Here is a 288358-nt window from a genome sequence, read left to right as displayed (position 1 = left end):
ACAGTGCTGGCAACTATGAACACCAAATCAGATCTTGCTGCTTACGAATGGTTGTGGGCATACAAACCTATTGTGCAGCATCTGTTCCACTGTCGAGGGACACACAGACCAAACTTCCTGCGTTCAAGTAGCCCAAGAAAAACTATCATCTTCAAAAATGCATGCTATGTACCGCCACCCAAAAACGAAGACAAATCTGGAACCCCCTCCCCCCTGCCCCGCCAAAGAATAGACGGAAACATGAAGAAAATAATTGAAAAACCGACCAACAGTGCAACGTTGTGAAATGCAAAAGAAAAGGTATCGGTGAAGCAAGCTGCACACATTTCTTCGATCTAATAGCGTAAATGCTCCCATTTGATAGGAGGAACTTTAAGAAAATGTCAAAGAAGAATTTAGAAAAAGCTAAAAAATTGTGGAAAATTCCTCTGTTATAGGAATCGGCAAAACACAAAAGATAAAATTTGCAGCAAAATCTGCAGCTGGGCATGATTTGCGGATCGGCGGCTGCCTTGTGGGTGTGCTTGGCGGGTCGCTTCGGCAAAGGTGTTCTCGCGTCAGTTCCGTGGCGGATATGACGGCTCATTATTCCACCTATTACCTGTTAAGATCCCCATACTAACCATACTAATCTAGGTATTATGCGATAACCCTGGCGTCGTGCAGGATGTGGAAGTGCTCGGAAGGGTAAGGTGTAGTGACCACCGTATGGTAAGATCTCGAATTAGGCTAGGGTTGAGGAGGGACCGCAACAAGCTAGTACGAAAGAAGCCAATAAATGAGCAAACAGTAAGACGTAAAGTAGAAGAATTCAGGATCGCGCTGCAGAACCGGTATTCCGCCCTTAACGAGGAAGCCGAGCCTACGACACAGGAAGCCAGCGACAACCTTACACGCATTATCACGGAGTGTGCAGTAGAAGTCGGGGGCACTATGGCTAGACAGGATACTGGTAAACTTTCACAGGAGACGAAAGATCTAATCAGGAAACGGCAAACCATGAGAATCTCTACCGCAGCTGACAGAATAGAACTAGCAGAGCTCTCGAAGTTAATCAATAAGCGCAAGACAGCTGACATACGGAAGTATAATATGGAGAGGATCGAATACGCTGTAAAGAATGGAGGTAGCCTGAAAGCAGTAAAGAGACGTCTTGGCGTGGGGAAAAATCAGATGTATGCACTTAAGGATAAGCAAGGCAATGTCATTACAAATAGGGATAAAATAGTCACAGTGGCCGAGGAGTTCTATAGGGATCTGTACAGTAGCCGGGACATACAGGATAATGCCGAACGAGACAGTAGTTCAGAGGAGATAGACATCCCACCAGTAACGACCGAAGAAGTAAGGAAGGCTTTGAAAGAAATGAAAGGGGGCAAAGCACCTGGTGAGGATCAGATAACAGCAGACCTCTTGAAGGATGGCGGAGAAATTGTACTTGAAAAACTGGCAAACCTGTATACGCAATGCCTAATGACCGCAATGGTACCGGAATCTTGGAAGAACGCGAACATCATCCTAATCCATAAAGAAGGCGACATGAAGGACTTGAAAAACTACAGGCCGATCAGCTTACTGTCAGTCGTCTACAAGGTATTTACCAAGGTAATCGCTAACCGAATCTCTGCAACCTTAGATTTCAGTCAACCTAAAGAACAAGCAGGGTTCCGTAAAGGTTATTCAACAATTGACCATATTCACACGATCAATCAGGTGATAGAGAAGTGCGCTGAGTATATTCAACCCCTATACATAGCCTTCATAGATTATGAGAAAGCATTTGACTCGGTCGAAACCCTAGCAGTCATTCAGGCATTACGGAACCAGGGGGTAGATGAGCATTATGTAAGAATACTAGAGGATATCTATAATGGGTCTACAGCTACCATCATCCTCCATAAGGAGAGCAGTAAAATACCTATAAGGAAGGGTGTCAGACAAGGAGACACAGTCTCTCCAATGTTATTCACAGCATGCTTACAAGAAGTATTCAGAACGTTGGATTGGGAACAGGTGGGAGTAAGGGTTAATGGAGAATACCTCAGTAACCTCAGATTTGCTGATGACGTTGCCTTGCTAAGTAACTCGGGGGACGAATTGCAAAGCATGCTTTCCGCACTGGGCGAACAGAGTAGAACCGTGGGCCTGAAAATTAATATGCAGAAAACTAAAGTAATGATCAATAACCTCGGGACAGCACAGCAGTTCGAGATAGATGGCGAGGCAGTGGAAGTGGTAAGCGAATATATATACTTAGGCCAAGTTGTGACCCCAGACCCCAATCATGAGGCAGAGATAATTAGAATGATCAGAATGGGGTGGGGTGCATATGGCAGACATTATCAGATAATGAATAGCAGCCTACCATTGTCGTTGAAGAAGAAAGTGTATGACAGCTGCATCTTACCGGTACTCACCTACGGGGCAGAAACTTGGAGGCTCACTAAGAGGGTTCAACTTAAATTGAGAACGACTCAGCGGGCAATGGAGCGGAAAATGATAGGTGTAACATTAAGGGACAAGAAGAGAGCGGAGTGGGTCAGGGAGCAAACTGGTGTTAAAGACATATTAGTAGAAATTAAGAAGAAGAAATGGACTTGGGCAGGGCATGTAATGCGAAGGCAAGATAACCGCTGGTCATTAAGGGTGACAGAGTGGATCCCTAGAGAAGGCAAGCGCTGCAGGGGGCGGCAGAAAGTTAGATGGGCAGATGAGATCAAGAAGTTTGCGGGGATAAATTGGTCACAGTTGGCACAGGACCGAGGTAATTGGAGAATAATGGGAGAGGCCTTTGCCCTGCAGTGGGCGTAGACAGCCTGGTGATGATGATGATGATGATGACTAATCTAGGGGGTGTTCTTGCCTCCCATAAAAGCGTCCTCTTACCCATTGTACCGTTTATAGTGTGCCCCTCCGGAGCATTGGCACCCACCTTGCCGATAGCCGCAAAATTCACAACATTCGTAAAACGGCAGCCGAAAGCTTTCGCTCTAAGCTGAAGAAGACACGTGGGGAGCCTCATGTCACGCGGATACCTCTGATCAAAAGTACGATAAATTCTTTCTTTTAAGAAGCCTACCTTCAGTCCTTTCATTTGGTTGCTATAAAAAGCCAGCAGATCGCCGAAATCTTGTATTTCGAAGGCTTACCTTAAATTTCTAAATAAAAAAACTCCCACCTCCCCTCGCGGGAACCCCTGTGTAGATGCGACGCATAGGCGGAGCGGCGAAGGGAACGCGTTTTATAGGTGTTTGAGCCAAGCGTGGATGTTGCTTCGCCGGAGAACGGCACACCGGTTATATGCGCAGCGCGCCCGAAGGAGAGGAAACCCCGGAAGAGAGAGTACTGCACATGCGCCGGCCCCAGCGCGTCTGCCGCGGCTATGACGCAACGTGCCGCGGCTATGACGCAACGCCATCCAACACAATCCACTTTAATCCAATCCAATCCAAATCCAATCCAACCGAATCCAAGCCAAGCCAAGTCAAGCCAATCCAATCCAATCAAATCAAATCCAATCCAATGCCCCTCGCGAGAGAGTGTTCGTTATCGGAGAGGAGAGGGGGTGAGCGGCGGAGAGCGGCGGAGAGCGCAGCTCGCGCGGCGATGACAATGGCAGAGGGGTGGACAACGCCGACGACAACAACGACGACGACGCCGGAGGGACAAGGCGAGTGAATCAGATGCTCTGCATCTAAAAAATTTGCTCCTCATTATGATACTCCCTAATGCGATTTTTCGGCGCAGCAGCAGTGCTCTGAGGGAGCCCTCACTCGTGGGTTCCCTCGACGGCAGCGATGATGAGCCTCAGCGTCGGCGGCGCGAAGTGCGTCTCAGGAAGGGACCACGAACTGAGTCTTAACCGAACCCACATTAAAGGGACCAGTCACTGCTCAGAGGGAGCGACGAATAAGTACACCCAGCACCTCCCGAGGAAGCTTGAGCTAACTTTGGGTCGGTGAGAGCCAGACGGTGGGCGCGCGTACATATATTCTGCACCTCTCGGTTGTTGGTGCGATTCTGGGAGTGTTTTTGAAAAGTGTCTCGTGCTTGAAAACTGTTTTTGCAAATAGTCTCCCCATGTCTCAAGTGCTTCTGTGCGATTTCCGGACAATTACGGGGCTGAAATACTACTGTCGGCTTGGCGTACGCGAGAAGTTACAGATTGTACGTTCCCGCGCGCGTGTACGCCATGTCGAAATTGATGGGACAGACATAGTTGCGAAACCCCATACTCAGCAAGGTAAGCGTACGTACAGCGCCAATTCAGGTCAGTATTAATTTTTTCTTGTATCACACCCTAATAAAGTAACCCCAGCGTATACAACGGCGCTCCACGACAGAAGCGTATTTCTGTTCTTTCCTCTGTTCGCCCAACCACACTACAGTTACTTTTTGGGTTGCCCTTCTTCAGCTCGGTTGTTGTTGTCACTAATTAACAACGCATTCCAAATGTTATTAACTAATGACAAAGTAAACACAGTTCCACACAGCTTGATCTGCTGCGGAGCTGCAGTTGCCTTTTCGAAGATTCCGTTTAGTTTCAGCTTAAATCTTCTGAGTAGTGCTAGAGTCGCCTTAGCGGCTAACTGTGAGACAGCTTGTTCAGGCCGTTCAAACTTCTAAAAGAGTATTTCCTCCTTCTCCGCATCCTCTGCTTATACAATAGTAACCTCAACTTTCGCAGTACGCAAAACGCACTAAAGAAGTCAGCGCGAGTGAATGCAACCTTGCCTTTGATAGCTTGCCACGCTCTCGCTTGGAATGCTTTGCCGAACTCTGTACACTTCGGGGAACAAAGTATGGCTGTAAGTGGGATGCGTATTTACCTTCTTGACATTGCTTTTGGCATCACCCGCAAAGTGCTGTGAAAATATTCTTGTGCCGCCTTTTGGCGTCCATTCGGTGCCGTGAATATCGCTAAAAAACAGGTTACTGCTGATAAAACAATAGTAGCGGAAGGCGTAATACAGTGTGTTATGCAAATACTACGACGGCATGCGATTCATCGCGGCGGGCGATGTGTATGGAACACTGAAAGCAAACGTTTTAGTTTTACGGCCCTTAGTGTCTGCGCTGTGCATAAACAGTCATCGTTCTCAGAATTTTACTCCTTCCACTGACAAACAATGTCATGGCTTTCTTACTGCTAAAATCCATTTCCTGCGACGCCCGTTCTCCACGGCTGCCCGAGAAACCTGTACAGAACGATGGCAGGCTGCCTTTCGCGATTGTGGCCGTCCTTCACGCAGAAGTAGCGGGGCTGCCACTAATTCTTTCCTGCAGCATTTTGATCCTTTCGCACTCTGCAACTTGCAATTATAACCATGTTTCTTAAAAAACTTCCGCCTTACAACTCCGAACCGCACGCAGCGCGCGTGGTTTCACGGCCGCTGAACGGCCGGTCGCGATATCCACCGACCCAGAGTTGCTAAGCGGCGGCGAGAAGCGGCGCTGCAGTCGCGTGCAAACTTCAGTGTCTGGTGTCTATTCGCGGTAACATCAGGTGAGATGTTTGAGTGGCGCCCTCTGGCTCTGACTTCGGCTTAGGGACTCGCGTCGCTATCGTCTGCTACGCTCCGCTTGTGAGGGGCAGCAGTGCCCGCGCTAGAAATCGCCCGCTTTGATGCTTTAGTGCATTAAAGAGCCTATTTTTAGTTATTCGGTTACTTGTGCCAGCTTCAGACACATCTGAATAATTTCAAGCTGTATCCCCCACAAGTTTACAACACACGAGAGAAAATTACAAAGAGTATCGGTCAGAAGATCGTGTGTAACTCGTCCTTTCTATCTAATTCAAGATCGTTCATCTCTCAGAGCTCCTCGGTAAGCATTCAAAATGCGTAGGCTTCCCTACAGTATTTTTCGAGATGCTCTTATGAAGACTCAAGAGTCGAATGCTACGTACCAAGCAGCGGGCCCCTACACGCGCATCGCACAGCAGGAAATAAAGCGGCTGTCTTCTATTTCTTTCGTTGTTGTCGACTTGTTTCAGATCAATGTTTTTTTTTCCTGTGAACAACGCATTAATTTTTCTGCACCATCACAAACATCCTATTAGTAGGTTAGGGGATGTTTGGGAGGCTCACAAAGGTAGTGTCGATATTTTCTTCAGGCTGTATTGCATACGTTCCCTTCTTCACAAATTGGCTTTCGTTATGGCTGCCTGCAAGAAGATACATATACGCAGCGTGAGTTGCTTTATCACATGCAGATAGCAGGAGAAGGTTTGGGCTACGCCACTGCTATCGCGCTCAAGACAACGTTGTCCAGAGTACTCTAAGGCGGCTTTCATGCTCCGAATGTTTATTGTAATTAACCATCGTTATCATAACGAACTGACTCAACCCGAACAATTATGACATGATTACGGTGTTAAAGGCTTTATACACTCGCTAACGGACGTAATAAAAAGTATACGTGCATATTTTACAAGAATTGAAACCGATTAATATTTACAAGCAGCTCTTAATTGTTTTGCAACCCTTCCAGGCGTAAAGAACAAACCGTGGTCTACTAGGGATGGCGTTCTATGAATTGAAGAAAATTACCCTTACTATCTTGTACTGGAGTGAGGAGCCGGCCCACTAATCAGCTCGACTTTACTATTAAAGTTTTTTCCCCCTTCTCATCCTCCTCTTCCTCTTAAGTGCAGTTTTCCAATAACGCATATCTGACTACTGGGGCGATATGGCTGTCACAACTGAAACGGAAACATCACCCCAGGTCTGCATGAACAAACATAGTGTTACTGCATCTCTACCGTAGACGTGACTCGTTTTGCTCAATAAACCTCCATACTGGTTAGAAGCCTGGTATAAAACCAGCACGTACGTACGCGCCTATGCAGACATATTTGGAACTCAACCTACATTTTTTTGCGCGCCATGGTCTATGTCGGCATACTTTCATGCCATGACAACGTAAAGTGATGTGATACAATACTTTCGAGCGTTCGGAAAGGTTTCAACAACTGTTCTACCTAAGAAATGATTACCAGGAATCGTAATGCCTTCTGCCAAAACCGACAACCCCAAAAACCTGGTATTTGTTTTGGTCTTGCATTTTCCTAGCCGTCGTTTACTAGCAGCTGGCTGTTACTTTTGTTCGAAAGATTGCCAACACAGAAGCTGACGCTCAGCTCCGACTCTTCACGCTTCGCACAGGACCGTCTTCGCAAGGAATGGGGCGACGCTGGCAATGTTTCTTCCGTAGCGGTATCCAAAACTCACGCCTTTAGCTAGTGTATGCGATTTTAAGTCTATTATTATGATAAAAATTTACGCACACGCGAAATCCGGTGCGGAGAAGCATGAGACGTGAACCAAGCGCAAAGAAACAGCAGGGAGAGCGAGACCGACTGAAGCAGGCGACAAATGCAAGAATCCCTAAGCTGACGTCACGGAGGCGGGCTTCGCCGCGCCGCCCCTGGTCGCGCTCACCGCCAATAGTCACGCTCACGCCCCCCTTTTAATTTTGCCAAAGGTCGCGCTATGGTGCTTAGAAATATTTGCTAGTCTGCCGTAAGCCGGCCGCGAAGGGGGCTCCTCCGTGATGCATGCAGCGGCGGCGCTGCACGGAATCAGAGCGCGGTGGCCGGCCGGCGCGATGGGCAGCGCGGAGACGGCGCTCTCCCGTCCCGCTGCTGCCTTCGTAGTTTCGGCCGGGTTCAGCGCATTTTAACTTCCCCTTTTCGAACCTTATCTGTTTCTGTCGACAAACCACATTAGCGAAATAATGGGTTCCTACCAATACGAAGAGTTTTAACCGAAGCGTGAAGTGATAGGAGTACGTTTGGGCTTGTTATGAAGGATCGAGCCTTGTAAAAACCGCGGAAACTTGTCGCTACGCTTTTTCCTCTTCCGAGCAACCGATTTCGACACATACTCGGGGGCTTCGGTAACACTGCCGGAACGGCATCGTATTCCAACTGGGGAACTTCACGCGGGACTTCAGGTACGTTACCAAGCAAACAACCCTCCTTTGTGAATACCCCCGCCGTTGTAACTGATGAGTATACGTCAGCGCGTGAAAATGTGTGTGGGGTGTCTCAGCGCTCCGCTTCCTTGTATGGCTCTTTGGAACCGTCTTTCTTTGAAGTTTCCCAAGATGTTGTACCCTCTACGTGTATGTAAATAAAGCAGCTGGAACCGGTGCCTGGATCTGGAGGCCCTTAAGCGAACGTCTTCGCGGCCCCCTCAGTTACGTCCAGTCAATCGGGAATCGGTTAACTGTAAATGTCGAATACAAAAAGACGTGTGCACATGCATACGACGTTTTTTATCACCTTCGGTCAATTCAGATACAGTGATTTCTCCATAACTCAAACTCGGATATCTCGAAATATAGGTTAAGTGGAAGCTTTTTTTTTTGCCGTACATATACCTGCCGTAGGCGACATTTTCCACCCTTTGTCTCGAAACGTTTTTCAGGGGATCACGGATATCTCGAAATGTTGAAAAAGATGACACAATGCAACATCCGCTGCAGGCAGCTGATACGCTCTCGGTTAAGTCTTAGCTCCCATTACGCGCCGAACACCGTCGCGAACGCCAAATTTACGCACGCGGGGTACGCGCTGTGCGCGGCCGATGTCCCGTTATCGGAGTGCTGTCCGTCGCCAAAATCGTTGATATATCTGGGGAAGACGCTTCTGATCATGTGGACGACGACGTGTCTCAAAAAGTGGCAAAAAGGCAGGAAGAAGAGACACATATGCTTTGCCTGCTTCACAGCAAGATAGAATATAGCGTTGGAGACCAACAGTTGATGAGGCATTGAGAAGCTCGAGAACGCTTTTTTGGGACCAGATGCGAACGCGAAGCAGGCGAGCATCACGCAGTTCTTCCGCTATACCTAAAATAATTTTTTTTTCTGCAAATTATTTTGCCTGTATTCCGGAAGCGTCCCTATGCAATGAAGCGTTTGTTACCAGCACTAGCTCTTGTTTAAGTTATCTGGCCATATATTTTTGGCATTTCGCTTAACCCAAAACCCCGCTTACCTCGAAATGTTGAGAAATTTGGGTACTACCAAACCTCTTTTGCGTGCCTGTAATTTCCGTGAATACCCCGATACGAAACATTTGCCAACATTGGGTACGTAAAACTGGTTTTTAATAAACCCAGGCTTGCAATCAGTAACTGCGCTTGCATTCCTCATTACACGGGTTCTTTTTCATCACCCACACACTCGGAGTTAATAGCGAGACGCACGCGGGGAAAGCGAAATAGGAGAATATTTGTGTTACGGCCAATCCTTACATTCGCGGCTGTTTGAAACCAAGGAGTAAAAAATTGGCCCCGTATCTGCTTTTTTCGTTGCAAATGTCGTCAAAAGACGATAGTATTTATCGACTTTTGCCAATTAAATTCCTCCCTTCGCTTTCCCGCTCAACTCTCATGTTGTTCCTGTTCCGTCGCGCTCCTCCCAAGGTAAAGACGCCAAAGGTTTGCTTAAATCTTTTTAAATTTCCCGCGTTCCACTGCTCCAAACCGGGTGTCTCGATGCCAACGCTGCCGTACGGCGAAGACGCGTGTGAATCGAGGCGCCCTACTTCAGCGTTTATAGAACCGCGTTTCCCTAGTCCACGCGCGTTCCAAGCAGAACGTGGAACCTATCTAGCGAAACTTTTCGTAACTCTTGCCAATCGATTTCTTCAAATTCCGCCAGAAGCTATATGGCGCGGGCGACAGCAGGCGTCGGCGGAGTGATATTTTTTTATTCAGTTGATGCAGTATTTAATCTCGCCAAAATCAAACATGTACGATTTTTTATAAAGGAACGCTGCAAATATCACTTATGTATTAATTTGTTGTCTTATATATGCGGAATGTCTTGTTGTTCTGCAACAATACTGACACGTATGAACATTACACCGGACTTAGACGGGCACATTTAGCTGTTACTATATAAGACTATTGCGCAGGCATTGTTTTACTTTGGACAGGTGGCTGAATCGAGTCACAGACAGACAGACGGACAGACAGAAATACAGACAGACCAAAATTTTTGGGTAAGTAGCCCAAGAAAGACTACCGTCTTTAAAATATTAAGGTTTAGTTATACTTTCATGACCATATATACCTTGCTTTATCCCCCCTCCCCCCGCACTCTGCCCAAAGTATTTAGGAACAAGTTTTTGCTGGCAAAACATTTTACTCAAGCTTTCGCTTTTCTTCTTGTCACCCTACCAGCCGGCTGCGTGCTTGTCACCGTCAATGACATTCGGGATAACCCGGTAGTTTTGATGTGGAACAAACACAGCTTTTGGGACTGTAGGGAGCTCTTTTTGAACGGGGTCTCACTGTCTCAACTTTGTGTAAAAAAATCATACACCCCTCTGTCTGACGACGAAGATGGTTGAACGCGAAGCTTTCTTGTAAGCGATTCGTTGTCGTCTGAGTTTTTACTTTGACTCATTGAGCTTTGATTTTTAGTCGCACGCATTTTGGACTTATGATCGCGCCGGATTTGACATCAACCCATTGCCGTTTGATTTCACGCGAAAAAAGCATCGTGTTCAACCATCGTTGCGAAGTAGAGGAGTGGATAATTTTTCTGACTAAATACATGTGCACGTCCATGCAGTCCTCTCAGAATTCGAACTGCTTTGATCTTGTTAGGATTGCGCAATGAGATAGACGTCGGCTTCATAGCGCGATGGACCCAGGTTCGATTCTGACCACGGGAAGCGTGTTTTCCCTGTCACTTTACTCACAAGCATTATCGTCGTCACAGACAGTTGGCTTTCCTGCAGTGATTTTTCGAGGCGACATAGGCCATCAGTGAGACGGAAAGCTTTACTTCCATAATGGTTCCAGCAGTGGTAGCGAAACAGCTACGCTCGTTGCTGCGGTTTCATCCTTCGGTCTCACTCGCGAAATTCAGCGGCCGCAAAGAGGCTCCGTAGCCGCATTCGCGCAAAATTAAAAGGTCTTATAGTACTATCGTACCTTCAATTGTGAGCTGATGTACACCCGCCAATTTTTTTACCAATATAATGGAAGCGTCGACCATTCCGTCGATAAGCGCCGTATGATGGAGCGATACGACAAACTCGGCGAGAGCAACCCATGCGCATTAAGCAAAGGCCGCTGCTGTCGTCTTCTGCTAGGCTGTTCAAAAGCAAACAATCACCCCTGATTTTTTATCCGCTTTTTTATTCAGTTATTTATTGAAAATACTTTCAAGGCTCTAAGGCATAACAGAAACGAGCGTTGGGGTACATATAGGTGCAGTTGTTTTACAAAAACAGCATAAAAACAGAAAGCAAGATCAAATTACAAAAGAACGATTCAACAAGGAGCGTTATGAATAGCTGCTTTAATAAATAGCTGCTTATCACTCTGCGGTTCAAACCACCGTTAACGGCGCGAAGAGGGCAAGTGAAAGCGAGGGGTAACAGCAGTACGATGTGACTGTCTGCTCTTGGAACAGCCTAGCAGACGCCAGCAGCCGCTGCCTGCGCATAGTGCTCATGCGACTACTCTCGCCGAGTTTGTCGTATCGCTCCATCATACGGCGCTGATCGACGGAACGGTCGAAGCTCCCATGACATTGGTAAGAAATTGGGCTGGTGTACCTCGTGCCATTCGATTTCACCGTTCTAACTGGCCGACAAGACCCGATGCGCGCTCGCCCTCTGCCGCAGTAGCACACACCACAGTCTGGGCTGGGCCCGCTCTCCCTCGGGCCGCTCGGGCCACGGCCGGGCTGGAGGAGCGGCGGGCTCGCCGCTGCTCCAGTCCGGCCGTGCTCGGGCGCTCGGATTGCGCGCAGCGCCCACTGCGCAGCGCTGTGCGTGCATCAGCGGCGCGGACACGCCTTCCCATAGAAACGCGCGGATGGCAGACTAGCTAATATTTTTAGGGGCCATAGTTGCGCCGTGGAGCGCCTCATGCGGGGACAGCATACTGCCCCCTCCTCTCCCCCAACCCCCACCATACACTTTCGAAGTGCGGTGTCTCGCACCGCCATGGCGAACCGCCCTCCCATCCAAATTTCACGACACTCTCCTTCTTTGCTTTCTTTCATCGTTCGCTTTTTAAATGCGGAGTATTTCTTTAACTCACAATGTCACCCGTCCGTTAGCGATCGGCGTCCGCAGCCAGCCAGCACGTGCGCCCCTCCCCCGCTTCTCCTCGCCCTCAACAACAGGTGCGGGCGCGCATGCGCGTGATCCGGCGCTGAAAGAGGCGTTGCAGGAGCAGGTGCTACCTCCTCTCCCTCTACTGCGCGCGCTACGAATATAAAGTGGGTATCGGCGCGGCTCACTCCATTCTACTCCCGCGCTCTATTCTGCTTACTCTCGAGTTTGGCCGTAGTCGAAGTTCATAATCGATGGAAGCAACACCTTCAACCAGTACCGCGACGCCAACCACTATTTCCGGACCCCTTGACCATCCACTTCAGCGACCACAAGGCGGTCGTCCTCCACGTGCACTGAAGCGACGACGACTACTACTACTACTACAACGATTCCAAGGCATTCCTCCCCCGAGTGCCCACCCGACTAAATCCAGAGGCATTCCCCACCGTCAACGCGTGGAAGCAACATGCCTCCCTGACTGCCCTCCGGAGAGGGATAATAAGAAAGAAAAGAAAAGAAAGAAAAGAGTTATAATAAAGATCCAACCGATTGCACCGCAGAGAGGGGGGGGGGGGGTGCAAACGATGGCAATAAATAACACATTACGTACTTACGTCTCTCGTCTCTCTCTCTCTCTCTCTCTCTCTCTCGCTCTCTCTCTCTCTCTCTCTCTCTCTCTCTCTCTCTCGTCTCGCAACCCAACTACCCAACCCCTACGACAACAACAACTACAACTACCACCGCCAACTAACACAACCTACGCCACCTGACCACCCCCAATGCTCTGCATTTACTCGTGTTCTCGCAGGGGGGCATGCGACGGAGGTTTTCTTTTTTTTCAGTTGCTATCGTTCACTCGGTTACGCCGACAACGCGGCTCAGCCCAGAGACGGCCGCCAAAGGGCTTTACCATAAAAGACAAACATTTTAGAAAATTCTAATCCACGAGAAGGCTTGATGACTGGGAACTATTTAAACTCGACGGAAATAAGGCGAACGTTTTCTTTCGTACTGCGAAAAGGGAGCACTTATTTAGCTTTTTCCTTTGGAATTTAAAATGAAAAGACGTAGTAAGGAAAAAGATAAGTGAATTGGCGAGTTCTTTTCAAATGGCTTAGAGCGCAACAGAAATGGTTGTAAATGATCTGCTCCCGAATGGCACTGGGTTGGCGCAAGCTTTCAATGATTCTTTTTATTCTAGGCAACACTTCCCGTTATCCTGAGGCGAGTGATGAAATCAAGAGTCATGAAAATAGCACATTTCTGAACCCTACTAGCGACAGTGAAGCTATGGCATTGAACGAGTTTATATTTAAAACGGTAACCCCTGCGATGTAGATTGCAATGCATTCAGTACAACCCATTATGTACACCCTCGAAAAATTTGCGGCATAACTAGCTCATATTTATAACCTCAAACTTGCTTCTCGCTACTTTCCTAAATGGATGAAGCTAAGGTAGGTGATAGAAATAATTTTTATAAGAAATAATTTTTATCACCTTATTCAGAATAAAAATCGGGAAATATTTCAAAAACTAATTCAGAAAAGAAGTGATCAAAATGTTTTACCAGTCGCCAATTTTTTATCCTTCGAACGAGCTAAAAAACCCCCAGAATACATGGTGGCATTTAAAACTTCACCTCAAATTTAAGCCTCTTACCTAGCGCTCAGTGCGGTTTTCATAGGCGCAGGTCGCGGAGCTTGACTTACTAAACCAAGAGGAAGTAATTTTAATAGCATATGATGAAAAAAGATTGATAGGTGGTGTACATGTGAATTTTTTTAAAGCTTCTGATTGTACGAACGACATGACGTTGCTGTACAAACTCAAACTGTATGAGATAAGGGACATGACGTACTAATTCTCACCGCTCAGCTACAATTTCAAGAAAAAACCCTAATGACACGTTATTTCACTTCCTCACATAACACGTGAAGGCTGGTGTTCCCCAACGAAGCATCCTAGGCACTCTCTTGCTTAGACGTTATATAAACGATATAATTACGATTTGAGTGAAACCAGCATTTCTTATTTCCGCGGATGACACGGCACTACTGTTCCGACATCCCGACACAACGGCATTGCAACTCGATAGAAACTATTGAATTCATGAACTGCACTTCTCGAGCAAATTAAATTTCTTGAAATACCTGTCAACAAAACAAAGGTAATTTCGTTTTTATCAAAGCAGTTACGCGCCTACGAGAAGGACATCTTTCCAGTAAAAGCATTGTTCAGATCGCGTACTCGTTGAAGTTGTCGGTGTCTTTCAATGAAAACATGTTCTTGGATCAGCATGTCAGTCACGTTATTACCGCATTACAAAGTCGGTTGGCATTTTAGCGTTGTTCAAACACTTTTCATTAGAGCAAGATGAACTAAAAATTTACAGTGCTGTTTTTCTCTCTTTTCCGTTTTTTTTTTGTTTTCTTGTTTGGGGAAAACCACAAATAAGTTAAATTGCCGACTCGCACTAAAAAAAGCTCTTCGACACATGTGCAATGCTATTCACGTAAGCTAATTTTCCACGGTTTTTACTTAGTTTTCATTCGCAGCATGTAATCATATCATTTGGCGATACGATTCAAAGAAACCATTATTACTGGTGATATTGTTCAGATTCCCTGGCAGAACTCACAATTCGTATTCGGTTATATAAAATACGTAACACTGAACCTAGACAAATACCGTTTCCAAGGGTATCCTATGGGGAACAGATATTTGACTGCGGTCTCAATGGTACTAATTTGTCCGCGCAAACAGATGTTACCGATAGTAATCATTAGCAAAGCAAGAGTGCAGATTTTAGGGCGAAACAGTTAAGCGTCCGCTACTGTGGAATAAAACATCGCCGTGGCTTGTAACCGAGCGAACGATCGGTAGACCGGAGACCGAAGGAAAACGGAAGGGAAAAGTGCGCAAAGGTCTTAAGATGGCCGCAGCGGCGGGAAATGCTCCCCGGCGGTTGCGCGCAATGAGAGAACCAAGAGAACGAAGAGGCCACCGAAGATGATCCCGCAGGTAAGCGGTAAGCGGAGGATGAATGTGTGGCGAAAGTGTGAGGGGGACGGCAGTATGCCCGGGCCGCGCCACAGAAGCTTATCGCGCGCTGCGTTGTGCCCGTTCGTGGGTTCTTCGGCGTCCTCCTCGTTGAGTGGCTCATCCGACCCCCCTGACATTTGCGCGGGACGTTCAAACATGATTTACAACAACATGGTCGGCGGCGGATACGCGCCGCGAGATGACGGCAAAGCGCGATCACACCATCAAGAAATAATAACGCCATCACTTCTTGAGACACAGCAGCTAAGATCCGTGACCCAGAAGGCTGGAGTTCACGCTCGCACAAATTTCGCATTAGGGAGTTTCGTAATCGGTAGTATTTTTGGTACATGGCGAATAATAGAATTTAAAAAATATGTCAAAATATATATGAATATGTTTTTCAGCAACGATTCTTCTCATTTGTGTGAATGTGCTACTGTGAACTGGTTATCTTGCTGTGTATAGTTGACACTATTGTTTTCCTCTTTATTTGTAGCCACCCTGTGTCAAGCAAAAAGGGGAAGAAAGCCTGGTCAAGGTGACTAGCTTCCACTTTTAAGTGCTGAGCATTTTAGTGGCTCGCGTTGTCGTAGTAGCTCGCTCGCTGGACCAAAGTAGAGCATCAGGGCGTTCTGGTGTAGCGCTGTCGTCGCGGCGTAACCCAGAGGCTTCGACAGCCAATAGTCATATAGTCATAAGCGTTCGAAGCTAGTGAACCGCTGGCACTTGCCATACATCTGCTCGTTGTTTAGCGCAAATGAAACTATAGGCATATTTGAGGCAACATATACCTAATTAACCGGCAGCGCCCGCGTTCATTTAGTTATAAACGCTTGTTGCGTTGGTGTTTACAGTAGTAAACGGAAAAAGCAGCCGCGCAAGAAAAAAATGGCACGTTCGAAAAGACGCAACAATTAAAAGCTCGACGCGCAAGAAGAAAATAGTCCCTAAAAATTAACAGTTACCGAAACAAATAAAAATACGCCTTTACTGCACCGCCCCTACCCCTTCCCATTGAAACGGAGCCACGAACAAATCGCAACAAAATCGATGTAGAGCAAAAGGAGCCATCAGAGAAGAACAAGCATGCAAGGCTCTATTTGCCCAAAAACACGGAAACAGTGGGGTAACACATTTAGTCGTTATAATTCGTAAACAGTGGTGATTGCCTGAGCGGATTTTAAAAAATCCCGAATTATGAAAAAAATGCAGGAAATAATCTGAAAAGTATGAAGCAATAAAAAATGTGCCCTCTTAGCCATAAAAAAGTGATCGAATTCTAGCAAAAATTGACAAAACAAAAAAAAAATATGGTGAAAACGGATCAACTGTGTAACACGCTGCTTTGACGTAAAAATGTACTATTTGGTGTGGTTAATTATTCTCTTCGATATCATACACTGAAATTTGGACAATTCGTCAATTTAAATCTTACAACTACAAAAGGCGGAAAATATACGAGTATTTATAAAACAGGACTAAATCAAAAACACTGATCGCTCAGGCCTCCGCGATAGCACGAAAAGGAAAATAAATATGTTGTATCTGTACAAAAATACGTAATTGACGAAGTTAAGGCACCTAATGGCTGTAACAATGCAAACTGGCATGTGAGATGGAAAGACGCGAAGGACAACTATAAAACAATTATTGCCACAGTGTATTTGGGTACTGATATAAAATATAGCTAGAAAATCCCACAACGAGACAAGAGCTTACAAAATAGCAGACCATTTCTCCGAACCTCTGCTTACTCATCTGAATTACCTAATAACATGAATCAAAGCACCTTCACTTTATAATTACAATTCAGGTGGCAGATCGTTAATTAGGTTTTTGCGTTTCTTAGCACGAGGTTACAACTTGTACGCATAATTTAAAAATGTGGCAATTATCCGAACCAACTGGCTAGTTTTAATCAACACGCATAACAATCGTTCAGGTCTAAATTGATCGGTATTGCCTCAGGCTTGCAGGTAAGGAACCTTGCGTAACAATTTGTTGAGAAATTCCTTGGGATAGGCCGGAGAAAACCGGGAGTTATTAATGCGAGGGACGGAGGAGGCAATGAGCTGCGAGAGTAAAACCATCTCGTGTGCGGCTTACACATTCTGAAGTAGGCCTATGTCGGTTGGCAACACTTGTCGGCCGTGACTCGCTGCGGAGTCCTGGGTTGGTGAAGGTGATGGCGGTGGTCGGTGTGGAAGTGAGCAGAGACTTGAGCAGCGGCGTCGAGTAGAAGGGACAGGTAGGAAACTGCCGTCGGTTCAGATGGCTCCTCGCAAGACGCTGCTGCTGCTGCTCTAGCTTCTCAGCGCGCGGCCGGGTGCTGCCATGGTTCGTCGTCCTCTTCCGCTTCTCGTGGCGACGATGAGAATGATAGCAACGATGATAATGACGATATTGACGGTGGTGATGATGGGGACAATGGTGATGATAACTACGATGATGGCGACGATAATGATGGTGGTGGTGTAGACGGCAACGACGACGACCATTAATAGTACATAGGTTGAACGCGAATATCCCCGAATTTTCCTCCACACCCATCCACAACCGAAGCAATACCACGGCGACGACAACAAACGAACCTAAAGCCCCACAGTACCCTACTCCATGCAATGTACCCCACCCTCTACCCCTCCACTTGCAAATAGTGCCCCCACCATGGCACCCTCTATTACCAGGTGTCTGGTGCCAACTTATTTATTTATTTATTTATTTATTTATTTATTTATTTGCTTTATTTGTTTATTTATCCATTTCTAACCCGCAGCCAACATATGATAAGTGGGTGGCACGTCTGATTAGCTCCTACATCTCGTCCCACCGTAGCTGGCTGGTGAAAAAGACTAGGTGGCCAGCCCAGGCCAGGGTATCCCGTACGGGAGGAAACTCCCACCAGGCGACCTTCAGTCAATTCAGATACAGTGATTTCTCCATAACTCAAACTGGGATATATCGAAATATCGGTTAAGTGGAAGCTTTTTTTTTTGCCATACAGATACCTGCCATAGGCGACATTTTCCACCCTTTGTCTCGAAAGGTTGTTTCAGGGGATCACGAATATCTCGAAATGTTGACAAAGAGGACACAATGCAACATCCGCTGCAGGCAGCTGATAAGCTCTCGGTTAAAGCTTAGCTCCCATTACGCGCCGAATACCGTCGCGAACGGCAAATATACACGGGATACGCGCTGTGCGCGGCCGACGTCCCGTTAGCGCAGTGCTGTCCGATGCTTAAATTGTTGATATAGCTGTGGAAGACTTTTCTGATGATGTGGAAGACGACGTGTCTCAAGAAGTGGCAAAAACGGCCGGAACAAGAGACACATACGCTTTGCCGCCTTCACAGCAAGATAGAATATAGCGTTGGAGACCAACAGTTGATGCGGCATTGAGAAGCTCGAGAACGCTTCTTTGTGACCAGATGCGAACGCGAAACAGGCGAGCATCATGCAGTTCTTCTTCCGCTATACCTAAAATAAAAATCGTGGTTTCTGCAAATTATTTTGCGTGTATTCCGCAATCGCCTCTGTGCATTGGAGCGTTTGTTACCAGCACTAGCTCTTATTTCAGTGATCTTGCCATACATTTTTGGCATTTCGCTCAACCCAAAACCCCGCTTACCTCGAAATTATCAGACGTTTGGGTGCTATCATACCCTTTTTGCGTGCCTGTATTTTCCGTGAATACCCCGATTTGAAACATTCGCCAACATGGTGTACGCAAAACTGATTTTTAACAAAAGCAGGCTTGAAATCAGTTACTGCGCTTGCATTCCTAATTGCACGGGTTCTTTTTGATCGCCAATACACTCAGAGTTAATCGCGAGACGCACGCGGAAGAAAGCGAAATAGGAGAATATTTGTGTTACGCCGAATCCTTATATTCGCGGCTGTTTGAAACCAAGGAGTAAAAATATTGAGGTTTAGTTATACTTTCATGACCATATATACCTTGCTTTATCCCCCCTCCCCCCGCACTCTGCCAAAGTATTTAGGAACAAGTTTTTGCTGCTACAACATTTTACTCGGGCTTTCGCTTTTCTTCTTGTCAGCCTACCAGCCGGCTGCGTTCTTGTCCCCGTCAATGACATTCGGGTACAACGCGGTAGTTTTGATGTGCAACAAACGCAGCTTCTAGTGCCGCAGGGAGCTCTTTTTGAACGGGGTCTCACTGTCTCAACTTTGCGTAAAAAAATCATACACCCCTCTGTCTGACGACGAAGATGGTTGAACGCGAAGCTTTCTTGTAAGCGATTCGTTGTCGTCTGAGTTTTGACTTTGACTCATTGAGCTTTGATTTTTAGTCGCACGCATTTTGGACCTATGATCGCACCGGATTTGACATCGACCCTTAGCCGTTTATTTCACGCGAAAAAAGCATCGTGTTCAACCATAGTTGCGGAGTGGAGGACTGGATGATTTTTCTGACTAAATACTTGTGCACGTCCATGGACTCCTCTCCAAATTCGAACTGCTTTGATCTTGTTAGGATTGCGCAATGAGATAGACGTCGGCTTCATAGCGCGATGGACTCAGGTTCGATTCTGACCACGGGAAGCGTGTTTGCCCTGTCACTTTACTCACAAACATTATCGTCGTCACAGACAGTTGGCTTTCCTGCAGTGATTTTTCGAGGCGACATAGGCAGAAAGACATAGTGAGACAGAAAGGTTTACTTCCATAATGGTTCCAGCAGTGGTAGCGAAACAGCTACGCTCGTTGCTGCGGTTTCATCCTTCGGTCTCACTCGCGAAATTCAGCGGCTGCAAAAAGGCTCCGTAGCCCCATTCGCGCAAAATAAAAGGTCTTATAATAGTGCTATCGTACCTTCAATTGTGAGCTGATATACCTCGTGCCATTCGATTTCAGTGCTCTAACTGGCCGACAAGACCCGATGCGCGCTCGCCCTCTGCCGCAGTAGCACGCACCACAGTCTGGCCTGCGCCCGCTCTCGCTCCGGCCGCTCGGGCGCTCCGACTGCGCGCAGCACCGTCTGCGCAGCGCTGTGCGTGCATCAGCGGCGAGGACACGCCTTCCCGTAGAGAAAGCGTGCGGACGGCAGACTAGCTAATATTTCTCGGTACCATAGTCGCACCGTCGAGCGCCTCATGCGGGCACAGCATACTGCCCTCTCGTCTCCCCCACCGCACACTTTCGAACTGCGCTGTCTCGCACCTCCACGGCGAACCGCCCTCCCCTCCCACTTTCGTGACACTCTCCTGCTTTGCTTTCTTTCATCGTTCGCTGTTTTTTCAGTTGTCATCGTTCATTGGGTTACGCCGACAACGCGGCTCAGCCCAGAGACGGCCGCCAAAGGGCTTTACCATAAAAGACAAACATTTCAGAAAATTCTATTTCATGAGAAGGCCTGATGACTGGGAACTATTTACACTCAACGAAAATAAGGCGAACTTTTTCTGTCGTACTGCGAAAAGGGAGCACTTATTTAGCTTTTTCCTTTAGAATTTAAAATGAAAAGACGTAGTAGGGAAAAAAGATAAATGAATTGGTGAGTTCTTTTCAAATGGCTTAGAGCGGAACAAAAATGGTTGTAAATGATCTGCTCCCGAATTGCGGTGGGTTGGCACAAGCTTTCAATGATTCTTTTTAATCTAGGCAACACTTCCCGTTATCCTGAGGCGAGTGATGAAATCCAGAGTCATGAGAATAGTGCATTTCTGAACCCTACTAGCGACAGTGAAGTTAAGGCATTGAACGAGGTTATATTTCAAATGGTAACCTCTGCGATGTAGGTTGAAATGCATTCAGTAAAACCCATTATGTACAACCACGAAAAATTTGCGGCATAACTAGCGAATATTTATAACCTCAAACTTACTTCTCGCAACTTTCCTAAATGAATGAAGCTAAGGTAAGTGATAGAAAAAATTTTTATAAGAAATAATTTTTATCACCTTATTCAGAATAAAATTCGGTAAATATTTCAGAAACTAATTCAAAAAAGAAGTGATCAAAATGTTTTACCAGTCACCCATTTTTCATCCTTCGAACGAGCTCAAAGCCCCCAAAATACACGGTAGCATTCAAAAGTTCTCCTCTCATTTTAAACTCTTACCTAGCGCTCAGTGCGGTTTTCATAGGCGCAGGTCGTGGAACTTGACTTAGTAAGCCAAGAAGATGTAATTTTAATAGCATATGAGGAAAAAAGATTGATAGTTGGTGCACATTTGAATTTTTTGAAAGCTTCTGATTGTACGAATCACATGACGTTGCTGTACAAACTCAAACTGTATGAGATAAGGGACATGTCCTACTAATTCTCACCGCTTATCTACAATTTCAAGAAGAAACCTTACTGACACTTTATTTCACTTCTTCACATAAAGCGTGAAGACGGGTGTTCCCCAACGAAGCATCCTAGGTCCTCCCTTGGTTAGCCGTTATATAAACGATATAATTACGATTCGAGCGAAACCAGCATTTGTTATTTTCGTGGATGACACGGCACTACTGTTCCGACATCCCGACACAACGGCATTGCAACTGGATAGAAACTATTAAATTGATGAACTGCACTTGTTGAACAAGTTAAATTTCTTGAAATACCTGTCAACAAAACAAAGGCAATTTCGTTTTTATCAAAGCAGTTACGCGCCTACGAGAAGGACATCTTTCCGGTAAAAGCATTGTTCAGATCGCGTACTCGTTGAAGTTGTCGGTGTCTCTCAATGAAAACATGTTCTTGGATCAGCATGTCAGTCACGTTGTTACCACATTGCAAAGTCGGTTGTCATTTTAGCGTTGTTCAAACACTTTTCACTAGAGCAAAATAAACTAAAAAATTACAGATCTGTTTTCTCTCTTTTTGGGGAAAACCACAACTAAGTTAATTTGCCGACTCGCACTAAAAAAAGCTCTTCGGCACATGTGCAATGCTACTCACGCTAAGCCAATGTTCCATGGTATTTACTTATTTTCCATTAGCATGTACTCATATCATTTGGCGATAAGATTCAAACAAACCATTATTACTGGTGATATTGTTCTAGCTTCCCTGGCAGATCTGACAACTCGTATCCTGATATATAAAACACGTAACACTGAACCTGGACAAATACCGTTTCGAAGGGTATCCTATGGGGAACAAATGTTTGACTGCTCTCTCAATGGTACTAATATGTCCGCGCAAACAGATGTTACCGATAGCAATAACTAGCAAAGCAAGAGTGCAGATTTTAGGGCGAAGCAGTTAAGCGTCCGCTACTGTGGAATAAAGGCATCGCCGTGCCTTGTAACCGCGCGAACGATCGGTAGACCGGAGACAGAAGGAAAACGGAGGGGAAAAGTGCGCAAAGGTCTTAAGATGGCCGGAGCGGCGGGAAACACTCCCCGGCGGTTGCGCGCAATGAGAGAACCAAGAGAACGAAGAGGCCACCGAAGATGATCCCGCAGGTAAGCGGAGGATGAATGAATGCAGAAAGTGTGAGGGGGACGGCAGTATGCCCGGGCCGCGCCACAGAAGCTTATCGCGAGCTGCGTTGCGCCCGTTGGTGGGTTCCTCGGCGTCCTCCTCGTTGAGTGGCTCATCCGACCCGCCGTGGCATTTGCGCGGGACGTTCGAACATGATTTACAACAACATGGTCGGCGGCGGAGACGCGCCGCGAGATGACGGCAAAGCGCGATCACACCATCAAGAAATAATAACGCCATCACTTCTTGAGACACAGCAGCTAAGATCCGTGACCCAGAAGGCTGGAGTTCGCGCTCGCACAAATTTCGCATGAGGGAGTTTCGTAATCGGTAGTATTTTTGGTACATGGCGAATAATAGAATTTAAAAAATATGTAAAAATATATATGAATATGTTTTTCAGCAACGATTCTTCTCATTTGTGTGAATGTGCTACTGTGAACTGGTTATCTTGCTGTGTATAGTTGACACTATTGTTTTCCTCTTTATTTGTAGCCACCCTGTGTCAAGCAAAAAGGGGAAGAAAGCCTGGTCAAGGTGACTAGCTTCCACTTTTAAGTGCTGAGCATTTTAGTGGCTCGCCTTGTCGTAGTAGCTCGCTCGCTGGACCAAAGTAGAGCAACAGGGCGTTCTGGCGTTGCGCTGTCGTCGCGGCGTACCCCAGAGGCTTTAAAAGCAAATAGTAATATAGCCATAAGCGTTCGAAAGTAATGAACCGCTGGCACTTGCCATACATCTCCCCGTTGTTTAGCTTAAAAGAAACTATAGGCACATTTGAGGCAACATATACCTAATTAGTCGGCAGCGCCCGCGTTCATTTTATTAAGAACGCTTGTTGGGTTGGTTTTTAGAGTAGTAAGCGGAAAAAGCGGCCGCGCAAGAAAAAAATGGCGTGTTCGAAATGACGCAAAAATTGAAAGCTCCACGCGCAAGAAGAAAATAGTCCCTAAAAAAAACAGTTAACGAAACAAATAAAAATATTCATTTACTGCACCGCCCCTGCCCCTTCCCATTGAAACGGAGCCAAGAACAACACGCAACAAAATCGATGTAGAGCAAAAGGAGCCGTCAAAGAAGACCAAACGTGCGAGGCCATTTCTATTTGCACAAAAACCCTGAAAGAGTGGGGTAACACATTTAGTCGTTATAATTCGTAAACAGTGGTGATTGCCTGAGCGGATTTTAAAAATCCCGAATTGTATGAAGCAATACAAAAATGTGCCCTTCACACCCCCCCCCCCCTCTCCCCCCTCCGAGTCATAAAAAATTATCGAATTCTCGCAAAAATTGACGAAAACAAGAAAAAATATGGTGAAAACGGATCAACTGTGTACCACGCTGCATTTGCAGTACAAATGTACTATTTGGTGTGGTTAATTATTCTCTTCGTCATCATACACTGACATTTGGACAATTCGTCAATTTAAATCTTACAACTACAAAAGGCGGAAAATATACGAGTATTTATGGAACAGGACTAAATCAAAAACACTGATCGCTCAGGCCTCCGCGATAGCACGAAAAGGAAAATAAATATGTTGCATCTGTACAAAAATACGTAATTGGCGAAGTTAAGGCCCCTAATGGCTGTAACAATGCAAACTGGCATGTGAGATGGAAAGAAACGAAGGACAACTATAAAACAATTATAACACAGTGTATTTGGGTACTGATATAAAATATAGCTAGAAAATCCCACAACGAGACAAGAGCTTACAAAATAGCAGACAATTTCTCCGAACCTCTGCGCCTTGTTCTACTCATCTGAATTACCTAATAACATGAACCAAAGCACCTTCACTTTATAATTACAATTCAGGTGGCAGATCGTTAATTAGGTGTTTGCGTTGCTTGGCACGAGTCTACAACCTGTAGCCATAATTTAAAAATGTGGCAATATTCCGAACCAACTGGCTAGTTCTAATCAACACGCATAACAATCGTTCTGGTCTAAATTGATCGGTATCGCCTCAGGCTTGCAGGTAGGGAACCTTGCGTAACAATTTGTTGAGAAATGCCTTGCGGTAGGCAGGAGAAAACCGGGAGTTATTAATGCTAGGGACGGAGGAGGCAATGAGCTGCGAGAGTAAAACCATCTAGTGTGCGGCTTACACATTCTGAAGTAGGCCTATGTCGGTTGGCAACACTTGTCGGCCGTGACTCGCTGCGGTGTCCTGGATTGGTGAAGGTGATGGCGGTGGTCGGTGTGGAAGTGAGCAGAGACTTGAGCAGCGGCGTCGAGTAGAAGGGACAGGTAGAAAACTGCCGTCAGTTCAGATGACTCCTCGCAAGACGCTGCTGCTGCTGCTCTAGCTTCTCAGCGCGTGGCCGGGTGCTGCGATGGTTCGTCCTTCTCTTCGGCTACTCGTGTGATTATGACAATGATAACAACGATTGTGACGAATATGATGACGTCGACGATAAAGATGAGGTCGGTGGCGACAATGGCGATGACAACTGCGACCAGGGCAGGGCATTATCGCGATATTAAGATATCGCGATAGTATCTCAGAGATACTTTTTATTTCAGTATTGAAATACAATTGAATTATGTATGTATATCTCAGTGGTGAAATACTTTCACAGCGCATCCAATATATCGCGATACTCTGGGACGTATGAATACCTTGCAGTATTTATTTTTGTAGCTCAGAGGACGTTCCCGCAGAAGTCGTGCTCAATATCAAACAGACGCTATCACGAATACAGCGTATTCGAAAATCTGCTTTTGCTAATTGAAAATAACGTTTTTTTTGTGGGACGAGTGATATTATTTACTTCTCTTCAAAATTGAATTTAATTATGATTGAATTCCGTGCATGTATTGGTTTTTGAAAAACATAACGCTTCATAAATTTGTATTTTAGAGCATGAGGTCGTCTAAATAGAAAAAAAGTATTTCAGTATCTGAATCTTTATCTTTATCTGTATTCTTGAGATAATTTTTCGGGTTCGGCTCCCTGCCGCGGCGGCCACTTTTCTGATGGAGGCGAAAAGCAAAAACACCACTGTGTTTGAGATTTCGGCGTGTGTTAAAGATCCCCAGGTGGTCAAAGCCCTCCACTACAGCGCGCCTCATCACCTGCGTTGCGTCGGCGCGTTAAACCCCGCAATAATTCAAACCAAGAAAAATTTTTTCTGTGCCTCGCAAAAGAATCTCTGAGCTATCCCGTCACTCCAAACTTCAATGTATCTTAGTATCTGTATTGTAGGCGCCAAACACGTGAATCGCAATATTTGTATTCCAGAATACATTTTGAAGTATCTCTGCGCAGCGCAGACTGCGACCACTATGACGACGACGATGATGATAATAACGCTGAATACAACGACGATTAGGACATCAGTTTAGCGGTGTAGTCTAACAAGGATGTGTGCGTATTTTAATTTGTTCTGATTAACCGGAACGTCGTTGACGTCTACGCCGTCGTTTCTAGCTATGCCGGCCCTTCCGCCATGCTGTCGACACCTCGCTTGCTCGGATACATTAGTGCTGGAGGATGAATGCTAGGTTTCTTGTCAGGAATTGGATTAGATACGTTTACTTAAAACTACAAAAATTTCCCGCATTTCCCCGGGGCGAAGAATGTGAAAGTGCGAATGCACGAGTTGAATTTGCGCGGTTCGGTAATGTTCGCGAAAGAGAGATCACACACACACACACAACTACAAAGAAAGAAAGATGCATTTATTCACAGACACCTATTTGTGTTGTCGTTGTACTTGATTGCTAGAGCAGATCTCAGCTTTGAAATTTCGTGTCAGTACTCCTTTAAACGGGTGCATTAGCCCTTCTCACGCCCGATTCCTGGCCAATCCCCCACGTGGGTATGTGCCATGTCAGCGGCCAGGCAGCACGCGCCCATCTCCCCCCGTTGCCAAGGAAGACGAGGAGATTCCTGGCCAATCCCCCACGTGGGTATGCTATGCGGACATCGCCAATTGATTGCTAGAGCGGATCTCAGCTTTAAAATTTCGTGTCAGTACTCCTTTAAGCGGGTGCATTAGCCCTTCTCACGCCCGATTCCTGGCCAATCCCCCACGTGGGTATGTGCCACGTCAGCGGCCAGGCAGCGCGCGCCCATCTCCCCCCGTTGCCAAGGAAGACGAGGAGATTCCTGGCCAATCCCCATCTCCCCCCGTTGCCAAGGAAGAAGAGGAGATTCCTGGCCAATCCCCCACGTGGGTATGCTATGCGGACCTCGCCGGTGGACGCAGGTTCAGGGTCGCTTAAGAAGTGCATCTCCCCCCGTTGCCAAGGAAGACGAGGAGATTCCTGGCCAATCCCCCACGTGGGTATGCTATGCGGACATCGCCGGTGGACGCAGGTTCAGGGTCGCTTAAGAAGTGCATCGCACTTAATATACGCCTCGAGCTTCGCTATCGCTGTGTCGCCTGCTGCCGCTTCTCCGCGGCGTCTACAGGGTCAGCGCTGCATGGCTGATAGGGACCCATGCAGTGTTTTTAACGCAAAGCTTTACCAGAGTCCTTCAATACTTCTCTGGTCATGAAACGCCCGGCCAAGTTTTGTACGGGGATAAAGGCTACCGCAAGGGGCGCCACCGCAGGTCGGAGGGCATCGGGCGGCCGCCGCTGCTCTGTAGCCAAACCAGCAGGCAGGAACGCAGGAGCAGCATGCCCATTTGCGGCAAATTTTTTCGCCATTCGCAAAATGACAAGTCCATTTGAGCGGCCCACGACACGTAAAGCGAAAGCGCACTGCTGATAAGGCGGCGAGCGTCTGTTTTATCTTACTCCGTGGTCCGTTCCCTGCCAAACGCAGTCTGACCACGCCCCCGGCAGCCCTCCGATCAACACAAGCGCCGTGGCGCGGCCTGCCTGGGCAGCGTACGAAGCTCTTCCATAGCGTACGTGACGGCAAAGTTTCATGACCAGAAAGGCATTGAAGGACTCTGGCTTTACTAATCTCCTCGAGTGTTTCCCTCGCCACCTGCAATTTGACCTTCCTTTAACTGCAGCTGCGCCACACCTCCTTGCACACCGCATCACGTGACTCGCCGGGACTGCTTTCAGCGCTGCTGTCTTCAAGTGAGCGACGGCGGCTGCGACGGGAGCGGTCGCACAGCTGATACGCAGTGGACCGCCCCCGCAGCTGCTGGCCCACGCATGCGCCCTTGAGTAGGCAGCCAGGCGGTGGCGCTCGTGGCTCTTTCTTCGTCCTTCGTGGGTCTGCGCTGTGAATTCTTGTCGGAGAACGAGGAAGAGGGGCGCGGTTGTCGCTTTTCGTATGGAGGCGAAAAGCGAAAACACCCGTGTGATGGACATTTTGACGTGCCTGTATATCCCCAGGTGGTCAAAATATTCCAGAGCGCTCCACTACGGCACGCCTCATCACCTGTGTAGCATCAGCGCTTTAAAAGTCATAATCATCAATCAAGACTGAGGAAGGGCGAGCTGTTAGTCTCGGAAAACGCCGTCAGGAGGACCACAACCGTACACAAAACGCAGGCTTTGGACGAATAGTAAAACACATACAGCTAAGTCAAAGGTTAACCAAATGTAACCAAGGGTAAACCACCTCAACCAGACAAAGCCAAGCTTTTGCTTTGCCTGTCCAGGGTTAGCTCAGCTAAGCCGCTCCAATGTGCTACAAGGAAGGTAAGAAGGTATAATACCTACATAGGAGGGTGATAGTGGAGGTTCCTCATAGCAGAACCTAACAAATCGGCCCTGTTGATTCTACGTTCCCGCACAAGAGGCCGACCCCCTCCCACTACCCCAGATCCCCAAGTCGTCATTCAAGGATCCCCCATCCCAATAGTTACCACGCTCCGCGTGCTCGGCGTACCTTTCCACTACGATGGCTCCGGATCGGCCCTTCTACCACAACTCCAAAAAACAGTCACACAGCTAACACACCTCATCCGAAGAATACGAGGCTCTACATACGGACTTAAAGAACACGATACCTGCAAGCCAATCCAAGCGATGATAGTCTGGCGCATCACCTATGGCACCCCATTTGACAACCTGAAACCGCAGGAAATCAACAAACTGCACACCCTCATCAGAAAAGCCTACAAAACAGCCCTCGGCCTCCCAACCTACACATCCAACGATCGTCTCCTCAAACTCGGCCTGCATAATACCTTAAGTGAACTGTTGGAAGCACAGCGCGCATCACACCTCCAGGGACTCATATTGACACCAGCAGGAAGAAAAGTTCTCCAGGATATCGGACGCACTACCCCTTCTTCACAGCAAGCACCGCAACGTATTCCTCTCACCATCCGTCAACGCCTCAAGGTCCATCCTGTTCCAAAACACATGCATCCTACCTACAACCGGGGACGCCGAGAGGCCAGGGTGAGGCTCCTTCAAAAACGACACAGCTCAGACTCTCTCACACTGTACACAGACATTGCTCGGTCTACAGACCACAAGCACACAACCCTTGTAGTCCTCGACTCAACTGGTAAATTAGCAACTGCAGCCTCCTATCGGAACCTACCTGTAGCAACGGCCGAAGCGCTAGCCACCGCTCACGCCACCGCTACCCACCAACAAAAACCCTACTTGACCATCATATCGGATTCCCAACAAGCCTGCCGCCTATACCAAGCCGGCCTCGCACCCCCTCAAGTCATCCAGATCCTACAGCACCTCCCCGAAGACATCCACATCTCTATCATCTGGACACCAGGCCACACCGGCCTTGCAGGGAATGAGGCGGCCCACGCCGTAGCCCGCGGCCTCCTCAACCGGGCACTCCCAACAGCAAGGCCTGGAAAAACCGTACAAGCCCCACCTGTCCCACAGGCACTGATCCCACGCGACCTCACATACAGCTCCATTATCTCTCATTACACAAACACAAGAAGAATATACCCACCTCCTCATCACACTCTTTCCAACAATCAAGCGTGTATCTACCAGCGAGTGCAAACCGAGACATACTACAACCACACCATCCTGTCCAACATCTCCCCATCTCTGTTCCCCTACAATTGCCCACAGTGTGACATCCCACTCTCAACTTACCACCTAGTATACTGCGGTCCCCACCACCCTTACCCCATCCCATTCCCATCCCCTGAGCAGTGGGAGTCTGCGCTGACCAGCTCGGCGCCGGAGCGTCAACTCGCGCTGGTGCAACGAGCCACGGATGCAGCGCAGGCCCGCGGCCTCCTGGACGAAGGAGGCTGACCACACCCCTTTCCCTACCCCTTGAGCTCAGTAAAGAACGTTTTTCACCACCACCATCCGTATATAGTGGACCTAATGGGCTGTTGGTGATGATGATATTCGGATATTTTATCTTACGCAATCTACTATCGTTTGCTTGCCACGGCTCTTGTGGTGGTGCAGTGGCTCAGACGTTGGGCTGCTGAGTTCACGCGCGCGGGTTGGATCCCGGTCGTGGTGGCTGATTTTCTATTGGAGGCAAAAAGCAAAAATACCAGAAGGTCGAGACTTCAGCGCACGTTAGAGATACCCAGGTTGTCAAAATCAATCCGGAGCCCTCCTCCACGGCGCTCCTCGTAACCCATGTGTAGCTTCGGCGCATTAAACCACAGAATCAATCAATCCATTGATAAATGTTATTACAAAACCTGAAACCAATAAAAACGTGGACATTTGAGTTAAGGTATTTTGATGAACAGCCTAAAGCATTCGCTAATGCTATTTTCGTGCAATCGATTAGCTTGAAGGATATGAACGAAAACATTTCAGGTCATTCTGGACTGCCCTTATAAGTGGTCAAAGCACCTGCAAATTGTTGCAAGGCGCAGATACCCAAAGCTTACGAGCGAACAAGCTGCACATGACCGAAATCTCGCCACAAGAAGTTGCGTGGTTTGTGCTGAAGCAGGCAATTTGTCGTTTAAAGAGCCGCGATGTCCAGCCTATTATTCCGACATTCTCGTAGCCTGCAGTTACGTTACTTCACCGCGCAGCTGGTCACTCTGTCGAACCTGCTACGTACGGTTTCCCACTGTACGATGATCTTCAACGTAATTCGTTTAACAGCACAACTGCTTAAGCTTTCAATTTCGCCGTGTAGGGTCACCAGAAAAATTGCCAAGGAAAAACACCGAGCGCACCTTGGCGTGCACCTTTTGAGCGGCGCCCGGCGTCAGCGAGGATTGCGCTTGAGTCTTGCGCCGCGTGAGGGACTCGCAAACAAAAATAGAAAGAAAAATACAGAGTGCATGCTCTGTGAGGAGCTTCCGGCGTCGTCCAGCTGGACCTTCGAGAACACTCTGCACAACGCTCGGAGCGTGATCCCTCGCGTGTTCTTCTCCCCGCCACTTCACGTGCTTTCGCGCCTGAAGTGGGGAACTCGGAAGCCAAGTTCGCGCTACGCACGCCGAGGTTGCAAAGCCGGTTTCCGTGGGTTCAAGCGCTTGCAAACATGGTCAATTAGGATGACATGTGACAATCTGCGGACGAAATGACCCGGGCCTTCCAGTTACGATGAACTTTCAGCGGCAAGTCCGGAAATCCATGCGAGGTGCAACGCCGGGTCTCCGACGAAGGGAGAGGGGCCGCCAGCTTTGCTGTCTGTCCAGCCTTGCAGCACTAGTGCAACTGCGCCAATTTGTTTTGTTTCAAGCCGTTGTTTCTCGCACTCCCAGCACCGTTCCCACCGTTCCTTCTTGTACACACGCTGCCACTAACCAGACGTGGACTTCCCATCGCAGCGCATTCTCACCACTACCCATCTAGGTTCTTCAAGCCCTACCGCAGGGAGTCGATCCTTTTTAAAGGGAACCTTTCTGTGCCTCACTGGTGCCTTCCATCGTTACGCCCAAAGCTCACTGCAGGAAGGCCAAATTACGCAATGGGTTTCTACAGAGGCACATCAAGTTCCTAAAAAAAGGACGCTTCCCGTGGTTTAAATCAAAGCTGAGTCCGTGGCGTTATGAATCCCACATCTATCCGGTCGCGCCACTGAGACACGGACGAAGCAGTTTGGATCTTGGGCTTTGACTCACGTTGCATGGGAAACAGCTTCGCGTTCGGGCCATCTTTCTTTTTGGCTTTGAGACACTTGAACGCAGAAATTTTCGTCTGTATGTGTGTCTGTTTATCTATATATGACTCTATTAGGCACCCGACTAATGTGAAACAGAAGCTGCACAATGGTCTTATGTACCCACGGCCAAATATAAACGCCTTAGTCCGGTGGCAATGTTCATTCTTGTCAACATTGTCAGCACGCGTACATCACCTGTTGTCAGTTTTGCGTGCATGGGGTTAGCAGGAGGGGTCATGCACATGCAGCTAGGCTCCACGCCCTACCTGAAGCCATGTTGGTTGTTGGGCTGGTGGTGGGAGACTTAAATATCGAAGTCTCTGCGCCTAATGCAACTTGTGTTCGGTCCTCCGTGTTCGAGCGGTTTGAGTTGGCGTGTTACGCAGACATCTAAATGACTGCGGCGTGGGGGGGAAAACGGCCGCCACATGTTTGTTCGCTGGAATAACGCTTGAGTCCTGTCAAGTATCAAATGAGTTTGGGAAGGACGCGTGTTCGCTCCACCTACAAACACCGAAAAAACAGCCTCGACAGCCACGTTTCGGTACCATGGCTATCGCGAAAAACCCTCAAAGCGTAATTACTATTTCCGTGGAAAACGCCTTTTATAGTAACAGCTCAGGAACGCTTACTAGCGGGCTTCTGCGTTGTAAGCCCCAAAGCAATTACTGAAGCAGGAGTACCTAGCTCAAGACCGATTAGTGTGCTCCATAAAATACGTGCTGTGACCCTAGTGACGTCTTTAGAAACGGCTATTAATCACATTCCTAATAATTAGGCATGCTTAATCATTATGCATGCGTGTTGCTGTTTCGATCCCGAATGGAAAGTGTCTGGCGGATTCTTCGATCTTAATGCAAAGGCCAGTTTTATAGGCAACCACGTGTTCGATTATTGCTTTATAAGTGAGGAGGAACTGCTGTGCTATTCGGTACAGGCCCTGAAGAAGGCCATTCTGTCGAAGCTGTGCTTCTCTGGGTGCTTGCTGCGTACAAGAAGCGGGTTAAAGCACACCCTAACAATATTGTTTTTCTTATTACGATAATCCTTTCCCTGACAAAGGGCTTCGTTTTGTTTAGGAATCATGCAAGTGCAAGAGATCAAGGAGCGGCCCCTAAGAACACGCTTCGCATGCCTATTGTTTGGCGTCCACCTTATCGACTGCCAGTGCCCCCTAATCACTCAAAACAACGTAATTAATGAGGCCAATACCCACTTCCCGTACAGGGTCTACAACATCCGCCGTGATCCTTGTCATCTACCAGTCTGTGCTCCGAATTCTGAATGTGGAATTTAACATTTGTTTGTAAAATAACACAACTGCTCTACAATTACACTCGGTTCTACGCCGAGTCTAATGTTTGGTAGGCCATAAAATTAGTAGCATCCTAACACGGTACGGTTGCAAGCCAACGTGATTGGCACACCACGGTCGCAACTATTACGCAGTACTATGCAGTGCTCCGTACAGCCTTGTAGAGAGCATTTGTTGAGTGATGTGCATACGGAGGATGTTTCCAATAAAAGAATCCCGGAACACATACCAAGAGTACGACTACGGGATACTCCAGTATCATGCTATAACTTGACTTCTTCCCTATCTCAGGACGACGGAAAGCTTTTCTCGTCAAACTACGGAACATACACCGTATCACGCTTGTAAGCAGCATGGTATCACCGTATTATGGAACATATATGTAGTGCTTGACTGCAGTGCAGAATATATTGTTTTTACAACGAACATACCCTTTTATCAATGAACGTATCATCACACGTTACTACGAACAAGAGCTGGGATGATCATAGTCCTACCGAGCGTATTCCGTGTCGTTAACAACGCCACGACCGCAGCATCGAAATGAACCGCGGTTTTTGTTTAAAACATAGTGGATCATGATGTGTTTTATGTACTGCAGCACCTACCATTTCTAATGTTGGCTGTGGCATGCTCGTTTGGAAATGCCAACATTAACGCCCAGAATTTTAAAGAAATGTACGTTACCTGTAGCACAGACGCGTGCAATGCTTCGTAATGGTGAATGAAACACGGCACTTGACATATTCGTTCGTAGTTCAATAAACCGCCGTGTAAAGAACTAATCTCTTCGCTTCTCTTTTCAATTTATGCGTACCTTCTTTACTGAGTAGGATTAATGCACATGTTACCTTTAGCATTGATGCTTGCAATGCTTCGAATTGGTAAATGAAATATGGCACTTGGGATATCCGTTCGTAAGTCAGTAAACCACAGAGTAACGATGAGCTGATCAGGTGTCTTTTCAAGCTACGCTTATGTTATTTATCGAGTATTATGTTTTGGTGCCTACAGGATAGGATAAACACGCCAATGGCTAATTAAAATATTTTGATTGCAGAAAACTAAAACAGCAGTTTTTGAAGTTCTGACACACGCCAAAATGTTTTGTCACGAGAAAAAACGGCAGAATTGAACATGTAACACTGAGAATACTTTTGAAACTTTAGATTGACTACCAACAATTAAAATAGGGACAACTAACAGGTGCTTCAATTTCTTAGCCTGTGGCACGCAATTCGAGACTCTGGGTGTTTGAACAAAATCTCGCGATGCCTTTCTAGTCCTTCCTGATCCATAAGGAACTATACTCATGACATGTGTGCGACAGATAAAAGCGAAATTTAAGACAAATATACCTCTAATAAAATCTGTGATGTCCTGCAAACCAGCGAAATGAGAAAAAATTCAAGTTAACATGAATGTTCTCCAATAAAGTAAAAGCATAACTTTAAATGGCGACTCGAGCTTCATTTCCCACAGTCAATTTAGAAAAAACAAACCATCTCAAACGTCCATGCGCGGCGCATATTCCTTTTCTGGTAATGTAAACATTTACACAAGACGAGCTCTGTTCACGACAAAGCTGTTGATTTGGCACTTCTATGTTGCAGCATGGCACACTTTTGCCTTTTTGTTTGTTCAAGTTGGACATATCGCTGCCGCAACTTGTAGCATTTGTTTGTAACTAAATAACTGGATTTGTGACTCAAGTGTTTATTTAGGCTAGACGCTTTAAACCTTACATTTTGTCATGTCAGTTTATAGTAATATATGCTCTGACAACCGATAAGTGAAGTATAGGCTTAAAAACAGCGTTAATACTGGAATATCGCCTTTTTTACGAAACCAATTATACAAAAGATGTCAAGTATCGGAGCGTGCGCGCGAGGAAGATATTTTCGAAAGATTAGACGCTGATATGTGTGATTCGATTATTAAGTACATATCAGAAACTGGTGAAACGGAAGTATTTCGAAATACAAATTTCGAGCATCTAAAACCTACACCGACACCTCTGGCGCGGAGAATGAAAACCGTTGCGCATAAATATAGGTAAGGGTATCTAGGATTCCAACTCGGGTCCTGCATACTCGTGGTACAACACGCATCCCCTAAATCGACGCCGCGCTTCGCCTTTAAGAAACAAGACGTGGACATCGTTAATTAGTGGTGGCTTGCGACTTCAAAACATGTGTTGAATTGAGGCTTGCAGAAATAATTTCAGTATGCTAATTACAGAAGTAGCAAACGTTTACGCTAATACGCAATACGAAGAGCCTAGAATGGTGAAGGAAAGAAATGGAAACCATACCACTCCGTCTGTACAAATAGCATTACTTTAAATGAGAAGAAAACCAAAGAAAAGTTTAAGTGTGTTCCATTCCTCAAGGTCCAACAACAAATAAAAGAAAACGTCCAAAAAAGCAAATCATCATTGCGATGGTAATTTAAGGACACAATCGCACCACCGGGGCCAACAGGAGTAACTTCAGCATGCTAATTACAGAAGTGCCAAGCATATTTAGGCTAATACGTTCCGTGTAGTGCTAACCACATCGATCATGCAAGCCATCCTGTCACCGTAACAAAGTAAAAGGAAAACTGGGCAAAAAGGGCACAGTTTCATTGATTGATTGATTGTGAAGTTTAACGCGCCGATGCTACAGGCGATGAGGCGCGCCATAGCAGAGGGGCTCCGGAATACTTCTGACCACCTGGGGATCTTTAACTTGCGCAAAATCTCTAACACACGGGTGTTCTCGCTTTTCGATCAGAGTAGTTCCGTGTGTTCTCGCTTTTCGATCAGAGTAGTTTCAGTAATATTGTCACGGGGCAGGACAATCCCCGCACCACCATGGCCCACCACAAAATGGCGACAAGGAATAAGCTCGGCGCGGGGCGCAGTAAGCCCGGCCTGTAATGGCTGCATGTAAATAGTTCATTGCTTCCTGCAAATCTATCGCTTCATTACCACAGGGTTCGTGTCTTCGGCCACCACTTTACAATATGGTAATGGTGCGACATTGGGTTTTCATGAAGGGATATTCCCACCACTTCTGGCGCTTTGCTGAACGGCAATTACACGTACTTTGCGCCATACCCCAAACTAAAGTGGACTAAAAGATACCAAATCAACCTTACTAACGAAAACAATGCGTTGATGAGATCTTAGAGAATATGCGTACAAAATATTGCTAAAAATTATTCGACCCGCTAGGGCTCACAAAACCCTACCTTGAGGTCACAGAAGTCGAACAGTGGGCTGCTTTCAGCAGTTTTTTGAAAACCGATGGTCTTACGAATCCTCCAGACGAACTCATATCCGAGCCAGATTGTCTACAGCTACTGTTCCACATAGCGTAATCCCCCAGAGTGCCACAGATGCCACGAACGAGTGGACCTAGCACATATGTTATGTAAATGCCCGCAGGCAGCCACATTAGGTCGCACTAGGTCGCAGTCAACTAGGGAACTGTGGGAGACCATAATTTGCAGTACCAACCCGGAGGACCAACTCGGGGACGTCCAACTTGCCGAAAACGCTGCCAGAGCTCAGGGACTTCTGGCCGACGCCCAGGAACTCCACCTGGGATCTAAATAAAAATGTATTCTCTCTCTTTAAAACAGTATCGGTACGGTTCAAAACATGTCGGTAGATGGCGCCAGGTTACACAGGAAGTGCCTGGCTTCTGCCCACAGGGGGACGGAATATCGTGATGATCTGTGGGAGTGCACATTACAATCACTACAAGCACAATCACTACAAGGAGTGCACAATACAATACAATACAATACAATACAAACTTCACAGTAGCAGTAAAGCAAAGGTAAAAAATTGGCTCCTATACACGTTCTGAAGGTGGTTGGACTTCGAAGCTGTAAACGACCCCCACGACGACTACCCATGCGGCGTCACTTGCATTCGCACACGTGGCTCTACAAAGCGTGAAACCAGATACTCTTGCAGCCGTTGCCTCGTATTCCAGAGGCGGCGTCGGGAGAAAGAAAACGGAGAGGAGCGTCTTTCAAATGGTGAGGAGGAGGACGGCAGGCGCGGTATGACATCGTATAACTACCTCCCCTCCTTCATGTGTCGCCTCAGAAAAGCACCCTACCCCTCCGTAGACGCTGAATCCAAACCACCGTCTGTCTCCCCGTCTCCACGTCTGGGCATAGGTTAGTCGGCAAGACGATGGGCTCTCCCTCCGCTTCCCTTCGTGCCCAGGTTCGATCCCCAGTTGTGAAGTAGCCTGGGTGTAGCCAATAGCCAGTATTAGCCTGGGATGTTTCTTTGTGTAGCTAGTATTCGCCAGAGAAATTTTTGCTTACGCGGGCACAAAAATTTCCTTGGCTGCTAGAGGAATTCTGCTTCGCAATAAAAACGACGCAACCGGGAAAGGATCATGGCGATGGTAATGAAAGGGCCATCCTTGCACTGCGAAAGTTTCTGCTGTGTGTGCTGGGGTATCTAATGCGATGGATGTCCCCAAGCGGGATTTCTGAAACGTGGCCACCCACTGAAATGCACCTGAGAAGAAGGTGCGAGGGAGCGCAAAAATTGCGTACGGTAATGAAGGAGGCGTGTTCTCGCTGCAGCTACAGCCACCGCTAGCCGACACCACTTCAAACATTGGGAAGCCGAGCTTACACTCCAGACATACACCGCTCTGATGGTGAAGAAATTGTCGTAATATACGGCGACGTAATCTTGGCAGAGAGAGAGAGAGAGAGAGAGAGAGAGAGAGAGAGAGAGAGAGAGAGAGAGAGAGAGGCTCCATACTGTGAATTGGTGAGTTCAGCCCTGCTAAGGTCAAGGCTTGCTGCACCAGATGGGGGGGGGGGGTGACTACAATGATGAGGGGTGAAAGTGGACACTAGGAGTATACGGCAGGAGGCAGGAAGAAGACTAACAAGAAACATTAAAAACGAGAAACAAGAGAACGCGGCTAGTAGAGTACGGTCATAAAATATACAATTGAAAAGAAAAGCGTTAATGTAAACGCTAAATCAAAATGTAAAGCAAACGGCGCAAAAAAAAAACACCAAACCTACCACTTGACAGAGGGGATTGCGTAGCATTAAATTATGTTTTTGAATTCCCTCACGTAAGCAGGGTCGAGTGCTTCCAATATTGTCTTGACATTGAGGCGATGAGCACAGGGCATGCCGTTTTTGCTAGCCTACACCTAAGTAAATTCAATCAACTAACATTTTACTAACGATGCCCAGCTTTAGTCCAGCCTTTCTTTCCACCGTGTATTTCGCGTGCAGTCTCTGCTTTGAAAAGCAGCAAAATGCAATCACGTTTCCGAAACTAACCCTAACGTAACCACCGGCATTGTTCTATGTTTCATTTTTGAGAGAGGTGTTAGGGAAATTCGCAAACACTAGCACACAGCACTGCAACAGTAGTTCACAGCTAAATTTCTCACATAACTTTCCTGTAAAGTGGCAGAATTCAACACGGTTCATATGCCCATGTTATCACCCACGTCTTGTTCTTAGTGCTCTGGATGAAAACTCGGTTCTGTAGGGCAGCCTCGCACTCTGACGGAATTTTATGCGCAAGTGGCATTGCGTAGTCGTGTGCGAAAACTGCCATAAAGGGTGGTGAGCGCAGAAATGCAATACCGAGCATACATGAAGGCTCAAGCAGTTACCACGGTCATCCAACAAGACGGCGCCACCGATCAGCGTGTGTTGCTTCATTCTGGAATTTGGCGTGTCCTCACAAATAATATGGTTACTGGTAGGGGACGAAAACAAAAAGGCTTGCTCGCATGGAACCCCGACAAGGTTAAAAATGTAAAAAGGCAAGCCAAGCATACCAAGCGTGGAGAGCTGTCCTCGTTTTTAAATAAGTGGACATACGTTTCCGACATTTCGATGTACTGCCCCTGACTGCGGCTCTCACACATGAGCGACTTTCTGAGCACTGCGTGCCTCATTGCCAAAGTGCCGCCAATAATCGCAAGCGGCGACAACTAGGTTACTACAGAAAGCAGCGAAAGAGCTGTACTGATGTATATTCCCCGCACTTTTCAGGGTAACAGGGGCGTGTACCGGGCGGACGAGGAAACCAGGAACGGGTCGCTCTATCCGGGAACTTAGCAGAGCGTGCCAGAATACTCACATCTAAAACAGGAAGGAGGATCGTAAGAGACCAGGTGGTCATTCAGACGACTACCGATGCATGTATTCCAATCCTAGCGTCGGAAGAACGTTTACGCAATATAATAGGTGCTGCTGCGTCGTAACCATAATGCAGCATTGCAGTTCATCTTACCACAGCTGTAGCAATGTCAAAGCGGCAGGGTAACATTGCTGCAGCACCAACGTAGCTTCTACATCTGCCGCTGATTTTAAAGCTAATAGTTTGAATAACTGTCCACAAATTTCTTCACAAATAACTATTGCTTTGGAACATTTCCGGCATAATGTACCCCATGGAGATGGGTTCAGCAGGTATACAACCTAGTGAACTAACAAACATCCCCCCGCTTCACCGTAACGGCGCACAGCGTTCTTGCTATTTCAATGCACGGTGGATTACCTGCATCGCCTGTCCACCACCCGTGCATGCCCCATAATCATGTACAGGGGCTACGCAGAAATTAATCCCCATTAAACGCATGAAACCCCGATAACGTCCAATGAAGTTAAAAAATTGCGCCCACCTCCCCGCGAGGGGAATCCTGTGTAGATGCGACGCATCGTGGGGTTCACTTGGGGTTTCCGTTGGTTTGATTCTGAAATCGCGTGAAACGTGTCGGGAACGCGTATGATTATTATGTTTTATGATTATTATTATGTTTTATTGGCCAATCTTGGTCAATCTCTCTAAGTGGTATGCTTGGGGCTTCGCTGTGGCAACGACGTTTACTCCATCATTGTTGCTATTAGTGGGAGCTTCTTTTCTTTTATTGCAAGTGTTAATCATTGCCCCATCATGCGTTGTATCAGTAGCTTCTTGACGTAGTTTGAATGAGTCAAGGATATAAGGCGCGTTGGTAGCATTTGATTCTGTCTCAGTTTTGTGGCGCAGTGGGAAGAGCACCATGTACCACGCGTTCCGCCCACAGGGTCGTGGGATCGAAACCGGGTGCCGCTAACTATTTGTTTTATAGTGTAGAGGAGGGATGTGGACGGACAACGCCGTATGGAGGGACAAGGCGAGTGAATGACATGCAGTCGCATCTAAAAAGCAGAACATGTACACACCTTTATATCTTTCCGCGACATAGCTGCGACTACAACACCCTTATGCTTGTGGCCGCCTAATGTTATGAACGCATGACAAGCGCGTAAAGCTCGCTGCTGCATGGTATGCTTGATGCCCTTCTAGCGGACCGACAACAATGTAGCAAATTTCCTTTGTGGCAATGAAAAATACTAGCCACCTGTGCACAAAAATGGGGAAAGATGGGTGCGTTTAATTTTAGTGGTGTGAAGACAGCCCGTGAGGAAGATAGCCACATCCTAGGCCAAGGTGGGGTTCCCGATGTCAGTATGTTGTAAGATGTCTGAAGTAATCGCCGGTCGTGTTCGAGCGGACCAAGGGTGGGGGCGGCGAGGGCTCGCTGTGCGCTTCATATTGGGAGTAGAGGATTTACACGACAAGGATGACGACGATTAGGACGCCGACGCAGGCCACCGTGGCGCAGCCAATCACTCGGCGCTTGTCGCGTACCCGCACGAACGACGACAGACACCGACTTCATGCAATCAACAATCATAAAACCCCCTGCCACTTCATTTGGCACTAGTTAGGACACAGTTTGTGTCTCGCGTATCGCTTAGACTAAACTTGTGCGTAGCTAGTGGCCCCTCAGGGGAATGCAGATTTTTTCAGCAGTTTGATAGCTTTAGTGCAGCGAGTTAAGACGAACAGTGAGTTGTTGTTGAGATAACGTATGAATCCACTTCCCCCAGAGTGTCACAGTGGGCGATAATAAACTTTGCCCGCTTAAAATAGCTCCTCCGTCAGATGGCCATATAATACTCAGCAGATCTATAGGTGTACGGAAAGATATAACATTATAAATACTCAAAAGTTCTTCAGCAATGAATTAAGAGATACTGCAGATGCAGAAGAAATTACGGAAGCCCCAGATACTCGGTTCAAATACTTTTGAAATTAGGCCTACTGATGTGACGGTTGCATGCACACCTCACCCTTAACTTTTGTAAGATAGTGATATGGCGAGCGGTGAGCCGGTGTAAAAACGAACGTTAAATACTTTATTACGGATGTTTTATACAAAACGAATCTGCTTTCTGCAAAAAATCAGGGAATTTCGATTTCTTCTATAGTTTTAATCGCACTGTTGAGGTGGACAAGCCTGCAAAGTCTCACCTAAAAGTCTCCTTCCCGTCTACAGATAGGATGCACGGAATTTGTTACTCCGAAATATAGGGAGCAATCCAACTTTTTAACACGAAAGTGTTTCATGCCGGGGTACACAAACCTCACCGGCGTCACCTCCGTCACGGAAATGACATCACCAAAAAAAAGTGAAATTGGCGCGGCGGCACCAGGTGTGAGCGCCGATAGATGGCGCCTCGACCGGGCAGCGTATTTGGCCCGAGATCGAACGCAGTCGGCCCCTGTCGGCGGCGGGACGAATGGCTCCTAGTGTGGATGGTGTTCTTGCGTCACCTGCTCATTCACGTTGAGCGCGATGCGAGAAGCGCGCTGCACACGATAAAAAAAAACGAGTATGTGCACTTGTTTGGCACTAAGCAGTGGTATAGTTACCTCTGCTTGCGAATTTTATCAAGAATTGCAATAATCAGCGTCCGTTGGGGGATGATGCGCTAGTTTTGTGCCGCGAAACATCGTCGCCGTAGTCACCGCTAGACTGTGAAACATGCTATAAACATTGCTTCGACGCATTGCACTTTTCTTATTGATGAGTTCAGTCGTCTGCCGTTTCGGGAACGTGAAAGGGTGTTTTGAAGGTGCCGCCGTGAAGACAGCGGCACCTTAAAAGGATAAGAGTTTACTACAAATGCTGGTTTTTCAAAGGATGAGTTTACTACACGAAACGAAGTAACAAGAGACAAGGCCTCTGCATACCCGTACATTCGCCACACCCTTGTAAAATTGCGCTAGGTTTTCTTAGAAAGAGAAGACAAACAAAAACAATGACACACTGCACACGACCCGTGTGCTATCACCCATGCTTTAACGGGGCCGCAATTTACACACGCAAGCGCCCGTGTTACCGATTTTTTCCCGTACTGTTTTCGAAAATAAATGCCATTTTTGGACACTCGTGCGTTGCTAATTTTATTGTGTTACTGTGTTACGATATAATGTGTTTCACTCAGCATATCCAAGTGCCCAATGCACGTTGTTGCTTAAATGTTTGGAGGGCGTATGCCACGACTGGTGTTTTTTTTTTTTTTTTTCCTACAAGGCTCGCTTCAAATACCAATTTGAGAAAGGCAAGCCACAATTCCTGGACAATCTCGGGGCAAAAGGGGGTTTCAGTTGTTTTCAAAGTATTCTCGTTTACCTGTTGAAATACTGCTTTTTCACCACTACAAAACACGAAGTCTAGCGTACTTACAATTGCAAATAATACTGAACGCCAACCTATGGTCTTTCCCGTTACATGGTTTCTCTTCTCGCTGCACTTGTAACGTTGGCAGAACCCCCCTTCCCCTAAAAAAAAAAACGAAAAGTAGACAAAACTTTTATTTTTGCTTTTTTTTAACCAATCCTCAGGAATAAAATGTAAGCGAAGTTCAGTTTACAACACAAAGCAGCTACCGGTTACCCGTTGCGCTATTTTCTAACGAGAAATAAAAAGGAACATTTTACTACATCTGCAACAGGGCAACTTTATTTGCCAACATTATGGTTCGTAAGCGACATTACGCAAGAATGGAAACACGTGTCGCTGTTCTAGGCACCTGCTAAATTTTTAAAGGAACACAAATGGTCAACAGTGCAGCCGTAACAGAAAAATCTGTGCTCACTGTAAGATCCCAGGAGCTTTGTTTACAGACTGAAACCCACTTGTCACTTTGCACAAATGTACCTAAAGATGAGTTGTTGATTGTACTGCACACGTCAGCAATTTAACTCGCAAGTTCACTTGCGATGAAAGCCTTAAATAGGCGACGCGACACCATTATGCATCAAACCTGCCTTGAGAGTCACTCAAATTTAATTTAACAAAAGCTTTACGCAAGAGACCCATATGAATGGTGGCATTTATATCTCTCTGCTGGTTAAAATTCAATAATTTTGTTGCCTTTCGAACACACAAAAAATATCGTAAGCTCTTAGAAAAACTGCCGGGGCAGTTGAGTGGTGTCACCATTTCGGGGCATCCCAAAATGCAAGAATGCGCCATGCTACCAACGAAAGTGATCGAAATGGCTGTTGTAAACTGAATTCCAGAGATCGAAGATTCGTGATTTGTTACTAATTCTTCTTTTATTGAAAGCTCAAAGCCATAGTCGGGATAGATCGAACTTGCTACGAGCCACGGCGTACAAGTTCCTTGTCACTACTTCGGCCGTTCTGTGATTCCCGATGGGTGGCCGCTTTTTCGGCGTAGTAATGAAAACTTAGTGCCGCTTCCATCCATTACATTTAACGTCGAGAAACCAAACTACAGCTTACCACTCTTGCCTGCGCCTTTTATGCTCACATACGGTGCCAGAAAAACTCGAAGCGCGCCCAAAGTGTGCATTCTTTCCGGCCACTCAGCGGAGCATCCACAATGGCAGCGTGACGCTTTTGCCACCTATATGTCGATCTCGCCAAAATAGGGTGCCTCGATTCACAGGCCTCCGCCGTACGGAAGCGCTGGCATCGAGGCACCGTAGCAGCCTATTGCAGCGGAAGCTTCTGTGTTTATCCGTCCCCCGCCTATGTAGAACGCCGCTCAGCTTGTGGAATGGCGCCGCCGCGTTCCACAAGCTGAGCTCGACGCAACGCAAGCGTCTTGCATACACGCCACAGAGCAGGATCGATGTGGTCGTAACTTTGCCGAAGCGACCCGCCAGCCGGACGTCGCTCGCTAGCAGGACTTCGTTCGCCAAGCAAACCCACAAGACTGCTGCCGGCCCGCAAATCATGCTCCTTTCTCTTTAGCGGACGTGACCTCACCAAACGATTCGCTAACAACCCGTTCGGTTTTGTTCGCACGGTTTCCGAGCGCCTCGGGTTTCAATCGATTTCCGCAAAGCTCCGGCGCGTGTAACCCAGTGTGGAATGTTGATGTGCCTAACGGTGCCATACAGACGAAGTATAAATAGCGATGCCCAAGTTCATATCGATGCACACTAAGCATTGAAATGTTCCAGTGAAGGCACATTGCCTTTCGTGTTTTACCGATTAGCATGAAAGGAGGATCAACCGTGTTTTTGTTAACTCACGTGCGAGGTACTGCAAACTTCAAATAAGAAAAGACCCGTAAATGTAACTGATACATCTTGTACGCCATCTCGTGAGCACGCAGCAGTTGTTTTAAAATTAAAATTTACCGATAGTTCTCACACTTCCCTCCTTTGGCCGAGGTATAGCACGTGAATATAGATGGAGCGGATCGTCGAGCAAAAGAATAGGCCAAATAACGGAACCAGTTTCGGAATTTAGAAGAACATCCTAAGCTGCAAGAAAAATGTCATAGAAAATTGGAAGCCTTCCCACTACTGTGGAGATTAAACAACAGCGAAGCTGTGTTGGTGGATAACTATGTTGAGCTACGTATGGGGATTTACTATACTGATCGAATAAAGGGGCATACCTTCTTGGAGTTTATTTTCATATAAATTGGTTCGCGACAGTTTCTTTAAAGCAGAAGTTACAGACGCTCCTATAACATGCATACTCCCGCAGAAGACAGCCTGTACTGAGATGAGTCGCGAATACAGACGCGAAATCAGACTCGGATTCAGAATTTCACTGTGAACTAATCATGGCAAGTAAATGAAAGTCGGCGTATAATAGTAGAATCATCCAAGCGGCCAACTTGAGTGTAAGTTTTTCCAAGATACCAAATTTATAATGAAACTGATTGATTGATTGATTGATTTATTGATTAATTGATTGATTGATTGATTGATTGATTGTTTGTTTGATTGATTGATTGTTTGATTGATTGATTGATTGATTGATTGATTGATTGATTGATTGATTGATTGATTGATTGATTGATTGATTGGTTGATTGATTGATTGATTGATTGATTGATTGATTGATTGATTGATTGATTGATTGATTGATTGATTGATTGATTGATTGATTGATTGATTGATTGATTGCAGGATTCAACGAGTGGACGAAACGCAGGTGGTGAGGCACGCCGTAGTGGATGGATGGATGGAAAGGATTTTATTGGGTAAATCCTGCAGTAGGTAAAGCCCGGTTGACGGGCCGACCTCAACGTGGCCGTGCGTTGCATCCTCTTGGGCAGCCCTACTCGACAGGGACCCCTTTGCGGAGTCCGTGCCTTTCGAGCGCCTTGAGAACCTGCTGGATGGCCCACTCTTGATCCGACTTGTTGGTTGAGGCAATGGCGATTTGTAGATCTGCGGGGTATTCTGTGAAGCTGACGCCGTCTTGTATGGCTGCACAGTCCCATAGGATGTGCCAGCGATTGGCCGTACCTTGTTTGCAGATGTCGCACTGTGCGCTGGGATAATCGTCGGGGTACATGTGATGGAGGAGCGCCGGTGTGAGCACCGACGCAGTTTGGAGGCGTCGTAGGTGTACAGCTTCTTCCCTGCTTAGAGATTTGTGGGGTGAGGGGTATAGCTGGCGAGCAGCCCTCATGTTCTTGAGGATTTCTCTGTATCCACTCGGCGAGTCTTCAGCCGCCGTCCACCATTCCCACTCCGGACGGGCACTTGCGGTGGGGGCGCGGTGGGTGAGAGCGCGCGCTTCCCTGTGGGCCGTCTCATTGTGGTTCGGTGCATAAGGTGAACAATTTCCCGCATGGGCGGGGATCCATCTTAGTTCCTTGCGTGGGCCTGGCGACATTGCTATTCGCTCTATAATGCGGGTGGCTTGGGGGTTGATGCGTCCTCTTGCGAAGTTGCGGAGGGCTTGTTGTGAATCACTGAGGATAGTGTCGTAGTCCGGTTCGGTCATGGCGAGGGCGATAGCCAACTCTTCGGCCGCAGTGGCGTTGTTGCAGCATGCGCTGACGGCTTGGGTAGCTCGGCCCGTGCAGGCGTTGATCGCAACCATCACGTAACGGCCGTTGCCTTACTCGGCCGCATCGACGTAGCGGGCGCGGTAGTCGTCCCCATATTGCTCCACGAGGAACTTGGCCCAGGCTCGACGGCGTTCTTGGTTGTGGTCAGGGTGCATATTCTTAGGGATAGGACTGACGTGAATATTGGCTCGTATCGTGTCGGGGAGGTTGGAAAGGTGTCTTCCCGTGACTTGGGGACCATAGCCGAGGATCTCCAGCATGTGGCGTCCCGTTCCTGTGGTTGCGAGGCGTTCGCGCTGGGCAGCCAGTTGTGCTTCGATGATTTCGTCGACGCGGTTGTGAACCCCCAGGTGGGAGAAGCGCTCGTTGTCTGTGGACTCGCGTAGTCCGAGTGCCCGTTTGTAGAGCCTGCGTATCATGGCGTCTATCTTGTCCCTTTCGGTTCTGGTCCACGTGTGGTACGCCACCGTGTAGGCAATGTGGCTGACGGCGAAAGACTGTACTAATCGCATCATGCCGTCCTACCGCATTCCGGCTCGGGCCGTGGAGACTCGTGAACGGCTCCGGATAAATTTTGACCACCTCAGGATCTTTAACGTGCGCCGAAATCACGTACACACGGGCGTTTTTGCTTTTCGCCTCCATCAGAAAAACGGTCGCCGTGGCTGGGAATCAAACCCGCGACGTCGGTCGGGCTCAGCAGCGCAACGCCGTAGCCACTAAGCCACCGCGGTGGGTTACCTTATATCGAAAGCTGCAGCCCATTTTACGCTAGCTCTAAAGCGAGCCCGTAATCGAGGCGGTCCGGTAATCACACGCAATTTTGGTCAGAAGCTAGCGCAAAACAGCTACGCTGAAGAAAAACTCCAGCTCGAAGCAATGATGACCGAATCATAATGCGACATCGAAGCCTCTACCGATGCCCTTTAGAAGCCACACTCCTGAACCACTCAACTACTTGGGTTCGGGGTACACTTGCAAACCTGTGATCGCCGCAGTTCCTCGATGATATAGCTGGGAGGGCCCGTTTCGGGAGAGCGGATGGCCGGGACTTTGGCGTTATTCTCACTGCGCGTGGTTGCCGTGGATTCCGTTGCGGCCTGACGAGGTGGGCCTGCAGGGGAAAATTTTGGTTGCACCGGCTGCTGCAGCTGTTGGTGCTTCTTCAGCTGCCTAGGGGGCCACTGATAGCCGAAGAAGGAACAGAGCCCGGTGTAAGGTCCACCCAGCTCGCTTCGGCTGTGGGCTTCGACATTACGACAGCAGGGGAGGTGGTTACTGCTTCGTATGGTAGTTGGTTGGTTGGCTGTAGCCAAGATGACAATGGCACGTGCCCTCTCTGTGGATTGTCCAATGTGAACATGGATCTCCTCACGGAAACTGGTTGACGAAATCGAAGTCTGTCAAGTCAAGAAGAGGAAGAGAAAGTTTTGAGATGTAAACAGAACGAAATATTAGTGTGTAAATAGGTAAGAAAAATACCTAACCAATCGTGCCAGAAAATTACATTGCCTCTAAATGCATTTTATTCTTCTCTTCGAAGTTACTGCAGGACGGGAGCTGCGGTGCGATGCAGAGCTGTATTTAAACGCGATATTAGGCTCCTCCACCGATACACAGCTCTCACTCGCTTTCCGCAAGCGCACGAAAAGCACCGGCCGGTACCTATCTTCAGCCAGGCACCTGACCATCTCCTCATTAAGACTGACAGTGAAGGAGCACTGGAAAGCCCTCCCCAAACACATTCAGGCAGCCCTTGCGGGTGACATCTTTACAGCGGCTTCACCTCAGCAAAGCAGAAGCCTTTATGAAAGGGCTAATAGAGATATTTTTTTCTCGCTCCGCACCTACGCCAACCAAAAGGACACTAAACCACAATTACTTACAAAACAAAAGCATAAAATTGATTTATATAACAGAGCATCTTCCAAAAAATTTGTGCTAATCCACGTTGTGAAGGCGGTGGGAAAGCAAAGCTTTAAACGACACCCACAACAATTGTCCATGTGACGCCACTTGAATTAACACACGTGGCTCTACAAAGAGCGACATCAGAGATTCTGACAGCCGTTACCTGGAATTCGCTGGGGTGGCATCCCGAACGCAGCAGCGTCGGCCACGGCCGGGCTAGAGCGGTGGACGCCGTCGCCGTAGGTGGTGGTGAAAAACATTTATTTGGTCTATGTACAAGTGATAGAAAGGGGTGGCCTTAAGGGCCGACCCTGTACTAACTCCAGGAGGAGTCCCTAGTCCGGGACTCCTGTCGCTTGCGCGGCGGCGACCATGGTCTCGAGGGCTCTTTGGCCCTCCAAGGTCGAGCAGCCGAGCAGGGCAGCCTCCCAGCTCTCACGGGTAGGGGGGAAGGGGACGGGATTGGGGGGACCGCCGGGTAAGATGGCCATGCCCACGCCATGTGGAAAGTATCCGGTAACGGGTCATCACAGTGTGGGCATTCCCCAGAGAAGGCCGGATTGAAATGCTTAAGTATCGCCGGGCACAATACCGTCTTGTATATAGGCGTAAAAGCCAGTGCTTGTCAACCTTCGTCAGGCCCTGCGCCGGAGGTAGAAATCGGAGCCTGTTCGATTTTGTACATCACTGTGATGTCGCGAAATGAGGTGACCGGGTTAGGTTATGGATCGTCAGGCGATGGAGGGCGAGGAGGGTCCCGGTAATCAAGCGCGTGGGCTGAGGCATAGGCAGCCTCGTTACCACCTAGTCCTGCGTGAGCTGGAGTTCATACGACGGGACGTGTATTTGGGCGGTCCATATAATAACAGCCCTTGAAGATTCGAGCAGCACGAATGGGGATGCGACGTTTCGTAAGATATTGGAACGCACTCCGCGAATCGCTAATAATGATCCGAGATGCGGGGTCCGCTGCGGCGAGAGCTATATGGTGACTTCCTCCGCGTGTGTAACGACCGCGGCCCGACAAGTGAGCCCTTGAACAGGCACGTTTTGATGGACTACGGCTGCCGTGTACCACCCCCGTGGTAAGGGCCAGACGCGTCCGTGTAGAATACTCCAAGCCGGGACCCATAGCGTCCTTATAAGGCTGCAACCCGCGCAGTTCGCCTGCCTTCGTGAGTCTCCCTAGCTATGTTTTGGGGCAGAGGCTGCATACCCAACGCACCACGCCAGTCCTGTGGAATCATGGTCCGCTGTTTTGCCTGATAGGTGTAGTAGATATGGGGGCGTTGTAAGAGGGATCTCCCAGCGTGCTACTTGGTAAGCCTCAGGTACTGGTTATGGAGATGGGCCTCTTCAACTTCCCCGTACGTGTTTGTCATGCCCAAATCTGCAAGACGCTGGTTAGACGTCGAGATCGGGATGTCGAGGGCGCGCTTGTATATTTTACCGAAATGACTTCAATCGTGTGCACATCACATTTGCGCAAACGTAGGTAGGGTGTCGAATAGAGGAACCGACTGGTCATGAAAGCGTTGGCGAGGCGCAAAGCATCGCGGCTTCTGAGACCCCCCCCCCGCTTGTTTGAGACCAGACGGACCATGAGGCCTACTTGATCCCCGACCATATGTAAGTTGTGCAGGGTTGTGTCGACTTTCATGCTCTTGTGTATGAACAGCCCCAAGACTCGGATTTCTTCGCCTTCCGGGATTGGCCCGTTCCGCAAGGAAAGTGCGATTTGAGTCGTGTCTTCTGGTCTGGGGCGAAGATGCACGTACTCGATTTTGCAGGGGAAACTTCGAGGTTGCAGCGGCGGGCGTATTCTTTACGACCGATGCTGCATGCTGCAGGCTGGCCTCAATACCGCCAATGGAACCCTGTTACTCACAGCGGGATATCATCGGCGTATAGAGCGTGCCGTACGCCGGGGATATCCTTCAGCAGTGGGAAGAGATGAGCCATGGTGAGATTGAACAAAAGGGGAAAGAGGACCGCTCCCTGTGGTGTTCCTTGAGTACCCAGAAGATATGGGCCACGCTCCTTGTCTTGAATGCGGAGGTACGTCTGCCGTTCAGTCAGGAACTGAAGGATGTACCTGAATGCATTAGGCCCACAGTTCGTTTTGGACAGATGCGTAAGAATGATTTCGTGGGTAACGTTATCAAAAGTGCCCTGAAGATCTAAGGCGAGGACTACCTTATCGTTACTTGGATGCTCGATCGCCTCCATAACGTCACGATGAAGTTGTAGGAGATTGTCCTGAGCACAGCGATGTGGAGGAAAGCCGTACATAGGGCCGGCAAAGGTGTGCTGGACCTCGAGGCAATCGGAGAGCCCATCTCTAACCATTGTTTCCATAAGCTTCCCAGCACACGAGGTTAAGGAACTGGGGCGTAAATTTTCGATGTTGATAGACTTGTCCGGTTTGGAAATAAAAGTTACCAGAGCCGTTTTCCAATCAATTAGTAGCGGTTCGCGCCCTCCCAAATTTGATTGAAGTAGTCGAGGAGGTGAAGGTATGCTGGGTCCTACAAGAATCGGACACCCCTTCACCAAAACTCAGAGGCTACGAAGCTTACACTCAAGATCCGAGTCATCGCACCGCCACGCTCGTATCCAAGACTCTGGCCGCCCAACTACACGACATTGCATCGCCCATCGCTCATACCTTTCTGTAACTTCTTCCCTCCCACCCGAAGAGCACAAGCCTGTTCATTCTCAACATCTACAGCCCTCCAACGCACTCCCTCACCACCATCGACCACCTCATCCACAACGTAATTCGCACCTCTCGTACCGCTCTTCTCATTGTTTTAGGTGACTTCAACGCTCCGCACCCAGCATGAGGCTATCATCACGCAACCAAAAAAGGGGCAACCTTACTCAACGCCACACAGCAGCCCGGTTTCACTCTCTGCAACGACCTTACCACCCCTACACGGCTGGGCAACAGTGTATCACGAGATACAAACCCCGACCTCACCTTTTCACATAATATTTCCTACCTGGAATGGCAGTGTCTTGAAGACACATTGGGCAGCGATCATCACATTATCTGTATCACTATACCCCGCCTCACACTGAAACCTCGCATCGGTCAAGCCACACTCACCGACTGGGAATCTTTTCGTAAAGATCCTGAACCCTTTCAAGACACTATCACCAACCTAGAAGAATGGACTTCACAATTAATCACGGCTGTCAAGAAGCATTCCAAGACAATTCCTCTGACGGTGGAGAATCCCTCAGTTGACTCCCATCTTCTCCATCTATGGGAGGCTCGCCGCGGCCTCGTTCGTAGATGGCGGATGCAGAAATATAATAGATCCCTGAAACGTCGAATTGCTGCCCTGACCCAAGAAGCTGCTATCTACGCGCACACCCTTCACAAACAAAACTGGGCTACCTTTTGCGACCAGCTCCAAGGAACACTCAGCAGTAAACGCACGTGGCACCTCCTCCGTAGTCTTCTTGGCTCTAAACCTGCCAAAGCTGCCACCCACAATCACTTCCGCCGTCTTCTTAACAACTATCCCCATTCGAATGATCAGCTACTAAAAGAGCTCGAGACCACTCTTTTTGGTACCGACAGCAATACCTCGCCACGCTGATTACACTGGCGCTCCAAATCCTGCCCTTGACGCTTCCTTTACGCTGCAAGAATGCGACCAAGCTATCTCTTATCTCACTAAAAATACCACTGCTGGCCACGACCGTATAACTAGCAAAACTATCCGTAACTTGGGCAATACCCCTCTAACTGCTTTACTAGATTTCTTCAACAACCATTGGACAAACGGCACCCTCCCTCCGCAATGGCGCCACGCAGATATATCACTAATTCCTAAGCCCAACAAGCCAATCCAGCTCTCCAACCTTCGCCCCATCTCCCTCACCTCCTGTCTCGGTAAACTCTTTGAACGCTTGGTTCACACCCGCCTCACTAGTCACCTTGAAGACAACGACCTATTCCGTCACACCATGTTCGGCTTCCGCTCACACCTCTCAACTCAAGATGTTCTCCTACAGATCAAAGAGCAAGTCATCGATCACCTCAGTAAAATTCATCCCAGTGCCATCTTAGCCCTCGACGTAAAGGCCGCTTTTGATAACGTCACCCATCAGGCCATCTTAGAAGGACTTCGAGAAAGCCAGTGCGGTGCCTGTACATACAACTACGTGCGGGCTTTTCTAACCGACCGAACTGCCACCCTTGGCATTGGACCACTTCGATCTGACACATTTCGCACTCCTCCTAAGGGAACCCCACAAGGATCAGTTATATCACCCCTCCTCTTCACCATCGCTCTCCTCAATCTCCCACCTCTCCTTCAAACCATTCCTGGCCTCCACCGTGCCCTATACGCTGATGATTTAACTCTTTGGACGACCACCGGATCTCCTGGCACACAACAAGATACCCTACAACAAGCCATCGACACCATTCTCGCTTATCTCCGCCCTCGAGGCCTCACGTGTGCCCCCAGCAAATCAGCCCTTCTCATCCTCCGCTCCCGAACTCGTGGGCGATGTCCAGTTCCCACACCCGATCCTGCTCCAACAATCGGTACCACACCCATTCCTAAAGTACACACCCTTCGTATACTCGGAGTCCGATTCCATCAAGATGGCTCTGGCGCTGCAGTTCTTCCCCACCTTCAAGCCACTGTCACCCAACTTACCCATCTCATCAAGCGCATCACAAACCAACGTCAGGGCCTCAAAGAAGACGATACAATACGACTAATTCAAGCACTTTTAATTAGTCGCATCACATATTCCACCCCATACATCGCCCTCAAACCCAGAGAACGGGAGAAAGTCGATATACTATTTCGAAAAGCTTTCAATATTGGACTTGGCCTCCCCGCTCAAACCTCTACCTGTCGTTTCTTCCAACTAGGAATCCACAACACCCTCGAAGAACTCCTAGAAGCACAACGCAACAGCCAACTCACCAGACTCCTCCTTACCAGCACTGGCCGACACGTCCTCCAGGTTCTCGGATACCCGACCCCACCTGCTTCCCAAGCCCTTCAGCGCATTCCATCTTCAATCCGGTCCCACATTACTGTATCCAAAATTCCTAACAATATGCACCCAGAATTCAACCAAGGTAGAAGGCTCTCCCGGGTTAAGCATCTGCGTTCACAATTCCACTTTCACCCCGATACTCGCTACACCGACGCCGCCCTCTACCCCACACATTAGGCTCATGCTCTGGCGGTTGTAAACTCAGAAGGCACACTTCTCACCTCCCTCACAACTCTCTCGACATCAACCACCACTGCCGAAGAAATTGCCATAGCCATCGCCGCTACAACTGGCTCCGAATACCTTACAATAATAACAGATTCCCAGCAAGCCTGCCGTAACATTCAACGTGGACGGATCTCACTTCCTGCATTACGCATACTCGCATCGATCAATCCCCTCCCCGACCTGTAAATCGTCTGAACCCCTGCCACTCGTCCCTCGAGGGAAATGAGGCGGCTCACGCCGCTGCCCGCGCCCTTCCAGACCGGGCATTTCCCTCAGGAACAGAACCTACGGTCCAGCCTCCTCCAACTTCCGCTGTTCCATCACGCTACCACGACATCCTGCACCATTATCGCAACCTTCGCCTCACTTTGCCTCAACCTCACCCTCAACTAACCAAGGAGGAAGCAGTCATCTGGCGTCGATTACAAACAAACACATATTACAACGCACCCATCCTCCACGCTATCTCCCCTACCCAATACACCCTCACCTGCCAATTCTGCCCCTCTCTTAATACTACCTACCACATGGTGTGGGCCTGTCAAAACACCCCATTGCTTACCCCCAATCCCAGACTTTTCCCAGAGCAGTGGGAGGGCCTGCTGACCAGCCCCCGTCACGCTGACCAGATCTTTCTGGTCACCCGTGCCAGGGCTGCATCCAAGGCCCAAGGGTACCTGGACTGAGGTGAACCCACCCCACCGAGTGACGGCTCAACCACCACCGTCTGCTCTAATAAATGTTTCTTCTCTCTCTCTCTCTCTCTCTCTCTCTCTCTCTCTGGGTCTGGGAGGTTGGCTAGAAGCTTAACCGTCACTTGATCCCGACCCGGCGCCGTTCCTCGCTTCATTTTAGACAAGGCCGCCTTCAGATTGTGGAGTTGAAATCAACGATCCAAGTCTGCGTTCTCCGAGCCTGCATATAAGAACGCCGGTCCGATGGAGTCCTGCGCGCCAAAGATATATTTATCCCTAAGAGCCTGTGCCAATTGATCCTCGTCAGCCGCGTAAGCTTGGAGCGCGCGTTGAAGATGTTTTTGCGTTTCTGCGGGCGTTTAGCTAGGGTCGATGAGGGCCCGGAAGAAACGCCACGTGTTGCGGTTGGACATATGCTTGGCGGCATTGTTGCAGCGTTCTACCCAATTGGAGTCAGCGAGCTGGGCCGCGTAATCGGCCGCTTCCTGGGTGAGGGCTGCTATGCTAAATTTGAGCTTACGGTTATGCTTCTGTCGGCGCCAGCGGCGGACTAGGCTACACCGAGCCTCCAAGATATGCAGGAGATGTTTACCCACCGCCGGAGGGGCGTCTGAGAGCTGAACCGTCTGCTCAGTTTGGCGAAGTGACGTCACAAAGTGTTGAGACCAAGTAGCGTAGCCTTGTTGAGCTATGGGGGCGGAAGTCGTGTACTCCGAAAGGAACCTATTCCAGTACAGAACGTTCGCTTGTTGATGGGGACGGGTAAGTGGATGCGTGCGCATTGTAGTGGTAAGAATGCAGTGGTCACTATCGAGGATTTCATCGGTGCTGGGCCATTCTGAATACCTGATGTGCTTGGTAAGTGTGAGATGAGGACATGTATCCCGAGTTACAGAGTTGGCAATGCGGGTTGGGTGTACTGGGTTCGTTTGGATAGTGAGGCCCATGGTAGAAATAAGTTCCGCCAACTTTCCACAACGCCAATCCTCCTTAAGGTAACCCTAGTAAGGACTAGGGGCGTTAAAGTCCCCTACAATGACAAACAGCTCCCTGCCTGCCATCGTAAGGGTTTTGGTAAATACATCAGCGTAAGTTGCGTTAGGCAGTTCGGGAGAACTGTAGATGTTGAAGATGTGAATGGACGGATCCTGCTTCCCAAGTGGGAGGAGAGTCACCGTAACGTACGAATAAAGCAGATCGCAGTCGGGATCGACCAGTTTGGTGGTGTAATTTCGATGTACGCAGAGTGCGGTTTGTGCATCTCTTTGGTACATGGTATAATTTGTGAGAGCAACGTGCTCTCCCGTCTCCTGAAGGGCCACTACCGCGGGCAACTGCGGATAGGTTTCTAAGTATAGCCGGAGAGCTGCCCACTTATTCCGTTCCTTAAATCCCCGGCGATTCCTTTGTAGTATTGTAAAAAGAGCCGAATTTGCACGGTCGTGGCGCGAACAAGGGCCGTTGCACGTTATCGTTGGGACTAAACGTGTGGTTGGCCTCCAAGAGAGCAAAAGGCTGCACAGGGGCTCCGCTGCTCGATCGGGTGCTCACTTCCGAGGTCGCAGTCGAATTGTTAGACTGCTCGTCTACCTCGGTCACCTTGGAAAGGGGCCGGGTGCGTTTGAACGAAATGCTCTCTTAAGGATAGGACGGCGGGCAGTAACAGCGAGTTGGGACATCTGGGCAGCTATCTTGCCTGGGATGCGGTCAAAAATGGTTTGGAGGGCGGTAGCGAATCGATTCTCCGACCGTGAGTCGCGAGAAAGAAAACGGAGAGGAGCGTCATTCGAAGGGTGAGACAGCGGAACCTAGCCATCCTGATGTGCTAGCTTGGGGCTACACCACCGCTCGACACAAGCGGAGAAACCGAAACAATTCGCCATGTGAGCTTAGTGATTCCCATTTATGCCGATTAAAGCTAGTAGTTTAGTATGTTTGAGAATTGCGAGAAAGCTGAGGGAACTTTTATAATCACTATTTATCAGAATGAGTTGCTGCTGTTGCCTTTTGAAATTCTTCTTGAAACACATCCGGATTGGTATTCACCAATATAGAAAATGGAGCCCCCTTCGTGGCAAGCAGTCCGCAAAAAGTATCGTTTCTCTAGCGGCCAGATATCTTTATGTGGTCTGTACATTTTGTTTTCCCGCCCTGCAAAGCAATCCTTAATGTATGTTTGCCGTAGGACCACTTCATTCCGTCAGCTGGGGGTTACCCTGGAGGTGCTGTCAAACAAGTTCATCAAAAGGTACGAAGGCAGCGCGCAATGGAAGCGAAGCAGCGCCAAAACAGGCCCAAAACAACCGTCCCTAAAGCAGACCACAAAGCCGTACCACTTGCGAAGCCGCCGGGGAGCAGGCACTTCCGCACGGGGAACGCTGGGTAAATTCGCCGCGCCATCTACAGTGTGCTCCGTGAGTGAAACTCTTCCCCCTCCCTTTTCAACCACCCCCCCCCCTTCGCCCCCCCTCCCCGCGCCACGTTGGGAGTTTGTTGTCCCGCACGTCATGAAAGAACCGTTGGTTGGTAGAGCTAGAAATATTTGCTTTAAAATAATCTATCCGCAATGAAAAATAATGTATGCTTGTCGGGTATTGAAACCAATACATGGTGCTTAAAATCCGCGACGCTAGCCTCAAGATCACGGAAACAAAGCTGCAAGGTCGTTTTAGCAGTTGATCGACCTGATTGCGAAAGGGTTCAAAGCTAACCGCTAGACGGCGCTAGGGGCAACAAACAGGAAGTGACCGGTGTGCAGTACCTTGGAAACAGAATGCCGCTTTTACTGGGAGGGGGAATGACCTTTCTAGGAAATAAAATAGTGAACGGCACGGAATACATTATTGTGGTAGTACCCAGGTCCAAATGCCCTAAATTATATTAAGTGCCAATAAGAAAAGACACAGACGCTGGAAGGAACATCCAGGTATCGATCTCAGAGTGAGGAGAACCTTCGGCAACACAGTAGGAAGTCATCAATGGTCTCTTGTTGACAAAAGTCTCAGACCAGCGATGCAGCTACGCGTGCACAGTGAAGGTAAAAAATCGAATTAGGTACCCGGAGACACTGACAAAATAGTACCTTCTGTATTTATGGATCTCCAGAAAAACGATAAATGCTTAGAGGAGATTCTGTAGTCGTGGTTGCTCTTTTCCAAATCTTTTCCAAATAGATTAGGAACTTAAAACGTGCCATTTAAATTCGCTTCATGTACGAAGGAAGGAAGGAATAGTACAGGAAAGGCAGGGAGGTTAACCAGAATTCTGTCCGGTAGGCTACCCTACTCAGGGGGGAGGGCATACGGGAAATGAAAGGGAAAGAAAGGACAGCGGTACATATTAAAGGAGAAAATGAGAGAAAGATGATGATGATGAATAAACTTTATTGGAGACCAGGTGCTGATGTTAGGGCACCCGCCCGGTGGGAGGCTTCCTTAGTCCGGGATGCCTTGGGCTATGCTGGCCATCCGTGCCCTCTCCACCAATCGTCACGGGTGTGGAAGGTCGGAGCTGGTCAGCAGCTCCACCCACTGCTCATAAGTAGGGTTGGGGTTAGGGGTGAGGGAAGGGGATTGCTGGCACTCCCATACGATGTGGTACAGGGTGCCTGGGTGGGCGCAGGAGTTGCATGTGGAAGGGTATTGGGTGGGATACATGGCATGTAGCAGGGTGTTATGTGGGTAGGAGTTTGTCTGTAGGCCCCGGAAGGTAGTAGCTTCATCGCGAGAGAGGTTCGGGTGGGGGAATGGGTATTTGCGACGCTCGTTCCTGTAGTGGGCGAGTATTTCGGCGTATGTTTGCAGCGGGGTGGGCTTAACTGTTGCTTCCGATGGGTGTTCGTGGCCCTCGTGGGAAACGGCCCGGTGTGAGTGAGCGCGGGCAGCGGCGTGTGCCGCTTCGTTACCCCCGAGGGATTCGTGACCTGGAGTCCAAATTATTTGCAGTTCTGGGAGTAGTTTCGCTTGTTGCAGAATTTTCAAGGCGGGTTGTGATATGCGTTCTTTTAGGTAGTTCCTGCAAGCGGCTTGGCAGTCAGTAACAATGGTTAAAAAGTCTTGGCCTGTTGTGGCGGCAAGAGCAATGGCAACCTCTTCAGCTGTTTCGGTGGAGTAGGTGAAAACAGACACTGCAGCGAGCTCAGTTCCTCTGGCATTAACCACGCTGGCTGCTTGTGCAGATTTGTGGGGGTATGGCGATGCATCTGTATATCGGGTGCAGGGGAGGTGGTGGTATTGATTATAAATGGTGCGGGATCTTGCTGCTCGGCGTGCTTTGTTGTAGGTGGGGTGCATATTTCTTGGGATTGGAGCAACGCGAATGTTTTGTTGTATAGCCAGAGGGATGCGAATTTTCTGGTCGTGGTTGGGCGGTATAGAGTATTGAAGTTTCAAGAGCGTTGCCCTACCCGTTGGAGTTTGTTTAAGCCGCTGTATTTGAGAAGTGTGGTGTGCCTCTTCGATTTCTTCCCATGTGTTGTGGACGCCAAGCTGCAGGAGTTTAGTAGTCGCTGTCTTGGGAGGGAGACCCAGGGCTGTCCTGTATGCTTAGCGGATCGCTGAGTTAAGTTTAAGGATCTCGGCTGGTTTAAGGGTTAGATATGGAGCACCATATGCTATCCGGCTGATGAGGATGGCTTGTATTAGGCGAAGCGTGTCGGTTTGTTTGAGGCCGAAGCGACGATGGGAGACGCGATGTATGAGGTGCATGAGCTGTGCGAGGGTCCGCTGTAGGGGGAGGATCGTTTGGGAACCTGAGCCATCCTTTGGAATGGTTAGACCCAATATACGGAGGTAGGGGACGTTGGGGACTGGCTGGTTGTTGATCTTGAGTTCCGGGTCGGGTATATCTTGCGCGTTTCTCCTGGTTGTTCTTTTGCTGAGTGTTAAAAGGGCCGATTTTTCTGGAGCACATTCAAGACCGCGGGCTTGGAGGTATTGCTGTGTCACATGTATTGCAGTTTGGAGGGCCTCTTCTTGGGCACCGATGGATCCTGTAGGGGTCCATAGTGTCAAATCATCTGCATACATTCCATGTCGGAGGTTGGGGATCGCTTCCAGAAGTGGTGGGAGGTCCTTCATTGCGATATTAAAAAGTAGTGGTGAAATTACGGAGCCTTGCGGCGTCCCCTGCGGTATGGTTGTGAAGGTGTCCGAGCGGAGGTGCCCAATACCCACTGTGGCGGTACGGTTGGTGAAGAATGCGGTGACATAGTTGTAAAGACGTTGTCCACAATTGATTGAGCTGAGTCCACGCAGGATGGCCTGATGTGTAACGTTGTCAAAAGCACCTTTGATGTCTAATGTAAGAATGGAATATTTGTGCTGATTTGACAACTTGCTCAGTATATCTTCTTTCAGCTGGAGTAAAATATCCTGAGCGGAGAGGTGCGGCCGAAAACCGAACATTGTGTGAGGAAAGTAATTGTTGTCTTCAATGTGGGGTGAGAGGCGATTGTGGACCATATGTTCGAAAAGTTTTCCTACGCAAGATGTAAGGGAAATAGGTCGGAGGTTCTTGGGGTTAAGTGGCTTTCCGGGTTTGGGGATCAGTGTTATGTCTGCGTGCTTCCATTGTGAAGGCAACGTGCCTGCGATCCAGTGTTCGTTGATGTAGTTTAGTAGATTGTCGAGGGTTACAGGATCCAGATTACGGAGGAGTTTAGTGGGAATTTTTCCTTGCCGGGGGTAGTGTTCCTGCTGAGGTTGTGCAGTGCAGCTTCCATTTCAGTTATGGTGAAGGGTGCATCGAGTTCCGCATTGTAGTGGCCGGTATACGGTGGAAGTATCATGGCAGGCTATGACGGCGGCGGCGCTTCAAGGGGCCGTTTTAGTTCTTTTAGCAGGTCTTGTTCAGTCCCTGGGTGGTTGTGAATGAGCCGTCGTAGTTGGTGTGCTGTAGACGCTTTCGATTCTTTCGTACCCATAAGAGACCGAAGTAAATGCCAGGTGCGGCGGGTTCCGAGAGTTCCTTGAAGTCTGTCGCAATGTAGAAAATGTAGAAAAAAAGAAAGGGCCCATCTCCTCGTGAGGGGGACTCGAGTAAATTCGTCACATAGGGGGTGGGTGTATTGCGTTAACGTTTAGTGTTTGGAGAGTTGGTGGTAGTGAATGCGTTGTATCAGCAGCTTCTTGACGTAGTTTGAATGAGTCAAGGATATAAGGCGCGTTCGTAGCCTTTCATTCTGTGTCGGTTTTCTGGCGCCGTGGGAAGAGCACCACGTACCTCGCGTTCCGCTCACAGGTAATGAATGCGTTGTATCAGCAGCTTCTTGACGTAGTTTGAATGAGTCAAGGATATAAGGCGCGTTCGTATCCTTCCATTCTGTGTCGGCTTTGTGGCGCAGTGGGTAGAGCACCATGTACCTTGCGTTCCGCCCGCAGGGTTGTGGAATCGAAACCAGGCGCCGGTAAGTATTATTTTTTATATAGTGTAGGGGGAGGGGTGCGGACCTGTTGTTGAGAGCGAGGAGGGTAGCGTGATGCGGGAGAGGAGGAGTGGGGGAGAGGGTGCACCTGGAACGGCTGTTGCGGACGCCGAGGCACGCCGACAACGCCGGGTGACATGGTGAGTTAAAGAAATGCTCTGCATTTAAAACACAAGGCGTGACCAGGCAACTAGAAAGGCGGTACAAACAACGCACGCAACCAGAAAAAGCACAAAACTAATACGGGCCGCTGAGAAGTACGATTTTCAGAACATCGCTGTCGAGTGATGACGAGCACGCCTGTCTGAGAAGAGAAGGGGGGAAGCGCTTTACCCACTGGCGATTTTGGTGATAATACTGCAAATGACAAGGTTTAATTGCGGGATTTTCTCATTCAAGATTTGGGTCCTCTTTTAGGGCTTTGGAGGTGGAACAAATATTTGTTTTTTTGTAAACATTTCATCGTAACTGGTTATAAAGAAATAAAGCGTTTGGAGAAACGTTTCCTGGAACAAAATAGAGTGTCTACAATTGAAAATTTCTACTAAATGATGATATACATGTCGGAGCCACTGCCATGTCACCGCTTCGTCTAGTTTAGAAAGTTGTTTGCCAGCGTATAGGTCTTCTCATAATGACCATTACTGCCGAGGTGTTTCTTGCAACGCTATCGCATTTGTGAACTGAAGTAAGATTCACGATAGTGGCGCTAAACATTGATGCAAAACAAATTCTCCTTGGCCTCGACACGATGCGTGCGCTTCGCAATAAATCAATGATAAGAGTATAATATCAAGAACACGTATTTACACCGCATGTTCAACGCTCTGCGTGCTCTCATGTGTGCGTGTACGGGCTTTTTTCAAGCAAGCATAAGGCGCGAGGGCTACCTACTGTTCCAGCAAACGAACTGACACGCTGACGAAATAAATGCAACGTGGGCTTAACGCAACCAAACTGGTGCTATGTACAGTTATTGTCAAAGTTTTCAACGCCAAGCCGAGAATGCGCAGGCCGCAAAACGTTCAATGTACAAGCTTACGTCCCGGGAAGGCTGAAACGCTTTATGCCGGAAAGCTAGAGAAAACCCTTTTGTTTCGTACTGTCGCAAAATATTTTTGTCACATATAGAGGTAAAGCTTATTTCTTGAATTCTTTGGGGTTGCGGACGCTCAGGTCTGCCCTAGAAAATTGTGGCAATGGGTGTACATGTTTTCTTCGACCGGAAAGACATCCTGTGGTCTGGGTAGTAATTCCGTGTTAACGCTAGGGCACAGAAACGCGGCACTAGAGAAATGGTCCCCACAGGGCCACTGGGAATTTTTCCGTCTACATCAGGTGTTTTGTACTTAAAACACGCCATACGGGATGTCTACACAAATACCTACAAAGGCGGACCGTGTGAACGTTTTGATGGGTAGCAAGTGGTAAACATCAAATCAAACACAGTCAAATGGGACAGAAATAATATCAATAATCAATATTTGTAAGGAAAATAAACCAAGACCTGCTTTTTATTACGATATTCTATTCAATGATTTCTTGCTTCAAAATAAGTGCAAAAAATATTTTTGTGTAGCGCCATTTAGTACTTCCAGGAAAATGATGGCGCCGGCAAAGTAGGTTGAAAACGTAAGACGTCATCCTAACAACCATGTGTTCCAAAATGAACAGTCGCTACCCATTTATTACCGAGAACCACATCCTCTAAAGCTCCCCGACTATCTATAAATAAACCTTCCGCAGGCCATTTCTTTCTACATGATGCTGGTGCTCCAAAAGTAAACACATGCTGCATATACGGTGGACTTTCCTCCTAACAGTTCGCCGGAAGTATTTAACCGCATAGTAACTACGCAGCAGTGATGTCATGCGCAGTTTCACACGCGCATTTCGGAGTGCCGGGCTAAATTTGGGCTAACGTCGGCGTGCCACGTGTGCAGCCACCGTAGACACTAGGGGCATAGTGGAACGGTTTGTGTTGTCGGCCAGATATACTTCATTTCTACGCGCCCTGGCTTATGTGAATGTCCTAATCCACTATGTGCATCAAATAACGGCTTGGTTTCCTAAAATATCCATAAACCAGAACGCCGAACTCTGTCCAGAAGCTGTGGTGGAGCGAAAGTGAGGCTAAAAAAATTGGCCACGTATCTGCTCCTTTTGTTGCAAATGTCGACAAAAGACGGGACTCTTTGTTGACATTGGCCAAGTAAACGCCTCCCTTCACTTTCCCGCTCACCTCCCATGCTGTTCCTCTTCCCTCGCGCTCCTCCCAAAGTAAACATGCTAAAGATTTGCTCAAGTAAATTTAAATTTACCGCGTTCCACTGCTCCACGCCGGGTGCCTTTTGCTATCGTTGCCTTACGGCGGAGATGCGCGTGAGTGGAGGAGCCCTATACTGCAACGTTGATAGAACCACGTTGCACTACTTCATGTTCGTTCCAAGCAGAACATGAAACCTACCTAGTGGAACCCTTCCAAACTGTTGCCGCTTGATTTTTTAAAGGCCGCCAAAAAGCTGTAGTAGCGCGGGCGACAGCAGGCAATAGGAATGGACTTTTTCTGCAGTGGATGTAGAGTTTTATTACGCAGAAATCAAGCATCCATGAATTTTTAATAAAGGAACACTGCAAATATCACTTACGTATTGATTTTCTGCCTTATATTTGCGTAATGTCTTGTTCTGTTTAACAATGTTGGCAAGTACGAACATTGAACCGGGCTTAGACGTTTAGATTGGGCTCTGGATATATAAGACTATTGCGCAGATTTTGTATCACTTTGGCCGGGTGGTCGTAGACACACAGACAGACAGACAGACCAAAATTTCTGGGCTTAAGTCGCCCAAGAGAGACTACCGTCTTTAAACCGCAATGAGGTTACGGAGCATCGCGCTAAAGTCGTACCAAAATGGCCGACACTGTAAATATAAATAAGGTTAGTAAAAACACACTTCAATTCATGGGGGAGTTCAACCCGGTATCCAGACTAGAAGCAAAGTGCACTACTACTGCGCTAACCCATGCATCCTATTGAGCCACGCGCCGATCCCAGAGATTCCTTGCTGCTATCGGGTACATGGTTCACCGTCTAGCCGCCATTAACCAAAGCCCTGCATTCCACAGAGTTCTATACTATAACATACTAGAGGGAAATCTGGCGCCACTGTCTAGGGGCGCCTCGCTTCAGCGAGCGTTGCGCCGAGTACCGGGCAAGCACGTTCCACTGGTCCTTGGCGTGGCTTATGAAGAGGCTCAAAAGTTGCCTCTGGCTTTGAAAAAGCAACAGTATTACTGTTGAATACTATTCAAATTTGTTTTCTATTATAAAATTGAAGCTCCAGAAATATTTAGTTCTCAGGAATTATTGAGAAGCTTCATGCGAGACGAACAAGAAAACGATGTTGCCCTTTCTTGATTTTGGCTTCGAGACAAAAAGAAGCCACGTGGCTGTAGCCAAGCTACGTAGCCGAGGAACGTCGCTAGCTACAATGGCGGCGCCCCTGACGGCCCGCGACTTTGGCGCCAGATTTCCCTCTAGTACATATTAGTATGAAATTCTATGCTGCATTCGGAGGTCACTGACGCCCTTGCACGGTCGAGTACGTCTAGTTCTGCGTGACTTTGTCACAAAATTTCGCGAGGTAATTTAGGGGCCGATGTCTCGGACGGGTGGAGCGACAAACAACTCCCCCCTACGTGCGAATTCAAGAAGGTGGTTCGGACCTGCTAACCGGCGATAGGTCCACGCCTGATTGGCCGCTGGCGGGAGGCACGAGACGGGGCACGGGATAACCGTTTCAAAACAAAGCACATTTACTTCCTCCACACACACACACACACAGGAAATACAGACCCACAGAGAGGGTAATAACGACAAACAAAACGAAGCTCGGCTTAGGAAACACGCGACCGTAACACGAAGGGAGCAGTAAAGCATACAAAAGGCGGTCTGGGGAGCTTCCCCCAACTACTCTAATAGGCCCGCTAGACACACACACACACACAATCGCACACAAAACACGGTACACTAAGAAGGGAGGATAATGAAGTTCGCGGAGTCTAGGTGAAGGATGAAGATAATAGAGAGGGCGATTTTAGAGTCTGCAGAAGAGTGGGGAGGCGGAGGATGCCTTAGCTCGGTTTGGTCAGTGGTCTCGCCGGGGAAGATGCGCCGGTCCGCTGGTCGTCTGTGGTAAGTCCCGTTGATCGGCGACGCAATTGGGGTTCACATGGGCCGCGCAAATTCCCTTCCTCGAGGGGAATTGTCGGTCCCCGAAGTCGCCGCTGTCATCGCACTCGGCGCTACGCTGCAGTTCTCAGAACCGGCCGCCGCATCAAAACCGCACGACCTTTCACCGCCACTTCTAACTTCCTTCTACCCGCTTGTCACGAACCCCGCGCTGCACCGAGCACACAGTCTTTCGGACAGTGCGTCTTCCAAGAACCATGCGGGTGGGACCTCCGTTGGCCGCGGCACTCTCGCCCCTCTTTCGCCGAAACACATGGCCCTCTGACCCGTGGGCCGGAATGGCTGCGAAGACATTCCTACTCCGCCGGCATCCCCCCGCTGGGTGCCAATATGGCGAGCGAAAAAAAAATACCCGCACCTCCCCGAGGGGGATTGTGAGGATGCAGAGCATAACGGACTGACTGGCGCTGTTTGAAGGTGCGCCAGACAGTTCGTTGGCAGATTCGTTGGCAGATTCGTTGGCGTCCATTCAGCACATCGAGACGGCGCTGCGAAAATCAACCGAAGAAGCAACTGATCCAGCGGCGCACGCACGGGGTATATAAAGCAACTGCAGTGGAGAGGAGGATGAGAGAGAGTCGCGCATGCGCGCTTATCGCACAGCTTGCGGATGAGACGCGGAGGGAAAGCGCGTAGTGCACAGACAGCGTGGAGAGGAGGAGGGGAGAGGAGGGTACGAGCGCGCGGTAGCAGCTGCCGTGGAGAGGAGGAGGAGAGAGAGAGGCGGGCATGCGCGCTATCACACAGCTGGCGGGGTGAAGACACGGAGGGAGAAGCGCGTCGGCGCACAGACGGCGCGGAGAGGAGAAGGGGAGGAGGGTACGAGCGCGCGTTATCGCACAGCTGGCGGGTGCGGACGGACGGCGCGCGCCGACGACGCGTGACAGGCCGCCGCTATAAGATGCTCTGCATCTAAAAAAAGACAGTCATGGAGGGACCCGACAGACAGACAGACAGACAGACTTCGGACTCGTTTTATCAATCGATGTCTCGGCGTCAGTGCTGATCATGAGAATCAGCTCGTAGTAGTCATACGGGAAATACTCACTTGATAATACGAGACAAAATATCCCTCACGGCGAGTATCATCCTGCCGTGGAGTAAAGGTGCTTCAGATGTCTTAGGACACACCCGAAGAGATATCTTGCGAATTTTAAGTGTAATGCACTTCTTAAGCGACCCTGAACCTGCGTCCACCGGCGATGTCCGCGCACGTGGAGATGGGCGCGCGCAGCCTGGCCGCTGACATTACACATACCCACGTGGGCCATTGGCCAGGAATCTCCTTGTCTTCCTTGGCAACGGGGGGAGATGGGCGCGCGCTGCCTGCCCGCTGACATGGCAAATACCCACGTGGGGGATTGGCCAAGAATCGGGCGTTAGAAGGGCTAATGCACCTGCTTAAAGGAGTACTGACACGAAATTTCAAAGCTGAGATCCGCTCTAGCAATCAAGTACAACGACAACACAAATAGGTGTCTGTGAATAAATGCATCTTTCTTTCTTTGTAGTTGTGTGTGTGTGTGTGATCTCTCTTTCGCGAACATTACCGAACCGCGCAAATTCAACTCGTGCATTCGCACTTTCACATTCTTCCCCTCGGGGAAATGCGGGGAATTTTTTAAATCCTATCTCTGGGAAATCTATGAACGGTATAATCTTGTCGCTCTTGCAGTAGTGATCATCGGTTTAGCCCGCGAGGAAAGTCCGCTATGCAATTACCACGCACTTTCTGTATTCGGCTTGACCGGAACTTAAGCAGAATAGAATGTTTGGATAGTTGACCAAAGCCATGCAGATACAGTATAAGCTGGCGGTCATTCTCTGTTATGTGCAGGTGAACGTCAAGAGTAGCTTTACTTTCATGGAAAAGCACATACGGTTGACTAAACGCACAACTGGTATCGGCATCGGGTGGCAACAAAATTTTTATTTGGCTGCGAAGCATCGTTTTGCCTGATCCGAGCCAGTGTTGCGCTAAGCTTTGCACTCCAACCGCTTTTGGTCCTCCATGCGTTGACATCGACTGATTTAACTGATGCTGTCTCGTGATTTCCACACGTGCCGCGCCGGCCATCGCATTCCGGCCGCACCTGTTACTCCCGACCTCTACATGGGCTGGTAGCACGTCCACAACTCCTGCGACATCTGTTGCAACGGGGCTTCGCCAAGCCTATGCTTCGACATCCCCCATATAAGCAGACGTGGATGCTCCCCGATGTTTTTAATTGCTTCAGTAAAGCCTTTTATTCATAGGACGAAAGGCGACTGTCTGACAGGGACAACGTGATCACGTACAGTGCGCAAGGTAGGACGCAGAGCTTGCAGTGATGAGACCTAGGTGGCTCTGATGTGTACATTTCCACATAACGCTAGAAAGTATACATTGGCGGAAGGCAGGCGTTGGTGTGGAACTCATTTGTACCTGGCCTGGCAATACGCCAACGGTCGGATGTCTCTATCCGCGACGTGGAGGGTCGAAAACCTGCTTGAAGTATTGCTGGACGAGGCGGGTATTGAAGCGTTTCACGATGGTTGTGTTGCGTTTCACGTGGGGGAAGTCTTTCGGCCGCCAGGCGTGCAACAGCTGGACTCAAAACTCATATGTACTCAGAACTCAAAATGTACTCAAAACTGAATGTGTACTCAAAGTCAAAATGGACTCAAACTCAAAATGTACTCAGAACTCAAAATAGACTCAAACTCAAAATGTTCTCAGAACTCAAAATGTACTCTAACTCCAAATGTACTCAGAACTCAAAATGAACTCAAACTCAAAATGTACTTAGAACTCAAAATGAACTCAAACTCAATATGCACTTAGTACTCAAAATATACTCTAACTCAAAATTTACTCAGAACTCAACATGGACTCAGAATTCACTACGTCTCAGGCGTACACAAACTCAATCGGACTCAAACTCAGTCGGGCTCACTCTGCTCAAACACACTCATACTCAAACTCACCATGCCACACTAGCCTCACGCTCACTCAAACTCAAACTCACGCGTGACTTTGAGTCCAAATGAGTCTGAGTGAGTGGACACATGAGTGAGTTCGCCGACCTCTGGCCTACATATTTCTCCGCACGTTGGAAGGGCGCCGAAATGATCTTTCACTCGTTCTTTTTACAACCACTGGAGCTCCTTCATTTCCTTTTTACGGTCACATTATGTACAGACCGCAGTCTATAAATACAACGGTCGTTACCGACAAGAACCTAAGCAGTCCATAACACAGACCAAGGTTCGTACACAACGGCAATTCTGAAACAACGGCTATCAGACCAAACTTGGGTAGCCCGAAGTTAGCCCCACTAATCCAGGGAGCAAGTGCTGCTCGCACTTTTAACACGAAAGTGTTTTATTCCCGGATTCATGAAGATTTCGCTTACGTCCTATCCGTCACGGAAGTGACGCAAGTACAACGAAGCAAGCGGCCTGTAAAGGGTGCACCCCTGGAAACAGGGTCTTCTTGCGGTGAAAAACATTTAGTACTAAAGAGTACGTTATACTTGGGGTTGTTCGTTTTCGGGTTTTACATTTTAGCACGAAAGTGTTTTATGCCGGGATACACCAATATTTCACTGCCGTCATATCTGTCACGGAAATGACGCCAGTACACCTTTGCCGAAGAGACCCACCAGCAGGACGTCGCTCGACAAGCACACCCAGAAGACAGCTCTCGCCCCGCAAATCATGTTCAGCTGCAGATTTCGCTGCGCATTTCACTTTCGTATTTTACCGATTCCTACGACAGAAGAATCAACCTCAGTTTTTTTACCTAAAGCGTGCCGCCCAGGATGTACAGGTGTTCGACGTTCTCTAAGAAGTCCGGCTCCACCAGAAGAGCAATGACAAGGTTAATTAGCGGGGCCATCGCAAAAATCGTGTGTCGACCGGGGTTCGCCCTGACAATTTCTATAACCCTGAGGTAAAGGTGGGCTTGTGGATCAGAAGCAGGGTTCCAGCCTATTGAATAGAGCCCGCTTGCCCCTCTGAAGTTCTCGGGCCCAAAGTAAACTGTTTCGTAGACCGACTGCCCATCAATGGATCTATCGGCCCCTTTGTAGACTTTGTAGACTGGCACCTAAAAATAGAGCAAGAAATAGGCAAGAACAGCAGCTCGACGGTTTACTTAAGGTTTCATCTGTCTGTCTCCTACACGCCATATTCGCTAACAACAAAAGTTTGGACGCAGCTTGTTGCCCAGCGGTGCCTAAGGGTAACATGTTGAAATATGTGCCCAGAGTTTTATTGCAAAACAAGCGCATGTGCAAAATTTTCTGAAGACACCTGTGGCTATATCTATCATTTTGCTGAAATAATTGCCCGCGTATCTGCTTACTTCGCTGCAAATGTCGTCGAAACACGACAGAGCTCTCTGATTCAGCTGTTTGGAAAAGGTTTCTCTATATAAACCCTGTTTTCACTATTTATCTCTTGACCAGATGGCTGATTCCAGAGACAAAAAACGACAGACAGACAGACACACAGGCAGACAGGCAGACAGAAATACAGACAGACAGACAGACAGACCAACGTTTTCTGGTTTAGAAAGTCAAATAATTGTCATCTAAAAAAATTCACGCATCTCTACGAAGTGAATGATGACGAGTGGGCGAAGCACTAGGGATCGTTCTTACCGTAAATCACCCGTGAAAGGGCTTACTGCTGCTAAACGATTTCTAATCTAATGCAATCCAATCCAATGCTCCTCGCGCATGCGCAGCATGGCTCTCCAGGAGCACTCTCTCTCTCTCTCTCTCTCTCTCTCTCTCTCTCTCTCTCTCGCTCCCTTCCTTCTGTTCAGACGAGCGAGACCAGCGACGGTATGGAACAAAGAACGTTTTATGAAGTAGAAGTAGCACGCGCTCGTGCGAAGGAGCAGCCTTCTTGCTCTTCGTTTTCAACCGCCGTGATGATGATATTTAACAAGCTCCCGCCCGCCCAACTTGAATCGCGCTGCGTGTTGGCGGGTCATTTGAAGCAGCCCTCCAACGGATAGATGTGATTCGCCGATCTTCTGAGAAGGTTTTTTCCCACCGGAAGTTGGCAAGCCCTTGTCACTCCGTCACGTCCAGGGTAGGTTTTCTCAATTCGGCACATTTTCCAAAACGTCCTTGGGCCACGGTCTTCAATTAGCACCACATCTCCTGCGGGCAGTGGTTTAGCGTGGCTCCAGTAATAGCTGTGGTTGTGGACGGAGACGGAGCCTGTTTTTCTGGAACTGTTTCGGCACCTGACTGCGGGCCAGATGCTGACGATGGCGGCAAAGACAGGCTACCCTCCTCATCCTCAGATTTTTCCTCGAACTTCCTTTTCGAACTTTTCTTCTTGCGTTTTCTGGATTTGCCCTTTTTGGACTTGTGTTTCTTCAATTTTCCTTTTTTTAGATTTCTTTCCAGACTTCTTTTTTTTTGGATTACTTACTTTTGTTGGACTTCTGTCTTTTTTTTACTTCTTGCTTTTCTTCTTTGATTTCTTGCTTTTCTTCTTATATTTCTTGCCTCCTTTCGCAGACTTTTTTTTCTTTTTCGACTTTTTTCGTTTCTTCTTCTTTGCATCATCCAATGTACAGTACGCAGTAAAGGTATTTGGTACTGGGTCACCGGCACTACGTGAGGCGGTTTTACCGTCACCGAACTTTCGGGCCCCTGCAGCTTGCGCAAGTCCAAAAAGCGGGAAACTAGAGAGTGGACCGAAGACATCAGGCCTGTTGACAGTCGCTCCTATTTCTTTTATGTACTCTTGATGCCATCTTTTCCACCGAGGTCTTACGAGTCGGCATCGACTTCTCCATTCCTCTTCAACATCTACTCTGTGTGTTTTCGCTTGTCCGTCGTGTAGCTGTTGCCGTCCGCCTATGTTGCCGTCCATCTTTAACCTTTTTGTCAGTTGTAATAGTCTTTTCTTGGCGTTTTTTTTTTGTTGGTTTCCAGATTAACGCTCTCCTTCTACGGCAAGCTGACTTGATAGCGACCATTTCGGTGCTCTATCTTCCGCTGTAATTCTTCTTCTATTTCGCTTTCTGTATTACTGCAACTGCGTTTTGTTGTGTCATTTGATTCCAGGCTCCAGAATTTCTGTAGGTCTTGTTGAAGTTCTGTTTCCGCAGCTTCAACATTCAGAACCGTGACTGATTGGGTTTCCATTATTTTCATTTTGCTTATCTCCGAAGGACCTTGCACTACCCAATTTAAGGTCGTTTCGACTGCCATCAGTTGTGTTCTACCAGTAAGAAACTCCCAATAATAATCGGAGCCAACTAGTAGTCCTATCGCATCTTTGGCTCTCGTCTTGGTCATGTCGTCCGCTACTCGTAGCTGCAGTTGTTCCATTTTTTCTTTGATGTTCTGATCGGGAGACGGAAGCTTGCTGTGCGAAATCACGTCAACCTGCAGAGCTTCGACTACTGTTTCTGTCTGCTTGTCTCGAGGTGCTATAGTCACTTGAACTACGTCCATGTACTTGATTTTTTCGTCTCTTCCGAATGAACCGATTGTTAGCCTTTCCTGTCTTATTACTTCCCCCCCCCCCCAACAATAAACGAGGTAGAGGTTTGCTCCAGTCAATTCAATTTTGGCGCGTCCCATTACTGGAGAAGTGTCGCCCATATATACATCTCCTTCAAGTGTTTAAACTTATGAGGCCGGAAGGCTGGATCGAAGTATGGACAGCTGACAGACAAACAGAAACCAAAATTGTCGGGTTTAAGTAGCCTAAGCAAGACTTTTTTTAAAATATCACACATGTCTTCATTGCGAGCAACGCAAGTTCCCAAGGAGTTCGTAAATACAGCCAATTTATACTACCTTTTTACTAGCCTTTTTGCTCATAGTTAAGGCCATAGGAGGTGTTTCAAACGGCCGTGTCGCACAGGTATAACCCACAAACACTACGTGATCCAGCTGGAAGGGAAATCGTCCGCCTAAACTACAAGTGACTCGAGCAGGCACAGCCAAGCTTCCGGTTCGGTTTTCCACCAACCTCTAACCCATACACGCAACAGTGGTGCCGTCCGGGGGTAGTAAGACCATGTGCCACTGATAAACCCGACTACCAAGCCTGTTTTTTTTTACTTGTGCGTTCCCGCTATCCGTTGATATTGTCGTTTCTCACCATCATCTTACTTGCTGTTAAAGAGGTTCAAATCAGCCACCTTTGCCAATTACTTCTAGTAGTTTGGTTTAATTTAGGCTTTACACCAGGTTACTCACGGCCTTGTGACCTCCTACTCGGCATAAGCATGCGAAGGTGTGAACTTGCATGCTAACATGTAGCTGCATCCCACGGATGCTTTTTTTATGTATCGTTTCATTTCAGCGGCCGCCAGCCCACAGCCAGCCTTTGAGCCTTGTACTTAAGCGTCGACGGCTGGATTTAACCACACCCGAAGAGAATCGATCGTAATTTACCTCGCATTATGTCGGCTGTGGATGGCCACGAACGCGTAACCGAGCGTGGTGCATGGGTTAGGAAATGACCCCGCAATGGCTTAGGCTCAGCGCTCTAAACAAATAACAAAACAGCCTATCACGCGTTATTCACCGTGGCTTACGCAGATACATAAACTGTACCGGCTAAGTAAAAAAACTCCCCCACCTCCCCGAAGGGGATCGTGCGGAAATGCGAATGCATTGGGAGCTCGGGTGCCCTCACACGCCCGAGCACGCTCCTCCTCTCCCCTTGCCCTCTGCTACTCCCACCCGAGCTACCACCCGCTAAGAAATGCATTCGCATTTAAAAAGACTGTAGCGGCGCGGGTCCGCCGCGCCGAAACGACGACGACGACGACGACGACGAAGGCAGAACTACGAGGCGCGCGCTCACGTGCGCTCACGCTGGAGGAAAGACGACGACGACGAAGGCAGAACTACGAGGCGCGCGCTCACGTGCGCTAGCGCTGGAGGAATGCAGGCGCACGCCGACGGAGCACGACAACCCCCGACTAAGAAATGCATTCGCATTTAAAAAGAAGCAGCTAGGGACGCTTGTTTGCAATTGCCCGACTGCCTTCAGTGGAGATGTTTCCGTACATGTTTCCCGTGTATCTACAATATGCAAATGTCGCCAGCAGCACACGTGTCGCCAACAGCGTCAAAGTTATTCGGAGCCCACGGTGTAGGTCACTACCTCGATTGGTCAGTACTCTCAAAACAATCATTGCCATCACCCATGTTGCTTTCCCTCATGAAGAAGGCGATCCTGACGTAGCCACTCGCGAGTGCCATTCAATGATGACGAAAGTTGGGGGAAACCAGTTTAAAAAATAGAGCTGCGGTTAAAACACAAAAACGTGACAAATGCTCCAAAAGCCTGTCCAAGCTTGAGGGCTCCCTAACTCAGCTGCTGCGCCATCTACTTGTTGGAAGAAGAAGCACTGAAGCAGCTCGTGAATTGTTTTACATACATAGTCTAGGCTCCTCATGAAAGTTTCTATAAACATGTCGCCAAGTATTTTAAGTAAACGGCATGCGACTTCCTCTTCGACTCTGTCACTTCATTAGGCAAAGACTGATAGTCTTTTCCAAGTGGCCTAACGGGCGGAACCACTACTTTATGTCGACGCCGCGCGGAACTGGGCTTCATAGGTACTTTAATCCCAACAAAATGGTGCAAAAAGAGAACAGATTCCTGGGTCTACTGAAGGGGTCATGACCATAGCGTATAGCATTATATTTTATTCAAAAGATTTAGTTTTTATAGTACCATCAGTACTTCACTTTAGAAGCAAACGATGATTTATTAAAGGAAAAAGATAGTAATTTAAGGAAAAGATTTAGGGGAAATTATCGCTCGTGTCGTGACGTCCGCATTAATATATTAGTTGTAGGTACACAAAACAAAGAATTAGTATTTTGGCTCCACCTAGAATTGGAAAGCTCGAATTCAAACGGAACCTGAAAACCCTTAACAGGACATAAGAAACATGGTCACCATGGGACTTCCTATATATAAAAGGCGAAGGGAGGTCGTTCGGCGTTAGAGCCGTGGAATGGCTATTTTTGGGTCCTTCGCTCAGCGATCGCTCAGTTTACGTCAGATTGAATCGGTCTGTGCCGTATTTTGTTGCGGTTTATAGTAATCGTTTTGTGAAACATAGGATTTTACTCGACATACAGGTTCACGTACGTACGAGGCAGTGTCCCATATGCCATTTGGCCGGTACAGCGTCAGAACGGCCTACACAGCGAACGCAAAGCTTTCGCAGCGCCGGCTGGCGGTAGCACTGTATCGGTGCAGAAGGTTGCAGGTTTACGCGTTCATCCAAATCAGACGATTAAAGTAAGGCGGAAAAGGAGACCCATTAACGTTGTAGCAGTAAAATATGGAAGGTGAAGCCACACTCTTTGCATTCAGAGAACATAAGCAGATTTAGGTGCATCGAGGACTTTTCACCCTGTAACAGCTTGCCTTTTGGGTGCCCAAGAGGGAAAACTTGGTATACCGTTCCGCAATTGAAATTTGTGCTTCTTCATTTAGGATGCGCATGATGCAGTTTCCCCAGGTTATGTTATGAACGTCTGGGTCTCGCTCTATATCACGCTGCTCACCGTGGCGAGCAACGTGGTGAACAGCAGTAGTAACTAGAGAAAGCCCAATACAACGCCACTCCGCCCGGCAATAAAAACAGCATGACAGACAAAAAATTGACCCAGCCATTTATTCCCAACGTTCTCCAAAACATACCCTAAGGTTATATCACGCTATTCTCGTATTGTTATGCGCCCGAACAAGCATGTTCTCTTTTGCATCGCACATTACATAGACTTCAGCAACACAGGCCTTCAAATGTTTTCGCAAGGCGTCAAACCCGCCATCCAGTACTTCAAAACTGCTATTATATACAGCAAACGCCGCGACACTTCTACAGAAGAGGTTCGCAGCACTTGAAGACAAAAACTTGACGTTTGATCCTCTTGTATGCAACACTTCTTGAGGATAACAAAAGGTTGTAGACAAAGCCTAGTAAATATTCAGCATTTCCCCGGCGCCCCTGGGATCCGCAGTTCTCCACAATTTTGGTCAACACCAAGGTTATTCTTTTGAAGTTGCTGACGTTGCAAACACCTGGTAGAAAAAAATGAAAACTTGATTTCATGACCAAAATCTCTGCTTTTTGCGTTCTACGCTATATAACCATATCCCGAATTTCTGTAACCTTACCACACGTGGCAGCACGTGTTTGTTACCACAACCCATACGCTGGTGTTCATATTCATTAAGCTCTTAGAAGCTTGTTTTCTCTATCTCTAGCTATGCACCACCGTCAATGAACAGAGCTAGATCAAGAAAAAGTCCAATATTTTTCCGCATTTTTTTTTCTCGATGTCTCACTTTCATAGACCCGCCCATTGCAACATGTTTGCACACACGAAACAAAAAAAAAAATGTAACGCGACGTTTTAACAGTAGCACTGTTTAAGCCGAGCCTTATGCATTTGTCGCACCAAAAAACATCGTGGAGGGATGACATCATCTCGCCTTGCCTTGCAACCTCTGGCGCCACCGTGGATAGCTTCGCGCTCACATCGCTGACCTAGGCATGGCTCCGCCGACCCTTACCAGCGCTCGTCAAGCCGTCACGTCATTGCACAGCACATAATATAAAGGCTTGTGCACAGCGGCGTCGTCCAGGCTTGCGCGTGAGCCAGCACCACGGGGGGAGCTCGCAAAAAATACTAAACGAAATTCTCAGCGAATGTGAGTGTGCGACAGGTGTCGGCCAGCTGGACCTTCGAGAACACTCTGTGCAACTCTCGTGGCGTGACCTCTGGCGTGCTGTTCTCCTTGCCAGTTAACGTGCGGTTGTTCCTGAAGTGTTGAGCACAGACGCCGAGTTCGCGCTGCATATGCCGAGTTCGCGAAGCCGGTTGCCGCGGGTTCTAGCGTTGGCAAACGCGGCCGACTTTGGGAGAGATGTGAAAGCTTGCGGACTTTTTAAAACGATCTGGACCTGCCAGTCATGGATAACTTTGGGCGGCAAGTTAGGACATCCATGTGAGCTGCAACAGTGAGGTCTCCGACGAAGAGAGAGGGGCCGCCAGCTCTGGTGTTTCTCCAGCCTTCCCCCAGTAGTGTAAGATGTGCCAATTTCTTCTCACGTACTTGCAAGAATCAAAACAGTTATTCCAGAGATTCTTCCACTTGAAGAGTTAGCCCTACTTGCCTTTAAATGTTCACAACAAAGTACTGCCTACACAGGGCCCAAACCTTACACAGGACACTTATTATTCATTTTCAGGCAACTGGACCTTGCCGCTTCATTATATCACATTTTGTGGTCTCCCTTAGTCTTCCCTCAGACAGCCCGTTAATAAGCAGCAGCATGACGAAGCCCTTGTACTGCCCGCCACGGCCATCATCCCGAAAGTGGTGCGTGAGGCAATGGTTTTTTATTCAACTATCATTACCCCTGCATTTTGGGCTGCCACGAAACGTTCCTAAACTTCTATTTCCCTGCAATTTCCATCTAAACTCCTGCTTCATCTCCGGTAGTCTAGCGGTATTTTCTGCCGCCGTGTCTGAAAGAACTCCGACAAAACATTTCTTTCATAACCCCAGAGCGAATCGCCATTTCTTTCTTTAAATCGCAACCATTCAGGCAGCCATTGATGTGATTCTCAGCGCCTGTCAGTGAGCAAAGACTTTTCTAATTATTTGTTGCACATCACCATCAACAGATATTGCCCGTAATGGCAGTTAACCACCGCAGGAGCACCAAGGTTTTAAATGCGAAGAATTGTTTACTCGAAAATTTCGCATTCACTTGTGTGTGGCTGATGAGCTGGAACCTCCCGCAAGGTTGTCTTCGCTCCTCGCGTTATTTAATGCCAGGATTGGGATACAAAACCTGTTCATATATTAGTGAGATGAATCGGAGTCAAGTGAAGCCCACTCGTACGTTCTCGAAAAGAGGGTTCTCATCACGAAAAGAATAGGCGCTTTGCTTCCGCTATCATCATTTTTCTACAGACTGTAACTAATTGTTGCCAGGAAAAGCTTGGAGATCTACAGCATTAGGTTTAAAAGGGCGTGAAAAGAAAAAATGGCACCTCTAGCACCAGTGGTGCAAGGCTAGAGAAACAGCGGAGCTGGGGTACTTCCTAGCTTTTTCCGGTTTCGCTCAGTTTTGCTAGGTTTTGCTAGGGTTTGCTAAGTTTTGTTTGGTTTGCGGTGTTCTAGTGAGGCTAGCCTAAGTGTTGAGGGTGGGAGGCCAAGTTTAGCCAGATGTTACAATGCCGTTGCGGTCGGTTCCCCACACTGACAGCGAATCCGAAAGCTTCGTCCTCTTGCCACGGATTCCATTTGTACTTCGCATTACGAGCGTGGTACTCGGAATGTTCCGTTCTTCGCTACCGTGCGGCGCGATACTCCGGGTTGGATTGCAGCCCCGTAGTTCAATGTTCTCAACCAGCGACATGATGACGTTCGCGCTGGGCTTCTGCCTCGGGAGTAATGCACTTCTTCGGACGACACTTGTTTTCCGGGAGTGTACACGGCTTGCTCGGCGCCAAGTCATCACGCGCTGTATCGGCGATGCGTCGGCGCAGTGACGTCATAGCTAGGCGAGGCTTAGCTCTGCCTACGCAGCTGTGCGAAGTTATGCGAGGCTCGGCGCGGCGTTCGTGCCGCACGGCCTGTGCCGGAGCAGTTTTCTTTCCTAATATTTTTTTTTGCTGACGCCACCGGATAAAGCTCAAGCTTAAACAGCTCCGCTGTTGACACGCGCCGTTTACGGAACTAAAGGGTACCCATCAGTATTTCATTTCATAAATTTTTGACCGTATCAATCATATCTGAATAACACTTTCGTTCTTTGTTTTTAAATTACAGGTGTCGTAAACCCAAACCGCAACCAAAAGACCAAGCATGTTGTTGTTTGGGAATATGAACGCCTCCTTTTCTGCATTTGTTTTGTTTTCTTTTGTAAGAGAATGGAAGGATTGAAAGGTGAAGTATTCTTGTAACTTCACCTGCGGAGATACGTAACCTGAGGCGGAACGCGAAAGCTGAAGTTCCGCGTCGAGGTTTTTCACTTTGTACAATATCACACCATGCAATTTTCTATCGTCGCGATATAGGTTTATATCCCGATAGGTGGCAAAATGTGTTTTTCAGTGTCCATTCTCTTTCTCAGCGCCACGCCTCATGTACTGGGCATCGCGTTTCATCCTAGCTGCATGCGTGGATGCGATTCTTGGATGACAAATGTACAATACTAATTCAGTGATGTTAATTAGCCGCGCCTTTTCCTGAGGTGCCAGGCCACCCAGACCCCACACACGACGATGATACCTCATGCGCCAATGGTGTGGCGACTGGAAGATCGAATGCAGCAACCTTTGGAGCAGGCGCACACTGGCCCATACTCTTGTGTCGTTGCGTGGCGTTCTCTAAGGCGCCTAGCATTCACGCTTCCCATCGCCGGCGCAATTCGATAGCTTGTTCGCAAACAGAGATCCATCTGACCGCGCTTCCCCCCGCGCGTGTGACACGACGTTCGGGGAACGAGACTGCAATAAGCTGTCTCGCACATCTTCCCTTGAGCTCCTTACGACGCTTTTGACCTGGCAGCATCAGCGGCTTCCCACTCCATGGTGTCGATGGACGCATGGGAGCCGAAGTACAAGGCCACCAGCAGCGGCACGATGGGGACCGGGAATCCTGCAGTTTATATGAAAAAAAGCGCACGTGACAAATGGCTTGAGTAAAAAAAAACTGGTGCTTTCAGATACAGAATATACTCAGCTCTGGGAGAGTTATTTCTGTTCAAAACAAGCATGAACGCGCTAATCCCCTGGCCGTAACGCCGCTTAACGACGTCATTATCATTTACGGAATGCTTCTGTGGAGTGAGCTTTCTTCGCCACCCTCAAAAGGACACGAAGGAAAACAAATTACGGGCGCCAATGTATTTACTGCAATAGATTTTCTCATCTTTCAGTAAGAATTAGGGGACAAAGGCTCTTTCTCTGATCATACGACATTGTGAACACATTTGCAATATGCTTGAAAAAGATTTAGCGGATGTTATCTAGATGTTTACTTACTGATAAAGGAAGTGCACCCAACCCAGCATCAGCAAGAACGAGCAGCTTATCGCTTCACGGTTTAGCATTTAAATTGTTCATGCTCAAATCACTTGATAATAACATCACGTGCCGCACCTCTCAAGATTTCCATCGTCAGTGTATCTTTGCTTCGAGTCATTCTTGTCCCCCATTAAACCCTGAATTACCAAATTTCAAAATATATGGGGTGAGTTCATTTTTTTCTGTATCACAGCCTTTGTTTTTTTCTTTGTGATAACAGCAAGGACCCCGCTTGGCTCAGTTTATTCTTGTCCTGAACGAGTAATTGCAGCAACTAGCCTGAATCACTGCACCAAAAAATTTCATTATCTTATCTCTGGCTGCAATGTTTCCGATTTCCTCCTATGCCTAGCCTCATCTGGCAAAATTTTGTAACCACAACATTTAAACACGCGTAGAAACACTTTAGAGAAAAGGCGCCCCTTCGAAATCGTTCTAATAAAACTCTGCATTATCTTCTGAGATATGGTGCCCATGATTTCTGTACGCGCTCTGTCCTTAAAACCAGTAATTCGTTTTCTCCATTACAGCAATGTCATGATGGACGTTCTTCACCCAAATAATATATTTAAGGAGCCGGACCAAATTGATAAAACCGTTCCCGTGTAAGATATCTTCCCACTCGTTTGTGATTGGTCAGTGTCTTGGTCATCATCCATCTTAATCTAGGCAATCCAACATCACATAGGTGTCGGCCAGCCACACATGACTCTTCTGATGTCTTGGTAGCAAAAAAGCGTAGTGAATATGGGCCCAAAGTTCGACAGCGCCAAATGCTTTCCACAGCGAATATTTTTTCCAGGAAGCACCCTAGCAGCTTTCACTGACGTACTAGCTTTACCATGCACATGTCGCCCCGGCTCGCAATCACACACGGGAAGTGTCAGTGTGATGCTCACCTAAGATGACCTTCCTCCAGAAGATCGCCATCACTTCCATGCCGGTGAGATAAAACATACAGGAAAAGATGGTGAGCAAGTAGTGCGGTGATCCAAGGACGGCTTTGATGATCCTCGTCCGTTCGCTGTTCAGGTACTCGGCCTGCGATAAAATGCCGGCACTGCATTATTGCTGTTGTTTCTAGTCTTCTCATAGCAGCAGTACCAGTAGTAACCGTCACAGCAGCAATAATAGTAGTACCAGTAGTAGTAGCTGTTTTTGAAGTAGTAGCAGTAGGACTATATCAAGAGTATTCATGCTTCGCTACTGCTGCGCTAGAACACCTACAGTGTTCGTAAGCGTATACAAATACAACAACGTGAAATATGTGGTGAGGTGGCATATCATCGGTTTATGGCAGTGGGAATGCGAGTGAGTGAATAAATTTTAGGTATTGAGCCTCAGGGCGCTGTCACTGACAACACTTTCGTTGCCAGTAGTAGACTTGCAATTATTGCAACATCATCTTAAGCAGCAGCTACTACCGCCACCTACATTGCTCCTTTGGTACCGCAATTACAGTTAGTAGCATCTCCTTCTGCAGCTACAACTGCTACAGCTACCTCCGTTGCAACTATGCTACCAACACCACAGTTACTAACTTCTGCAGCTGATAAAACTGTGGAGTTTCAGTCCCAAGGCTTCAACAGCAGATACAGACTCCCAGATACCTGTCCCTTCTACAAAAAACCGCATCCTGTAACGACGGGTTGATGAACAAGCCCTTACTACTACTGCTGTGGTTGAAGCTGCGAATAACCTAACAGTATATACCCGATGCGTTCCCGGTTGTTGGGCTTACCCTGAAGTTGCGTTGTGAAAGATCCACCCTACTGGAACTTTTTTTCGTTCTATATATTGTTTGAGCGTAACGCTTTTGGTGGTGATGCGTTTTTATCTCGCACACTCCTGAGAAACGTGCAAATTGAGTTACGCCATGTCTATTTGTAACTTTACTCTTAGGCCATGAAGGCACTTTTTTCTTATTATCCTTAATTGAAGATACCTTCCTTACTCCAATCATTGTTTCTGCTACGCAAACAATATTTCTACCGAATTACGCGCATACACATTTGCAACGCGTGCTCATGTGCGCTTACCTCGAAATTTTTGACCGGTTCCAGCTTTCTGATCATCGCCACGACCACCTCGACAGAGACGCCCACAAAGCTCAGAAAAGCCCAGAAGCTGACAGCTACGGTCATGCCATGCCACACCCAGACGAAGAGGAAGGCCAGAGCGATTCCAGCCAGGCGCCACTGGTATTTCCGCTCCGTGCCTGTTAGGGGCAGGTAGACGTACCTGCATGCGTGGAAGGTGCGGTGGTGGTTCAGCGATTGCGGCTACAATGAAGCCAACCGGAGAGCTCAAAAAATTTCGAATGCTGTTAAGACGAAAGTCTCGAGGCGGACATTTTCGCGTTAACCGTCGCCGCACTTGTTCTAAAAAATTTGCTGAATTTCTGAGAAATGCCTCCTATACCTATACATTGCCTGTATATTCAGTGTATATTATACGACGCTTCTCTCGATTTTGAGTCGTTGTATGTAGCCAGAGTTGCCTATGAGTATCAACTTGGGTTACTTTCACCGTTGTACAAAGGTTCGATTCCCAGCCGCGGGGGACGCCTTTCTGATGGAGGTGAAAAGAGAAAACGCCCGTGTTTCAAAATGAATCCGGAGTCCTCAACTACGACGCGCCTCATCGCGTGTGTAGCGTCGGTGCGTTAAGTCTCAAAATCACCATACCTTCGCTGTTTTTATTTCGCGTCTGGCTATGTCGCGCTGTCATGGTCGGGGGGGTTAAGTTGCCCCAAATGCTGACTAACATTTTGTTGGACTAAAAGTACACACGTTTTGTCGTTGTCAGAGCTTTTCTTTAACATGTAACGATATATTGTGCGCTGAAAATAGGTTATTAGTGCTTGCATTTCTCTCTACTGTTTCTCTTCCCTTTTTTGTGATACGGTACAAAGCGCTGAGAGCTAGCCGCTTCTCATTGGCTTACACTTTTGTGACAGATATTTGGAGATAATCAGAAATAGTCTAACTGAAGTTATGTCGGTATAATGGTGCCAAGAATAAGGCAGCCACCAAGCTCCTCCTCGGCAAGCGTCCCTATGCGGGTGAACGCAGGAATCTACTGTAGCGATTCATTCACCGAAGCTATCCTGGAAGCCACAGCCGCCTTACAGCAGGGGCAAACATTACATGCGCACGACACGAACGAAGTTGCCGGCCATCTCCATTCGAGCCAATTGGGCTAAAATAGCTTTGTTACATAAGTGTGCGTTGGCGGTGAATGGTTGCAGTAGGCTCTTGCATTCACCCGCATGTATACATCTCTTGACTGCGCTTCTGCGTACGGTGAAACATTTTGATAAAATAGAAGCTGAAACAAGGCCTACCGCCTTGGTTGAGGCATTCGGTTTTAGGACTTTAATTTCCGACTAAATCATTTATAAGCAACTAAATAAGCTGGTTTAGAGATCCACGGGGGCTTCTATTCAAATAAAGAACTATATCATGGAGATTGCGCGGCGATTTATTCACATAAGTTATAATCTTCAAATGTGCACAACGATAAACCTAACAAAAGCACAGGGCTCAAGAACAGCAGAAGGAGAATCATTTAGCATTGTAATCCTCCATAGTAATTTGGACCTTGTTTATGCATCATATGTTCTGGGCGAGTGTTGCCACGAGCTAATAGGAATAATTTTCATTTGCTTACGTCTCGCTTGCGTTTGTGGTTTCACTTTCATTAAACATTGAGCAAATAACACATTAAATTTATTCTTCCACTCCCTTCATTTTGATTACACTCATCATCGGTGCATTGCGTTTTACGGAGCGCATATTATATAAATGTCATACTTTTTGATCCACAGGTGAAGGCCGTGGTCGAAGTACCTGAGAAAGGGGAGAATAAAAATGCGTAATTGTTTCCAAGATTCAGTATCGGTACACGCAATTTTAGTTAATAAAAAGAGCGAAACGTGCGATGTATTGCCCTGCAACGCGAAAGATTCAGACGCGAGTCACAAAATGTCGGCATTGACATCCCTATCTAAAACTACGGTGCACAAGCAATGGTTACAAGAGCAGAACAGGATTAACGCTGTCTGCACGGGAGCACATCGAAAACACCCTCCGCGCAAAAATAACTAATACTGGTACTCAGAAAAACCTTACCCCATTTTTTTGTGAGCATTGATGGCGTTACACCCCCTGGCGCTGCCGCTATTCCATAGCGCGTCACCATCTCGCAATTCAAGCAGGTGCCTAGAAGTTACGAATTTCAAATTCGGTAGTAGGTTGGTTCAAGCCGACCATTGTGTTCTTGAAAAAGCTGATAAAGGCTGTTACACACTCAACATGTGCCCCTTTGTTACTATATGAGAACTGGTCTTTGCCGGCATCGTTTCCTTTTGCTTTTGCGATAGTTAAAGTAAAGCAAAATTTATTTCCTCAGTTTTTGTTCCAGCACCCGTACTTTTGCATAATGGTAATCCTCAAGGGATATTTCGTCATGTAACTAAAAAGAAACATATCCACACTTTACCACCGGCCCGGAAGGCAGTTATAGAATTGTTTATTAGTTATGGCTAAACAATAATGGCAAGGGAGAAAATAACGGCATGCTCCATACCAACCCGAAGTAATATTAGCGCCTAATTTGTTTAGAAGCTAATTATCTTTTTTTTCCGCAATAACTACAAACACGTGATGTCCGTGTCTGTGTTTGAGTAAGCTCACAGCTGTGCTGTACTTTGCTGTCACAAAGTCAAGCATATTATCGCTTTTAAAATTTCTTTCTTTTCCTTCGCATCACATAGCCAAGCGTACAATCACGAATAAAATTGCTTGATTTTCGTTGCTGTAACAAAGCCTAGTGTAGCACCGCCTTTAAAATTGCTTGAAGTTCGTATTTAAAGAGACTGAGGAAGGAAGGGTGGGGAGGGGGGGGGAAGAGGGCTGGAAGTTTTTATACCAACTTTTCCGCACGAAAGTGTCTGCAGTAATTACCTCCAAAAGTGGGAGCAAAGGTGGCCCCTTCCAACGCACTTAGCAGGCGCAGGAAGTTCAAGGCACTCAATCCTGGCAAAGTTGCGGGACATTCCGTATTGGATCAGGTACTTCATGTAGAAGAAGATGTTCAGCATGATGCCGTAACCCAAAAGGCTCGTGAGGTCCAGTTTTTCCACCATGTAAGGGGCGTTCGTCAGCGCGCCGCTGCACGGCGTTAAAAAGAATTATCGTCCTCGCACTGAAAAATGATATAACACCATTCCAGTATAGAGTGCGCACCCAATTGTGCCTGGAAGACATCTTCTCCTCAGAGAAGTAGCTAGAGTAATTTTGTAGCCAAAACCATGCTTGGGACACAAATCTTGGCGATTGTTTCACTGATGATTTTACTGCAAAAACAAAACCATTTTTTCTTCTGCAATAGTACGGCCACTGGGGAGGGGTTAAAGCGCTTATATTTTTATTCCAGCGATGTTTCAACTACCAGAAGTTTACAAATTCTGAAGTTCGACTTCGGCTGTGTAAAGGGTATTTATGCGTTTTTCACGTGACCACAGATAAAAACCGTGGAGGCCGGGAAGCGTAGAATACAAACATTCCGTTAGTACCGCAAGAACATACTGTCGAACATTATGAGCCATGATTCTAACAAAAAATAAATTTACTTGGCACTTTCGATGTTTACAAACACCTCTGAGTCAAATTTGGAGTTTCTTACCTCGCCGCCTTGTGCGCGTTTCGTTCCTTCGTTCTGCTTCTTCGGTTTGTTTCTTCTTCGCCGTTATAGCAACAAAGCTGGTGTAAAGATCATTGCGGCAGCGAAGAAGAAGCAAATCGGCTTGGATCGTGGACTTAAACTGCCGTGATGGTCGTGAAGGTTGCGTACAGCTTCGCTACCTTCAAGTCCTGCGCGTTAGTGGTAGCTCCCTTCATTTTTTTAATGCCTGTTTCTGCACTGAGGTGGCAACTGCAGCTCCCAGCTTTACAGAACCCTCTCAAACATATCCCTCGGCATAAGATTGACCCACAGTGCAATTCCAGGTTTATACGAGGACTATTTAAAAACTGAGGGTGTCCTGCACCGATTAGGTCTAAATGGTTCATTCACTCGCGGCTTTTTATTTCAACTGTGGTAATCACGACGGATCAGCCATTGTGCTTGGTGTGGCCTACGAAGGCACACTAAGCACAAAAGCTCATCCGCCGTTCCTTGTACTACCGCCCGCAATATTCTACCGATCGACAAACAGCGGAAACAACATTTGTGGGACTGCAAAGAAGAAACGCCTTAAACCTTTGTCCCTTTCTCTCCCAATGCGCTATCATGCTGACGTGGAGCTAGTCACAAAGGCACTCTGGACTTTTTTATCTAATTTAGGATTGGCTCATCTGCTGGAACGTTGAGATCCATCAAATCTTTTCTCTCGATACTGGAACTTTTTCTAGCGCTTTCTTATTTATTTTGTTTTTTCAGCCTTCTCTTTGTTGTTTCTAATTTTTCTCTTTTCTTTTTCGCTTCCTCTGTCCACCCCATCTAAAAAACAAGTCCCGCCGTTGGTGGGTCAACATGGTCAGTATTCATAAAAGGTCTCTCTGTCTCTCTCGATTATTCGTTTGAAGTTGCCGCTAAAATTGGGATGATTGCTGTCGAGACAAAGCAGTTTTTTAAGCAATGTTGTCTTTTTTATTCGGGTCCCCTTTAAATCAATGTGATATCTTTAACTAGGCAGGCTATACCAGAAAAGCAAACGCTAGTCGTGAGCGTAAATCGAGCATCGATTGTGCCACGGGTTTCTTAAGGACGGCAAGAAAAGAATGAAAACGCCATCAAGAACCAGTTACGAGCGTTCTGTTACAGCCCAGCGGACCGTCCACAGCCGATACTCACGTGTAAAAGACGTGCAGCATGAAGTCCATCAGCACAAAGTGGACACTGGAGCGAAAAAACCCTGCCACCAAGAACGTCAGCTCTTGCAGAGTGGGCATTGGCTTGGGGGCCTCCATCTGCGCATTGCACGATCACAGGTTGCCCGTTTTACATCAAAAATGCGTAATTAGTGTCTGCCGATGCTTTCATAGGAAATAAATCACAAGGCAGCAACATAAGCGCAGCAGGTTTTAAAACTAATAGCATAAACTCAACACTGAATTGCTGTGCACGTGGCTGTTTTAAGCCCTAGTGGGGATAAAACATAAACAAATATCTCTAACCAAATGAGTATTCATTGAACCGCTTGCAACACAGCCATTGAAAAATTTATTGGAAGGGGAGACCAGATGAAATTTTGTTCTGAAAACCGTAAATCTGACCTTGTTATTATAGACGAGCTTCCGCTTCTCATCACCAAGACAATTCTGGTAGCGGGAAAGAGCGAACTCAACAGTACCTGTTGGCATTTCCTTGTTGGCACATACCAATGTGATGATTGCAATAAAATTGTGCTTTAAACTGCGGAGTTCTATTGCTACGGAAATTGAATTGGTAATAGCATTGCCACCTCTCCCCTTCTCTTACCTCCAATGGCAGCATTTTGTTTGAGAACCGGAGTATAAAACTTGTGACTTAAAACTGCAGATTTAGCCATACCTGGAAAAAACTGCACGATATACTGACAATGTACTTCGGCTTAGCTGGTTGGCTGTTTTGTTATGTTCAGTTGCAGCAGGACCTTTAGAAAGCCGCTCTTAGGAAAGCTATCATTGTACCAACCAGAGAATATTGTCAAAAGCATCGGCTTTCGGCCGTATTCTCACGTTAACGCCGTACAAAGCGTTGTTTAGCACATCAATTTGGGCAGTGGCACTCTGTTTCCGTGTTGCCTTTTGCTAGGCTAACAACAGAAACTGTATCCTGTGCCCCAGAGCTTTCGTCTAGTCACATAGAGTGCATTTGCAGGCAAAACGGGAAGCGATGCTGCGAGCGACGAGCGACGACCAAGTCTTCGCCGTGGAAGAAATAGCTTATCGCTTGGCTCGCCAGGAAAAATCGCTCGTCCCCCGATCGACTAGCCAATACGACCGCGGTTCAAGGTGGACTCACGTGATCACATTTCTGTGGGATTTGCTACTTCATGATCCACGGCCCTAAAAAGCACCGTGCATCGATACGAAAAGCTTTACAAATATATATATCGATGTTCACAACGCCCTAGTTTGCTTACTTTCGAGATATGTCACTTGTGTACTAAAATTAAAAAATAAAACTATTGCTTGCTAGACAGCTCACGCCATCTAGGAAAAAGTGGATAAACCAAAATGCCTTCCTTGTTCATGTCTTATCACAGAAAGTGATATATTTCTGAAAGAAGCAAACTAGGCCGCTGTGAAGATTCATATGCATTTGTAAAACCTTTCTCATCGACGCACGGTGCTTTTTAAGCCCGTGGGTAATGACTTAGTAAATCCCCTAGGAATATGATCAGGTGAGGCCCCCTTAAAGTGACACTGAAGTGAATTTGTCAAGCTCCCGTTTTTGCTTGCACTGCGTAGACTGCCTCAAATTAACACAGGTTTTATAGTTTATCTGGTTGATAAGACGGTAATTGTTTTATACTACCCGAAAGAAGAAAAACTACAATGCGCGGTCTGCGCCGACCGCACCAACTAAACGCTGTGACGTCGGGAGGAGGTGCACCGTGATTGGACGATGTTCAAGGTTAGCATTCAAACAAATTTCGGTTTCGGTTTTGCAAAACAACATGCTTGACATCCAACGGCATCGTTGGATGGGCATTCTCGATATCTCAGTAATCGTGGTACCGTGCTGCTGTCATGTTGTCGGCTGTAAAATGCCTAAGATAAACCTCCCTGGACGGATTGTAATCGTAGCAATCACTAGCCGAGGCCTACGCAGTAGATGAACGCCCTCCGCATCACCGCCGACGCTCAAATTCCGTGCGCTTTTCTCCCATATTTAGAGCTTGTCGCACTCATGCCTGTATTCTAAAAAGCGTGTTCGCACCAGGGCAATGGTCAGCTATTTCTGGCCTGTGCACATTGCCCGCAAGCAGCCGGTGCTTGTGGCAACCGCATGTCAACGAGAACTCGCTGGCGCGTCAGTGTCAGTCTGCGCGCGTTCTGCGAACTCGCTCGTGGAGCAGGGCACGTTAGTGCCCAAAAATACTGAACTCACCAAAGAAAACATAGGCCGAACACGAAAAAATCAACTTACAAAACAACCTGATGCACCCTCTGGGATTCGAACTTGCGACTTGCAAAATAACATACCTAGCCCGCCAGACTACTTGGCACGGGCCAGAGCTACCCATCAATAATATATAAGGTATTGTCACGGCGCAACACTTGATGAAGGCCAGCACGAGAGAGGAAAAGAGGGTGTGTTTCGGAAAACTTGTGCCTGATGCCTGGTAGCAGTCACACCAAGAACACGCGCTCACGAAGGGGCACGTTCTCGTCTTCTTCGCGGCTTAGGAGGTCATGATCATGCTTGTGATTTCCATGATGAGGATGAGGATGGTGGAGACACGCCAGAACGGCGCACACCGGCTCCGGACGATTGGCGTCTGCGCTCTGTCGCTGGTTACACACGTAACAGTATATAATGAGTAACCAGTTTACACTTTCATTAAGTTTAAGCATTTCAAGCAGCTTAGGTAGCTATTTGTTGCACAGCGCTCTTGGAGTAAGCGTCCCCCGAATTTCCACAATATCTCACGTCTAGCAATTCGATTACTTAGACGGAAAAGCGTTCGCAGATGTGTGGTCGTGCTGCTGACCGCTGTGCTTGTTCACCCAGCGCAAAAAAGTGTTTCCTGCTCCCTAGTTTTGCGGTGTACGGTAAACGTGTCAGTTGATTTTCTTTCCTTAGTACCTATATTGACTTCCCTGACTCTTCTCCCGCCTTCGAGTGGCCTTAGATTTTTCTACTAGCGTACCAGTCAACGAAGCGTCGCATGTGCGCTTGTACAGCGCTTGCGTGGAGCGCATCGGACTCAGAGCTTGATACAGTGTTCAAACTAACAAAGTAAAAAAAGGCACATTCTTCCATTCACAAACGTGTTGTGGCTTAGTTTCAACTGAACGGACGAATGGCGACGACCCGTCGGCGGCCGGTGGACTAAACGCTGTGCCGACTGACCCTGTCGGAGAGCGGCCACCAGTCAAGCCAAGTAACCTCCTCCTGACGTCGCACGAAAACGGCACAGAAAATGGGCGAGGATGCAGAGAGGAGGGCATAATTTTCGAATTCATTTTTCTACTAAATAAATTCAAGTAAACGCACTCTGAGTTGACGAAACATGACCTATGGACTCCGGACTACAATTTGCGCTGGTAATCCCGCAATACTTACAAATCACTCAAGTGTCCCTTTAAGGGGCAAAACTTCCAACTTAGAAAAAGAACGAGAGGAAGGGGTGAGCGGCAGTGTGTATCCCAGAAAAGTAAGACCAACGACTTTGTGCAATGCGTTTATATCAGTATTTTTCGGTAAATGCGGAGATAAAAAACCTTGCGGCGGCGATTAGTTTCATAATACTATTTGTATATAAACAGAAACATTTGACATCACGTTTCAGAGTCGCTCGCACGATCTGTCTAATGTCCTTGCCACGGTGAGTGACGGGGACGAGTGACTGCTTATCACCATCGCGTCGACTGCTAAAATTGCTCCATGTGGTTACCGCTTTACACCTAAATGTATTGCGTTGTCCAATACACAAGTGCGGTTATGTGTTACTCCGTGGATATGTGGTGCTGCGTGGATCCCATATGCGCGATTAAATAATGATTTAGAAGCGTTGGTAGCAACATGCATTGTCCTCACAGCGGTTGTGTAGTCTTCGTAGTTCTGCACGGGCCCCATGAAGAGCGGGGGTAGGTACATGACGTAGTCCAGTGTCTTCAGGTAGTGGGGCATCCGACGGTGTCGCTTATTGTCACCGGTGCTGGCCTGGCTCCAGATGGACTCTAGAGAGAAGCTGCAGCAGCGAAGCACCGTCCAAAAGAAGGCCACCACGGTCACGAAGTAGGCCGGGCCGCCGTATCGTTCAAGCACAATCTGCGTGAAGAGAACGTTGAAGGCCTTATGGGTTGTTGGATTAATTAATTAGTTACAGCAGCTATATATTTAATTAACACGTTCACTATTTCATTCGTTTATTATTTTATTCATATGCTTCTCGAAAGGACCATTGTACGCACTAAGCTGATTTCTGAAGTTCTTTATAGTTCTCGCATGTAATAAAGGGGCAAATGAAACTTTACCTTCCCCTTAAAATTGAATTGTGGCAGTGACTGTTGCACGTACGGTTGATTTCTACACAGAGAGACAGAGAGAGGAAGAGAGAGCGAAATAAATGCTATCAAGAGAACATTATAAGCGAAAGCAACCAGCCTTGCAAAGGCTGGTTGGTTGCACTTACAACAACATCTACACGCGCGGCAACCACTGAATCGTGCCAGCTCCTCCGAACACCTTTCTTCCCGTATTGTTCCATTGCAAAGCAGTGGATAGTTGTAGTAGCTGGAACATAACGGTCGCTTTTTTGGCTACAACGGTGACTACTATATTCTAATGGGGGATCACTACGACTTTTGGTTTCGCAAAATTGTCTTCCTTGCGGCTTTTGTTGTGGAACTGCATGATGTTACACCGTTCTACTTACGGTTGACAGTGTTCTCGAAAAGTATAGCCCACTAGATTGACCATTTGGAACACTGGTCTAATTTATATAAAATTTAACCCAGTTCCACCTTGTGTGAAATCTGGTGAAACTGCGGAGCTGTGGTTCTCTTGTTTCGGCTGGAACGTCAATGGGTGACTGCCAGAGAACACCAGCGCCGTCACTATGCATACTCTACGGTTCGCGCATAGGAATCGGCAGCTAAAAGTCAGCGGCGGTCGGCTCCTTCCCAAATAGGGAGGGAGAGGAACTCGGCACTGCGAGACCACTGCGCCCTGTACCGGTTGGTCTGAGAACCGCCTGGCCGGCGGTTCTTAGACCCACCCATAGATGCTACCGACAAGTCTGGGAACGTGCGTTCCGCACGACATTCAGCAGACGTGCGAAAAGATTGATTTGATTGATTGTAGGGTTTAACGCGCCGACGCAACGCAGGCGATGAGGCGCGCCGTAATGGAGGGCTCCGGATTAATTTTGACCACCTGGGGATATTTAACGTGCGCCAAAATCTCGTACACACGGGCGATTTTGCTTTTCGCCTCCATCAGAAAAGCGGCCGCCGCGGCCGGGAATCGAACCCGTGACCTCGTGCTCAGCAGCGCAACGCCTTAGCCACTGAGCCACCGCGGCGGGTCATGACGTGCGAAAAGGCTCGCTTTACAACAGCTACGTTCTTTAAACTTAGGTTGGTGAGTACCGTACCAAAATGAACTTTTCGACCCTTCTTTAATTTTTATAGAGTTCTTATAAAGGTTAAAGAACTCATTTGAAACTCGTGCCCTAACACATCATCTACAAAAGGTCTCTATAAAATTTTAAAAGTTATCTTTTGATACAGGTTCACTCTATTCTGACTCAGTATTGATTATATCGGCATTGTACCGAACTGGATCAATAAAAGTTCTATTTATCACTCTGTAACAGCCGTTCTTTTTTTCATGTAGTTTAAGTTACATAAAGTGTCCCATTATGGGTTCAACACAAATGCCATAAAACTTTGAAAAGAACCTTTTTATATGAGTTCATTCTTCTGAGACTCATAAAGGTAGTACTACTATCATTTTATCATAGTGGTTCAATAAATGTTTTTGTCCTTTTACTGATTTCTTGATGACTCAATGTGACGAGGCCAAAACGTGACGGTGACTAGCTTAAAAAATTTATTGCCTATGAACTGGGACGTCTCGATAGAAACTTTCTTATGTCCAGACCAGGGTTGCTATTCCAGAAGGATCGAGTAGCGTACGGTTTCAACGCATGGACGATGGTCACAAAGAAGCAGCTTTTGCTTCCTTTTCGGCTTCGTTATACAGTAAAGCCCACTTATATTGAACAGAGCGAGGATTGTAAAATAGTTCGATATAGCGAAAATTCGATATAGAAAGTGAAGCAAAAAAAAAACTTATATGAGAGCAATCTTGCCGACGGAGTCACGAGCTAACGTTGAGCTAGCTCTTACCACCCTGCAGTTCACTATTGATGCGACACTATCTCGGAAAGAAAACAATAATATATCGGGGTGGAAGAACTGCGTGAGTGTAGCGTGCTTCTTGGAGCGCAACGCCTTTCTGGTGACTGCTTGCTTCACGGTATCTAAACAGTCGACAAGCACAAGATCGCTGCCCTCAATGGCACTAAAGTATGGCCGTAGCAGGGCCACGGCAGCGACGTCTTCGCTCGTGTTCGGAAGGGGTACGGAGTCTTAGGCGTCTTCGACAGAGCGTAGACAAGCATGGATACAAGCGAATAACGGCGAACCCAGCGAATAGAGCAAGTGCGCGCAGCGAGTGGCGCGGACTTGAAGTTCGGTGACACCGCAGCCCGCAGCGCCCAATGTGGCGCTTTCGGCTCCAACGGCATGCATGCGCGGATCTCGTCCCCTCTGCAACGGCCAGTTTGGACGCGCCCGAACTCCGACACCCGCGCCACCTCTGCGCGCCGATGTATTGCACGAAAGCCTGCCGCATGCCAAAGAAGATCGAAAAATCCCGCGCGGGAGAGTTCGATATATCCATTGTGAGCAAAATCGCCTTCGATATCAAAAGTTTTAAATGCATGTAATTTTTACCAGAATTATACAAGGGTTCGATATAGGCAATAATTTGAAATTTCCGACTTCGATTTAGGCCGGCTTTACTGTAGCCACATTCAGCTGTACCAAATTTGTGTATGCATGTACCTAATTTTTCCAAATTGACTAAAAGCATAAATTTTGCACATAAAACTGTCGACGTCCCACCGGAAAGAATCGCAGCGAGACTAAAAATAATTCATATCTATGCCGCGCCCATTATTCTTGGTATTTTGAGTAACCTCTAGCCTAAGTTATATTCTAGTTCAAGTCAAGCGTTTAGAATATGCTTACCCAACTGGCCTTAAACTACCTAGCTGGACGTGTCAACGCCTGCTGTCGGCCTACTCACCCGAAAGATGTCAAACTCGAAGATGTTATAGTGGGCCACCAGGGCAACGCCCACAATGTAGACGACGAGGGGAACGCCCACCAAGACCAGTCCGTAGAAGAGGGCGTGCTCGAGCAGGAAGAATACGGGGACCAGGGGGCCCAACTTCAACGCCAGGAACAGCAGAGAGCTGACTACGTGGAAGTACGGCACCAGCTGCGAACCATGTCAACCATGCCATTGGGAGTTAGAGGAGCACCGTCATAGGGTTTCATCCTTATACATACCAGAATCAAACCTGGCTCTGTAACTGCGTGCAGTCCTAAGCGCTGCCATACCAGCTAGCAGCGTTCTTCTGCTAGTTGGCTCGGCTAGCCAGTTGGCTTCTTTTCTCTTTCGTAGCCAAAATCGACAATAAGGGTCACACCTTCTTTTGTTCGTTTTTCATGAACCTTCTAAATAATTCCTAACAAAGAAATCTTCCGAAACTCTACGTTTTTTTTTTATTAAAATGACTTTAATAATCTACAATAACATTGTGTGTTTTAAAGGAAAAGCCCCTTAGGGGCCAGGGCTGTTAGCGTCTCCTGTCTTCGTCGTCGTAACGGTCGTCTCATGTAGTCCCGGTACTAAAACACCGGGAAACGTGTTTACGCCTCGCGCTAGAACGTAACGCACGCTAAAAAAACAGCGGCACACTCGTTTACACGCCTCGCGCTACAGAGGAAGAGGCAAAAACTTTATTCGACTGAAGAGCTGGTAGGTGGGCGACGCTCGTAGCCCAGGACTCCGTTGGCTCTAGCCGCCGTATTCGCCCTTTCGGTCAAGAATAACTGCCCATTCGAGTAAGAGCTGGCAAATTCACTCTCCCACTGCTCGTAGGTAGGACTGCGAATTGGTTTCAAGCCTGGGTTATTCTCGCACTCCCGGATCGTATGATCTAGAGTAGTGCGTTGGCCGCAGAAGCTTCGCGCTTCAAAGACAAGAGACTCATGTAGCAAAGCTGTATACATCAGACCCCCAGCGGTTTCATCTCCGTTGGCAACAACTCCAAGGCACCAATAATACACGTATACACTGGATGCTTCGCCCCTCCCCAGGTTTCACGTAAGTGGAGATGGTCTTTTTTTATTTTGCAGCCATGCGCAACATTTCATCTTTTTTGTGAGCCTTCCAAAAATAAGTGGAAGGTTTATATCCGGTACATAACGGCACGCTTGCTGAGGCGCGGCTTGCCTAGACACTGACGCCAGGTTTTGTTATAGCGTATTCTAGTATGAAGCCTAAAGGGACACTGAGGTCATTTGTCAAGCTCCCGGTTTTGCTTGCACTGCGTAGACTGGCTCAAATTGGCAAACTTTTCATCGTTTATCCGGTTGATAAGTCGGTAATTATTTTATAAAGCGGGAAAAAAAAATTACCATGCGCGGTCTGTGGGGGCCGCACCAAATAAAGGCTGGGACGACAGGAGGAGATGCACATCGATTGGACGATGTCCAAGGTTAGCATTCAAAGAAGTTTCGGTTTCGGTTCTGCAAAACAACTTATGCTTGACATCTGACGGCATCGTTGGATGAGCATTCTCAATATCTCAGTAATCGTCATACCGCGCTTCTGCCATGTTGTCGGCTGTTAAATGCCTAAAATAAGCCTCCCAGGACGGCTTGGAATCGTAGCAATCACTAGCCGAGGCCTACGCAGTGGATGAACGCCCTCCGCGTCACCGCAGACGCTCAAATGCCATGCGCTTTTCCCGCATATTCGGAGCTTGCCTCACTCATGCCTAATCGCAACAAGCGTGTTCGCACCAGGCCAAGGGTCTGTTGATTCTGGCCTGTGCCCACTGCCAGCAAGTAGTCGGTGCTTGTGGCAACAGCACGCCAACGAGAAATCGCTAGCGCGTCCGTGTCATGGTGCGCGCGTTCTGCGAACTCGCTCGTGGAGCAGTGAACGTTACGGCCCAGAAATGGTGAACTCAGTTTAGAAAACATGGGCCGCAAACAAAAAAAAAATCAACTTACAAAAAAAAAAAACGACAGCATGTACCCTCGGGGATTCGAACTTGCGAATTTCAAAACCATAACCCCTGCGCTTCAGGCCTCTCGGCCACGACCTAGCGCTGCCGAGGTTGAATACATAAGGTATGTAATGTACAACCAGTTTACACTTTTATTTTGTTTTAGTATTTCAAGCACTATCGCGGCGCCACTTAGTCAAGCTCCCTGTTTTGCTTGCACTGCGTAGACTGGCTCAAATTGTCACACTTTTCATCGTTTATCCGGTTGATAAGTCGGTAGTTATTTTATAAAGCGGTAAAAAAGAAAAACTACCATGCGCGGTCAGTGCCGGCCGCACGCGAGAGCGCCACGCGGGAGCGCGTGGCGCGAGCTACTACTAGAGCTTCCTAACGGCGCCGCGCGGAAACAGCACGCCTGCGCGTTGTGAGGGTCCGGAGCACGTCCGGAGTCCGGAGCATCCGGAGAGTGCAGAGCTCATCGCGCGCATCGCGTCATCGGGCGGCAGCGCGTCGTCTGCTACATGCGAGCTGCCGGCGCTGAACGAGCAGCAGACGTTGCCAGCGGCCGTGAACCGCATTCGCAGATACGCAGCAAATTTTTGCTCGAAATAAAGGTCACATCGCGGTTCGTTGCTCAGTTGCGCACCGCTATTCTGCCGCCTTTGCGTTCACAAGCAAGAATTGTCACCGCGAGCTGATGAATCTTTGATGCGTGACCACACCGGCTATGCGCGCCCACTGCCCGCATCGTCTGTGGGGGTGTCATCTTTAAGGGAAGTTTCTTTTTGCGGGCTTAACTATGCCCGAAACGCCGGTCATGTTGAATTACGTTTTACGCCAGTGATGTAGGGATCCACGCATATATGCATTTTGTGCGTGTTCTTACTTCATCAACAAGCTGCCACCGCTTTCCGCAAGTTCTTGGGCTTAAGAGACGCTATAAAATACGCACAAAATGCGCCAGTGACGGAAGGGCCGTAGCATCTCAACATGTCAAGAGCTCCCGAAGAAGACAGGCGCCGGATCGTCGAATTGTCGAAGAAGGGCTACTCCTAGCGTCAAATCAGGGAACTCGTGAATAGGCCCCTGCATACGGTGAATAGGACTGTCCAAGCATACCGCTGCGAATGCCGAATCTGTGACGCACCTCGAGGCCACCCTGCCTGGGGTTTGGCCCTGGCCCCCGTCCATACGGCCCGCTCGATGCAGGCACACCTTCAGCAGACCGGCATCCAGCAGCTGGCATGAGTGCCGAAAGGAGCCGACCTCAACATCGTCGAGTATGTTTGGGGCCGCATGAAAGTGGCGCTGAACCGGACCGCCACGCCTACGGCCACTGCGGACGAGCTGTGGGCCGCAGTGCTCGCCGAATGGCAGCGGCTGGCAAGCGACACCTCACTTGTGACAGCGCTCTACGAATCGCTTCCGTCAAGAATGTCTGCTGTCGTCGAAGTCAACGGCGACATGACGCACTAGTAAAGGCGTCTCAACTGGTTCGTTATTATTTTTCATCGGCCCAGACCACCGTCTTTGATTAGAAAAGCTTGAAATAAAGTGTTCCTCTGGGCCATTTCCTTTACAGCACCTTTTGTGCTGGCATTACCATGCGAAATAATTTGCGAGCTCGCCTCAGCGATAAGCCCGTCGCTGATACCTTTTCGCCTTGAAAAGCACACAAAATGTATTTACCTTCCAACAAAGTTCGTAAAGTTATGGTTTTGCCTATTGCGTAGCTCGAGGAGACAATTGTTATCTGCTAAAAAAAATCCTGCGGTTCACTGCGGTTCACGGCCACTGGCAACGTCTGCTTCTCGTTTAGCGCCGGCAGCTCGCATGTAGCAGACGACGCGCTGCAGCCCGGTGGCGTATTCCCAAACCATATCCCGTAGGGGCCCAGGCCGACCACACCCCCTAAGCAGGGGCGCTGCCAAAGAGAATAAAAAAATTGCAATTTTTTAACCTCCTTGGACGCAGCACCGTGACGTCTATACCTATATGTGCGCGACTTCATGCAAGGTGGATTTCTTTTTTTTTTTCCCCTCCCCTCGTTTCGACTGCTTGGCAGGCGGTCGATAGATTCGCTCCGTGGGCGGGGCTGGCCTGCGGCGCTGGGGAAGCTGACGCACATGTTGTAGAAGCTAACCTTTTGCACCTGAGCCCCTGATCTCTCCGTGCTCTTCTTGCGCACCTGCAAGTTGACGTTGACCTCCGATCGTGTTCCTAAATAAGCGCTCGACTCGGTGCTCGAAGTGCGCGCGCGCGGATGGACGCTTTCACGCGCATGTGGCAATTATACACAGTCCGGAAAGCAAACACCCTCATTGAAAGCTCATTCTACAGCACACAGAAGGGTATACAATTGAGTTGGGTGCTCTTTCACTATATACACAGCTCAAAACACGATTCGGTGCTGCAGGTAAGGATTACAAGAAAGGCAGCCAATTACCCATGACTACATTTACAAACTGTCCTACTCTTGCGAAATATTACAGCTGCATTAGCTGCTACATTTTGGCACTTTCATAAGCACTATTACATTGAATTTCGTTAACATTAACTTTATTGCATTATTCTTTATCAGGAACAGTGCCACTAAGGAAAACATTGACATTTTGTTAAAAGCAATGGAAGGTGTGAATCGTTCTTGCAAGGGTGATACATTGATAAGAAAGACCCCAGGTCAAACGTACACGTTTTACACTCGGTCATGAATTCTGCATAATTTGCACTGCTGGTCATAACAATTTAGGAAACAATATCGAAAATGTATACCAACCAAGGGCTAAGTAATAGTTGGATTGTACAGCAACTGAAGTAATGGAGGAGTTTGATATATGTCTTCTGTACAGGGCTATTGACCACAGTCTCTTCACTGAAGCCACCAAGCCGAGTTTGATATCAGTAATCATGCGTGCTACCACTCACGCTGTTGCCAATGTCGATCAGTTATTTTTAACAATTTGTGCTTCATGCACATAGAGATTTTGCTGCATAAGATACGTTATTTATAAATAGACAGCTCCAGCAGGATCCGAATGGCGTTGATGCCCCCCCCCCCCCCTGTAATCGGGAAGGCACACCAAATCGTTACCACTTAATTTGGCTCTGTCCATTATTCGACCGTAATCGCCACCAGCTTTTAACTCTAGGTCCCGCCCCTGCGACTGAACAGGAACATGTTAGTCGGGTCCGGGACGATCCCACAGCAATTACCGAGTACGCCCTTGAAAACAGACTCTACAAATTGGTGTAGCAGCCTGGCCGACTTTCCCGTTCGGTATACAATGTGACTGTCTGCAGCGTGCACTGTTTTCAGTGTGAACCGCATTGTCACAGTGTGAACCGTACTTTTAAGTGTGAACTGTGCGCTTTGCTGCCACTGACTGACTTTAATGTGTTCATTTTGCGATTAGGACCCCAAGACTGCAACTGTGTTCATTGTGCGAGTTGTGCCCTTCCCCTTTTCTCCTCGTCCTTGCTCCCCCAGGGCCCCATGGCCTCTCATTTAATGCAGTGTTACACTCACTCATATACGTACATTCTTTTCGCTGGGACTAATGAGTAGTTGCCCGTGAGCTCGAAGTCACGGTAGTCGCAGCAGAGATAAAACTAAGTAAAAAAGTTATCTCCTTGGCGCAGTATATTTACGATAGTGATCTCGTAGTCCAAATAGGTTCAAAAAATTGTCACTTTTAGAGATCCACTGATGGGTATAGATGAGCAGTTGTGTCTGTTTCCTGCGACGCATTTTTAGCTACCGCATATATATATATTTCTGTAGTGTCTGGCCTTTTAATTCGCCAGCATTGTGTCACAGCTGGTGCCTCAACTGTAAGCCACACACACGCAAAAAAGTATACAAATGTATAAACAAGAAATAGCAGGAATAAAAATATAAATAGTACAACACAAGTTGCCCGCGGAGCGAATCCATCGGCCACCCGCAAAGCAGCCGAAACGAGGCGAAAAAAATAAAAAATCAACCTTGCATGAAGTCGCGCACATATAGGTAGAGACGTCACGGTGCTGCGTCCAATGAGGTTAAAAAATTGCATTTTTTTAACCTCATAGGCTGCGCCCCTGCTTAAAGAGTGTGGTCGACCTGGGGCCCTACGGGATATGGTTTGGGAATACGCCGCCCATGACGCGATGCGCGCGATGAGCTCTGTACTCTCCGGACCCCCACAACGCGCATGCCTGCTTTTTCGCACGGCGCCGTTAGGAAGCTCTGGTAGTAGCTCGCGCCACGCGCTCCTGCGTTCCCACTAAGTGTGACCGCGATAGTACCTTAGGTGACTATTTGTTGTATAGCGCTCGTGAAGTAAGCGTTCCCTAAACTTCCACAGTATCTCACGTCTAACAATTGCATTTCTTAGACGGAAAACCATTCGCAGATGTGTGGTCGTGCTGCTGACCGCTGTGCTTGTTCACCCAGGGCGAAAAAAGTGTTTCCTGCTCCCTAGTTTTGCGCTGTATGGTAAACGTGTCAGTTGATTTTCTTTCCTTAGTACCTATATTGACTTCGCTGACTCTTCTCCCGCCTTCAAGTGGCCTTAGATTTTCCTACTAGCGTACCAGTCAGCGAAGCGTCGCATGTGCACTTGTGGAGCGCTTGCGTGGAGCGACCCAAACTCGGAGCTTGATACAGTGTACAAACTAAAAAAGTAAAGAAAGGCACATTCTTCAATTCACAAAAGTGTTGTGGCTTAGTTTCAAGTTAGTGAGTGAATTGCAACGACCCGTCGGCGGCCGGCGGACTAAACGCTGGGCCGACTGACTCTGTCGGAAGGTCGGCCAGCCGTGCAGTAGCGCAGCCAATTGCCAGCTCATCTCCTCTGGACGTCACACGAAAACGCCACAGAAATTTGGCGAGGGTGCAGAGAGGAGGACAGCATTCTAGAATTGATTTTTCTACTTAATAAATTCGCGTATACGCGCTCAGAGTGGTCGAAACATGATCTATAGACCACAGCCTACAATTTGCGCTAGTAATGCCTCAATGTTTACAAATCACTTCGGTGTCGTTTTAATGTGCACCTTAAAGCCAAAAGTGGTTAAGTGCGCGGAAACACTACGGAGCGGTAGCAGGAACGACATATCTGAGGACTTCCTCGTGCTGGGATATGACTACATAATCTTTAAATAGTTCACAGTTTTTTTTCCTTGCAACAAGGCCGGGCATGGCATTACGGCATTAGTTGTACAGAGGTCTAAATGCGACAAGAGATTGTAAAGCCTATGTTGGTACTGCGAATTCCTTCACGACATTAGGAAAATAAATACAATTATTATGGCGTCACATGCGCAAAGTAGTAGTAAAGAACATAAGTGGAAAGGTATTCGTTCGTTTTATGAAATATGTAAGCGTACGTCAAGGCTACTTGCGGTTCCGGTGCTCTTCCCCATGCGGGAAATATCAACGTGTAAATAGTGTAGGAATACTGTTGCGACCGGGTGGCCCGTCCCGAGCTGAGCTCCGTCACCTCGGACATACGTGTGCTAGCGTGGTGTGAAGAGCGGCCAGCCGCGGTTGCAGCCGTGAAGAAGTCCAGAAGCCGTAGGCTAACGTAGTTGTTTACTTCATAGCGAGAGGTGAGCCGAAGCCACAGAACAATGCCCCGACGGGCGTGGTAACAGTACAGGACTCGAGCAGAGTGACGGCATGGATTCACTGCTCAAGCAGGAATGATCTACAGCGCTTGGGCGGCTCGTATTTATACCCAAAAGCACAACGGTCAAAACAGCGTTCCCTCTAGTTTTGCGCACACGCTACGAATGTCACAGACCCCCACAACGCTCTTTCCAGAGTTCGTGAGCAGTCGGTACCATCGGTGCACGTTGAGTCCGAGAGAGGGGAGAGAGGAGGACTCCGCTGCGATCGCGGGGCCTCTGTGTCCTTGAAGCGCGTCTGGGCCTGTTGCGTCGGCACGCCATCGAAGTTTGAAACGGAGACCCAGGCTTGTCCAGGCATGAAAACATGAGTCACCGACACGGTGGGGCTTGCTCGAAAAGCGCACGTAGTGGCTTCGCCGCACAGCCGAGGAGTACTGAAACAAAGCCCAACTGCGGGCTCAATCGTAACAATACTCTTAGTACATCGCTATTATTAACTTCTTCAAGACAGATATGCAACTTGTACTATTGGTAACAGTTCAGCGGCAAAATGAGATATATTTTTTTACCCTCATAGCCCTTAAAATGCTAAACGACTTGTACTTTAAAACCTAAAAAACGGCAGTCATGCGTTTAGGTTGACGGAGACATTTCTACGAAGTTTAGTTTAGTTAAAATGCATCAGTGTCTTAAAGATGATTCAAATCTCGTCGCAACGTCACAGTTCTTACCCAAGGTAGCGTGTGCGATAGGATCCTTCCGGTCACGGTGTACCCCAGAAGCCAGGGCCACGCCATGAGAAGGAAGTGCCTCCCTTCTCTCCACTCTTGTTCGGTGTTGTCCTACATGGGAGAGAGAGAGCAAAAGTAAAGTGTACAATGTCATGTGTATGTATGTGCCGGCTTACATATTCCCGTCCCATAGCATTATGCTGCAGGTTCGGCGTCATCCCCATCCTGGCTCCAGCTTTGGATCGTATCGGCCTGGGTGAAACCGTCGAGGTTGCGGAGGCCGTATTGGGCAGGGCCAGCCCTTCCGAGACCGGTATTAGACCACGACCTCCGATCCCATATCCCCATTTCACGACCAGCTGAAGACCAGCCGTTACACGCCGAGACGAGACCAACCGAACATGCTGTGTCCCCGGCCCTTTCGTCCGACGTGGTTCGATTTACCTCAGCCGGTTGTATCTGAATTCAAGGCATTGCTGTGGCGGGGTCAGGCACCATCAAGGAGTTAAGCGTCATCTGTTGCGGCAAGGACCGCTCTACTATTTAATTTATTTTATTTTACAAGTACTGCCAGCCTTATTGCAAAGCCTTAGGCAGGAGTGGACATTCGGTACAAGCACAGATCAACAAGCTAGAAGACAATAAACAAAAAATGCACAAGATTCAGCACAAAGAAATATTTTTTCTTGCCACTTCGGAAACAAACAAAAATTTCCACCTCATCGTTCGTTCTCGCTGCCCTCACCAGCGCTGTGCTAGTGTTACTGCTCCCGCCCGTGGTTACTCAGCGTTTTACATTCTCCAGATATGCACCACTAGCCCAACTTCCGGTTTTGCTCCCTTAGCATGGTGCTTCAGCATACTCAGTGTTGAAACATATTGCATCCTAGATGACCCATTGTTAAACTCAATATAATTGTTTGCGAATTTCAAACTTACCCACGGCTTTGTGAAGCCGTAAGGGCTGGGGCTCAACATGTAGTCCAGCTTCTTGGGCACACTTGTGTCTGCGCTCGGGAAGAAAAGAACAAACGAGTCAGGGAAGGGCAGGGAGATGACGGTGAAACTAGATTGACCGCTTTAGATATCTTTTGCGCCTCCTTCTGAATGCAGCAGACAATACAGCCATGGCTAAGCTCCAAGAGCGTCGAAGAATTGTTCACTAAAATATGGGACTCGAGCCATCCTGAACTACTCTGCGGAGTTCCACTTCCTGAACATAATTTTGTTCCTTGCATTATATCTAAATACATTAGTACAACCAGCGTACATTATGCGAATCCTTTACGTACCATTGTTGCCTCGTTCTCAATCCGCTCATCTAGCTCGCTGCATCTATTTCTTGCGCAAGGTATTAATTTCTCACCTTCTATATCCCTGACATCCCTTTACGTGCATACAGCCCCAGAGTTGTTTGCTAGGTCGGTTGGTTGGCTCCCTTGAAGCAGTTGTTTTAAAAGGCTGTCAAGCTAAACGTTCTCCCTTGAACAATTTTTTTCTCCGTACCTGTCATGATCGGAACCGCCTTAGTGTAAAAATTGCAGAATTAGTTATTGGTGACCATCTTTTGCACCACACTGTAGATTTAATTATAATGAAGTGGATTTTTTCTCTGCATTGAATTTGTCAGCGAGTACGCTGACGAATTAACGCCAAGCAATGTGATTTCCATATTGTCACGAAGCCAAGGACGACGCAGTTGTCTTGAAGGAGGAACAAGTTTATTGGAGCGAACTTGTGCTCCCCTAACAACTCAAAAGAATACAGAGGCGGCGAAGCAGCGGTCAACAAAGTGACTTGCGTCGGCGAGCGTCGCGGAATCGAATGCCGCGGCGTCTGCTGTACAGGCTTTTATCTTTCGGCGCGAGAGTTTCTGGAACCGTCGATTCACATCCAGAACATTGTAGATCACAGAACATTATTCTGGAATAGCGGCGTTAGGGCGAAACACTCTGCTTATCTGAATGAGATAGCCCGGGCGGCATAAAAATGAAGAATGGAACACGCGCTTCGCATAGGACACAGATAACAGATCCGGGTGCGGCCGGGCATTAAAAACAAACAATAAATAAACAAACCCGTATATGGTTCGCGGCAATATTGTGTAATGGGCTTGTGTAAGGACTTTCGGAAAGGTGATACCTAGGTGTTGGGACGTAGCTTATCATAGTCGGAAACACAAATTTAGTCACGAAACCAATGACAACTTAACACATGAAAGCAATTTTTACTTACAAAAATGTTCTAGGCAGAGATACATCAGCATAAGGCAACGTCATTTGGCAAAGGACCAGTCTTCACTTCCTTCAATTCACAGGCTGTTATCGAGTCAGTATTTTGTCAATGACCAATCCCACGAATGAAAAGGCAAAGGTTCATTGACGATTACAGTAGCTTCGCCTACAAATTTATCAGACTAGGGTTGCTCACAGCTATGCATTTTGACCCATGGTTCTCCCGTGTACTTCCTCAGATTTGCTTTGGATGAAAGCGCCCTTATATAATTTCCGCCCAAAGCATCATAGATCTGGATTCAAGAGATGGCATTGCCTTTTTTTTAAACTGAGAAAGCTACCTGAAATGCCCGCAGCCTGGGCTTCTACGAGGAACATAAACGCTGGTCAGATAAATCTTCCAACCGTCGCCTTCAAAGTGAAAGCACAAGGCTTTCTCTGACCGAAGAAATGTCAAAGGTTGTGGCATTTCTATGACCAAAGATATTTGGCCCGCCACCTGCTCGTCGAAGAAAGCTTGATCGAATTCTAAAAGGCCAGTGGGTAGAAATATCGGTTACGCTTTTACTGCTTCCAAGTGTACAAAAGTGCCCTTTGACTGCCTGGTAACCGACGGAGCCTACGAAACCCAAATAGACAAACCTTGGCAAACTCATATCGTCTTTCTACCGAATTATACGTCTAGTAACCTACGGCCATAACGTGGTCATTTTTAAACGAAGCTTATACGGCTAGGAAATACTGTACTTTTCATGTCCAAGAACAGGAAATCCCGAGGCTCCACGCGTTTTCGAAGCTCGAGGTGTTGTGTTGGGTGAGGAATTAGAAAACGAGCTTCCCACGGCTGATAATGAAAACCTTTTTTTCGTGCAGACAGGAAGGTGGTATGGCCGCTTGTCGGCAGAAGTGTGTCTAATATTAGCACGCGCTGCCCATCAAAGTCGCACGCCGTTCAAAATATCCTTAGGACCTCAAGCCTACACTTGGATATGCATTTTCACCGGTGTATCACTACGTATCATTTTCAAGATCAGTAGTCATAATAAAAGTGTGCGTGTACGCATGTGTCTCTCGTATGGATGACCACCGTGAACGCTCAAGAGATATAAAACTTGCTCACCTCAACGTTATGTCATAAAAATATTCGCCGGGCATCCACTTTTACATAGCGTATTGGCCTAGATTTTCAGCGGGAGTATATATTTCACGGGTTTTTTTTAGCATTAGCAACGTGCGCAACAAGCGCAGGATGCATTATCTCCTGTCATCGACACGTGCTCTGCTGAGATGGTAAATTTGATGGAGACGTGTTCTTCTAGAAGAAATGTGTACCGAGAAATTGTGGAGAGCGGGTGAATTTACCATTTTTATCGACCTTGCTGCGACGTACGACCTGATGGTAGAATACGTACCCCTGCTCTTGATTTCTTGGAAGCATCAGCCGTACAGCTTGCGTCACCTTGATGACTGTGTGCGCGTATGTAGGCTTTGAACAAACAAACTCTATGGGTTTTGTCGCTTGCACGTCACCTTCTTCGTTAAGCTCATTTTGTAAAGACCTTCACGTTGCCCCGAAATATAGTTTTTTTCCTCTCCAGTAGAACTCCTCGGTGGCTTTAACTCTCATAAAATCATGGAATACTGTCGGACCAACCTAACCGCGGTGAAAATGATCACTTACTGAAAAATTAAGGCAAATGATGGTCTCTGAACGTCCACGTGACAATGAAGAAAAGGACCCTCCCACACAAGCAAGAGCAATGGCCAAATCATCGGGTGCCACCTTAACATCTTTTCGATTCCCGGCCGCGGCGGCCGTTTTTCTGATGGAGGCGAAAAGCCAAAACGCCCGTGTGTACGAGATTTCGGCGCACGTTAAAGATCCCCTGGTGGTCAAAATTAATCCGGCGCCCTCCACTACGGCGCGCCTCATCGCCTGCTTCGCGTCGGCGCGTTAAACGCTACAATCAATCAAATCAAATCAATCACTTTAACATCTTATAGCTTGTCAAGGGCATCGCAGCAGGGGTTGTCATGCTTGTATTATACAGCAGCTCGTTGCTGTAATTGCGCATTGCTTTTTTTCTCGCATGATTAACCCTCCTCTAGGAGGTTCAGAACGTAAAAAACTGAGTTCGACATTGAGCAGGCGCATATCATTATTCAAAACATCCAAGTAAAAATCCACTGAGGAAGTGGCAACCGGCAGTACACGGCGAGGCATAAATTAGTATTCCGCGGAGTATCCAGAGCAAACACCCAAGCGGAAGGAAAGCTTTATTTTCGGAACCGGTTCAAATCTAATCGCACACTTCGACATCTTCTTGTCTTTTCTCCAATCCCTCCGTCGGCGCCGTGGCTTAGTTGGTTAAAGCGCCTGTCTAGTAAACAGGAGATCGTGAGTTCGAATCTCACCGGTGCCTTAACAGTGATCTTTTTTTCGCCTGGTTTCAGAGTTTACCCCTCGCGTTTGCTTCTTCTGAGTAGCGGATAAACTGCACAATAAGACACTAGAAACTAATCGGGAGCGATGACTCCTTTTTTATGAAGGGAAGCACGTGGTTGAAGTGACTTCCCATGTGACTTCCCCAGCGTTCCGCCCACGTTTATTCTGCAGTTGGCCACAAGTAGTGTCTATGGATAATAACGCAAACGCCGCTGTATAAGCCCCCTGCACTAGACAGATGTCGCTATGAGAGCAGCACTGTTTCTAATAAAGCTGTTTGTAGCCCACGCTAGGGCATAGATAACGGAGGGGCGATTTCTTAAAGGGACCCTGCAACACTTTCTTCAACTTTTTTTTTGACATCTTAAATGCTTACAGAATGTAGTCATCCAACATACCCAGCACTTAGATTAGGGGGTCGCAAAGTACCTCAGCCAAAAATTACTGCTCCATGCCCATCAGATAACTTGTAAACTCGCTCAAATGATATTTCTCTCTTTCCCGGTCTTGACGTTCTTCGACGGCTAAAATTACGTCACTAAGGCCATGTAGCGTCTGTTGGTCGGATTTCGGTCAGTTTCAGCGATAAACGCTTTTAGATAGCAACTTTAAAAAAAGCCACAAAAACAAAGCAGAAATGGAAGGCGTATCTGGTGCGACGAGCCACTCCGTGCTGGCGATATACAGCTTTCGCAGTGGCTCCAGGCGCAAAGGAAAGAGTGAAAGCGCTTATCGAAAGTTTTACAGGGCCCCTTTAATCCTCGATCACTCACTTGCTGCAGCGTGCCGTGCCCATGGTCTACGGGGCCTGCACTAAGACAAAGCGTAACGAAAAACATCCGGGACGAATCCGTCCATACCTCCTTTGGCTTTTTTTATCATCTGCAGCCTGATTGGTCAGCTGCAGAATTAGAGACTACTGTCTTTTACCTGCGCCACTTAAACTATTCGTTTGCCTCGGATTTTGTTATGGGTACGTTATCCAAAGTACCTTCTTTGTGTGGGCGGCCGTAGCTTGACTCGCGATAATCAGGGCTCTTGTATCTCGAACACGGCGCCGACACTTCCGGAAAGTGAATGTTAATAATAGAGGCCATGATGATCATGGCATGTTTCACAATAAAAACGACGCCCCGAACCACGACAATATAGGAAGTGAGCCTGCTGCTTGGGCAGCAAATATTAGCGCAGCCTTCCTGTAGCATTGCAGGTGGGCAACGGTTTGCAAAGCAGGAACAAGTAAAACGAGAGTATTCAAACGCCTCACGGGTATTCGGATAAATCGGGAGAAATCTTTTGACTTGGCATCAAATATTGTGACTGGTGACCAGGCGAAAGAACAAAAAGAAACTTGGTGACATGACTTAAAACACTGCTTACTCCAAGAAATAATGTAGAGACCATTTTTCTCCTCGAACGGAAAAATATCAAAGCGCGAAAAAGAACCACGCAGGTATCCATGACTTACGCGCGTAATTTTTTAATTGGACATTTTCTACGCCGTTATGGTATCGGGTTGCACAGTGCACCCACTCGTTGCAAAAACAAAGACAATAAAATGTTAATCGAAGATTTACTAATGAATGGTTAGGGAAATTTGGGCATCTCGTCCTCCTCCTTCGCAAACCTAGGGCTCGCTCCGATGCGCACCCCATGCTCCGGCTTCAAAAGTCCGCAATTCGGCGTTTCTCCTGCGTCCCTTGCACTGCGTTACATCCGGTCCCAGTGCTCCAACCATCTCAGCGCAAGTTCGCTCGCTACGGCATCGGCTGCCCATCGTTGCTTTTGTTGTCCACCTGTATCGGCATTTCGTCGCCGTCATTCCCATTCTGTCCTCTTTCACCGCCTGCCCTGATGCCTGCTGCCGCGATTCTACAACCCCTTCTAATGGCGGAGGGATTCACAAAACCCGTCGAGGCAGCAGGCGAGCCGCGCAATGACTTCTCGTCTCCATGGCAACGTCGCCAGCTTTGCGAAGGCAACTGTCTCCATCCCTTACCTCCCCTCTGTGTTCTGTGTTCTTTAATCCCTCCCCCGGTTGACAGAGCGACACGAAAACTGGAAGAACGCGCGAACATTTTGTCGACCTGTTCTATCTACTCCTTACGCAATAAAAAGGATACATATGCAATTACGGCGATTCGTCCGATAATTCAAGCATGACAGCGGCTGTCGCCCCCCCTGTGGCCGCCGAGAAATCCAACCTCGTTAACACTTTGACAAGAGCCGTTCCAAACCAATAGAGTCTTTAGAATCCCCGGTACGGTTGCACACTTCCCGGCTGGCATACCGGTCCCTTGAGAAAACTTAAGGCAAATCGGTGGCTCTTTACGCCAGCACAACGTTAACGCAACGTTCCATCTGTACTGGGCAAAGCAACAGCCAAGGCATTCAGTATCCACAATACATCTTGAATTTTCGAATAGCTCCACAAGGACGGCGGGACAAGAGCTGTCGGGCTTGAATGATAGCGCAGCACGCCGCTATACTTATCTATAGGATTACTTTGGCATTATTACCCATCCTGGAAAATCCGTAAAACGTGAAAAGCAGCGTTCATACATTGAAAAACAGGACATCATTTTTCAAAAGCAAGTACGAGTCCAATGAGGAAGCGCAGACCGGTTGCACGCCGCACGACAGATATTAGTATTCCAGAGAGTAGGCCGAGTTCATGATAAAATCAGACACGTTTGACTTTCGGGATCTGTTCGAAGTAGAAACGCAGGCTTGGGTACTGTCTTGCCCGCTCAACACTACATTCATCGGCGTCGTGGCCTAGTGGTTATAGCGCCTGTCTAGTAAACAGGAGATCGTGAGTACGAATCTCACCGGTGCCTTTTCGTTGTCTTATTTTTCTTTTTAATCTTTCTCTATCTCGTTTGCTTTCAATAATTGCACGCGAGCTGCTGAAGGCAACAATTAAAACTGATTGTGAGTAATGCCTGTGTTTTTCGTCAGCGAGAGTGCTATGTGTGCGCATCAAAAGCGCTGCGCGCATACTTGGATCAGCGCTTTGTTCGCGTTTATTCAGCTACTCGTCCCGAATGGCGTTCACAATGACGCAAATTCCGCTTGTGCTTACCATCGCCTGCCCGCAATTGTTTGCTTAGCCGGCACAAATAAACGGATCATTTAAATGCACTAGTCACATAAGGACTGTTTCTTTCAGCAGCACTAGCGACATCGGCAATCCCCCAACTTGTATAATCAGTGGCCACTAGGCGCACAACCAAGGCCTGACACGAGGATATAATTTTTCATTTGCTTTCCGAACAAAAAACAAGGGAACGCGAAAAAAAAAGAGCAAACAGACATGTTTTTACGGCGCATGTTAAAAGAAACTATATATCTTTATACTCTTTATTTTGTACTACCGCCCTTGTATTCATGTTTGCCGCCGTAGAAGGCGTCAGGCGGGGTTATCTCACTTCGTTTCAACCGCATGTACAGTTCAATAATACCGTGCAGATCACCCAGTGATGCCTCTATCGTCGGAAGAGTTTCGTTTGACGGGCCCTGATTCGTCGTCTTTCGCTACCACACCACTACGGCACCTTCCTAAATTTATGGAGACATTTATTACAGCGCATCAGGACCCAAAGATTATCCGCCCATTGGTTCCTTCTTTAGTTCGTCAAGGTTAAGAAGCAACAACCAATTCCGCAGCTGGTTAATAGATAAGAGCGGCATGTTACATTCAAATAATGTTGTAATTGTCGCATTCTTGATGTAACCATCTGTTTTTGACGTCTGCTTTTTACGACATTTAAAAAACCGGCCTCTGCGGCGACTTGTAACAACTTAAGTTGGCTTCGAGATGGAACAACACAGATGTTTTATCGCGTCTCTCTCTCTCCCTCTCTAGATCTTCCTTTCTTACGTTCAAATATCGCCACCTTCATTTAAGTTGAATTGATGCGCCCTCTATTTACACATTCTTAGCGGGTCAGGTCAACTAACTTCTGCAGGCCTACAACATCCAGTTGTGCCTCTTGCTGAGCCGATGACGTAGAAGACAGAGCTTATTAAGCAGCTGGCGTGCGTCCTCTATGCCTCTGACGCCTCGCTTTTCTATTCTTTTTTTTGCTAAGTTAGAAACTTGTGGGCTTCATCTCCTCGTTCAAGGTGCGTGTTACCGATTTTTATGACACTTAAGTGTAGTGCGAAGTATTCAACGCGGTGATTCATACACCGTAACAACACACCCCTAGAATACGCTAGATATTCACCAGACATTTTAGCTGCTCACCTCCCACATTGTGCGGGTGCCGCGCCTGCGTGCGGTGTTAGCAAATCCGTTCATCCACTATCACCATGGTGCTTGCTTTTAAATTCAGAGCACCTTAGGGAGTCGTCTTTTCCTTGTGGCCGCAGCTCGATCGCTGGACCCAAGTTGAGCCATACTGCCTTCCGTCGTCACGGCGTGACCCAGAGGCTTCGAAAGCCAAGCGGTTTATATAGTCATAAGCGTTCAAAACGCGTGAAACATTGGTGCTTGTCATACCTCTCCCTGTTGTTTAGCGCAAAGAAAACTGCAGGCACATTTGAGGCAAAAAGCGCGCGCGTTCATTTATTTAGAAACGCTCGTTGGGTTAGCTTTTCTATATAGTAAGCGAAAAAAAGTGGCAGTGCAACGCCGGCACGTGTGGCAGGAAAAGCAAGCACAAAAAGAACACAACTCCCGCTGGCGCAGTTTCAGGCAGGGGGAGCGCGAGGACTGCGAAGGCGGGAAATTTGCTAGGCATTGGGTGGTAGCGCCGAGCGGATAATGCCGCTATACAGCCCATTATGGCGACTCACTGCTCTGCAATTCCGACAGCTTTCATATTGAGTGGAACGGCTTTCATTTTTTCCAGATGGTTGCATAAAGGCATTAGTGTGTATTTCGCCTTTATCAGCCACACAGCCATCGCAATTCGCAGTATAACCGCTGCAATGTTCTTGCTATTCCAAGCCACGCAGTTTCAATACTCCATTCAAAGAATGAAGCGCGCATTTCCCCATACCTAAGTAGCACTCCCCGCCACACCCCTTCACAGCATCCATTCACAAATCCTTTTTTGGCACAACATTACAGAGAAAGTATGCTTATGGCTGTCTTCTACAATTTTCCCTATCTCCCCGTTGGCGTACCTGTTTCTTTCGACCCTCAAAAAAAGAAAAAGAAGAGAAAATTTGTGCACTTACTGACATCGCAGGTGGCATAACACCACAGGGTGTACGCCACGATTCCAATCCATGCGACCCAGTTGAATATCCTCAACGGACACCTGCAAGTTGAAGTCTCATGATGCTGCGAAGACCTTATGCGACATGGGAATATCTTTTTTTTCCTTTTTAATGTCCTGTTCTGCCCTTCTATAAACTATCAAAAGTTATAAGGCTACTCCTGGGTTCATTGCGGATAAATTGGTATTAATTTCACTGACAAAGAATTGCGTTAAAATAAACTATCCCGGGATTATATTTCATTCTTGTGTGTTGTTTCCTGTTGTGTGTACACGACTGTTTTCCAAATGCTTGCCTTGAGAAACACAAATAGCTTTTACTTGTTACCGATTGTCACAAGCAACGCGATAATATCCTGCGCCGCGCAATGGAGATTTTGAACTTGAAAATAAACCACCAAAGATTCCAGTAAACACGAAATTTGTAATCCTGTCTAGTCCTTTAATAAACACCGGAAAGAAAAATCTATAGGAAAACGACAAATGGAAAATTGTGGTCACAAGGCTCATATCCTGTGCTACTGCTTAAAGTTCGAGTGTTTTTTACTTTTTTTTTGAAATCTTGTCTACGTTCACTCATTTCAAAATGAGGTTTAGTCAGAACACCTTACGTAACTACTAACTAACCAATAGGGAAGAATAACGTAACCCGGATCATAGCTTTCAAAGGTCGAGCTATAGGCGGTGTGGGTAAGGCTAAATCATAAGTTAATCTCTTTTCTGACCAATATTTATTAATTTTTGTTGACTCCTGAGAAAAATGTCAAGGCAAGGAGCGATCGCTCGCGGTTTATACACCCCGAAATATTAAGCCAATAGTAATTACTTGTGTACACTACAAATTTTCGTTCGTAAAAGCCACGCGAACAAATTTTGCGTGAAACCCTCATTTTATTCTCTATTCTGACTGTTGTCCCAGTTAACGACAGGTGATATTTCGCGATGAAATAAAACTTTGTTGAGCGTCGGAGCAGTAGCAGCCGTAGAGGGATAATTTATTCAATAATATTTTGCGTATGGTAGAATGGTAAAAAAGATGAAGTCAACCAATGTTCACGACTTGCTGCACACTGGCTTTTATTCGTCGGCGAAACAACAAAATGAGACCTGAAGAAGCCGATGAGCAAAAAACCTACTTAGAGGCACCGGTGAGATTCGAACTCACGATCTCCTGTTTACTAGACAGGCGCTTTAACCAACTAAGCCACGGCGCCGACGGGCACGAAGGGGAGACGGCGAAATGTCGAAGCGGGCTGTCAGACTTGAACCGGTTCCGAATGCATAACTTTTCCTGTGCTTGAGTATTCGGAGGGCATACCCTTAAGAATACAAATTTCTGTCGCGCCACGTTCTGCCGGTTTGCCCTTCCGCGTTGGGGGTGTTCCTGGTTCTTCAGAAAAACGATCCGTGGTTGTTCCGGCTTTCCACGTTTCACGCATCCTCTAGGTGTGGTGGTAGCGTCAAAAAGCTTCGAGGTCAGTGAACCCTGCCAGTGTGGATGAGCAGCAGTGCTTCGCACTCATGGTCACTTAACGACGACGGTCACTGCGGCCTTGTGGTCGTTATTATACACGTTGATTAAAGTTAATTAGACAGGTGTTATTAAAATACAAGCTTAGATGTACGTGAAGACCTCCTCTACAGTGAGGTTATGCGCCCAGGGGGACACAGAATTGGACGGTAAAATTGATATCGGTGGGTTAATGAGCTAAAATTGAATAATTTACATTCTAGAGGCTGCAGTAAGCCGCCATGTTTATATTTATTCATTTATTTATTTCACTTACTCTCAATCGCCGAAGCATTCTAGAGAAGAGTGGTTTACAGAGTACATACAAAAAAAGGACAGATGTGGCAAATTACACAAAATCTCTTAAATTGGCAAACTATACGTGGTCGCGACATAAATACCATAATCAAGAACAATTAGTAAAATCAAATATATTCACATCAGAAAGGCATAAAGCAAAATATATGCACATCGCAAAAGAAGAAAAAGAAAATAGGAACGGAAGGTGGCAATGTTGCATGTCACAAACACAAGCATTGACACCGAGTGGTATATGTTGAACAAAGCATACAAAATAAAAGATAAATGCAGATACAAGGGCAACTGTGCGCCAAAACTAGAAGAAACAAATTATGATTGGTCATCTGGAACCAAATACGCATATAGCGAGCGTCGAAAAAGTGTGTGATCTGTTACGGATGCTAGATCTGCAGGAAGGCGGTTTCAATCATTTCATGTGCAGGGTAGGAATGAGTGAAAAAATGTGTTGGTTTGTAAATGAGTGATTCCAACTTTATGCATGTGATCAAAACGGGACGAATAGAATGGTGGCGGTATAAGCAAGCTGCGCAGCAAGTTATGATTGTATACTTTGTGGAACAGGTAAAGACGAAAATATCTTATGCGCAGGGTCAGGAGAGGCAAAGATAAACTGGACTTCATTGATGGAACACTGGCTGCTCGTTGATAGGTTGACAATATAAACCGCACTGCGTTGTTTTACACTAGCTCTAGAGAATGAACTAAGTTAGCTTGGCTCGGATCCCAAATAGATGCAACGTTTTCTAGTTTCGAGCGTATTAAAGTTCGGTAAAGTGTTAACTTTCTAGGGAGGCAGGAGCTTGGCTGAAATTTCGTCGTAAATAGCCCAGCATGCGATTAGCGTTTGATGTGACGGAGTCAATGTGCAATTTCCAGGTTAGGTCTGATAATAAGGTGACGCCGAGATAACCATAGGATGACACGTTTTCTAGTGGCACATTAGTTAGTGTGTAAAAAGCTGAACATACGTCATGCCGAGAAATACGCATAACATTGCATTTTAGGGGGTTAAGCACCATTTTCTATGTTTCGCACCATGTCACAATTTTGTTCAAGTCAGGCTGCAGTTCGCGTTTGTCGTCGTCACTCCTGATTTGACGATAAATGGCGCAATCGTATGCGTATAGATGCATTGAAGAAGACACATGGTTAGAAAGATCATTATAATATATTAAAAAGAGTAAGGGACCTAGAACTGAACCTTGAGGCACACCAGATGTTACCTCATTAAGTAGGGAGTCGAAACCATTTAGCGTGACATATTGAAAACGGTTGTTAAGAAAATGTTCTAACCATAGCAGTAACTGGGGATCGAGGTTGAGGGCGGCAAGTTTAGTCATTAGTAAAACGTGGTTCACCTTATCAAAGGCCTTGGCAAAACCTAGGAAAATACAGACAACCAAAGAATTGCTATCAAGATAGGTATGGAGTGAGTGAGTAAAGTGAAGTAACTGTGTTTCGCATGAGCAAGAACGCCTAAATTCATAAATTCATGTTGTGCGGAATTGAAAAAACAATTAAACTCAAGAAAATTACAAATGTGCGAATACAGGACGTGCTCCATAATTTTGCAGGGAATGCTTGTCAGTGAAATTGGCCTGTAGTTTAGAGGTAAGTGTCTGTTTTCTGATTTATACAGCGGGACGACCATGCCAATCTTCCAGTCTCGTTCGTGTTAAAATTCCGCTATTTAGGGGCTGCTGGAAAATCTTTGCGAGAAAAATGGATGAGTAGTTTTTAGTTTGCTTCAGAAACTTTGAGTTGATGCCGTCTATTCCGCATGAAGATGTCAATTTCAATGACTCAATGATCGTTACAATTCCAACAGACTCAAACACAACAGGAGACATGGCACAAAAGCTACTCGGAACAAGATCTGGTATAAAGCTTAGAACGGCTGAACAAAAATTATGAACGAAAACGTTGTTTAATACGGACACACACTTCGCGGGAGGTACAGGTTCGCCTGTGTCATCTACAAGTACAATATCGTGGTTTTCTTTAGTATTAACAATGCTCCAAAGCTTTTTCGGGTTCGTACGAAGAATATCCGGCAAGGTGTTGTTCAAGAAGTGCCGTTTGGCATGTTGTACTGAGCTGGTGTATTCTGTTCGAGCAGAAAAATATGACGCCGAGCGATCACTAGTGTTGTGAAATTTCGCTTTGCGGAATAGCCGCGCCTTTTTGTTTAACAAACGAGTAAGTGTCCTATTGTACCATGGGGGTCTTCCATCAGAGCGAATACGCCTCAGGGGAACGTGCGCATTGGTAAGCTCGGTTATTTTTTCAAGCAATAAAAAAAAAAGTTCCAGTTTTCTTGTACGCTACGGTCATCAATCCGTTCTAGGTGCGTGTCCAGATATGAGCCGACATTCAGATTAATGACGTCGAAGTCAGCCTTACTATAATCACGAATCAGTTTAAGCTTTTGTTTAACGCGTTTCAAGAAGAATTGAAGACTGAAATGCAATACTGAGTGATCACTAATACCTGGAAGATAACTAATGCTCGATACAAAGTCAGGGTGAGTCGACAGGATTAAATCAAGAGTGTTTGTGGTAATGCCACTAAGTCTAGTCGGCTCTTTAACAAGTTGAGTAAAATTAAAGCAGGCACAGAGGTCTAAGAAACTCTGAGATTGGGGCGAAAATGGTTTAAGGTAGGGAAAGAATTTCACGAGTCAATGTTCAGAAAATTAAAATCTCCTAGCGAAATTATAGGTAACCAAGGGTATCGGCAAACGATAGCATTTAGTACGTTGTGCAATTCCTCCACGAAAGTAGAGGGAGCGGAGGGGGGTCGATAGCAGGCTATCACAACTATTCTTGTATTGCCGAACGTGGTGCATACGCCATCTCGAGATCAGTAACAAGGGGTATGGGAAAAGAAAGAATATTTTGCGATACTGCTATCAAGGTTCCACCTCAATGCCGGCCATCTCGGTCGCAGCGGTAACGATTGTATCGTTTATCCACTTGAAAAGTTAGAAGATATCATGTTCCTACACAGCTTCAATAGCAGAATTCTTCCAGCGCGTCCGTACTCCGCGATATCGAATTGGAAGTTTAAGTGCCGTTCTTATGATTACGCATGCTAGAAAGTGAGGACCGCCGCAAAGCTCCTCACTTTTGTGACGTGCCTGCTGTGTACCGTGTTTATTTTGACAACAGGGGTAGGAATAGGCAAAAGTGATAACTAGCACCCTTTCAGTCCTGGCTGGCGTTATCGCAATGTGCCGTACTCGGAACCTCTGTCGAAACACAGAACAAAAGGAAGAATCTTTGCACTGGTCTTCACTGTTTAGTATGCGCAATCATACGAACGGAAATTAAACTTCGCAGTTCGATATCTCGGAGTGCCGATGCGCTAGAAGAATTATGCCAAATGAAACTGCGCAGAAACACGATTACGTCCAACTTTGCAATACAAACATGTTAGTTAAATGTTAGTTAATTAAGCCGCCGACATCAATAATTACCACGTAATTCTGTGTCCCACAGAGCGCACAGCCTGTAGACGGGGTCTCCATGTACACCTAATCGCCTAATTTTAAAAACATTTTGTCGACCTAATTTTATCACCTTGTAACCATTCATCGGCACAAATGCAACTCTAGAGACATTCTTGGATAGTGTCAAATCGATGCATGTATGCCGCTTGGTCGCCAGTTAGCCCGGATCGGAAGGACGTAACAAGAGAAATGACTCCGACACGAAATCGTTAAGAATCTTACGCTTCTGTCCGGACATAATTTAAATCACCGACTATGACCACAGGGGTGGTGCCATTGCAAATAATCCATGATGCGAGGAGAGTCGGAAACACTTGAGCCCTCTGTAAGGGTTGTAAATGCGAAAACATTGATGTCCAACTGAACACTTGAGTTCTCTGCTTCCACCCCAGATCCTATTGCCTCTCGGCAGGATTTGCTTTGCGAACCGCTTCCGCCTTGCGGTTCGCATTGATTTAGCTGCGTCTCATATGCGTTTTGCCGTTGCTCGTTCCACATTGCTACGGCCAAAATAAAGCGTGCGTTATGGAACACCTCACGCTATATGATGCTTCGCGCTTCGAGGGCACGGGAAGCCCCTGGATTTTAAAGCAAACCTTACCAGCCTCTACCAGCCTCTACAAACCTCTACAAACCTCTACCAGCCAACGGTTCCTTCGTGGCATGCGGGACAAGAAACTCCCAACGCGGCTGGCAAGGGGGAGGGCGCTTTTTACTCACGGGGCACAATATAGATGGCGCAGCGAATGGGCGCTATTACGAAATGTTCCCCGTGCTCCCCCTGGCGGGCGCGTCGGCGTAACCTTTCCGTCGGCTTTGTCGTCTGCTTCAGAGACGATTGTTTTGGGCCTGTTTTGGCGCAGCTTCGCGTTCACTGCGCGCTTCCTCCGCACGGGTTGATTAACGTCTCAGCAGCAGCTCCTGGGTAACCAGAACCCGACGGAATTAAGTGACCGTACGGCAAAGATACGTTAAGGATTGGTTTGCAGGGCGGGAAAACGAAATTTAGAGACCACATGCAGACATCTGACCGTTAGAGAAACGCTACCTTTTGCGCACTGCTTGTCACGAATGGGGCTCCGTTTTATAAATTGGTGAATACCAGTTAGGCTTTGTTTTAAGACGTATTACAATAGGCGAAAGGAGCAACTGGTTCTGATTAATAGCGACTTTTAAAGTTCCCTCACCTTTTACGAAATTCTCAAACTTCCTAAATAGTTTAAATAGGTAGAAATAGGAATCATTACGCTCACATGCAGAATTGTTCCGATGTCTGCCCTTCTGCCGCGTGGTGGGCTAGCACATCAAGATGGCTAGGTTGCGCTGTCTAACCCTTCGAAAGACGCTCCTCGCCGTTTTTTTTTCCGCCGACGCACGGCTGGGCTGCAGCGGCGGCATCCACCAATCTAGCCCTGCCGTTGCCGACGCTGGTGCGTTCGTGACGCCGCCCCCGCGAATTTTGCGTAACGACTGGTAGAATCTCTTGCTTCACTCCTTGTACACCCACGTGTGTGAATCCAAGTGACGTCGCATGGAAAGGTACAGCTCACAAAACAAGCCTAACCCCGCTGAATACATCCTCAAAACGGACACGCGCCCGTCCTTGTTCGTTTCTACTCGTGTCCTATCCCTTCCGCTGTTCTTTCATGGCTCCCTATCCCCTTTATCTCCACAAGGTAGGGGTGCACCTCCTGCTCCTCCTTATCTTGCCGAGGTTTTATCTCCAGCTGGAGAACTCGGGCACATTTGCTTTATTTCTCCCCAGCCTGTTACATTTCTCTCCGCTGTCGCATATACTCGGCGTACCGTGCCCCTTCCTTTGCGGCTTTCGCGGCCCACCACCGCCTGTACGAATACCTACACTTTTCTGCCCAGCGTTCCTTACCCGCCCCGGTGGCTAAGTGGCTAAGGCGTTGCGCTGCTGAGCACGAAATCGCGAGCTCGATTCCCGGCCGCGGCGGCCGCTTTTCTGATGGAGGCGAAAAGTAAAAACGCCCATGTGTGCGAGATTTCGGCACACATTAAAGGTCCCCAGGTGGTCAAAATTAATCCGGAGCCCTTCACTACGGCGCGTCTCATCGCCTGCGTTGCGTGGGCGCGATAAACTCTACAATCAATCAATCAATCAATCAATCAATCAATCAATCAATCAATCAATCAATCAATCAGCGTTCCTCGTAAGACGCTGTTTTTGGGAGCGCTCACAGCACGTGGCCTAGACATAGCAGCATTATAAACACTATATCATGCCCCAGTGGGAGGCAGCGTTGGTAAGTATACTATCAATTAAGCAGGCAATGGCTCAGCCCATGCCCGTTTCACACGGCACATACTCAATGCGGTTTTGAGAATCGGCCTGTGCTACGACCCCTGCTGGGCTTAACGGCAAACAGCAGTAACCTTTAACCCAACCACGTGCAAAGCTACTTCAAACCTATTTTACCTCAGGCTTCGGGTACTTCGTAGTGCCGTTAGGCGTGAAAGCGCAACTTTAGGCATAACGTCCAGCAAATGCAGGCGCTAAGAGTTGGCCAATGCACCTCTGCAGGAGTGCGCTGCTCTAAGGGGACTTAATAATGTGGAAGTGTTTCACGCACACGAACACCGATAAAAATCCCACCCAAGTAGTATAGCAGCTTCGCTGTAAAAGACACGACTTACGGGGCACAAATTCTCTCGACATTTTAAAAGCGCACACATGTAAAGTACTGCATAAAACGTGAAAAATACTAGCAAATATTTCAGACTACTGGAAAGCGCGTGCTATATAGACTTACTTATAGGCACCGCACCAGCTTTTTTTAGAAAATTGCAGCCGTAATGCACTTCTTGAAAATACTCGTTTGAATTGAAACAAAAAGGCACGTTTTAATTAGTACGAGGCAGAGGGTTATCGTTTCTAGCACAAAACGCGACATCTAAGAATCATACCTTTGTAATGGGAAATCATTTCCTGGTGCAGTGCTCACTCTAATGTCTTGAGAATTCATTGAACAATTCCCAAAGTGTGAACAAGCGCACCTCACGTATCCCAACGGCTTACTGAGAAGTTGCAAATGCTACGAGCGGAAGCTTCGCATTCCAACATTTGCACGCCTCTGACAAGTACGTGACGTTGACGTAATGAATCAAACTAACCAACTGGAACGAGCCAGTTCCCCATACGAAAGTGATGTGAAGAAACTGGACTAGGAAAAAGGGCAGTGTCAACATCTGCTTTCATGTCTCTGGCATTTCATACGGGGCTGAGTGCTTGAATCTGGCAAGCAGGCCGAGCGCGTTTCAAAGGTCAGAAAATAACACAAGTGTCTACAGGCGAGAACCACAGCACATTGAAATCTGCGGCAGACGAAAAAGTAACGCGCGGAAGCATTGTTTTAAAGCTGCTGCAGTAGTAGTACACAAAGAAACATCTCCGAGTCTACAGCCTCTAGAAAGAAATGTTTCTCTGGCTTTTGGACTAAGCTCGCGAGACCCAGACAACGCAACAAGTCCCACACCGTTGCGTATATTAGATGGCGCGCATGACCATTTCGAACGTCGGCTTTAACTCCGTGGAATTGGCGCCCTGCCACATTACCCCTTCCATTTGGGACATCCTTTCGACGTGATGACTTGCGGCAGTGAAAAGGTTTTGCAAAGTATGCAGGAGGGTGTGTGCGTGCACGCTACAAAACGTGCCCGCTGCATTGGGAAAGACTTACTGGACGGTGTCTCTACTTTATAAATAGCCCAGCTGAACGAGGCCTTTTTGCCAGGCCTGGCGTGCCATCCTTTTTCTCACTTTAGTTCGGTTCTGCTAACTGTTTACTATTCCAATAACAGTTGATACACAGTGTCAATTCCTTGCTTCCTCGGACACGTTCATGTGAAGACGTACTATTGCGATAAATTGAAATAGAACAAGGGAGCGCGTGGCTTGCAGTGGCGACAAGCCGTCTATGCGAAGTGCGAACACGTTACGGGAGTTGTATTCAGCCATCGCCTCCTGTATTTTTACCATGCCACACGCATCAGCCCGGACCGACCAACCAAGCTCTCTCCTTCTACTCCTGCCCCTCTCCCCCAATCGCTAGCCTTCCCAGCGCTTTGGTCACGTGGCCGGTTTATCTTGGGACGACGCGTGGTGGAAAGCGGCAACGTTGGCAAAACGTGTTCCGCCGCGGGTTTGAATTTTCTAACGCTGGCGACAGCGCCGTTACTTCAACAATCTCAAAAATCGGTTGTCTTGGCAACGAGGCACAATCCGCTCCCGAATTCAGTTACGGTCGAGTGATCCCGGTTCAGCTCGGGGCCCCACCTTGCAACATGTGGGCACTGCAGGCGTACCACTCACTCCCATTGGGAAGCAGGCGATGCGTTTGGCCCTGTGAAATACAGGAGGCGGTAGTTCAGCGTCGATACGTTAACACCGTCGTTGGGCGTGTGAGCGTTTTGGTTTGTCTTCCTACCGCGTTAGGCGCCCGCTCACGCAAGCGTTATCTAACTTTGTTGTTGCGATGAGTGAAAAGAGCGCGCGCAGCTAAATTCCTTTATTTTTGATTTCGTGCTGAACGCTCAACGGACGATGGAAATACGATGATCTTTCCATATAATGGTTGATCAATAACTCTCGTAACTTGTTCGCAATGCGCATGCGCGGCCCGTCTCCAGGATGCGCGGCATGTGCTGAAAGCCACACGCTCCCTTGTTCGTATTTCAAATTATCTCGATAGTACATACAGCATTGTTCCGCAGCTTATATGCAACAAGGTCGAAGGCATTTTATTTTAACGCGTAATTGGGTTCTGCGATTAGAGCCCTACTACGGAGAGGGTCATCGCCCGGCATAATTGTCGAAGCTAAGGCATTTATTCTTTGTAATAGTATAAATTGCGACAAATAAAATACAATTGAACCCAAACAAAACGAAAAGGCGCCCTAAATTGCTATTTCTAGCAGAATTTGGCAGCCATCGTCGAAATCAGGAAGCAACAAAAATACAAAATAAAAACTTATAATGAAGCAATAAAACTGCAAGGGTGTACCTAAATCAGCAGCCTGACGCCGTAAGCTGAAACACTAATAAAGACGTACACTTTAAAATATAAAAGAACCGAAAATTAGCTCAATTTACAAAGGTTTGGCTAATCCGATGGATTTAAGAAAGCAAAAGAAAATAGAAAAGGACGCTGTGTGGCTTGTCGCATCCATTCAGTCACCAAAAAAAAAAACGTAGGGTAGGTGAAAAGGGAAATCAGCGTAATAATGCTTGCGTATTCGTACACAATTCTCAAAATTTGTGCAGCAATTCCTACTGTATTTAGTGTCTGGGGCGAAGAAAAAAAGAAATAAAGCGCCGCAATAAAGTTTGCAGAGAATGCGGTGACGTATTCGTATTTATTGTTAGTGTTAAGTTGAACTTGGTTCTAGAAACCAGTAAGACACGAAATAATCGCGGTCTAATACTTGCATTTGACCCATCACGCTGCTCAAAAATGTGTGTTGCCGATTGTGCATATTTTAGTATTTGCAATTACTGTAATAATGGAACAGTTTAAAGAGGAGATTTAAATTGTTTGATACGTATGTAGCGCTTTCCTAATACATCGAGCCGTAGAACTATTTACGTCTTTCCTTCAACTTTGAAACGCAGATTTGGCTTTGACTGTAATGCCTACCAACACCTCCGGGAGTCTCCCCTGCGGGGAAAGACGAGCAGCAAAACTGTGGTGTGTGTCACCTTAATCAACGCATCTATGCACTAAATAGTACACGTTTGTTCTTAATTTGCCATTTACCATACTTCCTAGCTAGTTAGTTGAATGCAGCTTGCCGAATTTATATAGAGTTTTCTTCTAGGACACAAACATAAGGCTGCCCGTTTCCCTCCTGGAGACGGCCACGTGTTTTTACCGCAAACGGGAACATTGTGAAAGTTAAGAGTCGCAGTGAACTAACTAATCACGAAAAGGAAATGTAAATAAGAGTAATGATATAGTCGTCTTAGCAGCCAAGTTTTATTTATATGTTTCGGGATAGTTTCCGTAACCCAATAGCAACCGCCGTTTTCCGCAACCTTACTCCGTTCACGGTCATGACAGCAGGATGTAATTTTGTACAGTTTACAACTCCACTCTGGACTAACTAACTAAAACCAGTAAAGGAAACTCGGCGTTATGAAAGAGTCGTCTTGTCAACCAATTGGCCTATCTGAAGACACCTACGTTGTAATGAGAGCTAGAAAACGTTCGCAAAAATACTGGAGACTAAACTTTTTTTGTGCCGACGCGATCCGTAGACGGATGGACATTAACCACCGCCGAAGAGTAGCTATATACAGCTTCGCTGTGAAACAAAGGCACGCGTACATGTTTCCTTCACTGGTAATTGACGTCGAAAGGCAGATGGTTTGTGCTGCTCATGACAGAAAACACCCGCTACCCTGTCTTCCGCTTCTTACTGTAAGATATCAGATAAGGCTACGCTAGTGTGATGAATAGCATCCCGCTTCCACGAAAAACAGAACAGCAGCAAACAGCGACATGCTGGAAATAGAAGACGAAGAGAACGGGGAAAGAAATAAATGGCCGCGTATTCGCTCGCCTCGCAGCATGGAGTTCCTTACAATATACACCAGAGAGGAATCTGGCGCTGGCGTCTATGCGGCTCATATAAAGGCCGTCTGTAGAGTGTACTAGAAGTTCTAGAAGAAACTTCTAGTACACTCTAGCCGTCTGTGTCGTCGTCGTGGGCTGCCATTATAGCATGCCCTTGCCTTTGTTTCGTCATTGGCTTGGATTGAAACGTCTTAGTAGCCGAATATTCGAACGCAGTGCCACAAGAACGCAGAGAATGGTGTGTTATTAGAAAAGTGTTAAATAGAACAGACTGTTTTCAAGCTAAGCAAAAAGGAAGTAAAACGTATCTTTGCACGAACGCTTGTGCCTACTATTCTGCAGGCTACGCTGGTTGTTAACATGAATGTTAACATTTCGGAGGAAACTCATTAGAGACTCTTATTTTATTGCTTTACCATTATTTCAAATAATAAGTAGTTTGAAGAGCTTGGAGATGTCTTTGACCGTGCCTATTAAAACGTCGCCTTCGTGGCGAACCGACGCACCGACCGCGATTCTACAGTTCAACGAAACTTGTTGCTGAGCGAGTTCATACTTCAAGAAAAAAGGAAATGTGGTGTTAAACAGTCGTGAACGAAGACCAGATAGGACGAATACAAGCGCGCCCGTATCTGTCGTATCTTGTGTTCGAGTACGTTTTGTTTTTGTTTGTTTTTTTGTCAGCCACAACTTTCGCGGCTGCATATTACCCGCCCCGTCAGGCGTTCCTTTGACTGCGGCATGACCAACGTTAGGTACGATCACGCACTGCTTGCTGTTTTACCGAACAGGGCTACCAGAGAACAGGGAAGATTTCTGCTTTTTGTAGCTCGTAGACGGGTTAACGCACAGTGCGGAGATCGAATCCAATAAAACTGCTTAAGAATCAAATTGCCATGCCAAGCCCGCCAAGCCAAAAGCTGCGGTCTTCCCACAACGCCCGCGACGACATGGATTACCAGGTGCCGTTTCCTCTCTAATACACTTACTAAGAAACTCCATGCTTCGCTGCACACGTCGTCGAGAGACGATAGTCCTCTGCCGCCCCTGCCACGTAAATGGCTCTCCTCGCTACCCCGCCCACGTCTCACACCCCCAACGATAAACACGGCGGAGGTCGGCTCAAGTCTATTTAATTTGCGCCTTGACTGAATTAACCTTATTGAAGTAGTAATAGAGGAAAGGGGGAAGGGGAGAAAAGGATGGGAGAATAATAGTTTGAACCCTTTGTGCAGGGCTTCAGTGTCTTCTGCTACCGTCTTCACCCGCCTGTTTAGGTCCTTCTGGACCTGTAATTCGGGGCTGGCGAGGGCGGCCTCACATGATTCACGTGAAGTCAGCGGCGGGTTCTTTTGGTGTTCGGCCCCTGCCCAGATGTGCGGACAGGCCCGCGTGGCATGAAAGAGGGTAGCAGTCTCTCTGCATAGCCTGTAGTCTTCTGTGTAGTCTGGGTGCCGTTGTTGGAAAATCTTCGCCCAGCGAGATATATGTATGAAGGCATTTGTTTGAATCTTACGTAGCATCTGGAATTCACTTGCCGGTATTTCGCTATTCGAGATTTCGGAAGTTGGGAGGATTTTCTGAACTGCGCGCACGCCATCTACTAGAACATCTCATTACTGTTAAACTTGGAACACCGCCGGGCTGGAGCGGCCGACGCGTGCACTCTTTGTATTTTCCAGTCGAAATTTTGTTTTCAACGCGTATTTTTATTTCCTATCGGAATATTTAGCACACATTTATTTCCAGTTAAACAAACCTTGCGAGTTCAGTTGTGCACTGATGTTTCACATCAAACATGCCTAACATTTTCTTTTTCCTTAACAATGTTCACATGTGTGGAGTATGTATTTCCAGATTTAGTTGTTTGTATGAATTTACCTGCACAGTAAGAGCTCGTTAATTCGAACTCGGTTAATTCCAACTGACGCCCTGGCCCCGACACAGCCATGTATATTTCAATGGGGGAAAACTCTCAATAGTTTGAACGCATCGCTAAACAGAGCGGTTAATTCGAACTGGGATCCACTGGTTTGCGTCGCTCTTCGATTCGTTTATTGTACGGTTTAACGCGCCGACGCAATGCAGGCGATGAGGCGCGCTGTAGTGGAGGGCTTCGGATTAATTTGGACCACCTGGGGATCTTTAACATGCGCCGAAATCTCGTACACACGGGCGTTTTTGCTTTTCGCCTCCATCAGCAAAGCGGCCGCCGCGGCCGAAAATCGAACCCGCGACTTCGTCGAACCCGCGAACCCGCCTCTGAGCCAGCGCGGCGGGCCGTCGCTCTTCGCAGAAGTCGGTCCAGAGTGATTACATTGTATTGCGAATCCAAACCAAACCCAATTTACTAGATATTTAAAACAACGAAACAGGAAAACAACAGCGAAGCGCACGCGCTACGCTGCTGCGACCGCCTATTTCGCTGCTGCAGCGGTCGCCCCGCCGCTGGCGGCGTTAGGTATTCAAGTTCCATCAACATTATTCATGACGACAGTCTTTCTTGAGCTACTTAAACCCAGAAATTTTGCTGTCTGTCTGTCTGTCTGTCTGTCTGTCTGTCTGTCTGTCTGTCTGTCTGTCTGTCTGTCTCGAAAGGATAAATTTATTATCGAAACATTATGGTATCAATCATACAATGTAACAACCAAAAACAATTAAACAAGTGCAGCGCCTGTTGCTACAAAACTAATACAGCGCGAAGGCTGCCAGTTACAGACACTTACAGAAACACATAAACAACTTCAAGTTGATTGTCGACGAAAGATTAACATACAAACAATTTAGACTTGCTTACAACCAAAAGATTAACATGCGAGATAAACGATGATACAAAAACATTCGCTTGAAGAATGCAGCAATATACAGAACAGGGTTGGTTTTATGTACTGTACCTCACTAACACACGATTCTAACACCAAAATCAATTGTTACAACAAAAATCCCTAAAGACACAGGTCTGGAAAACTGGCATGAATAATAACCCTTTTGTTCGAAACCTCAATAAACCGGGAAGACCAATGTCGCAGAAACTCTTCCTCACCCAAAAGGGCCAACTCGCCTTCCAAAAAGATCATGAGGTGTTGTCTGAAAAAGGAAAGCAAGGACCACTGCATGCGTAGCCTACGATTCTGTGCTACGGCCCTACAGCGATTACGCCATAGTATATAATCGCCAGTTACTACGAATAGTTTGCCTAGGGGAGTGCCAGGGCACTGTTCTCTCAGTTGATACCGTGCAAGCCCCTAACTTGGAGCGGCACGGTGTATGATGCGCGAAAAGCAACGCGCAACAGTGCAGCTTGAGAAAGTGTGAGCCGTGGATTCTGGTTGAGCGCAGTTGGGACAGGAAGCGTTCTGTGTTACTCCTTAGCGAAATACTCTGTCGGTTGTGGGAAGAATTTGCCACGCTTTTTGCCACTGAATGTTTTTGGCGTCCTCTGGCAGCCTACCTGAAGTCAGCCGTAACTAGGGGAAATCTGGTGGATCCACACGTCTGCCCGACTTCACAGTAACTATTTTTTTCACACAGCCTGGCAGGTTATTCATTCACAAAATCGAGATCAGCATCCAGTGCACAAATTTCCTTGGCTAAAGTAATGACGTCCTTGAACAGTCTCGACGAGATAGCTGCACTGGGGTGAAGGTGCTGGCCATAGTTGGACAAAGAACCCGTCTAGAAGGACCGAGAAAGTATAGAATCAAAGGTCTGCCCGGAGCTTCTACATCACTGAGAAGTGAAGAGACGACTGTAAGGGCCAAGAACTGGCTCATGAGGTCGATGCAAGGGAGACCATAACCCCCAGAGCGGCGTGGGAGGCGCAGGGCATCTTCCGCTAAACGCTCTGTGCTTCCATCCCAAAAGAAGGAAAAAATTTCGCGGGACACTTTGTGCGTAACAAAATTGGGAGGCAGCATAATCCTGCAAACAAAAAAGAATTTAGGAAGAAAAACGCATTTAATCAGATATTATTTCTCCGAAAAAGAGAAGTTGAAAGACCTAGCACGGGCAACATTCTTTTGAATATCATCAACTAACTCAGGCCATATGTCTGGAGAAACACTTTCTTCGGTAAATTTCACGCCGAGAATCATCAGGTCTCGAACTATTTTTAAGTTATGGATGAGGGCGAGTGTAGCGTTTCCCAGAGGGAGGAGAGCACTTTTTGTGGCATTTAACTCGGCACCTGAAAGCCGAGCATAAGACTCGAAGTCCCCTAAAACAGCCGTGAGGCTATCAGTGTTCCGGATAAAAATAGTAACGTCATTTGCGTACGCAGACACTTTAACTGGGCCTTGTGCGGGCAAGGGGACACAGCTAATTTTGGGGTTATCAACGAATTTTCTGTTGAAGGGGTCTAGACATAAGACAAAACAAGCGGCCACAAGGTGCATCCTTGTCTGACACCTCTATGAATTGCAATTTCACCCTGTACCACACCATTAATGATCAGGTCACTGGATAAATTATCATACAATTCTCGAAGAAGCTGAACAAAGTCAGAGGGAAACCCGTATGCCTGAAATATGGCAAGCAGGTATGAATGATTGACCCTATCAAATACCTGTTTTTGGTCTAAAGAGACACATAGGCCTGCAATACCAGTTTGGTGCGTATAGGCTAGTATGTCTCGGGTTAGGCTAAGTGCCGAAAAACTATTTCCGTATGGAACCGAGCCAACCTGTTGGAGTGAGAGGAGGCCCGGCCAAAGAGCTTTAATTCTGGATACTAAAAGGGAAGTTAAAATCTTGTAGTCTGAATTCAAAACGGTTATTGGTCTGTAAGAACTCGGGAGAGAGGGGTATTTTCCTTCTTTCAAAACTAAGATTTGACGGCCTCTCTCAAACGCGTTTGGAAGCCAGTGATCTGCTAGGATTGAATTTATAAGTTGCACTAAGGAAGAGCTTAATTCTGCCCAGCAATGCTTGTAGAATTCCGTTGGCAAACCGTCCGTACCAGGCGCCGATCCGGTTTTCATTTCTCTTAAAATGTCGTATAGCTTGGAACAGGTTACGTCCTTCAGTATTTGGGAGTCTATGCTTTGTGGAACCTGAGGTAGCGAATTTGAAGCAGAACATACTTGTGCTACCATGTGTCGAGCAAATCTCCTGCAAAGACCAAAGGAACGAAAGATAGAATCCCTGATTTTATAGCTGATCGGTCTGTGGAGACGGTGTTATCCGGGCAGCGCACACACTCTATAATGTTTAAAGTTTCACGCGTCGCCAAAAATCTTTGAATTTCTAAACTACCGTTGCAAGGACCATGAATATTGTAGGAAGCGGATAGTTGCATGGTTTGATTCAGTTGGCGTTTGTACCGCTCTGTAAGGATGCCAAGGTATTTGCTCATTAAAGGCGTTAGTTCTTTATCATATCTTACTATCCGGATACGCCTGAGCGTGCTGTTAAGCTCAGCTGTGTCACGAACCTTTTTTTTTTGTTGGCGAGCTGTTTGAGCTAGTTGCCTCCATATGGATTTTAAACTGTCCTACTGTTGTATGCTAATTTCGACCGGTAGGGAAGAAGAAATATTTGTTTTTAATGACCATAAAGATGCGTCATCTTGCGGTATTCAAGTATCAAGCTTCCACTGTCGGGCGCCATCAAGTCTACGGTGACCTGCAAATAGGGACAGGAGCACCCGGTAATGGTCGGAATTGTAACCGGCCATACTAGGGAATTGATGTACTTCTATGTTGGACACAGAGGCGATTTAGTCTGGAGTTACATAAAACCTGTCTAGTCGGGACATTGAGGAACCGCGCTTCCACGTGGGAGAGAAATAATTTCCGCAATGGAGCAGCCATACATCCTCCAGGTGAAAGTCTTGTACTAGGAACCCGAGTTAGCGTGCGTTCCTCGTCGGTCGTCTCTGACCCGGCCCTCGTACATCACGCATACTATCATGGACGCAGTTGAAATCTCCGCAAATAATTGTGGGCACGCGCTCCAAAAGACAAACCCCTAGGCAACGAAAGAAGTTGTTTGTAGCTGTGACGCGTGCAAGAGCATACACATTAATGATTTTAAAGCGGGCACCAGAAAGAGAAAATTTCAAGACCAGCAATCTTCTCTCACTATCTGTCGAACTAAAACTGGAGCAACGGATGGTGTGGTTGAAGATTAGGACGCCCACCCCACAGCAGTGGTTAGACGCCAAAGAAAAATAAGATGGAATATTGAAGTTCTGATGAAACGTTCTGAAGTCTTCAATTGAAAAAAAGTTCACTTCTTGGAGGAAGACCAGATCTACAAAATTTTCTCTGGCAAAGTGAATCACCTCTCTTTGTTTGTCACTGTTTTTAAGCCCTTGGACATTTAGGGTTAATATTCGTAGCATAATTGGAATAAATAAAACACTAGCATGTACTGGACTAGCCATGAAAAAAAAATTGGCCGCGTATCTGCTCCTTTCGTTGCAAACGTTGTCAAAAGACGGTAGTCTTTGTAGGCATTTGCCAGAGAAATGCCCCCTTTGCTTTCCCGCTTACCTCTTGTGCTGTTCCTGTTCGGTCGCGCTCATCCCAAAGTAAACACACTAAAGGTTCGCGCAAGGCGATTTCAATTTACCGCGTTCCACTGCTACAGGCCGGGTTCCTCGATTTCAGCGCTGCAGTACGGCGGAGACGCGCGTGAATGGAGGCGGCCGACTAGAAGGTTTATAGAGCCGCGTGGCCGTGCTCCACGTGTGTTCCAAGCAGAACTTGGAACCTAACTAGTGGAACCTTTCGTTGCTGTTGCCGCGTGATTTTTCTTATGCCGCCAGGAGGCGGCGGTTTTCTGCAGTAGATGTAGAATATCATTTGCTATCGAAAAACCAAGCACCCGTGAATTTTTAATAAAGGAACACTGTAAATATCCCTTGTATACTAATTTCCTGTCTTACATTTGCGTAATGTCTTGTTATTGTCCAACAAAGTTGACAAGTATGAACATAAAACCGGGTTTAGACGTTTACATGTGGCTGTGTGTATATAAGACTATTGCGCAATATCAATTTTACTTTGGCCGGGTGGCTGAATCGAGTCACAGACATACAGACATACAGACAGACAGACATACATACAGACCAAAATTTCTGGGTATACGTATCCCAAAGAGAGAGAGAGAGAGAGAGAGAGTAAACATTTATTCCTGAAAATTGGGTGAAGGTTAAAAGTGTGTTAAAAGAAGACGGGGAAGGGCGGCCATCCTAGTCCCGTAGGCCACGTGCCACGGCCGCTGACCTAGCCCGTTCGACCAGTGCAGCCTGGTCCTTGAGCTGGCCGCTGCGCAGCACGCACTCCCACTGCTCGTAGGTTGGGTGGGTGGGTGGGGGGTGAAGGGATAGTAGGGCACTGCCACACCAAGTGAAGTGTTGTCAATGGGGAGTTGCAGTGTGTGCAGTTTAGGGAGTAGGTGGTCGGAGATATGTGGTGTAGATGTTGGTGGTTATAGAAAGGTTTGTAGGCGGCGCCAAATCCGGGCGTCCGCGATGCGAAGGGAGGGGTGAGGTGGTGGGTAGTGACGGCGGGACTGACGGCAGTGGGAGAGTATATCGGCGTAGGTGGGGGGTAAAGGCTGGAGGGTAGGAGTGTCTGGGGGTGGTGGTTCATCCTCTCCGGCAATGCCCGGTAGGTTAAGGCGCGGGCAGTGGCGTGAGCCACGTCATTCCCGGGAAGAGACGAATGCCCTGGGATCCATACGAGACGGGTGTCCTGTAGTGTGGGTCGTTGGGTGAGGATTGAAAGGGAGAGGTCCGTGATACGACCCATGGCGTAGCGACGGCAGGCGGATTGGGAATCAGTCAGGATGGTGATGGTGATGCGCGTTGCAGGCGTGTGTGCAATGGTGAGTGCAATGGCCGCCTCCTCTGCAGTGTCAATAGATGTGGTGCGTATGGTGGCTGTAGTGGTGGTGTTGCCTGTTGAGTGTATGATTGCGATGGCGTGTGCAGGGTGTGTGCTGTATGGGGCGGCGTCTGTGTAGTAGGCGGTGGGGTCTGTGCTATAATGTTTAAGTAGTAGTCGTGTGCGGTGTGAGCGGCGCCCCTTGTTGTAGATGGGGTGCATGTGGTTTGGTATTGGGAGCACTTGGTTGGCAGCGCGGGTTGTGGGGTGGACGGTCAAGAAAGACTATCGTCTTTAAAATACGTGAGCTTCAACAAACGCCCTGAAACATCACGCGGGCCTGGAACGCAGAGGTTGGACGAACGCCAAGACCACGCGCAGCCCTCCAAAAAGCAATAAAACATAGAGGTATCCCCAGTGAAAAGGCACGCGCATCTGAAACGCAGCAACAACGGAGGCAGACAGGCGCCGTGTGCAGCGTGGAACGCTGTCACGTGACCTCGGAAGATTGATTGATTGATTGAAAAACTGTTATTAAGGCAGGAAGACCAGAGGTCGGAGTGTGGTAAGGGAAGAAAGGAGGGAAGTGAAAGCCAATCACTTTAGAATTTGTCCACATTGATGTCTCGATGAAGTCCAATAGCTGAGGCAGTCGTAGGCCGGAGTCTTAATTGTGTCTACTGCTAAATAGTCCAAGCACAACAGTCACCGATGGCGCTCTTATACCAGTCCAGCTAGGCGACTCTTTCGAGAATACGTCGCTATTTGTGCGAGTAAAGACGTGTCCAGTAGAGTTGGGTCTGGTTGAGGGTTCGGGGCGGTGAAGGTACGGTGGCGATTGAAGGCTGGACAGGTCCAGACCAAGTGGCGGAGGTCGGCTGGGAGGCTTGACTGACAATGAGGACATCGGGGAGGCAGGTGAGGCGTGTACCATTTACGAACTGTTTCCGGTGTGAAGGCAGTGTTTGTGATAAACTTGTTGATGAAGATCTGGCCACTACGTGGTAAGGACGGACGTTTACTTAGGTAGCCTGTAGGACGACGACGACGAAGTGCCTCTTGTGAGACGCTGCTTGTTTCGTCTGCAATATTTTGCGCTTTTTTCGCGGTCAACCTACAGGACACCGCTTTTGTTCGAGGGGTGATGGACGGGGGCCCCCAGGAGGAACCGTGCGACGTCGATCCGCCGGCGGGCACCTCCTCCAGGAAGCGCTCCAGCCTCCCAGCTGACGCGGACAGCGAGGACACCGAGCTCTACTCGGCGCCCAGTGACGAGGACTCCGACGATGGGTTTCAACTGTACCTGGGGAAAAAGGCGAAAAGAAGGCTCCTCACGGCTTCTTCGCGATAGAGCACCTCGACTGTTAAACCCGTGCCTAAGCACCCTGTGCACACGATACTTTTCGTGCCAGAGGCCAAGACGGACAATTTGAGGCTGCTCAACAAGCAAGCAGTCTCCGCTTTTCTCGAAGCTACTGTTCCTGGCGAGGTCAAGGACGTGAGGATAAATTCCCGGCGGAACATCTTGGCGATCGACGTGGAGCATCGGAGTACACTGGAGGTTTTGCGGAAGATCACATCACTGCAGGACATAAAAGTGCGAGCCCATGCCACTCCGTATGGAGACACGATGATAGGCGTCTTTTACGACGTCGATACGTCTATCCCCGAGAAGGACCTACCAATACTGATCAAACCTGCGGATGAAGGTATTGTCATCAGACAAGTAAGCCGCATTGGTACATCAAGGTGCGTGAAGATTGTTTTTAGGGGCGACAGCCTTCCCGCCCATGTTAAGGTGGGTCACTTCCGCCAGCCTGTCCGACCTTATGTGCCGAAACCCCTCCAGTGCTACAAGTGCATGAAGATTGGCCATGTCGCTGCAGTCTGCGGAAGCGCCCCTGTATGTCCCAAATGCGCTGGGCCACACAAGGCTAGCGACTGCAGTGAAGATACCCTGAAGTGCGCCAACTGTGAGGGACCTCACGATGCCTCATCGAAGAAGTGTCCACGCATGAAGAGGGAGGTCGCTGTCTTGAAGCGGATGGTGAGGGACCACTCCACGCACAAGGAGGCTGCTGCGACGGTACGACAGCGGCGGCGTCACCGGTCTCGACGCCGGAGATCTTCAAACAAGGCTGGCCATGTCCCATCGAACGCATCTACGCAAGCGAGTCCACCACTAGTGCAACTACTTCCACCACCGCTACCCCCGCGGCCGCCGGCACCCCCACCGCCTCCGCCGCCTCCGGCCTCGCAGGATTCGCTGAGTTGTCGCAACGAGGTACAACAAACCTCGCCGGGTGACGCGTGGCCCCCGCTGTCCCCGTGTGTACCTCCTTCTGAGCCCCAACGCTCAGTACTGAAGACAGTCACAAGATCTCCAGCCCCGGCTTCGTCTTCAGATGGGCAAGTCGTCGCGATCCTGAGGTCCCTCATGAATGCCATTCGCACATTGCTCACCAGTCTGAACACACCTTCTGCGTTGAGTGCACTTCAGATACTGGAGGCCCTGGATCCAGTACTTGCAAGTCTCGGATAAGCAAGGACCATGGCGAACGTACGTTCTTCATTGAGTACGGATATCAAGGAGGCTTCCATTTTTCAGTGGAACGCCAGAGGACTAATGTCACGTATTTCAGATCTCCGCCAGTTTGTCTTTATGAAATCTATTCCTATACTTGTCATCTGCTAACCGAACATATCCAAACCTATTCGGATATCTGGCTATGAACTTTTTTTATCAGCCACACTGGGGGAGCCCAGCAAAGTCGCAGTCTTCATCAGGCGTGAACTGTCCTACGTCCACCATTATGTGCAACCTTACAGGGGTAATGAGTACGTCCGTCTTACCATCAGAAAGCGCCAGCTCACTTTCACTCTGGTGGGTGTATACCTACACCCGACATCTCGCTTTGAACGGAAGAGAGACTGGATGACAGATTAAGCACAACAACGGGTCCGTGGGTAATTACCGGTGATTTCAATGCACACCACATGCTTTGGGGAAGCCCAAATACCAACATGCGAGGTCGGAGCTTAGTAGCTTTTGCCTCAGACCATGGGATGTGCTTACTAAACGACGGAAGCCCCACCTATTTACGTGGAACGAACTACGGCAGCTGTTTAGACTTGACGTTTGTGTCACGATGTTTATCGGCCCGTGCACAGTGGTTCCCAGACATAGAAACTCGTGGAAGCGACCATATTCCAACCTATTTAAAGATAAATGGATTACGAAGTTCCTTCGATCCTAATGTTATTCGGGTAACCGATTGGTTGAAATTCCAATCAAGGATGGAAGAAATTTGCCGGAGCGATGAGCTTGAAAATCTAGAGTCCGTCATTGGAGTCCGTCACACTCCAAGCCTGCAAGCGTTCCGTCCGGCTGTCTCCAAAAGTGACCGAGTTTGACGTGGAGCTGGAGCGCCTTCGTGCTGTTCGTCGCCGCGCCGAACGCAGATACCGGCTAACGAAATGTCTCGAAGATTTTAGAATTTGCAGACGAACGCAAAAGAAGATCCAGCGACGCATTGCCCAAGTGCAAGCACAACGTTGGAAATCTTTTTGTGACACGCTGGACCCTCGCAAGCCTTTGTCGAGGATATGGAAAACTGTGCAAGGGCTAATGAATCCTGTACGTCAGCGCTCCCAATTTAAGGCCCTGGCTATTCACCAGAACCGCCGAGAGCTCGAAGTGGCCGAGGACTTCTGCGTGAGGATAGCCAGTGGAGCAGGCCCTTCTGGACTACTGCTCGCCAGTGACATCCCTGCATCGCGGGATTCAAGGATGGACGTTCCATTTAGCATGGAAGAACTGCGGGCGGCATTGGCTGCATGCAAGCGATCTTCGTCTCCTGGGCCTGATGGAGTCACATATGCTGCTCTCCGTCACCTTGGCAAGGATGCCCGACAAGCCTTGCTGGAATATTTCAACGACCTATGGTGTGATGGTTCCGTTCCTCAAAAATGGAAGACCAGCCGCCTCGTTCCGCTCCTGAAGCCCGGAAAATCTATGCTGGATCCACTGGCATACCGACCAATTGCACTTGCAAGTTGCGTTGGAAAGCTGATGGAGCGAATCATTCTCGCACGTCTGGAGTGGTTCCTGGAGCGTTACAATGTCTACCCTGATGTCATGGCTGGATTCCGTCGTGAACGCTCATCCATTGACTGCGTTATTGATTTGGTGACTTTTGTGCAGCAGCGGAAAAGTGCGAAGCGGATATGTGCCGCGTTGTTCCTCGACGTTAAAGGGGCCTACGATAACGTGGAGCACGATGCGATTCTCAAAGTACTGCAGGCTGTGGGGCTCGGTGGCCGGGTCTACCAGTGGATACGGAACTACCTAACAGAGAGGTCATTCTTTGTTTTGACTGCAGATGGGCCGACATCAGCTCACTATACTCACCGTGGTGTTCCCCAAGGAGGCGTCCTGAGCCACACTGTTCAACCTTACACTAATTGGCCTGATTTCTCGCCTTCCAAGGAGGGTTCACGGGTCGATATACGCCGACGATATCTGTGTTTGGGCAGATGGCATTACTCGTCGGCATGTGCGCGCCCGACTGCAAAATGCCGCAGAATTGACGACCTCATATCTACACGGACAAGGGTTGGAACTATCCAGCAGCAAATGCGCCGTGCTTCCGTTTACACGAAAGCCTATGTATGCATACCCTTTGTATATTAATGGTGAGAGGGTGTCTTATGTGAGAAATCACAAGTTTCTCGGCATAGTTGTCGACAGAGGCCTTTCTTGGAGCGCTCATGTTAACGTTCTAAAGAAGAGGCTCTCTGCAGTGGTGCATGTGCTCAAACTCATCGGCGGCAAGACGTGGGGAACACCACTGAAGTCGATGTTACAGCTCTACAACGTGCTGTTCTTGGGCTATCTGCGATACAGTGCCCCTGTCCTTTCTGGAGCGTGCCGCACAACTACTCGGGCACTTCAGGGTATTCAAGCTCAGGCCCTGCGAACCTGTCTTGGCCTACCACGATGTACGTCCACAGCAGTGACCATTGCCCTGGCTCGAAATCACCCTTTGGCAACCTTTGTGGACGTCGAAATACTCAGGACACATATCAGGCACCTCGCCCGTCTACCTGATCATCACCTCGCGGGAATACCAGTGACCCGTCCCCGGGCGTCGTTCGCAAGGGTAGTAGCTGCCCACAACACCAGCGTTCCATCGAACTACACGCCGGCGATGAGACCGCTCGTTCCGCTTTGGTGTGTGATGCAGCCCCGAGTGTGCCTAGATATCCCAGGAGTGACAAAAAAACGCGATCTTCCAAATCCGGCCCTGCGACAGCTCGCATTTGACGTACATGCACGAGACATACAGTGACCGAACCCATGTATACACTGATGGCTCGGTAACATCGTCGGGTTCTGCCGGAGCTGTTGTTATACCACGACTGTCACTCTGCAGCAAATTCAAGATAGCCAATCTTACGACATCCACGGCTACAGAACTTACGGCCATCCGTAGCGCTCTTCACACCATCGAGCAAAGTTTGTGCCGCAGATGGGCTATCTTCTGTGATTCGAAGCCTGCACTTCAGTCACTCCAGTCAGCGCTGTGCCGGGGACCTCACGAACAGCTCCTGACAGAAATAAGAATGGTATACGACTGTGCTGCCCAGGCGGGTCATGATGTCACCCTACAGTGGCTTCCTAGCCACTGCGGCATTGTCGGCAACGAAAGTGCGGACCCTGCCACCCGGCTGGCGCATCAAACAGCTACAACTGTACTCATCCCATTGTCTAGGACGGACGCAGCTAGGGTCCTCCGCATTATTGCCCGGGAAACAGCTATCTCCCAATGGTCTCCAGAAGATTCCACATGCGCACGCATTGGTGCCTTTGACCCGCACCTGCAATGTCCCCTTCCACTAGGCCTCCCACGGTCTGACGCAACTCTTCTTTGCCGTCTCTGGCTGGGGGTGGCATTCACAAATGCTTACTCGTACTTAATAGGGATGACAGCAAGGGCGGAGTGCGAAACGTGCGGCACATCGGAGACGATACGCCACGTTTTATGCGAGTGCCCACGCTACTCGGCTGAAAGAAAAAAGCTGTCGTCAGCGCTGAGGAACCTGGACTCTCGGCGGCCATTTTCGGAGGGAAAGATTCTGTGCCACTGGCCTTCTCAGTCATCCGCTCAGAAGGCGACTAAGGAGCTATTACGTTTTCTACGGGCGACGAACTTGAACACTAGGCTATAGACTGAGAGCTTCCAGTGTCAATCACTGTCAGTGCCTCAGTGCTGGGCATACGTGTCTGGTCCAACTTTTCCTCTTTTTTTTTCCTCTCTCTTTTTTGCCCATTTCCCCTTTCCCACGTGCAGGATAGCAAACTAGGCTCTAGCCAGGTTAACTTTCCTGCCTTTCTTCTACATTCTTCCTTCCTTCCTTCCTGTAGGAGTAAGGTTTTTTAGTCGTTGGCGTCTATCCAATTTGTAGCGATGAATCCGCAACGACGGAGATGGTGTAGACGAACGAGACGGTTCCTCGGTAGAGACCACCGGAGTTTGGGTTAATGCACACTCCTTTGCGGCCGCATGAGCCGCCTGGTTACCAGTCAAGTTCGGCTCGTAGTCAGACTAGCACAAAAATTTCGTAAAAATATTAGATGCGACTGCATCTCATTCACTCGCCTTGTCCCTCCATACGGCGTTGTTGTTGTCCGTCCACACCCCTCCCCCATTCTTCTCGCCGCGTGAGCGGCGCTCTCCTCCGCTCACCCCCTCTCCTCTCCGATAGCGAACTTTATCTCGCAAGGGGCATTGGGTTGGATTGGATTTGATTGGTTTGGCTTGGCTTGGCTTGGCTTGGATTGGATTGGATGGGAGTGGATTGGATTTGGATTGGATTGGATTAAAGTGGATTGTGTTGGGTTGTGTTGCGTCATAGCCGCGCCACGTTGCGTCATAGCCGCGGCAGGGGGTTCACGGCACGTTTCACGCGATGGGAGAATCAACCTAACGGAAACAACAACAGAACCCCCTATGCGTCGCATCTACACAGGGGTTCCCGCAAGGGGAGGGGGGAGAAATTTTTTTTTATTTTGATATGATTATTTTTTATTTATTTTGATTGTAATTTTTCGTGAGGTGAGTGTACAGCGCCGTTGCGACTAAGGTCGCTGTGCAACGCCACCCCGTTACAAAGGGGAAGCCACTAAGCATCATCATCATCATCGGTGGCGGTTGCGGCGTCAGCTGATGCTGGGTTCTTGTGCGCGATTTTGCTTTCGTCTGAAACATGTTCTAGGATAATCTTTGTTTGCCTCTGTTTTTCTTGTGATTTCAGGTACTTTGCTCTTTTCCAGGGTGCTTTATTGTGCAATCATTAAATGAAAATATTGTGTTTCATCCATACAGTTTATCGGCCCGCTTTAATTGCATCGGGTTTGTGGCTATTTGGTGGGTTTATTGGCTACTTCTAATAGACAACTGCAACTACTTATATATAACCCGTTTTCTGCACACTATGCTACTCTCATATGTTCTGAATAGTTGCGTTTTCACGCATGAAACTGCAGCGGGAAAGCTGCCGGTCCTATTGGGCAACGATGTGATTGAGATGGACAACACACATATGTTTATCACAAATCCAAACAAATTAAACGGCATCAGATAACTTCGGAATAATGATAAAGGAGCAGAAACGAAGCAGATGTGAAAACAAAAGTGCGAGTTGTTACGTTAGACTGCGTGTTTCGTTTTCACATCTGTATGCATGCCCGCGTGTATGAAGTTCGAGTTGTTACGCTACACTGCAAGTACATATCCGTGCATTCACGCGTGCAAGCATATGGGGGTAAAGATTATTTTCAAAGCTTCAGAACCTTCCGTGACAGGGGCTTTGTGTAATGTATATCCGTCTCATGGCATTCTTGTCGGTCATATCAAAATGCGTGGTTGGTCTGCGGTGGCTTAATAAACTTCCTACATATGAGTTCCACGAACTCTGGAAGATTTCCTAGCTTCATCGGGATTTTTACATACCAAGACTTTCCTTGACGTGATGAGCTCACCGCTGTGTTTCAGGCATGGTTCTCGAGGGGCTTCGTGAGCATCCGACGATCCGAAAGCACCGCGTCAGAAAACTTCTTCAGGGCCTGCAGCAGTCGCACTACCTGCTGCGTTGGATATCTTGCCCATCTTGCCGGTGCAGATTGTCGCTTTATTTCTTTTTGAAGGTGACATCGCTTCTTGCTTCTCTTTCCAATGCCAACCTCATGCACGAAGGGTCCTGCTGAAAAACACTAGGCACAGCATCTTGCGTCTTTTAGTGTCACTGCGAAAGCCTTCCAGCCGAATGTGCAGACTGCAGTTCACTGAGTAATTAAACGTTGAGTTGGGTTCCCAGTTCTTTCTAGAAATGTTCTGTACACATTGTGCTTTCAGGGATTCGTTCATTGAGAACTCGTGGCAGGAGACATCCGGATCCTTCTACCGTACTATGCAGAATGGGACGCGATAACGTCGTATTCTTCGGTTTTAAATTTGACTAGCAAAGCATCGTCGCTTGATTAGTAGGCAGGTATTACATGAATTTAGCTGCAGGTATTCTCGGAGATATTGTAAAAATACGTAACGTAAAGAGCCGATCACTGGCAAAAAGCGGGAATGCTCAGTGCGCCTCCTGACCGCGGATTGTCTGCTACCATGAGACCTAGCGGGAAACGATCGGTAACGGGAGGATCAGTGGGTGTGCCACCACGCGGAATTCAGACGCAGTGGGTGAGGGCAAGGCGGGCACGCTTTGGGGTGACGCTGCAGGCATCGGCACAGTAAAGTAGGCAATGGTTTTTAGTGCAGAGCACTTTAGGTGCTCGCCTTGTCGTCCTAGCTCGCTCTCTGGACCCAAGTATATAGAGCACCAAGGCGGCGTCCCGGGGTAACGCTGTAGCTCCCGGCGAACCCTGGATGATTCGAAAGCCAAACAGTTTATACATTCATAAACGTTTGAAACTGGTAAAGCGCTGGCGCTTGTCATACACCTTCCCGTTGTTTAGCGCGAAGAAAACAATAGGTACATTTGAGGAAAAATATGCGTAATTAACCGGCAGCGCCCGCGTTCCTTCAGTTAAGGACTCCTGTTGGGTTGGTATTATGACAAATCACTGCTCTGCACTTCCGGAAGCTTTCACATTTAGTGGAAAGCCTTTAGGTTTTCTCCCCCTTTTCACTCAGCACTTCTTTGCTTGGATGCAGGGGCCAAGAGTGTGTGTACCACTTTCTATAAGATGTATTCGAGCGCAATTGCGATCGGATAGCAGAAAACTACGTAGGTAGTAGAAGGGAGTATTAGCATTCAGAGAATGTTAAAGGGACTGTGCAAAACCTCTGAAAATGATTTTACTTTTTTTACTTCGCGCCTTGAAGCACTACGAAAACTGATGGAGGCGAAAAGCAGAAGCGCTCGTGCATATGAGATTTCGGCGCACATTAAAGATACTCAGGTGGTCAAAATTAATCCGGAGCCCTCCACAACGGCGTGCCTCATCATCCTTGTTGCGTCGGCGCGTTTATCATCATCATCATCATCAGCCAATCTACGCCCACTGTAGGGCAAAGGCCTCTCCCATTAGTCTCCAATCATGCCATGAAACCCACACAATCAGTCAATCGAGCTTAAATAGCTCTGCTGCTAAAAACAGCAATCTTATGTCGCCTGTGCTGCGAATATCCTTCTCCAGTCCTCATTCATTTCACGTATTCCCTTCCCTGCCGTCTCGCTCCAGCCATGATGAATCTGCAGTGCAATTTTCCAGCCTTGCCCTGCTGTCGTGCCCTCCGTTGGGACAGCGTGCCTTTTTCTTATCTTTTGTTTCTTGTTCCGCCTTAAACAGCGCGGTCTTGGCCTCTGTTATCTTTGTCATAGCTTTTATCTGATTGATTGTGGGGTTTAACACAGCGAAGCCACACCCGAGCTATGAGGCACGCCGTAGTGGAGGACTCCGTATTAATTTTTACCAACTGGGGATCTCTACAAGCGCCCAAACCTCGACACACCGGTGCTTTCGCTTCCAGATTTCGGCACATGTCAATCTCGATTTCCTGGGCCGTCTCTAAAGCTTTTTTTTTTTAATTTATCATCTTAAAATATGTGCAGATGTTCAACTAATAATGTATTAATGCGCCGCATTCTTACGCAGCTTGTGTTCATTTCGAATTTTCATACCCAAGTACGGCTATGAGTATCCAAATACGCTATATTATTTGATTGGTTTTTATTTTATTTTTATTTTTTTTATTGATGCACAGTTTTCACCATGATTTCTTGGTTAAGTTATATAAAAATGCATAAAACTGAGAGCAAGTGGTGCACAACGGCCACCCGTTCAAAAAAAATTCACGATCTCCCTGAAGTGAATCACGACGACTGGGCGAAGCACTGGTGACCGTTCTTACCGTAACCACCCGTGTACTGCTTCTAAAACGACCTCCAATCCAATCCAATAACATACAATTAAAGTTAATCCAATCCAATTCAATCGAATCGAAGCCAATGCTTCTCGCGCATGCGCAGCATGGCTCTCCAAGAGTACCCTTTCCCTTTCTCTCTCTATTTCTCTCTCTCTCTCTAACCTGTTGTGAACCTTTTATTTTGTTCGTGTCCACCTTTTGTGAACCTTTTGTTCACAGATGTTTTGATTTACACGGTGCTGTGCCGTGAGCACGGACGCCGCACGGATCAGCCTCGGCCTTAACGTGCTTCGCCCCTAAAATTCCGTTCTGCAAATAAAGAATCTTCCAAATATATAGCGCGCATAATCATATGAGGAGACGTCACCCGGGGCTCACCCTTTCGCGGACAAGTTGCCGATTTGTTCATCGCCGAATGGGGGTTGCTGCTGCGAACACCTTACGTACGGATCCGCGCTAACGTTGCTGCCTTATCAATTCGCCCACTCAGTGTTGAGCCACGACGTCATCATCTTGAGCGTGGCTCAACACGTGCATCAGTGCGTGTGCGTAATTGCGACTTCGTTGCGCATGTCTGGTTAATCACGTGAGGGTGTGATTGCAAATCGGGGTTGTGTACCTCGATGTCGCGGGAAGTATAAAAATTGGTCCAAAGTACAGTTATTAAGATTTCACATGGCAAAGAGGTGCGTAACAAAAGGCTGCACTTTATAGGTTGTATTCACTAGCGTGGCGCGCATTCCGGCAACCATGCGTGTGCTGCCCCTTGCCGATGTCTGCGCGTCCCCGCTGCCCACTGCTATGGCGACGTCGTATGCTCGGCCACCTGCCGGTAGATGTCACTAGTCTCCCGGCTAACGTTGTACTCACTGCTAGGCTACCGTTTTATCTCAATAGGAGTGGGCGTGAACTCTCGCAGTTTCTTCGGAAGCATTAGTTGGCTTCTGTACTGGACGACTCTGCTGCGGGCAAGGCGCGGGCGCAAGTGTGTCCATGTGCGTGTTTACAGATAACTGCACTGCAGGCAGAGCGGGCACTTCGTGCGTGGTGCCACTTTCTTTCGCAACCGCAGCGGCATTCTCCGGTGCTGAGGCGGAGTACTCAAGGACACGTAGAGTACTCCACGCAATGTCACTGCGAATATTCATATCGTTGACGCCATTGCGTACAATCGGGTGGTGATGGCGCACACGACGAGCGCCTGGGCCAGCTTCTTTGTTTGGAAGATGCGGATGCATGCGCAGCAGACGCGGCGGCCACTTGAATGGCGGTTTTCAGTGTCGTTAAGAGAAGAAATCGCCTGCTAAACTTTTATGTGAATACCATCTGTACTGCGAGAAAAATTCGTTCCGACGGACAACACCATGGTCAGTATATATCACCGCAAGATCAACCGCAGTTATTACATATATATTCAGCACTAATTTCTCAATATTTACAAGCTATGCTGGATCTCCGCGGCAGTGCTAGCGATTAAAGTTTATAACAGATCTGAATTACTATACGCGAATGTGTTTAGTTACGTGAAACAGTTTTTTCTCAAGTGTCTGAGCTTCGCTTCCATCGGATCTACACTACACCTAATACGTCGTACGCGGATGACGCTACCGCATGAACAGACGCTGCCCCCTCGCTGCATGCGTGCCTGTTCCCACTAGCGATTCCCTCGACATTTCCGGACTGTCCGAAATATCTGTCCTTTGAACGCAGCGCGATAAAAGCTCCCGAGTCGAAACGATTGCGGCTGGGATCAAGCGCACTGAAGAAAGCTCTTCTGTAATCGACTGAGCAGTTTCAACACGAACACGACTAAATTCACTGCGTCTAAGATTTGCGGGACTGCTCAAAGTGTAATTATTCTACTTTCAGGCACACAGTCGAACCGAGTAGACGCCTAATCCTGATACACGTAGTTGAAGATGATGCCCCGTGCATATGATGCCCCGTGATGCCTCACTATCGAGCCGTATTTCAGCATTATATTCCATTACTTAAAGGCCGCGACTAAAAACTCGTACGTAACATCTCGGCTCCACGTGTAACTACAAAGAAGAAAGGAATTATGGAGCTCCTTGTGGCTAAAAAGAAATTGGAGGAGGAATCTAATTTCACCTGCTAGTACATCGGAGGGAGAAATTGGCTGCTGAGCATGAGCAAGTGCAAAACGGGAACACTTTCTAACCATTCCTATTCAACGTCAAGTTGCCACAGACCTCACCGTGGATCTACTCACCGGCGATAACCCGTTTGATTTCGACGCTTTCGATGCTGCACACACCAATGCGGTTGTCCTCATTGCATTTTGTGGTGCAGCACGAACCCTTTGCCCAAAGACTTCTGCTCGAGAATGAACGCTCCGCTCAGTGATGCGAGTGCAAAATCGAGGGAGAGCAAGCTTCAGACACTTAGTAAGTTATACAGTTTACTAGAAGAAAGAGGTGGGCCGTTGGTTTTATATGCTTTGTTTGTTAAATTATTTATCACCCTAAACAGTCTGCTTTCTTCATTTCATTTTATAGAGCTTTATAAAACCCGTCGGAAAAATCGTTCTTTTGATTTAAAAACCTATAGGTGGCACGGGCTGCAACTGTAGTTATCTCGAGAACGCCTGCTGCTCCATGCAATTTTTTCATCGTAAAAGGGTCCGCGCTCTTCATTGGTTTATCCCTCGAACGACACACCTTGCCTTGTAGTACCTTCCAGCACACTGTAGCAGTGGTATGGTTCGTATTTTACCCCTGAAATCGTCTTTGTTTGTTGAGATCATTTATTTGATAATCCCCATCACTGTGGACATTCAGGTAATCGGACAACAGTGGCGGTGGCCAATTTCACGGAATAGATTTGACGCCACCATGTGCCGGGTGAAGGCAAGAGTGTGGCGCTACAGGACCGAGGGGAGAACATGGCGGGCAGCGCTGGACTGGGTGTGCGCGGTGGTACCTGCTGAAGATGCGACCTTTGGAAACGGAATTTCCAGTACATTTGGGGTTTTCCGGGTACTCGGTGTATTTCTTGGGAACTGAGGCCGGGTGTTAGGACCCCGCTACCACAAGATAATGCTGAAACGCAAAAACATTCAGCGATGCGGTAGTTTGTTATCGTAGAGAACAATACTATCGGATGCTCAACCAGACATTTCCACACAGAGCGATCACAGTTTACAAGATGAAAAAATGGCGCCATTTGCGCTTGTGGTGCCACGTTGGAGAGACAGCAGCGCTGGCTGCCCCTCTTCCTTCATCGGAGACCCGGCTGTTGCACCTAACATGGATTTCCGAACTTGCCGCTCAAAGTTCTCCATGACAGGAAGACCCGGATCGTTTTCTCCGCAAGCTTTCACATGTCTCCCAAAGTGGACCGTGTTAGCATGCGCTAGAACCCGCGGCAACCGACTTCGCGAACTCGGCGTCTGTGCTCCCCACGTCAGGCGCGAACGCACGTGAACTGCACACGAGAGATCAGGCCACGAACGCTGGGCAGAGTGTACTCGAAGGAAGAGCTGCCCGACAGCGGGCGCTCGTCACGCGGCGCACGCTCACGTGCGCTCTGTTTTTTTCTTATTGGTATTTTTGCGAGCTCCTCACGTGGCGAAAGCCCACGCGCTAGTTTGGGTGACGCCGGGTGCTCATCACGAAGCGCACGCTCACGTGCGCTCGGCGGGCTAGGTTTTCTGGTAATGCTCGGCGGCGGAAATGAAAGCTTGAACACCTCTGCGGATAAAAATGGCAGGAACTGCGGACACCAGATTGTTGTTTCTCCTAAAACGTGCGCAAAACACATTTATTCCGCCAAACTCGCCGGCGCAACTGGGACCCTCCACGTGACGTCACCGCCTTGAAGTGGTATTGGTTTTAGGGGTCTTGGCAGAGGAGGTGTTCTATGGTTTCGACCACCTCATTCGTGGGACAGTGCGGTGAGGATGGCAGAGAGAGAGAGAGAGAGAGAGAGAGAGAGAGAGAGAGAGAGAGAGAGGAAACCTTTAATGAAAGCTGAAGAGTTCAGCCCCGCTAACGGTAGGGCTTGCTACTCCAGACGGGGTGAATACAGTGAGATGGCAGCGGAAAATATAGAGAAAAAGAAAAGGAAAACGGAAAGAGGAGGGGAAGGGTAGATGCACACTTACGTAAGGTGTATATGTTCAGAGAGTTCACAGAACCTCTTATACCCTGTTTCCGCAAGAAAAGTAAGCAGTCTTTGTGCCCAGCACTGCCTCATCAGGATTTCGCCAGGGTCCAAGGAAGTGTAAGACTTCTAGAGGACCTCTACGTCGGAGTCGCACAAGTGCCTTCGAATGCTGTTGCCGGCTGACTGGCATATCGCGGGCAGTGGCTTAAAATGTCCCTGATGTTGTCGGTAGTAGAGCACACTGTACACAATGGCGACTCTATCCACCTCAGCTTAAACAAAAAGCGTCCGGTGTACGCAGCGTAAAGTCGCAGCTGGTGTAGCACGGCTTCAGTGCACTTTGACAGACTCCGCGGATGCCGGAAATCGAACCTAGGGTCTATAGCATGAAGAGGCGCATGACTTCTCAGAGGATCCTCAGAGGAGTGCAGTGAAGTTTAAATGCGGTGCAGGCGGGAGAGGCAAGGAAGGGTGTAAGTCTGCACTAAGCTCCATTGGCTTTCTTCGGCTCGGCATGAGAGAGCAGGGACAACCATTTCAACGACCTCGAAACGGCAACAAAGCTTACCGCCCCTGCTTAGGCATCCTAATTTCTTATGTTTGCTAGCTAATTAAGGTGTGTGTTTTGTAGAAGCCCGTCTTCAGCGGTAGTTTCCGCATACGTGTAGTGTGCATATACACGTTCCAGCCTCGGTGTGTTGCCTAAAAAGGCTTCAATCAGCTCCGCCAGTCCCGTTTCACCGTGCAGTCGAAATTCGTGATGTCCCAAATTGTTGTGCGAGAAGTGGTACGCGGCCTGGATACCTGTAATCACGCTTTTGACATTTTCTGTGTTACCTGACTCCTGTTGCTTGGGTGCGTGTTATGTTCGTATTCAGGACATTCTAATCTAGCGATGCAGGCCAACTTGCTTTCACTCGTTAGTGTTCCTTGGCCCAATATAACACTGGCGCCTACAGAGGCAAAATAATATTACAAGATGTTTTACGTACGTTAACAAAGGCAATGAGTGCGCCATAAATGACGAAACAACTAAACAGCGGGGCCGGCCACCATGCGTTGAGAGGATATATCGGTCAGGCAGGAAATGGAATCTCTATTTTATGTTGTTCGAATAGGCTGTGACGTCACTGCAAGTGTATGGATTAGCCCTGCTTGATATTTTTCAAGAAATAATTAAGATCACTTGCTGTATCAAAATCATCCGCAAGCCACCTATGCCCAACGATGTTATATTGAACATTGCGTTGACTGGGTAACACCAGAATACAAGCTGCAGCTGCAAAAGATTGTTCGGCTTCCTTAGCTCATTTTCGCAAGCAGATTTTGCTACCTCGTTATTCTCGCCTTCACCACGAATTATTTCATTTTCTAACGTTTGAAAACCTGTTTTCTCGTACTTAGGCGTGCCGCCGTATATACGAGGCCATAAACACGAAGCCAGCTGTAGGCAACAGCTCTTTTACGCCTGTTTTCTTGGTAACCCTGTCAAGACAGCGACTGATTTTTTTCCGTCCTTAAAGTGTGATCAATTACTTCAGCGTCGTGTTTAAGCCAGACCCCTGGGAAGCTGCAAAGAATGCTTCTGCTCGAAGCATTGCATTTACTCAGGCAGCAGTTGCAAATACGTGTTGAACGCTCGCTCCCGTTTTGCCGCTGGTTCCATGACTCACGAAGATTGCAAGCGGGCACGGGGGAACAACATGGTTCTTTATGGCCAAGGTAAGTTTTTCATAATGTCCCGCTTGACAAAATCACCGACCCTCCCTCCCCGTTTTATTCAAAATTAGCCCCATGTTCTGCCTTGTACGTTCATTTAAAAAGGGGCAGTTGCGACATTGAGTGCGGTGCGTCGACACGTTTAGAAAGCAATTCGTGCCAGTTTTTAGCACTGATATGGCGTTCTGCGGGCACCCTGAAATGTATGTACGTGTGCTTGCATGTGTGTGTGCGTGGGCTTGTGCGTTAATGTGTGTGCGTGCGCGCACGTAATATTCATACATAAGTTCCCGTGTGTGTTTCTAGTCTGAGTAAAAATCGCTTAACTTCGGTATTCCCAATAAGACAACATGGAGCTCGCAGATGAAAACAGGCTGAGGTAGTACAGCCGGTAACAATCCTAGCTGGAGCAACGCTTTCCCTACTTACCCTCTCGTCCTGATTTGGTGTAAGCCACGTTAGTCACAACTGCTGCATTTCTTAAAAGAATAAAAGGGCTCTTAAGTCCTCCACATTCGTTTGAACAGTTTTTGTCTCGAAATTTCTAGATATTCTACGCTAAAGACAAATCTGATGTTCCAGCTAAGCCTGTGGACGACTGTACTTACGACAACTTTGAAAGTAAATCTAATGGTGACCCAATTTTTAAGCGGAGCAGTAAATTTGGGCTTTCTATAAAATACGCGAACTCTTGTCTGAAGACTTTCGCGCGGGTGCTTTGCTGTTGGGCTTTTTGTAGACGAACATGTCACAGGTTTTACACATAAGTAAAACGAGCGGTTTGTTTGTTTTAAGCCATATTTGCTACATGCGAAAAACGCAAAGCGGAATTACTAGAAAACGCAGAAAAGATCGAGAACTTTATATTTAAAGTAGTTACTCATTCGGGATCCCATTTTTCCCGAAGACGGCATTTCATGTTCTATTTTCGTTTACTAGCCCCATCTGCGAAATGACTTACCTTGTTGCTTTGCAGTCGATTGAATGAATGAATTAATGAACTTATCAGAAAGGAAAACGTTGAACGCCTCGTTTGAAGGACGGGAAAAAGGGTGGGAAATAATTTATGGAGACGTATAAGAATTCTTACATGTATGTAGTCAGCGGGATATAGGCGTTTAATAACTTGTCCCGGTGTTTTGAGTCGAAACAGAAATTAGAGATATTTTCTTCAAGGAAAAAATCTTCTTTAGTCCTTATAACCTCAGGTTCAATGAAGGCACACACCCCAGAAAACCAGCTGGGTGTATGGCAGGACATCGTGGCGAGCCCTTAACGGGCTGGGTCACTGTTTCCCGTTTGGGTAGGTCCACGCAGTATTGAGAGGAAAAGAGACAGAGACGCGAGCGGATATTAACAGATGACAGTTAAGTTTAATTAATAAGGGTTGCAACAGTGCCGGCTCACTCACCGATCTCGAGGACGGGGTAGCGTCGGCGCTCGTCCGGCTCCTGGTCAGATAGAAGCGTGTCAGGTGGGTGGTTGGTTCGGGGCCGTGGAGGCGAGATCCTTCGCTCTCGCACTGAGGGGCACGAGAGGCGCACGTCCGCCGCTGGATTGGGGGCTCGAGCTCTCGATCTGGTGAATGCGCACTCCGTTGGGCTGTGGAGGTGATCTCCGAGTGCAGCTGCGTGTTAGCGGAAGGTGCAGGAAGCGGATATCTTCCCCGTCTTGTTCTCGGGCCGAAATGCAGGAGCACACTACCAGATTTCTCCTACGGCGGCTTCCCCCGGCGGGATCGTTTGGTGTCGGGTGGAGAAGGGGACCCCGGGGGCTTGTTTCGACTTATACCAACACCACCTATACCTCCGCGGGTTGCGTGGAGAGAAGGGAAGGCGCGTTGGGGGACAAAAGAGGTCCGCCCGAGCATTGTTCGCTCCCCGAGCGTACGTGACGCCTCCACCAGCGTTGCGGGTGCTTCAAGGTCGGCTTGGGCTCGTCCCCGCGAAGAACGCAGTTGTACGCACGTGGAGTGGTGCAAAAGGTGGCACCAGTGGCAACAACCGAACGTCACAACATGCTTCGCGTATAACATTTGCCCGCACCGTATCCTAGTCCATGTGAATAACGAAGGGAAGACCATTTGCGCAAAAAAGATGAAATAGTTAAACCCTACAGAAATAATTTCGCGTGTTGCCTGGGGGAACCCTGCTCTTTTCTGTTATCTTTCCTTGGACGATTACATGATAAAATCATTTTACCAGCACAAGTTATTGGTAAGACTCAAAAGGACAGGTTAACAATTTTTTGTGCCTTCATTCCCCTTTCTGAATTCGTGAGAGTCATATCTGCTTTAATGTGGCCCGGATTGGCGCGGGCATGTTATATGAACAAAATCATGCACAAAAAGACAGGACCAGGGAAGAGAACACACACGACTTAGTTCTTGCCCCTGATCCAGTTTTTTGTGCACAGTTTCAGTCATGAACCATTTTCAACTACCCCGACTTTCGACTCTGCTAATGATCTTTTTATTTCCCCGCCGTTGTGAGAAATCGCGTCGTTGCCAGATAGGATTGGAAAAACGTTTATTTGACCTGCAGTAAAGCGCGCTCGCTTTAGACACGGCCTACGTCGTCTTCCTAGCACGCCTGCAAGTGCCTCAACTCGCCTTTCCAGGTTGGCTGAGTCGCTACCTGACTAATGCATCGAGGACCCGCTGGATGGCCTCGAGTTGCGTTTCTTGGTCTGCTATCCGCGTCGCCCATTCGAGCGACGGCGGGAACACTCGTTTTCGTGCTTCATCCGGATGCTTCTTGCAATCCCACAGAATATGTTACATGGTGGCTCTTTAGGGCACTCCCCGCCCCAGCAGTGTTACACGTGCTTCACCCAGAACTCTATCCGAGTGGTATGTGCAGTGTTTGTGCAGTGGGTTTGGCGGATCAATGGCACATCATGTGGGACTGTGCCAGGTTCCCGACCGAGGCTACCTCCAGGACATACCCGCCCGAACTTCAATGTGCAGTGCAGTCTAAAGACACGGACACCCAACTATGGGCCGTTCAGCAGGCCCGGGGTGCGCTCGAAAACCACAAACCTCACGACCCGCCACAAACGGGTCGAACTGGGGTATTACAAAGTAGGGCATAGCCCCAGATCGACGCCTGACCAACGTCACGACGCGTTAAACCGTCGGTTGCCGGCATCAATAAAGTTATTCCGACCTACCTATCACCTTGCATTTGTCGTCTGGGTACGTATCCGGGTACATCTTGTGTAGTATGTGCTGGGTTCGGTAGCCTTGTTTGTAGTTGTTTCAACAGAACACCCTGTCTGCTGTTCAGACTCTTGTGTGCTTGTTGTAGTTCTCTTCTTGCCAGTCTGTACATTTTGGTGATTTCATCGTATCCTGTCATTTTGTTTTTGTTGGTGTCCCACAGCTCCGGAAATTCCTCTCGGGCGCGGTCGTGCCCGAGCATTTGACGTTTTGTTGTGGTTTGTGTTTTTCTCCTGTACTTTTCCGGTGTTTGCCGGCATCTACTTGATCCTGACATTTCGTTTATTTTTTTCTTTCGTTTTTAGGTTGTTGACGGCCTTATGGTTGGTCCTTCCTTTGGCATTGTCCTTTACTGCTTGTCTTGAGTCACTGACGATTGTCCTGCAGTCTTGATCAGCAAGGGCCAAGGCAATGGCTATTTCTTCGGCTTCTTCAGCCTTCTTACAGTTCACGCTGGCTGCTGTTCTTGGCTTCCCTTCGTCGTACATTACACCTATGGCATAGCTGTCTCTGTTGGCGTACTCCACTGCGTCCACGTATCTCACATGCTTATCTGTTGCGGGCGTGTCCACCATGGCTTTCGGTCTGCTTGCCTTTTGCCCGCTTCATGTTCTGGATGCATGTTCCTGGGTACAAGGTCCACCCTGATGCATCTTCTGGCTTCGTCCGCTATTGAGCATTGCTGTCGTTGATAGGAATGTTTAGATTGTCCAGTATTCTTTTTGCGTTCTTTGTTGTAGTCAGTCTCTCTAGTTAAGCTGCACGCTGCGCTTCCGCTATTTCATCGAGCGTGTTGTGCATGCCCAGCCAGAGTAGTCTCTTCGGGCTTGTGTTTTGCGGTAGTCCTAAGGCGGTTTCATACGCTCTTCTGGTGAGCACATTGAGCTTGTTTTTTTTCGCTTTGGTTCCATCTGTGATACGCCGCCACGTGCGTGATACAGCATATCACAAAGGAGTGGACTAGCCTTGTGATGTTGTCTTCTCTCACGCCTCCTCTCCTGTTCGTGATCCTTTTGAGCATTCTTAGTGCGTTTGCTGCCTTGCCTGTTATACGTGTGATGGTGCCGTCGTTGGTTCCCTGTGCTTCGATAAGCATGGCCAAGATTCGGATCTTGTTGACTGCTGGGATTTTGTTGCCGTCGCCGGTTCTGATCTTGATTTTTTCGCTTTCTCTGGTCTTGGTTGGGTACGCCTTCGTTGGTTGGTAGAGCAGCAGCTCTGATTTGCTCGGAGAGCATGTCAGGCGAGACCCTTCCAAGCTTTCTTCTGTCGCCTCTACCGCCCGTTGCAGTGTGGCTTCAATGTGCACGTCGCTTCCGCCGTTCACCCACAGCGTAATGTCGTCCGCGTAGATTGTGTGGCACAGGTCTTTGATCTGGATCAATCTCTTGGCCACTCAGATCATCACGAGGCTAAACAGCAGGGGCGAGATGACTGCGCCTTGTGGGGTGCCCTTGCTGCCCAGCTCCTTTTCGTCTACCTGTAGCTCTCCTGCCCTGACTTCCGCTGTTCGGCCCGTCAGGAAGTTCTTGATGTATTGGTGTGATCGTTCGCCCATGTTGAGCAACGACACTTGTCTTAGGACCGCTGCATGCATGACATTTTCAAAGTCGCTTAGCAGGTCTAGTCCCAGTAGGGCCTTGTTGTGTCTTGTTTTGTCGTCAATGATATGATGTCCGATTTGGATCATTGCATCTTGTGTGCTGAGGTGCTGTCGGAAGCCGATGATTGTTTCGGGATACAGCTCTTCTCCCTCGAGGTACTCATTCCACCGATTTCGCAGGACGGGCCCCATGGCTTTGCCCACGCACGATGTTAATGCGACTGGGTGGAGGTTGTCCGTGCTCAGTGGCTTCCCTGGGTTAGAGATGAGGGTGGTCACATTTTAGATGCGACTGCATCTCATTCACTCGCCTTGTCCATGCAGCGTCGTCGGCGTTGTTGTCGTCCGCCCCTCCCCCATTCTCCTCGCCGCGCGAGCTGCGCTCGCCGCCGCTCACCCCCTCTCCTCTTCGATGCCCCTCTCTCGCGAGGGGCATTGGATTGGATTCGAATGGATTGGCTTGGCTTGGCTTGGATTGGATTGGATTGGGTTGGATTTGGATTGGATTGGATTAAAATGGATTGTGTTGGATTGTGTTGCGCCATAGCCGCGGCAGACGCACTGGCGCCGGCGCGTCCCCTCACCGTTATGCGCGCTATAAAACGCGGTGCCTGCGCCGCTCCGCTCCATCGTTCCAGCGCCGTTCCTCCGCTGTCCAACGCTGCAACGTGAACCCCCTATGCGTCGCATCTACACAGGGGTTCCCGCGAGGGGAGGTGGGAGTTTTTACCACTGTTTTGGGAGCTTGCCGCTTTTACAGCATTTGTTGTAATATGCTGTCAGGCTATCGATGGATTTGTCGTCGAGGTTGCTGAGGATCTTGTTGGTGATGTGATCCGGCCCGGGCGCCGTCCTGGTGTTCAGGTACTGCAGCACCGTCCGTACCTCTTCGACTTCGATTTCCCAACCGGGGCGCTCGTTGGATCGGCCTCGGTACGGGCCGTGCTCCACCGTGGGCGTCGTCGGCACGTACTTGTCTCTAAACTTATGTGTGAAATGCTTCGGCTCCATTCTCGGTGACTTCCCGGTACAAGAGCTTGGCCAGTCTGTCTTGTTGATGCGACTTAGTCTTGGTTTCATCCATTAGGTGTTTGAGGAGATTCCACGCCTTAGCGTTGTGTAGCGTGCCGTCGGCCGCGCCGCACATCTCGTTCCATTTTTGGTTGCTCAAGACTCTGAAGTGGTTTTCGAGTTCTTTGATGTGCTGGGCCACTTTCTTTCGCAGTCTTCTATTAAGTCGTTGCTTTTTCCACCTGTCTTGGATGGCTTTTTTCGCCACGAGTAGGTGTGCCAGTCTGCTATCCATGGCTTTCGTTTATACGTACGTTTCGATCTTCTTCGTTCCGTTTTTGTTCCGTTTTTGTTTCGTTCTGCTCGAGACCCGCGACACACATCCGTTCACATCCGTTCGTGCGGCCGCAAGTTCACATCGACAATAAATTTTCGGGGACGCTGGAGCTCCCACGACACGCGACACAAACTGGCAGCCAGTTTGTAAGGAGGCGTAGAGGAGGAAGGGGTGAAGGAGGAGGAGATGGAGGAGGCGTGGGAGTTTTTAATACTCCCATTACGACAAACGCAGTATGCACAGCTAGATACTGCGTTTTGTGAAGAGGTACAATCGTGGTAAATGCACCTATTTACGACGGCTTGTGGCCCCCGGTGTAAACTCGCAGTTTTTCCACCATCATACTACCCCACGTGGGAGCAAACCGCCGGCCGTGAGGAGTATTCCAGCCAAAAAACTCCCATTCAGGCTAACTTGTGTTTTGTTTGTATAAACCTTGAAGTCGGCCGCCTCGATTCACGCGTGTCTCCGCCGTACTGTAGCGCTGGCATCGAGGAACCCAGCATGCAGCAGTGTAACGCGGTAAATTCAAATCGCCTTGAACAAACCTTTGGTGTGTTTACCTTGGGATGCGCGCGACGGAAAGGAACAGCATGAGAAGTGAGCGGGAAAGCAAAGGGTGGCATTTCTTTGGCAAATGTCTACAAAGACTATCGTCATTTAACGACATTTGCAACGAAAGGAGCAGATACGCGGTCAATTTTTTTTTTTTTCTGAATGGCGATCGTCCGCGTCGCGTGCTGTTGTCGCGGCTTTGTCTTCTTTGTTTGCTATTGTCCCGTGATTGCGAGCGGTTCTGAAAAGGCGTCCTTGGATCTTGCGCAGCTGGCGTTTCGAACGCTGGAAAATTCCACGCTTGCGTCAGCTGTTCTGCTTTGCGCCTTCCCACTGCCACTTGCGTATCACGTACGGGGTCTTATATCTTGCTCTACACTCCTTATCTCCTGTGAGGTGCTTATCCCCCCAAAGCTTGCACTTGGGCATGCACGTATGATCTCCTTTGGGGATTTTCTCACCACAGCCTTTGCATGCCCGCTCGTTTGGTGTTGGGCACACATCTTTACGATGTCCTACTCGGCCGCGTTGGTGGCATGCGTCTACTTTGCGATAAAGCTGACACTTGATGAGGGCGTTTCCATACTTGACATAGTGGGAACCTCGCCTCCGCTGAAGGCTACGATGACCATTGTTTACGTTCCGATCTGCTTGGCACCCAAAGCTAGCGGTTTCCACTCGTTGACCATTCTTGCGTCGATGTCTCTCGGTGTTTCGCTGAGCGGGATGCCTCTAATCACTCCTTTCACTGTGTCGTGCGGGGTCGTGCGCTATGCACTCACCTCGTGTGAATTTCCCCTGACAACGATGCCTTGAATACTTTCATAACGTATTGCGTCCTCTTCTTTCGGCGTGCTGATGACGACGATGTTTTTTTGCGCATCTATGCACATCGTGTCTTCCTTTCAAGCCTCCTCGATGCTCCCGGCTGCCACGTGTATGGCGGCCATTACGTCAACTAGTCCCGCCTTCGCCACGTGTATTCGACGTCGTGGTCGGGCTGCAATCTTGGTTTCCTCCCTTGGCATCGCCGGCATCCTCACTGCTTTGATTGCCGAGATCCTCGTATTCCTTGCCTGCTCTTCCGTTTTGTGTCTGTCCCCTTCGTTGGTGGTTGCCGTCTTCTTCTGCCGACGCCTCGCGTGTCGCTCGCCTGCGGTTCTCCATCCTGCTTCTTCGTTGAAATCTTTCGGTGGGATTTCCTCTCCCTCCACTTGCACATATTTTCCATGACCCTGGTCTTGAGTGCAGATTTCCATCTCTTGCTGTAATGTCGCTCGCTCGGGTGTGCCCAGATCGCCGCCAGCATGGCGGCCCGTCTAGTCGTCGCTCGTGAGGCTTAGCGCTGCGTCATCAAGCACTGCCAGAAAATATCTAATAAGTCTGCAAAATTTCACTCGCCTGTTGGGATTTCGCTATCCACTGATGCCGCTTAACTTCCCGAACACGCTGATATAGGTGGATGAACCTTGTGACTAATTAGCACTGCATAACAAACTATCAATTGTGGAGCCTATGTGAGACACTTCCGCTCACCCCGGCGATCGCAGCGTCCTCTCGTGGCTGCCAGAACCTTCTGCGGTTTTAGGCTATTTTTGTGGCATCCCGTAGTTGGGCCCCCGCATTGCTGTGGTGGGTTCTGAAAATCAGCAGCGATGCAATTAAAAGCTATTTTCCTGGCCGAAGCAGTAATTTTAAAAACAGAGACTTGTACAGAGAAAAAAAAGAAAACTTGCGCCTACCCTTCAACAAACAACGTGTTGATGCGCATTGACACTAGTTTGGAATGCAAAGTTTGTGCTAAAATTAAGAGCTACATTACTTTATTTCTAACAATATTCGCTTTCACGTATTGAACATTCAAATTTTTGCCTCTGTCTAATTTGCTCTACTACTGACTCGCTGTGATAGATTCTAGAATTTAGTGATGTGGATACAGGATGTTTAGAATAATTTCGGCACTCAGGCAGAGGGGTAATGGAATTCCGCGCACCCCGTGGGTCTATATGCATTAACTGCTATTTTATTTGGCTCGTAACTTGCAGGACTCCATCGAGGATATTCAACTGGGTCGCATGGATTTCGATCTGTCATTACACACTGTGGCGTTATGCCATCTCCGACGTCAGTAAGTGGCAAATTTATTTCTCTCATTGTGAATGTAGAGATGTAACATTTCGTAAAATTGTTGGGGTGTCAAAAATGTTTTCGTGTCTTTTTTCTGAGAAAATCGCGATAAAAATGAAAAAAAAGACAAATGCGCACGGAGCTATGAAAACCCGACACATTTATTTTTTTAGCTCTAGAAAGAATATAATTCTTCCATTACTGCTTCACAAATGCTTCAGCGGATCTTTTGGTTTCAAAATTTAGACACGATTTTACTTCAAAGCATTTATTTCACGTCAATGCGTCAGAATAGATATTCAAAAAAATCCGTACGTTCCCGATTCACTTCCGCTTGACGGGCAAATGCTTCACTGTGCATCGGACAAAGCCTTTCAGGCATTTAGTTTGTAGTGCACGTAAACAAGTTCTTGTACGTGATCCCCTGCGAGAATTTCGTGTGCTTTATGGGAACGTTTCCGAACCCGAACCAGTTTCTTTCACATGCCTTATGAGACGGGGAAATCCGCAACTGCTGACCGGACTGAGGGGTCAGTTGAAGCAAAGCCACTACCACCACATGGATGGATCCAGGCACTTCGCACTCCCAAACTCTTCCTTTTGACCGAATTTCATTGCATCTTCTATACTCTATGGCATTACACGAAGCGTCCCGACGTCCAGCGAGAGGTGCTCTATGTGTAGGGAAATCAACTCAAGCGTGACCACAATGTGCACGTCACCAAAGTTCTTCCTACGAAATTTGCGCACACACAAAGCTTGTCTGGCCCGGTGATTGCACGTATTATGTGAGACTGTTCTCCTTGTGACAAGGAGCAATTTTCTAGCCACGCTGCGACCTACCTTTCATGGATAGAAAGATTTCAAAGACGCCTCGAGGACTCGAAGACCTCAGAGACGCCGTTTTTCGAAGCGAAAATGCTTCAAAAAACGGCGGAATCTTTCTTTACTTCCACTTTCACTTCTTTATCCCTGTTTCAAATGTGATCATTACACCTCATTCGGCACTATGAAAGCAATTTCAGAAACTTTCAAAAACAGCCGATTGCGACTGGCAATAAAAGCTGCAACTTTGATATATAGATGGTAAAAATGGCTATAGCTTCTAACAACGTTATTTATTCGTCGACGTTACGCATGCCGACCGAAACGTCCACGAATAAACAGTTTTGTCAGAAGCTATATCCATTTGTTCTCATTTTTATCAATCAAAGTATATATATATATATATATATATATATATATATATATATATATATATATATATATATATATATATATATGCTGGCGATGGGGCCGAAGGCATGGTGAACACAAAGTAAGAAACCTCGGTTACATATATATATATATATATATATATATATATATATATATATATATATATATATATATATATATATATATATTTATATATATTGAGAGACGTCGACCAAGGGTCGTGGTGAAGCGTTTATTCTAAGGCAACGGTGCAACCGGCTTTGGTGTGAGACCAGCCAAGATGGAGCCCGAAACGAACTCGCCCGTCGGCAAGATGATGATGGCCATGGGAGTGTTCCTGGTTGGTGCAGGTTGTGGTGAGATTGACCAGTGCAGGACACGATATCCGATAAGACAGCAACTGGGCTCACAATATGTGTGTGTGTGTGTAGCGAATCAGAATACGAAATGAGGGGCTCGTTGAAATAAGACAGAAATAAGGGTTTGCAGTCAAGAAAACCTCGGAAAGATAATGGGAGGATGGGGTAGGTCATTGGAACAGATAAAGAATTTGGAAAGAAAGTTGAGAAAAAATGCCCGCCGGGTGGGATCCGAACCCATGACCTCCAGAATACCGGTATGGTGTAATGACCACTACGCTACCGGCGGGGCTATTTTCCTCTGCACTTTCTGGGGTATTTATGACAAGGTATTTTTGTTTCCTGCACTTGGAGATGGTAGCCAGCGCCACTCAGACTACTCGGGGTGAACGGGACCTTCTTTTTAACCCCCGGGCTGTTACACGAGTGTCCACGACATGTCGAGAGTGGCCGACCAGCGTTCATCCCTCTTAAGCTCCCTATGGCACCTAGACTGCCACAACAGAGGCCCTCGCTATGCATGTAGCGAATCAGAATGGGAAATGAGGGGCTTGTTGAATTAGGACAGAAATAACGGTTGACACTCAAGAAAGCCTATATATATATATATATATATATATATATATATATATATATATATATATATATATATATATATATATATATATATATATATATATATATATATATATATATATATATATATATATATATATATATATATATATATATATATATTGTTTTGAGGATGATGTAGTGAAACCTCATGGCTGCCGCCTGAGAGATCATGGGGCTATGTGCCCGCGCCATGCCGGCTATGCGCCTAGCGCTTCCAGGGAACGAAGAGGAAGACGAGGATTAGTCTCTCGCTCGTATTGCGGCCACCTTGCTGGACTGGTGACTCTTCCCACTCGGACTGATTTTCGGTAAATACCTGCTAATACAGCACTATTCCTTGCGCCTTCCTCGTAACACTATATATATATATATATATATATATATATATACATACAGGAAGAAATGCCGGCAGTCTACAACGCCAAAGAAGGCATAGGGGAATGGTTAGACTATTTTTTACCGTTAGTGACGTTAAATCATTTTTTTATTAATGTGAGAACGAAAGAAAGAAAAACACGCGCCCAGAGTGCGTGTTTTTATATATATATATATATATATATATATATATATATATATATATATATATATAGGGGCGCATGGATCAAATTTTTATCCTTTGTGCGCGTGCAGCACATAGTTGTAGCCTCTTGTTATGCTGAGTTGCTCTTTCTCATCGGAACCGACATGACGATTACTATTACAGTGTAGCTAAAGCTTTAGAGGATCGGCAAGGCCGGCTTGTTTTACTTAATTGAGCGCACCTACAAAAAATGGCTAGGTAGCAATTCCAGCTACATTAACTGTCGCGTTCCGGTTGCCCCCTGACTCTATTGTTTTTTCCTCCCTCGCGCAGACACAAGTGTGCCGGAAAAGCTGGATTGCATGATGAGCCCCAGTCCTTACGGATTCTCCAGGAAATGGGCAAGTCCAGACTAATTTACCGGCAATCCAACTTTAATAATGAATTGCCCAGCATTCAAGGTGTCGTAAAACTTATCATGGCAAAGTTCTTGCGCAGCGAGGGTGAGTACCAGGAAAACGTACATTAGGCCGGGACGAAAGTGTCCAATTGGAATGAATATTAAATGCTTTAAAGTTACTTTGCAGTGCGGCAGTTTCTCACCGACAACAGCCACAGACAATATTCTGTCTGAATAAGTATATGCTTTAGTAACGCAATTGACTGGCCTATATGGTATTCCGTTAGGGACAGTTCAGCGTAAAAGTAGGTTTCAGCGTAAAAGTAGAACACACAGTTCAGCGTAAAAGTAGAACACACAACACAAGAGCGAGCGTCTTTTTCTAATGAACTTTAGTTGTAGTAGAGCTCTTGTGTTGTGTCTTTTCTAGTAACTTTCTATTTTTTGCGCGAAACTGTCCTTAATTAATATATGCGTTGCAATATTCGAATTTCCAAACGACATACGGCTAACGTCACCGTTTCTTGCTCCTAGCAACACCAAGCGTGCTCATAAATGCAGGAATGGGAGACTCCGGCGTCGGATTAAAGCATTCCGTTCTAGATTTTCGGAATACTGTTCCGACCGCATTCACAAGTCTTCTCTGTCTTTCTCTCTCGCTTGTTGACTTCAGCTCACGTGCTCACACAGCTGCCACAAGCCCCTATATTGCAATAACAATATTGTGAGAACTGAAAGGTCGGCTCCTCAGATCATCCTCTAACCCCCACGTACATACTCATCATGATTTTACGCAGTGGTACATTCTTATGGTTAATCAGTTAACTTAATCATCGTGGATTCTCTCGGCTCCTTTGTCTGGGAAATTAGATTAAGCCGTTCTATGGCATAGCCTCTCTTCGTCTGTCAATATTGTTGCGTGGCGGAAGAACAGAGACACGAACCATGTAGGAATGAAGGGTTGTATTTAAATTATGAGGCGAACTATTTACAAGCAGCCATAACGGAGCCCGTGCCAGCGGCGGCCGCACACACTGGTTGTCGATACCCTGAATACCGGGAATGCCCCCAGGGGGGATTGTCCGCGTACGCCCTGTGGCAAAATGCATAAATATACTCTTTATGCGAGTTTTCAGGCAGTACCATGAGCGTTGAGTGCACACTCTTTAGAAAGCATAAGAACATGAAGCACAAGAAGACCATCTGCACGAATTAGAGACGTGGTCCTGGCGAAGTTCAGCCGGCTACACAACTGAATTTGCTGTGATATAAAACGTCTATAAAGAGAAACAGTCGGGCTTTATAAGTACAACAGTTTATGTGTCTACAGGTGAAATCAGTAAATGTAAAATTACGACCCCTGTCTCATATCGCGCCCCACCAACATCAGGTCGAAACCTAGACACACGCAGATATGGCATCTTCGGTAAAATGATAACTTCAGCACTATGCCAAACGTTTTGCTGCTACGGCGAAGTGGCATCATCTCTTATCAGAGAGATCACTCTCTGGTACAACTGACGACTTCTTTCATGACCACAGGTCGCAGCTTGTCAGCTCGCATACATCAGCTACCCCAATCCACACCTCCCCACCTTCTATACAAAACGTAACTAGGTAGTTCATGAGACTTGTAAATACGTGCACGTATATTGCTAGTAAATGCATCGATAACACTTTCACCCCAACGCAATATTATATGGAGTGCTAGGTATCCCTTGGATAAAAATGCAACTCCGTATTCAAAAGTGTCCCACTTTATTTAGGTGGAACTTAAGGTCTTTTGCCCGTGAATTGAACGATGCTATCGTATGAGGATGGGTAGCTTAAGCTTTACTCCCGCTATTATTGTTGCAAATGAAGAAGAGGGGAAAGCGGGCAGGGGCACGCGGCGCATTATCATCATGGGGAGTGGTTCGATGACTGCGAATAAAGAAACACGTATCGCTCCGTCTAGGGCTCTGGGCCGTGACTCGCGGTAGCTTCCGCGACATCTTTGGTGCCGATCAACCCGGGAAATCGCCCTTCGGAGCATCTCCGCATGGCTTCGTCGATCGACCGCCTTCGAAAGACTCGTGGCGTTGTCAGGAGCGGCGTCACGCGAGCTCTCAACCAGCTGAACGACCTGCTGCAGCAGCCCTCTCCCGACGCGGCGACCCTTAGCTCCCACGTCGACTACATCGTGCAGCAAGACGCTGAGCTCACAGCGCTCAACGAGAAGATCGCCGAGGCAACGGATGATGACGCGCTGGAGCAAGAGCTCGAGGGAGCGGCGGAGTACAACCGCAAGGTTTCGTACGCCGTCTCTCGGGCATGGTTTCTTCTCAGAAATGCCCAGCCGAACGCTCCCGTAGCCAGCGAAAGCGGGGCAGCAGCTGCTTCAGCCCATGATCTGACGGGTACGTCATCACGCATCGTGCCTGCGTCACGGCATCGGACAGTCGCCCTTCCGAAACTTCAGATTCCAGCGTTTTCGGGAATTCTGCACGAGTGGCAACCCTTTTGGGATCACTACAGCGTGACCATTCATGACAACGTCGAGCTGACAAAAATCGAGAAATTCAAGTACCTGCTGACGTACTTGATCGGTGATGCCAGGCGAGCCATCGAGGGTATCCGACTCTCGGAAGCCAACTACGACGTGCGGTGAGCGCCCTCATTCAACGCTTTGGCCGTCCAGAGTTGCTCATTAACGAGCATATCGATCAACTGCTGGCATTCACACCGATACGTAGCTCGACGAATATCGACAGGCTCCGGGAGTTGTACGACAAGGTACATTTCCGCGTCAGCGCCCTGGAAGCCCTGGGAGTTCCGCGAGAGCAGTATGCCGTGGTTCTCAACCATGTGCTCCTGCGATGCCTGCCCGATGACATAACCTTAATGTACCGGCAGAGGGCTAAGGAATTGGGCCAAGGGTCGACTGCTGGATCCGCGACGGAATCTGCGATAAGTCAAGGACAAGGTTGCCAGGTGAAGCGACTACTGGAGTTCTTGAGGATCCAAATTGAGATTCGCGAGGAAGGGAAGCAAGGGCAGCCTCTATCAACCGCAGCTCGTCGGTCCGTCCAGAACGCCGACTTGAACCCCCCAGGACAATCGGAGACACCCGTTCCCTCAGCGTTGGCATTGGCCGCAGAGACCCAGCCCTCAGCCACACCGGCGTGTCCCTTGTGTGACAGCCGCGGTCACAAGGTGGCGGACTGTCGCGTTAACCTGTCGGCGGCCGAGAAGAGGACGCGATTGCGCAACGCTCGCTGCTGCTTCCGATGCGGCAAACGCAACCATGTTGCTCGTCAGTGCAGAGCGTCGCGCAACCTAACCTGCAGTACCTGCAACGGGCGTCACCTCACTGTGCTGTGTGACGTGCTCCGGCCGTCTGACCACACCACGCCCAGACGAACGCCGCAGGTACAGGCTGGACAAGGTGCACCCCCAACTGTGGTGACGGCTTCGAGCGGGCACTCCGGAGCAACGTCAGTTCTGCTGCCGACGGCTCGAGCCTGGGCAGAGGGTGCTCGACGACGTTTGGTGCGAGTACTTCTCGATACCGGAAGCCAGCGGACGTTCATTCGTCAGGATCTGTCTAAGGCCCTTAAATGCACTGTTCTCGACACAGAAGAGCTAGCGTTGGTAACGTTCGGCAGGACAAAGGCTCACAAGATATTACGTTGCCGACGAGTAGAGGTGACGCTGCGTGGACAAGCTCGTGGAGATCGGGTCACTTTGGAAGCCTTGGAGGTCCCTAAGATTTGCTCGGTCACCAGTCCGCAACTCGATAGCGCGACAGTCAATATCCTCAGTGAAAAGCGGTACGACGTTGCCGACGTCTGCCAGCCGAATACATGGAAAGAGCATGAAATCGGCATACTGGTTGGATCGGATGCCTACTGGAAAGTGGCCACAGGCAAAATAGACCGAATCAATGCAGATCTCACAGCTACAGAAACGGCTCTAGGTTGGACAATTCAAGGAGCACTCAGATCTACGGCTTGTAGACTTACTAGCGCCATGGTCCTCTCGGGTGCCACACGACGGCGTTTAAAATTTGACGCACGTGCTGTGTGGCGACGGCGGAACTGCTGTTCCAGTTCATGGCATGAACCCGAGTCGCCTAATACCTACCCGAGCACTTGTAAAGGATTCAGCACCAAATGCAAAGTAATTGAAGACGTGATGATGGATAAAGGGGCGGAAGGAACGGATAGCTCTAGCGAGCAAACACCGAAGGAAGAACCTGCCCAGAAGATGCCCACTTATCAATCCACACGTGGACGCAAGAAAAATCGATCCCCCGAAATGGCCCCGAAAAAATACGCACCTAAGGATCCGACGTCGAACCAGAGCGCGTTATCGAAAGAGGGCACCGTAAAGGCGTGCTCGAGACGGGTCAGTTCTGGAAGTCCAGCAAAGGGGGAGACGAAGACAAACCGAACGCCCAATGCGTGTTCAGCCAACCGTAAACATACGCATGTGGAGAAACGCCAGAAACTCAGCTTGGGCAGCAGCAGCGAAGGAACCAACTGGCAGAGCGTAGAGCGCATCAGCCGTTTCTTAAATCAAACCGAGGCCAAACAGTGTGCACAGTCATTTGTGTCTGCGGAGCCGGAACGTCAGGTTTCGGGTGGCTGCAGGAACCCTCATACGCGGGCCTGTAACCGGAAGGTTTTCACGCTGTCGACTCCATCCCCAAGCGAAGGAAGTCACACGTCGAATACCGACGATGGAGTTGGACGCCATCGCAATCGTGATCCTGGGCGACAAGGCTCTTCAATTGCAATGGGGACTTCGCCAAGTGTTACCGCCACATGAGAAGTTTCATGTGCAATCTTCTTGTGTAATAACTGCACGTTTTTGAACTCGCCGACTGACCATCTTGGGCGCGCGGGAAGATGTTGCAAATGAAGAAGAGGGGAAAGCGGGCAGGGGCACGCGGCGCATTATCATCATGGGGAGTGGTTCGATGACTGCGAATAAAGAAACACGTATCGCTCCGTCTAGGGCTCTGGGCCGTGACTCGCGGTAGCTTCCGCGACAATTATCATAAAACTTGCAGATTTAAATTACTACATCATGGTGTTGAAATATTTAGAAACTCAAAGATGCAAACATTTCCGTTATTAAGGGTTTTGCCACTCGGAAGCGCTCAGTACGAAATAAATTGTGTAGAGCAACCAAGTCCTTTAGAGAGAGAGAGAGACAGAGACAGAGCTTTATTATTTGCCCAGGATGGGGCCACGGGTGGCGTAGGCTAGAAGTCCCTTCCCTCCATCTTCAGCCATCCGCCAGGAGCCCGTGCTCGATGCCAGTGGCTTCGGCTATTTGGACAGCCCAAGACGGACATTCGGCGTACGAGCTGAGCAGTACCACCCCCTACTTCTACATTGTCGTTATCAATATTGTAATTTTATCCGCGGTGATGATAGCAGGGCAGGCCCAGCTGAGTCCAGGTCAACCTTTCCTGAGCAGTTTTTACATCCATCGTTGTACATTTCTGGATAGTAGTGACTGTACAGTACCTGGGTTGGAGTGCATCCCTGTCCGTAGTAGTCACGATGCAACTGATGTTTTGACGTCAACTGTTTTGTCTACCGCTGGATATTTTAGCCTCCGATTTAGCAATCGACAATTTTCTACGATATTTCTGTTAGTGGCCCTGCGTTCACTGCCGGTTCTTCTGGGCAAGGACTGCTCTTTCGGTCTTCTTACCGTAGCTTAGCCAGTTAGTCCTCGAACTAGGTTGTGAACATCCTCAGTGCCGGAGCCGGGTAGGGCTGTGTCAGCCGGTGCTTATATTATTCCTGCTCTTCTCAGGCTTGCTCCTCTGTATCCATTAGTATTTTCAGCGCTTCAGTTCATATGCGCCTTCTCGCGAAGTTTCTGACTGCCGTCTTGGAGTCATATGAATCTCTTGGGTTTATGCTAAAGCCATGGCAATGGCAGCTTCCGCCTTAGTCTCAGGTCTGCTTGCGTGAACTGAGCTTGCTGTCATGAGGTGGCCTTGCTGGTTAACCGCTGTTATTGCCACGTGCGTGTTGTCTCAGTTGTCAGCAGAGTCGATGTATCCTTGGTTTTTTCAATGCTTTTGTAAACAGCTCTGGCTCTTTCTTTGGTGCGCTCTTGGTAATGTGCATATGTACTCGTGCTTCAGGGAGAATTTTATTTTATTCTCTTGTTGCGAATCACACCCAATGTTTGGGAATCTCAGTACGCATCTTCCAGTCTAGCTTTTGCTGAGTAGCCCCAATTAGAAGATTCGTTGGACTTCAATCATCTCTGAGTGAATTTTGCATTCCTGACACCTCGGATTTCCTGCTCGGCGTTGTTATGGGAATGCCTAGGGCTTCTTGGTATACTTTTCCAATCATACTTTTGATCTTTGTTCCTTTGTCTGTCTTGAGTGACAGGAATGGTGCTACGTAGACCACCCTACGTAGGACGAGCGCCTGAATCATTCTAATCTGATTGACTTCTCTTTCCTTGGTGTCTATTGGCAACTTCAGAGATAAATCTGGTCGCTCGAAATAAACTTTATTGAAGCATTCTGATGGCTTCAGTGTTTTAACCATTCGCTTGAATCCGTAACCCATAACCCTGTAGTCTGAGTGGCGCTGGCTACCACCCTCAAGCGTCAGATACAGTTGTAGTAAATATAAATACCCCAGAAAGCGAAGGAGAACACAGTCGCCCAGATAGCCGAATTGGGTTAGGCATTCGAGATCTAATCGAAAGGCGTGGGTTCGGTCCCCACTCTGGGCGCGTGTTTTTCTTTCTTTCTTTCTCACGTAATTAACAATAAAAATAAAAATAATGTAACGCCACTAACGGTAAAAAAAATGTCTAACCATTCCCCTATGCCTTCTTTGGTGTTGTAGACTGCCGGCATTTCTTTCTGTATTTTCCTAACGAGACCCTCATTTACAAACCCTATTAACTTGCGAAAGCTTAGCGAGGGCCTCGGTTCTGGCAGCCTTGATGCCAAGGTAGCATACGAGGGTTTCCCGCCAGTTACCCGCTTATGACAGGCTGTAGACGTTCGCGTCACGCCCCGGGGGTTAGAAAGAAGGTCCCCTTCTCCCCGTGTAGTCTGAGTGGCGCTGGCTACCACCCTCAAGCGTCAGATACAGTTGTAGTAAATATAAATACCCCAGAAAGCGAAGGAGAACACAGTCGCCCAGATAGCCGAATTGGGTTAGGCATTCGAGATCTAATCGAAAGGCGTGGGTTCGGTCCTCACTCTGGGCGCGTGTTTTTCTTTCTTTCTTTCTCACGTAATTAATAATAAAAATAAAAATAATGTAACGTCACTAACGGTAAAAAAAAATGTCTAAACATTCCCCTATGCCTTCTTTGGTGTTGTAGACTGCCGGCATTTCTTTCTGTATTTTCCTAACGAGCCCCTCATTTCCAAACTCTATTAACTTGCGAAAGCTTAGAGAGGGCCTCGGTTCTGGCAGCCTTGATGCCACGGTAGTATACGAGGGTTTCCCGCCAGTTACCCGCTTATGACAGGCTGTAGACGTTCGCGTCACGCCCCGGGGGTTAGAAAGAAGGTCCCCTTCTCCCCGTGTAGTCTGAGTGGCGCTGCCTACCACCCTCAAGCGTCAGATACAGTTGTAGTAAATATAAATACCCCAGAAAGCGAAGGAGAACACAGTCGCCCAGATAGCCAAATTGGTAAGGCATTCGAGATCTAATCGAAAGGCGTGGGTTCGGTCCCCACTCTGGGCGCGTGTTTTTCTTTCTTTCTTTCTCACGTAATTAATAATAAAAATAAAAATAATGTAACGCCACTAACGGTAAAAAAAATGTCTAACCATTCCCCTATGCCTTCTTTAGTGTTGTAGACTGCCGGCAGCATTTCTTTCTGTATTTTCCTAACGAGCCCCTCATTTCCAAACCTTATATATATATATATATATATATATATATATATATATATATATATATATATATATATATATATATATATATATATATATATATATATATATATATATATATATATATATATATATATATATATATATATATATATATATATATATATATATATGGCCAATCTGACGCGCGCAAGCGCCTTCTGCGGTACTGCTTCATCGGCTGACACCGGCGTCTGTGCATACGCTCACGGGTAGTAGGACTACTTGTCCACATGGCTGATGCCTGCGCACGGCACGTACCGTGATGGCAGTATTGGCCCATTATTCTCGCAGCATTCGTCCCCCGTCGAAAAGGAGCCATCCTGGTGACTCGGCTAAGGTGACGACGGAACTAAAGGGTCGTAGAAAGTCTTCAACCGTTGCACGTGGAGGATATCACGTCCGCGCCGATGAAGATCCGAGGTCGACGTGGTTGGTTCGACGAGGTAGTTGACCGGCGATGTGCGCTCAACAACGCGGTACGGTCCATGACACTTGGATACTAACTTCGGAGAGAGACCAGTGGTTGGGCAGGGGACCCAAAGCCACACAAGTGAGCCGGAGTCATATGTCGGGGCTTTGGTAGAGTCTTCAGAACGATGTTTCTGAAGCTGTTGATCAGCCAAGGTTAACGAGCGGGTCATTTGAAGTCATTCTTCGGCGTGGCTGGCGAGCTCCGAAACCTGTGTAAATTCAGTGGCATGGGGATTGTAGGGGAGAATGTTGTCAATAGTGTAGAACGGCTCACGTCCGTACAACAAGAAAAATGGTGAGAACCCCGTGGTGGTCTGCCTCGCCGTATTGTAAGTGAACGTGACAAAGGGCAACACAAGGTCCCAGTTAGATTGGTAGGATGACACATACATAGAGAGCATGTCACCAAGGTATACGATTAAAGGGTTCTGTGAGACCATTTGTTAGCGGGTGGTAGAAAGTAGTGGTGCGGTGAGCAATATGGCATTCAGTTAGTAGGCCTTCGTTAGCGTCGGATAAGAACACCCGTCCTCAGTCACTGAAAAGTTCCCGAGGGGCCCCGTGGCGGAGGACAAAGTGGTGCAGAAGAACGGAGGCGATGTCCCGAGCTGTCGCAACAGGTAGCTGTAGCGATGCAGTTTCCGCGTATTGGGTCAGGTGCTCCACAGCTACTATAATACATCGGTTTCCGGCGGACGTGATAGGCAGTGGGCCATGCATGTCGATGCCGACGCGCTCGAAAGGCCTTGCTGGACAGGGTAGAGGCTGCGACTGGCCGGTCAATCGAGATGGCGGCGATTCGTCACGTTGACATTCTGTACACGAGCGGACGTACTTGCGCACGAAGTTGTACATGCCGCGCCAATAGTGCGGTAAGCGCAGTCGCTCGTACGTCTTCAGAACGCCGGCATGAGCGTCTGGGGGTCCTTGGCCAGAAGCACTTGGAAGGTGTCATCGTCCACTCCTTTTAGTGTGTGCTTGACCTTATCGGCTTCCGTCATCAGCGGGTCGACGCGCTTACACAAGTCAATCACGTCTTCAATATAGCTGGTAAACATCTCACCAGCTCGCTGGCTTCGCACACGCAATCGTTGCTCGGCGCGGAGCTTGCGTACAGCAGGGCGGCTGAACGTTCCAGCAAAGCGGGTGCGGAACTCAGACCAGGTAGTAATGCCCGGTGCATTATTGCCCTACCACTGCTTGGCGAGCTCGGTATGATAGAATTAGATGTGAAACAGTTTGGCTTTATCGTCCCACTGTTTGTGCGTACTCCCGATCTCGTAGGATGACAGCCACTCTTCGACATCACTGTCATCCAGGCCGCTGAACATGGCGGGGTCCCGCTGTCTCAACGAGCGAGAGCAGATCACAGCTGCGCCCGACGCCGCAGCGGGAGACTGGCTTGGCTCGTGGGACAGCGGGGACAGCGTCCGGTTACGAAGCTCCAGGGTTGAATCGAAACCCTTGACCTCCACAACTTGTACGGGAGATAGCCGAGGCTCATGTACAGGGTTCAGGCGATTTATTTACATGCGAAAGGTGAGACGACCGTAGATTTGAGCGTCCAGGTGATGGCCGATCTCACGCGCAAAAGCGCCTTCCACGGGGCTTCTTCTTCGGCTGACAGGAATAATTGTCTACATGGCTGATGCCTGCGCACGGCACATAACCTGGTGGTATCAAGGGACCATTACTCTCGCTGCAATAAAATATAATATATATATATATATATATATATATATATATATATATATATATATATATATATATATATATATATATATATATATATATATATATATATATATATATATATATATATAAATATATATATATAGGTCGCGGGTTCGATTTCCGGCTGTGGCGGTCGCTTTTCTGATGGAGGCGAAAAGCAAAAACGCCCGTGTGTACGAGATTTCGACGCATGTTAAAGATACCCTGGTGGTCAGAATTAATCCGGAGCCCTCCACTACGGCGCGCCTAATCCCGTGCGTTCCGTCGGCGCGTTAAACCCTACAATCAATGAGTCAATACATATAAAGATATATATATATATATGGCGATGGGGGATTTTTCCTCGACTTTAATTTCTTCAACCCTGTATCCTCCCCAAAAAATGACGATTACCTTATCTTCAAGTATTGGAATAGCCCTGGCACTAAGGGCTGCATCTTTGATTTACATATCTGTGTGTTTGCGTGTGTTTGTCTATATATTTAGTTGTATGTGTGCAGTATAATCCCTTTTTCCTTCTCCGGTGCAGGATAACAACGAGCCTGAGTGGAGAGATGGGAGGTGGTTCATTGTATTAGCCTGGCAGTGGCTCCTTGCATACACCGTGACCGGCCGGCTCCTGTCATGTACCCTTCCTTGGGTAAGCACTATCGGCTGGGTCGGGGTTCGAAATTTCGAGGGCGGTGATGCACTCGGCTCTTCCGCCTGCCAAATTTGAGTTTCCATAATCTTCAATTCGGCAAGGCTTTCTGGTAGCATTTTTGGAACTTTTACGGTCGAGCAACATTTCTCCGAACACATCGCTGTTGCTCACATAAGCCTAAATGGAGTTTCCAGTCACTAGTTTCTCATTTTAAACAGACCCCTGTTGAGGGGTGATTTTATCTAGACCACCCGTATGTGGCCTACCCTTATAAGGGCTATCTTTAATGCTCAAGTAGGTGTTATCCTGTGTGCATCGCCATGTGTCGCACTAACAGGACGAATAGTACAGCAGAAGGACCTTAGCTGACATTCGGCGGTGGGTGCTCTTGAAATCCTCGCATTTCTTCGGCGTTTTGGGTATCCCTGAGGTATTGTACGCGTGTGTACACTACGTCCAAGGTCATCACACACATTGTCGCAGATATCGGGAACATATGGGAAGTTACTACACAGTAAATGAAAAAATCCAGTGTCATCTTAACTAATGTGAAACCTGGGGAGGGGCGAAGCATGCAGCCCATGAGTGTATTCTTGGCGTCTTTGGGTTTTTGCCCACGGAGATAAAACCGTTGCGGTATAGGACAGCTTCGCTGCAAAAGTCTTGTGTCTTCGAAGCATGAAGCGTTCTAGCGTGAGGCGTTGGAAAACGAGTGTTGCGGTGTGCTCTTTTAATAGGCGTTTTTTGCCCACGGAAATGAAACGTTCTAGAGCGAGGCGTTGAAAACTAGTGTATCGGTGTTTTAGTACCGCGACATGAAACGACGATGACGACGACAGGAGCCGCCGACATCCCGAGCCCCTAAGGGGTTCCCCACTGAAATCTCGGGGCACCTCAACTAAAGTGAAACCTGGGAAGGTGCGAAGCATTCAGTGTAAAAGTGCATTCTTGGCTCTTTGGCGTTTTCGCTTCACGCGGATAAAACCGTTGGGGGGTAGAGGTATGAAAGTATAGGTATAAAAAAAGGTGTATAAAAACCTTTGCTGTAAAAGTCTTGTGTCTTAGAACCACGAAGCGTTATAGCGTGAGACGTTGAAAAACTAGTGTAGCGGTGTTTTAATACCGTGACAACATGAAACAACTACGACGACAGGAGTCGCCGACACCCGGACCCCCTAGGGTGCTTCGACCCAAGCAAGCCGGATTGGAAGTTCCATTGGGTCAATGTTCCGGAAAATCCTCCCGCAGTACAACGTTTTCTCCGTACTGCCAAGTGTATAAAGCAGTCTACACCTAGAAGCTACGTCACCCATGTGATGGTGTAAATACGATTTAATAACATAGCCTTACTCCAACCGGAACAAAGTTAAGCACATAAACCTCCGTCTATGAGCGGAATCAAAGAACTATAGCCTCTCGCAAGATCTCGGCGCAAACTAGAGGGAAGTCTTCAAGATGACCGCTGCTCCCGGTGCACGTGCAGGGATACAGCGAGCTCCGACATGGAAAGCGTGGCCGGTTGCGTGCATTTTTCAAGGAGTGCCGGCCTTGCCACTTAAAAGGCATACAAGAAAGGACTGTATCAGCAAGATCAACCAACTGTGTTCCCGAAGTGTTGTGTGGCGCCGCGTTCGCTTGACATTGATGCAGTGTGGGAGCATGAGCAGGGTACTTAAAGTGCCTATATCGGAACAACAACCAGCGTTGGCCTCGTGGACGCATAAAAGTACCGCGCTGTGAAAGCAAACCAATCTTTCTACACAGTCTGGTGGATGTCGAAAGTGGTAGGCAGGCTTTTTGTCCTATACTTTACACTTCGGTATGAGCTTACTTAATGTAATCAGCTACGCCGTGAAGTTTTTTCAGAGCCTGGAATATCAATTTTGATTTAAAGATGCAACCATAGTGGCCTGTGGTGCAGATGTCGTGGCGGGAAAGATAACGTGTTTATGTCTGGCTGCAATCATTTGTTGAATGAAACCCTAAACCCCCATAATCTCATTTTTTTATATAAATAAATATTTCAGGCATTGCAGTTTGCTTCAAACTATAGAGAAAGGTCAGTCAAAGAGACGCTAGTCTTTTGTGCAATAGCCCCATCGTTTGCGATGTTTAGGTCACATGTCCTTTTTTAAACAGCAAATGATTGTACAAAGTATATAGTTATACATATTTACTAATTTTTCTCAGCCTAAACTCCTCCAACTACATCCCCGAGGTTGCACTGCCAGAAAAGTTCTAAATGCACCCTAAACACGCCGCGAAGGGGGTGCATCAAGCAGATGTCACCCTTTTCTCCGCCCATCAAGCTGGGAGAAAATAGCCCCACCGTTGTCTAGGGACTTTTAGGAACGTCATACAAGTGCACACCGAGGCACGCCCCCCCCCCCCCCCTCCCGCCCTCCCCCGATGTAGGGAAAGAGGTTAAAAAGAGGAGGCCCTACGGACTCATAGCTAGTCGACTGGCGCCAAAAACATGTGTACTTTACGCAAGTTCCTAGACGTATTCCGATGTCGTCATTTTGTTTACATTCCCGAAGTCAGATTTCCCTTTCTTCTCTTCGGCCATCGGGATATTTTTACATTTTCCTCATGACTCAATATCGGATTTTTTTCTTTTGTGAGTCCCTCGGTTTTTGTTTTTTTTTTTGTATAGGAGACATCGTATGTGGGTGACGTGGCTTTTCTGTAGTGTTTTTTTCTAAGGTGGCTACTCATCTCATTCTTATAAACTGTGTTACAAGCTTGGTATTGATGGTAATCGCCTAATATGGGGATGATTTCCAATTTGGTTCTGTTTTACAAAACCCACTTGGTTTAAACAGGGCGTAGATCTAACTTCCTCTTTACATCGTCTAGTTATTTTCTATGTAATTTGTGGTAATGAGTTGGGATAATAAGTGCATATGTGATGGTCCTTTTCGGAGCTGCATATAAAATATTTTGGGTGGTTTCAGCGAGCCCAAGCTACCATGACGACGAGAAGCGCCGTAATAGGGAGATTTTGACCTCCTGGGGGTCGTTAGTGTGCGCGGAAATATTGCCACACGAGCATTTTTTCCGCGTCCATCAGAAAAACACCCACCGTGGCCACGACCAAACAGGCATCCTTGGGCTCAGTAGCACAACACCACTGAGCCACCGCGCGGCTGGTAGCTCCGTATATTTTCTACCATGTCTGATGTACGTTCCAGGGATTGATGATGGATTTAAGTTGATGTTTGAGTAACAGGTGAGCTTTTAATGCAAATATTTTGTTCTACTGCCAAGTTGACGTGCCCATTCGTGGACGTTAAATAAATACCTATTTTGTTCTTTGAAGTCTATAATAAAATTCTGTTATGTGTTCGTTGCAGGTCTCGATGGCGCCCAGCTCAGCGGGGTTCTGTTAAACACAAAATACTATTTCGCTGTACATTCAAAAACACTCTTCTCCGTGGTAGAGCTTTGGGGAAAACGGAATGTTCCGCGGAATGCCCAACTACGCCGTCCTCCACGCGTGTTCTGAATGACATGAAATAGTTCGCTAAATGTGCAAAGAAACTCTCCTCGTCAACGGAGTAATAGACAGCAACAAATACTCCGCTAAATGCCTGAAAAAACTCTATTCCTTAAAGGAGATAAAGAAACACTCCCTCTTATCGGAGTAAGTGAAACTCCGAGAGCTTGAGTACAAGCCATTTACTGCCTATCTGGTGTATTAAAGACGATAGCCTTTCTTGGGTTACCTAAACCCAGAAATTTAGGTCTGTCTGTATGCCTGTCTTTCTGTCTGTTCGTCTGTGACTTGAGTCAGCCACCCGGCCAAAGTAGATTAGATATTGCGCAATAGTCATATATACGTACTCGCAGCCAGATGTAAACGTATAAGCCCGGTTTATATGTACATACTTGTCAACTTTCCTGAACAAGAACAAGGCATTACGCAAATATAAGACAGCATATTAGTACACAAGGGATATCTACAGTGTTCCTTTATTTAAAAAATGGGTGCTTGGTTTTTCGATAGCAAATGATAATCTACATATACTGCAGACAATTACCGCCTGCTGTTGCCCGCGCCACCTCCTGGCGGCATATAAAAAATCACGCGATAAGAACAACGAAAGGTTCCACTAGCTATACTCGGGGACACCTTTCTGTGGCAATGCAGTCAAGGCTACGGAGCCGGACCACGCCTTTTCACTGCGCACGTGGAAGTAGTTCAACAAAAATAATTGGGTGGCGGTAACCTCAGCAATTCAAGAATATTTAGTTCTGAAGTTTTAGACTTGCAGTCATAATGCTACTAAATTGCTAGCCAGAGTATATGAAACAGAGAGCATTTTTTTACATTTTCGGATAATTTTGGTTGCGGCTGTCGCCGCTGGCATCGCAATGGTTCCTTCCCGAAAAAAACAAAACAAAACACGGCGTTCTTGTCGACTGCTTTCGGCAGCTCGCCACTTCATTCTCCGCATAGGGTTTGTAAAGCTTCGCTGTCTAAACAAACGAAGCGAGTGGTTTGCAAAGTGTACGCCCAAGTGAGACTGATGCAACCGGGACTCTCCGCTGTTGTCGCAATCCGTTCGGTTAGCCAGTTTCCCGGTGTAAGCGAGCGTGTGCGTAAGCATGTGTGCATGCTGCTCTCGCTAGGTAAGTACGCCGCACATGCCGGTGCTGCTGCCCATAGAAGAGTTTACAGATCGGTGCATTCAGTCAAAACTGCAGCGCTTACAAAATTCACTTCTTTTCTGAACGATACAGAGTCCACAGTCGGTCTGAGTTCTCCACTTCACGGACGCTCGGGCCGTGTCCAGTCAAAACGTTGGCCTATGTTTACAAACAAATGAAGCGTGTGGAAGGAGACGCCAATATGCCTGCATGCTTGGTGATCGTGGTTCAGCGCACTCAACTATGGAGCTTATGCGAAGAAATGAACTGTATCAAATGCGTATCGGTCACGCCGAAACTGAAACCGAAACCAGTTTATTGGGAACTACTTCGCGCAGTAACACAGAGCAGTTAGCCTCCCCCTCCGCCTCCCTCCGTAGCTTTCGCTCCATTGCCACAGAAAGTTGTCCCCGAGTTATAGATTCCACCAGGAAAGCATTGACGGACTCTGATTCCACGTTCTGCTTGGAACGCACGTGGAGCACGACCACGCGGTTCTATAAACCTTGAAGTCGGCCGCATCGATTCACGCGCGTCTCCGCCGTACTGCAGCGCTGGCATCGAGGAACCCGGCCTGTAGCAGTAGAACGCGGCAAATTCAAATCGCCTAGAGCAAAACTTTAGTGTGTTTACCTTGGGATGAGCGCAAGGGTATAGGAGCAGCATGAGAGGTGAGCGGGAAAGCAAAGGGGAGCATTTTCTTGGAAAATGTCTACAGAGACTGTCGTCTTTTGACGACATTTGCAATGAAAGGAGCAGATACGCGGCCAATTTTTTTTTTCCGTTTAGAGTGTATGTCTACATCGCGACGTCATCTACGTAACGTAATATCTTGTCCTTAGGGTAGAAAGGTGCTTCATAATTTTAGATACGTTTGCCACGAACGTGTCGAGTAAAACCACCCTTTGAAACTTTCTTAGATCGGGACACAGGGTTGTTGCGTCGCGATTCGCACTGAAATGGTTGCCGCCGCTTAGGCAGTCTTTGAAGTTTACCCTCAGCAATTTGTTCCAGGTCGGTAAAATGGCACCATGCAGAACACTGTCGAAGGCCGACTGCACACAAAGAGCCTTGATGTAGAAAACTTACGCTAGAATCTCGACAAACAGACATCGCTTAAACGGAATTGTCGCTTAAACGGAACAGAAGCCTGTAAATTGGTTGGATTTGTATTCACATAACGTAAGAAAATATCCGGTAATCGGAACTAGAATTTCCGCGTCACCGCGTAAGCGAAACTGAAAGGGAACTTCTTGTCACACCCATTGCCATGACCATCAGCTGCTGACGATCCTGATCCTGAATATTCAGTTGCAATGACTGAAACAAAAAAAAATCCCCGGCCGTCTTTACTAACGTGAAATCTGATGAGGGGCTAAGGATGCAGTGTATGAGTGTATTCTTGGCGCCTTGGCGTTTTTGCCAACGCAGTTAAAAACGGTTTGGGTTACAGGTATACAGCTTTGATGTAAAAGTCTTTTCTTTGAAGCGCAAAGCGCTCCAACGCGAGGTGTAAACGAGTGTTCCGGTGCTTTTTTTTTTTGGTACGCGTTACGTTCTAGCGCGAGGCGTAAACGAGTTTCGTTTTAGTACCATGACTACGTGAGACGAACGACGATTACGACGACGTCTACGACGACAGGAGACGCCAACAGCCCCAGCCCCTAAGGGACTTCGCCCCTAAAATACTGACGCATTTTGGTGCACAGTCAGTAATTGTTGCCAAATAAAGTTTGTGAATGTTGTGCCTAAATTTCCTGTAGTTTTCTTGCTTTCTGAAAAACTATCGCTAGATTTACCTTTTAGTGCTTAGAGTTTCATAAAATGGTATTAAGAGTGTGTACGCAGATAAATTTGCACTATAGCCCATCTCGCGCAGTAAACAGAACTCCGGTTAAATGGCACTAATTTTTTCGTTCCCTAAAAGTTCCGTTTATCGAGAGTTTTTACTGTATATGCCGCGTCGGGTTTTATTAAGAGGACTCGATATCCTCGATCCAGTCCACTGTGCTGCGCTTGGTAATGCCGCCCGGGAAATATGATCGAACAGAATCACGAAACTTTTCAAGCAACCACAGGGAGGAAAATGGGCCCCAAATTGATTACTGAGAGCTATTGCTGCTACTCGCAATTAACCAGGGGCCACACTAATACACCAAGCACCGCGTTTTGCTGAGCGGAGGCCTAACGCTCGTGCGATCAACGCTAGTGCAGCGCACCTTTCACGTCTCCCTAACGCTATGCTTAGGAAAAATAAAAAAGTCCTGAACCACATTTTCAAAGATCGTGCCGACGCTTGACATTAAACGGAACGGCAGAAGAACAGGCGGAATCAACATACCAAGCTCTAAAAACTTTTGAAACCCTTTGGCACTGCACACGGCTGTCTACTTCCTCGTTAGACAGGTCCAATATTCGTTGTTGAGCTTCCTATGAGCGTCTGCGCGTGAATTATGGAGTTTTTTCGTTGCGATATGGAGTACAGTGATTCGATGAAGAATTATCACACAATCCAATAACAGATGTTCTGCCATAGATTTAGATTTATGCAAAGCTACAGGCAAACATATGTCGTTCTTACCTTCGTACGTTATGTCCAGGAATCCAAAGCTTCATCGCTATTGAGAGCATCATAGCCAAGAGCCCGCGGGAATTCTCAACACGAGCAACAAACCATGATTTCCTTAGCTCTCTCCACCCCACCTCGATTCCGCTTTACGGTTCGGGATTTCTACAGGCCAAATGTGGCAATAGATTTTAATTAAATGGAGTAGAACGAAAATCCCCTCGGATCGCCGAATCATATTTAGTTAAACAGGGCAACAATTAAACCTCCGTAATAAACTATCAATTTTTACCTCTTTAGGAGCAAACGCACCCGCCACAGGACAGATTTATAAGAAAATACTATTTTTTCGCTGCCCTGAAGCTCTTTTTTTTTTTTTTGTTACGCAAAGCTCGAAATTTCTGATTTCTGAGATTTTGTAGTATAAAAGAACAGGATCAATATTCTTACATGCCATTGGTTCAGAGCGTAATTTCTGCCAGAATTTTTTAACCCTCTGTGCTTATAAAAATTTCCAATTTCCTTACGGACAGATTATATCTATTGGTCTTCATCTATCCTGTGGCTGTTTGTTAAGAGCAGTCTTTTTAGTGGAAGTCTAGTTCATAATCCAATACTCTAAATTTGTATTTGCTGTACTCAGTGAAAGGAAATCATTATGTATGGGAAGGCAATTGGTAATGTCCTACCATAACCTGCTCCTTGAAATAAAATCTAGTACAGTAGGTATGCAGAGCATATTTCATCTGAGATTGAAACCCATAAATTCAAGTGCCATCATCTTGCCATTCAATGAACCAATGTTCCGGCAAATGCATGTTGAGTTTCTTTCTGAAAAAGTTGTATTAGGAGCAACTCTATTTCCCTGTCATATTTGGCTCCTTTTTAACCATTTCGTCTGCTATTTGCTTTTATAGAGTGCTACTATGGTATTATACCTAACTTATTGTTATAGTGATCGTGACCCGTCGTTTTCAAAACATGGGGTTTATGAATGGGACTTGACGGTACGCATATGTAATCGGTAATCGTATGTCGGGTTGTTCGCAATCACCGAATCACTCCACCGGTACGAATGTCGTGACTCGCTGCAAGGAAAATAATTGTCATTTATTTTAGGATGATCTCGTAACCGAATGCAACTCGGGCCTTCATATGCTACTTTAGTATTTAGTGTGTACGGTGTAGTACGACTCATGGTGATACTGCAATTTTTTATTATCTGGTGACACTGTTCGCAGTTGGTACCACACTTCCATGTGGCCGGCACTCTGCTCTTCCTGGCGGTGAAACTGGGACCACTGGTCCCGGTCTACTTCGTGGTCGTCCATGCCCTCTTCTACGGACTGGTCTGGATGGGTGTCCCCCTTCTCATCTACGTTGTGGGCCTTTCTCTGGTGGCCCACGACAACGTGTTCGAGTTCGACATCTTTCAGGTTAGACGGCCGTGAGCACTTCCATCCTGCATGGGGGAACGGAACTGGAGGGATCGGTGGGCTGAAAGTTGCCGGCGATTTCAAGTAAAAATTCCACTACAGCTATTCAACTTTAGGAGACACTTTTCTGTGCCTGCCACTTGTCACTTCCTGGGCCTAAAGAGATTAACTGCCTGCGCAAGATTGTACGCTTCGGCCAACTCTCTTCTATTAAATCCGTAAAAATTATGCTCGAGTTAAAATATTTTCGCAAGCAAGCTAATCAAAGCGGGGCAGGAAATACTTTGTTCTAACCAAAGCTTCGATATGAGCACTGATGAATGCGCGTCTAAAAAATCCACTAGAAAATACAACCCCCTTGTTTTCTTCCCTGCTCGGTTACAGAAAATTTCGTCAGCACGAAATTTTGCTGCAAATGCCGTTCTCAAGGTGACGCGAGACCACTTCAACATCACTCAAATTCATTAGTAGTGCCCTTCGCCATAGCACTGTACCCACCACAACAGTGCTAAGACAAAAAATGGCCATAGCAGCTGCTACACGTACTGAACAGCTCACAGCGTTCACCGACTCTTAAATCGCCTGCTCTCAACAGCTTGAAGGCTCATATCCCAACCCACCTTGCACATCTTGAAAAATAGGTCACTCTCCCAGAGATTCACATTGTCTCGATTTCGGGACACAAGATATCGGAAAAAATGAGCCGGCTAATGCCACTGTCTGTGCCCTCCTGCGCCTGGAATTCTTTGAAAAGAATATCAAACAAAACCAGGCAATACAACTCATCCGCCGCGCTGCAATATCATCCCACACCATCCCCACCTCTCACGACTTATGTCCTCTTTTCTTACCCCAATCTCACCCACTAAGAATGTAGTACATTAAACCGCATACAAATCAACATTTTTCCCCACAGAACACACCGCACTTCTACATTTCACTACTTGCACTTACTGCCCCACACCAGCCACCTTGTACCACATGTGGGATTGCATGCACAAGCCCCTTCTGTCGTCCCGCAATCCAAGCAGCCAAAGCTGTCCAAGCTGTCAGCCGAGCACACCACGCCGTATTACATCGTCTTCCTAAAGGAACTTTGGATACCGCATATATTGGTGGCTTGCTTCCTTTCTTTTGGGAATAAGCAGAACACGCGGAGCAATGATGAGGGAGTCATAGTCTTGGCACAAGAGGTGGTACCAGGGCTGAGCGATTTCCGTCAAATCTTTTTTTATCTAGCACCGCCTGATCTAATAACACCACCGACCAACAACCAAACAACCTATCTCCCACCCTTCACCAGTGGAGGGGCATGCTGACTAGCTCCAGAATGGAGTACCCAAAAACGGGTCTCCAAAACCAGAACAGCGGACAGATTCTAGGAATACTTAAACTCTACGACAAGAGAAGTGGCTCCAACCACAACATTGTTTTGATCAACTAACTCTGTTCTCCTCCTCCCTTCTTCCTAGTACAGACACTACGGTAATCAATGGTATTAAGTAGTATTACAGCTCAATAGTACGCAACAGTATTACGGGTAAATATTATTCTGGTATTGAATGGGGAAAAATGGTTTATTGAGCGAAAAAGCCGCCCAGCCTCCACCGCCCGAGTCACTCTCCCTTGCCTACGGGAAGAGAAGTGGAGAGCATTTCAGGCGGGTTTTTTTTTTTTTTTTTTAAATCAGCCAAATCCAGAAACCGAAACTAAATTGGCTAAAACTGCAGTGACAAGAAAAACTCGGCAACTTTCCCTAAAAAAGGGGCGGCAAGAAAATAGTAGATAACGCCCTGAAAGCGTGTAAGCAGATCGTAGTCTGTATCGAAAATGAGCCAAATCCTGCTGTTTCACCAATCAAAATGAGCCGAATCTATTCGCCCAATGCGATTTTGCTTTTGCCTTTACTGTTCAGACTGTTTCTTGGGTATTTTCGGAAGTTCTTCTTTGTTTTCGGAGCTGGCTTATCATGAATTCAGACGGAAACTAAAAGATCGGCGAAAGATCTTTCCCCAGACGTTGACGACGAAGTGAACGGAACAAGTGAACGAAATGCAACTAAGAGATGTGAAACAATAATTTCATCTCGCCTCCCCTTGTAACTATGGTTACATTTACTGGTTTACTCCCACATTTACCATTTTAGTACCTAATTGAGCAGCCGCCGCTTACAAGCTCTAGCAAACCCCCCTCCCCACCTTCCTTCGAGTCAACGAACCACTACATTAGGGTAAAGAAAAATAAATGTTCTGCACATTTATGGAAAGGCAATAAAGAGCTTGTTTACTGCGTGAGTGAATTCAGGCGCGCCCCAAAAATTACCTCAGGGAAGAATTCGAAAAGAGCTGCTAATGGTGCCAAGAACACGCACAAGCTCTCATTGTTTAGTTTTACTTTTCTTGAAGAACTTTTGCATATTTGTGATGCTTTTTCCGCGAAAACTCAATCGCACCATTCTTGAAAATAAATTTAATTAAAGTTTTCATAAGAAGGCCGCATCAACCTGAGCGTTTCAATTAAAAATGAGCCAAATCCGCACTTATCACCGCGATAACGCTCAAATTCACCGCATCATTTACAATTACTTGTGGCCAAAAACTTCCCCTAGGTGATGTGTAAAATATATCCTATTTTACATGTTAGCTTTGACGGCGTTGCATTTAGGTCCGGTAACAAACTTCCACTTGTATCCCAAATTCGCGTTAGGTGAACCTGGCTCATTCCAAAAAAAAAACGCCTCGAATGATGCTTAGACGCAATCAGCTATAAAAAAGGAACACTAAAAGGCACCGGTGAGATTCGAACTCACGATCTCCTGTTTACTAGACAGGCGCTTTAACCAAAAAAAAAAAAAAAACTAAGCCACGGCGCCGACGAATCAGGGGTGGAACGGGCAAGAAGATGTCGAAGCGCAGGTTCTGCTTTGAACCGGTTCCGCATATAAAGCTTTTCTTTCCTTCGCTGGAGCATTCCGTAGGCAGAATACTAATTAGTATTCCGCAGAATAGTCTTCTGTATGCTCATTTCTGTCGTTCCGCACGTCGTCGGTTGGTACTTCCTCAATGGGTGTGCACTTGGTTCTCTTGAAGAAAATCACCAGCGATTCACCTCCGTGAAAGTAGATGACCCGCGGGGCTTTTTAAATCACGAGGTAAATGTGACCGATATTACGTGAAAAGTATGCGCAACTTGTTCTTCTTCTTGCCGCATGCATTTGGGACGCTAGGCTCGCCTTTACAGTGTTAAACACCAGTCAGCCAATGAGTCAATCAAACAATCAATTTGTTCCTGCGATGCTCTGCTGTATGGTCCGCTTGCAGGTAGTGCTTGAAAAGTACGGCATGGAGTGTTACTCCGTGACCATGGTGGCCTTCTACTGGACGGTTCTACGCTGCTCCAGCTTTTGCCTGGATTCCATATGGAGTCAGGAAAGCAGTGCTGCGGAGCGGCGGCACCGTCGCATGCCCGACTACCTCAAGACGCTGGACTACGCCATTTACTTGCCGCCTCTCTTCATGGGACCCTTGCAGAACTACGAAGACTACGTCAGCGCCGTAAGGGGAACTTTTCTCCTTGCCAATGCTGCTAAATAGTTGTGCTCAAATACGTGGTTCAGTTTAAATGTAACTCGGGCAGCTCATTAGTAGCCGCCGAGGCTTTAGGGACAAGAAATACAGGAAGTACACTTACAGAGAGAGAGAGGGGGAACTTTATTTTAGCCCAAACTGGTAAGGTAAGGGGCTGAGAGAGAAGGAGTCACCTGGCCTTCCCCGTTAGATGGCGGTCATGACCCCGAGTGCCCTAACGGAATCTTCCGCCAGTTGTACGAGTTGTTGCTGCGACCCGGGGTGAGTGCTGAGTAATGCGGACCGTCACGGATGGCCCGAAGCGCCGTCCGCAGCAAAATGTTCTCAGGCATTCCTCCATGACCCCCTTCCGAGGGCAGACCTCGGGCTACCAGCGTATTATCCCGGACTCGTAAATGGAGGATGCCCGTAATTTTCGCTGTACAATCAACCCAAGTTAAGGACCGCGCTTCTGGGCTACACAGTGCGACGTGAAAAGCAGAGAGTTGCAGACCTTATACGGGGAGGGCGCCGCGGTGTTCTGCGGCGTGTCAAGCACGCGCTTCACTGACCTGCACAGCGGCGCAACAGCGACCATTCCTCCGAGACACCAAATAGGAGGAGCACTCAGTGATGTTGAAATAAGAATTATTAAAGCGAAAGCTTTCTTAGCGAGACCGGTGGCGTCCTGACAAAAAAAACTATACTATTCCATCATAAGAAAGCTGACAGAAGTGCGAAAGCTTTCTGACATCAAATCCGCGTCAAAAAGACGCCTCAGAAACTCCGCTAAAACTGTGCGTAACCTTCGCTGAAAGTACGTCCAATCGATCATTAAACCTTCAGATACCCAAATCGCAAACGAAGAACGAACCCATGCGAACATTCTTCGCGCACTAAAGTAGAAGCATCTACGAACGATTTAAATGTACATCGAAACGTGGTTTACCAGGTAAAGGAGGTATACCACGGTACCCTCCTTCATGATCGATGCGAGTATTGTCTATCTAGAAGAGCTCCTTTTTAGCGACTTTCAAGTAAACGTTTTTACACACCGGAAGCCCAGTTTCACGCATGCGGCGCGTGTGCAGAGATCTCAGAGCTTTTTCAGTTGGCGAGCAGGTCTGTGGGGAAATTCATGTTTTTAGACGGGACGCCGTAGTTCACTTTCGAAGCATCAGAGCAGTGCAGGCCGGGAGGACAGCGCCTTCCGTGTCGCGTAATAAGTTCGTACTTTAATTTCCCTCTCCTACGAAAGTAGGCACCCCACCTGCGAGTATGACGGTGTTCGACATCTGCAGGCCTTGGGGCCAGGAGACATGCCTAATTTCTCCGCTACGACAGTGTTGATCCGTCCGGGAGATACAGCAACTCCGGGTGGACGTTTTTGCAGCACCACTGGGTCTGAGCAAACGATAGAAAAGTTTCTTGCTGAGCGTGAAATGAGCTCTGGTCATGACATAAGGGCAGCCATGAAGAGAAAACACAAGTTTGGTTCATTCGAAAGATTGCCTCGTTAGAACCATAACGACACCACTTATAACGCAAACTTCGCTCAAATAAGCTACATAATTAGGAAAAAAAGGAAATGACCATGCGACCCACCAGCTCATTTTCCGCAACAGAACCTGTGATGTCACTTGGGAATGCTCTGCGATTGGCGGAGGCCGGCAAAAGCAAACGCATGTTAGACAGTTTGCATAGCGAGCTAAATGCCCGTGAAACATACTGCACATTCTTTTTATGACAAAGAACGGTGGAGTAAATGGTTGAATGTCCGAACGAACTCGCAAGCGTGTGGGCCAATGCGTACGCAACTAGCGCCGGCCGAGCTCGACATCTCGCCGTCGCGCCGACGAATTTTCGGGTTCGAGGCTCTTCGGGGCCAACGAACCGTTCCAGCACGCACAGCCGCGACCTTGCTTCGTATCGTAATCCCTTCACAGGAGGTTGGCCGTCATAGCGCCAACCAGCAAAGGTAAAAATAGAAACGAGGGGAGTAAGGAACAGCAAGAAGCGACGAGATAGTGCCAGTCGTCGCGTAAGTTTCGAATGGTGTTGGCTTGCTGCTGTCGTTACGAGCTCGTTTCCAGTTTACAACCACTGAATACTTCAGTTTGTTCGAGTACTTTACAATGAAATTTCGTTGCTGCGTTTTGAAATGCCCATGTAGTACGGGCAAATCGTCGAGGGAGTGCGACATCCCCGCCGGTGAGGAGATCTCCTTTCATGTGCTGCCCAACGACGAACCTAGGCGAAGCAAGTGGCTACGTTTTGTGAACTTTGCAAACGGAGGAGAAAGAGAGCTAAAGGAAGTACGAGTGTGCTCGCTTCATTTCCGAGAAACTGATTACGGCAGGGACCCTTACGTTAGCTCACTCCTGGGACATGCTGGCGCTCGTCGCCGACTTCGTCAAATCGCTCTGACCTTGGGGGAAAAATGCCGTACACACCGCGCATTGACGCTCGTATCTTTCTGGTCGAAGCAGAGAGCTCGCGCGAACGGCTTTCCATACACGACACCGGCCAACTGGCATAAGTGATACTGCTACTGAAATTGAACTATTATTAACCGTAATCAAAATACGGCACATACGTACCAGTCTATATTCGTCCGTCACGACGGGGCTGACGAAGAAGCGGTGCCGACGGCTGGGCGTTCGTCTGTTGTGGCTATCGCGGAATGGTCGCTTTCCCGTCCACCGCGTATCCCACAACTCTTGCCGCTCGTGCACTTAGAAGCATTGAGCGTTTTTGTGGTGTGAGGTTGTTAAATGCAAGCCCGAGCTCCTCGGCGAGAGTTTTGTTCTCCGGATCAGGCGATTCCATGACTAGGGCTGCGGGTGCACTAGGTTTTACTAGTATTTTTAAAGTGGCCGCGTCTCGATCGACTCCCGCGTGTGGGTGCTATATGGAGTCGACATACTAAGTATCTGTTTCATGGACCGGCTCTATGACGCCATTGTACACGTCACGGAATGTTCAATTTTAGCGGGATATTTAAAATTTTGGCTTAAATTGCCTTATTTCTCAGTGAATAAAGCATCATTTGCTTCCGGGAAAGCGCTTGGGGTACTATGAAACACTTAATCTTTCGAATAAAACAAACTTTTGTTTTCTCTTCATGGCTCCTTTAAAGCGCTTCTTTACAGGCCTTAGACCGAGTAAAGGAACTGTTAGTGGGGAAGCGCTGTCGAAGTGAAGGGATAGGCGGCAACGTTCTGAACGTTCTGATAGGCGGCAACGTTCTCGCGTCGGAATAACGACGCAAGGCCACGGAAACTGTGTGCACCTGTCTATTTCAACGGGCGATAAGAAATTTCAGCAGCAGTGATCTTGTTGGTGTAGGGTCTTTCTAATCTTTATTATCGACGTGTCGTCAAATTTGACACTTTTGCAGGCGAAATGACATTATGTTTAGTATGACGCCGTTATTATTCAGGCATGTGAGGAATCCCCCTCAGTACGACTTGAGGGGAAAGTTTCAAAGTTGCAATTCATGTAACGGTAACATCTCTTCGATTGAAGGGCGCGAAGGAATGTACACACATGGACAAATGAAACTCGAGCACGAAAATATGAACAAGAACGCACAAATAGCGCGGTTTCTCTCCTCGCAAGTGAAATTGTTGCATGGCTTCATTACAGCAACAAAGATTGAAAATGCGTCTTTCCAAATATATTACTAGTGATCCATTATTTAATTTCCTCTATCCATATTATTTGATTTTGCGTGTTGTGGTTCATTTTTTCGTGTTCTCATTTAATTTGTCAATGACTGTACATCGTACGTCAAAACGTCACTTCATAATCGCTGGGGTTTAACAGCACGGCGTTACACTCGTACAGGTCATCAGGTCCTCTTAATGCTTTACGCCTTTCCCCTGGAGTCGCGCTCAAGCGCTCTAAGCACCCGCATTGCAAGCACTACAGAGCGGAGTTCGTCACTGAACCTCCTCGTTCTCCTGTTAGGCCACTCAATCACAAATAAAAATGACTTCTCAATAAACACTGGTCGAAAATGTCATTGACAACACTAAAAAGCTTAATATCGGAGGCTTAAATAATATCAAGTCAATCCAATCGCTGAGTCAATCAAGCAGATACCCTGAAGAGTGCCTGTTTCCTAGCTAAGGCTCTATACTTCCGCTCAATGTTGAAGAAGCGGGTTACTGAATCCGCCCAAAATAAACGTTTGAGTGTTACATGTCAGCTTCTTCGGTATTTACTATGTATGCACCGTTGTTATTTCGCAATGTGCAGATGGAGGCGCCAAAGCCCATGATCACCCTGCAAGAGGTGAAGTTCTTGGCGGTCGGATTGCTTCGCTCCTGCATTCACTTCCTGGTCATGGACCTGATGCTCCACTTCTACTACCCGTAAGGCCTGCGGCCAGGCTGCACCGTGGTGTGGTAGTTTTAACAGCCGTGATGTTAAGCAGGCGAGTTGGTGGTTGGGCAGGCCAACGTGCCCTCAAAAACATCGCCACGCGATCACGTCATCACGCGTGCCGGCACCTCGCCGTGCTCGGGCGGAGCTCGGGTGCGATACAACTGGAACAAGCACGGCTTTGTAGACGCGTCGCGGGCTGGCTCGTTCTATCGCTTGTTGCGACTAGTGGTGCAGTTTTGACGGTGCAAAGAGAAGATTTAAAGCCAAAATGAAAGAAGCAAAAAAGCCGACAAACGATAACGTTAATCAACATCTTATTTAGCAACCCACACCCCAGACCACACAAACCGAACGGTGGCCAACGAAACAGTTCAAAAAATTGACACCATCTTCCCGCGAGGGGAACCATGGGGTAGATGCGACGCATCGGGGGTTGCCGTTGCGTTTCCGTAATGTTAGCGATGCCAGCGTGTGGATTGCTGTTGTGTATCCTATTTACGCAGCATGTTCAACCCCGATGCGTCGCATCTACCCCATGGTTCCCCTCGCGGGAAGATGATGTAAATTTTTAACCGAGCGCAAGCTGCACGCTAACCCACAGCTGGCACGGCGACGGGAGCGAGCGCAGCCGAGCGCAAGCTGCGCGCTGACCGTGCTGACGCACAGATGGCGCTGCGGTGAGAGTGGCGGAGAGCGCAGCTGCCGCGGCGAGGAGAATGGGGGAGGGATGCGGACTACGCCGCGACAACGCGGGACAAGGCGAGTTAAAGAGATGTGTTGCATCTAAATTTTTAAGCAAACGCTCGTCCCGCTGCTCCCTCCGCTTTAGCTTCACCGCAAAACCGGTGGGCACGCGTGCATTGCACATGCTTTAGTGACCTAGTGTTCATTTCTCTCTCGGGGGCTAACGATGACACCACGCGGAAAACGTAACAGAATCTCGAAGCCTAACCACGCAGAAAATTTGGCCGAGTCTCGAAGCATAACCACACATAAACTTAGCCGAACCAACAATAAGCTGGGTGGAGCCACCAGCTTCGCTATTTGCCCGCTCTTGGCGCCACTAGCGCGAAGCTACCCTAATTTTTTTAATAGGGTAAGGAAAATAAGAGAATGAGCATAAGAGAAAACTAGAATGGGTACCATACACTCTGCCGTCCACATCAAGGTATTCAGGCGGCATCAAGTCACATAATAGTCTCTTCCTTACAACGCACTTTGCCTTCACCATGAAAAGGTGGCATCGCAGTGTTCCTGTAGCAGTGTATAAATAGCCGAAGCCGATCCACCGAAGCTGTAAAATTGAAATTGGCACGACTTTGCCGTCCTAGTAAAATTGGTTGTAGAAGCCCCCGTCAGTGTCATAGTTTTGCTGAAACAAGATGAAACTTTGCTTTTATAGCCAGGGGATATAGCAACAATTATGAGGTAGTTACAGGGAGGGTTCCCGGTACCGGGTTATACCACCGGCCAGCTTTGAGACGGGCAGAAGACATCAAAGCATCATGGCAGGAGAATTCTGCAAACAAATATTGCCCTGCCATAAGTGTTCGTGAATTTGGCAGTGTTACCGATGTGCGACCCTCATTTCACGAAGTAAACCCAAGCTTTGGTGCTCCATGTAGGAACTGTACCATGCCGCGTCGATTTATTAGATGCAACGCATCTCATGCTCGCCCCTCTGTCCTTCCTGCGTCTGTCCGGCATTGTCCGCACAGCTGCGCCTCTCCTCCTCTCCTCTCTCCGATAGCGAACACTCTCTCCTAAACAGCTGCGGGTTGGCGCAGCGCGCTCTCACTCCGTTGCTAGGCGCCGGTGGGCGGCGCTGCGCGCGCTGCGCATGTGCAGTACTCTCTCTCTCCGCGCTCTCCTCTCCTTCGGGCGCTGTCAATATAAAGCGGCATGCCGCGCTCCAACGGTCTCAGTCGACGGTCGTCCGCGTTACGCTTGCACTCTCTCGCAGTACTCGACGATTGCTTGATGCAATCGTGGAGCCCCTAGCTGTGCACTTTACGGACCACAAGGCACTCTTTCTCGTCTGCAATAAAAACCGTACCTGAGCATACGTGTACTGCATGGGCATTGCATGGTGAAAATGCAAAATTACGCCCACATCCCCTTCGCGTGAGAATCCCTGCTATAAGCGTGATCAATACGATGGAAAACGCCTATGGAACCCCCCATGAGATGCGTTGCATCACACTAGGGTTCCCGCGAGGGGAGGTGGGCGTAATTTTCTTCACACTGTTGGAGTCATTATTTAAAAGAGTAACCCGGAGCCCGACAATAAAGTCAAGTCAATGAGATCGTGACAATGATGTGCTCTCGGGCAGTCCTTGCTATATATAGGCTCATTGACTTTCCATCCCAGTTGCCGGAAATCCCCGAATTTCTAACGACAAGAGTAAAGCTGCTCCCACGAACGAGGAACATAATACATCGTTGCATGCTGAGTACGTGTTTATTCTTTGTGCTTTCACTAATGTGTTATGCGTTTTCGTTGTTTTCCCACATCTCTTCCTGACAAAATAGCATGCAGTCAATTTGCGCAAGATCGCTGCTGAAAAGTATATTTTAAAGCGACACTTGTATTCCCCTTTTCCCAACCTTTCAGGAGATGATGGGGTGTCGCTCGCATGCGCCGAGTTTCCTCAACACTCCAGATGGCGCTCCCCTACGCGCATCCTAGCCGGCGTTTCACAGTTTATGCGTGTTACAAACGCTGTATGCTTGGAGCTGGCTGCGATGGCGTGTCAGCTGCGTATGCAGATGAAGCAAGTAAACACGTAAAGGACAAACAGGCCAGGAAAAACCATTGCGAAAAGTAGAACCATCTTTGCTACGCCGTGAAACTCGGTGGAGACCACGAAAATATGCTGAGACAAAGAATTGAGGCAATACAGTGAGTGACACGTGGCGGCCATGAAATATGGCAAACATCGTGAGCACGGACAGACCGACAACTGCTTTCATTTCTTGGTCCGGAGGAGCTACGTTGGGTTTGTAGTGGCGGGCCGCTCTCACGTAGGCACAGGAAGGCCGTGGCCCTCCGCCCTTTCGTAGGACCTCTGGACAGCCAGGAGTTGGACGGAGAGAACACCGCTTTTTAAGGAACACTACGCGCCAAAGCGACATCGATTGCCAACCATGGGAGACGAGCAGCGTGTTCAGCACTGTGACTACAAGGAACAAGCAGAACAAAAACGGGTACTGACTATGAAGCACGAGGAACGTGGTTTGTAAGCTTCGCTGTGCGTCGGTTCCCACCTAAGCATGGGATTTGGTAAAGTTGTTGCTCTCACGACAGCAGTAAGGGAGAAATATACACAAAGAAGAGAGTATATATGAGTAATTTTGAGGCACACCCAATGAGAGAAGGTTGGTTTAAGTTTTTGGAACATTTTGACTCTCTTTTAAGGAAAGATCACAGTCGCTCTAAACGCTAAGGTACTGAAACTGTGCAAAGGGTGTGCCGACGTAAGCTGAGCCTAAGTGTTTTGTTAACAGAAAAGAGAAGAGAAAGAAACTCTTTATTAAAGAGGAAGACGCAGATAGGTTTGCTGACATGAGTTCGCCGACATGCCACTCTGTAGGGAAAGAAGGAGAGGGAAGAAGGTAGCAGGTGTAGTTAACAAAAGTAGCAGAAGATAATTCAGTAAAATATGCTGTTGGGCTAGTTGGTTCTTTGCTTAAGGAACACAAGTGCTACAAACCAGGACAGAAAAAACGAAGAACGACGAGACAGATGCGCTACTAACTGATTTATTTTTATTCCAAGGAAAGACAGGTACATAAGTAGCTTGTCTACAAACACACATACACAAAAAAACAATAGATCTAAAAAAGATGCCATAAAAACAAAATAGCCACTGCTGAAGACAACAATCACACCTTTTTATCGCATGTTGTCTAGGATCCGGTACTCATTTGTAAACAATGATAGCGATGCTTCACTGATACCGCCTGCGCTGTTTTTCTAGGTAAAATACCCTTCGCGAAGTTCTCGCGCCACGGTGTCACGACTCTTTCCTGTAATGATTGTTTCAGACAGTCGCGGAAGGCATCCTTTCCCACACTCGTGGCAGTGATGAGGCAAATGCGACCCGGTGCCATTCTTCATGGAAAGATCATGTCCCCTGAGGCGGTCATTTACGCATCGGCCGGTTTGTCCCATGTACACCTTACCGCAAGTGAGCGGAATCTGGTAAATGACGCCAACATGGCAGTCCACGTACTGCGCACCGTGCTTCTTTTTGCAACAACTTTTTTTCCCGTTGATGCGCTTACACAGGCTCGCCAACTTGCACGGTGCAGAGAACACAATAGGCACATCATATTTTTTGGCCACACGCTTTATATTATGGGCCACTTTGTGCATATAATGCACTACCTCAGGTCGCTTTTTCTTTTCCCTGGTCACCTGACAATTCAAGTGCCGGTGCTTCATTTTCTTGAGTAGCGACTCAGACACAAGTGACAGTAGACTGCGAGGATAACCCGCGTCCTCAAGTCGTGACACCTGGGCATCGAAACTGGCCTGCATGCGATAACCACATGATTTGGTGAGGGCACACTCTAAGCAAGAAATAGCCATCGCTTGCTTCACGGTTTTCGATTTAGCGGATCCAAAAGGAAGAAGCCCTTTAGTCGCGCGTGGACAGTACATCCAACAAATGTGTTTTTCTGCTACGCAGATCTCTATATCTAAAAATCTAACGTTCTGCCCTTTCTGAAGCCCATGAGTGAAACTCAGGCTGCCTCGTACCTTCCTAAAGGACTCTAAAACCTGCGCAACACTTTCGTGGTAGGTTGCAGATTCCCGCTTTCTTAAAACAATCAGGTAGCCGTCCACTTATCTAAAAACATTAAGAACTATGTCATTGTTTACCTCATCGCGCAACCGCCGGTCAAAACTGGAAAGGAAAGTAGTAGACAGAATAGGGGCCACACACGAACCAATGCATATTCCCTTTCTTTGCGTGTACAGGTCTCCTGCAAACTTCCCAACTGTAGCGCCTAAATAGAACTCCAGAAGGGATAAAAACGCGTCTACAAAGATGCCCGTCGCACTTTGAAACTTGGTTGCTCCATTTACATCAATGCACTCTTGGACACATGCATGGAATTCGTCATGTTGTATCGAAAAGAATAAATCCTCTATATGCATAGAAAAAATCCCCCCTGCCGAGCTATTATTGCCCAAGTAGGCTATGACTTCACATGAATTCTTGACAACAAACGGGTCATCTGTAATTAACGTTTGCAAGTGCTTTTGAAGGAACCTGCTAAATTCGCGTTGCCAGCAACCGTTTTCACTGACGATGCATCTGAAAGGAATGCCGTCCTTATGGGTCTTGGCTGCGAAAAATATAGACAGGCAACTTTCTTTACAGTTCTTGATAGATTTCGCAAGTTTTTTTCTAGTTCTAAGGCTTTACACTTTTACACAGCTGTGGTCTTTACCTCTTGCGGGTTCAGCTTAACTGGGACGAAGTTCTTCTGCACGGCAACTTTCGCCTTCTCTGCGAACAAGACAGCGGGCAACACCACGAAGCCGCCCTCTTTGTCCGAACCAAGAAGTTGTAGCGCATTGTCTTTGAACTGGTCGACCACGACATTCATCGATGACTGGTGACGTGATTTGCAGCCTGAAGTCGAAGTCTTTAGATAAGTGGACGACTACCTGATTGTTTTAAGAAAGCGGGAATCTGCAACCTACCACAAAATTATTGCGCAGGTTTTAGAGTCCTTTAGGAAGGTACGAGGCAGCCTGAGTTTCCCTCATGAGCTTCAGAAAGGGCAGAACGTTAGATTTTTAGATATAGACATCTGCGTATCAGAAAACCACGTTTGCTGGATGTACTGTCCACGCGCGACTAAAGGGCTTCTTCCTTTTCGATCCGCTCATTCGAAAACCGTGAAGCGAGCGATTGCTATTTCGTGCTTAGTGTGCCCTCACCAAATCATGCGTTCATCGCATGCAGGCCAGTTTCGATGCTAAGATGTTACGACTTGAGGACGCGGGTTATCCTCGCAGTCTACTTTCAGTTGTGTCTGAGTGGCTACTCAAAAAAATGAAGCACCGGCACTCCAATTGTCAGGTGACCAGGGAAAATAAAAAACTTCACTATCTTCCCGTAGGGGAACCCAGAGTAGTATGCGAAGCAGCCATGGGGTCGAGGAGAATGAGAGGCGAGGCTGGAGGAGAAGGAGGGGGGCGGATCGCGCGCGCCCGTCATTTATACCGCGAAGCTACAGTGGCGCCCCCAGAGAAGTATACGGCGGCTACCGTCGCGACTCTAACCCTAAGCTGCTTCGCCTTATCGCGCGCGAAGCCGAAGGTGTTGCCATTCGTCGAGCAATCGCTGAGAGGAGAGGAGGAATGCCGGAGAGGAAAGGAGATCAGACAAGGAGAGCGGAGGAGGGGGAGGAGGATGCGCATGCGCAGTGCGGGTGTGGACGCCGCAAAACGGCGGAGGGAACAGGCCCGACCATAAGCTGCTCCGCATCTGAAAGCGACCTCAGGTACCACCTTATATGCACAAAGTGGCCCATAATATAAAGCGTGTAACCAAAAAATATGATGTGCCTATTGTGTTCTGTGCACCATGCAAGTTGACGAGCCTGTGTAAGCGCATCAACTGGAAAAAAAGTTGTTGCGAAAAGAAGCACGGTGCGCAGAACGTGGACTGCCAAGTTAGCGTCATTTACCAGATTCCGCTCACTTGCGGTAAAGTGTACATCGGACAAACTGGCCTATGCGTAAATGACCGTCTCAGGGAACATGATCTTTCCGTGAAGATCATGTTGGGGGTCGCATTTGCCTAATCACTGCCGCGAGTGTGGCAAAGGATGCCTTCCGCGACTGTCTGAAACAATCATTACAGGAAAGAGTCGTGACACCGTGGCGCGAGAACTGCGCGAAGCGTATTTTATCCAGAAAAACAGAGCAGGCTCTATCAGTGCAGCATCGCTATCACTGTTTTCAAATGAGCACTGGATCCTAGACAAGAGGCGATAAAAAGGTGTGATTGTTGTCTTCAGCAGTGGCTATTTTGTTTTTATAGCATCTTTTTAGATCCATTATTTTTTTGTATGTTTGTGTGTTTGTAGAAAAGCTACTTACATCCCTAGATTTCCTTGGAATAAATCAGTTGTAAGTAGAGCATCTTTCTCGTCGTTCTTCGTTTTTTTCTGTCCTGGTTTTGTCGTTTTCCTTAAAGGGGTCCTGAAATACCTTTCGCCGATGCATGGATGTACATGTAACCAAATAATCAATGTATTAGCAATCTTCTCCTGCAAGAATTTTGTTGAAGCGATGAGTATTAGCTGCGAAATCGTAAATCAAAAACCGCGCATTATCGTCGCGCTGCGTTTCCTCCTCCTTTCGCTGTTGACGGCGTGCGAGCCTTCCCTCCCACGCATGCGCTCGTCAGCGGTGACGTACTTCCGCTATGGCGCTCCAAAGACTGCTGTCTGCTGCGGGCAAGCTTTGTTGACACCATGAATCCCACACTCCGCTCAAGGCTGGAAAAGCGAACGAAAAATCTGGCCGCATTTGTGAGTCGGCCTGGCCTTGCCCTTTCGCGGTGTACGTTGCTGTAGTTATCGGCGGCACGTGACTTTTTTATCGGCGGCGAACTCGCAGCCGCTCGGAGAGGATTGTGCGCGCGGTCCACCACTCACTCTCATTGGGAAGTGCGAGATGCGTTTGATATTACAGAAGGCGGTGGTGTGTATGTGTTGTGGACGCCTTCCTTCGTTTCGCGATGAAATGCGACGTTGTGCTTCTGCGGGTGGATAGTGCTTCCCATGGTCTGGATTATCTTTCTCGAGCGACGTGCGACTGAACCTCGCATGGGGTATGTGCAGTGTGCGTGGCTAAAAGCCATCTCGGCTTGTGCGCCAGAGTTAAGTGACTTGCTGTTCGTCCCCGCAAACCACGCGCGAGGTGAGTGCCGAATTTACGACGAGCAGGAGGAGGCAACCCATCGTCTCTCAATCGCGGTTCAGACTTGCAACGCATGTTGTGACGTTGTGTTCGTTGGAAACGCATCTCTGGGTTGTTTTGAAGTTGAATAAAATGTATGCGTCAAACCGGGGCATTCGGCTCAGGGCGTTCTCTGCGATTGCACGAAAGAAGTGCCAAGGGGCTTAAACGCTTTCTTTATGGAACGTACTCAGGTAAGAGAATATCCATGTCGTGTTATGGCCATGTTGCATTCAATACAAACGGTTAAGCGTTTGTTTACACTTGTTTCGTTTGTCGTAAAATGTCCAAGAACTCCGGCACTCCGGTGGCAGATCAGCCGGCGAGCCGACGCTGAGCCGACGACTCATCTCTTTGGCGGAAAAACGTGAAAAAGCCGCCCAATAGCAGGATGACTAGCTCATGGCGAACATCTGGGAATCGATGACGTCGATGATGTAGACATGTAAAGATGGCGGCGTCCAAAAACACGAAGGTAAGGGTGAGAAAAAAGCGACAAACTTTGCAACAAAAGTGTGAGCTTTCCGCTGCGCGTAAAAGAGTAATACTTGGCGCAGATGACGTTGACGACACAATCTAACGATTGCGCTACTTCATTTAGTGTGCAGAAAACGCCTTTCAGGGCCCCTTTAAGCAGAAGATAAAACTAAAAAATACAGTCCGGCTTCAGGCCATTGAGGTAAATGCTTCTTTAAATGACGTGAAAACTACAACGTCGTAGACACACCAATCTGCTGGAGAAAGAAGAATAGCGCAGACAGGACTTTGTGTTTAGCAGAGGGAGAGGGCCACGCTCCAAGTAATAGTCTCGGTGTAATTGGTCCAGGGTGGTGACAATCAACTGTATTCCGTAAACGGTACCATGATTTGGCATAAGCAGAGCACTCGAGTAAAATATGTTCGACTGCATCAGTTGAGCCACAATTATTGCAGTATGGGCTTGATTTCTGGCCTTTACGATGTAGGTAGGACTTTGTTAATGCTGCGTTGAAACGGAGCCTATAGAGTGACGTCTCCAGTCGGCGGGGCCGACGTTTTGGCAGCCTCGTTCTAATATATGGATCTATGTCGTATAAAAACCAATGGTACTCTGGCAGGAACCATAAACGGTTCCTCTCCATCCTTAGTACAAAAGAGTTCAGAAAAGATCGCCAGTGAGAACGATGTTGTATAACAAAGTAAGGCATATTCTTCGAAATATTATTACAAAAATTGCCGTGGTTAAACGCGGTAAAAGCAAGTTTTTAGGGCGATAGCTCGGTTTTCGCGCCGAGCGCACGAAGTGAACGCGCACATGATTGCACCACCCGACACATCCCAGACGCTGCTCGGCGCAGTCACCGGTCTAGGAACGAACGCGCCGTAATATGGATGCCTCCAGCGCCTCCTTGTACCGTTTTCAATGGCACACGTCTTTACATGTTTCCCCCTATCCCCTTCTCCGAACCACCCCCCCCCCCCCCTCTCGGGAACGTACGAAGGTACGACGTTTTTCCTCCGCAACCGCATGAGGCGCTGGTCTGGGTTCGACCTTGCCTCAGCTTCAAGGTCATATTGACGTAGTGAGGCGTTTGGGGGGTTTTCTACCCCGGGTATTAGAGCTTGCGCTCAAAGAGCTTTTCTTCGAGACTCACGTCATTCATGCTCACGCATGAATCTGCTCGGTAATTACGCCAGTGCTGCTTCTACTTCAAACAATGACATTTGCCTTGAGCACATTCATCTTTAAAGGGACTCTGAAACGCTTCATATAAACACTTTCACTCTTTCCTGCGCGTTTAGAAGCATTGTGAAAGATATAGGTATCGTCAGCACGGAGCGGCACTGAATGATTTGCTCGTCACAGAACATTCGTCTTGCTTTACTGTCTTGCTTTTGCGGCTCACTTTTTAAAGTGACTAGCGAATGCGTTCACTGCTGAAACTAAAAAAAAGCCGGCAATGGGCGCTATACTTCTGTAAAGACGTAATTGCAGCGGTCCAAGAACGCCAAGAGCTGTAAAGAGAGAACAATCTTTTGAGCATGTCTAATACCCGTGCTACAGGAGCGTTTGGAAGGCCTTTAAGTCGACTGTCATTTGACTCAAATGACACCTTTGAGCTGCTAGATGACGTTTTTCAAATGTCTTTGGTTGAAATGTCATTTGAGTGAAAGGAGCACCACCAACGGCCTTTGAAACGCGAACTGTCGTACTCTCGAGAGCAGTTTCTGCATGCCATAATTACAAAAACAATTATTTACGAGTAAAAACTGGGAGTTCAAGTGCACAATCTTCATAACTTCTCACTTGTTTTTGTTTTCTATGACTCACTCAACGTAATTCGGTACTCTCAACACCGGCGCTGCAAAAAAAGAAAAAAGAAACTGGCTGTCAGCGCAGTTTTCATGCGCGCTTGTAGATTGTTAGCAATTTCAATCATTCATTCATTCATTCACCCTTTATTTGAAGCGAAGAAATTTGATCGCTAATAACTTTTTTTGCTCATTTTGACTCTAAAATTTAATTTTTGTCAATAACGAAACAGGGCAGCAGTGGTGGCACCAAAACATGGCGTGTGAATGCGGAAACTGTCAACTGCCTTTGAGAATTGTCGTGTAGATCGGCGGAACTCCTACTTCGAATGGCATTTGAAATTTCGAGGGTCATTTCACTGAAATGTCCTTTCAAACGCTCGTGTAGCACAGGTGTAAATTATCTGATGGCCATAGAGCAATAATTTTTGGCTGCCGTACTTTGCGATCCTCTAGTATAGGTACTGGATATGTTGGTTGACTATATTCTCCAAGAATTTAAAATTTCTAAAAAAGGTGAAAAGAGTGTTCCAGTGCCCCTTTGAATTCACTTCAGCTGAAACTGGGACCTCGGGGGCGTCGTCTTCTATGCACGTAAACAGACTTGAGGGACCCGAGGAGTATTTGTGCCTACCAAAGTCAGCCAATTCTTCCAGTTATAGTATTAGAAAACATTTAAGGGCGTGAAGATGTTGGGCATTAAAGTAACAATTTACTCGTTAATTAGCAGCTCCTAATTATGTTGACGATGTTCACAATGATCCTTGTTCTCGCCATGCAGTGCCGCCCTGTCCAGTGCTCCGTATATGGTGGAAGACTTGGACCTGACAAGCCTCGTGGGCTACGCAAACATGCTCTTGCTGTTTTTCTACATGAAGTACCGCGTCCTATATGGATTGGCCCGCAACTACGCCAGGATTGAGTGCCTGGAACTTCCACAGCCTCCAAAATGCATCGGAAGGGCCCACCTTTGTTCCCATTTCTGGAGGTGAGCAATGTAAAGCCATCCTTGCAGAAGACGTAAACTCATCCAGTGTGGGAAAGGGAATTCAGACGGTTCATACAGCAGTTTTTTTTTTTATGATGTTAAGTATTAATTCTCCTTAACATGTGCCCATAGAGTTTCATACTAATATATACTAGAGGGAAATCTGGCGCTGCATTCGCGGGCCGCCGTGGGCGGTGCCATTGCAGCTAGCGACGTTCCTTGCCTCCTTGGCTTGGTTAGCCACATGGCTTCTATTTTGTCTTGAAGCCAAAATCTATAAAAACTTATAATATCGTTTTTTTGTTCATCTTGCATGAAGCTTCTAAATATTCCCTGAAAAATACATCTTTCTGGGGGTTTAATTTTATAATAATAAAGCAAATTCGATTAATCTTACGCAGTATTATTGTCGTATTTTTGCAGCCAGAGGCAACTCTTATTTTAGAAAAACAATTATAAAACACCTGAGAACTCCTTATGATGTAGTGAACGCAAAAGCATTAGCGTTAAATTTTGGAACGGGCATGCCGTTAGTGTGTACGCAGCCAATTTTCACACCTACTTTTGATGTAGTCTGTTCAGAGTACATCTCCGTAAAAAAAAAGGTTTAATTAATGATTGTAGGACAACAGTCGCGGAAAAGCAGTGCGTTCATTCTATCCACGTCAACGTCGTGTCGCTACAGTGGGACGCGTTCAGTGGTGCACATGTGTCTTCGCACAATCACCAGCATCCTCCTTTTGTTTTTGTAAAGGTTTCTTTCTCATTCGTGGATTATAACTGAGAGGCAGGGTCAGTCGGCCCTGCAACCGCTGAATATATACTAGTAGCGGAAACGTGCTTTGTTATTCACCTAATTCCTTCTTGTGTGATTAACATGGTAAAAATTTTCCTCTAGTATCCATTGCATGTCTTCACGACATTTTAATAAGTATAAGGCCACAACTCATGCACAAGGTGCACCTAGTGTCATCAGATAAGGTTACACAGTATCGGAACTCTTTTCTCGTGTAGTTCCGTGCCGCGGCCATGATCATTGGCCAGTTCGCATCACGTGACATTTGTTTACACTGCAATAATTCATGGGCGCCGTCACTTTGTTGCTTATGCACTTTCAATCGGTCAACTCTGGGATGCTTAGCCTGTCCCCCCTGTTCGGCGGCTGCGCGCGGCTGACGTCATTCAACATTTCAGCAGCAGAAGTGTATTCGCAGATGCCGTTTTTCTGCGTCTTCGGCAGGGTTGTTGACAAAAGACCCGGTCGACGTTAGCGGTGATACCGTAGATGCGGCGATCTCAAAACACTGGTAAACACCAAAATGGACGCCGTTGTTGCCGTGAGTGACTCAGTAGCGGCACTCTGAGCCCTATCTACTGACACTAGGTTTACCTTTAGTCAGCTGCAATCATCTGGCCTTGGTGGTTCAGGGGTTTTGGGCTCCTCTCGCATTCCATTAGAGCCTAGTTCAAATCCAGCCCAGCGAAAAAATAGCGAAATTTTCGTTTCCCCCGTTTTGCTAGTTTGTTTATACCAGCTTCCTTGAGAAATGTGGAATAGTTCCGGGCATTCACTGAGTCGTTTTGTCTTACCCTTTAAGCAGTCGGCCATTTTGTGTACAGCGAACACCGCATCTTTAATAAACATAGTTAACTAACGCTACCGCGTAAAATGTCCCGTGAATTTAACTTTGACTGCATGCCTGGCACTGTGGGCACGTGAAAAAGAATCCGGGTACACATTTATACACATACTTAGAGGCCTAACATGCTTCGAGTTACTAACAAGTCACCTTACGCTTTTTTTGCAACAACAGAGAAATAGTTTGCAACAACAGAGAAATAGATAATTCTCCATTTTCGTCTTGACCATGGTCGTGCACTTGCACTTTTATTTACTAACTGCTAATAAATAAAATAATTATTTCAACTTTCCTCGTTGAGTATAAGGCAGAGAGAAAAGCAAGTTGTTGTATTGAGAAAACCCTCCTTAATTAATTATTTTACACAGGTCCGTTTGTCCCAGGTAAGCAGCACAAGGCATTTCGCCGTTTAAATTTGCTTGTTTAAAACAACAAATACAAGAGACAAAATGGGATCGGTACCGGCTGGTAACAAGCGTAGATGTTTTGCTATGGAATATGTACGCTTAGGTGGGTCACTTAACACGAATGTTAGCTGACACGCGTACAAAAGCAGAAATTCCATCTACTCCTACACTTCGTTGCTTGTAGGCAGTGCGTCGAAGCCAGGTGTGATTGCGCGCTAGTGAGGTGAAGGTTCCGCATGGTATCGCCTGGCGGGAAAAATGACGGCTCGACGCGTTCCCATTTTCTCTTTCAACCTCTAGGTAATTTTAATAGCAGCGTGTGCAGGTCAGTAAAACTGTGATAAAGATCTCTGAAACACTTTCGATGAACGCTTTCACTCTTTCCTTCATGTTTGGAAGCACTGTGAAAGATATAGTTGTCGCCAGCACGGAGCAGCAAGCACTGCGTGATCTCGCCGAAGCAGATACGCCTTCCGTTTCTGCTGGGCTTTTGTGGCTTTCTTTTTGAAGTGGCTATCGAATGCGTTCATTGCTGCAACTGAAGAAAAACGGGCCAATAGCCGCTGCACTACTGTAATGACGCAATTCCAGCGGTCGAAGAGCGCCCAGACAGGGAAAGAGAGAAAACTCTTTTGAGAAAGTCACCAAGTTAGTTGATAAGCATGGAGCAGTTGCTTCTGGCTGCGGTGCTTTGGGACCCCATAATCTAAATACTGAATATGTTGGTTGGCTACGTTATGCAAGCGTTTAAGATTTCGAGAAAAAGTTGGAAAAAGTGTTGCATGTCCCTTTAAGTGAAGTTGCCTGCTTACGTTGGTATAATGTCGTGGTAACATTGAATATCATTGTGCGTGCCCTGTACGTCCCAACAGCTGTATTTGGCAACCCTATTTATTTTGGGCTTTGCCCCTTTTATTGACTAACGATTGCGTCTGACGCAAATTACTTTTGGAGACAATGATACTTTTTGCGTCTTTTTCCAGGTACTTCGATCACGGGCTGCATCTGTGGATCAAAAAGTATGATTTTTTTTATATTTCGCCCGCTTTGAAACTCAGTGTATTGATTACCACCGCAACTATAAAATACAACACCGAAGGAGGAAAGGACGATTGAACTAATGAGCATCACAATGAGAATAAACTAAGAACAAGTTTGGCGTATACGCGAATTACAATAGCGCAACGGAGAATTACTTACCGATAACAGAGACGGTATAACGTGTGTCCAAAATACTGAATCAAAACCATTTCAATGCTAAATTATTAATTTTTCCTTCGAAAAGGTGTAATCAGGATTGCCCATTGGAAATGTACGGGGCCCTAAAAGAGGAAAGGGAGGGCGTGAAAGATGAAGTAAGTAAAAATAACCAGAAAAACTTGGTGCACCTTGGACTAGTGGTGCAAGGGTGGGGAGGCAGCAGAGCAAACGGCCCCTCTCCCTTCTTCGAGGACTTGGGTGTTTCACCTCACAAGGATTTACCAACTTGCCGCTGAAAGTTCTCCATGACTGGCAGGCCCGGATCGCTTTGCCCACAGGCTTTCGCATCTCTCCCAAGGTGTACCGCGTAAGCACGCGCTAGGACCCGCGGCAACCGGCTTCGCAAGCTCGGCATCTATGCTCCTCCACACGGGCGGAGCTAGCAGCGCTGCACCTGGCCGCCTCGAGAGGGGGCTTCTGAACCACCCCGAAGCGGTCATCCTCACGGAATCCAGGACTGTCCTGCCCCGGAGCGCTCCCTTGCAGCCAAGCTGCGCACTGTGGCCTCCCGAGGCTGCGACCTGCGAATCCACTGGCTGCAGGGCCACAGTGGCATCCGGGCCAACGAGGACGCCGACGCGCCAGCCAAGGAGGCCCACCAGAAGGACACCCCGATTTCCCAAGACGTCACCGCCTTCATCAGGCCCGCACCACCCTGGCCCACATGGTGCAGACGATGCCCCCCGACCCTGGGGTTGTGAGTGGCCTGGCGCCGCGACCGTTACCTGCACGCATTAGGAGGGACGCCCGCTGCCTGCTTCTCTACATGCGGCTCGACAGCTGCAATTGGGCGGAGCGCCAGCACCGACATGGGCGCAAGGACTCCCCTAAATATGTGGACTGTCCGGAACCACAGACGATAGAGCACCTACTCTACTTCTGCCCCCACCACGCGGGGCAGAGAGCAGAGCTCTACCGAGCGCTCCAGCGTCGCGGCCTTCCCAGCGCCGGCATGGAGGACCAAAGGGGCCTGCGGCAACCGAACGGGAAGTTTTCGCCCATCTGCTCCATTACCTGGAGACGACCGGCCTTACGCAGCGGCTGTAGCACGGAGTGCAGTGACTGACGGATGCGCCGGGCCCGGACTGACAGCTGGGCTGGGCTGGGCTGGGCTGGGCGTCGTTTGAAGTTAGAGAAGCTCAGAGTAAAATATGCTTTGAGATGAGGTTGAGGGCAATGGATCAACGAAGGTGGGCAGCTAAGGTTTTTAAGTACCTATACTTGAAAAGCGTGGACACGCAGTGGTTAAGAAAGACTAGAAGGCTAACGATGAAATACGGAAAGAACAGTGGGGAATCCAAAACAGCCAAGGTAACCGAAAAAGAGGCAAGGCAGATTGAAACGAATAAATGGAGGGAAAAAATGGAAGCTAAAACGTCGTTAAAGATGTACAGGGCTGAGAAGATGAACATCAGAAAGGAAAATTTCTACGATAATTCCCAGGGCAGTGCTTTGCTTTTTGAGGCTAGAGCAGGTTGCCTGCGAACTAAGAGTTTTGTGGGGAAGTATTCACAAAATGATGGGGTATGCGTGGTCTGCGGAAAAGAAACAGAAACTATGCGGCACATCGTGTTAGAATGTAAGGGTATCCATCCAAATCTACATGAAGGGAATATTGGGCTTTCAGAAGCCCTAGGATTTAAGGGTATCACAGAGGAAGTTAACTTCAAGGCTGTCGAGGGGACGAAAAGAAGATTAGAATGCTGGTGGACGAAGAGCAGAGAGGGGAATATTGCCTAGGACAGTTACCACCTGTAACAGAAAAAAAAAGTATTTTGTGCCTAATAAGCTTTTTGTGCCTGCCCTAAGCAGCGCTAGTATTCAACCAAAAGTGTTAAACATAGGTATATTAGTCCGTTTTGGTAAGATGACATGTCATCACCCCGATACAAAGGGAAAACCAATTGAAATCATCATCATCATCATCATCAGCTCTCTCTCCACTTTATCCTCTCCCTCACCCTCTACTTCCCTTCCCATGCACGGGGTTGTATGCAGGTGAGCTCCCTGCCTAGCTCAAAATATCCCCAGTGCATTTCCTCTCCTTTTCCTCTCCCGCAAACCACAACCACCACCAACCACCGTCTATGTTCCCCACTTCAGGCGCGAGCGCACGTGAACTCGCGACGAGAAGAGCACGTGAGAGATCATGCCACGATCGCTGGGCAGAGTGTTCTCGAAGGTGGAGCTGGCCGACGGCGGGTGCTCATCACAAGGCGCACGCTGACGTGAGCTCGGTTTTATTTTTAGATGCGAAGCATCCCTTGCTCTCGACTCTGTCGTCCGTCATCCGTCGTTCGTCCCTCCGCACCTCTCCCTCTACACTATAAAAAAAGAAATAATAGTTGGCTGCACCCGGTTTCGATCCCACGACTCTCTGGCTGCAACGGGAGGTAGGTGGCGCTCTTCCCACTGTGCTACAAAGAGTATAAATATTTAGGAGTATGGCTGAACAGCAGCGAAGATTACACGCAGCCGCATGAGGCTCGCCTTAAGACAAAAGGAAGACGGAACGCGGCTATAATGAAGCATACAGCACTCTGGGGATACAGCAAATACGAGGTGGTAAGGGGAGTTTGGAAAGGGGTCATGGTACCAGGATTAACTTTCGCTAATTCAGTTCTGTGCATGAAGCCAGAGACCCAAGTGGGCCTGGAAGTAAATCAGGGGGTGGTAGGCAGATTGGCCCTAGGGGCCCACAGCAAAACTACAAATGAAGCGGTACAAGGGGATATGGGCTGGTCGTCTTTCGAGGCGAGGGAGGCGCAGAGCAAAATAAAGTGTGAGGAGCGACTTCGTGACATGGAGGACGAAAAATGGGCCGCGAGGATGTTTAAGTACCTGTATGTTAGGAGCGTGGACACGCGGTGGAGACGGAGGACCAGACAGCTGACTAAGCGGTACGGAAATTCAGTAGGGGAAAGTGGTGTTTACACAACAGTTAAACAGCAGGTAAAGGCCGCAGAGACGACGAAGTGGGCACAGGGAAGGGAAGCGAAAAAGACCCTGGAGACTTATAGGCCAGAGAAACAGGAAATTAAGAAGGAGGGATTCTATGGCAACACGAGAGGCAGTGCGTTGCTCTTCGAGGCACAGGCAGGGTGCCTGAGAACCCGGGCATACACGGGTAGCTACAGGCATCAGGATGAAACGTGTGCATGCTGCGGCAGTGATCAGGAAACAATAGACCATATTGTCAGGAGCTGCACAGAGATACGGCCACCGCGCGGTGAGGGGGAAACGACGCTGGCGGAGGCTTTGGGATTTGGGGCAAGGGGGAACCTAAAATTCAAGGCCATAGAGGTGACGAAGAGGCGACTGGAGTGGTGGTGGAGGAAAAGTAGGGAAGGGATGGGTACGCAGGAGGAGTAATCATACGGATGGGAATTTAGAACAGCGAGGGGAGAAAAAAGGGGGTGGGGGCGACGAGTTTAAAACAGAAAAGAGGGAGAGATGGCAGGAAGCAAATCAATAGGTTAGCTGGGAGTAGGGCAAGTAAACGTAATAAAACAGGCAAGTCGGTTGCTGACAACTAACGCCCCAATTCGAAGGGAAAGCCACTAATCATCATCATCATCATACAAAACCGAGACAGGAGCAAGTGCTACGAACGCGCCTTGTGTCCTTGACTTATTCAAACTACGTCAAGAAGCTACTGATACAACGAAGTCACGCGAAGCTGAACGTCAACGGAAACGACGAACTGAAAACTTTACAGGAGGATGTTGAATTTCCCGTGGGAAAGCTGTGGCGGGAAGCGCCACGCGCCTTGCAGCTTAACCAGAGAAGAGCACGAAGAGCGCGGGCAGTAGTAGTAGTAGTAGTAGTAACTTTATTTGAGCTCGAGGCGTTTTCAGACGCCAGACGGAGCGGTTCCCAGGCCGCGGGAACCGTATTGGGCCAGCAGCTCCTGGCCCCTGGCCGTCAGCGCGAGCTGGGTCGGCAGGGCGGGGCTGGACCGCAAGGTCTCCCATCGCTCGTGGAGTGGGGTAGGGGGGGGGGGGGTGGAGGGAGGGTGGGGGGGTATAGGGGCCTTGAGTTCAGTGCACTCCGCCAGTATGTGTGCGAGCGTACCGCTGTTTGTTTTACAGAATGGGCAGCGGTCCCCCTCGTGTTTAGGGTAAAATGTATGCAACAGGACGGGGTGGGCTAGTGACCCCGCCTGGATGCGCCTGAGTATTGTATGTTGCTCCCTGGTCAGGGTGCGGTGTGGCTCGGGGAGGGTACGCCGCTCGTCTTTGTATTCGCTCGTAATTTTTTTATATGTGAGTGCCGGAGTTGGGGTGTCCGTGTCCTGCCCTGCCCGGAGGGTCATTGCTCGGGCGTGGTAGTCAGCGATGACGTTGCCGGCTACCTTTGTATGGGCAGGCACCCATGTGAGCTCTATGGCTCGGCCCGGTGCCCTCTTTTTCGATAATATTGTGGCTGCCTCTGAGGAGATCACCCCCTTTCTGAAACCACTGTAGGCTCTCTTTGAGTCAGTGACCACCACCCCGACGCCCGGTTGAACGAGCGCCAGGGCTATGGCCACTTCATGGTTCCCCACGGGAAGATGGTGTATTTTTTTCTTGATCTGCGGTTCTGGTAACACTATACACAAGAATTTCCACCGTGCTCTGGGCGCCGCCATTTTTGAACGATCCATGCGCCACCTCACGGGAATTTCTTGGGGACTGCAAGTCGAGCAGACGACGCCGCAGTCACACGCTGTTGCTCCGTACCGTGCGTGGAAATCAGGCGTCCAAAGGGCATCAAAAATCGGTAAGTGTCATTTATTCGGTAAGTCAGCAGCGCGAAGTTTAACAGTGCTTTAAAGGAGCCATGAAGACAACACACAAGTTTTGTTCATTACAAAGGCTGCTTTATCCTGATAAAAATGACACCGATTTCATCGCGAACTCCGAAAAAATAACAGAGATATTAAAAAAAACGTGTGGAGCTGTGGCGACTCGCTAGCCAGTTTCCCAGAAGCTTTTCTATGACGTCACAGAAGCTTGTTTGGGCGATTGATGGCGGCCGAACTAATCAATCGCCAGGACACATGACTGGACGATTGTAGTGGGGCCGCTAGTTCCGCTTGATCGAATCACTTGAATCCTAACGTGCACCTTACCCACTAAAAATTTTGTTTTTAGGGCTGGCCCATATGACGTCACTCACGCCGATAACACGTCACTGTGGCGCGAAATTCGAAAGTTCTTAAGTATTTCTTGCGTTTTTATCGGTTAAGAAATGTCTTTCGTGGCCGGAATGGAGCTGAGTGAGGTACTGAAACGTAATTCTTTAAAATTAACCAAAGTTGTATTTTCTCTTCATGGAACCTTTAAGGGGAACGTTTAAAGCGTCTGATAGCTGTCAGGTTAGCCCATAAATTCCGTTCTCAGCCCGCCAAGCCGGCATGCCACCTAACGCGTGCTTTGCCTGACAAGGCACATACCTGTGAGGGTACGTTTCGCTGCGCCCGCAGGGCGCCCGACTTTTTATCACCAATGGTAGTTTATTTTCTTAATGCAGCGCAGGTTGCCGTCATTGGCTTTACTTGGCGATGTAAAGAATCCACTCATCCGGGCGTCATTACGCCATTGTTGGCTGCAACAATCAGTGTCAGCGCAGAGTGCTCATACAAGAAACGCGCGAGGTTCACCACGAAAAAGAAGTGTCTGCATGTGCGTAGTCTATTCGCTGCCCAAATTTCCTGCGTCTCTAGAGGGCCGCCGCGAATGATTCGTCACGCTGAATCGGAGACTGCAAACTTAGAAAGTTTGCGAGAGTAAGTACAGTAGTACGCTGCTTTTGGAAGCGCTCTTTATTCACCCTAATGTTCAATCCATATCGCACGTTTCGGTCCTCTGGATGTATTCACTGTTCATTTCAGCGACTGGCCGACGAAAATCAACCCGCCACCTGTGCTGCAGCTCGGATACACGAAAAAGGCGAACCGAAAGCGAAATAGTAGCGTCGCGGTGCACCACGATTTCACGGCTGTTTGCTTGCTCAAAAGAACTTTTGCGTTTCAGTGGCGGGTGGGAACTGCGAACAGCGATTTACCGAGGCAACCGGGCGAGCTGCGCCACCGCAACGCTACTATTTCGCTTTCGGTTCGCCTTTTTCGCGTACCCGAGCTGCAGCATAGGTGTCGGTTTAATTTTTGTCGGCTTCCAATCGATGAAAAGAACAGAGAATACCTCCACAGCACCGAAATGTGCGATACGGATTTAGAATGGGGGTGAATAAGGAGCGCTTCCAAAACCAGCGTACGACCGTACTTACTCTCGCATTTTTGCTGGGTTCGAAGTTCTTCCGATTCAGCGCGATGACACATTCGCGGCGGCACTCAAGGGACGCAGGAAATTTGTGCAGCGAATATACTCCGCACATGCAGACACTTCTTTTGTAGTGGTGCTCTTCGCAGGTTTCTTGCATGAGCACCTCACCTTTACGCTGATTGTCGGTGCAGCCAATTACGGCGTAATGACGCCCGGACGACTTGCTTCTGTAAAATGCAAGTAAATGCAATGACGGCAACCGGCGCAGAATTAAGAAAATAAACATCACTTGGTGATAAAAAGTCGTGCGTCATGCTGGCGCAGCGAAACGTAGCCTCACAGGCAACCCCCGCCAGGACAAAGCACGTGTCGGTTGGCGTGCCGCCTTTGCGGGTTGGAAACAGAATATATGGGCAAACCTGACGGCTATCGGACGCTTCGAACATTCCCCTTAAAGCACTCTTAAACTTGTCACTGCTCACATACCGAATAAATGACACCGATTTTCGATGCCGCTTGGACGTCCGATACCCACGCACGGCATGGAGCAACAGCGTGTGACGGCGGCGTCGTCTGCTCGCCCCGCAGTCCCCTAGAAATGCCCGCCATGTGGCGCACTGGTCACCGGCAGATGGCCGACCCGGCAAAATTCTGGTCTATACGGCGAAACTAAAAGCTCCAACAGCTGTGCAGTAAACATTTGTGATAAGACGCAAACCATGTAAGACCTAGAAGAACTGCCTTTTGGGCTTGTTGGTACAGATTCATGATTGCAAAAGCGCTACTTGAAAACGACGACGAAGGAAGAAACACAACACGAAGCGCTACTATCAACTGAAATTTATGTTGAAAAACGAACATACATATATACCAGGAAAACGAACAAGAATCTGCGTCACCACCAACACATTGATAGCAACAATACATTTCAACTATTCATACATACATGACCGAGTAAAACATCGACAGCAGACAGCAGCAAATAATCACAAGGCACGTGGAGTACATACCAAGATTAAGCACAATCAAACCCCCTCCAAAAGTGCAAACTCAATTGCCGCGAACCATACATTGGGTTTGTTTATTTGTGTATTGCTTTTACCGCCCGGCTTCGCCGGTCTGTGTTATCTCTGCGCCAAGGGAAGCGGGTGTTCCATTCTTTCTTTCTGCGCCGCATGTGTTATCTGTTGTGATAGGGAGAGCATTCCGATCTCACGTGAACAGCCCAGAATAATCTTCTTGGATCTACTATGTTCTCGATGCGAATCGACGTTTCGAGAACCACGCGCGCCGAAAGATAAAAAGCCTGCAGTGCGGACGCCGGGGCATTCGATTCTGCGACGCTCGCCGACGCAAGTCACTTTGTTGACCGCTGCTTCGCCGCCTCTGTATTCTTTTGAGTTGTTAGGGGAGCACAAGTTCGCTCCAATAAACTTGTTTCTCCATCATAACAACTCAAAAGAATAAAGAGGCGGCGAAGCAGCGGTCAACAAAGTGACTTGCGTCGGCGAGCGTCGCAGAATCGAATGCCCCGGCGTCCGCACTGCAGGCTTTTTATCTTTCGGCGCGCGTGGTTCTCGAAACGTCGATTCGCATCGAGAACATAGTAGATCCAAGAAGATTATTCTGGGCTGTTCACGTTAGATCGGAATGCTCTCCCTATCACAACAGATAACACATGCGGCGCATAAAAAAAGAATGGAACACCCGCTTCCCTTGGCGCAGAGATAGCACAGACCGGCGCAGCCGGGCGGTAAAAGCAAAACAAAAATAAACAAACTCAATGTATGGCTCGCGGCAATATCATGTAATTGTAAAGATGGCTGGCTGACACAACTAATGTCTCCCTTCCTAATTTGAAAAGCTTCTATGATCTCCCTTGTGGACCGATTTGCATGTTTATCCATGACGGTTGTATCGTCTAATTTAATTTTACACTTTTTTGTGCACTGTTTGCAGTGCATTGCCAGATGTGAGTACGGTGCCCCTTTCAAAGAACTGTGATGTTCACGAAGGGGAACGTTGAGGGACCGGCCCGTCTGGCCAATGTACTCTTTTCCGCATGTGAACGGAATCCTGTAAGACCTACCAGCTGCACAAAAAATGCATAATTGACGAAGTGAACACGTTTAATCGCTATCTTAGTGTAAACATTAAATCGTTGGTCCAATGAAGACAACTTTCAATGGCCGGAAGTGGCGTAACAATTCTTATGTATTAGGGAACAATTCTTGCAATTTCTCAACATTTTTGTCCGTGCTCCAGTGCTCACCAGAAAGAAAAACACGCTGCAGTTCGTATAAGCACATATTCACTGGCGTCATCTTGGCGCGTATAACCGAACTGCCACATCAGTAAAGCCTTGGTAAAAATAGTGTTAGCATCTCAGTTGAAGGGCCTATGAACGTGGACGAAAGGGAGCGTTGTGACGGTGTGTTAGACCTATGTTTCCCAGTGTGCCGCACTCGACAAAAGAATAGGCAAAGAACATCTGGACTTGTGGTGATTAAGATGTGTGCGTTAGACCGTATGGCTGCGGGGTGTTGCTGAAGTTGAATGAAAATGCAGCAATTTACGCCTTTACAGTGTATAATACGAGAGGGTTTGTAAAGTTATAAAATGTATAATGTTTGTAGCATGGCAACATCTATCGTTCGGCAGATGCAGCTTGCAGCGGTGACCGGGTCACGACATGTTCAATAAGTAATTTGCGAATTTGATGTCATAGACGAGGTATTATCGCCGATTAGAACACCTTTTGATCGTTCGTGGTAACAATGCAAGCCTTCATTGGTTTTAGACATAATAGCGCAATTTTTGGTCACTTTATTTAGTAAAGTGGGGCATTGTTAACGCCGGCAATATTGCCATTGGGAGAGGAGCTTTGGTGTGAGATTTTCAGTTCCAGGCACGGCCAGGCGCGGCTGGCGACCATGCCTGCCGAGAACCATGCGAGCACCCAAAGGTAGAGAACGAACATTACTGTGAAGGTGCGGCGTTTGCAAAAAAAACGCACTTTCTTTCTTCGCCGTTGTATCGTTAAGAACTGTGAGTTGGACGTGTTGGTATAGGTTCATGATGGGTACAGCGCTGTACCTGTCGTGTCTCATCGCCTAGAACGCTACCAGCACGTCTTCTTTCCACCGTCCTGATGTTGCTGCACCTGATTTCACGGTCATTCTAATCACGGTCATAGCTAATCATTTCCTGTCGGCGGAAATGACGTCGCCCCGCGGACACTTGGTGATCACAGCTGATGGGCGCGGCTGATAACGGCAGCCGAGGATGGCTAGCGCCCCCTAACAATCACTCAATCAGCCTAGTCATGCTCTCATGATAATGGGAACCACTTTCCAGTCAACACTTGTATGTGTGCTGTGTTTTGTTTTGCCGCTTACCGAAGCTTTTCGCCGAATTTCAACGTAACAGAAATCCCGAGTACCAGCCTAGTGTCACTGGATAAGGCTACAAAGTATCGGCACTCTCTTCCCCTATTGTCCTGTGCCGCCCCCGTGATAATTGGTCAGTTCACATCCCGTGACATTTCTTTGCACTGTGACGGTTCATGGGCACCCCCTTTTGCTGTTTATGCGCTTTCTGTCGGTCAACTGTGGCAGTCTCAACTTGTCCTCCCTGCGGTGGGGCTGCGCGCGATTAGCGTCGTTCCGAACGCTAATCAAAAATAACGCTCTTCGCAGCATTTCAGCTCCAGAACCGTGTCCGAAGATGTCGTGTTGCTGCGTCTTCGGCAGCGTTGTTTACAAATGACCTCGTAAAAATTAGCGGTGAGTCCGCAGAAGTGGCATTCTGGCAACACTGATAAACACCAAAATGGCCGCCGTTGCTCACTTGCGTGCCTCATGGATGGTACTCTGTATATTACCTAGTGACACTACACCAGCCGTGGTATCTGTAGCAGCAACCGTAGTGCTAAGCACCAGCGTAACAATAAGCAAACGTTCCCACCTGTCTGTGTGCTTATTTTTTTCCTTGAGCGCTCATAGATGCAAACCATGAGTTCATACCGAATCCATTGAGTTTTGAAAGATTCGGCAGGGCGCTTTATTGCATTTGCTCTCGCTGGCCCTCGGCCGCACTTTTCAATGCAGGTATGTCTACATGCCAGTGATAGGAAGAGAGCGGAATTACAGCTGGCGCCTGGCGGGAATCGCGCTGGCCTTCGTCTTCGTGTGGGTGTGGCACGGCATGAACATGGCCGTCAGCATCTGGGCTTCACTCAGCTTGGTGGGCGTCTCCCTCGAGGTGGTCGTAGCGATTATCAGAAAGCTGGAGCCGGTCAAGAACTTCGAGGTAGGTGAAAGAGGCGGTCGCTACCATGTTGAACCAATGAAGTGGCTCAACACGCAACAGTAAAATTTCTAACAACGAATACTCCCCATCATCAACAACAACAACAGCCTACTTAGTGTAGCGATTTAAAACCGTATAAGCTGGAAAGTGTACCATGTGCACTGATACGAAACACTGATTGCGCAGGTACTCGGCTTTTCCAAGGTAACTGCTGAGTAAACGCAATAACCGGGGAAGAATGGCTTTCGTCGTACCTTCGGAAAAACAGAATTTTACAAGCACAGTATGAAGTACATCTTCTCGGTTAAGCCGTTTTACAGAGAGCAAATTTTCGGGGGTTGCGCACGTACGGTGGATGACAAAATACTGCGGCACACGCAAGCGCCAAGTCGGCGAACACAGATCTTTCAGGGGCATCAATTTTAACAGGAAGTTTGGAATAGCAGCAACTGGAGGTGGTAGAGGGGAGCGAATAGGAGTGGGGTAAACGTTGTAATAATAGAAACGTTGCTATTTTCAGTGCAACTATTGTTAGTAACAACCGAACCAGTGCGTTCAACGGACAAACTGTAAAGCTTTTGTACTGGCGGATACCGCCCAATCTGTCAGCTCACAGCGCTTGCTGTGCAGGTGTTCTGGCTCCAACTGTGGGAACGCTGGCAGGGATTTTATCAGTACTAGCGCGGGCCCATATTCTATTGCAGCGCCCCAGTACTACTACTACTACCACCACAACCAGTACCACAGCAGCAACTAGTACTAGAGGGCAATTATTACTGTCACTGTAAGTGTTGCCAGGGGAACCAACCTATCAGTTATGTCGACAGGAGGATACTAGAAGACCCAGGGACGACATTGCAGAGCTATCATTTTACCGCAGGCTGCATACCTGAACAGCGAGCAGACGAGAATCCTCAAGGCCGTCCTCGGATCGCCGCACTACTTGCTCACCATCTTTTCGTGCATGTTCTACCTGGTTGACATGGACATTATGGCAATCTTCTGGAGGAAAGTTATATTGGGTATGATCCTTTACAGTTTCTTATGTGCGAGTGCCAGCTCGGACGATGCGTACATGGTGGAGTGACTGCGGGGAAGATAGGAGAAGTGTCCCCGAACAAATATATCGCGGTTTAAGTATGTCAGATTTACAAAGCTGTTATTAAGTGATGTACTGCTGTTAAAACAGGTTGTGACTTGCCAGCGCCTTTTGTGGGGTTCGTTGCCCCTAAGAACTGGGATGACAGCCAGGCAACCGGCCAATCGCAAACTGATCTGAAGATGACTTGAACGCAAGCAGCTCCCTAAAATCTGGCACTGCTTCTTGGTGCGCTTTCGCGTTAACAATTATGTCGATGGGAGCATCACTCCGAAACCTGGTAGCTGAGAACTGGTATTTTAGCTTGTGTGCGAAGGGCCTGAGAGTCGTTAAGAGGACAGTGGGGCGTTCCCCGTACCTTGCTCCACATCCTCGCCGGAAAATGTGGAACGAGGAGACGTGTTTGAAGCTGTTTTGAAGTTCTTGCTTACAAACACTCACCTGCTCGAGCTTGGAATACGAGGTAGTGGGGACAATCCCACTAGTGATTTATGGATGACGCCATTTTATTGCGTGGTTCTAAGCTAGGGCCACAAATAAAAGGTTCAATAGCAGTTCTGGTAAAACCAGAGGCCAACTTACCATTATTACGAATAATGATTACCATCATCATCAACCCTACTTCGGTCCACTGCAGGGCAAAGTCCTCTCCCAATGACCTCCAACCACTCCTGTCCTGTGCAGCTCGAGTCCACTGTTGGCCACCTAATTCACCTGTTTTATCCGTCCTTCGTGTTATTGTTCTTCCTTTTCTTCTATATCCACCTCTTCGTATTCATTCCGTTACCCCAATTGTCCACCGGTTGTCCGTTCGTCTCACTACATGGCCAGCCCAAGTCCATTTCTTTTTCTTTAGTTGAACTATGCTAACCTCTACTCGAGTTTGTTCTCTGATCCAGGAAGCTCGTTTCTTGTCCCTAAGTGTTCCTCTTAGCATTATTTGTTCCATGGCCGGTTGAGCCAATCTAAGTTTGCTTCCCATTTATTGAGGGGGAAGGCCTATTTCATCTCCGGTGCCCAAGGGTATTCGCACAATAACTGACCTTGTATTGCCTCTCCTCGCGCAATGGCGGTAGGGGCTGTATCACGGAAAACTCTGGAAATACGGAACAAGGCCACTGTGTTTCAACGGAAGGCTTGAGGTCTTCGGAGGCGCCTTCCGGAATTTTGATGGTTCACGCAGCTGCATCGCTTTCCAATGATCACGATATCAGAATCGAAGTTACGCGCGAACATCCGACCATCTGGCTACACTGTCCTGCAGTCTACAACAGGCGCGGCTTTTTCAAGAGTTCCGCTCGCTATTAGGAACGACCTGACGTACATGGAGCATACAACGCCTCCAGACGAAACAAACAAGTATGTCGCAGTGACTGTCAAAAGAAGTTCGGATGTTCCACTACAATGCCTCCAACAGCTCTCTATTCACTTTTTACATGAAGCCTACAGAGACCGGATTGATGTCTACACCGATGGCTCGGTAACTAACTACAGTTCTTCGGGAGAGGTAATTGGGCCATCCAGATCGGTAGACATTCAATTCAAGCTGTTCAATTGAACAACGTCAACTGCATCTGAACTCACAGCTATTCGCAAGGCTCTTTTGTACCTAAAGCAAGAATTACCACAAAAATAGGCTCTGCTTTGCGACTCCAGGCCAGCTGTCCAGTGTCGGCACTCTGTTCTTCGCCGCGGCCCGCACGACCAGCTTGTGGCCGAGATTCGTCAAGAGTATGACTTCCTAGTAAGGCATGGGCACAGTATTATTTTTCAATGGCTCCCTAGTCACTGCGGCATTTCTGTGAATGAATGGGCAGACAAAGCGGCTCATCATGCCCATGGAAGTGCCCAATTGGCTGACATCCCGTTATCGCGCCATGATGCGGCAAGGTCACTGCGGTACATCGCCCGCGAAATCGCGCTGACTGTTTGGAATACGCCGGAGTTTTCAAACTCCTGCCTGTACTTGCTCGACCCTGACCTGCAGCGCCACTTACCCACTAACATGCCACGTTCGGATGCCACCCTACTGTGCCGACTGTGGATTGGAGTTGCTTTCACCAAGGCTTACTCATTCACTATCGGCATGACTGACAGCCCTGCGTGTGACGTGTGCGCCACGGACGAGACAATAGAACACCTCTTATGTCACTGTGCCCGGCTTGTAACACAGAGACTGCACATGTCAAACGCTTTCCGGAAACTCGACAACCAGCCATTAACTGCGCAAACTGTTTTGTGTCACAGGCTTTGCCCATCACAGTCCGAAGAGGCCACAAAAGCATTACTTCGTTTCTTAAAGGACACAGACCTGTCTGAACGATTGTAGATACACTTTGTGCCATTGTTCATTTGTCACTTGGTTAGTTTACCATTTGAGTTTAGGCATTATTATCGCCTATTGTTTTTTTTGTAGTTATGTTTAGTTTTTATTTTCTTGCTCCTCAAGCTCTATTCCCTGTCTTTTCAGTACCCTTTCTTTCTCTTTAAATCCCTCCTTCCCCACTTCCCATGCGTAGGGTAGCCAACCGGACTGTAACCTGGTTATCCTCCTGGCCTTTCATGCACTGCATTATCCTTCCTTCCTTCTACGCAGCAGTTTACCCTTATGGCGGCATGTTTACCCTTATGGCGGCAACCCACCTGATGCTGCATTTAACGCGGATCGTCTCCAGGACACTGTACGCTTGACACCGGCACCGCACGTGTTAGCTGGAGATTTTGACGCGCACCATCCCTTCTGGGGCAGCATTAAGATCACAGTTAGAAGTAGGCGCCTCTTTGGCGCGGCTTGCCGTAACGACTTGACTGTCATTAATACCGGTGGGCTCATGTTTAGCCGAGGCTCAGTGTAGAGTACACTCGACGTCACCATGGTCTCCCTCGTACGGTCGTGTAGGGCCCACTGGTATGTCGACATTGATTCACATGCAAGCGATCGCCTGCCTACATTTATCTTTCTAAATGGTTTATGTGGAGGGTCATTTAACAAAGAAATTCGTAGCTCGGGTTCGTCACCGGACTCTGCTGTCATTGAGGAGCTACATTAGAATTTTGAATCGCATGGCGACCTTATAGACGCCATGACAAGGGCAAGAGGTTCGTGCTCAAAGGTTTTCGGGCTACTCCCGAGGTTCTCTCTGTACGAAGGTTTTCCGGCTACCTTCCAGGTTCTCTGTGGCCGATGCGGAATACTGAATTCTCCGCACGGTGCATCGAATGGATGAAAGGCGTGCTTGCAAAACTCGAACATCTCAAGATATATGAGTTGCTAGGCGCGCACAGAGTCACGAACAGCGACATATGCAGAAATTGGCACACCGGCAATGGCAGTCGTTCTGCTCAAAATTAGACCCGCGAAAACCTATCACGAGGATTTGCAGCTACGTACATAGCCTACGGGCACCGCCTACTGCGCTGCGTCCTTTCTACTCTATTAAAATAGGCAGAATCTGAGCTAGTTGGATCATGATTGATTAAACACTGGTCAGCCTATTTCTGCGCACGGTTGCTCCTGAACCACGTGGCTAGAAGAGGGTGTAAATGTACAAGCCGAGGAGTAATAAAAAATCAGTTGGTAGTGTCAGCGCTTGTGCTTCGTCCTTTTGTCTCTGTCTGCGTTCTCAGTTAAACTTAGGCGGACCAGTATTTAATCAACTTTCTACTCTGTTGCTCTGCGGCAGAACCGCCGTGACCTAGATGTCGCTAAAGATTTCTGCGTCAACGTCACCGCCTCCTCGGCTCCTGTCTTACCTGCCAACCTCATAGCTGTCTCTTTGCCCTCTGCAAATGTGACTGGCATAGACAAGGCATTCCGTATGGCAGAACAAGGCTCCTTCCCCGGGTCCAGATGGCATCAGCTATACAGCTCTTTCGCACCTTGGAAATAAAGCTAAGAGCTTCCTTCTCGGCACAAACAACCCCAACTAGGAAACGGGCCGCCTCGAACCGGGCTAGAAGCGCGGTCGCCTTGTTCCCATACTCAAACTCGCAAAAATTCCTACCGAAATTGTCTTATCGGCCCATTGCACTGTTGAGCTGCGTGGGGAAACTGATGGAGAAAAATGGGTCTTGCTCGCCTAGACTACGACTTGAGAAACCGGAACGTTTATGCCCCACAGATGACTGGATTCAGACAGCCTCACAGCACCGACAACGTGCTTGCCCTTGTCAGAGACATAGAGCGCAAAAGCCCTGCGACGCATAATTCTAGCAGTGTTCATAGAGATTAGAGCAGCGTTTGACTGCGTGACACATGAGGCGATAAACTCTATATTTGAATCGGTAGGCATCGAAGGTCGCATGTATACATGGGTATCTGATTACCTCTCCGACAGATCTGTCTTATGTCCAGGAAGGACGGATAAACAGCCTCTCACAATGTCGCGCGAGGTGTGCCACAAAATAGTATTTTAAGCCCAACCACACTGTAATTTAGAAGTGCGTGCCACACTCTGTTGAAATATCGCTCTATGCCGATGATATCTGCATCTGGAGGTCTGGCTGCAGCAGGCGTGTTTTCGAGCTCGCCTTCACAAAGCCGACTTTTTGACAACACCCGGCCTCAACAGCTCGGCTAGGAAATGTGCGGCAATAACCTTCACCAGGCGTGATGTCCCCCGCTATCATCTTTCAGCGGCAGTGGTCCTTATACCATTTGTGGACTCACACCGATTCCTGGGCGTAAAACTTGACATGTCGATGACGTGGTGCTCACACTTTCTTGTCCTGAAGGAAAAGCTTAGCTCCTTTGCTAAGGTGTTCTGCATGCTGACCAGCGGCTCAGGAGGCTTTTCTGTTGGGCCCCTTCTACCTCTTTACACAGCCCTCTGCGAAGGACTGCTCCAATACGGCCTTCCAGCACTCGGTCCTCTTTCCAAGACAAACACAAGACTGTTAGAAAGTATGCAGGCCCGAGCTCTGCGGTTTTGGCTCGGCCTTCCGAAGACAACAACTACGCTGGGGACCATACGAGAGTCTAGGCGCTTCTTACCCAGCGTAATGCTGAAAGAGGAGCACCTTCACATACATCTGCGGCTGGTGACAAGGGCCACTGGACACTCATGGATTCCTAGCTCCGCCTTAGAGGTACAAAACATGCTACAACCCTTGTGTCAGAAGTGCCCTGCGCCGCTTCATCTCCCGCCCTGGTTGTACTCCCCCTGGCGAATCGTCACCACAATACCGGCCATTAGCAGCAAATCAAGGTCGCCGATTCCAGCCCTAAAGTGCTTCACTCTTGAGCACATGTGGAATTGCTACCCTAACCACAACCATATTTACACCGCTTCATCGGTGACGGCCACATTATCTGTGATTGGAATCTGGCTTCCATCACCGCGGACGACAATTGGGGCCATGTTAGGCCGCAAAACAACGTCGACGACCTCAGAACTTGCTGCCTTGCACTCTGCTTTGCAGTATATTCTTGGGAAAGAAGTTTCTTCATGGGGGATTTCTACAGATTCACGGGCGACGCTTCAATAACTAGCATCATTTCCGCGGGAACAGCTGGCCCACAAAATACACACACTGCATACACAGGTTGCCAGCTTGCTTTACCAGGTAGTGTTACAGTGGCTACCTGGACATTCTGGGGTGAATGGGAATGTGGTAGCCGACGAAACTGCTTGCGCGGCCCACACCCAATCTGGTGTGATCATCCAAATTCATTTTTCTCGACGTGACGCCACGACGCTTGCGTACTCTCTGGCGCGGCAGTCACAACTCTCAATATGAACACACGGATCAAAAAATTATCAGGCGTTGTACAGAATCAATCCCGCCCGCACTTCCCGAATGCCGTGTTGCCTGGGAGAACGCGACGAAGGAGTTGTTCATCGCATTCGCCTCAATGTCGCTTTTACCGGCCACTACTTGCACAAGACGCCCCGAGTTGCCTCCCCTCACTGTCATGCTTACAGTATTCGTCAGGATATTGAACATGTGCTGTGTGTGTCCTCATTATGACACCGCACAGCTAACTTTGCAGAGAACTTCGGGACGGCGTGCTGATGCTGCAGTGACACTCTGCGACGTCATCGGTTCATGGTACTCAACTGTCACGGCAAGACGGAGTACGAGGGCCTTGGTGGGATTTCTCTGTGACTCCGGCCTGAACGAAACCCTGTGAACATTTATTTAACTTTACTTTACACATGTGTGTGTGCCGTGTGCGTGTTGCTGCGTCTGTCAGTTTATGTGTGCGTATTTGCGTTTGTTATTGTTTGTATGAGTTTTTGTATCTTCGCTTCCTCCGCTCATTTTCGCACCTGTCATGCTCATGTGGAGTAGCAAGCCAAGCTCGCTGGGTGACTTTTCTTCATCATTCAAGCCATCCCTCCCCTCCCTTCCTATTTAAGCATTCCCACTAAGCCTACAGGCCTATAGGAAGGCCTATTTTAGACGACTATTTAACTCCGATCCACACCTTCAGAGGTGTGAGGAGCATAGTCAATGTCAGAAGACGTGAACAGTATCGTCTTGCCTACAAGCCATGTCTGCAAAGCAATATACTGTCTCGTCCTCTTGCCGCTGTTATCAAGCTAATATCAGCGCCTAAGGCGTGAATAAAACCTGCTCGTTACATTCTATATACAAGGGAAATGTTTAATTTATGTCAAAGAAACAGCCTTTCTTCCTTTCATGCTACAAAAATGAAAAACATTCCAGGGTGAACAAACTCGTGCCGAAAAATGTTCTTGCGTCAGAGCACCTTTGAGGAAAGCGAACTCAGCAAGCTCAGAAGAAGCATAATCTGAACGATTGATAAAGTTGTAAAGTCGCTGTTTGAGGGTGATGGAATGGTGTACCTTTGAGCAAGGTTTACCCCGTCTAACTGAAAGTGTATGTTTACTATGGGTCTAAAATGTCCCTTTCTGTGCTCATACATTTTTTACGTGCGCTTTCTCTCCGACCACAAATGCAGGATTTCCGTTTCCCCTCGTGCCCGTGCTCGTGACCCTCTACTTCGGTTCCCACTTCTCCATTGACTGCATGGAGTGGGAGGCTGCAGCTGCTTCGAGGGAGAAAGCGTCGTAAGGCGCTCCACGGAGGATGCCCGAAGCCGCTCGTGTACGAGCCGCGGGTCGAACATAGGGGGACGAGCGCAATGTTGGGTCTGTCTTGCAGAACGGAGTTAATAGCTCTGGCGACGGGGACAGCGATTATGAGGTGAGGAACCGACGCTACCTAACACCGCGAAGGCAGCGGCAAGTTATCGAAGGTCACCATGATCGCCGTCCACGTCGCCAGAGTGGGACAAAACTAGGGGCGTCACCAAATGTGCACGGACCTTGGAAGCCTTGCCCTTTGGTTCGAAAGCGGGGGGTGTTCGCTTCCAGGACCGCTCAGGGAACCAAGGGCCAATTTCGTTAATTTCAAACTCGCATCTGCGTACTTTGTTACCTGGAACGGAGGCCATCGGATGAAGCACGAGGCAGTGAAAGCTAATGAACCTCAAACGTTTTGAGTTACCTTCTGGGCTGTGCATTTAGTGCTTAACCAGGGGAAATGTGTGTTATTCGTCTAAACAGGTGTAGCCAAGTAGTGGGGAAACGCATCTCTGCAGATAGATAGACGCTGACAATCGAGTGTAGGTCGCACAGTGCGTTCCGGTTCGAAGAACAAAAAAATCACTTTGGTGTGTGATTATCAAACAAACATTTGGTTGTAGCTTCCGTCTAAACAGGGGTGCAAAGAGTTCGATAAACCAAAAAGAAGCAGAGGAAATAACAGGAGTGTAATAGCTTCAGGGTAGCTTGATAGTCTCGTGTGATGGAAGACGGAGCAATAGGATACAAACGAAGCTCGCGGTGTCTTGCTCAAAAAGTATACGCGTATGGACGAACACTTCGAAATGAAATAAAATAATTTTTTTTCGAATTCCGCTGTACAGAGACTTAAAATATTAAGGAAAAATCTAAGAATGGCTGTCTGATAATATACATACCGCCAGCCTGCGATTGTCACCAGCTCAGCATATGACCAAGCGCTCCACAAAACCTCAGCGCTAAAGTCAACCTGCCAATGCCGAAAATCAGTTGCCGATTAGATATAATCGCTTCGGCTATACCAAGCTGCAGCTGTCTCCACCGGCAAGTACTCTCTCTTTGTTTTTAAAGTTCTTAAGTGTGTGTTATGTCATAAGCGACGGTGCTACAGAAGACCTGTGAGGATGAATTTGAAGGGCACGTTTTACAAGTATTTGTTTCTCAGTAATGTAACTCATATATTACCGCGTACTGGAAGCCGCGTTTCGTGACGGGCCGTTCAGTAGTGGCCCAGTACGAACAGAAGCTCTCCCCGTGGACTCTACTGAAATTGCTCACTCAACTAATTTGATCATCATTCCAGAAGATTCGTTTTTCTAGGACCACATACGAGGGGACATGGCCATCGAAACTCTTTCGCACTTCCGTGGTCTCAATCTCTAGGTTTGATTGCAAGAAACGGCATCTACCTGAAACCGCGTGATAGCCGTTATATATTACTGTTGGAACGTCTTCCTTTTAAACTCTATAGCAGATACGGGCACCATCCTCAGCTTCATCAACACTGACCTAACGGTGCACGCGCTCACGCTGCACCCGCGCCAGTTCCATTAAATCCCTCATTCCAATCTGGCGTACGCTGTCCGCATTCTCACGACGGCTTGGCAGACAGACGGAGAACCTCGAATTTTATCACAATGACACTAGCATGCACTTCTTCTGGTTCTGCGAGTTCTGGTAACGAGTTTTCTTCATTGTTGGTGACGATGGCAAAGGCGGAGAGTTTTCTTTAGGTTATTTACGCTGTTGCGCGATCTCGTCTGAAAATTTTAGTCAAATGTATATTTTTTGTGTCAGCATGTTGGTCAGTCTGTGCTTCTAAATTAGCTCTTTGTGAGCACTGCGGGCACTTGTAAGTTTGCGTATCACGTCCTTTCGGGGTTGAATGCTTTTTCGTTTTCATAAGCGATTAGAAAAATTGCCTAACACCTAGCTTTATACCGTGAGCGCACAGCTTCGTTGGGAGCAGTGAAGCGGCAAAACGTATTTCCCGATGACGAGTGTCCTGTGTAGGAGGTGTAAGGTTTAGGACCGCAGTTTCTTGAACCGGAGTTTTTAGTTGCAAATGAGAAGGCAAGAAACGCAGTTGCTTTAGTGAATCAGTGAGACCAACAAATCTAATTTGAGGGATGTTTGCAATAAAACTGGCCGTTGCCTGATGCTCTTTTTTTCTCTTTTGGACAACATGTTTTTTGTCTCTGGGAGTGAAGCTTTTATATTAGGACAAGAAAAAGTCGAGGAAACAAATAAATGGCGATATTGAAACTTAAAACCTGCATTCATGGCAGGTCGAAATTATTAGAAGACTCTAGCTACAAACATGACGTCAGCAAAAGGAGACTTCATATTGCAGATCGTAATTCTTAAAACATTTCTTTCTACCCGCCGCAATGGCTCAGTGGCCAAGACGTTGCGCTGCTGAGCATGTGGACGCGGACACGATTCCCGGCCGCGGCGGCCACTTTTCTGGTGGAGGCGAAAAGCAAAAACGCCCGTGTGTACGAGATTTCAGCGCGCGTTAAAGATATCCAGGTGGTCAAAATTAATCCGGAGCCCTCCACTACGGCGCGCCTCATCGTCTGCGTTGCGTCGGCGCGTTAAACCCTACACTCAATCAATAAATCAATCAATCAATCAATTAATCAATCAATCAATCAACATTTCTTTCTCCACCGTGAGACATGTTGGAAAAAAAGAATTAGCTTCGTTCAGCATTTGTTAAATGAGTGCATGTTTTAACAGTCGACACATACTGCAGCAAGTCTCGAGAATAGCACCAACGCTCACAAAGATGTTGTACGGTAAGACGCAACGGCACAGTTTCGGAGCATCATAAGAAGCTTTCCTTCTCTCCCATTACGTCTACACAATGCGCGCACCACTAAAGGAATCCTCCCCCACCCTGAACACAAGTGCCACGAGTTGTAATCCCAGCAAATTAAAAATGTCTGATTTATACCTGATCAATAATACAAAATATTTATTGAGTAAAAACCATAAATGTTGCAAAGTAAAGTGCTTCTTTCACCTATAATTGTTTTTTTTTTAAATTGCCATCCCTTCCTAAATAAAGTTGACAGAAGCGCTAAATCAAAATGCGCGTCCACCCTTCGTTGAAATAGCGTGCAATCGATCGTGAAACCTCCAAAGACCCAAGTCGCAAACTAAGAACTAACCGACGCGACGGTTTTTCGCGCACCAAGAAAACGCATCAACGAACGATTCAAATGTATACAGATACGTTGGTTGTGCGATAAAGGCACGCTGTTGTGCTCCTTCATTTGCAATGCATGTATTATCTTATCTAGTATCGTTCCTTTTCCTCGGTTTTCAAGTAACAGTTTTGACACAGCGGAAGCCCGGTTTCACACACACGGCGTGTGTGTGAATCAGAGATCTAATCAGAGCTTTCCGGTCGACCCACCTGTCTATGAGGAAATTCCTTAGTTTTTATGCAGAACGCCATCGTTCTCACTAAGAAAGCTTCCGCTTTAAGGAATAATATAAAGTTTATTAGTGGATCTTTCAAAATGCGTGAGCATATAGTGACCCTCTTTTTCGGGAACTTGAAGCTCAACCCGGTGCGCACGCATTGCTCCGACTTCAGATGTCGCCCGTCCGTATTTCTAGCTCGTCCCTCGTACGCCGTTGCACCAGTGCTTATCGATCTAACCGTCTCGGCGATCACGTTCGCTCTCTTTAGTACTGGCATGGGCTGCCTGTTTCTCTTTTTTCTGTGCACCAGTAGGCTCACTTCGTGGCGTAATCCCCATTCCTTCCTCTTTTAATGCAACGCTTTGCTAATCTCGTCTAGCGGTTTCGCGGCCACGGTAAATTTGACCTTCATTTGACCGCAGCTGCGCCGTATCCTTGGCAACGCGTCACGTGACTCGCCAAGCCAAGTGTCGCCGACGGCCGGGTTCGCTAGCCGCTGCCGCCGCTGCTGCCGGCTCGGCGCATGTGCCCCCACAGATGGTTCTCGTCTGACCACGTGACTCGCCGCGCGCATGGATGAGAGTGAGGCCGGGCCGTTTTCTCTGAGCGTTACGCGGGAGCTGGAGGCTTTGAGCCGTCGACAGCAAGCGGCGGCTGCTCATTCCGCGGATATCGCACGGCGAGTCGTGCGGCTCGGAAAACGGCGGAAGTGGGACTAAAGCAAATAGACAAGGGCGGCCTTTTGACGAATAGAGTAATAATTACAGCTAAACCAAATGTTAACCAAGTAAAACCAAGACTTAACTGGGCTAAGCTAAGCCATCGCTTCGCATGTCCACGATTAGCGGAGATAAGTGCCAGGCATTTCCCCGCATACGTCGCTTTAGACTGGACTCTGCATTGCCTGCATGTGTCTGCTGTAGTCCCAAGACCCGTCGAGGCAGTGGCAGCTGCTGAGGAGCTAGGCTTTGACTTGTCGTCCTCCTGGCAACCATGCCAGCGTTGCAAAAACATTCGTTCACTATCGAAGGCAACTCTCCTCTACTCTATCATCTGTGTTTTCCGTCGATCGTTCTCTTACAAAGCGATGTTGATCGACGGGAAAGTTTGGCTAACAAGCCGCATCTTGCTCACGCAGGGATAAAAACAGCTGCGGATGTTAAATATATTCCTCCAGAGCAGTTTTATTGGATTTTTTTTTAATTGTTTTCTGCCGTATATCCCCGGAGGAAGAGCCTTTAAGTAGGACACCAGTAAGAAAACGCGGTAATCCCTACTCTGATTTTTCGCACTTTTATCACAGAAGAAATTGAAGGAAACAAAATGCACGCGATGCCTATCGACTTGCGCTCAAAAGGGGAGGAATTCAAAGTTGTGTCCGTCTAAAAAATGTCCCCTTCGCGTTTATGGACTGCTGTGCGTGACTTTTGCTCTGGCTTTTTTTTTACTTGCATATCTTTGTGGTGCAAGCACATACAGCTTCTTACGAGCAGCGCTCTCCGTATCCTTCTTCCTTTCAAGGCAGTTTTCTTTCTTCTGTGGGCAGTTTTCGCACCACTCTTTCATTTCCAGAACTAAGTAGTGCACAGAAAAAATAATTTTTCTCCCCAGACAAAGTACCTAAAGAATAGTGAGATATCTATGCTTCAAAAACGAGAGAGATAGCAGAAAATATTTGGGCTGGCAAAAACGGCATAGCGCAAACGAGTATTTGAGTACTACCTGTGCCCAGCAGAAACGACCGAATAATGTTAAGGTAAAATGGCCCTTTACTGCCCCTTTAATGCACCCTAAGAGGGCCATGAACACAAAGTAGAAGTTGGTTTATTAAAACACTGTTCTGTCCTGGTAATGGTGATATTGCAATTTTATCGCAAACTTTGAATAAAGGACCGAGATATTCAATCAATCAATCAATGAGGTTTATTTTTCGCCGTATGTAAAGCGAAAAAAAAGGTGGCGGAGAAAAACCTGCACTTTCGCAGCTTGAAAATGCTCCAGTCACCCGTACACAGCAGTGGTAGCGTGCGAGGGTAAAAAAACGAAAAAAAGGGAGCAGAAGGGGGAGAAAAAGAAGAAGGTAAACAAAGTGAAGTCTGTAAAATGCGCACGAAAGTACACCGTAAAAAGTTCACCAAAAACAGAACACGATAAAACCACAATAATGCATTAACATAAATCAAAACGCATCAAATGAAATGCACCTCTGGCGAAACGAAAGCACACGCCTCATAAATGCAATTATAGAAAATACGCGGAATTACCGCAAGTCAAACCACATACGGACAGAATGACCCAGAACAGAAACCTCAAACCTAGTGTTAAAATAAATAGTAAACTACTGAAAAAAAAACCAAAAACAGCAGTAATGAGTTAGCAATACAGTCAATTGACCCGTTTACAGTGAATTGCGATATGCTCCGCGATTAGTTCGATATATCCAATAGTTCGATATAGCCGAACCCGCCTATAACGAACTTATCGTTACAAGTTCGCAATCTGCGGGAGCCCCCCTCCCGCTCCTCAACTCCACCATCCCCGCATGCAAAAACGAACACAGTAAAGCAGCCGTTACCATACCCAAAATAATCCATTTATTGCAAGTATTAAAGCTACTTTCCGCCTGAACTGCCTACTTTGCAACGAAAAAAGCGGTGATTTTTGTTTTCACTTTCGTTTTGGCGGCTTTAGCTAGCATAGCATTCTCTACACGAAACATTATTTGCACCAGTTCGAGTCCGCGTCCTCCAAAATCTAAGAAGCATTGGCGGAGCACATTGACTGCCGAAAGCGCTTCATTATAAGCGTCGGACGCCTTTAACTCGCGACATCATCGGGAATGTAGGGGCCTTGCGTGCGCTCTCATCCAGCGGTCGTGGTAGGGGAGCTCTTCCCACAGTTCACCGATGCTGCTGTCTTGGTCCGGACTCGCTGACTGCGCGGGTTCCGTCGTGAGTCCCGCGCGTCGGAAACAGTTACGGAAAGTGTCGGGCGTCATGTCGCTCCGTGCGAGGCGCAATGTCCAAGTCGCAACTTGTGCTCCGTGGTCGCGGCCGATCCACATCTCAATCGCTGCTCCGAGACCATGCATTTCGGCGGCCATTCTAGGCGCGCAAAATTTAGAATGTCGATGGATCTGCCATGCATGTAGTTTAGTGTTGCGGGTAATGCATGCCTAATTCTTCCCGTTCCGGAGGTAGTGCGTGAAAAAGGCATCTGCCATGACAGGCTGGCAACCACAAGGGATGTACATTTGACCGTCTGTTGAGATGTGCATCCTCTAGAAATCTGTAACGCCTTCCCTGGACGGCACTTATGTAGTTAGATAAGAGTCGTTACATGTATATATTTTCCGCTTTCGTTATCGCGTGTTTTTGAAAGAGGGGTCCTGTGGGCTCAAGATATGCTACATTTTCTATGATAGGAGTAGCTTTTTCCTGTAACAAGTACATTTTGTGCAGGTTAGCTGCAGTTTTATTAACCTACACTAACACGCAGTAGTGAGGAAACGCACTTGCCGGCGATGTCTCTATTACGTAATAGAATCTTGTTTGTGCGATCTACGACCGCCGACCCCACAACCGCCAAGAAACAAGACTGGGCGATTGTAGCGGCGCCTCAAGTTCCTTTTGTTTATTTTGTTTATTTAAGAAAACCTGCCGCGTCGTAATGCAGTTTTTCAGGGCAGTTACAAAACGTAAAAACAAACATGTGCATAAAAAATAAATTTGGCGGGCATGAAGAAATTAGGTGATATCGCAAATCAATGCACTAAATTCTGCGTCAGTTCTACATCAAACAATGCGATTCGGGAACATATTCCAAATAGAAATAGTACCTGGTAAAAACGAGCTCTGAAAAACATTGGTATGACAGCTGAGTTCACGAACTTTGAAATTATGGTCGCAGCACGCTGAAACAAAATATGGTGTGTGAAAGAAAAAGCTCTTATCGATTCCAGTTTTATTAACATATATACGATAAAATGATTCAAGGTTGTTGCGTTGGCGCATTCTTTCTAATGTATCCCATTCGAAAGTCTCTTTCATAGTCGAAACACTGTGGTGAAAGTCATAATCATTGGTGACAAAACGAGCTACTCGGGTCTATACGCGCTCAAGGGCGTCGGATAGAAAGACCACATGCGGGTCCCGAACCGCGGCGGAGTACTTTAGAATATGTTACACGTGGGAAACTTACAAAAGCATTTTTACATTTGATGGGGCTGTTTGGAAATTTCGACTGAGGATATTTAATATCCTGGAAGCTTTGCTTGTGACAAAATCGACGTATTTCCTTCACCTTAAATCTTCCGCAAAATACACACTGAAGTACTTGAATTTAGTATCACTTGATTGCTAACGGGCGAGCCCGTATTACGTCACCCCTAATATATTTACTACACGTCACTGCATCACGAAATTGGGAAGTTTTCAATACTGCTTGCGCTTTTTCAGTTAATAAAATATTTTTCATGGCTGGGATGGAGCTGAATGAGTTACCAAGGGCTATTTCCCTCAAACTGGGCAAAGTTAATTGTACTCTGTCTTTTTAACGCCTCGAAGGTACCATGAACATTTCAATAAAATTCTTGTCGACTGAACACAAAACTGCCGGATGAGAAAGGCATTTGGACAATTCGAAACTTCCTAAATGGACTCTGTGACATCGTCGGTAAACACTTTCACTCTTTTCTTCGCGTCTGGCTGCGCTGCGAGAGCTATACTTATTGCCAGCATGCAGCGGTACAGAGTGATTTGCTCGTCGCAGCACATAATACTTCCGTTTCTGCTGTGCTTTCGTGGCTTTCATTTTATTAGAGTGGCTATCAAATGTCTTCATTGCTTCAACTGAAGAAAAGCCGGCCAAAAGCCATTGCACTGATGTAATGACGGCCGTAATTCCAGCTGTAGAAGAACGCCAACACCGGGAGAGAGAGAAAAAGCTTTTGAAGAAAGTTTTGAAGTAGTCTCATGGGCATATACCAGTAATTCTTGGCTGATGTACATTGCGACCCCCTAATTTAAGTACTGGATGCATTGGTTGATTACGTTCTTCAAGCATTGAGAATTTGGAAAAAAAGTTGAAAAAATGTGCAGGGTCCCTTTAAGTGTCTTTTCTCTCACAGCCTGGCGTCTCAGCCGCATTGGTGTCTAGTACTGAGTAAAAAGCAGCACAGGTGACATTTGTAATGTACAAAGTAGAGCATCTGTTTTACTTCAATGTTTTGGCGTGTGACATACAAAAGAAGACGCAGAGGATGGAAGCAAAAATGAGGTAGGAAAATAAGGAAATAGGGAAGATATGAAAATAAAAGATATTAAGGAACACAAGGGGAGTCATCTAGTGGGAGGGCAGGTCTATAGGGAGGCATGGAGTCCCCTTTCGTGCAGAAACTTCAGTAAATCCTTGAAGCACGGGTTGTCGTGCACCCAGCCGCCGTAGTCGTCCGGCTTATCCAGCGGGACACCAGCCTGCATGAGTGCATTCTCTCGAGCCATCTTCATGCCCGGGCACATCCACAGAACATGCTTGGCATCTGCGTCTGCAACCGGTTCCGGACACTTGACGCAGGCTCCTGGATTTATTCACTGGGGAGCCGGAACGCCAGCAGGCGCCCCTTTGAAAGCGATGGGCAAGGCTTCCAAAGGGCTGTGCACGATGAGGTCACGTTTTCTTAGGACTGACACTGGTAACGTAAGCGGCTATCCCTGCAACCTTTGACAAAATGCTGTACCCTCCGTTGTATAGCGCCCTCGCAAGAGTTTCGTATTCCCGGTCCCCGTCGTCACTGGGATTTTCACCCTTGATCTATAACACGGTCCAAGCTGAGTGAGCTCCCACTAGCCAACCAGGGACTCCGCCGAGCGGCTTGGCACGTCTTTAGTCAAGCGCCTTACGGCCCTTTCGTCCTGGCAGCAGCGGCGGCCTCCCACTCCATGCAGTCAATGGAGAAGTGGGAACCGAAGTATAGGGCCACCAGCACGGGAACGATTGGAAACGGAAATCCTGCGATTGAGGCAAAAAAAAGAAAATACGCATTAAAAACTTATGAGGACAGACAGCGGTGTTTCCCACGCAGAATAAACATTGCTGTCTAGTCAGGTGCGGTAAAAACGTGCAAGAAGGTACCATACTCTGACATAGCCAGTTTATAATTGGCAGTTGTTAAAATCATGTTTCTGCAGAGCGAGCTACAGTCACCATTCTCAAAGATGCACTCTCAGGATGAAGCCTTGGGCAACAGTTTATTCACAATGACAAGCTTTCCTTATTCTCGGGACATAAACATAAACAAGGTCGTTTCTCCCACCTTGTAGAACTTATTAGACATTTGTGTCGCATTTTAAATGTGCTCAGCAGACGTTATTCGCTTTTAAAAAAGTTTACGCAGTATGCATCAGCAAGCAGGGACAGCGCATCTCATTGAGGCATGCTGTGTTGGCGAGGTGGTAAATTTCGAGGTGGTACAGTTAGCCCGTCACATCTTTCAAGGTTCCGGTCGGCACACTAACTGTCTTTTACAGTAATTCGTGTATTCTGGTTACCTTTCTGCTGGTACATTTTATCACATGTCGGGTAGTTTCACTTTTTGGCTGTTTCACCTTCTCCTTATTTCTTCTCTACAGTGATCCTGAACAGTTTATTACTGCCTATAGCCTAGAATCACAACACAACATCACGTCATCCGTAAATCTTTACAGGCAGCGGTGTCCCCCATCACCTCGCATTCCTAGCTCTTTATGGTGTAACTTTCTATGCACAGACTTTAAAGGGGCCATGCAGACAAAATACAAGTTTGTTTTATTCGAAAGATTTCTTGTTTTATAGTGCCCCAGCGCTTGTCCGGCAGCAAACGAGGCTGTATTCCCTGAGAAATTAATCAATTTTGATTAAAAGTTTGATTCTCCTGCCAAATCGTGTTTTCGGGACGTTAGCAATGAAGTCATAAGTGCGCGTATTCAAACGAACTTCCACTGCGTCATTCGGCTCTGCGGCCTTGCTTGCGGTCAGCCCTCCCAGGTGGCGCTACCATACTAATCCACGGACCCGTCCGACCTTGCTTTGTTGTTGACCGTATTTGCACCTGGCTTGTTTTTGCTACTGCATAAAGTAATCGTTTTTAGAAACATGGGGTACGACAGAAAGGGTCACGTAAGACAACGTCACATACGCCGATCGGCCAGTGTCGTATAAGACAACTCCAAAGCGGCTGAGTGCTGTGCAGCTAAAACAAGCATAGTGCGCCCGGTACCAACAGTAGAGCGCATGGGTACTTCTATGCTTACGTGTATTTCTGTAACTTTCATTGCTTCCGCACCATTCTCACTGCTGTAAAATGAATATGCATTAAATTTAAGCGCAAATAGCTCGTTCGGCAAGCTTATATAAGCCACGCCTAATTTGTGTTTGCTTCTGCTGGCTTCAGCCAATCGCACAGCTAGTCACATATGACATCATGGGTTCTATTGCGGGAAATGAGCTAGTGGGTCGCATGGCCATTCCACTTTTTCCTGATTATATAGCTTATCTGAGCGAAGTGGACGTTAAAAATGGTGTCAGTATGATCCTAACGAGGCAGTCTTTCGAATTAACCGAACTTGTGTTTTGTCTGCACAGCCTTATTTAGAGAAAACGTGCAGCCGGGCCGCACATTCTCCATGGTTAGACTCCTCAGGGCCTTGTGGAGGAACCCGGTGTCCATGCTTTTCCCACAAGCGCTCTCTAGAATCGCAATAGAGGCATTCCGAGCTATAAGATATCGTACTGATGTTATGTTTGCACCTACTTCGCACAGAAGCGTCCCTAAGGAGCCAGGACGCGGATTTACCAAGCCGCTCTCACGAAAAACACCCTCAGGTTAGTTTGCGGTCAATTGGTGCCTTAGCTTTCATTTCAGTTTCACAGGGAATTAATCACGCATGAGCGAAGCAAAACCACGCTGTGATATCTCAGCGATGAACAGCGTTGGTAATCTGGGTGCGAAGCTTTGAACCGCGAATTCTTTACTCAGGAAACACACCTCGAATTGTTTACTTGAATAGTCGCTCCACCAAGCACGTGTCGCGCTAGCTGGCACGCCCACATAAGAAAATGAAGACTCTTACCCAAAATGACCTTCCTCCAGAAGATTGCCATAACTTCCATATCAACCAGGTAAAACATGCACGAAAAAATGGTGAGCAAGTAGTGCGGCGATCCAAGGACGGCCTTGATGAACCTGGTCCGTTCGCTGTTCAGGTACGCAGCCTGCGACAGAATGTATCCCTCCAATGCTGTTCATCTATCTTAACTACACCCCTCCAGCCAACATACCTGAGGGGTTATACTACCTCAGGCAGTACTTAAAGCGATGGTGGTAGTTTCGCGCTACTGCTAGGAGTTGCGTGCATGGTATAGTAGAAGTAGCAGTAGAAGTAGTAAAGTATCCTGTCTGTACAATTTAGACATCCACAAAACTAATGCTACAACTATAAGCAGCGTTTCCGTCGCTGCAACTACAACAATTGTGAACAAAATGAGTCAGCTTTCAGATAAGCCCGTTTCCCGCTAAGCAAAAGCGTTTATGCCCCTTTCAACGCACTTGCACGAGCATTTACCATTAACAGTTGTTCTGGCAATAGCACCGTTAATATTATTACACCTGCTCCTACTGCTACTATGAATACGACAGCCTTGCTACTGTACTACCACCCCTGCAGTTACTACTGCTGCTTCTGAAAAATTTGCGTTTGCAGCTTCAAAGTTATAACGGCAGATCCCGCTTTCCTCATTCAGTTGGAGAGAGAGAGAGAGAAAGAAAAACATTTTAATAAGTTTGCAAGTGATAGTGCAACCCTAGTTCGGGAATCCTTGCGTTGCCCTAGCCGTCCTCACCCCTGTCACCAGGACAGTCTATAGACCTCCAGCCGACAGCCGGGACAATAGCCCACGGGATCCGCGCCCACCAATCAAAACGCATTAGGACGCCGTTACCGTGTGAGGATTGCGTCTTTCTCGCGAACCCCTTTCTGGCTAGCTTTCCATCGCGGCCGGCGTTTCACAGTGCGCCTCGCTCGCGCGACAGGATCGCGCCAGCAACCGTATGGTTTGTTGTCGCCGGGGTGAAGTGCACCCTTTTCCCCTCTGCCTTACCTGAGAACCAGGTCTTCGTCCGCACTAAAGCCACCGTTTGGCGAGGTCTGGTAGGATGTAGCATGACGAGAGGACACTCTTGTCTTGGAGATGTGGTAGCGCGCGGATGTTTCCGCGCGCTGGTCCGGACCTGGGGAACGCGCCACAAAGGAACGCTTCCGGCCGAGGTCACAGACTGCACCACGCTTGCACGCGCGGCGCCCCGCTGCTCCGGTATACCTTCGGTGAGTCAAACCATCTCGATCTCTAGCGTTGTTTAATGCCTCATTCCCAATGTTACCGTTATGGCCTACGACTAGTCTGTATGCAGTATATTTGATTTGCACGTTGCAATAAATGTTGCCATTGGTGTTCTGCCCTTGTCGCCTCCTGCCTATGTTTGTCTCGGCAAAAAACGGACCAGTCCGCAGCCGGCGCTCGCAAGGCATGTTTGCTGAGCGCGAATGGCTGCGTAGTGGGAAATAACTAATGTGTGAAATGTAGAACCCCACAATCGCCATCATTATTTTCAGACGGGCGCTAGGCATATGCGCACCTGATTTCCAAGAGGGCCAGGCTTCTTGCTTTTGCCTAACATAATTACAGTTTTAGGAAGTTTAACACCGCCCCGCTTTTCCGGCTCCGATTCGGGGCGTCTGCTATCGAATGAAGGCCGAGTTAGTTGGCTCCACAGCTACCTTTGGGAGGTTGAGTATATCAAATCGTACGTCTGCCGGACATCATAAGTGCTGGCTGTCTCGTTCTTCAGAGACACGCACTTTCTGGATATTTTGTGCGCCTTCCTCGAGCGTTGAGTGAAGCTGACGCTCGTCTTTCTTTGCTCAATATGTGATTGTTTCCCATGCAGTATCAGATTCTCCAAATATTATTGGCCGTTCCACTACGCCCAAGCGGATTCGGGGGGCCGTATCGGCAGGCGGTAATCGCATCACGCGAAGACATCAAAACTGAACAGCCTGGAACCCAGTAGGCTGCCCATGCGCATGGCGCATGTCTCGAAAGCAGACGTTGTTGTTGCAGACTGTGCCGTGATGTCCCCTAGCGTAAGTGCACTGTCTCAAATTCTTCGTAGTTGTAACAATGAGCTCATCACAATACTTGGTTTGACCGCTATTAACAAAACTATCTTTATTTATACTTGGTTTGACTGCTGTTGACAAAATTGTCTTTAATTATTTTGTCCTTATTATTTATTTGTACTGAGTCTTTACGCTTTACAGCCTGACAACGACATCTGCACCTAACTACAGTTGGCAAACAGGGCATTTAGTAACAATGGTCAAATATAACATCGCAACATTACACTCAATAACACACACAAGAAAAATCACAATAACAAAATAGAACTTAGAAAACATAGGCTTTCACTATTAAAAAATCATTCATATACTTTTAAAAACTCGCTCAATTTCAGAGTATAACTTCATAACAAACGTAACATAGCCTTTCGCATAACAGTCTTATCACACAATGCATACTGACAAGTGAAGCATTTTAAGTATATATACTTTACTATACATATTCAATGTCACGGCACAAAAGGATGGACTTCCTTTGGGTTTTAAAATGAATGTGATCTGCGTCTATGAGACCAGTCAAGCGATTTAATAATGCAGGTGCTTGGTATTCGATGTGCTTTTCACCATAATTTGCTCTCAATGTTGGGGTTTTCCGGTACAGATGACGCCTATTATAATGGCGGTTATAAACCATACGAATTCATTGCCGGTCACTACGGTTAGTCGACAGCTACGTTGGGAAAGCGAGTCACCGAGCAACATTTAAGTGCGGTGTACTTGAGGGGCCAGCCATGCCATCGTTGCTCGTCCGGGGTCACGATATCCAGCCACCATTACAGTAACGCGGTGTGACGCACATAGAGTTTCTCACTAGCTATTTAGAAATTCTATGGTGACGCACCCAAACAGTGGATTTGAAAATATCATCGCTTCCCCTGGTCGTGATCGAACCTGGGTGCCTCACGTTGCGCCAATCCAGTCCAATCCAATCCAAGTCAATACAATTGCGAAACGGAGGCACACGTTACTAGTATCCGAAGGGTAGGGGGTTGTCTTTGCGCGGCGCCGTTGCCGCGGAGGATGCCGTCGCTAAGTCACAAATAACTACATAACAATATAAAATAAGAAAAATGTCACGAATTAACGCTTTAATTACCAAAATTATTGAAAACTCAACCCAGGGTCTCTTGATAGGCCATTTCACGGGCTTTGGCTCCTTCCTTTGACTACTTTCGGAATCAACGCCAGGATGATACTGGAACTGATCAAAAGAGGGAGCCACAGCCCAGTGGCGAAATACTGCTCCGCACTTTCTTTTAAGTGTTTTTTTTTTTTGCTTCTTGTAATTTCGTAAGTGACGTGTTCCCCGCGGGATACATTTCTGTGCTGCAGTACCTCGAGTAGGCGTTAGTAATGTCCTACAATATTACATTGGACCTTAGTAATACTACTAAGACTTCTATTACTCAGTGATACTACTCGGAGACCTTCATCCTGCAGTGGACACGGGCAGCTAGACGATGATGACGGTGATGATGATTATGATGATGTCCATAATAAGGGTAAATAGTGGCTCGCATTAGGACATTTTTGTAGATTTCAGCTACGACTATTGGAATGCCACATCATGAACTCCGATTACAACTACCAATGGACGCCAACAAGAAAAGCTTGCGGATCACCCCCTCCCCTTTGCAAGGCCACCTCATTCACATACCTCGAAGTTCTTGACCGGTTCCAGCTTTCTGATTAGCGCCACGACCACCTCGATGGAGACGCCCACGAAGCTGAGTGAAGCCCAGAGGCTGACGGGGACGGTCATGCCGTGCCACATCCAGACGAATATGAAGGCCAGTGCGATTCCCGCCAGGCGCCAGCGGTATTTTCGCTCGGGACCGGTCACAGGGAGGTACACGTACCTGCGTGGACGATTGCGACAGGCGACAAGCGAAGCTGAATGCAATAGAGGCCACAGCAAAGCTTTTGGCAACTGACTTGTTTTGGTTATCCATGCTTCGCATCTGTAGCGCGTCATGTGGCGAAGGAAGATAAAAAAACGTGACCAGCTGGGATTGTTAGCTTATTGCTACGCTGATGTTCAGCAAGAGTGCTTCTTGTAAAGTAATATAGCTTGAATTTTGGCTTTCTGGTTACATATTAGTCGGCAAAGTAGCAGAAAGGCACATGAGGCTAACGTCTGGCTTGTTTAAGTGAGTCTACCTTCTTATGGTATACATTAAATAACTCAATATTAATTCTTTATCTCTTCATTTTTTTGCTTTCTTTCATTCAGCTTGTTATGCATTTATGAAGTTCAGAAGAAGGCATAAAATAAATGTTGGCGTACTTCTTGATCCACAGGTGTAGGCCGTGGTCGAAGTACCTGCAAAAAGGCGCGAAAATGCATCATTTACGTCAAGATATAATAGCGGTACACGCGACTCCTAGTAAATAAATCAATCCCAACGCATGATAAACCGATTAGCCAAATAAATCTGGTGGGACACGATACACACAGGTATATTCCCGGCTGAAACCACGCACGAGCAGTCGTCGTAAAGCACAACTAGAAAATCCTAATAAGCTCCCGCTGCTGCAAAGATTGACATTGCACATAAATTAAAATAAACAGGCTGTGCAGCCCTTTAGATTCGCCACCAGGGGGCTGATGCAGTCGAACGCGCCTTGCATCGCCTCCCGCCTGAGGTCAAATTTAAGGTGGATTATAAACACTATAGCCCACCTGAGAGCATTACCATTGTACACCTACCGTAATCCGCTACCACCAGACACCAGGATGAGCACACTCAGGCATCTAATCACCAAATTACGACATCCTTAAAGGAGCCATGAAGAGAAAATACAAGTTGGGTTTATTAGAAAGACTGCTTAGTCCCGATAACGATGATGCCAATATCATCGCAATCTTCGAAAAAATAACGTAGATATGAAAGAAAACGTGTGAAGCAGTCGCGACCCCCTAGCCGATTTCCCGCAACTTTTCTGTGACGTCACGGAACCTTGTTTGTGTGATTGGCGGCCGCCTAACTGACCTGTCGCGACGACACATGACTGGACGTCTGTAATGGGGCCTCTAGATCCATTTGACCGCATCACTTGAATGCTAACGTGCAGTTAACGCACTGAAAATTATGTTTTATTGTTGGCCCGTATGACGTCATTCTTGCTCATAACACGTCACTGTGGCGCGCAATTTGAAAGTTTTTAAATACTTCTTGCTTTTTTTTCGTTAAAAAAGATCTTTTGGGGCTGTAATGGAGCTGAGTGAGATACTGAATCCTAGTTCTTTCAAATTAAACGAAGTTGTATTTTCTCTTCATGGCTCCTGTAAGATTCCAAGCCCGCAGTCATCGCTAGGCCTCCTCTGTTGGCCCAGCTCATAGGCTCCGTCGCACATCGCAGCGGTCGCCTCCCACAAGGTGCTCCTACTTCCAAGCATGGCCGACGCTACACAGGAATGAATCCCAGAGGAAAACCCATGACTCCAGCAGAAACGAAAACCCAAGCCCCGAACGACGGAGACGCAAGCAACGGCCAACAACACGACTCTCAATCCCCGCGACCCACCACGAGGGCCGCACCACCGGCAACTACACGAGAATTATGCGTCCACGAGGAGGCCTGAGCGTACATCACCTCACAGCGCACGAAGTCACGAACGCCATCGCCCACAGCTGTCGTATATCAATGCAGGAATTGCACCCCCAGCTGTGGTATCTCAAAGCAGGAATTCCACCCACAGCTGTGGTTGCTCAATTCAAGAATTCCATCCACAGCTGTGGTATCTCACTGCAAGAATCCCATCCACAGCTGTGGTATCTCAAAGCAGGAATTCCACCCACAGCTGTGATAGCTGAATGCAAGAATTCCATGCACAGCTGTGGTATCTAAGTGCAAGGATCCCATCCACAAGTGTGGTATCTCAAATCAAAAATCCACCCACACCTATGGTAGCTCAATGCAAGAATTCCATTCACAGCTGTGGTATCTCACTACAAGAATCCCATCCACAGCTGTGGAATCTCAAAGCAGGAATTCCACCCACAGCTGTGGTAGCTCAATGCAAGAATTCCATTCACAGCTGTAGTATCTCAATGCATGAATCACATCCACAGCTCTGGTATCTCAATGCAGGAATTCCACCCACAGCTTTGGTATCTCAATGCAAGAATTCCACCGGCAAGTAACTCTGCTCAGACAACCTACCCTCAACGTCGCCCTAGCCATCACAGCCGACTCGAACACGATGCGCGGCCTGAGTAACATCGAAACGCTCCAGGTATCTGGCAAGATGCGGGAATTCTCCCCCTACATAAAGCCACCCCCCAACACATGCAGAGGGGTTATACGTGTCTTGTAACCCCATATCACCCCCGACAACCTCATGGCCTACCTGGACACTAACCATCCCTAGCTAGTACTACACACACGCATCATGGTGAGTACCAGGTCAGTTCTCCTCACCCCCGCTGGATCCCATGTCCCGTATTACACAAAGGGGGCCAATGCCATCTACAACAGCCGCCCCTACCGATGGACTGTGCAACTGCTCCGACAATGCGGGGATGTCGGTCACCATGCCGGCGTCTGCACTCCACCCACTACAATCGAGTGCATTTACTGCGGACTCCAAAGCTCCCCGCCCGGCCACGAATGCCGCCCCACCTGTCGGTTGTGAAACCTACCCCACAGCACGGCGGGCAGGGACTTTTCTAGGCGCTACCTGCCCAACACAGCCCGCAAGCCAACGAACAGGTGACCTGGTCTACTGTCGTATCAGGCACTCCTCCCACAGTACCACCCAGTACCCATACCACACGACCCAACATGCCAGACTCCAGCACTGCCCTTTCATCCCCCCGCACTGCAGTAATCAGGGACTTGCATTGCCAACTTCAAACGCTCACCTTAATTCGCACAACCGGCCGTCCCTTCATTACCCCTCTTACAAATAGATGACACCATCCAAGCTCGACTCACCGCAATCGTCCTCCTATATATATCGACCAGAAAATGCAACAATACCACCACCATCTCTGCCAGCTAATCAAGGACGCCACCAACATCGTCATCCAGTTTCAGTCCGACCACATCGAATCCCTTCAAAACAACTTTATCTTCGGCCTCCTCCCACTAAGCAAAAAAGCACGGTCACCTTAAGATGCCTAGACAAAGCCAACCCAACCATCATCTGCTAAAAGTGCCAGTGGTACTGTCGATCGTTCCGCAGCAACGAGGCCATGATCGATCAATACCTGCACACTGACCCACCGGACATATAAGGCCCTGCAAGACGCAGATACCCCAAATTCGAAACTACGAGGATATGAAACCTTCACACAACCTAATCGCAACCGGGCGGCCATTCTTGTAGCAAAGCAGCTTACGGCCCCAGCCACAGATATCGACGCCCCACTAGAAACAGCGTTTATTAAAATGATTCCAAGACGGCCCGATCAAACAAGCCTCTTTATACTGAATGTTTATAACCTACCTACTCATTCCCTCAAGGACATCGACACCCTGCTACATCGCACCGTACCAGAGCAGGTGCTAAACCCTCCATACTACTGGGAGACTTCAGTGCATCACATAGCGCATGGAGCTACCACCGACCGTCAAAAAAAGGAGTGCAACTTCAACAGTCAACGCAACAGTTCCTTCTCTAATTAACGACCCTACTCCCCCCACAAGAATCGGCAACAGTGTCACTCGAGACACCGTTCCAGACCTGACATTCGCAAGGCACATTGACCATTTTGACTGGCAGGTGCTAAAGGAGATGCTTGGCAGCAACCACTTTATTATTTACGTACGAGTACAGTTCACCGTGAAGAAAAGGAAATAGGCCCGGTGCACATCACTGACTGGCAAGCGCTCCGTCAAGACAGAACTTCCCTAGCACGTCCAACAGGCGACCTGGATGAGTGAAAAAGGCTCTGCGAAATCTCTGAGGTTAGCAAGCAAAGGACATATAGCATTAACGACTGAGATTCCTGCAGTCTACAGTCACCTCGACCACATCTGGACAGCCCGAAGAAGCTTGCTCAACCGACGGATACGTCAAAAACAATATGAAGCTCAAACAACGGATTGCACTCCTTTCCCAACAAGCCATGCAATTAGCCCAAAAACTGACTACTCAGAACTGGCATACATTTTGGGACAGACTCAGCCACACCTTCGCCACCAAGTGTACTTGGCACGTTTTTCTACATCTACTAGACGCTACCCCCGCCCGACAGTACAGAGCCCAAGACCTCCACCGACGCGTCATTCAACGACACCCCAGCAGCTCATCACCTCAATTCTGGACAAATGATCTCGCACAACCCCTTTAACTCAAGCTCATCCCGACAATCCCGAAGACCCAAACACTAAATCGGACGCACCCGTCCCAATGCAAGAGCTCCAGTAAACCTTGACAAAAATAACATGCTATGCCCTCGCGGTAATTGACTCAACCAGGCAAAGTGTCGCCACATTCACCGTACGAACTACCTCAACCACGGTGGCGGAAGAGGACGCTATTGCACTGGCCATCACCCACGCACCGACCCCCGTAATCACCGTAATCCCAGATTGAAAATCAGCCTGCCGTCACTACACCTCCCGACAAATTTCACACCCGGTCCTGCCTATAGTAAGCCACCGAATTGATATCCCCACCACCCTCATTGTGTGGACCCGTACCCATATATCTCTTCCTGGCGAGGAGTCTGCACACGCCGCAGCCCGCAAACTCACCCACCGGGCCTTTCCAGCGGAAGATCACGACGACTCATTGGCATATCCCCCTAGCTACTCCCTCTGTGGCCACTTACACCGACATTTTCCACCATTACACACCTTCCCGTCGAACACTCCCCCATCCCCATCCGTCCCTCAACATATCAGAAGCCCGCATGTGGCGAAGACTTCAAACACATACGTACTAAAATTACTCCTACCTTCACAACATCTCTCGCACAACATATTCATACTTCTGCCCCTACTATCCGGACAAACCCAGCACTACAACCCACATCGTATGGCTGTGCCCCAAACACCCCACCCCCCAAACCTTCCCGCCCTACTCTGGAGCGATGGGAGCACTTGCTGCGCAACGGCCGGCTTGAAGACCAAGTCGTACCGATTAGCCGATCCAAGACCGCAGCGCCAGCCCTTGGTATACGAGAGTAGGAGGACTACCCACGCCTCCTCCATTTCTTTCCCTTCCCTTTACCACGTTTTCAACTTAATTAACATTTTTGTGAACAAGCGAATGAGTCCTTCATTTACCGTAGATACCACCTAACCATAATGCTACAAGAACACAAAAGTCAGCATTGGCGCACTACGCTAACTCTTCTCCGAAGAAGACGACGAATCGGTGGGAGTATGCGCCCCGTGTTTGTGCAGTCACAGCTGTTCATTACACCATCGCCCCACCTATCGCGGTTAGTGCCCTGTGTGCAGAAGCCGCGTAAGAATAATATCTGGCATATCTGGCTTCAAATTAGTGCCTATAGTTGGCAAGTCGAATGTTGCACAAAATTGCTGTTTCTCCGTTTCAACCAACAATCACGCTGAAGAGCTGCGTCTCAATGTAGATGTGTATACTGCATTGGAACACAAGTACGCTTGTTTAGTGCCTAAGACTAGTTTGCGCAGCATTGTTTTTCTTTCCTTGTTCGTTTTTTTAGGCAAATAATTTTAAACTATGGAACTACCTTCGGTTGTCATACACAGACTTTAGCACAATGGTCGCATATTGAGGCTATACTTTTTGAAACTATCAAAAAAATACTTTTCGACATTACAAAAAGTATTTTTTTTCGTCTTCCTTCCTACACGAGCCCCATTGCTCAAATTAACCATCTAATGCTCAGCGGGGATCAATAAATAATCTTTCAAATATCGGGCCAAACTCCCGGCCAACCTTCAGCATTATTCGTTTTTTTTTTTCTTACAAAATGAACTTTGTCGTCGGCTGGCGACAACTTACTCCAAACACGTCATGTCAGTGTGGATGTGTTGGCTCAGTGGCTAAGGCGTTGTGCTGCTGAGACGAAGGAGGCGGGATCAATCCCGGCCACGGTGGCTGCTTTTCTGGTGGAGTCCAAAAGCTAAAACGTCTGTGTGTCTGCAGATTTGAGCTCCCGGAAAGATCCCCAGGCGGCAAAAAATTAATCCGGAGCCCTCCACTACGGCGTGCCTCATAACACGGGTGTAGCTTCGGCACGTGAAACCCCACAATCAATCAATCAGTGTGTATGTGTACAGTTATCTTGTCCCCTTTCCTGTCCGGTCATTTCGCCTACAGAGTAAGAAATGCCATTGTACCTGATATTGCTTGGCGTTTTGTTCTACAACGGGAGGTTGGAGCTTAAATTCATATCCTCCCCTGTGGCTACTTTTACTTTTCTGCAAGGTTGATTTTGCAGTGCTTACCTCCAAAAGTGCGAACACAGGTGTCCCCTGCCGATACATTTGGCGGGCTGTGGCAGCTCGAGACGCTCAATCCTGGCGAAGCTGCGGGCCATTCCGTATTGGACGACGTACTTCAAGTAGAAGCAGAGGTGTAGCATGATGGCGTAACCCACGAGGCCTGTCCGGTTCATCTTCCTCACCAAATAAGGAGCGCTTGACAGCGCGGCACTGCATGGCATAAACGAGAATCCTCTTCAATATCTCTTCAAAATGCCAGAATATTTACTTTTTAAAGCTTTGTATTTTCGTGATTAAAGGGACAGACAACCGATTTTGGCCGAGTATATTTTCTCTATCCCAAAATTAAAGAGCATCACTTAAAACAGCTTAACCCTTACCGGTTTTGCTGATAGCGCCCAATAACTTTCGATATCGAAATTTTTACATCCCTCCAGGAGGAATGCTGGCAACCATGAGAGTTAGTTGTACGGCGAAACACTTATAACTGCACGTAAGATGAAAATAGGTATTTAAAAAATTCGTCCCCGTCTAAAACAACAATAATGTGCCACCTTTCTTTCCCTTCATGCGGTTTTTCAATCACGCGTAAAATTGACGTATTTGCTTGAATAGGTAACGTAGTGTCACTTTTAGACACTACGTGTCGCCACCTTTCAGGCTTCAGAAATTTTCGTGCAAAATAAAATCATTTCCGCCTGTTTATGTAGAAATTCCTCGCGGTTACCCAAGTATATAAAAAGCTGGCTTTCATACGAGCTAGACGGCATGCACCCCACAAAAATCGGTTTTCTGTCCCTTTAAGTAGCATGTTCGCGTATTTCGTGATTCGAAACAATCTCTGATTTGTTACGCACATGAAAGTTTAAAGTATGGAAAGTGAAATGACGGACAAATCAGTAACTATACGATTTGTTCGTTCTTGCGCGGGTTCTCCCAAGTCACTAGGGCAATCTACAAGAATCGCAAAACGAATATGGGAAAAGCAAACGTCATTGCGTGCAGTAGAGGCAGCACACGTGTGATTAACAAGCATATGCATTAGCAATCAGCCAAATCTAGGACACAAGGGAAGCAGCTCTTGGGGGATTATATTTCGATTACTACACCCTGTTTTGCTCCCTCCACAAAGACCTCTTTCCAATGCCCTATTTAGGGACGCTTCTCTGCTGAGGAACATTTCAATGAAGCCTGCGCCGGAACGTCCTCAGCAAGCTGGCAGGTTCAAAGTGTTTGACGCAATATATCTCCTCTTAAAAGATTGATCAAATTGTATAAGAGTTTTAGCCTTCTCACACCCTGTGTTTCATTCAGGTGTTTTCTTTTTCTATCCTGGCACACTATACCGTCTGGTACGGGGGTTTCACCAAACCCCGTCCCTTACTCCTAATCCCCAACCTACCTACATACGAGCAGTGGACGGCACGGCTGACCAGCTACGGCCTCTTTTCCCAGCGTAGTCTGGTGGAGAGGGCCCGGGTAACCAGTGCAGGCCAAGGTATCCCGGACTAGAGGAAACCTCAGCCCCAGGCGGGTGCCCAGACATCAGTACCTAAGGCTCGCCTAAATAAAGTTTACTCCTCCTTCTCCTTGTTCCCCTTTTGATGTCATGAGAGCCCAAAAACGCAAATAGCTTTGCCGCAGTGATATTGCGCTACTTGATTGCACGTCATTATGTCAGGCAATCAACTATCTATTACACATAGATCTATAACACACATCTATAACACATATCTATAACACATCTATAACACTATCTATAACACATATTTATAACATCTATAACACATAGATACAGGCACAACAACAGCATAAGCGTGGGACCTGCATGCAACTTCAAACCTTTTGTTCTACCTTCCGGTCATTATTTTTTTGGTGTCTAAGTGCTGCTTGTCTTCCGAAGAAGTTCCAGAAATAATCCAGTAACTGAGATGTGGAAGAGGTCGCTGAGCTGGCTGAAGAATGCTCAGTGGTGCTTTGGGTAGACGGTCTCAGTGCATAAACTTGAAAGGCCATGTCCTGAGTTTCTATGTGAAATCGTGGTTCCAGTAGCGCAAGCAGGACGCCTACACTGTAGAGTACCGTTTATCAGCTTCAAGGACGCCTACATTGTATGGTGTCGTTTATCCTATCAGCTTAAAGGCCAATGCTTCAGCCTCGGGATTTGAAGGGCACGAATAGGCGCCGTACGGCCGACTCATGAAACTTCACGGCAGCCCAGTAAAGGCTTTGCAATATTTCCGATATCGGGCGTTCACTGCCGTCAAGAAGTACACGTCACAAAGGCGTTCAAGTAAAAACAAACACCTTCAACATCTTCAACAGTTCTGCAAATCTGCTTTTTTCTATAAAGAGCCTTCTCTCTCTCTCTCTCTCTCTCTCTCTCTCTCTCTCTCTCTCTCTCTCTCTCTCTCTCTCTCTCTCTCTCTCTCTCTCTCTCTCTCTCTCTCTCTCTCTCTCTCTCTCTCTCTCTCTCTCTCTCTCTCTCTCTCTCTCTCTCTCTCTCTCAAATCTCTGCAGCTCTCCTCCAAGTTATTGCCATAAGTTAGGGAGATATGATCGACGAATTCCATCTCTTCTGAAGATGATACAGCCACATCATTCAAGGAAGAAGGGTTCACCTCCAATGCTAATTTTGCTGGAAGGCTTCACAAGGCACTCAACAAATTTTGGAGTGAATAGTCGTGCAGATACTGCCAATTCTTAAACTGCTCTGCACGACAAAAATCGGAGTGCTAACGCCGCACAACCTTCGTGAAATATTGCACGAAAAGGATATCAATACCGACAAGCATTAGCTAGAAACATTCTCGCTACTCTGAGCGGACTGCGCATGCCCCAGCCTTACGGGTAGAAGAAGTGCAGCATCAGGTCCATGAGGAGGAAGTGAAGGCAGGAGCGAAGAAAGCTGACTGCCAAGAACTTCAGCTCTTGCACGGTGATCATCGGCTTGGGGGCCTCCATCTGCACATTGCGCAATAGGGTGTATACGCAGAAAGTATTACGCACTACTACTGAACAACAGAAGCTGGAATACATTGAAATGCCAGATTAAACCACTGAAAAGCAATACCCTACCTCCGTCCCCATAGGACATCAAGCACACAGAGCACTGGGAGACCCTGCTGCACAGCTCCGGTCCTCCAGTTCAATTAAACTCTCCTGGCTGGCTAACGTGGCAGAGGGGGGCCCCAGCTCTCTACTGCTGCGCGAATAAACCTCTCTCTCTCTCTCTCTCTCTCTCTCTCTCTCTCTCTCTCTCTCTCTCTCTCTCTCTCTCTCTCTCTCTCTCTCTCTCTCTCTCTCTCTTTTTTTTTTCTTTCTCTCTCTGTCTATCTCTCTCTTTCTTTCTCTCTCTCTCTCTCTCTCTCCCTTTCTCTCTCTGTGCACACCTGACGTCACACCATTTGCCGGGAGTGCCAACACTATCGCTACTCCTTGTACTGCAGGAGTGCTCTCTACGATTACGCTACCTATAAATCTCCCTGGCGTGCGTAACACTTCCAGAATTAGGCGTATAGACTGGCACACATGTCATAAACTGGTTCGGCTCGCACTACAGGCACTTACTCTTTTCTCTACATTTGTTCTATGTGTGAATTTACAAGCCTTCTTGCACAGCCCACAGATAATAAAAGCGCTTCCTCTACCTTTTTCTAACCGTTCTCTGTTGCGTTACTTGCAGTAAGCCTTTGCGATGCCTGATGAGCTGTGCGAGCTGTATTTATTTCTAGCCCCACATTTTAGCATAGGTGTTTGACAACATTAACCAAGAGAAAGAAAGGTTCCCCTCACGGCGGTCACGTAGTCTTCGTAGTTCTGCACCGGTCCCATGAAGAGGGGCGGCAGGTACAAGGCGTAGTCCAGCGTTTTCACGTAGTCGGGCATGCGACGGCGTCGCCGCTCATCATCAGTGCTGCCCTGACTCCAGATGGACTCCAGGCTGAAGCTGCAGCAGCGGAGCAACGTCCAGTAGAAGGCCACCACGGTGACGAAGTAGCGCTCCATGCCGTACCTTTCCAGGATATTCTGCAGGAGAAGCCCAAAGAAGGGTATAAGAGCATCGCAATGATGATTGATTGATTGATTGATTGATTGATTGATTGATTGATTGATTGATTGATTGATTGATTGATTGATTGATTGATTGATTGATTGATTGATTGATTGATTGATTGATTGATTGATTGATTGATTGATTGATTGATTGATTGATTGATTGATTGATGTTTAACCAGCGGACGCTCCGCTAAGGGAGAGTTTTATTACCCCAGGCAAGCAAAGCCTCGAAAATCGCTGCGCCAAGAAAACCTTCGTGAAAACTATGCATGGCACATAACCTGGTAGCGAAAGCTTCCTAGCGTTTGCTATCATTCATTGCACATGGCCCAACGGGAATAGGCATTTTACATTGCAACAACAGAACCGAGGTGGTTGTACTTAGGCTTGAAATTCAAATTGCTGCAGTTGGGAATGGGCTCCATATATTTATTACGACAGTGAAATGGTTATACTTTCATTTCCGATGACATTTTACCGACATAACAAGTGGGCTACGAGGCTGACTAAGTTGCTATAAAATTATTACGTAGCCCCGATCGACCATGTGGTCGGCCTTGAACTGGTTTATTTGTTAAAAAAACGCTTGCAGCTTGATGATGCCGACAATCACCGGGATGCACAGCGGGTTGATAAATGTTAACGCATGAAGGGCATGGGCACATTTTTTCAGCTCACAAAAAGAATGATCAGCACATCCGTCCCTCTAGCTTGGAAGCTTTCCCATAGTTTCCGTCCTTAGTAAAATTGACAGTTGGGCTAGTTGGTGTTGATGCATCGTAAGTAGCGCTTGAAACGGGACGACAGAAGAGCAGAAACACACTACGGCGCTATCGTGTGTGTCTTCTCTTCTGTCGTCCATTTTCAAGCGCTACTTACAATGCATTTCTGTCCTTAATTAACATGGCCCAATCCGCTTAAATTTATTGCGTTCGCAGTGTGGCATTTACTTGTGCAAGTACCTAAAAAGGCATTGGAATTTGCGGACATACTAATAAACATCCTTGTACACCAACGACCTATTCGAAGTTGCGCAACACTCTTGCAGCTGATCGGGCCAGCCCTCAATAGAAGTATCTGACTCAGACAAATATCCTGTCTAAATCTTCGCTACCTTGCCCACATCTAGGGCCTTACACCTCAATTCCACAAAAAGACATCGGCGCCCTTTTATTGGTTCGCATCGCTTAGTGTGGATTTATCATTAACGGTTCCCCAACTTTTTTGTATCCCCGCGTGCATTCTTAACGACTACACTCACAACACCGGCATCCTTCAATCGATGCAGCCAGCAAGAAAACGGTGCAATTGTTGAAGCCGTTTCTCTAGTGGGGGAGCTGCCCGTGTCCAAGTGCTCCCGACATCTGTTCATTGGTTAAGCTCGAAATCTCATGCTCTTCCTGTAATCAACCCTCACACATGAAGATTGCAGACGATGTAAAGCTCTTGAAGCGGGTGACAAGACTTGAAGTCCTTGTTGTGAATAGTATTTTTTTTATAATTGTCGACCCCCGCCCAGTACCACTCTATAGGTTGGACGCTTGGGCAAGTTGCTTTATGCTTACAAAGAGGAGAGAGAGAGAGAGATAGAGAGCGAGAGAGAGAGAGCGAGAGAGAGAGCGAGAGAGAGAGAGAGAGAGAGACAGAGAGAGATAGAGAGCGAGAGAGAGAGAGCGAGAGAGAGAGAGCGAGAGAGAGAGCGAGAGAGAGAGCGAGAGAGAGAGAGATAGAGAGAGAGAGAGAGAGAGAGAGCAGAGAGAGAGAGAGAGAGAGAGAGAGAGCAGAGAGAGAGAGAGAGAGAGAGAGCAGAGAGAGAACTCTTTAATGTGGGCTGGAGAGGTCAGCTCTGGTAGCGGCAGTGCTTGCTACGCCAGATGGGGATGATTACAATGCAGTGAAGTGAATGTGAGGGATCGGGAAAGCAGCAATAGAGAGAAAACAAAAGTTAAATAAAAATGGCACGGAATGTAGTGCAAGGAGAAAACTCAAAATAAAGTTATGGAAAAGAAAAAAAAATTGAGCGAATGGAGCCCAGGAAGCGCAGAGCGCATAACAAAAAAAAAACAGGAATCAAAGCGTACATGACGACGCAAACGCGTACAGACGTAGCCATGCGCACAATGGAAGAATTACAAAGTTTTGTCTAGTCCTGAATCTCGCAAAAAACGACGAAGAATTTTTGTCCCTAAATATGAGTCATTGTTGTTGTCCCAGGGTCCAAGAAAGTGAACAAAGAGGGGAACAGCGCATAAGGAACGATGCACAACACAAAACGAATAAAAAAGACAACGACAAGCGCTTACTTAGAATTTAATTTTAATGTTTTGACACGTCACACGTATACGCTGACAGTCAAAAATAAAGGAAACGCAGGACTAGCATGAATGCTGGAGATAACCCAAGAGATCGTCACACTGTACCTACGCCATGTACCACAAGCACGTGCTGAACTATCCGTAGAGCCGAAAAAATCTCTTTTCGGGGAGAGACAACGAGGCTGAGCTCACACAATTTTCTTTTTGGCGCTCTATTTCTGCGGCCTGAATGATTTCTCTAGCCATTTTACCGGCGTGTTTTGCAGTAACCTCTGTTTTGCGAAAGAATGGGGCGCAGCCACGGCCATTCCGACAGTGGATACCTAAGCGGCCACTGATCGCTTTGTGTACATTATAGTTACGTTCTTTTAACCTTTCATTAAGGCATCTTCCCGCTTGGGCTACATCTGTTTTCCCGCAGGACAGCAAAACAGAATCGACGACACTTTCAACGCAGTCTACAAACCGATTTCCGTGCTTAATAGAGCAACACTGCACTGTTCTTTCTGTTTTGTTAACAAAACATGCCGTAAAGTTGTTGTGGGCGCAGAAAATGCAACTCTAAGGCTAGCTCGTTTTCCTATCTTTGTCAAATTGTGAGCTATCCAGTGCATGTAAGGAATCACTGTTAATTTATCACTTTTGTTGCGCTCAATGGTTGCTTGGCTGTTTCATTCTTTTTAATCACTGTAGTATTGATTCTGTTACGGATGTTAATCGCTCCTTAGTGTACTCCGCTATCAGAAGGCGGTAAATCCTTCACGAAAGCTGTCTTGCATCAAATGGAAACATGACCTGTTTTCTGAAGCATGACCACTCTAATTCTACGCGTTAGTGCTGCAGCAGCAAACTGGAGCTGTGGAAAGACGCGGGAGTGACCTCCGTATTTTTTTGCAGTAATTACTGTGACTGTCATTACGGAAATCGGAGCACAATGCAATTTAAGGTGTATCCCGCTTAAACTTGGCTTACGAGGTGCGCCATAGTGGGGAAGTACGAAACAACGTCGCCGCCCTGAGCGACCAGCTAATTACAATCGCGAATCCTCAGTACTCAGCGGCACCACCTGTGTACGGTGCACTGACCAGCCCCCAGTCTCTCGGTCTAGGACAATGGTCAAGTCCCAAAGGTACTTGCAATGAGGTACTTCACCTACGAAATAAACGTACGGCTCCAAGCACCGCACCATTTGCTCGATAAAGTTGGTTGCTCCTCCTTCGCCTCCTTCAAAAATCAACGCCCCTTTCTTAAGAGAAACGTGCATGGTTAAAACCCGAAGCTTTCTCCCGTGCAACGTGAGTCAACGTCAAAGCCCAAAATCCAAACTTCTTCAACCGTGTCCTTATGGCGCGATCGAGTAGACGTCGCCTTCATAACGCGAGGGACCGAGGTTCGATTACGAACAGCGTTTTCTTCTTGAGGCACTTGATGTGCCTTCGGTTATAATCATCATCGTTTTCTGAAAGCCATTGGCTAAAGTCGGCTTACCTGCAGTCAGTCTTGGTGATGGGACGGCCGTCATCAGCGAAACGCACAAAGCTTCGCTTTAAAATTGTCCCCGAACCTGAACCGTCGCCATTGAGTGCAATAGCGCGCCGCATTTTGGCCACATCAGTCTTACAGGGGTTGCTACTGAATAAAATCTAGCGGTGCTAAAGTAATTTCCTGTACACTTGAACGCATGAGCCCATTTTCCTGGCTCTGCTGCAGCTGCAGGCATACACAGCTTTACGTTGGTGTAACGAAACGTTCTGCAATTAAGCGAGGCAATTTTTATTTGCATTATTCGTAGTGTAGACGCTGCAGTACATGGAAGATGTAATTACAACAAAGGGATTTCTGCTCCGCTTTCAACTTGGTACTCCAACTTAGCCGTTCCAAGCTGCTGGAGCACAACACTTGGCACATACGGTGTGTAAAAGACCAAAAGAGTGTCACCGAAATTCAAATTCACGCAGTCGAAGATTTCCTTTACTTCGCCCCCAACTTGAAATCCACGTATTATTCCAATTAAGTTCACCCGGGTACCCTCCAAAACCGGCACGATACCGCAGGACGTGCAGACGATCGAGTGCTCACGGCGGACTCACCTCAAAGATGTCGAACTCGACGATGTTGTAGTGTGCCACCAGGAAAACGCCCGCAATGTAGACGAGCAGGGGAACGCCCACCCATACCAGTCCGTAGAAGAGGGTGTGCTCGACCACGAAGTAGACGGCGCACAGTGGCCCCATCTTCAGCACCAGGAAGAGCAGAGATCCGGCCACATGGAAGTACGGCACCAGCTGCAAACAGTGTCCCCATGCCATGTGGTGTTTCAGCCGCACCGTTAATTCCGAAGCGGTTCGTACGCGGTACTTTGTAAGCGTTGCAGCACGGTACCAGCTTCGACGAGTGCTACCATGCCATATGAAGTTACAGCAGCACCGTTAATTCCAAAGTGGTTAGTACGCGGCAACTTGTAATCGTTGCTGCAAGTTCGCAGAGCGCCCTGTACAATACAGTACAGAGGCCGGATTAGCAAACTACGACTCGATTGGCTCTCGGTTGCGATATCATCTTGAAAATACTAACATATATGCTTCCCGAAGCCAGGCGGGGTGAGGATGCAGAAGCATTGCTTCGGTGGTTTCAAATGATCCCACGAAGGATTATCAAATGTACATGCGCCCCACCAAACCGGATTTGTGAAGCCTGCGTTGTGGAGGTCATTTAGAGGGTCACGATCAATATTGTAGACAATATCGCAAATGAAAGGGCTAACAAGGCAACAAAATATGGTGGATGAATATACTTGTCCGGAAGCAAATAATTTGTTAAAAATCCACTCTAAGTGCAATTAACAACCGGTATACTATATGGAAACATCAAGGAAATAGAAGTTATACGTTTCAGTGTGGGAATCGTAAATGTTTGCGAGCTCGCTTTCCCACAAGTTACTTAACGTCGCAGGTTATTACTGCGGGAGTACTCTTCGGAAGAAGGTGGCCTAAGTTCAAACACCAAATCCACAAACGTTTTGTTCCAAAGTTGAGTTTTGTGTTTCGGATCGATCCTCGGCAGAGTACCAGCGATGTACAGTAAAGCCCGCTTATATCGAACAGCGTGAGGATTGTAAAATAGTTCGATATAGCAAAAATTCGATATAGAAAGTGAAGCAAAAAAAAATTTATAAGAGAGCAATCTTGCCGACGGAGTCACGAGCGAACGCTGAGGTCTTACCACCCTGCAGTTCATTATTGATACGACACTTTCTCGGAAAGAAAACATCAGTTTATTGGGGCGGAAGAACTGCGTGAGTGTAGCCTTCTTCTTGGAGCACAACGCGTTACTGGTGACTGCTTGCTCTACGGTATCTAAACAGTCGACAAGCACAAGACCGATGCCCAAGCACAAGACCGATGCCCTCAATGGCACTGCAGTATCACCGTAGCAGGGCCACGGCAGTGACGGCTTCGCTCGTGCTCGGAAGCGGTACGGAGTCCTCGGCGTCTTCGACAGAGCGGAGACAAGCATGGATACAAGCGAATAACGGCGAACCCAGCGAAGCGAGCAAGTGCGCGTGGCGGGTGACGCGGTGACACCACAGCCCGCAGCGCCCAATGTGGCGCTTTCGGCTACAACGGCATGCATGCGTGGAGCTGGTCCACTCTGCCACGGCCGGTTTGGACCAAGGAGGACGCGCCCGAGCTCGCGCGCGAGTCGCAAGCGTCACCCGCGACACCGCTGCGCGCCGATGTATTGCGGGAAAGCCTGCCGCATGCCTAAGGAGAGCGAAACATCCCGCGCGGGAGAGTTCGATATATCCATTGTGAGCAAAATCGCGTCCGATATAAAAAGCTTTAAATGCATGTAATTTTTACCAGAAATATACAAGGGTTCGATATAGGCAATAATTCGATATATCCGTGTTCGATATAAGCGGGCTTTACTGCAAATGTGGCCATGCACGCATGGATACAGCCACTTGTCGATAGAAAGAATCCCTTGCAAACGTTTCACGCACACTAATCGATCGAGAGCTATCGCTGTACAATGAGAAACGCTTCACCATCACCTTCCTAAAGAAAGTTGAGAGAACCGCGAAAGCTTCCTCACACCAAAACTGCGTCAAAAGTGCGTCAAAAGTGCGTCAAAACCTTCGCTGAAAGAGCGCCCAATAATCTTCACACCTTCAACGATACAAATCGCAAACGAATAGCGAACCCATGAGACGATTTTTCGCGCCCTAAGTAGGCGCATCTACGAACGATCCTAATGTATACCGATACGTGGTTTATGAGACAAAGGTATGCTGTTGCGCTCCTTGTTCATGATCGATGCGTGTATTGTCTCATCTAGAAGCATTCCTTATTCGCGATGTTGGAGTAACGGTTTTGACACAATGAAGGCCAGGTTTCACGCACTCGCCGTGTGTCCTGCAGAGATCACAAGTATCCTCGCTTCTCGGTCGACCAGCCGGTCTATGGGTAAATGCATTAGTTTTTTGACAGGACTCCATCGGTCCCACTACGAAAGCTTTCGCTTTACACAACAACTGGGCACCAGTGCGATCAGTGCACGTGTGAGCTACCTCTATGTGCAGCTGGAAGTCTCGCTCAATGCGGGAATTTGAAACTAAACGCACAGGGAGAGCCGGGAAACATCGGTTAATGCGGATGCTTTGATTTGCTAGACACCTAGGCCGGTATTCTCATGTTTTGTCCCTTTTGTGTCCGTTTCAAAAGTGTCCGTTTTGAGCAAGCCCTAATTGGCCAAAAGCGAACATCCGGATGTGACGCCATACAAGCACGGCGGAACTATGAGCCGCGGCTTCTCGGAGCAGACAATTTGGAGCAGACGATTTTTCGTCGCTTTGTTGTTGGTTCGCTGGCGGAACAATAAACACATAAAAGATAGTTTAAAATAGGCTTAGTTTCTTAAAATGTGTTTACAAGAACCGTTTCGCGAAAGTCAACCCAAAGCCCACCTACAACTGAAAGTACGTAAAAATAAAACGGATGCAAAACGGACGTCTTCAAAGCGGGCAAACACGAGAATACCGATCCTGATCTGAATGCATTACCGCTTTTGAAAATATCAGCCCCGACCATACCGACAGTGCTTACCCAAGGTACCGTGTGCGACAGGACCCTGCCGGTCACGGTGTACGCCAGAAGCCAACGCCAAGCCATGAGGATGAACCACCTCCCGTATTTCCACTCCTGCTCGTTGTTGTCCTGCGTGCAAGGAAAGCTCAAATGTTCAGCATATTGCCATGGGGTGCCTGAAAACGGCACGATGAGATCTGGCTGTTAAAAGGACCCTGCAACACTTTTTACAAAATTTTTTTTTCGAAATCTTAAATCCTTGTTGGACATAGGCAACCAACACTTCCAGTACTTAGATTAGGGGGCCGCAAAGTTCCTCATTCAAGAAATTACTGCTCAATGCCCCTTGGGAAACTCAGAAACTTGCTCAGAAGATTTTTTTTTATTTTCCGGCCTTGGCGTTCTTCGACTGCTCATGTGACGTCATTAGAGTGGTGCTGCGGCTAGTTATTGGCTGGCTTTCGTTGAGTTTAAGCAATGAACGCATTCGATAACCACTTAAAAATGGCCGCGTATCTGCTCCTTTCGTTGCAAATGTCGCCGACAGAGAATAGACGACAGACGCCCATGCGAAGTAAATGCGTCCCTTCTGTTTCCCGCTCACCTCTCACGCTGTTTCTCTCCCGTCTCGTTCCTCCCAAGATAACGCGCTAGAGGTTTGCTGAAGTCAATTTAAATTTACCGCGTTCCACTGCTCCAAGTCGGGTGCCTCGATGCCAGCTCTGCCGTACGGTGGAGACGAGCGTGAATTGAGGCACCCTACTACAACGTCTGTAGAGCCACTCTGCCTTGCTCTACGAGCGTTCTAAGCGGAACGTGAACCTATCTAGTGGAACCTATCGTTAGGGGTGCCGTTTATTTCTTAAATGTCGCAAAGAGCGCGGGAAACAGCAGGCGTCGGTTTTCTTCACTTGATGTAGTATTGCATTTTCTATCGCAAAAACCAGGCATCCAAGAGTTTCTAATAAAGGAACACTGCAAATAGCACTGAAGGATTGATTTTTTGCCTTATATTTGCGTAATGTCTTGTTCTTGTTCAGCAATGTTGACAACTATGAACATTGCCGCCGGACTTTGACGCTTAGATTTGGCTGTTGGTATATAAGACTACTTCTTAAGCGCCAAAAACTACAGGGACATGGAATGTGACAGGGACACGCGCGTGTCCCTGTCTCATTCTATGTCCCTGTAGTTTTTGGCGCTTAAGAAGTAGTTATGGAACACCAACTAGCCCGAACGCAAGCCCTTCATCAAGTATATAAGACTATTGCGCGTTTTCTGTTTCACTTAGGCCGGATCGCTGAATCGTGTCGCAGACAGACAAGTAGACATAGACCGACCAAAATTTCTGCTTTTATATACCCAAGAAAGACCATCGTCTTTAAAAGAAGCAAAGATACGGAAGGCGTCGCAGCAGATACGGAAGGCGTCGTCGCAGCAGATACGGAAGGCGTATCTGCTGCGACGAGCTAATCCCGCAGTAAATCTCCGTGCTGACGATGAGTGTAGCTTCGTAACAGTGAAAAAGCGTTTATCGGAAGTGTTGCAAACTACTATAATCGGCTGTAAAGTGGCCGCAAGGGTGAGGGGCCATATAGACAATCACCTTTGCTCAATTTACTCAACTCTATTCCGACCACCAAGGACGTCTTTTAATCGAAAAAACGCAAGAAGTGTTGGAAAGCTGAAATTTACCGCTATACCAAGTAAGCAATGATGCAATAAAAGGGAGCGCTAAAAACATGGTTGTCAGCGTGCGAACTGCGATGCGATCGAGCGAGACTAGCCGTCCCACACTTTTAGTCATGTTTCTTTGGTGGTGGCCTAGAGCGGCGGCCGCCAATCTCACCAACTCGATCCTGTGACGTCATAAAGACCCGGCCCTAAAGGGTCTGGGGAGTAGCCGCTGCTGCGTCTCTTTTCGTGAATGTCTGGATTATTTGCACAACGAGTGCTATTAATTTGGCATCACTCTTATTGAAACGAAACAGACCTTTTAATGAGCCAAACTTGTGCTTTTTCTTCGTTGCCCCTTTGACACACTCGGCTAGGGCTATGTTTATTTATTTATTTATTTATTTAAAATATTTTACAGGCCCCTGTTCGCGGCATTGAGTAAGGGGGGCGACAAAGTGATGAGTTACAGATCATTCAGTACAAAAACGCGAGTTAAAAGCACAGCAGAACAACTAATGCCGACAAGGCTCGCAATACGCGTGTAAGTTGGAAAACGATAACAAGAAAACTAAAAGTCAGTAGCATAGCTCACACACGTAATCTATGCACAATCATTACAAAGTATCTGAGCACAAACAGGGTAGTAGATAACGAAGACAACAGCCGTAGATACCCAAATATGCGGACACGAATCGCACCAATCAGTTTCTATGATCCCTAGTAAGCACAACGGAAAGAACAATCTGTAATCATCCGCAGTATTTGCCGTGCATCGCCAAGTAGTTCTCGGTCCAGATTACAGCGAATTCGGGTGCTCACGCAGCCGGTCATTTTAGGCATGCAGCGTCCACTCTGGTCCGCGCATTCGATTTTCAACACTAAAGTAGCCCGAAACATTACGTTAGCATTGATGCGAATAAAACGCGGACTTCAGAAGACAACAATAAAAAATCGATTTTTTTTTTCCCCTAACAGCAGCCCCTGTTGTTGAATAAAGATTTCATTCATTCATTTATTCATTCCCCTGTTTTGTAATTCCGGGCATAGCTCCTGATTTTACACCATAATTTAAGAAAGCCATAAAATGGATGCGGCCTAGCTCAGCTCACCTTGGAAATGCAACGCAAAAGCTTGGCTTACTCTGGTTGAGTCTTGGTTTCTCTTGATTAACTTATGTAGCCCGTATTGCCGACCCCGGCTCAAAGCCGTTCGGTCCCGCGCAACACTCACAAAAGGAGGCCCGGCCTCGCTTTCATTCTCCGCGAACACGGCGTTCCTCTTCCACGGCTAACGCGGCTCAAGATGTGTCACGCAGCCCGAGGCGACACAGCGGCGCATGCGTGGGAGGCTGCGGGTTCGGTCGGCCGATGATCAGCTGAGCGGCCGCACCCGTCGCCCCCGCCGCCGGCGGCTAGTTGCGCAGAACGACTGAAAACGGGACTTTGTGCGCAGAGCCGTCAGCGGGCCCGACGAATCACGCGCTGCGCTTTAAAGGTTGTGTCGCAGGAGTTGCGTCTGCGTTCAAAAGGTAAACTTGCGCATCCGCGGCGATACCTCTGGACGAAAGTAGTACAGCTTTGCTTTAAAGGACTAACAACACTAAAACTTTCGTGTTGCGTTTTTTTTTTTTTTTTTTTTATCGCTGCTGTGGATGCCTACCAGTCCACTGATCATAGAATGGCACATTAGACGGTCAATCGCAGCGCTAACAATCATTTACGGCGTCGTTTATTCATATTAGTTTTAATTTCGACAAAACTAATGCCGAGCGGCCGCCATGACAGGAGGGCACCCGTGACGTCACCATTCTTGTCGCAACGCTGCCGGTCTGAACGCGCGCGCAGACGGGCCGAGTGAGTGAGTGAGTGAAAAGACTTTATTTGATCATCCGGCGAACGACTATCCTAGCCCCGGTATTCCCCATCCCGACGCACCCGGGCAGCAGGACGTCAGTCCCAAAACCATGACGTGTACAATGTGTTAGTGTAAGTTCACCAAAGCGGGCAGAAGTATTGACGTGTACAGGGGATGAATGGGTGCTCACATCGTACACCCACCTAGTTCGTGAGGTATTATGTGTCACCCCAGTAGTAATGAGCATGATCAAACCCACTTAACTTTATTAAAGGCTATAAAAAATACTACGGATGCAGTAAGAGTGTCATTAGTGCACCTACTAACGCCTGTACATATACACTGCTCTGCAAGTTGCGTAAACTTACCCATTTCATGGATGACAGGTAAGGGCTGGGGCTCATCATGTACTCCAGCTTGTCGGGCACACTTCTGTCTGCGCGAGGGAGGTAAAAAGTTTAGGCATGTCCACGAAGTGAATCATGACAAGTGGGCGAAGCACTGGGGATCATTCTTACTGTAAATCACCCGTGGCATTGCCCACTCGCTCATGTAAATGAGTGAAAACGCGTGTGAACAGTATATACTATTCCAATCCAATCCAATCCAATCCATTTCAATCCAATCCCTTTCAATCCAATCAAATTCATTTCAATCCAATCCAATCCTCCTTGTGCATGCGCATTACTGTGTACGCGGATACCAAGGCCCGGACACAGCGAGATCCTAAGGTGCTTCGCCCCTAAAACAAGAGAGTGAGGAGACAACAGTGACCCGGCAGTTAATATAATAGGAATCACTGTTAGAATGTCATATAAGGGGAGGAGGGAGACCTTTATTTTCGCAGAACTAAAGAGATCGGGGCTCCGTCTGCCACGTTAGTCAGCCGGGGATTTCGGTTCCCAGCCATCCGGGCGAGGCGTAGTTGTATAGGGGATAGAAGCTGCGCAGCAGGATCTCGTAGTGCTCTGTGTGTTTGATTGCTGTGGGGAGTCAAGGTCACAATGAAAGGCCGCCCGGTTGTTTGGGGAGAGGAGTGTTCGGGACAGTTTTCCAGTGGACACGAGGAACGTGCGGGACCTGTCGGGAGAGACAGGCGTATATGGCGTGGTGCGCGTCCACCAATGGCGCTGTCGGCCGTGTGGCGAGTCTTACCGCCACTCAGAGAAAACAAAGATAACAAAAAATACGCCGGATCATACTGTCGGCTTCGGCAGCACCGATGGCTGCGTTCAGGTTTCATAGTGAATTATACTAGAGGGAAATCTGGCGCCACTCTCTAGGGGAGCCACGCTTCAGCGAGCGTGCACGTTCCACTTGTCTTTGGCATGGCTCATGTACAGGCTGGAAAGTTGCCTCTGGCTGCAAAAACGCAACAATATTAGTGTAGACGATTATTCAAATTTGTTTTGTTATTATGAACTTGAAGCTCCGAAAAGATTTATTTGTCCGAAATCATTTAGAATGTTCATGCACGATGAACAAGAGAAATATGGTACCTTTTTTTTCTTGATTTTGGCTTCGAGACAAAAAAGAAGCCATATGGCTAGCTAAGCCAAGTAGGCGAGAAACGTGACGATGATGAGGCTTAGTGGCTTTCCCTTTGCAACGGTGTGGCGTTGCACAGCGGCCTTAGTCGCAACGCCACTGTACAATCACCTCGCCAAAAAAAATACAAACAAAATGAATAAAACATTCCCCCGCACCTCCCCGAGGGGGATTGTGAGGATGCAGAAATGCGAACGTCGAACGCGACGTCCTCGGGTACCATGCGAGGAAGGCACCGCACAACCTTCGATACGTCGATGGGCACGTTCACCGCCTGTCCCTTGATTCCAAACTGCCCGTTGCCTCGAGTCAGCCGCCTGATGCTCATGAAGGGGAGTCGAGGCGCGATGAGCCGCTCTTCGACCGGGTTCAGATCGGGAAGATGCGCCGGCCGAGGAGGATAACGGTAGCCAAAACTCACGAAGCCCTCCTCTTCGCAGCTTTGTCTTCTTCTCCTTCTTCTTCTTCAACGGTTCCCCTACGGGAAGATGACGATGGCGGTTGAACGCGAAGCTATCTCGTGATGGATTGTTTGGTTGGCCAATCCCTAGGGGCATCATGCCACAATCATCATCAGACGCGCTGCGGACGCCGGCCAAGGGACGCACGACAACCCACGACTATAATGCATTTCTGCATAAAAATACTGTCAAAGTAAAAAGAAAATACTTTTACGAAGTTTTTGTGCTAGTCTGACTTTTTTGTTCACATGTATTCCCAGATTGTTGTCTGCTCTTTTCCCACCAACATTCTAACCTTCTTTTACTAACCTCTACTGCTGTCCAGTTCACTTTACCGCTAACCTTAAAGCCGAGGGCTTCCGGAAGCTGGATGGCTCCATCACTGAGGACTGGACGGATACTGGACGAAACGTCGCTAGCTGCAACGGCGCCGCCCACGGCGGGCCGCGATTGCAGCGCCAGATTTCCCTCTATGGTGTAAACCGCGCGGATCCGGACAACTCAGGCCTTTAGATGAGCAAAAAGGGTCATTCCACTGCTGTGAATAGGGAGTCGACCAGTGAAGCTCTATTGGTGGATAACTATGTTGAGTTAAGTGTGGTAACTTACAACATTGCTCTCGTAGAGACACACGTAACTTCTTCAGAATTAATTCGAAATAAGTTCCCGTTATAATTTCTTTCTGAATAGTTTTGATGAACGAAACGCTACAGATGTTGTTGTTGTTGTTGTTTTTTTTGTAACACACTCCTTCCTATTATACGGCCATGCATTAGAACCAGACTAATTCTGTATGTTTGAAACTTCGCTGTGAACCAACTGTAACAAGTAAATAAAACTCGGCGTAGTGACAGAATCGTCTAGTGACAGAATGCACCGACGCTACAAAGGTGATGAGGTGCGCCGTAGCGGAGGACTCCGGATTATTTTGAACACCTGGGTATCTTTAACGTGCGCCGAAATCTCGTACACACAGGCATTTTTGCTTTTCGCCTCCATCTGAAAAGCGGCCGCCGCGGCCGGGAATCGAAACCGCGACCTCGTGTGCACTAACGCAACACCTTAGCCACTGAGCCACCACGGCGGGTGGAGCGGAAACTGTGGGTTGTACCGCAGCGGTTCCCCCTGCACATCGGGGGGAACCGCAATATACATCCTTCCAGAGCCGCAGGGCCCCTTGCCGCTTCCTTTCAACTGGCATCCGTAGAGTGTCATGGTGACTTAGACGCGATCACTCGGCCGGTCAATAGAGAGCCGTGTATAGCTTCACACCTTTCGGCGGTACTGGTAGGCATAGCTGCACTCTCTGCGTCCTATACGCATGCTGCTGTAACATTACACATTTTGCCTGGGGAAGAAATTTTGCGAATACATTTTACAAGAGGCCCACGTCTTCTTGCAAAATAAAATTCAGAGCCCTTCCACTCTGTGAGGAAAAAAATTACACCATTTTCCCGCGAGGGGAACCATGGGGTAGATGCAACGCATCGGGGGTTGCCGTTGCGTTTCCGTCATGTTAGCGATGTCAGCGTGTGGATTGCTGTTGTTGTGTATCCTATTTACGCAGCATGTTCACCCTCGATGCGTCGCGTCTACCCCATGGTTCCCCTCGCGGAAAGGTGGTGTAAATTTTTAACCGAGCGCAAGCTGCGCGCTAACGCACAGCTGGCACGGCGACGGGAGCGAGCGCAGCCGAGCGCAAGCTGCGCGCTGACCGCGCTGACGCACAGATGGCGCTGCTGCGGTGATAGCGGCGGAGCGCGCAGCTGCCGCGGCGAGGATAATAGGGGAGGGATGCGGACTACGCCGCGACAACGACGCGGGACAAGGCGAGTTAAAGAGATGCGTTGCATCTAATAAGTCAAGCGAACCTGGAACGCTGGTATGATTCGCTGTGTTGGGGTTTAGCGAAATTAGCTGTGTTGAATTGTAAGGGCCCTGGCGAACTGTCTATGCCGGAAGCAAAGGACGCACACGATTGGTGGATAGAGACAATGACGTCTTTAGTGCGCCGTACAGGTGGCCGCCGAAGAGGGCGCGGCATTGCGCAATGTTAAGGGGGAGAGGGACGGCTCGCGTGGCGAGGAGTACGCACGACTCGGAAAAAACGCAGCACCGGTGGAGAAGAGGAGAAATTGGGGGTGTAAGTTGTAACCATACTCCATGCGTGAATGACCATGCTTCACTGCGCAGCGCGCAATGTGGGAAAGCCAGCTCTCAACGACCAAGCTTGCACCGATCCCCTTGAAGTCGGCTTCACCTCTAAAGACAAATGCATTGCTGGGAATACATCTCTTTAGGGGCAATATAAACCACCTCATATCAAAATATGGAGGCTGTGGGCGCTTTTAGGGCGCAGCCCTTTGTCGCCCGTGTGTGGCCTGAGCCCCGTCGCCGTCGTCGTGCCCGAGCGAACGAGGGCTGGATTGACGAGTGAAAGAAAAAGCGAACGATGAAAGAAAGCAAAAGAGGAGAGCGTCGGGGAGAGCGGTTCGCCGTGTGTTGGGCGGCGCGAGACAGCGCTCTCCGAAAGTTTGTGGTGGGGGGAGGCAGTATTCTTTGCCAGCTCGAGAGAGAGAGAGAGAACCACTTTATTTTACAACTGGGATTTAGGGGGGGGGGGGGGAAGGGGCGGGGTATGGCCGGAGCACATATGGCTTCGGCGACCGCAAGGGCCCGTGCGGTTGGAGTTTCCTGAACCGGCCGGTTCGAGCTCCCCAAGGCCTGTTCCCAGTGGTGGGGCGTGGGGTAGGAGGGAAATGGGTCGTGTAGACACTCACAGAGCGAATGAAAGTGGGTATCACGTTGGTGGCAGTGAGGGCAGTGGGGTGTTGGAAACTTGTGTGGGTGCGTGTGTGTGAGCGTGGTTCTGTGGGGGAAGCAGTGAGTTTGTAGGATGCGCCACATGTTGGCGGCAGCGTGCCTTAGCGGCGGGTGCGGTGGGGGATTGGCGGTGAGATGTTTGAGTGGCGCCCCCTGGCTCTGACGTCGGCTTAGGGACTCGCGCCGCTGTCGTCTGCTACACTCCGCTTGTGAGGGGCGGCAGTGTCTGTGCTAGATATCGCCCGCTTTGTTGGTGTAGTGCATTAAAAAGCGTGTTTCTAGTGATTCAGTTATTTTGCCAGCTTCTGACGCATCTGAATAATTTGAACCTGTGTCCCCCACTAGTTTGCAACACACGACGAGATAGAGAACAACTTTCTTCAGAGCATCGGTCAGAAGATGGTGTGTAACTCGTCCTGTCTAGCTTATTCGCGCAAGGATCAGCGCTCAGAGCTCCTCGATAAGTATCCAAAATCCGTAGGCTTTCCTGCAGTATTTTTGAGATATTTTTATGAAGACTCAACAGTCTAATGCTACGTACCAAGCAGCGAGCCCACACGCACATCGCACAGCTGGAAATAAAACGGCAGTCTTCTATTTCTTTCGTCGTTGTCTTGTATCAGATGAATGTTTCTGGCTTGTTTTTTTCTTCCCAACGAATTAATTTTTCTGCACCGTCACAAACGTCTTATTAGGAGGTTTGGGGGTGTTTGGGAGTCTCACATTGTGGATATTTTGTTCAGGTTGTATGGCATACATTCCCTTCATCACAAAGTGGCTTTCATTACGGCTGCGTGAAAGAAGGTGCATAACCGCAGCGTGCTTTGTTTATTCACATGCAAATACAATGAGAAGGGTTGTGCTACGCCACCGCGATCGCGCCCCAAACAACGTTGTCCACAGTACTCGAAGGAGGCTTTTGTGCTCCGAATTTCTATCGTAACCATCGTTGTCATAACGAACTGACTATTAACCCTAACAATGATGACATGATTACGGTGTTGAAGGCCTGAAATACTCGCTAACTAACGCAAAAAATAGTATACCTGCATATGTTACAAGAATCTAAACCGATGAATATTTCCAAGCAGGTCTTCATTGCTTTCCAACCCTTTCAGGCGCAAAGAACAAATCCTATTCCACTTAGGATGATGTTCTATCAATTGAAGAAAATTACTTTTACTCTCTTGTCTTAGTCTGAGGACCCGGCCCACTAACCAGCTCGATTTCATTGTTAAATAAAGTTTTCTACTCCTCCCCCTCCTCCTCCTCCTCTTGAGTACAGTTTTCCTATAACGCATATCCGAATATCGGGAAGATATATGGCTTTGGAAACTGTACCGAAATATCCCTTCAGGTCTGAACAAACATAGTGTTATTGTATCTTTAACGTAGACGTGACTCGTTTCGCTCAATAAACCTGCTACTGCTTAGGAGCCTGGTATAAAACTAGCACGCGCCTATGTACACAGTGGGTTATTTGGAACTCAATAACCTACAGTTTTTGCAGCCCATAGTGAATGTCGGCATACTTTCATGCCATGAAAACGTAAAGCGATGCGATACAATACTTTGGAGCGTTCGGCAAGGTTTCGAAAACAGTTTTACCTAACATATGATTACCGGGAATCGTAATGCTTTCTGCCAAAGCCAACAGCCCTAAAGGTCTAGATTTCGTTTTGGTCTTCCATTTTTGCTCTTGTCGGTCATGAGCAGCTGACTGTTCCCTTTGTTCGAAAGATTGCTTAATACAGAAGCTTACGCCTAGCTCGGACTCTTCGCGCTTCGCACTGGACAGGCTTCGCAAGGAAGGGGACGATGCCGGCAATGTTTCTTCCGTAGCGGTATCTAAAACTAAACTTTACCTCACACCATGAGCTAGTGTAGGCGATTTTAAGCCTATTAATATGATAAAATTTACCCACACGCCAATTGTGGTGCGGACGAGCATCAGACGTTGACTGAGCGCAAAGAAACAGCAGGGAGAGCGAGCCTTATTGAAGCAGACGACAAATGCAAGAATCCCTAAGCTGACGTCATGGAGGCGCGCGTCGCAGCGCCGCCCGTGTTCGCGCTCACCGCCAATAGTGCCTGCGGCGGAGTGGGTAGTGCTGGGCGACTTCTCGACCGAGGCGCTCGACGGCCCGACACTTGGCGAAAACGGGAAGGGGGCGTGCGTGTGGCTATGATGTGCGTCCGGGTAAGGCGCAGTTCGCGGTCCCTTCCTGAGACGCACTTCGCGCCGCCGACGAAGAGGCTCATCATCCCTGCCGTCGAGAGAACCCATGAGTGAGTGCTGCCTCAGCGCACTGCTGCTGCGCCCAAATATCGCATTAGGGAGTATCGTAAACGCTAGGCAATTTTTATTTTATTTTATTTTTATTCTTATGAGATTGAATTTGCATACGCTGAATTTTTTTTGTCTACGCTTGGTAATTCGCCGGAGACAATCTGCGCCGGTTCTATATATAGGTATACGCTTCCATCAAAAGCACAGAATGCGTTTTGATGGAAGCTTTATGAGGTATTAATCACGTTCTAAGGGCACCCCGGACAGTAGTCCTCGCAACATTATGAATACAACGTGAAATAACCATGCAGAAAACAACAGCCAACTTAGGTGCACTGCAGGACGAAGGCTTCTCCTATTGACCTGCAACCGCACCTGCCCTGCGCTGCTCGAGTCTATTCTTCCCCCTTAAATTTTCTTTTTTCTTTCCTCCATAGAGCCACTGGACTCCTTCTTCTATACCCGCCTCTTAGTATCAACTTTGTCACCCTGGTGTACCACGGCTTGTCACTTCGTCTCCCTACATGGCCGGCCCAAGTCTATTTATTTTTCTTTATTTCAACTATGAAATCATCTACTCTAGTTTGTAAGTTTGTATCCTATAGTCCAAAAAAGATCGTTTCCTGTTCCTCCTGTCCCTAAGTCTTACTCCGATCATTATTCGTTGCATGGCCCATTGTTTTCGACCTAAGAAGGTTAATTTAATCGAGTTGTTGCTGGGTCAGCGCCGGATTCCTGGTATGATAACGCTAGGCCCGTCCTGTTTCAGTCCGTTTCCCACTAAGAAATCTCCATTTGCTTCCATTACAGAGCGCTGAATCGCAGTACGAAACACGAACCCAGGGAAGCGAGCGCAATGCTAGGCGTTATTTCCTCGTGGTTCTGCTTCGATATCCAGAGGCAGATAAAAATAAAAATTCCTTGTGATCTTAGAAAGGTCATATGTTGACACCCCGTTGCGACAGCGCTGTAGGAGTGGTATCCCAATACAGACACAAGACAGCAAAAAATGTCACCAGCCTTAAAGGGGCACTGACACAAAATTTTGAAGGCGAGATAACTTCGGAGATAGATTGGTGGGAACACATATACATCATCTGCAAAATATCAGCGGTGAATACAGCCTAGAACATATTTAAAATCAATTTTGAAGTGTGCGAAACGCAACCGAGCGGCCAGCAGAGGACCACGCGCAAGTGTAAATAAACAACATCCAAACACGTCACGAGTTTGTGTTTGCCGCTTCCGCACTGCCGGCTCGCCGCTCCAATCGGAGGGCCGGAGGGCGGAGCTTCTGCACTCGAGAACGAACGACCCGATCGTTGGCGGCGGAGGCGCCGTGATTTCGTCAGCTCATCGGGCAGCTGGCCGCGACCAAAGTTCTACAGCAATTCCAGGCACTCTGTTTCTATTACTGTTTATTACCGTTGGATGCGGAAACGCGCCGGAGGCACGAAAAGCCCACTGAGCAAGCCGCACGGTCGCTGTGCAGGCGGCGGCCACGGCCGCGAAGTGGCCCACGCCGGCGCAGGTAGCTCGAGTGATAGCTTGTTACCGCTGCACGAAATTGTCCCCAAGTCCCGACCATGGTGGCTTACATGAGAAAGGAGTTAATGATGCCATGGCGGGTTGCATTAAAAATTATCATCTGCACCGCTTACGAGAGCGGCACTCGAATATCCGCCGCAGTGCTAAGCCGAACACATCTGTAGGCGGACCTGTAGGCAGACCGGCCGGCTGCTCCCAGCGCGCGTCTTGCCACCCACCGTCTCGAGCGGCGCGCGTCGTTCGTTAGCCGCGGTAGCATTTGCACTCGCAGCGCTTGCGTCACATCCACGGTCGCTTTTTAATTAGGCGCCTCACGAGATCAGTACGGGGGGGCATTCGCAGAAACTTCCGTCGATGCGGATTCGACAGTGCTACGGCGGCTCTGCTCTGTAACTGTGATATCCCTCTGACGGTCACGTGGTCAGCTTTGTTCACACAAAATCCACGAAATCCATCGTTTCGCGGCACTCGCTGAAACCGAAACTGCGACTGGCCGCATTGAAAATGCCTCTAATTAAACAACCGTCGCACGCTGAAGCAAATGAGGTTTCTACAGGTTATAAGTAGGTCACTAGCTACTTATCGCAACAAAAAAAACAAGATGCAAAATTTTTGTGTAAGTGCCCCTTTAATAGCACTACAGGACGTGGCGCTTCGCCTTTTGTAGATTCAAACAAACAAATTGCAGAAGATGTCTGGCATTTCGCCGATCAGTGGACACACGTTACAGCGCTCCCGCTTGCCGGTAAGTAGCAACGGTTCCCTAGTATTTCCACGGGACAAAATAGGCACGAAATAATTCTAGAGAGAACTGCGTTGGGCAACGCAGCAGTCTCCAAAAGAATACCATAACGGAGACGCTAAGACGCATGGTGCTGCATAGGTCAACAGAACGAGCTACCCACGCGAGGCAAAACAATGGTCAACGCATCGGGTATCCGCAAGAGCTCGACAAGGGCAGTGCTAGAGGCCATCGTCTCTAATTACCGCAGAAAGCTGCTGTAATTCTCTACAGCTGTTCTTTGCCATTGTCACCACTCATTGAGGATGCGTAGAAGGTCAGAAAGCTACGAGGGGTACCTAAACAATTATAATGGCGTGTATGTGCGAGAGCATCAATGACATCTCACTGTGCCGCTGATTATGTCCTCAGGGTACGAAACAAGAAAGGAAGGAAAACTTCGCGTCGTGGGGCGGGTGCATTACGTCACAAGCGCTTGGCGCACGTTAAGCTAACGCCATTTGCTGGTAGAAGAAAAAACCTCACGGATGGCGTGGCCACGGGGTGAATGTGGCCGCTATTACCTCGTCGTAGGTTTTCGTACTAATATTTACTATAGGTACATCTGGCGCAAGTGTTTATGAAAGCCGCGTTTCACCGAGCTTGCCGCCATGTACCGGGTTAAGAACTGTCACTTTCCCTTGGCATGGCTGACGAACTTACTGAAAAGTTTCCTGTGGATGCCGAAGAATAAAATTGTTGTAAAATAATATTTAAAGTTGTTTGTTTATTTTTCAGTAGAAAAGTGGAACTCCAAAAGATCATTTCTCAAGGATTTTTTAGAGACTTCATGTAATACGAACAAGAAAAAAAATGTTGCCAACATTTGATGATTTTTGCTTTGAAAGCGAAAAGAAGCCTTGTGGCAATCCGCAGCAAGTATAGAGAGAAACGTGGCTAGATGCTATGGTGACGTCTACGACAGCACGTGACTACAATGACATTCCCACTAGTATATATTTAGTATGAAACTCTATGACCTCAGGTTCAAAGTACGCGCATTAGGCCAGCTCGTCCCATTTCACGACTCGCGCGCAAGGCAGCACTCAAGCACGTTTATAGCGACATATGTCTAAACACCAGGTTCAAACTACGCGTCTTAGGTCAGATCGCGCAATCTAGTTATCGTCAGTGAGGCAACGCCCGACAAAACCACATGAGCAGTCGCAGCCAATGGCAGTTAACGTGCCGTTTGCCTTCCACGGGTTTGTGATGACGGCACGGCTTCCGCAGTATGTGACGAAGAATTCCCCGTACTAAAAACGAGTTCGCAGGCTAAATGAATGAACTCATTTAGGGCGAAACTTATATACTTGTCCGTCATCAAAAACTCCCGAGGCTGGAAGTGTCTTTGCAGCGCGAGGAGTTCCGTAGCGCGGGGCGTTGAAAAACGAACGTCCTGCTGTGTGAGCAGTCACCGCCAAGCTTCCACGTCGTTCAAACCGTGATTTGTACCTCAGATAATACGTCACCTCACTTGGATATGTATCTTGGCTACACTGTTTAATAACAGGCACCATTTGCAAGATCACAACATGACAGACATCAAGGGGCTTCATCACTGAGATAGGCATTTTGTACAGATTAATTTTCAATCGGCATCGCTTTAAAATTATGTACAGTCCAAATAAAAGTCTGTGCGTGTATGTGTGTTTCTTCGGTAGGGATGACAGCCATCAACTTTGCCCATACTTTTCACCTTATATGGTAATCTTTATATCGTGCGTTAAAAAGCTTCTCTGATCATCTACTTTCGCGGAGGGGCATCGCTCATGATTTTTTTTTCGAGAGAGCCAATTGCACACCCAATGAGGAAGTGGCAACCGGCGATATGCGGTGCGACCAGAAGCAGTATTCAGCAGAGTACTCTGCGGAATACTGATTAGTATTCTGCCCAACGAATACTACAGCGAAGAAAAATTTTTACGTACGGAACCGGTTCAAATCAGAACCTGCGCTTCGACATCTTTTTGCGCGTTCCACCCCAGATTCGTTGGCGCCGTGGCTTAGTTGGTTAAAGCGCCTGTCTAGTAAACAGGAGATCGTGAGTTCGAATCTCACCGGTGCCTTTTTGTGTTCCTTTTTTTATTGCTGATTGCTTTTCAGCGTTATATGAGGCGCTTTTTCTTTCTTTTTTTTTCAGTGAGAGCCAGATTCACCTAACGTAAATTTGAGAAACAGTGGAAGTTTGTTACGGGACCAAAATGCAACGCTGTAAAAGCTCGCATGTAAAATATGATATATTTAACATGTCAGCTAGGAGAAGTTTATAGCCACAAGTAATTATAAATTATGCGGTGAATTTGAGCACTGTCGTGTTGATAAGTGTGGATTTGGCTCATATTGGATTGAAACACTCAGGTTGATGCGGCCTTCCCATGAAAACTTTAATTAAATTGAATTTCAAGAACGGTATGATTGAGTTTTGGCGGAAAATGCATTAAACATATGCAAAATGGCTCCAAGAACAGTAGAGCTATACACGGAGAGCATGCGAGTCCTTTTGGCACTAAATGCAGCTCTCTTGGAATTCTTCCCTAGGATAATTTTTCGGGTACGCCGTGCCTGAATATATACTCACGAAGTAAGCAAGCTCTTTATTTCTTTCCTATAAATGTCCAAAACCGCTTCACAAAAGGCTGCTCGTATATTTTTCTTGACCTTAATGAAGTGGCTCGTACTCTCGGAGGGAGAGAGAGGATGAGAGAAAGAGAGAGATTTGCCAGTGCTTGTAAGCGGTGGTTCTTTAGGTAAGTACTAAAATGGTAAATATGGGAGTCAACCAGTAAATATGACCACAGTTACTCCGTTCGGATTAGGGAGGCGAGATGAAATCATTGTTTCACATCGCTCAGTTTCATTTCGTTTACTTCTTCGGTTCACTTCGCCGTCGACATCTGGAGACAAATCTTTCGCCGATCTTTTAGTTTCCGTCTGAATTAATGATAAGCCAGTTCCGAAAAGAAAAACCACTCCTGAAAACACCCAGAAACAGTCTGAATAGTAAAGCCAAAAGCAAACTCCCATTGAGCAAATGGATTTGGCTCATTTTGACCCGTGAAGCAGCAGTACCCGACTTATTTTAGATACGAACTAGGACCTGCGTACACGTTTGCACGGCGTTATTCCACTTTTCTTGCCATCTCTTTTTTTACGGGAAAGTTCCGAGTTTTTCTTGTCACTGCAGTTTTATCGGACGTAGTTTTGGTTTCTGGATCTGCATGGCTCACTTAAAAAAAAGCCTCCTATGTTCCTGTTTGCTTGGAGTGGATTATGTTTATGCACCGGCCGCGCAATGCCATAATGACATCTGATGGTGAACAAAGCCCATCTATTTCATCAATCAGAATGCGATTGGCCAGTGCGACGCGTTTTGCGCGCCGACTGTTTGAAAAGAATAGCGTTTTTTTTATTATTATTATACCGGGAACACCATTGCTTTCCTGCTTAACAACGTGTGGGCTAGAGCTCGTCGGTTGCCTTAGATCAGCCCAGTTAAGCGCGAAAAATGTGCCCTGTTTTCAAAAAATGTTTCAGAAAAATTTTGACGTCTCTCCTGCGCCGTGTGACTGCAATAATTTATGAAGCCTGAACAAATAAATACAGAGTGTTTAAATACGTCAGGGATGTCAGGACTGAGTATACCAGTGGGATATACTCACAGACGAAATCAGACTTATTTAGTAGAACTATAAGTACATCACGAAAATTTGTTTCGTATATAGGGAAAACATCCTGCGACATCGTAGCAGTCTTGTCGCTGGTCTCTTGGCGCGAGGGCATCACCCTTATGGAATTCATTCGGGCCCTTAAAGGGGCCATGCGAACAAAACACAAGTTTGGTTCTTTCGAGAGATCGCCACGTTAGAATCATACCGACACCACTTTTAACGCACACTTCGCTCAAATAAAATACGTGATTAGAAAATAAAAAGAATTTGCCATGCGACCCACTAGCTCATTTCCTGCAACAGAACCTACACGATGTCATATGTGCCCAGCTGTGCGATTTGCTGAGGCCGGCAAAAGAGGCACGGCTATTAAGCTTGCCGAACGAGCTGTTTGCGCTTAAGTGCAATGCTTACTCATTTTACAGCAAAGAAAGTTACGAAAATACACGTAAGCATAGAATTACCGATACGCACTGCTGTCGGTACTGGGCGCACTATGCTTGTCTTAGCTGCACGGCACTCCGCCGCTCTGAAGTTGTCTTACACGACACTGGCCGACTGGCGTAAGCGACGTTGTCTTAAGTGACGTTGTTTGTCGAGGATACCCCTGTTTCACGAAATGATTACTCTCTGCAGTAACAAAAACAAGCCAGATGCAAAACGCTCAAAAACAAAGCAACGGCGTAAAGCAGTTCGTCGATTAATATACTAGCGCCATCTGGGAGGGCTGAGGTCAAGCAAGGCTGCAGAGCCGAATGACGCAGTGGAAGTTCGTTTGAATGCGCGCACTTATGACTTCATTGCTGACGTTGCGAAAACACACGGGAGAATCAAATTTTAAACCTAAAGTGAGTAATTTCTCAGTGAATACGGCGTTCTTTGCTGCCGGGCAAGCGCTGGGGCACTATAAAACACGAAATCTTTCCAATAGAGCAAACTTGTATTTTGTCTGCACGGCCCCTGTCAGCATGCGCCGCTGACCCATGAACAGCAGGTATTTTGCTTCTCGAAATTAAAAATGGTTAGAACAAAAGAGGAGAAATGCGGCCATGCATGCCCTTCGTATACAGATGGTTAACCAGCGAAACCGTAACGTGTGGTCGGTGTTAGGCATTGTCACATCTACGATGCTGGCCGTTGTCGCTTGAGCGGTGCTTGACGCAGCTATAACTCGCAGCGCGCGCCTTCTGCTGCGAGTACGGTTGCCACCTGACTGGTTTTGGACGGGCCCGACCGGTTTTTTAGACAGTGGGCCGGTTGCCGGTCTGGTCCTAAAACCGGCCGACGTTGGCCGGTTTTTTGGCCATCGTGCCGCGGTTATTTCTTTTTGGCATTTTTCAAGCGTAGCCACTACGAAAATAAATATGGGCCGACAAGCGCTGCAAAGACACGCTAGAAGAGGAAATACGCGGCCGAGCGCGATTCCTGAGATGGAAGGGACCAAAAGGAGGAACAACACTGCGAAATGCCGCCGGCGCGGCCCGCAAGTGCGGTTATTTTTCTGTGCAGCACATTCAGAGCAATAGCCAAAATCTCAATCACCTTCAGTGCAAACATTATGTAGTTTTCTATGTAGGAAAACGCTACAAGAAACGGCATTGCATGTCAATATAAAAAAAAACGTGGTGCCTTTTTCTCAACACCAATTTAAACTTCTTCTTACCTGCACGCCGAAGAAACAAAAACACTGGTGTGCGTCGCCTCCTCCGTTTCAACCCAATTATCAACGCTGGTGTCAACAGACGCTATGAAACGCAGTCACAATGGAGTCGAGGCATTACTTTGTGTTTGGTGGGGTGGTGTTCGGAATGTCTAACTCACAGCATGCGTTTAGCACGGACAAGTACCGCCATCCCTCGGAGCCCGACGTAACCAGTGACGGCGCACTCGCATATGGTTACCTGCGTGCGTGTCTCGCCAGTGAATACAAGGTATAGGCTAACACATGGCTTGTGGCGTGAGGTCTCCTGTACTCGGGCCTTGACCTCTTGACTTTCCTTTAAAGTTGCGGACAATTACCATTCGATTTTTCGCTCTAAGCGTCCATTTAACTTTTATGTGTCTTTTCCCAGACGTTCAGCCAGCGTTTGTTTACTAGGAATACTTAGTGACCTGGTACTAAGGAGAAAGTACCAGCTACTGGTGTCTCTCACTGCGTATGCCCTCTCTCGTTCTTTCAACGTGTATTTTTTTTATGTACTCATAACAACAGAATTTGTACACTTACTGGTTTTGGAGGTGCCATAACGCCACATTGCGTACAGCACGATTGCAATCCATGCGACCCAGTTTAATATCCTCGAAGGACTCCTGCAAGAGACCAGCGCAGTAAGGCATCAGTTAGTGCTCGGAGCTTGCATATTAGGGCGCGTTATTAGGTCAACCGCCGGTCTCAGGGATAAAATAGCTTCAAAGTGCACCAGTGCACATCCATAAACTCTAGAATATACCCAAGTTAGGCAACGGTCGTTTATTAGAGAATATGGTTTATGAAGAATGCGGCTTTTGAACGGGAAAGTAAAAAAGAAGAATAATTAAATTTGGGGGATTTGTGCTGCACCCAAGCAACACGTGAGGAATGAGGCGCGCCGTAGTGAATGGTTCCGGAATTATTCTGTTCACCTAGGACAAAGTGTGACGAAATCTCAGCACAAAGCTATTTTCGCTTTTCGCCTGTATCAAAAACACTGCCAATGCGTCAACGTAAATAATTTCATCAACACAAATATTGCTTTAATTAGGACATTAAACATCAAAAATTCCGAGCAGACTTGACATTCCAAGCATTTCTATATGCGTACCTACTTTGTCGCCTTCTGTCTCGGCAAATGTCTGTGTTTTCTAAATCAGTGCATGGCAGCAGAGAATAGCCATCAGGCGAGAGCCTCAAATCTCTATGTTTCAATACGGATAACGTTCATCTTAAGCGCATAAAAGCGCACAGACACAGAAGGCAAGCCCTTCTTCAATGAAGACCGCAAACCCTTCTTCAATACCGAGTATACTGAGTACATGTAATACTGAGTAATACTCTCAGTGGCTAAGGCGTTGCGCTGCTGAGCACGAGGTCGCGGGTTCGATTCCCGGCCGCGCCGGCCGATTTTCTGATGGAGGCGAAAAGCAAAAACGCCCGTGTGTACGAGATTTCGGCGCACGTTAAAGATCCCCAGGTGGTCAAAATTAATCCGGAGCCCTCCACTACGGCGCGCCTCATCGCCTGCGTTGCGTCGGCGCGTTCAACCCTACAACCAATCAATACTGAGTAATACTGGGTACTTAATTGTCTGGAACACACATGTCCAAGGCGAACATCACAACCGCTTTGCGACGTTCACCTTTAATCAGCCAAAATCCCCGATATGCACTGGTGCAGGGTCCGTTCAGGGCCAGGGCCCATCTGGCATTCCGTAGAAACCTGGTTTAAATGCCGCCAACTTGGTTTGTAGGGGGACATGTGGAATCATTGAATTCCTAGCATTTAATAGCATTTTTTTTTCCTTTGAACATTTAACGGCCATTTTTTATCCTTTAACCGTGCCTTGGCCATTCTGTGTGCCACCCGTCGGCCATATTTTCGACCAATACAGTTAACCAATTCTCTCGCATTAAGGGACACTCACCTGATCACACATTCTTACGGTACTTACTAATTCATGCCCCAGGGGTAAAAAAGCATCGTGTACCGTTAGAAAAAGTTTTACAAATTCATAGACATCTACTAATGGTCTCGTTTGCTTCTTTTATAAATATATCACTTATTTACCGAGGTAAAAATAGACAATAAACATATTTTCGTTCATCCAATTTTTACTACATGGCGCTAGCTGTCTAGCAAGGTAGAGATTTTTTTTTTTCATTTCTGTACAGTAGTAATATATATCTAAAGTAAGCAAACTAGGGCGTTGTGAACATTATTTGTAAAGATTTCCGTGTTGCTTCCCTATTGTTTATAATTCTGTGGGTCAGAGAGCACTAAGTCCCATATGAATGTTAACAGGTGAATCCGCTTTAAGCAAACCGGTTTACAGATGCGAACTTGTACTGAGCAGCCTGCAACCGCCAGTCGAAGCGACAAGAAAGCATTCGAAAAATTTTGTTATCGCCGCACCCGCCCCCCCCCTCCATTTAGATACGTTCCCCCAGGCAGCTTTTATTTTTGGCAAAAGGGGACAATCTTACACCCGCCCTTTGCTCGAATTAGGCGCGTTTCTCTCATTAAGGTATTGAAAGTTCTGAGGAAGCATTAAAGATAGACTTACGCAGGCATTGCTGCTTTGCACGGCGCCATGCATATATAGCGGCGTAATTAAAAATCTTTCCCAGTTTCGGCCTTTCATTAAAAGGTAATTAATTTCACCGCAGCAAACTGCCTGGATAATCAATGCGCAAAAAGGTCGTAATTGTGCTTTCCGGACATCAAGCTCAAAATCCCGGGCCATCTCCACTGACGTGAAATTTAATTGGGGAGGGGCGAAGCATGCAGTGTATAAGTGTATTCTTGGCGCCTTGGCGTTTTCGCCAACGGAGATGAAACTGATATGGGGGTAGAGGTATAGAGCTTTGCTGTAAAAGGCTGGTGTCTTTGAAGCACGATGCTCTCCAGCGCGAGGCGTAAACGAGTGTCCCGGTGTTTTAGTACAGTGACTACATGAGACGACGGTTACGACGACGACATGAGACGCCGACAGCCCGAGCCCCTAAGGGGCATCGCCCCTAAAAGGACTGCGGAGACAACATATAATTTTGTACGGTTTGAAAGAAGTAGGCTTTGGTAACTAACTCAGCTCCATACTCCAGCAACGAAATATACTTTTTAGGCGAAAAACACAAGAAATAATAAAGAACAATCAAATTTCGTTCTGCAATTAAGTAACATGGCAGGGGTGGCGTATTATGAGCAAACACTAAAAGCATAGTTATCGATGTGTTAACTGTCCGTTATCATTCAAGTCATACGATCCAACGGATCTATAGGCGCCCCACTACGATCCCACAGTCTTGTTTCGTGGAGGTGGCTTGCATAGGTATAGGCGGCGGCAAATCCGGCAAACAGGATTCGCCGGAGCATTCGCCGGAACTGGAATCGCCGGAACAGGATTCGCCGGAACAGGAATCGCCGGAAAATTGCTGTGGACTCGCCACTGCTTCATCTGCTTTCATTAATATCTCCATTATTTTTTGAAATTTAGGATGAAATGCGTATCATTATTGTTACCGGGACAGAGCAGGCGTTTTATTAAACCAAACTTGCATTTTGTCTCGATGTCCACGTTATAGTGGAATGGTGAGAGTGGTGGCAGATAAAAGCTCTTTAGCTTTCTGTAACAGCCTCGGTAACCTTTGCTAAAATGTCGAAGGTACATAAGTCGTGCACAACGCATACACGCGGCAACGCTCCTGTTCTAATTACTTCAAGAAAGTTCCCACACAGACGATTTCGGACTTGTGACAACTCGCTTCCGGAAGGTCGATCTCAACGACTAACAAAGAACTTCTGCCTAATGAGGACCGCTGTATTGCACTTCTCCGTTTATAGCATTCCTGGAATAAAGAAGCCTCGCGTTGTTCGCGTACCCGCCCCTCGAGACATGGCCCTTCAACGAAAAAAAAAACGCCGGAACTTTCACGAATATTTTTCCAGCTTACACGCCTGAATTTCGGCAAGAACTTTCGCTTGAAAACAAAAATAAATTTATCGTGTCATGCTTGGAAGAGCAGAACAAGGCAATGGTTCCACTGGGAAACACGTGAAATTATTTCGATTGGGGTTGTTTTTCGGGATTTGTAGTCTCCTTTGTTCCTTTGTCGGAGTAAGGGAGTGCTGTAGACCGATTTTTGTAAGTGAAGCATGCTTTGCACAAGCTGACCAAGCATGACCCAAGCTGGTTTTCTGGGCCGACGGCGGGGGCGCTACTGAAAGCCCTCTAGCGGCATGTTTGGAAAGTAACTGTAGATCATGTGGCTGCATTATACTCGCCCCAATCCCGTGGTGATTTCTCGTTTGTATGCATTGGTTATTAGTATATGCGTGGAGTAGTGACAGTCCCTGAAAAGAAAGTGTGATCTACGTATTCGCATTTTTCTGATGCGCTGCAGTTCTCGGACAGTTTCCGGAAACGTTCGTTTGGATAAGGGGAACAATATTATGGGAACAACACGTCATAAAGGCATCATGCTTGTCATGTGCATGTTTCCCGCTTTGAGCAGCTTAAAAACATCGCACGATGGCACACAGGGCCAGCAGAGACAAAAGTCACTGGTGCGTTAACCAGTGACTAAATGAAATAAGGGGACTAAGGCTGTGGCAAAAACAAAACTCTTCCACCAACGCCATCCGAATGTGCGCTACACGTATAGACTTTACTACCGGAACAAGTTGTTCCACGGAAAGCGCAGCGCTTAACCGTGAGCTCCATGCCGTATTTCATTTTGAGGGGCAGGTGTACCCTTAAAATGAGAAAAAGTATGCACCGAAAGCGAGATAAAAGAAAATTAAACGAAAAGAACAGCCTGGTAAAGAATCACTACAGAAAACAGTCTAGGAAAGAATCAATACAAGATTAAAATGGTTCGGTTTTAACCCTCAAATCTAGTTATCACGATCGAAAGCAAAGACTATGCACGCAGTGTTTCGTGAAAGTTTGCATTTGCTTGAATATTCTACCTGCCGTCTAGTATATTTAATGAATGACTGGATTCAAACTTTAGCTTGCGTGGAAGGACACGCAGATTCATGTGGCACGCCGTTGATGGTGTGACTGAGGGACCAAGCGCAGGCGAAGAAGCCGTTCCACCCCCGCCTAGTCACGTGTTACCACAGAGGCGGAGTTTCGGACGAGCGAAGCAATAAGAAAGAAGGGCACAGCTTGTGCGTCGGCGGGTGAAGGTCATGTGCGATTGGGTGAATGACCTTGGAAAATGTAGCATCGTAGAGCTCTCGCTCTAAAAACAAATATTTTGATTTGCGGAGAGCGTAACTAAGTGACATTCCGATTGTTTTGCTCATATTAATTTTTCTTTGGGTCCATTACAAAATAGCGACGATCATCTTGACACTTGACTTAGATGTGGCGTAAACTAAGCGCTTCACTTGCCACAAAAAACCTTTATCAATACTCTTTTGATGATAGGCAACTTTTCCGCGCACGTCCAATCATAACCCCTCCCCCCGCCCCCCTCACCGCTTACGTCAGTGCTATTCGGCATATTCATCTAGGTATTCGTCCAAAAAGGAAAAACAAAAACTCAGTCCGCAGCACCTCAATGTGCCTGAAAAAAGTATTCTGTGGTTTCGTTGCGCGTTTGGACGACGTAGCGACATTTAGAGCGTTCCGGCTGTGCTATTAAATTAGAGAGACATTTGTATCTTTTCGGATATGATGAGTCCTGCCTGGCTTGAACTAAGACGGAAGGGCATTATTATTTCCGATGGTGCAAGTTCTTTTTTTTTATTTAAGCATGTCTAAGCGTTTCAGTTTTCTTCTGATTCGAGCGCACCTTCTTATCGCCTGCTTTCCTTAACTTTCTTTGCTTATAGCTCCGAGGCCTAGCTCTAGCTCCAAATGAGTGTGCGCCTATTTAAGCATGGAAGGCCTTGCACTGCCCCCAACATTTTAGCGAGGTTCACAGTTGCATAAAAAGCTGCAGCTAATGAGCCAGATCATGCCTGCAGTGACCTTTTTTGCGATGTATACGTACTAAACGAGGCCGCAAATGGTATGGCTGAAGCATTATACGCATTGCCAGGCTGAACCAACCTTCAATCAAATTCAATTATAAGGTCGCGAAACGAGGCGACAATAAACGTACTCGCGTAACAAAGCAGGACAACTTGCTTCAGTCATCGCTGGCGCTCGTGAGCTAGGGCGAGGCATCCAGAAACGAGCCCCTGGAGACCTTTTGTTGACGTTTGAGCACCCTGTCAGGCCTCAGGTTGGTGAACGGTGAAACCCAGCCTTAAAGACGCGAACTCAAGAGAGAGCAGACAACACACACGCTGGGTGTGGTGTCTGCTCTCTCTTGCGTTCGCGTCTTTATGGCTGGGTTTCACCGTTCTCCAAAGTATGTACCAACAGGCCCAACACCAAACTCTTCTCAGCTTGGTTTTGACGTGTTGTAATATGCGTTAATTTCATACAGACTTTTGTACGGTGCTTTTGTATGGCGCGAAAAAAAAAATTCTTCCGGACACCTAAGCCTTTTTACGTGCTTTGAAGGCGAAAGCCAGGCGAAACTTACTTCCACACTGTTTGCGTCTCTTTCTTCCTTTGCGGTCCTTCGCCATTTGTCGCGAATTCAATTGACAGGCAGACTGGCGACACTTCCCTAGGATCAGAGTTCCTCGCTGCCGGCCTACACTTGTTCTGCTCACGTACCGTCATGGTCACCTGTCACGCAATATGACGTCAGCGCCGCATGCACTAGGATTAACCCTGCTATACTCGGTGACAACTTAAGAACGGCACCGGAAGTTGGCGTTGTGCCTTATCACCGTAGCCGGATGTTTCTCCGCGCGGCGCAAGTAGGGCGTTTCTGGGAATATTTTGAACATGGCGTGAGCCATTCCCGTGATTTTTTGGACTTAATATGCTTATAAACGACTCCAGTGACGACAAACAAACTGCGTGAGACAAGGCAGACGATATCACGCATTCATAGCAAACCCCTTTCAAAACGCGCGCGCACTGACGTCGCGTGTCCGGCGCTTTGGCGGAGTGATACACTACATGAGGTGGTGCCGTTCTTGAGTTGTAACCGAGTATACACGGGAATTTCGAAGGCCTTTGAACGGAATGTCATTTGATTCAAATGCCCCCTTTGAGCTTCTGCACGACGTTTTTGATTGATTGATTGATTGATTGATTGATTGATTGATTGATTGATTGATTGATTGATTGATTGATTGATTGATTGATTGATTGATTGATTGATTGATTGATTGATTGATTGATTGATTGATTGATTGATTGATTGATTGATTGGGGGTTTAACGCGCCGACGCAACGCAGGCGATGAGGCGCGCCGTAGTGGAGGGCTCCGGATTAATTTTGACCGCCTGGGGATCTTTAACGTGCGCCAAAATCTCCTACACAAGGCCGTTTTTGCTTCCCACCTCTACCAGGAAAGCGGCCGCCGCAGGTGGGAATCGAATTCGCGTCCCCGCGCTCAGCAGCACATCGTCTTAGTTACTGAGCCACCACGGCGGGTGCACGACGTTTTTCAAACCCATTGGTTTGAAATGCCATTTGAGTCAAAGGCGCACGACAACCGACCTTTGAGGTTTGAACGGCCTTTGAAATGCGAACGTTCGCACTCTTGGGCGCAATTTCTGCGTGCCGAATTTACAGAAGTAAAAATTTACGAGTAAAACTTTGTTTTCAAATAGCATACTCTCACTCATTATTCGCTTGTTTTTGTTTTATATGCTCAGTTCATGCCTATAACGTAACTTCGTACTCTCGACACCAGCATCGTCGCGAGAGAAAAAAACGCCCTACGGAAACTATACTGCCCGTTCTATTTTGAGAATATTTCTTGCGCGCGTGTGGGTTATAATCAATCTTATCCCTCATGAATGTTTTATTTGGCAGAGTTTAACTATAAAACCAAATTGTATGCTTATTTACAAGAAGAACACTGGGCAGCAGTGGTGACTATTCGTTTCACCTGCACCACGTGAACCAGTTCAGGCGGTGCAGCAATTCGCCGTTCGTTTCAGTGGTGCAGCTCGCGGCACCTGAACCGCGCCGTTCGATTCACCGGTGGTGCCGACGGGTGCAGGACGAGTTCACGGCTTTGCCTGCACTCCCTGCCGAGGAGGTGCAGAAGCAGACGACAAAAGTGCAGGGCTGGTTCCGCCAATGGCGGAACCCACTTTGCACCGCTGTGAACTGGTTCAAGAGGGCAAGCTGAATCGAATAGACCCCAAGACATGACGGGTGAACGCGGAAACGTTCAACTGACTTATGGAATCGTCGTGTAGATCGGCGGAACTCCTTCCGGTTCGAAGGTCCTTTGAAATTTCGAAAGCCGTTCCACTCAAACGTCCTGGCTCGTATACTTTGGATTCCTTTGGGTTTCACTCCCACACTAACTCAAATGTGTTTTTTTACACTTTACAGAGGTAGCCGTTATCTGTGGAGGAAAACGTCAACGTCGGTTTTTCCCACACTGGGGCATTTAACGCTTTCCGAAAAGGAGCGATTGACAGCCAAAACAACGCATTAATTAACCGATGAGCGGCTTCCCATGTGCCGCGGAAAATAGGGGGGGGGGGGGGGGGTGAGGGGGAGCACCAACCGCGAAGCTTGCAGGCAATAGCAGCAACTTCCGTTCTCACTCAAACACGCCCACGCAAGTGTACCCTGCATTCCGCCGAAATTATGAATTTGTAATATAATACAAGCTCTGTTACAGAACTTGAGCTGATTCCCAAATTTTTATTCGACTGCAAGTCCCCGCCGCGCGTTGTCTCGGTGGCCAAGGCGTTGTGCTGCGGAGCCCAAGGACGCGGGTTCAGTCCCTGCCGGCCGCGGTGGCCGCTTTTCAGATGGAGGCGAAAAGCGAAAACGTCCGTGTGTAGAGATTTCGTTGCGTTAAAGATACCCAGGTGATCAAAATTAATCCAGAGCCCTTACTACGGTGCGCCTCATAGCCCATAGCACAATCAATCTATCGACTGCGAGGCAACATGGTAAGTCGTAGGTCTTAAATTGATTAGTTGTTTTGCCAGTAAACACAATAAACAAGAAAAAACTTCGCGCGAAATTTTAGCTCAAACGAGTGACTGTTTTGAACAATTGAATTGTCAACATATATCTTCCGATTTCTGTCTCGCCCCCCGGTTTGCACGAGTATGTGTACGAGTGAGAAATTAGACTACACCTAACAAACGGCTGGGTCTATCGAGTTATTTGTAAAATTTACGATTTATTCGTCTGCGAAAAATACATAAAACAAAGAAAATATGCAAGACTTATGATACTAAACACGCGTGCCGTCCTAAAACGCACTAATCCACACGGCAGCGCTTAAAAATTGACACAGTATTAGAAAAACTTTCGAAGCACTGCTGAGTGCGTACTACGTAAGTGTATGCACACCTCCGCCCCCCTCCCCTTATATTTTTTCTTTAGGGTGCGGACATTCTGAACCCAAGGACGCGGGTTTCATCCAGGCCACGGCTGTCCACTTTTCAGGTGAAGGCGAAAAGCGAAACGCCGTTTGTCGAGATTTCGGAACTGGCTAAGTATCCCCATGTGGTGAAGATTAATCCGGAGCCCTCCACTACACGGTGCGTCAAATTCCGGATATAGCTTTGGCGCGTTAAACCCCACAATTTGAATTTGAAATTGCGGACATCGAAACTGGGGTATCAGAGCTTAGGCTAGAAACACGCACACACGCATTGCAGGGTGCAGCTGTACATTCATCAGTTCAACAATGGTAAAAACAGGCACTAATTGTTTTCGAAACCTGCCGACGTTACATCTCAACCTGCGAACTTTATGAACGGCACAAAAAAACTGCAAGTTTTGCACAAAACATCGGGATGTTGCTAAGCGTATAAAACGGGACATCCGTGAAAATCCTACCTCCCCCATGGAAAAGCATTTCCTGGTCCCTTGCCTTCCTTGCTGTCTTGCTCACTCATGGAACGAGAGTAGGAACGCGACCGAGCGTTAAACACGTATCCCCCGGCGGATTCCAGAATAACTGTAACGCTTCTAGCGCGAGCACTGCTTTGTAGCTTGGCGTCTGGCATAAACACGACGTCGAAGTAATTTATCACACTTAAGAAATGGAAGAAGGCACTTGCTGACGTGATGGTGATGCCTAGAAAATAGGTGTAAAAAGATCAGTCGCCGACATCTGGTTTCGTGTATTTGGTCTTTTGAACGCGGCTGCACGCTAAACTCAAAGCAAGCGTGTCGTGCCCATCGCGCGAAGGTCAGAAAATAGAACAAAGGATTTCGAGGGCGGCAATAACGAGGCAGTAAAATTTGTTTCCGGCAAAGAAGTATTAAAGCCCAGCAATCTTTAACAGCTAACAAGGAAAACGCTTCGGATTTATAGCGCGTCATATGGTGATCCCGCCCTAAGCTAAAAAAACCCAAATACTACCTCCTATATTTACAATGCCTGCTGAATCATTTCGTTTCTTGTGCATGCACATCATTGCCCCTAGTTTCCCAAAGTGCCGCTAGGGGCACCATATTCCCAATCATCGAAATGAGAAAGGCTAGCACGTAAGAAAGTGATGTAATTACTGAAGAACAGTGGACAATCAAACACAGGCAAGGGGACCAAAAAAAGATAGCTGAGTAGGCAGAAACGAATAAAGGGAGAGAAAAATACAATCGAATATAAATATAATCGACATGTATTCAGGGACTAATTGAACATCAGAAAGGAAAATCTGCACGATAACTCAATGGCGGTGGTTTACTTTTTGAAGCTAGAGCAAGTTCCTTGAAAAGAAAGAGCTGTGTGGTACGCGGTAAGGAAACAAACGATTTGACACATTGCGTCGAAATGGAATTGTATCCACCCAAATTCACATACAGTGATCCCTCGTTAAAACGAAGTGAGCGGGATGGCGAAAAATTTCGTCATAGGCGGTATTTCGATATAAGCGTCCAGTCAAGAAAAACTAAAGCAGTTGATCTTTAATTCTGCCAAAACTGTGAGGAATAAAAACATAATGTATTCAGAGAAGCAAAACTTTAATTCGAGTGCAAAAAAGGCAGCGAGCTTTGACTGTTTTAAGTTCTTGTCGGGTGCGAGCAACTCCTGCTCCAATTTGATGACTCCTTGCACGAGGCTGTGGTCGCCGTGATTGGGCGCAGTGAAGAGATGTGACTGGCGGCGTCCGAACGCCTCGCAGACTGGGGAGCGAATGAGGAGTACTGGCAGTTGCAACTGTTATAGGGACGCGCGGGGGTCACGGAACCTACGAGATTTTCGTTCTGGGAAAGGCCGCAAATGCCGTGGCTTGAGTGTTTGTGAACTCAAAAAACGACTACCCGCTCATTCTGGGTCAGAGTGCAATCATGAAAACAGACCAGTTTCGCACTAGGAACTTTGCGTGATCAGTGGACTTTTTTTTTTTTTTTCTGAGGTGTGCAGCCGTGACTATGGCAAAACAAAAGTTTTTTGGCGCTCCATTGTCGACGACGCTGCAAATTCTACGGTTCGAGTGCCGTTGTACGCGCTCCGTCGCGTCCACGCTATTGACCAATGTCTAGGAACAAAATTACACGACCCTACCACGCATTTGGACCGTTTGTCTGAAGTCGGATGGCGCGAATTGAGCATAACCGGGTAGAAAAAATCGCCGGGGAAACACCGGCTTGCATTGACCCGACATGTTGACAGCCTGACTCGCCGCTGGGTCACCGCCACTCGGAGACACCCCCGCTTGCCTCTTCGCTTTAAGCGGGTCACGCTCTTCGTGCGGTTCGAGTAATGCGGTGCAAAATGCATGTGTCTGGGTTGGGACCAGAAGAAATTTCGAATAAAGCGATATTTCGAGTAAAGCGATTTCGTTATAACGCGGGAATATATATATATATATATATATATATATATATATATATATATATATATATATATATATATATATATATATATATATATATATATATATATATATATATATATATATATATATATAGTGGGAAATATTCGCCTCCCGAAGCTATAGGAGTTACTGGTAGCAGAGGGACAGTAAACTGTAGGAGGCTGTAGAGAGGACAGAAACTAATATTTGAATGTACTAGGAAACAGCTTCTTGGGGAACAGCGCGAACTAACAGGGACACAATAAGAAAGAAGTGGACAGGACTAGCGTTGTGGTCAGCAGCGCTAGTCCTGTCCGCTTCTTTCGTATTGTGTCCCTGTTAGTTCGCGCTGTTCCCCAAGATGCAAGTACACCAACTCGCCCAACTCGCCACCCTGCTACAGGAAACAGCTACCAGCTGTAACAAACAAAAATTAATTCGGGCCTGCATTTATAGCAGCGCTATTTATAAGGAGGTCAAAACATTTTTTTTCATCAACACGTATTTATGTATATGCTGCCGCAAAAATGAAGCAGCCATGTCCTTTTAGGGGCGAAGCCCTTTAGGGGCTAGGGCTGTCGGCATCTCCTGTCGTCTTCGTAATCGTCATCTCACGTCGTCGTGGTACTAAAACTCCGGGAAACTTGTTTACGTCTCGCGCTAGAACGTAACGCGTACTAAAATAACACCGGAACACTCACCCGTTAACGCCTCGCGATGGAGAGCTTCATGCTTCAAAGACAAGAGACTTTTACAGCAAAGCTGTGCACTTCTACCCCCAACGGTTTCATGTCCGTGGGAAAAACGCCATGGCTCCAAGAATACACTCATACACTGCATGCTTCGCCCCTCCCCAGGTTTCACGTTAGTGGAGATGGCCTGGGATTTCTTTCAATTAAAGGAACAATGAAAATGTCACTTCTGGGTTGACGTCTTAATTGCCTAAAATATACCTAATATTAGATGCGACGGCATCTCATTCACTCTCCTTGTCCCTCCATACGGCGTTGTCGTTGTCCGTCCACACCCCTCCCCCATTCTCCTCGCCGCGCGAGCTGCGCTCTCCGCCGCTCACCCCCTCTCCTCTCCGATAGCAAACACTCTCTCGCGAGGGGCATCGGATTGGATTCGATTGGCTTGGATTGGATTAAAGTGGATTGTGTTGCGTCATAGCCGCGCCACGTTGCGTCATAGCCGCGGCAGGGGGTTCACGGCACGTTTCACGCGATGGGAGAATCAACCTAACGGAAACAACAACGGAACCCCCTATGCGTCGCATCTACACAGGGGTTCCCGCGAGGGGAGGTGGGAGTAATTTTTTCTTTTTGTGCAACAATGTTGACATTTTTGAACACTGCCACCAGATTTAGTAGTTTACAAATGTTTTGCCTGTATAAACGCCTCAATCCAGATTTCCAACTTTATCCGTGAGGCTGAATCGAGGGGCAGACAGACAGACCAAAATTTTTGTATTTTCGTAGCCCAAGAAAGAAACTACGCTGTTCAATTGAAATTTACGTAACACGCCCCGGTAGTGCTGCCGTTACTCAACTTTAAAAAAAGGCATTTATTTCGGAGATGTGCGCTTTCGTTGAGAGGCATCGGGATGGTACTGGCTTGCTGCCGTTTCCGATAACTTGGATCTCTTGTTGGAATTAAGCATCCGGTCAGTGGAGAGCTGCGCTCTTTGACCATTCTCACCTTTTTCTTTCATTAATGCAAAGCAAATTATGTTGATACGCGGAGGTCGTGCTTCAGCTTTTCTACTTTTATTGCGGCTGTCTACTATTTGTTATAGGCGTGTTGTTACGGTGTTTTACCTTGCAGTTGTCCCTTGCAAAAGCCTCGCCCTCCAAATGTCAGCAATGTGTCTAAGCTGCTTTCAACTGTGGAGACGCGGGTGGTTCCTTATTTTGGAAGTCATGAGACAGTCACTTCTCAATTAAGTAAATTCGCACGGCTCTGGGAGGACATCAAAAGAGTCACCATCGGCATGGCTAGATTTTGACGTCTCTCGCAAGTTTGGTCGCTTTCTATTTTTTTAAGACTGGAGTAGCTTGGGTAACCTTCAACTGGTCTTCGTGTCGTAGTACCTTTTTTCTGCCTACATCAGGCATGCAGTTCAGAAATATGACGTGCTGTTAGTCAGTATATACACTCTCTGATGCCTCGCCTTGGGATTTCCTGAAAAGTCAGTTCCGGAACATTCTCCTCGAGTCAGATTTATACAACGTCCCACATCACGCCGGCATGACGACTCTCAGGTCCGTACGCAAGCATACGAGCAAGAAACAATTGGTGAAAACATCTTCTGCGAATAACAGAAAGTGCGAAGGTCTCATACGAGTTTTTCAACGGGTCTATGCAAAATGCGCCCCGCCATCTCACGTCGACTCCGGTAACTAGGTCCGCCATTTTGGTACGGTCGTTTGAAACCGAAACCAAGTAGGAAAACATAGAAGGCGGGCATTGACCGCTCTTGGTGATGGACTACAATGCCGGAGCATTGCTGCGTGCTGCAGTGCACGCAACGAGAAAATACCTGTCCAGATGGAGAAAAGGCACGTGAAGTTCCACACTCTTGAACGAACTTTCTGACGCGAACTATGTCGGCGCGAGTAACCTTTGTGACACGCTGAGCGCGATGCGCTGGGAGCGAATATTTGCCATTGGTTCGCTAAGCGCGGGATTTCGTAGTCGCTGTCCGGATGAAAAATACAGCTGCGTTGGAATTCCGTGGTTCAGCCTTTGTATTATAAATGAAGCCTGAGCGTGCGTCACCTATTTATGACTGACAGCGGCGCTCGAGCGGGGAAACAGTACCACACGTTGTCAAAATTAGGCTTTATTTCTTCACTCGTCCCTGTGGCTCTACGCCCGCTTCATTTCATTGTTAAATGGTACCGCTTAGCCCCTACACGAGCCTTTATCTTACCTAGGGCTCTAAACTTTTCTTGCCGCACTACGCCGTCACGGCGCGGTTGAAAATTTCCTCTGTGGCGGGCGCGCACGGTATCGGAGTATGTTGTTAGTTTCTTTTCGGTGCATTTAGCCGCGTGTCGTTGCGGAAGTGGCGTACACTGTTTTATGATGATCTGACGTTGGAAAATTCGAGTTTCTGCACTTGGTTCCCGATTTGCCGGGCTGACAGGTTTGTTTACGTCAAGTTAACTTGTTGCCCATTGTCATTTCAGCCGCGATGTATTTACTGTCGAATATTTTGCGACTAAAATACACTCACTCCTCTAGTCGGTCACATACTGCATGCATGCCTCCGACGTAATGATAGTGGCCATTGATGTAGGTAGCTGAAGCAATTTTGAAGTTTTCACCAAAAAAAAAAAAAACGACCAGAGTTGCATCAGTCCGCCGCGCATCAGCTTGAGTGATTTTGCTTTTTGTATCCACAGTAAAAATCCAATTAAATTAAAATACTTCGCTGATTTCTAGCGCGTGCAGTATAGCAAACTGTGGATATAAATGGAACAAAGGGAAGCATTCGCGCACCCCTGCATGCAGCTATCTAGTAAACACGACGTTGCCCAGCCGCTGCGTGCTCGCGAGATGACCACGGCGAAATGTGGCTTGAATGCTTGCTGGTAGCTCATAGGTGACCCTCCAGGTGCCATGCCAGTCCTTGTCTCTGTTACTATGTGTGTGTGTGTGTGTGGGGGGGGGGGGGGGGGTGAGGCCAGCAAAACTGAGGCAAAAAAACCCATTCTAAAGGCTACCAAGTTTTCTCCCGAGCGCTTGCACGGCACTTTATTGCTGCTCGCATTGCTCCTGCATTGGCAAGGGAAGGGAGGGGCCATTTTCTTGCGGGCTTCTCCAGTCAATGTCTTGGACACTCGCTGGCTTGATGCCCTGCTGTTTCAGAGGTCCCCACTGTTGTGGCAGTTGTGCACGCAAGCTCCGGTGGCGCCTCTTTAAAACCTTGGGCTTGCAAGAGGACGAGTAGGTGCACAGCTGCCAGGATGTGACTGCATGCTCCACTGCAACCCGCCGGGCACTCGCACGCTGCCTCCACAATCTCCCCACTGTCCGTCTCAGAGGTGAGGCACACAACATATAGGGCCGGTCAATTTTTCTCTGGGAGCGAAAGCAGCTGCTAACCACATGGATGAGGCCCAACCTATAAGAACAGAGAGAGTAACAGTAAATAGCACTCAGGGAGGAACAGGACTAGTCCGCTACAGTTTATGCTAAAGGGACAGAGCAGAAAGCAGTGGCCGCAAGGAACAGACTCAAAATGACCAGATTTTGTGTCTTGCTTAACACTGTTGCAAGGGCAATAATCTACACCTCAAACAGCAATGATGTCAAAATTGTTTTTCAAGTTCGAGCGTGCAAGTATCGCTGCATGCTTTGTTAATGTACTTTCAAGAGAACCTCACCGTGGGTAATGAATGATACCACCCGCATATTCGTGTTCGTCATAACTTAAGCAAGCAAGATTATGATTATCTGGAACTCACTTCCAAAACCGTTCGAGATAAACAAGTAAACATTCTGGCTATACCGATGACCCATCGAATTTTTAAAAAAAATTTTAGTTCAGTGAGTTCGAGCTAACAAGGTTTTACGGTATTATCTGTTCGGGCACACTCAAAACATGCGCTTTAGAAACTACCACAACCACCCCACTGCCAAAAAAGGACAAGCCAGACGCACAAACAGATTTTTGCGGCAGGACATGCGCAATAAATAATGAAAACACACACAAAAAAGAAAATTCAAGGCGCATGTGCACTTTTGTAGTTGACTTCGCCGCAAAGCACGAAGGCTTTGCGGCAAACGCGCCGGCTGACGACCGTCACGGAAAACGGTCGCAACCTTTCCGTGAACATCTGCGCCAAAAATCGTCCCGTAAATTCCATGTACAATCGGGGACTTAATTTTGCAGACC

At 47.7% G+C, this 288358-nt stretch overlaps 3 protein-coding genes and 5 non-coding genes across 12 annotated transcripts; 4 read left to right on the top strand and 4 right to left on the bottom strand.

Moving 5' to 3' along the window:
• Nucleotides 1-74290: 74290 nt before the first annotated feature.
• On the bottom strand, nucleotides 74291-119422 carry LOC144149950 (protein-cysteine N-palmitoyltransferase Rasp-like). 4 transcript variants are annotated; one of them, XM_077681701.1, is made up of 13 exons: nucleotides 119288-119422; nucleotides 110974-111056; nucleotides 102043-102110; nucleotides 101104-101214; nucleotides 92764-92958; nucleotides 89482-89715; nucleotides 85585-85700; nucleotides 83694-83900; nucleotides 82542-82577; nucleotides 80766-80967; nucleotides 79626-79767; nucleotides 78169-78298; nucleotides 74291-74701 (listed from the first exon to the last, which is right to left on the bottom strand). In XM_077681701.1, exons 1-12 carry the CDS (start codon nucleotides 119344-119346, stop codon nucleotides 78186-78188), a joined length of 1566 nt encoding a protein of 521 aa, XP_077537827.1. In that variant the 5' UTR covers nucleotides 119347-119422; the 3' UTR covers nucleotides 74291-74701; nucleotides 78169-78185. The 4 variants fall into 4 exon arrangements, with proteins under 4 accessions (XP_077537827.1, XP_077537824.1, XP_077537826.1 ...); XM_077681698.1 differs by having other exon boundaries at nucleotides 78190-78298; XM_077681700.1 differs by having other exon boundaries at nucleotides 78202-78298.
• Nucleotides 105687-105760, top strand: Trnat-agu (transfer RNA threonine (anticodon AGU)). The gene has a single exon. It is a non-coding gene; the product is annotated as a tRNA-Thr (tRNA).
• Nucleotides 108551-108623, top strand: Trnat-agu (transfer RNA threonine (anticodon AGU)). The gene has a single exon. It is a non-coding gene; the product is annotated as a tRNA-Thr (tRNA).
• On the bottom strand, nucleotides 112155-112228 carry Trnat-agu (transfer RNA threonine (anticodon AGU)). The gene has a single exon. It is a non-coding gene; the product is annotated as a tRNA-Thr (tRNA).
• Nucleotides 119423-146979: 27557 nt separating the features above from the next.
• Nucleotides 146980-221601, top strand: LOC144149949 (protein-cysteine N-palmitoyltransferase Rasp-like). Its single transcript, XM_077681697.1, has 12 exons — nucleotides 146980-147078; nucleotides 155847-155929; nucleotides 158977-159044; nucleotides 169703-169813; nucleotides 178277-178471; nucleotides 181792-182025; nucleotides 186301-186416; nucleotides 197493-197699; nucleotides 200730-200765; nucleotides 211382-211583; nucleotides 212464-212605; nucleotides 219611-221601. The coding sequence occupies exons 3-12, from the start codon at nucleotides 159006-159008 to the stop codon at nucleotides 219721-219723; spliced, it is 1395 nt and encodes a 464-aa protein (XP_077537823.1). The 5' UTR covers nucleotides 146980-147078; nucleotides 155847-155929; nucleotides 158977-159005; the 3' UTR covers nucleotides 219724-221601.
• Trnat-agu (transfer RNA threonine (anticodon AGU)) lies at nucleotides 181256-181343 on the bottom strand. The gene has a single exon. It is a non-coding gene; the product is annotated as a tRNA-Thr (tRNA).
• A 3472-nt stretch (nucleotides 221602-225073) lies between the features above and the next one.
• Nucleotides 225074-281784, bottom strand: LOC144149947 (protein-cysteine N-palmitoyltransferase HHAT-like). 2 transcript variants are annotated; one of them, XM_077681695.1, is made up of 12 exons: nucleotides 281486-281784; nucleotides 272119-272201; nucleotides 257138-257205; nucleotides 253257-253367; nucleotides 250239-250433; nucleotides 245570-245803; nucleotides 244623-244738; nucleotides 241778-241984; nucleotides 235671-235706; nucleotides 235041-235242; nucleotides 231278-231419; nucleotides 228025-229178 (listed from the first exon to the last, which is right to left on the bottom strand). In XM_077681695.1, exons 1-12 carry the CDS (start codon nucleotides 281653-281655, stop codon nucleotides 229066-229068), a joined length of 1677 nt encoding a protein of 558 aa, XP_077537821.1. In that variant the 5' UTR covers nucleotides 281656-281784; the 3' UTR covers nucleotides 228025-229065. The 2 variants fall into 2 exon arrangements, with proteins under 2 accessions (XP_077537822.1, XP_077537821.1); XM_077681696.1 differs by lacking the exon at nucleotides 257138-257205 and having other exon boundaries at nucleotides 225074-229178.
• On the top strand, nucleotides 268216-268289 carry Trnat-agu (transfer RNA threonine (anticodon AGU)). Its single transcript has one exon. It is a non-coding gene; the product is annotated as a tRNA-Thr (tRNA).
• Nucleotides 281785-288358: the final 6574 nt, after the last annotated feature.

Source organism: Haemaphysalis longicornis, unplaced genomic scaffold (genome assembly GCF_048455015.1).
Source record: "Haemaphysalis longicornis isolate Haplotype H1 unplaced genomic scaffold, Haemaphysalis longicornis Haplotype H1 scaffold_8, whole genome shotgun sequence".
Lineage (NCBI taxonomy): Eukaryota > Metazoa > Arthropoda > Arachnida > Ixodida > Ixodidae > Haemaphysalis > Haemaphysalis longicornis.
The sequence above is the reverse complement of the archived record's forward strand: the minus strand, read 5'-3'. Positions and strand labels throughout refer to the sequence as shown.

Excerpts from the sequence above, each read along its gene's own strand:
- LOC144149947 (XM_077681695.1), bottom strand. The coding sequence starts at position 281,655 with ATGCCAGACGCCAAGCTACAAAGCAGTGCTCGCGCTAGAAGCGTTACA. Across the intron at positions 244,739-245,569 it reads ACGAAGACTACGTGACCGCC|ATGGAGGCCCCCAAGCCGAT; the intron begins GTGAGGGGAACC and ends CGCAATGTGCAG. Across the intron at positions 235,707-241,777 it reads CTGTGTTCGCACTTTTGGAG|GTACTTCGACCACGGCCTAC; the intron begins GTAAGCACTGCA and ends GCCTTTTTGCAG.
- LOC144149950 (XM_077681698.1), bottom strand. The coding sequence starts at position 119,346 with ATGAATTCTCAAGACATTAGAGTGAGCACTGCACCAGGAAATGATTTC. Across the intron at positions 89,716-92,763 it reads TCGAGTTTGACATCTTTCGG|ATTGTGCTTGAACGATACGG; the intron begins GTGAGTAGGCCG and ends CTCTTCACGCAG. Across the intron at positions 80,968-82,541 it reads CTTCACCTGTGGATCAAAAA|GTACGTCTACCTGCCCCTAA; the intron begins GTATGACATTTA and ends CCACGCATGCAG.
- LOC144149949 (XM_077681697.1), top strand. The coding sequence starts at position 159,006 with ATGATGAGCCCCAGTCCTTACGGATTCTCCAGGAAATGG. Across the intron at positions 178,472-181,791 it reads TCGAGTTCGACATCTTTCAG|GTAGTGCTTGAAAAGTACGG; the intron begins GTTAGACGGCCG and ends GTCCGCTTGCAG. Across the intron at positions 212,606-219,610 it reads CTGGAGGAAAGTTATATTGG|GATTTCCGTTTCCCCTCGTG; the intron begins GTATGATCCTTT and ends CCACAAATGCAG.